The sequence below is a fragment of the Haemaphysalis longicornis genome, unplaced genomic scaffold, assembly GCF_048455015.1.
Source record: "Haemaphysalis longicornis isolate Haplotype H1 unplaced genomic scaffold, Haemaphysalis longicornis Haplotype H1 scaffold_11, whole genome shotgun sequence".
In the NCBI taxonomy this organism is placed as follows: domain Eukaryota; kingdom Metazoa; phylum Arthropoda; class Arachnida; order Ixodida; family Ixodidae; genus Haemaphysalis; species Haemaphysalis longicornis.
This window is the reverse complement of record NW_027526214.1, coordinates 43,960,096-44,248,453: the sequence shown is the minus strand read 5'-3', so window position 1 is coordinate 44,248,453 and position 288,358 is coordinate 43,960,096.

The window sequence follows — 288,358 nt, the reverse complement described above, 5'->3', positions numbered from 1 at the left end:
AGTGCCCTGAGCCAACGATTGCACCAATTAAGCGCATGGTTAATATCCTGTTGCAATGCAACTTGAACTGATGTGATAGTAACGGTACGGTATATTTCACAATCGTCTGCAAACATACGAATATTGTTAAATACAGGAATGGGTAGATCATCAATGTATATTACGAATAATAGGTCGTTAAGAGAATTGAAGTGAAAATTTTAGGGCCTAAGTTTACTTTCGAAAGTTTTAGCATAATGTGGTTGTGTGGTACTTCGTCGAGTGTTTTTGCAAAATCAAGAAAAATTGCGTCAGTCTGTATGATATTGTGTGCAGGTCTTGAACGAAAAGGGCAAGTTTGGTTTCACGTGAAAATTGTTTTCAAAATCTGTGCTTTACGGGACGAAAAAAGCTATTAGAGCAAAGATGTGCATGATTTTGGTGTAAATGATGTGTCCCATGAGCTTGCAAGGCTAAGTAAATGAGGCGTTAATTTAGCGGACATGATCTATCACCACATTTGAAGACTGGGATGACCCTTCCTATTTTCATTTGATTGGTAGGTTACCTGTAAATAATGATTGACAGATTAACAGTTACAAATATACGGCAGACATTTGTTTGGAATTTTTCATTATTTTGAGTTAATATCGTCTGATTCCGCTGAAGAAGAGAGTTTTAGTTTGTCGAATAACGATATTATTCTAGGAGCGAATAAATGAATTCTGGGCTATACATTGACAATGTAAATAAAAATTGTAAGGGAACTGTTAGTTTCGTTTGTGAAGTCGGAAGTGAATGCTCCGTGGAATATTTCTGCGGATTCACAATAGGTAATGACCCCGCCAGAATTATAATTCAAAATATTACCACACATTTTCTTACGGTTAATAACCTCCCGAACCTTGGTAAGGTTATTTACTAAAATTCTCTTGAGATCAGTATAAAACAGGCTGTTTTTGCGGTTCGAATGGCGTTATAATAAAGCTTTCGGCTTCTTTATACTTTATAACCGCGCTCGCGGTTGCTGCGTCTTTCGCTAAACAAAAAAGTCGTTTTTTGTTAATTTCAAGCCGCTTTCAATCTTCGAAAACTATATTTTTGGTGATTTGAACGGTAGGTAGTACTGGGAATAAATTTGTTTTTTAGCTCTCTAATTTATCGTAAAAATTAAGCAGGTATTGTTCACTGATCTTCACTCAACGTTGTTTCAAAATGAGTTAGGAAGGCTTCGAATACAGTGACTATTGGATTGTAATCCCTCTTGTCGTATAAACGTGTAGTTTTACTGCGTTATTGGCGTAGTTCCGGGACGAATTCAAAAACACCATAAATAACTTTGTGGTCGCGAATATCAGGAAGGTGTGTAATATGGGATAAGCTTTTATGTTTGGTTGTCAGTATCAGGTCCAGAATATTAGAAGTTTAACCAGAAATGCGTGTAAGTTCCGTTATTACCTGTGTGAAGCTAAAATTTAGGCAGGCGTAAGGAGTTCTTTTGTTCCTGAGTGTGGCATGTTAATAATTGTTTGGCATCATTCTAATCGGTGTCGGGAAAATTAATTTCTCCAAAAAGTATGATATGCGCTGTAGAATATTTATTAGTTAGCTCGTTGAGTATATCGTTTAGATCTTGTGCGAAATATGAGTAATTATTCTGTGGCCGATAGCACACACCTAGCAGAACTGTCTCGGGTACAGCGAGACAGACTAACCACAGAAATTCGAGCTGGCGGTAGATATATATTAGTGGAAGGATAACTGCTCATGGACAGCAATAAGTACGCCCCCGCGACGTGTTTTTTTTTTCTGTTTTTCCAGAAAACTACCAAATCTTGCAATTCGGCTAGAACCTCAGTATCTCTGACGTCATCCCTTAACCACGTTTCTGAAAGTACCAGGATGTTGCTGGCTGATGTCGATACAAGATTTGGTACTGCGTCGCCTTTTTGAAGGAAGCAACGTATATTAGTTAACATTACAGACAAGGAAAGATATTTCGAGAAGTTGTAACACGTATTGATTTTTTTTGGAGGACGGAGAATTTGCTATAAAATTTCGTTTACAGTTTGGGATGTTTCTTTGAAAACGTTGCTTTTTTCAGAGAAAAAAATGTCTTCGCAGAGAAAAGGGCTCAGATTTTATACGGGTGAAATTTGACAAGGTGTTTTCATGCTTTTCGAACGCGTTCGAAAAAAGCTTCCTCAAAACTTTAGTTTTTACCTCTAAGTTTACGATCATTCGAGAGAATATTCTCTTTGGTTTTAAAGAAAGTGAGTTGCTGTTATACCCCGCTGATGATTATGCCGGTGCCGATCAAGGCGATACGCATGTTCGCTTTGTTTAAGGTCAAGAGTTAGTTTAGATTGTTGAAACAGTGGTCAATTATTATTTCTTTAGAATCTGCAAATTTTTCGGACGGGTTCTGGTCAGGGAGTCCGTAAAACACGAGGTTATTTCTTATGGCACGATGTTCGGCGTCGTCAATCCCCGCCTCCATTTGGCAGCTGTGAGAAGCCATTTCTGCGGTATTGCCATTAATTGTTTCGACATCCTTCCTAACTGTTACAAGACCCTCGTAGTGAACTTCAAGCTCCGTAAAAAAGTTTAGTTAGATCAGCCATGGCTTTGTTTGTTGTTAGTAGCTCACGTTTGTATCATTACACTTCCGCGTACAGTGTTGGCTGACCTTCAGAAAACGTTGGCAATTCGGAAAAAATAATGTTTGAGGGTAGAGGGTCTTTAACTGTGAGGTCGTGAGTGAGCAAGCTGGGGCCGAGGTTGGAATCCACGTCCCCCGGCAGAAGGCCGCACGAGTGACCTTCACACATCGAACGGAAAGGCCACAACAGCAATGTGGGTTCGGTAGCTCTACCAAAAAATAATCTCTAATTTTTTAGTCAAGAGGTCTTGTGGTACAGTCACCTGCATTGCGAAGATGAACGGGTTAGAGGACAGTGCAATGGCACAGCCACACAGCCCAGATTGCTTGACGAGAAGTTGCTGACAATTTATAGCTGTTGTCGCTGCACTGGTCGATAACCTCGGTGATACGGTGGTGACTTCAGTGATCCCGTGACTTGCTGGAGGCGCAGCAGGACAGCCGGAAGCGTTTGCAGCGCGCAGGAGAAGGAAGGTGTCATTTCTGGTGCTGAGTCGCTCGGAGTACGCTGGAACATCCAATTAGGCAGCCAGCAGAGCAGGAACAAGCCACTGGACGATGATAGTGGCGAACCCCGGCATTCAGAAGAGGAACGGGCTAGCGGACCGTGCGATGGCACAGCCACAAAGCCCTCGCGGAGCGCCCACCAGTAACACTATTACGACCATCATGGGCGATAAAATTCAACAGCAGAAAAATTTACACCAAGATTTATGCTGCAGATCGTTCCAACACAAGTAGCTTAGCCTACAAAATTATCGCCTGATGTTCTGCCCGTAACTGTGAGAAAGTAGATAATGCGTTTATGAGTTTGAAACAACTAAACCCTACTCATTACGAGTGCACAAGCATGGATCATTCACATGAGGGAATTATTGTACGAATATTTTCTAACCGTTTTCTTTTTTTAGGCATGTCATTGTGTGTATAGTTTTCAATTTCGCCAACCTAAAATCCCTCGAGAAGAAGAATCATACTACAGATAATAAAAATTGAACCTCGTTTATAGTTTGTTTACAGGTGTCTATGGTATTCTAAAATATCACCCTAGTTTTCATCGACTAGTGTTCTAGAGAAATGGTATTCTTATTTAATTTTGTTTATATGCGGGCAACTTTCACTGAAATAAATGCCACCCTCAGCTGTAAACTTTTTCAGTAAACGAAAATCTCAATCCCGTGCTGCTGCCGCACAATGTTTTTATAGGCGTGTTTAGGTGTTTTAATAATAAAATACAGACCTAAAGAAAATCGAAAAAATAGTGTAGCCGCTTGAGGTTTACAGAGTGACTACTCAAGTCGTTGCACTGTGATTCAGGCAGTTTATGTGCGTATGACGGTCGTTTATAATGTACTTGCCCACTCCTGTATAAGCCAGTAAGTGCTAACAGTATCTGAAATAACACAAGTAATAAATAAATAGTCTGTTGTCGGGTGAGTCGGCAGAACATGTACGACCATGTTGCATTTCAAGGATAAGAAAACTTAGCGAATTGGATAAAAATAAAAATGTCTCCAAAGTATTCGTAAGTATATATATATATTTGATTGATGATTGTTGGGCTTTAACGCGCCGACGCAACGCAGGCGATGAGGCGCCCCGAAGTGGAGGGCTCCGGATTAATTTTGACCACCTGGGGATGTTTAACGTGCGCCGAAATCTTGTACACACGGGCGTTTTTGCTTTTCGCCTCCATCAGAAAAGCGGCCGCCGCGGCCGGGAATCGAACCCGCGACCTCGTGCTCAGCAGCGCAACGCCTTAGCCACTGAGCCACCGCGGCGGGTATATATATATAAATATATATATATATATATATGTATAAATATATATATACATATATATACATATATATATATATATAAATATATATATATATATATATATATGTATAAATATATATATACATATATATACATATATATATATATATAAATATATATATGTATATATTGATGTACCATATATACATAAAAGTAATAATATCAGCGATGCTAAACGGCCCCTCAGCCTTAGTGTTTGCATAGTTAGAACAAGTAGGAGTTTATAAACTCTTGTTCAAAAGTTCCTTGTCGCGATAAACCACAAAAGAGAAATTATGCGGAGAGCTTGTTTATGTTATTTCGCTGTTGTCATTCGCTGTTAAATATTAAAAGGCAGTGTACCCATTTCACTGCTAAGATTAGTGTAGAGCCAATGCGCTCCGCCGCCGATGTCATAGCAGTGAAGAAATTGCGCCTGACCAGTGCACTGTAAACAAACGCAAATTAGATCAACGGATATTGAAGGAACGATGATAGGATTAACACTCACAAGCACGAAACGATAATTTTGACCAGCGACAAACTCGAGTAGGCCATCTCGTGCGACGAAAGTAAAACGGGTTGACCACAGGGGTTACAGGTTGGACACCGGTAGAAGCCTTTACTTCAAGGCAGCGACAATAATATAAATACGAGAAAATGTAATAGACACGGCACGAGCAAGATGAGCGTGGTCAGAGTTCTATGGACGAAGCTTTCATCCAGCGCTGGGCATTGGTGGCTTGATGATTATTTGGTTTACACATATCTTCTGCGAAAAAATGTAAACAATATTTTTATGTAGTAGTACCAATTGTTTCTCTTGAATTTTAACTTCATGTTTTATTTCTAGGCAATACAATGTGTAAGTAGCCCTAAAGATTTCACTAGAACCTGTGCTAATAAAATAGCGCCAGTCTTTGCAGGAAATGTTTCGTTCAATATATTTAATGTTCTCTCGTGAGTGTGGTTATTGAATAATTGTTGGTTATTTGTGGTTATTGAATAAGAGGAAACAGGTATTTTTATGTTGCCAGCGCTGGCGAGAGCCAACAGTTACACATTTCAATAGCGGCGAAAAGTTTTCAGAAATGCTACGATTTCAGAAAAAAACAAAATTGATATCGTGCAGTGAAGTTGTCGGTGATTAGGAGAAGTGAGGGAGGGAGAGAAAGAATTTATATTGTCCTTCTGAATCAGGTGTTTGGGTGCAGGTGGCCCAGAGGGCGGCTGCTACCTCTGGGTCACCAAACATCTGCACGCAGTGCGAGGGTGAGGGAAGGGGCAGTGTAAGTTTAGAAGAGAATTTAGGTTTCCTGATTCATTTCTTCGCTACTTGAATATGCTTGGGTCGTTTGGAATGGAACCTGTAGTTCTAGCTGGCAACGTATAGAGTGTGTACAGACCAAATTTATATAAATATTTACGCACCATGTTCGTTCTGAGCCTCTCCCTACGGCTGTTTCTCTGTGTTTCCGGTGAACCATCTCAGGCCTTCTTTTCTTGTACAACTGCTACATGGTCATATTTTATGCCCAAAACAGAGTGACTCAATCAGTTTTCGTGTTCCACAAAATGCTACAATGCTCACCCACCCTTTTAAAACAGCCGGAGCTCTCCGCACACGTTCTCTTCAAATACTACAGCATCTTCACATGTTTCCCTCCGAGTTATTGGCCGGGCTGTTAGCTGTGACACACAAGGCTCATATTTCAGAACTCAATTTCTTCACCTTTGGTTATCCCGTGTGTATTGATTTAACGGAGCTTCTTCTGGGTTATTCCTATACTGTGTTGTGTTGATTGTGCCGCTGTAATTGTCATAGAATTTTTGTTTATTTATAACTGCAATTTTCCATATTCATTACATGCGTTTATTTCAAATTTAAAAGTTACGTTACCACGAGCTTTCCCTTTTCTTATCGTTACGACTTTTTAGGATACCCTTTTGCGATAGACGAGACATAAAGTGTCTATGAATTGTGTAAGGTTGGTTATATTAATCACATTCATTTGTGATCTCTGAGCAGGACCAGCGGATTAGGTTAACCACGTACAATGCAATGTGTCAGTCAGAAATACAATACTGCATTTTAATGTAAGAGTCACCAGCAAACCGTTGCATTAACAAAACGCGCTCTCTTATTTCTTGTTTTTGTAAACAAAAATGCAGATATCAATGAGCTCACCCTTACATGACCTCCAAATTTCTTGGGGCAAATAGTACGAAGTTACAGTTTTGCAGAATCTTAAGTTTTGGATCGTATACAAGAAAATGTAGCTGTTCGGTCTTTTCCTCTGAATGTAGCTCCATTGAGTGCTTAAATAAATTATTGTGTGAATTTTGATGCTTTGCCAGTGTTATACATGTACAATTGCTGTGTAATGATCGGGTGGGTTATGGTTACACCGCTAACCAAAGGGATGAGAGTGTGTCTATATTTACTGAGGGTTTGCTGAGTTACGAGTTGTAAAGCATTTGTCATATAGCATCCTGTAACTTTGTGGAGCTGGTCATGTCTGCACAGGGAATGGGGACACAGGCAAGTACTCGAACAATCAAGAAGAATTGGTTATTTCACTTCTCTTCAGTACAATGTATGCCATTTGATACCGCACCCACAGCATTTTTTGTGAAAATCTAGAAACTAAAAACAAAACGCAACGTGTTTTGGGCTTTTGGTGTGGCCGGCGAACGTGGACAGATAAACATCACCGAGTAATGACGTCCCTGCGCCCGCCGTCACCTGCGCTCGAGCAGGACTGTTGTCATCACTTTTCCGAGTGGCGGTACAACTCGTTGAAGATGGAATTGGAAACTCGTACCAGGGTAGTTCCTCACACTGCTGGATGCGATAATTGGCGCAGGTTTGATTTACAGAGATAAAATTGAAGCAAAGATACAAGACGCTAAAACGTAGGGAAGAGATAACCTTTTAACCAAAAAAATTAACTCTTATTACCTTTCTAATTGGCAACCCACACTGCGTACCACACAAGTTGAACAGTGCTCACAGAAATAGGTCAAAAATACTTAGCAAATTCTTGCCCCGCTGTGAAATCCGCTGCTCTTAGAATTTCAAACCGAAGCAGTTGAAACGGGCACGTGTGTCGCGGAAAGCGACGCAGAAAACGAGGCACACAGCAAGTGGCCCGATTCCTGGATCAGAACACGACCCAATGCCATAAGCGTGAGGAGCGAGCTATGCCGGTGCTGTCATGCCTGTGCGAGCTACCTCTTTATTATGATCGACAAACTTCCCCCGCCGCCAAGAAGATACGATGGAGCAGGAGGAAGCAGCTAGTAGGCGGTAGAGAAACTCAGCGCATGTCGTCATGTCCTTCAAACAAAACGGGTAGTCGGGGGCTGGTCTTTGATGATAATGTGTATTTCCGTCCAGTAGCTCCCGTTTGCTAGGCCTAGGGAAGCTTATTTACCGTGGTGGCATCCAAACCAAAGACACGAAAAGGCGCTCTACCTATATCCGGTGAACAGACAGCTGCTTCGATCTGCTCATCCCACTTTGAACGCCGCAATTTCAGAGTACGTTCTAGATGGCGATGTTCTGAGAGATGTTCACTCCACAGGGCATCTTCTGGCAGACTGGCTAACACTAATGGATACTGTTCTTGAGCTCAAATGGTAGAATTCCGATCATCAGAAACGTTATGTACATCAACAAGTAGACTAACGCGCGCTTGTTCATTAATCTCATGTTGAAGCAATGGGGTCGTTGACGCTGCCTGGTGGTGGTTTGTGATTTGGCCGCAACCAAGTTCACTTGGTGGTTCCCGTGAACGAATTCGAAGCACCGGTGTAGCCATTAGAGACGGAGAATCCTGGAATGGACAAGGGCACCAGAGGAGCCAGCGCTGGAGCACAACGGCAGCGGGCGTGCAAGTGGGAAAGGCTCCCACTCGGAATGCTCTCCCACCCGGTGTTTTACCTACAAACCCTTTTATTATCATTAGGGGCGGTACATGCGTAAAGGAGCGATAGTTGATTGCTATTTGGCTGCAAAAGACTACACCCCGCATAAAACGTGACCATGTCTGGAAGTATAACGCGTATATATATATACTAGGCCAAGGCAAAAATAGAGTAGGCCATCAGCTTCACTCTTTGCCCAGTCTTTGTGCCACCAGTGTAAATCTGCACCAATCATTTTGGCTTTAGCACAAATTTGCTTCAGAAGACGCTGGTACATGACCGGGTGCAGCACTTGCTAATCAGATTTCTAGCCTAGGAAGAACGCGCTCTAGAAGTTCAACCCGGTTTTATTTCTTTTTCAATTTTGCTAAAATGTTCCACCCTTCGGTCAAGTGCTGCAAAAAATGTATGAGCGCGGGAGCCCGCCAAATCCTAGATTTCCTTTTGCGAAAATATGCCCGTTGGCATGAATACTATGTCACAGGTACAGAATAACCCCCGTTTCACGAAGCAACGCAAAGAGTGAGCGATGATTGGGTCCCCAAATGCACCGATGAAGTTAAGGTGGTCTGCCAGGGTAAAGGCCTGTGCCTCGGAGGTGTCTTCCTCTCGCCGCTTCCAATGAAGGGAAAGTCCACAGCAAATGTTCAGTGCCAGCATCTTCGGCAGGAGCCGTGCAAAAGGGGCAGTTCTGTGCGAGCGGGGCATGGTAACGAGGTAGCCACTCCCAAGTAACTGCGGGAGAGAGGGTCACACCAACACGAAGTCTTCGAAGCAAGACCTCCTCCCAGCGAGTGAGTCTGTCAGGGAGGTTCGTTCCACACGGTGGAATTATAGGTCGTGTGGGACGACGAAGGTCTTCTTTCCTTTGGAGAAACTGTTCTTTGATGTCTAGTGTCAGTGAAAGCAATGGTCATGAAACAAATGCAGCGCGGCAGACACCTTTCGCTGCAATGTGAGCGGGGAGAGTATCTCACCGGACCTACGAGACGAGGGCGGCAGACGGCAGGAGGTACGTAACCAGTATCTCATAAATTACCTTCGAGATGTCCTAGTGAGCATTACCACATATATCTGCGACAACCTGCGTAAAGTCAGATAATAGGAGGACATGCGACTTAGAGTGAGGCTACTTTATTTCGCGAATTACTACACATATATTTACGATTCCCTCTCTAATGTGTAAACACGTCACGGGAATTCCTGTGGAGCTTTACAGTAGTCAAGAAGCCCTGCCCATAAAACGCGTCGGCGTGGTAACTTCATTTACATACACGCCACAGCTATGGTGTCTAAATAGCGTTCCTGATTATCTGGAATAAAAGAGAACACTATTCGGAACATATCTTCAGGAACATGACAGTGGTGCAGTAAAGTACATCTCAGTTCGCTCCGGGCACTATGCACCGCACTAGAAATGACACAAAAATATGGAAGGAAAGTTACCGAGAGAAATTTAAGCTTTAAATTTTAATTGTGTTTAAGTAAGGCACTTTTAGGCGTCACACAAAGTCGACAAAGCCATACCAAGTGAAATGTCATAGTAATTGGGAAACTGTGAGTTGTAGGAGGTGCTTTGAAATAGTTTTCCTAATGACCATGTAGAGGGACTAATGACGACGTTTATTGTAATAAAAGCCTATACGCAGAAATTAAACCTTCACCAATCACACCCCATAGATTACAGAGAAGAAAACAGAAAAAAATCAAGATTTTTTATGTTGTTAGCCCAGAGTCATTCCGATTATTTTTGTGAAACTTATTGAACAAAGTACTTCAGTATCGACTCCCAAATATTTAAAGCGAGAAAAAAATAAAAGGATTTGTCGCTATTCAGGTTGCAACAAATGTTAAAATGAAGACAAAAAGAACACCTTATCGAAAAAACAACGTATTCAGTTGTGCAAAACCATTTCCAGTTTATTTTGACCACCGACCTATCACCCTAAAATTACACACGGAATGGTGGATGGAAGGTTAGAACCATTGGACCACAGATGTTCATTGAACCGATTTATCCTTCTGAAATCCGGATTTCAACATTTTAACGTCTAACGGACACCGCAGGAAGCCGGCTGACGTCCTGCGGACATCACTACGTTGGTCTGGCGCAAACGAATTGCTTATCCTACGAATGTCCGACTGGCGTGCGAGCCGCACTTGCGGACAACAGGCAAATGTTATGCACCGGGGGTGTACAGGGGATAACAAAATATGGAATTTAGATGGCCAAAGGACTTCTGGCTCTATTTCTAAATTTCTATAACTAAGGACTTGTACTTGTTGTAACACTTAGTGGTTTTTGGATAACTTGCCTTCGAACACTGGTCCGGCTTGAAGAACACTTGATGCAAACGTTCCTTTGGTAGCTTGTTTGGAACAACCCTAATTATAATGTTTGCAACACACGGTGCGGACACACTCCTCCACACACCATTCATATTTTTCTTGGAAAGTCTGCGAGCAGTGATATTCGCGCTAGCATATTACAGTGGAAAGTTGCAAGCCTATCATCGGCCTCACATTTCATTAAAAACTATCCATACACCGCGGAGAGTTTTACCAACATAAATATTACCGCGAACCATGTATGCGTTTGTTTGTTTATTTATTGTTTGTTTTTACTGCCCGGCTACGCCTGGCTCTGTTATCTGTGTCAAGCGAAGCGCGTCTTTCATTCTTTATTTTTATGCCGCACGGGCTATCACATTCAGGTAAGCAGACTGTTTCGTGTTAACGTCACCAGCCCAGAATAATCTTCACTGATCTACAATGGTCTTCATGTGAATCGACGGTTCTAGGAAAACGCGCCGAAATATAAAAGTTTGCAGAGCAGACGTCACGGCATTCCGATCGTCGACGCTCGCCCGCACACCTAACTTTGTTGAATGCAGCTTCACGGCCTGTGTATTCTTTGAGCTGTTAGGGGAGCACAATTTTGCTCCAATAAATGTATTTTCCTTCGAGACAACTGCTTCGTCTCTGGCTTCTTCACATCTGGTGTGCTCGGTACACGCCCTTTATGCTCCCTACGACCTCTGGAAGCCGCCAGCCCAGTCCAACTAAAGCCAGCAGCCGACTGAAACGATTGCTGCCGGAGTTAGGCCTCCTCCCAGAAAGACCCAAGAAAACGACTGCTGCAACCACCACCATGGTGCAAGAACCAACGTCGCCAATCGTGCTGCAGCAGCCTCGGAAACCACCATCATTCCGAGGAGCCCCCGCTGAAGTCCTGGAGGAAAGGTTTGAGAAGCTAGAGTGTATCTGCAACTGTAACAGATGGGACGATGAAGAAACCTTCCGGCATATTTTCTTTTACGTGGAGGATGCAGCTCAAACTCTGTTCGAGAACCACGAGAACGCGTTGACTGACTGGGTGCAATTCAAAAGCGAGTTTCTTAAGATGTTCATGACCATGGTGAGAAAAGAACGAGCTGCATTTTTACTGAAAACTCGAACGCAACACCCAAACGAAGGAGTTCTAGTCTTGGTTGGGGAAATGAAGCGACTATTTCGTCGCACGGACCCGGATATGACAGAAGAAAGGAAACTAAGGTTTATGCTGCGAGAAGTACAGCAAAAACGTTTTGCTTGTCTTGTCCGCAATCTCTTCAAATCGGTGACCGAATTCGCGTCCTAGGCGGCCGCCATGAAGAAGGCGTTGGAAATTCGCACGAGGCAGTACGACCGTCCCATCGGACACGTTCGATAACGGGCCTTTTAGCTCGGACACACTACGTGACACAATACGCGCCGTCATCAGAAAAGAACTGCGGAAACGCTTCCCAACAACGCCGCAACCCCAAGCCACCTTTATGAGCGACGTGATCTGGAAAAAAATTCAACTCGTTATGGGGACTTCTACGCCTTTCGAAGCACCACGTGAGCTTAAGCTATGACCTTCGCCGCGGCTGCTTGACGAAACCGCCCGGCTACAACCTGCCATCTAGAAGGCCCGTAGTACCACCGTCAACTGTCGCCAGCCCGCCCACCTTCAGGTCAAATCCAGGCGCCGAGGAAGACGGACGTATGGCGAAGCACTGAAAATCATCCACTGTGCTATCACTGCGGAAAGGCCGATGACATCTACCGTCGGTGCCGGTACAGGCGACTCGGAATGCGTGGTTTCTCCGTCGACGCACCATGACCCCAACCAAGCCAGCGCCCTACTGAGATCGACAAATACCTGTCCAACACCAACCGCAGATCATCCCACTTCAACCGGTCGCCGTCGCCCTACCCATACCAGTCGCCCAACCGTCGTAGCAATGCTGATTTCGCACGTGGAACATCACACAGCCCACGCGGGGAAAACTTAATGCAGGAACTTCGGGAGGTAAACTTGCAAGATCGCGGGAAAATGAAAACCCTCCAACGACACAGCGACTCGCTGAAGACCCTGATTCGCGACATGCACTCGACCCGACGACCCCATCTAACCCGGACAGGACTCTTGAGCACGACGACAATCCCACGGTGTGACGTGTACCCGACTTGACCGAACCTTCCGCTGAGAAGACGACCACGACAAACAGCGCCCCACCGTCAACACGCACAAGCCGAGATAGGATGCCACGACGCACCCGGAACTCGAAGTAGCGTTCGCCGTTCAACTGTCCATCGATGGCTTTGAAGTTGTCGCCCTCCTAGACGCGGGAGCCGACTACTCAATCATGAGCGGTCCATTTGCGTCTATACAGAAGAAAGTTAGGACCACGTGGGATGGTCCACACATTCTCAACAAGAGGCCACCTTGTGACGCCAAGTGGAACGTGCACAACGCGAGTCACCATAGACGGCACACCGTACCCTGCGGCGTTCGTCATTTTGCCTAACTGCTCCCGTGACGTAATTATCAGAATGAACTTTTTGATGGACAACAGTGCAAGAATTGATCTACAAGCTAAGCATATATTTTCCTCCGATCAATGCAAGAGGATAGAACCCAACGCCGAAAACAGTGGTGCTGTCAGAATCGCCGATGATCATGTCACCCTGCCACCCCACGCAAGCTTGATGATCAGCGTCTACTGAGAAGATGTGGTCCCTGACGTCGACGATATCGTAGAGAGGGACCAAAGGTTGCTCCTCGACGACGGTGTCTCGGTCACAAGAAGCAGTGCGTGCTTTAAGCTACGCAAATCCCAAGATTTGGTCACTAATTTCAATAGAGAATAGCACAATTTAAACAGGGGCGCTGCAATTGAAGACCTAGAAGAAACGCAACAAGCAAGTGACGTGATCGCGGTTGCCGAATTTGAACGGGCAACCGAAAACACCCTAAACTTCCGAATCACTTCGACGTGAATACGATGCTACTGCAAGAAGAACAGAAGAAATGATTGAATTTGCTGGTTTGCTAAAAGCGAGTGTTTTTCGTCGAACTCCAAATTACGTCAAACACCTCTAGCGACGCACCGAATAATAACCGATGGTAAGGCCCGGCCTACCCGACAGTCACCATACCGCGTCTCTTCACACGAGCGAAAAGCCATCTGGAGACAAGTCGAGGACATGCTCAGCGACGACATTATACAGCCATCGAAAAGCCCCTGGGCGATTTTTCGTTGACTACCGGCGACTGAATAAAATTCCCAAAAAGGACGTGTACTGCCAGCCACGAATCGACGACGGCCTTGACCACCTCTGCCATACGAAATACTTCTCATCCATATACCTGAAGACCGCCTACTGGCAAATTAGTGTGGACGAAAGAGACCAAGAGAATACCGCATTTATAAACCAGGACGGCCTATACGAGTCTAAGGTGATGCCGTTTGGGCTAGGTACAGCACCAGCGACGTTTCAAAGAGACATGGACACTGTGCTAGCTCGCCTTAAGTGGCACTCCTTCCTCGTATACCTCGACGACGTTGTGGCATTCGCCCGGACTTCAGACGAACACCTTGCAAGGTTGGAGTCTGTTATCGAGGCCATTCGCACGTCGGGGTTAACGCTGAAGCCTGAAAAGTGCCGTTTCGCGTACGAGCAGCTAAAAATTTCTGGGCCACGTTGTCAACGCAGTGGGAGTCCTACCTAACCCGGCAAAGCAAAAACTTCAGCCATTGCCAATTTCCCAATGCCTAAAGACAAGAACGGCGTGCGAAGATTTCTCGGGCTGTGCGCATACTACTAGCGCTTCGTCGCAAACTTCGCACGCATTGCAGAGCCACTCACACGCTCGACGAAACATTCCACCCCTCTTAGCTGTGAAAACGACCAAGAAAAAGCCTTCTGCGAGCTACAAAAACACCTGCAAGGCCCTTCCGTACCCCTCATTTCGACGAAGACGCCGAAATGGAAATGTACACGGGTGCCAGTGATATAGGCTTCGGTGCCGTCCTCGTCCAATAACAAAGAGGTTGCGAAAAGTTAATCGCCTATGCCAGCCCTGGTCTGTCGAAGGTGGAGAAAATCTACTCCGCCTCTGAGAAAGTGTGCCTGGCAATTACATTGGCGATTTCAAAAATTTGCCCATACTGAAATTAGAAAGAGAACGAAAAGACGGGACAAGGCAACGAAGACACAAGGCGCTCACTAACAACAGTTTTATTTATTTTGCGAGTTGCAAAATATACCCAGAAAAGAAGGCGAGAAGGAACACAATAAAAAAGAAGGAAGCACAAAAAAGAGCACAAAAAAGAAGTGCTTCGAACATTGCACACAATACATGATTGGTACACGTGCATTGATTAAATGTTAGAAATGCTGCTATGAGACGTGGCCAGAGGCGCGAGGAAGGCAAAACATCCTGAACAGTATATTTTAATAAGTCCAGATAGTGGATTTCCCTTTTAGGTAATTGAATGGACGGCTTGCTCACACAATCGCTGCCTTCTTATGAATGAGGTAGGCTTCGTAAATCTCCCGCTCACGCAGGCCCTTATACTTTCTTGCAACATGGGTTGCCTGGAATCTGGGCGAGCAGCCGTGTTCTTTACAATGTGTGGCAAGATTGCTGCCAGTACCCGTTTTCTTTTCTGGGTACATTTCGCAACTCGCGCCATAAACCAACCAGTAGTTAGTCAGCTCCTTGTGTCATCGTTTCCTTGTCTCGTCTTTTCGCGCTGTTTCGAATTTCAGTATGCGCCACAATCTAGCACAAACCACCGTTCTGACGCAGTTCGCCCATACGTGTATGGAAGACCATTCAAGGCTGTGACAGATGACCACGCGCTGTGTTGGCTCGCCAATTTTAAGGACCTCTCTGCCGTCTTAGGCGGTGGAGCTTGCGCCTGCACGAGTTTGAGTTACAATCGTCTGTAAATCCTACAGGCAACACTCCGATGCCGACAGCCTGTCCCACGCCCCTGTCGACCCACCACCACAATACTCTGATGAAGACAGCGCGTTCTTCGGGTTCGTGACTGAGAGCGACCTGGCCGCCCTGAAGCGTGCTGACGCCGATCGACACGTCACGATCGACTATCTCCAAGGAAGCAACGTCGCCGTGCCCAGGGCCTTCAAACGCAACTTACCCACATTCAGCCTAAAAAACTCCCTCCTCGTGAAGAAGACTTCTAGCCCCGGAACGAAAGCGAATTATCCTCTTGTCATCCCGGCAGATCTCCGTGACAAAATTTTGGAAGCGTTCCACGGCGACCCATCTTCCGGACACCTCGGCACAGCTCGCACAATCGGGAAAATCGCGACAATGTGGTACTGGCCCCGCCTTGTAACAGACGTCACCCACTACGTCCGAAGCTGCCGTGACTGCCAGCGATGAAAAACACCACTGACGAGACCCGCCGGACTTGAGAACCTGATCTGCGTCCCATCTAGGCCCTTCCAATTGATTTGAATGGACCTTCTGGGCCCGTTCCCTACATCCCTATACGAGAACAAGTGGATTGTTGTAGCGACAGACTACATGACGCCCTACGCGGAGACCGCCACTCTACCGAGGGGGACTGCACAAGAAGTCGCAAAGTTCTTCATAAGCCAAGTCCCCTCGGAGCTCCGGAGGTCCTTATCCCGGACCACGTAACGGTCTTTACTGCAGAGCTGATGCAAGGAATATTACGCTACAGCAATACGGATAACAGAAAAACGACGGCGTACCACCCCGAAACGGACGGACTAACGGAACGTCTGAACAAGACAATCGCAGATATGCTGTCAATGTACGTCGACGTTGAACATTAAGACTTGGGGCGAAGTGCTCCCGTATGTCACGTTTGCGTACAACACGGCTATCCAGGAAACAACGGAGATGACGCCGTTCGAGCTTGTCTACGGAAGACAGCGAACTACGATACTTGACGCCATGCTTCCGGATGTAGAAAACGACGACCTCAACCTTCAGGATACCTTCAGCGTGTGGAAGAGGTCCGCCAGCTCTCTAGTTCGTACGACGGACCAGAAGCTCGTGGATGCAAGGCACTACACACTCCGATGCTGGGATGCCGATTACCACCCAGGGGTTCGTGTTTGGGTTTCCACTCCCATCCGACGACGCGGACTCAGTGAGAACTTCTGCGACGGTATTTTGGACCCTATTAAATGGAACGATGTGTCGGCCAAGTTACCTACTAGGTGATCCACAATGGTGATTCCGGAACATCTCGAAGAAACACGCGGCCCGAAGCCGTCGACGTGGTTCGCATGAAATCTTACTATGCAAGATGACGGACATTTTGTTGTTTGTTCTGACTGTCTTTTGTTTTAGCATCGCGCCGATGCAGTCTTACAGGGGGGTAATGCGAAAAACAATGTATGCGTTTTTTGTTTATTTATTGTTTGTTTTTACTGCGCGATGACTGACGGCTATGTTATCTGTGTGAAACGAAGCGCGTGCTCCATTCGTTATTTTTTTGCCACACGAGCTATCTTATTCAGATAAGCAGACAGTTAACGTGTTACCGTGTTAACGTGACTAGCCCAGAATATTCTTCTCTGATCTACAATGTTGTGGATGTGAATTGACGGTTACAGAAACACTCGTACCGAAAGATAAAAGCCTGCAGAGCAGACGCCACAGCATTCAGATTGTCGACGCTCGCCCGCTCACGTCACTTTGTTGACTGCTGCTTCGCCGCCTCTGTATTGTTTGAGTTGTTTGGGGGGGGGGGCACATGTTTGCTCTAATAAACGTGTTTTCCTTCAAGACAACTGCTTCGTCTCTGGTTTCGTGACAATATAAATAAGTTGTACTAGGCAGTTAACACCTCGTTGAGCTGTGTGCTTCAGCACGACTGCACGCAGTATACTCATGGTTCAGATCTGAAAAGCGGGGCGAAAATAAGGTTGCAAGTGTATACTGTATAATTTTACCACAAACGTCACTGCTGGCAATCTTGCCAAGAAACATTAAAATACCGTGTTTAGTTGTCGGTCCACACAGTGCACAGTACAAGCATATAAAATTAGGGTTTGGGCCAAAACAAGCTACAGAAGCGGCTTTTGTAACCAGTATTCGTAAAGCTTGAGGAGTGCTTCAATGCATATTCTCAAACAAGAACTGACGTTTAAAGCAAGTATCGGTTCGCAAGTTCACAAATAACTGAAACCAATACAATTAGGCGTTAAAATTCTTTACCGACTAATTGTGTGATGATTCCATATGCACTACTTAACCAGAACGTGAAGCAATGCACACTCAAGAACAAAGAGTTAGGATGAAAAGTGAAGTATTGAACAGTAAGCAGCGTGCTGAATACAAATACATTGAAGAAAAAGATGTAGGATTTTTAGAGAGCATGTTTCAAATAATGGCTAGCATGCAAGATGAAACGAAATGGAAAAGCGTGAAAGCAAATCATTTAACATTTTATAACCTCCAATGTGAGTACACCCTTTCATGTGCCCATCCCGCACTATAACAAGAACGCTTTGGTCAAGTATTTGCCCAATTCCTCGGTCAGCACCTGCAAAAGTAAACGCAACAACTACATGCCTAATATTGGAGCGACCCTACAGAGGAAATCAAATGCATGTAAATTCAAACTTTATGTCTCATTTGGTCCTTTATATGGCTACATTATTACACACAAAAGCTTTAACGGTGCTTTTGAACTATTTTGGTTGTCTGGAATCTACAGCCCAACGTAGGAGCTTGCAAATAAACACCAATAGGGTTTGGAAATATATTGATTGCCCCTCCAGAAAGAATTGTTCAGAGACATTGCAGACGCTTTGTTCTTGCGGTTTTACCTCTGATCATGCTTTTGGCATCACTTCCTGTGGAACTTTATTTTTTAACATTCTTAAAACCTGTTCAAAGCAAAATGATGGCTGATGCTGGTAGGATTTGCAGTGCTTCGGTAGATTCCTTCGATGTCAATACCTGAAAAGCGACGGTGTCTTCCCCACTTGCATAGGCAGATTGTGGACATGGTATCCAAGAGAAGAGCTGTCACACATTGGCAAAACAGAATATTGTAAAACTACTGGATCAGCTTATTAGTAACGAATTGCATAAGGAGGGCTTTAAGCTGGGCCCTGCTGATCATTTTAGTGCTCCTGATCCAAAGCTGATAAAAAAGTAATATTGACAGTTAACGGCACCAAAGAAACATTTGGTATATAAGATATCATGCTTTGTTACCTTTGTATTGACATTTGGATACCTAACTGGCGTCAAAATATCTGCACACTGGCATTTTGGTTTTCTGGCTCCACTAAAAAAGTCGTTGGGCTTGACTTCACAAATCCTTAGCAACTGCCGTTGGTACTCCCGCGCAGATTGAAGCCACCAATTGACTAGTCTCAAATCCTCAAAATTCGAAGCAGTTTACTGCAAAGTGACAAAGTAGCACTTTATTAGAAACAAAAAAGAAGGAAATAACCTGCATAAAAACTCTGGCTGTAGTTATATAATTGTCAAATAGTACATTGTCAATGCCTGCATATCAAATATTTAATCTAACTCTGCGCTTTAGGTGAAGAAACAGTCCGAAGTGAGGGCACTGCCTCCCCCGTCTTCTCCTTCTGCCATTCTTTGCCGCTTCACCCTAACGTTGCCGTAACTCAGGAGCCGAAGCTATAAAACACACATTTTTTCGATGCCTTCACATGTATTGTAAGCATCTCAAACATCAAACATGCACCCTGGTAAGTATGGTACTAGGTCTCCTTTCGTAGCAACAGTAATAAACCTAGGAAGTAGTGTTTCAATGAGAGTGTCTGCACAAGCATTCCAACAAACATACCAGCACCTGCTTTAAGTGATGAGCCTGCTTCGAGCAGTTTGCAATGATTTTCATAGTTTGCGATTGGTCTCTCAAAAAAGCTCATAAGACATATATACGCTTGCAAATGCAACTGATGCTATGAGAAAATACAACAGCATTTAAACTTACAATATATTTTGTTTCTTAACAGCATAGTTTTTTAGGCACGGTGGCGTGTTTCCGTAAAACCACACACGTAAAGAGGCAATAAAAAGACACACACGTGTTCTCTCTTAACTGTTATTTTTATTCAAGTAAACAGATTATGTTATCAAGGAACGTAATCTATGTTGCCCAGAAAACTAATAAAATTACTTTGACAGCAGCTGGCTGATACATCCATTTCTCTTACACGATTCGTAACCCATTACAAACGTCCTGGTTCTTTTTATTTGCTGTAATGGGGTTCACTGCTCACTCATGCATACGTAATACACAATCCTGTTTGAATAATGTGCGAGGCGCCACTATGACAAAGGTATTTGGTAAGCTCTGCCTGGGAGGCATGAAACAAAATGTTTACCACTTGTTACACAATAACACCTTTAACCATTCAAAGTAATCTCGGAAGATTTTATACAGCCGGACAAAGGTTGCAATTTTTAAAATAATGTCATATGGACATTGAAGTGCATTGCCACCGTCCCCAGCCCGTGCAGGCATCATAGACACGACACCGAAAGTGTCCCCCTTATTTTTGCCTGGCCAATGCTTACCATATGATATTGTTCATAAGTTCATGTCCAGTAACACAGAGCACAGAATGAGGGCAATCTGTCATTCTCAAGCGGAGGATTGAGCACTTTCGGCAATTCCCAGGTTATGGCGTTGCAAGCTCTACAACGAGATGTTTTAACTTTTTTGTCAAAATTCCTCAGTGTTTCTCCTGATAGCAGCAAAAAAAATCAAGAGCGTGAGGAATATGCATGGGAGACTTGCGATGGGCTTGAGTGGCAAAGGTTGTAGAATACTGTCATGTTTTGAACACATTTGCAAGAAATTAAAACGATACATGGCATTTTTTTCTTATTCTTGACGAACGGCGACGTTGCAGGTAGCCCGGCGCCGACCCCTAGATACACGTTATACATGAGTGCCTGAAATAACCCAAACTCGTGGTTCAAGAGGCTCCAAGTGAAACTCGCATGCATGTAGGTATAAAAACCGCATCCCTGAAAAAAAATTTCTTCTGAGCGACAAGAGAGAACCTTGTGAACATCGATTATGAAACACTTTGGGCAAAATTTGTAAAGATAGTTATGAAGACTCGTTTTTGTATAACCGGTCACTTCGTGTACACACCAAAGAATGAGGCTATAATGACACTCCTCAAGAATTTTACGTCTTCGCCTGCATATAAGGGCACTTTAAGGGCCAGTGTCGCAGGCAGATTCAGAATAGACCCGTCTGCGTTCCGTAGCCCTTCAGTTTTGTCTCGGCCCTTCCAGGAGATTTAAATCAATATTTTCTGCTCTTTCTCTAAACGCAAGCCCAGAACAGGAGTATTTTTGCAGCCACATACTACCTGATGCACAGAGCACAAGTAGGCGTTTTTTGCAAGAGGTTCTGACTGAACATTTCAAGGTTTCTTCCACAAAGTTTTGCGACGGTATTGAGTGCCTGAATTCCGTTAATATAACCTTGCATTGCTATGCACTGCTAAGCGGATTCACAGAGCATCAAGCTACAGCCAGAAAAAATAAATCGAGATCCGCGGTATACCACCCTAAGTACACAGTTGTAAAGACAATGACGGTGACGCTTCGTGAGTACGAAGAGGTATTAAAAGTGTAAGTGTAATAGGAAAATACTTCTTCATGTCACGTTTGTGTACAATACAGCTCGCTCGAAAACTACTCCAAAGATTGTATTACAATAAAAATTGTCCACGATCTGCCTCCAATGCGGATGCTTGAAGACATGCCACCAGAAGCAGACAAAAAAAAAACGAGTGTCCAGGGGTTAATACAGCTCGCAGTGAAATCCCACCAGCTTGCTTACTTGCGTACTGGCCATCAGAAGATGGTGAATTCCTGATACTGCCACCTTCGTCGCCGCGACTTCGGGTGTAACTCAGGAGTACCCTTCTGGTTTGGAATTAAAATTTACGTATACTCAAGCTGCATATTACGGGTACTCACCTACCCGGCCGAAATTTGAAGGCTCACTAAAGCGGTTCTACATAACTTCAGGACGACTGAGCGATCAATAAAACGGAAGATGATTGGGGTAACATTAAGGGACAAGAACACAAAGGAATGGATCAGGAAAAAAACTCATGTTACGGACATATTATTAGAACTTTAAAAGAAATAGGCGTTAACAGGGCATTTCTGCGAATGTTGGTGAACCGTTGGTCACGAATGGTAACAGATGAGATACCTAAACAAGGCAAGCGTGGACGGGGGCGGCAGAAGGTTGATGGGCAGATGAGATCAAGAAGTTTACGGGGAAAATTGGTCGCAGTTAGCACAGAACTGCGATAATTGGACATCTATTGGAGAGGTCATTGCCGTGCGCTGGGCGTAGGTAGGCTGGTCAGGATTATTATGAGATAGATAGATAGATAGATAGATAGATAGATAGATAGATAGATAGATACATAGATAGATAGATAGATAGATAGATAGATAGATAGATAGATAGATAGATAGATAGATAGATAGATAGATAGATAGATAGATAGATAGATAGATAGATAGATAGATAGATAGATAGATAGATAGATAGATAGATAGATAGATAGATAGATAGATAGATAGATAGATAGATAGATAGATAGATAGATAGATAGATAGAAAGATATATAGATAGATAGATAGATAGATAGATAGATAGATAGATAGATAGATAGATAGATAGATAGATAGATAGATAGATAGATAGATAGATAGATAGATAGATAGATAGATAGATAGATAGATAGATAGATAGATAGATAGATAGATAGATAGATAGATAGATAGATTGATGGATAGATAGATGGATAGATAGATAGATAGATAGATAGATAGATAGATAGATAGATAGATAGATAGATAGATAGATAGATAGATAGATAGATAGATAGATAGATAGATAGATAGATAGATAGATAGATAGATAGATAGATAGATAGATAGATAGATAGATAGATAGATAGATAGATAGATAGATAGATAGATAGATAGATAGATAGATAGATAGATAGATAGATAGATAGATAGATAGATAGATAGATAGATAGATAGATAGATAGATAGATAGATAGATAGATAGATAGATAGATAGATAGATAGATAGATAGATAGATAGATAGATAGATAGATAGATAGATAGATAGATGGATGGATGGATGGATGGATGGATGGATGGATGGATGGATGGATGGATGGATGGATGGATGGATGGATGGATGGATGGATGGATGGATGGATGGATGGATGGATGGATGGATGGATGGATGGATGGATGGATGGATGGATGGATGGATGGATGGATGGATGGATAGATAGATAGATAGATAGATAGATAGATAGATAGATAGATAGATAGATAGATAGATAGATAGATAGATAGATAGATAGATAGATAGATAGATAGATAGATAGATAGATAGATAGATAGATAGATAGATAGATAGATAGATAGATAGATAGATAGATAGATAGATAGATAGATAGATAGATAGATGGATGGATGGATGGATGGATGGATGGATGGATGGATGGATGGATGGATGGATGGATGGATGGATGGATGGATGGATGGATGGATGGATGGATGGATGGATGGATGGATGGATGGATGGATGGATGGATGGATGGATGGATGGATGGATGGATGGATGGATGGATGGATGGATGGATAAATGGATGGATGGATGGATGGATGGATGGATGGATGGATGGATGGATGGATGGATGGATGGATACGATGGATGGATGGATGGATGGATGGATGGATGGATGGATGGATGGATGGATGGATGGATAGATGGATGGATGGATTTACCGTTATGACTAGACCAGCTAACACTACAAGTGAAACGACGAGCCGGCAGCTTTGTTACACTGAAGGTGTGAGACAGCTATTACAGGCTATTATAACTCAATCCTTCAACCCTGCCGGATCATGCTTTTTTTATAAAGAATATTGTATTTTCTGCACAAAACCTTTGTTAAGCTAGGAAACTGATTTCACCAAGGTTCGGCGACTGTTGAATCTCCCGAAGGGTATGCGCCACTCAATCACCATCATCATGCAGATTTCCCGTGTCAGTAAAGTTGTCATCCCCGCTAAGGGCAGCCATGGCCCAGGTCTGCCTTGCGTCGTTCTTCCGTTAACATTTTGGTGCCGTTGAACCCGGGAAGACGACCGCACGTGACGAAGGAGACCACCGACGTCCCCTCCGGCTTGAGGTTCGCATCACCCCTCTCGCTCGACTGCTGTTTACGCTGCTCAGCCCCGCCCTCGGCCGGAGGTCAGCATGGCTGGCCCTGACCACCGGACGACCGACCGAATGCGTGCGATTGATAAGCTGCACCGGCAGCAGCGTATCCTTCGCGGCTCTGGTACCCGACTGCTCAAGGCAGCGACGGATCTTTTGGAAGCCGCCTCGACGCATCCGCATGAACTTCAAGCGGCCATTGATCTGCTCGAGAGAAATGAAGCGGCACTGAACGAGACTGAAAAGAAAATAATTGAGCTTCTGGACCATGATGAAGTTGAGCGAGAATATCTCGACGCACAGGCGTATCGAGGAAGCATATGTACTGTCCTAAACCACCTGCGCTCAGCCTTGAACTCTCGGAAGGCGCCTGGCAGGAAGGTCACTACTAACGGCACTGCAGGCAAGCCAAATTACCCTCGACCCTTGACCGTCGTGTGCAACGGTGTTCGCCCAGCCACCCATGCAGACCATCCTCCTCACTGCGGCTCACACCCGTCAACGTCGGACGTTGCCCTGCCGAAGTTGCAGTCTTTAACGTTCAAGGGTGAGCCACGTGGGAGCAAGGGGATTCTGTGCCGTGTCGAGACGACGGACCACAGCCACCTGAACGTTCCAGGTATTGTCAACGTGGGAGCCAGCTCGGAGGTAGCGTTGAGCGTCCCAATTGAGGAAGGGGGTGCGGAACACGAGGGTACGCCTGCCGCAGCCAACGACTACTCAGCGGTTTCTGCTCAACGAGACGACAAAAAAGGCAAGGTAAATGACGTGAAAGAAAGCATAGAGCAACCAACGTACACGTTTGAGTATATCTTCGTCCCAGACTTCATGAATGAGGAATCCTTAACGCAGCTTCCTGAAATACAGCTATCACCAATCGTCAAGTCAGATCGAGACGCTGCGCCCAGGTTCAAGTCTGGTTCGTTCTGTGTTCCTGATGTTAGGAAATCTGAACCGCTATTGGTGACCATATCGGGTCAATGTAACGAAACAACGAAGCCTTGCCAAGAAACATCAATAACGCATATTGAGCTAACACATCGCCCAAAAGCAAGTTCGACAGAATCGGAATCCGCCAAGAGGAAAACCCGAGGAAGGGACAAGACAAATCTGAATATACTGGCTGATTCGCTGCTTAAGAACTGCAGGTACCATGAGCCACTGAGACCTTCCGGACATCAGATTCACGGGAATAGGTACATAACCGGTGGACAGGAAACGCGAGCCTGGAGAACAGTGTGGTTGTCGCCCGCTTCACCTTGGCGGCGCTTAGCTGTCGTGAAAGCTGCGAAACGCCGGATGCACCGCTGGAAGCAAAAGAGGTGACAGCAATTCAGTTTAGCTTTTGAAGGAATGACCTTATGGAAAGAAAGACACTACACTATGATTGCGGATAAATTCTTCAACCCCACAAGGATTTTCTCGCGGTTGGGAGAGGGAATAGAAGGAGCTGTTTCGACCTGATGAATTTCAGCGTCCTGAGGAGCAACGGAGCCAAAGCCACCCGTTCGTACGCACCGACAAAACACGCATTCGTTGTTCCCAGCTGCTGAGCCGCCACAAAAAAAACCACCGTCGTACCCAGCGAGGGTCAGGACGAGCTGCGAGATACGCCGAAGGTTGAGAAGCCTGTGAATACTTCGCCACCGTTCAGCTTCGTTCGCCCTATTAGGTTGCACAGCCGTCGCGCCGCCGCGCAAACCTTGCCGTTTCGTGAAGCGCCATAGAACTAAAGTTGGTTTTACTTGAAGACGACGTGTACCGGATCCGCACGTGTAACTTGTGCCGCAGCGCCGAGGTGTCCCAGAAGCGTCAAAGCGGCGCCTCCATGGCTACTGCTACGAGAAGCCCATTTGCCGCTCAAGATTTTCGATGGACTGCGGGACAACCTGCGCGAGAATCGTCCCGAGGCGAAAGCACTCAAGCAGCGCTTCGAGAAACTGCATCGACAAACGTGTACGAGACACAGAGCCAGCTGGTGAAGCTATTGAACAGCTTGAAAGTTCGGTCTGTGGGACAGCGTTTGTGTGAGGACAGATACGCACGTTGCAGGCGCGGGAGGATGTTGAATCTCCCGAAGGGTATGCGCCACTCAATCACCATCATCATGCAGATTTCCCGTGTCAGTAAAGTTGTCATCCCCGCTAAGGGCAGCCATGGCCCAGGTCTGCCTTGCGTCGTTCTTCCGTTAACAGCGACCATATGTGCATCTGAAGGACTCAAAGAGGTTTCTTGAGAGCACCCAAATGCAGCATTTTAAAAAAGGCTGTAGTTTTATAGAGTTTGTCTCCGCTAATTGGCTAGCGTATGTCCATTATCTAAATATCAACGAAGCGAACATAAGACACTGCTGAGAAGATTTACCGATGTTGAACAGTTGGCTTTTTCTTCGATCCATTTAGCCCTGCCAAAGGACCCAGCAAACCACGTTACGTCGTGCAGATATCCCGAAGACGTCAGCTATCGACATTGCAGATGTCCTAAAGACGTAACGTTGGGATCAAAGTCACATATATTCAACGTTGCTACAACTGCAAATAACCCGTCCAAATCACACAAGGCCTAACGTACTATAGACGTCTCATGGTACTTTTATACGCTAATTACGGTACGTCATTATAGTGGTACCTCTTATGGATATTGTCGTGATATGCATGAAAGACGTATATAGATGTCTGCTCTACATTGGTTTTCTGTCTTTGGCACAAGCATTAGTTTTTATATTCATGACTTGTGTACGTTAGTATTAAATTGTTGAGATGAACCTGTATGCCTGAAATTTACATTCTTTATATTATATTTTTTTGTTTTTTTTTGCAATGAATTTGTCCCTGACTTTTCTTTTCAAGGCAAAAAAGGCAGAGTACCTTGCTGTTAAACCTACAAGGCAGGTTTGACGGCAACCTAAGCATCAAGTCAGGCCCGAAATTTGCTTTGCTCAAACTTTAAAATAATGAATCTGCAGTCGGTACGTAACATCAATTTTAAATCAAGTAGCAAGTAAAATTGTGCTAATTGCGTCTCCGTTTATCATCCTATCTTATTTTGTTCAAATTTGACGGCAATGACCCCCGCCCTTCTCCCCCCCCCCCACCAAAAAAAAAAACTCTACAAAGCCCGTTGGCAACGTCGCTTGCAAACGAATTCTGCACTAAGTCCCTGCCTCTCTCCGTGAGGTTCGGTATTCGGTTAATGTTTTGAAGGTCAAAGGTTCAAAGCAATAGTGGTGGATTACAATACTTGCACAAAACCTCTGGTACAAACCTTTACAAAACACATACAAAACCCCTCGGTAACTTCAGTACAGTACGCCTGCGGAGAGTTTGAAAATAAAGTATAGCTGAAATGGCTAAAATAAATGTAACTGCCATAGACATGTTCGAAGTAAAAAACGGACATACCAGCAACATCGGAACAACGTCAGCAAATTATGTCTAAATACCGTCCCCAACTGAAGCAGCAGCAACATCGAGAGTACGTCTTTAGCAAAGTTTAAAGAACGTCCGACGTTAAGGTACCAGCAGCGTTATCTCAACATCCAAAAATTTTCATTAAAATATTGCACGTTTTACGAATGTGTAATAGCAATACTGCTGGGACATAGAGGTTCGGATCTTTTTGGGACGTCGCAGAGATGTTAGCGATTTGCTGGGGAGGGACGTCAGAAGGAAGGGCCACTGTGCCAAATTTGGAAGAAAACCTCAAGTTTGATGAGACGGTTGAGGCCGCCACAGCAAATAGGATCTGGGCATGAGAACACTGGACTCTCAGTTTTCAAGCAGAACACGTTTGTCGTAGAAGCATTGCTCGTAGCACTGGGGAGTGAAGGCGACAATAACGCTGGTGGTACGAGCAGTCTTGCGAGCGGTGAGAATGGGGACAACAATGATTCCTTAATGGCAAAGTGGTGATAAGCAGCGCACTAGCTAGACTGAATGTGACTTGAATTCCACGACTCACATGAATAGAGCCGGAATAATAAAAAGCATGGATAGCGCGGACCAGCATTTTAACTGCAAAAGGGAGGGCCAAAGTGGGGAGTATTAGGCGCACACGGGAAAAAAACCAAAACCATTTCTTTCTCGGTTGGGTCATCTATGAAATATAGCGCTGGGCTGATGACTCAAACGCTTCCATGGCAACTTCCTAAACAGCTGAACAGTCACCCGTTACTGTGTGGCATCATTGAACCCACTTCCCTGGTAGCCGCTTTAGGACGAGAAACGGAACTTGATTTATTACGTGATTCATAAGATTTTCGTGTCATTCTGTGTTATTTTGTGTACATATCTACGCTATTTCCTATCCTTTCCAAAAAAGAGTGATAGCAAGGGGGTTTTTAGTGTTGTTTCCAAGAAAAAGTGTGTTGTTCAATGATATGTCCTTGTTGTATGAATTATCTCTTTTTGTTACGCTGAAAGTGTGTATGCATATTTATAATTATTAGGGCAGGTTTCGTTGATTCTGTTCCGGTCAGTTGCGCTTTCAGTTGCTTGAGCTGTAGTCATTCGAATTATGCCGTGTTCTTTTGCCTTAACAGCTTCACAATTTCTGATCATGAAATGTTCACTAAACAAAAAAAAAAAACATGTTCACAACAAAATGTAGTAAAAGTTTGAAGGCTCTGGCGAAAAGGTATTACAGAACTGCTCAGTCAGTAGATGAAGGCTGGTGTCCAGCTAATGATCCTAAGCCATGAAATATTTTGGCTTCATTGAAGTTGTCGACTTCCTTCAGTGCAACCAGCGGCCACAGTCGGGGCGGCTCTGTTTCGATAATGAACTTCATGTGTGCCTCTGAAAGGTGGTTGTTAGGGTGATCCACAGCCGCCGAGCATTGAAGTTCGCGAACGCCAGAAGTTTTCATCCCAAGCGCTCCAATGACGGGCTCGTCAATTGTCGAACTGAGACTTTACATGGTCGCGTCTTAATAAGGGCATGATGGCAATAGGCCTAATTTCAGATGAATATTAGATGAATAGCGTAAGTGCGGAGACTGTGGAAACAAATTGTAGGGGTTGCACTGTGGAATTCATGGTGTACACGTGGAACGCAAACAGGAATAAGTAGTGGGGCTCGAATTCTGGACGACAATAGAAGGAAACGCAGTATCTTGGAGTGAAGGCTCGACACCCACTGGCACAAATTTGTAGGTTTGAATACAAAAGCAGACGTCAGAAGTTGTAATGCACAAATATATATATATGTGTGATATCTGCCTATAATGGGGAATGCGCGTCGCTAGCATTATCTTTGCCCGGCCTGTTCCCCACAACAGCAAGCCCACGGGTCGCGTGGTCTTGCTCATCGTATAGGTCTACCTTCTCGCGCCCTCAGGCGTTTCCGTCTCATCGTCATCTATAAATGCACTTTGGGATACCTATATAAAATATTCTAAGAAATACTAACTGCAATAAAGTAGTTTTGCTCGTACTGCAGTAAGAGATGATTCTGTTACAGCCTATGGTAGAAGAATGTTTTATCAGGAACTATATGGCACATGGTATTATCAATGGCTGTACTGATGGGAATACATACCATTGAACATCGTTTACACTTGATGCTTGCTTATGCGAGGGGTGAGGAATGTTGATTGGCCATATGTCTGCGTTTACCATTATTCTCTCACAACTTTGCAATAAAATAGGTTTCAATATCTTCGCTTGCTCTGCGAGGGGAATTTTGTTCATTAGACCGAATTCTTTTCTTTCCTTTGGCGAGACAGTCTAAATAAGAAACGTAGTTCTTATTGCGCGCTATGTATCTATCGGAGGTTAATTATTGATGTCAGCTCATGACATATCATCGTGATGAGGCACTGGCCTTGGTTGTTCTTAATTATTCAGATTTGAATAAATGCAGCGCCTTGTTTTAACGGCCAATTACTTTATGGCTAATTTATTACTTTAAGGTCATTTTCATCGTATACACCTCTATGAACAAAATGACATAAACGGTTAGCTTTTGTTATCTAAGCGTTTGTTTGATGATGATCAGAACAACAATTTATGTATCTGCCGCTGGTCAGTTTAAATGATCGTGCCCCGATGCCTCCGTGAAACTATTAATTGGACCTTTGGGTCGCTGCGTAAGTCTTGTGTGCTGTACGCAACATGTCAGCATTCGTGCATGATGATGGGTTGGTATGAATCTTCAGTTTTCAAAGTACAGTAAAAACATTTTTGTAAGTGCAGGTACTATGAACGGGGCAGTTAACTCTCTTTACAGGATAATTGCGAATAGTCGCAAGTGTGCCACCTATCCGTCTTCCAATTGTGCATGTTGAACAACATCAAATATTAGTAAGTTGCTTGAGGAGGGAAAAGCCAAAGGTTCGTTGTCAATTAGAGATGCATTATCGATGGGTAGGTGAGTTTAGTTAGCTGTTATACAACTGGTGCAGGACGATAGTCTTGAGCCGTTAAAGTGGGCTTTGCAGTAATGACGACAACGAGTCGTCGAAAAGATAGGTCCCTCAATAATGTGTTAACCTCGGCAGGTTTCCGAGTTTGGACGGAATATTCAGTGTCACAATTTTTTAGGTAACGTACACATCGTGATTAGCTGATTATGGTCCTGTATAGAAGCGTGTTTCCTTTGTTTTGAACACAACTATAAATTTAACCAGGGTATATCTGTCGAAAAAGCTCAATACGTAATTAAAACGTATTTCTGTCTTAAGAATAAGCCCATTCATTTACTTCATTTTATGTTTTGAACCCTCCAATTTTCGCGGCTTGCTGTGCCAGCGGTTTGGTTTTCAAAACGTTTCCAGCTAATCAAGACCAAAATCTGAACTGTACTGATCATCGAAATAAGACGGAGTGTTTTTAAAAGAATAAACTGACCAATGCTTCAGAGTTAGGAAAACCACATTTGCTCACATGACATTACCTCAAGCGTACCATAGAAAGGGTCCAGTGCGTTACCAGGCCTATATGTCATTATGTTCGCAGTAGTGCAAGGAGAACAAGCACACGCAAATTCAAAGAAAAATAAAAAAGAATATGATCAGTATAACGAGATTCAAAGCACGTAAGGCGACGTAAATACTGTAGATATTTTCTGCAAACATACACAGGGCAATATAAACACCCTTGCACCAGTTCTCACAATTTCGTAGAAATCCCTTATTACCACTGCAGGAAACACGTTTGTGCACCTGATGAATCAAACTCGTCATTCTACTAACGAACGCCACTTTGTTTACACTTTATAACTCCCACGGTATATAATATTGCGTTATTGTGGCAGGACCCACTATGGTAACATTGGTAGAATACGATGTGAGGTGTTACCAAAACGTCGGCCGTGTCAAAGCGCCGTCGTATTCGGTGCCCGTGCCATTACGAAATGTTGTCCTGGCATCGTCGGCCTTACCTTGTGACAACATTCTAAAGGCAGGTTGGACAGTTGTGATGAGAAAGTATACCAGATCATTTTTTCCTTCCACTGCGAGAATTGTACAAAAAAAGTAAACTTTTGTTACCAAATGAAACATTACTGACTGATGGCTCTCACACCTGAACTATTCCACAGCGCAGTAAATGTTTAGAAATTCAATATGCATACAAGAGTGCAAGTAGTTTTATATTTAAGACAAAATGTACGTTTATAGAAAAAATCTTGATACTTGTGTTTCTTCTCGAAGTCCAATATCACTTTCGATGGTTTTCCGAATTCCCAACAAAACTCATAGTGCAATTTAGTGCACCATTGCAAATTTTAATAACAATGGTTTTTTCCTCTCTTTTTTTCAGGGCATTTATACGGTGCGTGTTTCGAGCGTTGTCTTCTTAGGATAACTTATATTTGTCCGCTGTGAATAATATATTTTTATTTCCCGAGATACAATCGGGTCAAGGAATAAATTATAATAATTGTGATAGTACACATTCGTCAGCCAAAGAGATAATAAAGGGGCGTTCCCTTTTTCTAATGATAAAGGTTTTCAAAGCCTATAGGCCTTCATCTGACTTTAACTATTCTGAGATTTCAAATTCTCTCGCTGCAGTGAAAGCCGGTAACGAAATAAATCCAAATATTTACCTGCTACCGTAACAACACTTGAGTTCGAAAACCTTGCATTATTTCTGTTACACATCTGAGGACTTTCGGGCATATGTTTTATGTGCTTCTTCAGTGGAGCAAATTCTCAACAGACCAAAACATACCTTCTCATAGAAAAGCCACCAGGTCACAAATATTTCTATGTATCTAGAAGAAAATCGCCTAGCTAGAACGAACAAACTCATTTTATATTTCTAGCACAAACATGGTTTCAGACTTCCAGTCACCTATGCGCTTCTGATTCTATTCTTAGAATTTCAGAGCTTTCGTGTATTTTGCTAGTCTGAATCGAAATAAAAAATTTAGGAAGATAAAGCATGTTCTTCATTTCATATTCTTTTGTAATGGACGAATTTTATATCCGATACTTTTAATTTCGAACGGCTACAGTGTGAATATTTAGAAAGTTCGTTTTTTGATATGCTGTTTTGAGAGGCCTACATAACAATTCCAAAATAAATCATATGAGCCAATCAAATGCACTGTTCATAAACTTAGAAAATCCCAGGGGACACGTGTTCTACGCAATTCAGAGTAAACTCCAAACTGCACGATAGCCTTGAATTTTATACAAATGCCTAGTGTTTCAACAATGAGAGAATGAAGACTGCATAAAGCCGTGGGAATTTTTTTGAGAGTTCAATTCGTGTGCAAGAGTTCAACGAGTCGACTGCGCGCTGACAGTTGCCACGTTGGTAATCACCTTCCCCGCGTGAGTATTGTGCATCTCTGCACATCAAGAATGAAAATCAGGTTTTATTAGTCTTGGCAATAAAACTGTGAAACGGCATATACATTGTACTTTATTGCTTGCCAGGAGTGAAGGGTGACCCGAAAAGAAAGCGGCAGCATCACAGACGCTAAGGAGTGATAACTAGATAGATCGTTTGCTGTTTCTTTTAGAGTGCTCGCAATCAGGAAATAGTACTTCAGTAGTAGGCAAAGTGTTTGGGCTTGGTTCTGGAATTTTGATTTTATTCTCGTTAACTTTTTGGGCAACGCATCAGCTGTTGATCGACGCTTTAAAATGGCTGTTGTTCGCTGCAAAACATAAAGGTCAGTTGAAGAACACGATCAAAACACGCCTAGTTTAATAAAAGTCTGCCTAACCGACCGAGCACACCCAAGTTCAAAACTCACTAATTTGAATGGCATGCTTACCACAAACTTTGTAATATAGGAAAAGCTAACTTTGAACTAAACTTTGCGGCACAAAGTCATTGCTGTACTTTATCCTCACTTCTGTACAATGTATGCTTACGGCAAAACCTTAAAACGCATGCCGCAAAACGCAAGACAAATAGGACAACCGGATGAGTTTTTTAGTGTTGTTCTTTTAAAGGTTTCTGGATGCGTATATATAAACTTGCCTAGTTTGCCATTCTTTGGCGAGATGTATGCTGCCATGGCGGTGACCGTGTCCTCGTACAGGCGTGTTTTGTTTTGCTACCCTTTTTGGACATGGCTTCATCTGGGTATACTTCGATTGATTGATTGATTGATTGATTGATTGATTGATTGTAAGGTTTAACACGCTGACGCAACGCAGGCGATGACGCGCGCCATAGTGGAAGGCTCCGGACTATTTTGACCACCTGGGGTCTTGAACGTGCTCCGAAATCTCGTCGACACGGGAAGTTTCCGCTTTTCACCTCCATCATAAAAGTGGGCGCCGCGGCCGGAGATCGAAGCAGCGACCGGATATACTTTGTCACTTGTCAACCAAGCAGGAGAATTGTACAGACAAAAAACTATTTTGCAAGTACAGATGGGACAGTTACCGGCATGCTGGGGTAAACGTTTGAGTCCACACTCACAAAACCAAGATACCATAAATTGTAGTACCTCCAATTTGGAGTCATAGATTTTATTAAGGTTGTCTTGGTAGTGCGAATGGGGAGAATAATAATTTATTGTAAATCTGTTGCAGGGAGAAGACCCGTCAACAGCAGAAGCCAGGGGTTCATATATATCTTCTGATGCCTTCTAGAACTACCATGTGGTAAAAGCCCAAGCTTCCTTTTCCAGAACGCCAGCTGGTTCTCAGTCCAAGTTATAGAGCTTCTGACGGAGCGTTGCCATGGGGTCTCACTGAAGTATCACAGGCGAGAAGCCGTGATGTTCTGCGGAGGGTCAGAAGTAGGGGTCTGCTCCAGGAGCAAAGCGTGGTCTTATTTTTCTTCTCTTTTCCTTTCCTCTACAGTTGGGCTGTGGCATTCCTATGCCTTGTGAAGGGCTCTCAGTGTTTCTGGTGTTTTTATCTTAATATTCAATTGCTTTACTGAAGCTCTTACATCTTTGGGGGTTGCTCAGGACATGTAAGTCCAAACGTTAAATTGAAATGCAAAATTTAAGCAGAAAATGAAACGCTAATGGGTAGTGCTGGATCAGGCTTCAGATGTGGATTGATCTAGTTTTTAATTCGAGTAGAGTATTACGCCAACTGCGAATTGAAAGGATTAGTGATGTGTCCCTGCGTTCAACTGCTGTGGCGTGACTGAGCTAACATCCCCTATTGGTAGGAAGCTTGATCTAATGCACACTGAGGGCACTTGGGTAGAGGGGAGGTATTTCCTTGCTGGCATCACAATGTACACTGTTGAGTGCAGAAGGGTACTGAAATGTGGCCAGTACAAAGTGACACTTATCGCAGGAGCTGGTGCATGTCATTTAGTGACTGCATTTCTTAGCTGAAGGCTGCACCCTGTTAGTTCGTCTGCTTCCGATAGGTTGTTAAGGGGTTTGGTTTTTTTTTCGAAATACTCTGGTATTTGTGCTGCTGTTAACTGCTGTGGATTCTTGCATATAAAATGCTCATAATGTTAGCAATATCAAACCGTCAGTTTGAGTAAATGTAGAGCTCAAAATAACCCACACTTCACGCTACATCTCGACAACCATCATACTTTCCGATTAAGAATTTCTGGCGTTTAAAGTCCACAGCAAATGTTAGTGTTGAGAGGATGTTCTAGCATTTCGCAGATTTATCGTTTAAAAGAGGGGGCTCCACTTTTGCTATATCAGCAGCTACACACAGGAGGCCTGGTCTCCATAAAATCAGCCTTTGGAAGGATGAAGCCTATATATAAATATCTGTTTTACACTATAGGCTGCAATTTCACATCTAATTTGATAGACTTTCAGGCTTGTTCTAAAACATAAGAAGCATGACTTGACTTGTGGTACACTTCAGGGAGAAAAAATAATCGTAGATGCTAGTATTCAGGCTTCTGTACTGAGAATGTGGCACAAATTGTCACTACGTTTATCGTACAAGTACACAATCGTAAACAAAAATTTTAACAACGGCCGCTGTGCAGTGTAGAAGTCTCCCTGATTGGTGTTCCCACCATTAACATCAGATAGATTGGGACTGACATAGTACCTATAACAAATAGGCTGAAACTGAAGGCTGAAGGAGCATGGCACAAGAACAAGTAGAAGACATTGTGATGCTGCTGTTGTCCATAAACATAGATCAGAGTGCACCCAGGTCCTTCAAACCTATAAATTGAAATGTCGGTGGTCAAGCTCTTGATTTTCCTGGAATTTCTTTTCCGCCCTGGGAAGACATTTGAATCTTAGGGCTTCCGAATGGCCAGTTTGTGTGAATGTATGATTTTGGGGGTCAGTGAGTCTGGTCCTAAGAGCCACGAGCTTTTTTCGTTCATCGCAACACCAGCAAAGCTATGTGAAACTTCATGCACAAGGAAGAGGTGCGCGTGCATCCTCCACGTGTTTTTTTTTTCTTTCGCTGGCTGCAACTTCGAGATAGGCCAACAGCTTCAGGTTGCTCGCCACAGTTAGGCCATGGCACCATCTCCTCCAAAGACATGTTAAAATACCAGACTATTATAACAAAAATGCAGATACACGTATTTAGCGTGCATCTCAACTGTTGAATTTAGTAGATTTTTGGTTCTGTTTTTTTTGCTTCAAGTTTAGTGGGATTTTTTAGCAACAATTTACAAATGAGATCAAGCCTCGCAGCCTGAGCTTTTGCCGCTTGCTGCATTGGGCTCTGTGAATGCTCGGTAACAAGGGGCACCGCCCTGCTACCGCCTGTTGTGAACGGCTTCTTCTTTCTTCATATCGTCTCCACTAGTCCAGGTGTGCGTGACCAGGTTTTGCACCATTCTTTCGCAGGAATGGTCCAACCTTTCAGTACACCTTACTAGATATCATCTTGTCGATTGTTGAGAACTCTGATGTGGAGATGGAAGTGGCTCAAGTTGCTTTGGGGGCTGTCTGCATTTTGTGGGGTTGAACAGGACTTGTCCAAAAAAGTCTTGCTTTCCAAACAGCTAAACCTCACCACCCCTTTATACCACCATATAGGTGGCTCTAAGCGTTGTTGCAAAACTTTTTCACTGTCGGCTATTTGCTATTTTAACATTCTTCATGCACATCACACATTTCCAGTACAAAAAAGAAATTTTGATACAGCCCTGTGTTGGTGCTCTGTCTATTTCCTTTTTGTGTCTTGTTCCTCTTTACTGTGCGTGAATAATTCCCCCAAAACGGCATGCATAGATACAAGTGCAGCGCCGACAAGACTGGTAAGATGTGAAAACCCACAAAATTACGTTTACATTACGCAATGTAGACTGAAAGATTGGTGAAACTCAGCTGTCTAGAGTGAGAAAGGTCAGAGCAAAAAAATATTTAAATCTAGGACGCTACTAACACTACACCCATTCGAAAGCCCCCACCTGTTACAAAGACGCAGCCACCAAACTATCAATCATTTTTAACTCGGCTGTACCTACCCTCGTGGCATTCATGCTTTGTTTGCTTTCTATTTTCGATGTGTCAGTTGGTGTGCCTATCGTGATAAGATGTTTTGTATATCCCAATGCTGCGTGTTGTGGTGTCTGCGGGTGGATGTGCCAGAAATGAAGAAACATAAGGCGGCGTCACAGAAGCGGTGCAGACCGATAATTGGAGAAAGATCGGGAAAGCTAAGGTTGACGAACTACACAGCATTATACCACAAGTAGACAGAACCTAAAAAGCTTCCCGTGAGCTTCACAAATTCATCTTGTCAAATGAAACACAAGCCGCAATATTCAGAACCTTTCTAGTTGAATAAAATGGCAATAAATGAAAGCACTTTTTCTTGATTTCTGCGATAAAACCTAATATGGGGAAACTGTGTTTGTACCTTTTACATTTTCTGAATGGTCCTTTCAATGTCGTTAATTAAAAAAACTTCAAATTCTGATGTACGTCTGCAGTACCGTGGAAAACACAACGGTACACTTGGTTTTTATGCCAGATTTAAGAAAAGGCATATTTTTCCTGCGCCTAATTTATACAGCACCTACAGGCCGTGAGTTGCTGTCGGTATTTTACTGGTGGGTAGATTCTTGTTTCTTGCAATATTCTTCTCTGCTCCAGTTGGTCCCCACATCTTGATTTTACTTTAACTGCATCTGGTGGGGTTGCTTCTGCCACTTCAAAAATTGAATGGATGGCCATGCTTACCTTATTACCACGGCTGTTTACAGGCGCGTATTACATGTCATTCTCCGTTAATTAGGTGTCGCCTTCGGGTATAACAGTAAACAGGTGATACATTGTTGCAGCAAAAATCAGTCTCTTCGGGAGGTTTAAAGCCTTTAAATGCTAAAGGATATATGCACTGATTCGTTCCAGCATTTCGGTTCAGACATTTTAACTTTTGACTTTTGCTGTGTCCCTTTTGAAGAAAGCAACAATATGCCATCAGCACACCCTATTGCCTTGGAATGGAATGTTTCCTATTATATAATATTTCATTTTCAACAATAACTTGTTTACATAAATAAATATGATTACAAGTGACATGATAGGACACAATGTGGTATTCAAAGGCAGGAGAGTACGGCTAGTCGACACTACATTATGTATTCACACATGAAATGTGACACATAAACATACAGTAAAGATGATCTTGAATACAGACCAAAAAAAGTTGTTGCGCTCAAAACGCCCTGACACATAGAAACAATTGTAACGGAAACGCGAATAAACAAGATTGGGCAATGGCGGATATTACCGCAGGCTTTAATTGGCATTTATCCCTTTAACGGCTACTAGGAGGCTTAGTCTGCGGATGGTCTCCTTTGACTTGAAGGAGATCGCCGCCTGACAACCCTCCTAGATTGCCTCATGCAGTTTTTGGTCAGATTACATTCTGAGAAGCGCACTTCTCTTGCAGTTGCATGTGTTAACATTGACCCCCGGCAGGTTTTGGGCTCCCAGGGCATCTAACCGCGTCGACCTGTGCCCTCCAGAACATGTGAACGCCCAGGACGAGGAAACATTATAAAGGACCGGCTATTTCCTTTCCGCACTCAGGTATATGATACTCTACCAGCTTATTTGCCATTCTTTGTGAAATAAAGTCTGTAATTCTTCCCAAAGTTGTGGGACGAATGGCATGGCAGAAGCATGCACAGGATGCATTCTGCACCATATGGCATAAAAAGCCCCGACACTCCTGCCACTCCATATTTTACAGCACTCCGACGTGAAAACAAAAAAATTAGAATAGTGGTCACAGTCAGGTCTTGTACAGGTCTCAATATTATTTCCCTGGCGTGCCATCGGAAACTATCCGATGCAAGTGAGGGGGAAGGTCGTTAAGCGAGAGGTCACAGTAAAGCCTTCGTGGCCCAGCGGTCAGGAGGTACTCCCCTGAAAACTGCTCCTACAAGGTTACGACTGCAGTGGTACCGTTATTATAAAAAAACGTGTGTGGCTCAGATTGTGGTTAAGGTCCACTGAAGTAGTGACCCACCGTCTTAGGTGTGTGGAGCGAAGGCGGTGTAAAGCCCGGCGAAATAAAGAGTGGCTCTTCGCAAAAGTACAAGAAGCGCTCTACAATCCACTTGGGTCTACATGCATTGGTTCGTGTATTGAATGCCAGAGGAAGACAGCCCATAACTGGTGAAGTTTGTTTATTGAGCTGCCGTCTGTCGCAGTGATGCGTGCTCCGTTCTATATGGCAGGGAACACGAGGGCCCTGGAGACATGAGCAATTGGGAAAATGACGATGTGCAACATCCTCCATGGGTTCAGTTTTCTCTCGACAGAAACAAATTTGCCCCGCCATCTTGGCATGCACTTCTTCCCCAGGTAGTGATTTGTGCTGGGGTAGCTTTCGAAACTCTCCTACCAATTGATGCCAAAGAGGTGTCGAGGATTGTAAATCCAATAGCCAAGCTAAGCTTCTTCTCACTTGGACATGTTTATTTCGGCCCTGGAGAAGCTTAAGAACCGACCAGCAAACTCTTGCACCTCACCCGTCTGTGCTGCAGATGTGCAAAAAAGGCCACATCGTCCGTCTAGCCTAGGCCACGCAATATCTTCTCCCAAAAAATAAAGCCTCACACAGCAATCATCTGGCAGACTAGCTCAAGGTAATTGCCCAAGATCGCTGCAGACATCGGACATCTCTGAGGCACTGATCTGCGCACTAAAACGGTGGACGCCAGGATAACCCTTCAAGCGAAGGCTGGCGGTAATGTCGTTGTAACAGGTAGCCATTCATTCCAGTATTACGGCCCCAATCGCTAAGTCACGCAGAAGCGTAAACATGTAGCGGCTGTTCGCTTGGTAAAAGACCATCGCGAGGATGGGGCTGTTCTTTTTGGAAAGCTGTGTAGAACTCTGAAATAATTTGGTGTGGTCTGGGGTTTTGTTTATTTGCACATTTGTAATCGTCGGCTCTATCTCAGAGAGTGTTATGGACAAATTTCTTGTTTCTCTATATCGTTCGACGTTTTCGGGATGTCTTGCGGTATTTCCTGAGGGACAGGTGGGGACTCTTTGTCAGTGCTGAAAAGTAAAAAAAAGTGGTCCGAAAAGGCGGATGCTACTTCCTAACTCCTGGGGAAGAGGAAGAGCCGTGCTGATCTGACGGGTTCCACCTCTTCTGCAGATTTTCGCCCACTAATGTGTTAGTTTCTCTTCATTCTGCTTTGGATCCACGACCTCCCGACTCATCAACTTCTTCTGATTATCTGCACACCTGCCTTGACCACCTGGGCCGAAGATTTCCTGATTTATTTGTTTACAATTCCCGACCCATGCCTAGCGCCAATTGGTAGGCGCAGCCAAGGAGTTCAAAATGCAAGACACCTCAAGCCCGTGCCTGTGCCTTTAGACAACCGTTCTTCGAAAGTAGATAAGGATTCTGATTATACCGCAGAAAGTCGCTGTGTCGGTAATCAAGCACATCCGCCTTCAATCCACTAAGCCACTGACACTGAAATGAATTCCGACATAATAGAAGATCATTCAGCTGAAAGTATTTATCAAGCGCATGACTTAATCGAGGTGTTATGTCGAGCTCAACGTCGCTGTTTATAAAGCGACCTCCTGTTCCATAAAAGACTATAATTACAGTGCTCTAGAAACTTCTAAAGCAGTATACTATATTGAAACACAAACGTCGAAGAAGCGGTCCGCAGTGTGACGTGCACGGCTGAACGTCGACAACGTGAGTTCCGGTGCGTTTGCTATGCATGTATTCTTCTCAGAACCTTATTAATTTCAGATCCCTGGATAGAGGATCGAGAACGACTAAGAAACAAAAAATCAAGTTATGGACAAGGTGACACTCCTGCCATATCAAACAATATTGCCCGACGGGACGTACGACAAAAAGAGCAAACTGGCGCTCCGGTTGGAACTCCAGATAAGAAAACAGGAAGCGGACACGCGTGGTTACAAAACAAACAAAATAAACCCCAAAGGATAATTCGCGGAAATGTGAAAAGTAAAAGCACAAGGACTTCCAATGTTTTTTTTTTTTCATGCGAGCCTGAGCGCAAGGTAATACAGGATTGAAAAAGGTAATAAAGCACCGCTACTACCTGACTGATCTGACAAAAACCCGGCTTTAATTTAGCCTTGTACAATTCTAGGTCCACGATGCTGTCAAAAGGGTACATTGCTTTCTCGTTCTCACACACAATGTATTCCCACACACTGTCACAAACTTATAATCAAAGCTGAAATCTCCCGTTTCTTGCCTTGGAATGGCGCGCCTCTATTTCTCACGCAGCTCCCCGTCGCTCGGTAAACAGAACAAGGAAACAGTTTGTGTTGCATCGTTTTGCAGGGAACGACCTCCCTGGACACAACACGCGTTCGGCATCGTCGTTTCACTACTTACGTTGCGTCACAATGGAGCGAGATGCACATTACATTTTTTTTCCGGCACAAAATAAACACTACTCGCCGTGTCTACTCCGTTCGAGCCAGCGCAACGTCACCCGAGGAGTGACCTCAGTGAGAGTGTGGCGCCCCCGCGTGGCGGCCAAACGCAGCCTATGAAGCTCTCCCATTGAGTTACGGAGCAGTTTCGTGACCAGTAAAGTATTGAAGGACTCTGGCTGTAGCTTCAGCAGCCTCCAATCTGCCTATGTTTATTGCTCCAGGTTTGATCTTTCCTAAACTCTTTCCTTGCGGCGGTGTACTGCACCTAATGGAGATTTATTTCTCAGGTACCTTTTTCGATAAAAAAAGTCATGTTTTAGCAAGTTGGCATTCAGTATGCAACGCTTACTTGTCTTTGAAGCAGCAGATGTGTGGCCGAAATGGACGTCGGAAGTAACAAGATAGTGGTCGGAAAAGGGAACTGTGGTGACCTCGTAATTGGGCACCTGTGAATACAAACCCCTGGAATATAAACCCGGCCCGCGATGGCGTGCAAACTTTCGAGCAAACGCATATAGACTGCTGTATTCCTTTCCGGCTTTAAGGCAGCATCCACCAAGATTCAGCTTTAGAGTACGGATTTCGAAATTCGCACCAACGCGGCCGCTTTTCCTCTCCTCCATGAGCAGCCCCATGCATTTAGAACGCAGCAGAAGTCACCCCCATGAAATACGTTTCCGGAATGCTCAGAGGAGAGGGTGGAGTACATTGAACAACTCAGCCTGCCAAAATAAATATTATACCAATAAATTCACTGCTACAGGAGGTGATTCAGTAATTATAAAACGCATGATATATCGCTTTACTAAGTGGTAGTCACTGGTGGGCAGTGTAGTAAGCTCGAATCAATATTACGCTTGATTTCTGTATACCACTAGTGTGAAAAACTGTATTAACCACGCAGATTTTGCTGTACTTATGCCGTGACTGAATGGCAGGCAAGGGAGGTGCACGGAAGCAGTCTGCACAAGGCGAATGCTAGAGCTAGTGTTGACGGACAACTTGGCGGAGGTGGTTTACTAGTTTGGGAGGAAATTGAAGCACGCTTTTTACCAGCTGCCAGCGGCATCTTGCATTGTGTGTAAGTAGATATCTTCATGCTGTTACATACATCATATTCTTTAGGCAGAAATTATATAGCGCCCCTTTTCTATTGTCAGTCACATCCTGTGTGAATATCATATTCGTTGACAACCTGCAGCTTCTTAATTTTTATTGTAAGAAGAGGTTTTAAATTTCTTGAATCCTTAGCAGGACAACCGTTTCACCTACTTTCTGACCCTTAAGGTGTGAAACCGTTTTCGCCGTTTCTAACACCGCGAAGAAGGCAAACTGTGCAGAAATCCCTGTCAACACTACCTGATACAGGAACGTACCATTCAATTATCATGGAATCATTTTTGTGCATCCAAGCATTTTTATTTTCCCAGGTTGTTCCCTAATCATGCCGCGTCGTGTGGATTATGAAGTCATATAAATGTGCCTTGTTGTAGCTATTATTCAATCATTTCTGTGTTTCCTTGGTTAGTTTTGTTGTTCCTATACCATATCACTTTCTTGGCAATATTGAAGTTATGTAACGTAGGTCTGATTTTCTAATCACCCTTCAATTTTTCCGCGATATAAAGTTTTGTCTTATTTGGTTGTTAGGCCACTTCTCTTGCTGTAAATTATTTATTCACGGAAATTTTATCTGCTATTCTAAACATTCATTTCTGTATATACACCTTGTTTCAAGTGTTCAAAACCATTTCCCGAAATGGGAGTTTATTTAAAGTAACTTAAACCTGTACGCCATCCGCCAGCAACACTCCTTTAGTTCTGCGTTTCACAGCTGCTTTTTGTTTTTTTATTGTTCCCCAATCTTTTCATTAGGTGTTATTTACATAGAAATGTGTAAATATGTCTTGTTCTTGTAACCACCATTGAATCATTTCTGTGTGTCTACACTGTTCTTGTGTTGTTTTCCACCACTTTTGTTTTCCATTTCACACATTGTGATATATTTAATGTTACAGAGCCATCTTGTTTTTCTAACCTGAGCTTATGTGTTTTCTTCCTTTTCTGTTGTTCCAAGCCTTTCTGCACCGTGCGACCTACTAAATTTTATAAAATGTGTACTATTCTTGTCCTTGTAAAATTTGTACCCTTTAAGACAAAGCAGATAGGCATTACAACTGAAGTGATTTTGTCGTGAGAAGGTATTAACTAATTTTCGAGTCACTATAAACTGTTTGAACTGAAGGCTTTTTTTGTTTTATGTCTCTCTGTTTCTGTTTTATTCTTTCTGTCTGCATAGTTGCGCCGTTTTACAGCTGCCTCGGCAAGACTCTCATTTTTATTCGATCATTCTTGAATTCTTTCTCTGATAGCTTATTCGAAGAAGGCTTGTACATCGTGCTGTGTGGTCCATACCAGGAATATGATGACACTGGTGTGGTTGCTTTACGGTCAAGGGCACTTGTGCTGATCACGACTGGTTTGCGGTTACTTACTGAAACTTTGTTTTTATGCGACATTTCGTGTGTGGAACTGTGCTTTGTGTGCTTCTTGCAGAGTCTGTGGTCAGCTTGGCTCTTCACATATGAGACCTCATAAAATACAAAGCACTTCAAAAACGGGAACATATAACTCTAGAACTGTCAAAATTGTCAAGAAGCCAGGGACGACACAGTAGTCTTGAATGAAATGAAGTTTATAGGAGCAAACTTGTGCTCCCTTAAAGACGCAAAAATACACAGGCGGCGAAGCAGGAGTCAACAAACTGGCGCGTGCAACGAGCCTCGGCGAGGCGTATGCCCCAACGTCAGCTCCGCGGGAATTTATCGTTTGGCGCGAGTGTTTCTCGAACCGTCAAATGACATCCAGATCAATGAAGATCAAAGAAAATATTCTAGGCGGTTGGTGCTAGTTCGGAACGGTCTCCCTATCAGAAGTGATAACACGTTCGGGATAGAGAGCAAGAACGGAACACGAGCTTTCCTTGGCACACAAATACCACACACCGACGCAGCCGGGAGGTAAAAAGCAAAACATAAATAAACCCAATGCATGGTTCGTGGCACTGCCAGCCTCTAAGAGTGCATCGACCAGATCTAACATAACCGCCAGTCTGAACAAATAAAAAAATAAAGTCTGTCATCTTGCGTAGAAAAAAATTTTAAACGAACCACGTGGACAACTTCGGGCCGCGTTCATCGTCGTGATGTTCCCGAATCACCATCGGGGATCCCCTCGTAGGTCCGTTGGCCAACACGTTTTAGAACCTGGTAAGTTGCGAAATACCGTTGTTAATGCTCCACACTGACTCCAGGTCGCGGGATGGAAGCCCAAACCAAAAAAAAAATAATTCCCTAAGTAGTACTCGGCGTAGCAGGTTGTAGAACCTGGCTTCCAAAAGCGGTGGTCCGCTGTGCGAACTCGAGTGAACTGGTGGGCGTCCTTCACAAGCTGAAACTATCCGTGGACGTCGGTGTTGAGGTTGTCGTCTTTTACGTGCGGAATCATGGCGTCAAGCATCGTAGTCATCTGTCTTCCATAGACAATCTCGAACGGTGTCATCTGCGTAGTTTTCTAGATAGTCGTGTTGTACGCAAAGTGACTTACCGAAGGACTCTGTCTCAAGTCTTTAGATCAACATCGACGTACACAGACAGTATATCCGCGATCATCTTGTTCAGGCGTTTGTTAGTCCATTCGTTTAGGGGTGGTACATGGTCATTCTTCGGTGATCCGTGTTGCTGTAGCGTAAGATTTCTGGTCTAAGCTCCGCAGCGAATGCTTTTCCGCGGTCGTGATTAGGACTTCAGGGGCTGCATGTCACAGCACTAGGTTTATGAAGAACTTAACGACTTCTTGTGCAGTTCCTCTCGGAATAGTGGCAGTCTCAGCGTAAGATATCATGTAGTTTGTAGCTACGACAATCCACTTTTTCTACGAACGTGACGTAGGAAACGGACCCAGAAGGTCAATTTCAATCTGTTCAAAGTGCTTCGATGGGATGCGGATCGGCTGCAGAAGTCAGGTGGGTCTCGCTGCCGGCGTTTTTTCTTTCTGGCAGTCACGGCAGCTCCGTACCTAGTGGTGATACATCGGTTGTAATTTGGGACCAGCAGTACTTCGCCGGGAGTTTTTCAATAGTGCGTGATGTGCCGAGATGTCCCGAAGACGGGTCGTCAAGGCACGCTTCCAAACTTTCGTCATGAAGATGTGCAGGGATTACAAGAAAATAAGTCGTTCTCGTTCCGGGGTTGATATTTTTCACACGAGGCCGGAGTATTTGAGGCTGAATGGTGATAAGTATCGTTTCAAAGCCCTGGCCCCGTCGACACTGTGACCTTCTAGGTAGTCGATTATGAGGCGTAACTCGCAGTCTGCACGTTTCTGGGTGGCTAGGTCGCTCCCCGTCACAGGTGCGAAGAACCCGCTGTCTGCATCGGAGTCCTGAGGCGGTGGGTCGACAGGGGCGTGGGACAGACTGTTTTCTGTCGGATTTTTAGTGTTTTCTTCCGGATGTAAGACGATTGTAACGTGGAATTTCAGTCAGTGCAAACTCCATCCTCCAGACCGCCAGAAGGGTACTTTAAATTGGCAAGCCATCACAGCGCATGGTGGTCTGTCACAACAATGTACGGTGTACCATACACGTATGGGCGAAATTTTGAAATGACAAGATTATTGCGATGCACGTCTCCTCGGAGGCCGCGTAGTGTTTTGTCTCCTTAGCCAGACCACGGCTCGCATAGGCGATTACCTTTCCGCAACCGCTTTGCTTTCCGACGAGGACGAACCCAAACCTATGTCGCTGTCGTCCATGTGCTTTTCCGTTACGCCGTTTTTGTTGGAATGAGCCTGCAAGGGCGGCTTTGCAGGCGTTGTTGCAGCTCGCAGAATGCTTCCTCTTGGGCACTTTCCCAGATTAATGGGGTGCTATTTTTCGTTAAGTGTGTTGGTGGCTCTGTAATGCGTGCGAAGTTTACGACGAAGCGCCGGCAGTATGCTCACAGTTCGAGAATCTTCACATGCCTTCTTGTCTTTGCGTCTTTGGAAGTTAGCTATGACTGAAGTTTTCTTCGGGTCGGCCAGGACTCCTGCAGCGTTGAAGGCATAGCCCAAAAACGTGAGTTAGTCGCAAGCGAAACACTTCTTTTCAGGCTTCAGCGTTAAACCAGACGAGCGGATGGTCTCGAGGACAGACGCAAACATGGGAAGGTGTTCATCGAAAGTCCGGTAGAAAAACACAACCTCGTCGACGTATGCAAAACAGGTGTGTCACTTCAAGCCAGCCTGCACAGTGTCCATGACTCTTTGAAAAGTTGCTGGTGCCAAGCATAACCCAAATTGTATCACCTTGAACTCGTACAGGCCGTCCGGGGTTATAAATGCAATCTTCTCTTGGTCTCTCTCGTCCACTTCAATTTCCCAGTAGCCGATCTTGAGATCAATCGATGAGAAGTACTTCATATAATAGACGTGGCCGAGGGCGTCTATTCCAGGCAGAGGGCAACAGGCATTTTTGGACATTTTGTTCAATCGCCGGTAGTCAACTCAGAACCTCAATCTGACGTGTTTTTTTTTCACTAGTACGACCGGAGCAGCCCATCGGCATTTCGATGGCTGTACAACGTTGTTGCTAAACATGTCTTCGACTTGCGCCCGGATGGCTTCCTGCTTAAGTGTAGACACGGCTTAGGGTAACTTACGGTTCAGTCGGACCCAATCTTCTGTTTTATTTCCAGGATTCGCTAGGGGCGTCTGACGTAATTTTGGGTTCTACAAAAACACTCGTTGTTGTGATGCAGAAAATCAAGTAATCCATCAAGATTTTCGTGCAGTAGCGTCAGGTTCACGTAGAAAGAATGCTGCAGCTGGGAAGCATTTTCGCGTGCGCATTAAAAGTTAGAAACCGCGATCACTTGACTTTCATTATCACGTTTTTTTGGGGAACGCAATTGCAGCGCCCTTGTTTGGATGCAGGTACTCCTCGGTGAAATTATGAACCAAAACGTTAGGTTTGCATTGCTGAAAGCGAGCAATGCCTCTGTCGACGGATACACCGTGGTAGAGAACGAAACTTTGGTCACTCTCTACGATAGGGTCGATGTCAGGAGTAGCATCTCCACATTAGACGGTGATCATTAATTTTCGGCGGGGTGGTAGGGTGACGTGATCGTCGGTCATCCATACAGTAGCATGGTGTTCGGGGTACGGCTGGGGTGTTGTGGGGTAATCAGTTGAAAAATGGTATCGACTTGGTGTGCAGATCAATTATTGCTCCGTTGTCTTTCAAAAAGTCCATTCCGAGAATTACGTCGCGGTAGCAGTTAGGCAAAATGACGCACGGAGCAGGATACGTGGTGCCGTCTATGGTGACTTGCGATGTGCACGTTCCATTTTGCGTCACGAGACAGCCTCCTGCTGTGCGTATGTGTGGACCGTCCCATCTTGTATCTTTCTTCTGCTTAGACGCGAATGACCGCTAATTACTGAGTTACCGGCTCCCGTCTAAATGGGGGTGACTACGTCAAAGCCAAGGATGGACATATGGACGTCGGACGTCGCTTTCCTTGTGTTTCGGGTGCGTCGGGGGGTCGTATTTCAGTTGTGCACGTTGGCGGTCGGGCACTATGCGTCGTCATTGTTTATTTAATTTCACGTACTGTCCTTATTGCCAGGTCATCCCAGGGCAAGTCGTTTTGAAGACGCGCTGCTATGTCTGATGTTCCTGGGGTGAGCGATACTCTAAGAAAGATCTTTGTTAGGCATGACCTTCGCCTTGCGCAAATGGCGTCCAAAAAGCGACAGAATCAGCTTGGCAATGTGAAATATCGCTTGCAGAGCTAGAGGTAACCCGGTGTTGTCTGCAAGCTACCATGTTCCGACTGTACCTGCAGTTACATTGCCAAATCTGGCAGGTTCACCAGGAGATTATAAAAACATCATACCGACGTCAGCAACAAAAAGAAAGCGCCGAACGCACTGGCCAAGCCTGCCGATAATAATGGTCCTACCATCGATTGGGATAACGCCGCTATAATTGCGAAGGAAAACATTTCAACCACGATAGTACCATTGGAATTGGTGTTTATTCGCGCGCCCATGGACACTATCAATAGGACAAATGAAAATCTGTCACAAGCTACACCCGTTAATTACGTCACATTTTGGAATAAGAAGCGACCTATGGCTTTGCCTGGTTATTGTGATCAGAGAACCCGTACTGGTTCCGAAACGTATCTGTGGTTTCCCTTTGACTTGGTCACAAGCCATTCCTTCGATCTCATCATGATACAATATCCCAGTTCCATGCTACCTGCGACCATTGTATTCCCGGAAATTCTAGATATCACCTGCCCGTCTAGCTTTCGGCTGCCGTCTGCACGTATGCCTTCTCTAGGGATCCATTCAGTTACTCCAAAACCAAGGTTTATGCCTTCGCATTACATGCCCTCCCCACAGCCATTTGTTCATACTATTTACACAAGAATGTCCTTATCACGATCTTGTTCCACGACGCACACCGCTCTCTTCTGGTCCATTGAAGTTACACCTCTCTTGTTCCCTTCCATTGCTCAGTGTACACTCCTCAGTTTAGGTATACCCTTTTTGTATGCCTCCAAGTTTGTGTCCCGTAGGCGGGCAATGGTATGATGCAGCTGTTATACACTTTCCCCTTCATGGACAATCGTAGGCTGCTATTCGTTATCTGACAATGCCTCCTAATACAAACCATTCCATTCTTCTTGAAATTACCTCTGTCTCAAGGTGCGGATCTGAGATCACTGCTTCGCCTATGCAGATACATTCGCTAGCCATTTCCACTGCCTCGCCACCTGCCTCAAACCGCAGTGCTCTCCAGAGGCTTTTATGCATTACTTTTTCTCTTTATATTAATTTGAGACCCACGATTGAACTATCCCGGTCGTTCTTTAAAATTCGTCCCCCGAGTTAATTAGGAAGGCGACGTCATCATCAAATCGGAGGTTACTGTGGTATTCGCTGTAATGCTTACTCCCACCTTTTCTCAATCCAATGTTGTGTGTACATTTTGTAAACATGCTGTGTATAATATTGCAGAGATTGTGTCTTTTCTGATGCCTTTAATTTTAGGTAATTTGTGGCTGTCTTTATCGTGGACTCTGATATCTAAGGACCCATTGCAGATATACCCAAGCTTGGTTACATAATCCTCGTCATCTTATGGGTACCCTAGCTCCTTATCCACCGTTCTTATCGAATCTAAAAAAAATTCGCGCCACTCCATCCTGCAAATGTGGTTGGAAAGCACAGCTGTAAACGAAACCCACAAACAGTGCCAATGTTACTTCTCTTATATTTACTCACTTGGCTCTACAAATAGTGAAACCAGAAATAACTGAAATGCACTTAACCACATTTATTACTTTAAAGAGATATTCTTGCTAACCTTAAAATAATGCATGATGCATGAACGTTGGTTGGTTGAATTGTGTTGAAGTAGTACACGAGTGAAAACTCTTTTTTATAAAATTAAAGCGCGCTTGAACGTGGTTTTAGACGATCGTGCTTCTGTGTCTCTGCTGCTGTGGACGCAAGTGACGAGAATGGAGGCAGATACGGAGGAGGAGCAGGACGAAGAGGAGAAGAAGGGGGGGTACTTCTATTCATATTTCTGAAGGGCCGAGAGTACGGCAGGAGTATGGTGCCTTTTTCACTGGAGCCCATATTCAGTCCACGCCGCCCTTGCTATGTGCCCCAGCTGGAGCTGGATAGCCAGAGAGGGGCTGTAGAGCAGCATATCTTATTGCTCTCTTTGGGTAGTTGACGGAAGAGAGGATAGTGCCCAGTGCTACTGTTCCACACCCCGATAAGGTGGCATAGTGTTCATTTCTTCTGCGCAAAATTTACATTCAGCGTAGTAGTGATTCGGTTGCAGGAAGTAAACATGCGTCGGGTGTGGAAAGGAGCCGGATTGTATGAGCCGTAGGGTACTTTGTGGTTCTATGGACAGGCCAGCGTATGGCGAGGGTAGGGTCTTTCTCTGCAGGTGAGAATGCTGGGTTATGCCCCTGAACAAAACAACCGGGTGACTGTACTCGTGTTACACTGTACGGGGGGGTTCTAAAAGCGCAGGCTTGTTGGTAGGCGTGTTCTTTTCCTCCCATCGAAGTCTGAGCGGGTGTTGAGATGAGCTGAATGAACTTTTTTAGAACACGCAGTGCTGGTCGGGACAACCAACCGGGCTGGTAATTCTAGTAGGATTGTTTGGAATCAGTGACGAACTCCCGAATCCCTGGTTGAGTGAGAGCCAAGGTGATGGTTGCCTCTTCTACTGCCATCAAGTATTCGGTGTTGAGTGAAGCACAAGCAAGGAGTTTGGTTCTGGAGGTAGCCATGATCATGGTGTAATGCCGCACCGGGAGGCGCTTGTCTAGATAACTGAAATATCCCCACCGAGGGTGGTGTTTAGCGCTTGATGCCATGCTTGTCGGCGACCGTCGCAATGTTACGGGTTCATATTTCTTGTCACCAAGAGTCCGGGAGTACATGAAGCAGAGTGATATTCTGTGCTGCCCAGGCAATCAGGTGAAGGCTCACTCTGCTCATTTGAAGCTTCTGGTGAGAGAGATGGCCCTACTTTTTCACCGTGTTGTAAAGGGACGTGCTAAGCATACTCTCTGTGGACGCACTCATGGGAAGACCAATGGCCTGCTCAATCCCTTTTCTAATCATTATATAAAGCATGTTTATGTCCTCCTTGCCGAGAAGAGAGGGGATTGATGTAAGTGACTCTCTAGAGGACAAAAGCTTGAATTAATCGAAAGGTATCGGATTGCTTGAGGCCTCTCTTCTGGTTGGCAATGCGCCTAATCATATGTTTATTTTAATTCATGCTGTGCTTGACGTGCTGCAAGGATACGTAACGCTTATGTTGGCCTGGAGGTGTAGGCACAGGATCTTGATGCTGGGGCTTGGAGCGATGGCCTGGCCATCAAGGAGTATTTGAATGTGTTCTCTGGTGTGTCGTTTGGAGCGGGAGCGGATGACCAGGAGCTGGGATTTTTAGCCTGAGCACTGCAGGCCATAGGCTTTAGCTCGGTGGCGTACTAGAAGTGAGATGCCATGCGTTAGTGGGAGCTTTCTTTTAATTTGTAAGTCCTAGCTCATGCACAATGGGCGCACAGCGCCGCTACATGTGCCGTGGAAGGAGCGCACAGCGGAGGGAGAAGTCGCGTGACGCTGTCACGTGGCATTCAGCGAGAATGCCGGGGCAAACTCATGTATGTGTTTGGTGAGTGCACCACCTGTTTTCCCTATCTCCGCGCGGGCTCGTAACTGAATCTGTAAAACAACGGGCCCTTAGCTTTGTTAGTGCACTAGTTGGAGGTACGATTCTTGGCGGTGCAAGTGAATTCTTTCATTTGTTCGCAGGAGTTTTCTGATGACACCAACGGTCGGGAAAGAACCCTTGGGAAGTAGAGGTAAAAGCTTTGGTTTTATATCACGGCGTTTATATTGCATATGATACCACTGTCATGCTCAAACACAGTTCAAATCTCTATAAGGTGAGTATAACGTAAGCACAAAAGGTTGAAAAGATGTCGCCGAACAACGCAAGAAAGCGGCTGAATGTATGAAACATCCATTCTCGTGCTGCAATTACCTCAGTAAGAAACGGTGCGAGATCGCAATAGCACCCACCTGGTTCGGTATAACAAAGTACCAAAATATCCACAGCTGAACGTGTTTTTCCCGTCGTCCGCTCGTTTCTTTGCTATCTTTGCAGGGACGCAGAAGCATCTCTGAATTGTGCCCCGTCTTTTTCTCACCAAACCAGCTCAGCCATACACAAGTACTAACGCGATTAGGATTTCACGCACGTCTACGCTTGCAAGTGCAGCAATGAGCCAGTCTGGGTATGCGTCGTTTCCAGGATTGTTTGAATTGTATTGGATTGGATTAGTTTGGTATGGATTAGTTTAGATTGCTTTTGATTGGTTCGCATTGGACCACGGCGATTACGGTAATAATGCCCAGCAGAAATGGAGTACCGCAAGTAGCTGTATGTTTCCAAATTGTTGGCTGATTTATTTTAGTTGTTTTCGCCACCATTGCTCTGGCAGCGAGTGACAAGTGCTGAAGAAATAGGAAGATCATTTGAGTGCGAAGCTGGGCTAGAGCAGCACTTCCGTGAGGAGAAGGGAGTTATGCGAAAATCAAGTAGATAGTGCTGTCTCCTTGGCCTCAGCGGTCAGGCACTATTGGTCTTAGAACAGAGTGCCGCAAAGGCACACAAAAACTAGAATGCACGTCAACAATAACTTGGCGATTTGTTCTTTTTTTGGGGGTGTTCGTTTTGCAATTGATACAGCGCGTACATTTTTCACAAGCATTGTACCACTCAAAGACGTATTCTTCACTAACCTTGCTTTACGATTTCATCTCACGCCGCATCCCATGGTGGAAATCAACGCGAGGGAATTAACAACGGATAGGCAGTTTTGATTCCGTGAAAGGGGTAGACGGGTGACCCACCACCGGTACAACTGCGCGTGTATCTTTCTAAGCACCAGAGCCAACACAAAGGCGAGTATATATTTACCGCTGAGCCCGGTTGTGGTCAAATGCTGTATGAGGGACTCAATAAATTTATTGACTTCTATAGTGTCCTCATTAACAAAATATACTAAGACTTCCAAACCTATCAAAGGAACATATAGCTTTGGTGCCCCCATGAGTTCGGCAGAGTACCTCAGATATAGTCATTTTTACGGGTGGGTCCCAAGTGGAGTGTCGTCATACCATGTGGGGTGGCATCGCAAGGACCAGCTCTATCTGCGTCGGCGTAGGTGTCCGCAGATCGTGATTGAATGAGCCCCGCTTACTCGGCGTAATGGCACCCGAAATTTTCTGCCTCGAGGAACAAATCTTCAAAGCGAAAGTTCAGAAATTTTGTTGAGTGTTTTTTGCGGTGCCAGAGATACGTACCTTCATTTTATTGTAGCTGTGCCGAATTCTTGGAAACGCATCGGGTTAGTCAAAAGTAAAGCGTCACCGATGGCTGATTCATCTAGCCATCACCGGCACACGGTCTACAGCTGGCTGGCAGCCTAGCCACGTGACTCGCTGCACGCATTCCAGCTTGAGTAAGAATGAGAGTAAGGAATTACCGTTTTCTCTCTGCGTTGCGCAAGAGCAGGATGCTTCGAGCCGTCGTCGGCTAGTGGAGTCTGCAAACACTGCAGGTGACACCCCTTCAGCTAAGTGCGCCAACCACGCAAAGATTGTGTCGGAGACGACATAGCAGCAGCAAGACGCGGGAAGCGATACCACAATTGTAGACAAACGAATAATTTGGTAACGTAGTCTAATAATTACAAGCTTTCACAAATGGTAACCACGTACATCCAAGAAGTTACCCGGCTGAGCGAATCTTGTGTTTTGAATATTCAAGAATACCAAAAATATTCTGGAGTCAAATCTTGGCGTCTTTCTTTTTACCTTTCACCGGTTACGACCGTACAGGAGCAAAAAGAGCGTGTTATGGTGATGGAGGAGGGCGAGGGTGATCGGCCTCTACTGTTCGTCTTCGGCTTGGTGAAAAAATGGCCAGGTGGTTTTTCAGTCACTACAGTATAGTCGAATGGTCCGCTACAGTGAAGTGCCCCTGGTGATGTGATATGAGACAGCGGATGGACTCAATATTGCAATATAAACTTTCGATGGCTCCAAATGAACTGATCTGTTTTAAGTGCAATGCACTTCTTAAGCGACCCTGAACCTGCGTCCACCGGCGATGTCCGCGCACGTGGAGATGGGCGCCCGCAGCCTGGCCGCTGACATAGCACATACCCACGTGGGGGATTGGCCAGGAATCTCCTCGTCTTCCTTGGCAACGGGGGGAGATGGGCGCGCGCTGCCTGGCCGCTGACATGGCACATACCCACGAGGGGGATTGGCCAAGAATCGGGCGTGAAAACGGCTAATGCACCTGCTTAAAGGAGTACTGACACGAAATTTCAAAGCTGAGATCCGCTCTAGCAATCAAGTACAATGAGAACACAAATAGGTGTCTGTGAATAAATGCATCTTTCTTTCTTTGTAGTTGTGTGTGTGTGTGTGTGTGTGTGTGATCTCTCTTTCGCGAACATTACCGAACCACGCAAATTCAACTCGTGCATTCGCACTTTCACAATCTTCCCCTCGGGGAAATGCGGGGAATTTTTTTGTGCGGGCAGCCCTCGGGAATAAGCGAATAATGCTTTTATGTTTTATACCATCGTGTGGTGCGAACAGTTTGGGTACTGTTTCGTTGATCCCGAAACCGGATGGCGAATGCGAAAAGCTTTTTAAAGTACCCCCCAAGGGTTCTTTCACGACCGTTGGTGTCAACAGAAAACTCGTTGAACAAATAAACGAATTTAGTGGCACCGCCAGGAATTGAACCTGGAACTAATAGAGTAAAAAAGCCAGAACCCATGGTCTTACCGATTTAGCTACGAGCAGACGCAGAAACTGTGAAGACAAGTGGTGCACTCACCAAGCACATCTACGGGTTTATCCCCTGCATTCTCGCTGAATGCCACGCGATAGCGATTAAGGGAAGCTCCCCCCAACCCATTGCATTTCACGTCTAGTACGCCAATCTGCTAAAGGCGTTGGCGTACAGTTTCACGTAAAAATATCAGCTCCTTGTCGTCCGCCCTCACGCCAAACGACACCTCAAGGAACACATTCAAATACTGCTTGATGGCAAGGCTATCACTCCAAGGCCAAGCATCAACATCCTGGGCGTACATCTTCAGGCTAAAACCAAGAGTGACCTACCGTGCATTGCCTTAAACAGAGCATCAATAAAAACACACAAGATCAGAAGAGGTTTCATCAAGAAGCAACGCATCATCAATCACTTACGTCAACCCAATGTCTTCTTCTCGTCAAGGATTACATAAGCATGCTTTATATAATGATTCAAAATGCGTTTGAGCAAGCCATTGGTCTTCCCAAGTGAGCGTCCACAGAAAGTCTGCTTAGCACGGGGCTCTACAACACGGTGGAAGAGCTCGTAGACGGCCATCCAGAAGTTCCGAATGAGCCGAACTGCGGCGGGTCGCCGCATTCTTTACCAGATTTGCTGTGAAGCACAGAATGTCACTCCACGTGACGTACTCCAGGACGTTTTGCGACAAGAACTATAGGTGATTCCTTTTCTAAAAATAATGAACCACTCGCACTTTGAGGGTCACCGACAAGCACGAGCTCAAGCGCTGAACACCACCCTCAGTGGGAATCATGCAGTTATCCACACATACGCTTCCCAACAACGCTGCAACCAGCACGCCATCATCCTGGCTACCTCCAGAACCAACCTCCTTGCTTGTGCCTCAAGCAAGGCCGAAGGCATGACGGCAGCAGAAGAGGCACCCATCGCCTTGGGCTCTCACTCAACCACGAGTTCGAAAGGCAGTCAGCCAACAAGACTCCAACAATTACCAGTCGGGTTTTGTGTCCCGACCTGCAGTGCGTGTGTTAAAAAACCACTCCCCAAACGGTTTCATTCAGCTCATGTGGACACCTGCTTAAGCGACAATGGAGGACCACGAATACGCTCACCAAGCCCCGACTTTTAGCTCCCGTGCTATGGAGCTGCACTTGGACAGTCACCTGCTTGTCTCGTTAAGGGAGATAACCCAGCATTATTGCCTTCTGAGACGGACCCTACCTTCGCCTTACTTTGACCTTTCCATAGAACAAAAACTACCATACGGGTCATACAATCTGGCTCCTTCCCACACGCGACGCGTCTACGCCTAATGCAGGCGAATCGCTACGACGCTGAATGTAAATTTTGCTAAGTAGGAGCACACTGTCACATAATCGAGTGTTCGACTTTACCCCTGAGCACCCTCCTCTCTTTCCGTCAACAACCGAACAACAGCAATGTGAGTTGGTTCTGTCCATCTTTTCTCTTCCTACCCAGCTTCAGCTGGTGGACAAATCACAGGCGGCGCAGACTGTATACGGGCTACAGTGAAGAAGGAACCACTCCCCTGGGCCGCACTCTCAGCCGTTCAGAAAGCCGAATAGAAGTATTTCCTCTTTCTGCCCCGTCTCTATCGCCTATCTCGCAGCCTCCGTCCGCGACGGCAGAGACGGAGAAGAGAGGACGTCTAACACCGGGTTGGAGATTTAATTTTTGAAAAAAGAGTTTCATTTCATGTGCTACACCAATGCAACTCATCCAACCACCGTTCATGTACCCAGCAATTATTTAACCTTACATTGAATATCTCATGCAGTAATAGATGGTGCGATTAGGTCATTTCATTTCTCTCTGTTTTCACTATTTGTAGAGCGAAGTGAGTGGATAAAATTGACGTAATATGGGTAATTGTTGTGGGTAGCGTTCACAGCTTTGCTTTCCAACAACATTCACACGGTGGATTTTCGCTACTTTTTTTGAGAACTCGCGGGTTTCTGCACCCATGAAATCAAAATGATGTCGTGTATCGCTAGTACACGCGCACGAAAACCTCGTTACATGTTCGACGGAGCATAATTATTCCCTTGATTGGCCTAATTCCCTGATTGTCTAGAACGATGGCTGCGGCGACGTAGCTGTCACACCTCTCTCTCTATTCACAACAGATAGTGTCAAATGCAATCGATGTACCTGTATGCTCACTTTCCTTGCTTGCATGTGTGGGGTGGTAATGATGCTCGCTTGAGCTACTGCGCCATTGTTGCCAGGAAAGGCGCAGAAAACTGGCCGCAGAGAAAGAAAGTAGTCGCGACAATGCGCCGGCAAAACTTTCAACCGACGACACCCTCCTGAATACATGATAATACACGTACCCCTAACAATAAAAGCTTACCACTTCTCCCCAATATTGACCAATTGTTTGCGGAAAAATATCTGAAGCTTCTTCTTATCATTTATTGTTTCCCTAAATTATACTTTGAATGTCCTAGGCCATGTTATTTTTAAGCCAATATTTCGGATACAAACCAAGAAATCATATTATATTGGTGCAGCCCAAAAGAGATAAACCAAATCAAACGTAAAAAAATACATCGAGCAAAAATAAACAGGAAGTCCTGCGAATGTAACACCTTTATATTTTGGTGATATTTTTAGTTGTGTGCCTAACATTTTATGACAACCTTGAAATTAGGCCAATTTTAAAACTTGTGAAAATCTGCAACAAATTGCATACACAATTTAAAACGGTGAGGCTTTTGGTTTACCGTTAGATTGTGGGAATCAAGTGATCTTTTAGGTCATCATTTTACTATGAGCAAAAAAGCATGAATGACACACCTGAGAAGTGAGGTACTTGAACACCAGGCAACCATTTGTTACAAACAGAGCACTTAACTCGAACTATTTGTTTGTATTACAAGTACAACTGTATTGGACTTACAGCCATCTGAACCTATCCAGTGTATAGTATTATCGACGACGTAGTTGTCAAAGCTACCAGTTTGAATCAATAGCTTGGAACTTTTCAGCTCATGTAGTTTGCCTAAAAATCTCTATAACATTTTCTCCATGCACGAGCACATTCCTTTTAAAAGAATAAAAAATGTCGAGTTTCAAAGATGCCGAAATTTTGTTGATAACAAGCAGAAGTAATCTTAATTGCTATTGCGGGAGTAGAATCTAACATAGATGCAGGATCCGATTTATATAAAATAAATGTAGCAAAAGTTCAAATCCCAGCCTTCACGGATAGGTTGTAAGCCTGCTAAGAATTAAATTGCTTTGGTTGCACTTGGCCCTTAGGCTTCAACTGATTTTACTTTGATGTATGACGCGTCGGTTTAAACACACTTTACATGTTCATGTATTCATTTAAAAAAAAACGATACGTGTATTCTGACGTAAGCTTCATATCTACAACGCATAACCGTTTTTAGATTTTTGCGGTAAGTAAATTTTTTGTCATGTCACGTATATATAGGTTTTATTCTCTAGCGTTTAACGCATGCGGCCTACCTTTTTTTACTAGTTGCGTGGGGCCCTCAGTCATGGTGTCCGTGCTGGTGTCCGAAAAAGCAGAGAACATAACAACGGCTGTACGGTGTTTGACCACAGAACACATAGCAATGCCTGGACGCCAAATACTGTTTCGTGGAGCCCACTAAATTCCACCTGACGCCACTCACGGAGGAAATCGTTGCACGGCTATGCAAGCACAAAAAAATGTGGGATCCGACATACGCGTGTTAGTGAGTGTGGATGATGTGATTCACGCCCGTAAGCTCACAAAAGCTGCAGACAAATTCAAGGGCTATCACGTATTGGACTATAACAGAATTATTGCTGCCAAATGTGTTTACATGCGGAAGCAGAACTCAGGTAATTTGTTGAAATGGCGCTGGCGATTCCCCTGTGCGTGCGGCATCTGCTCAGTGCACAGTCGGTTTGGGACAAGAATTCGCATGTACAAGCCAGTATGCTACTGTTTTATCTAAACGGACTTCGCGGGAACCATATATCCCAAACCAATATTCGATTTCTGCAATCAACCGCACTTTAAAGTGCACTTGTGTCCACATCCATAGTGGCATGCGACGGGAGCGTCAGCTGCTTATGCGTCGTGTCGCTATCGTTGGCAGCCTGGGTTTCACTCTCCGGTGACGCGAAGGTCTCGATGACAAGGTGAGTGCAAACAATTATTAGGATTGCAATTGTAATTTATCCTTTGACGGCACTGGCGAGAATCTAGTTAAAATTCTGTGGATGATGCATGTTGGTTTTCGTTTTTCTGCGAGGCGCGGAAACAGTGGCACAAGCCTTGCCATATCTTGCCAAAGCTGCACACTCATGGGCTTTGTCAATGTTGCCAAGCGTAGAAAGTATCCTCTATGCCTTTCACTGACTAATATTCCTACATCATACTAATGGGAGATGACAATATAATGAATACATATCTTTACGGGCACATCATGTCCACCAAAAAGCATTATAATTTGAAGGATCCCCCTTCGAGCGCAAAAGCTTCGCGAGCCCGAACCCGCCCGGCGAACTGAGGAATATCCACATGCGAACCAAAGGCCGGTTTATTATGTGAAAACCAAGACAGGAAAAAACGAACAAAGCAGGTTCGGAGGCAATATAGAGTACAGCATCAAGCTCGGAAAGCGTGTAAACACAACATTGCGGCAGTTGAAGCCGCCCTTGTCCAGAAAGTTACAGCAAGGTGCTGTACACTCACCAATACGTCTTTAGTCACTTGTATCGACGTTGCGTGAAGAGCGTCTGGCGCTGACGCTGGTTGCTTCTCGCTGTCCGGGCGCCATGTCCATGACGCCCGGACCCATCATGGCCACGGCGCCCGGAGCAGTTCTCCGGTGTCCTTCAATGCGCACTCCCCCGCTGCTCCTGTGAGGTGCCGCTTTTAGGCCACTCGCTTGGTGTGCGCATGCTCCGGGTTTTGTCGCACTACAAGTGTTCGTTGCGGATCACTGCTTATCGAACACCCGCGCAGGGGCGCATGAAGCACTGACGCCACTATCGGTGTTCGACGGGCGCACACTGCATTGTAATCACTGTCCCCGGGTGCACGTAGGGGCTGCGTCACTACATACCCCGTCCCGCAAGACCGAACAACTCCCTAGTTGTCTGTCAAGCGCTTCCGGGCTGCCGCTGAAATAGCCCTATCATGTGGGTTTGAGATGAGTGGCGGTTAAGGGGTTGTTCCCGTCGAGCCCTGATGCTGTACCGTTGAGCGGGTAGCCTATCCTGAAAGAACAATAGCAAGATTAGATTTTTTCTTCAGAGCGTCGCTCATAATATCGCTTAAGGTCGTCAATGCCTACGGGACCGTATCCCGCCCTCCGTGCAAGTTGCGAAAGCGATACGTCAGTCGAGATGTCGGCTTTGTTACCTCATCCGGACCTTCCAATCGGTCAGCCAGAGAAGCAGCAAACCCTTTTGCTACATCGCTCAATGGATGTGTATGGCGCAGTACCAGGTCACCGACGGAAAACTTAACCTGGCGCCGTCTCTTGTCGCACGGCTGGCGCTGTTCGAGGCGTGCCAATTCCAGGTGTTTCCTGGCTTCCAGGAGGGTCTCGTTCAGGCTGCTGCGGACATCCTGCGCATACTTATCAAAAGTGCGAGGCCGCACCTCAACCTGGTCAGCGAACGAGTGTTTAATGAGAAAGCGCAGGCCGTGACCAAACAGCATGGCTGCTGGTGCAAAGCCGGTAGAGCAATTGGCCGTAGTCGGAGTTGGTAACACCATTTTCGAAAGGCGAGCATCCCAGCCTTTCTGGCGTTCAGTGAAGGCAACCAGCATCATTTTCAAGTTTCTGTTGACCCGTTCCGTAATGTGTTCTTGTGGATGGTACAGAATAGTGTTGTTTTGTACTACGCCTAGAACCGAATACTGTCCACAAAGTTCTTGCTGAGGAAATACGTCGCAGTGTCTGTATGAGCGGTTCTCAAAAACCAAAGCGGGTGAAAGTATCCAACAGCTTCTCCGAGATCAACTTAGAATCAAGTTTACGTAACGGGTATAGCTCGATCCACTTGTACAAATGATCTGTGACGACCAGGAGGTGGCGATTGCCCTTCGCTGATCTTGTGTATGGACCGATCCCGTCACATTTCGCGATTACCGACCGTCACTATAACCACCAAGGGTAGTTTAGTGATAATATCCCATAAAAAACCTTCTCGGCGCTTTGGCATGAATACCCGGAAAGAATACTCACCACAGTTGGTGTCTGCACTTGGAATGTACCGCAGTAGCAAGCCCTCCTAGCTTTCCACGTAGCAGTGGTATTCCGACGTACGCGCCGCCGTAGTATTGTTCTCTGCGGCCGTAATCGACTCCCGATTGCGCTTGCACTGCTCGTCGGCCAGCTGAGTTTCAAGCATCTCATGGCGACTTACCAGGGTTGTCCAGAATCTGCCGCCATTGTAAGAGCAAAGACCTGTGGTTCTGGTTGCTGTTGTGCTGAAAGGGGTGCACGAGACAAGTATTCCGCCGCTTTGTTGCTGGTGCCCTTGTTATACTCAACTTTGTAGTAATTCTTCTGCAGGTTTAGCGCTGAGCGTGCGAGGCGACCTGCAGTGTTCTGAAGCCGTCCCAACCTACAGTGCTTGGTGGTGAGTCTGTCTCGTGAAATCTACGCCATACAAGTACATTTGGAACTTTTTGAGGGCGAACGCTATGGCGAGACACTCTTTCTAAGTCACTGAATAGTTTCCTTGGGCGCTGAGAGAGAGTGGCTGGCGAACGTACAGTTCACCGCTATGCTCCTGTAGCAAAACGGCCCTATACCGTACTCACTTGCATTTGTTTGAACAACAAATGGTCGGATGTGGTGTGGCAACCGCAGGCTTGCGGTGCTGGCGCTGGCTGTTGATAGAGCCTGAAACACCTGCTCCTTTGAAGTCGTCTATGATCACGTGGCGTCCTTCCTTAGCAGGTGATGAAGGGGCCGTGCCAAGTCTGCACCGTTGAGAATGAAGTGCTTGTAGAAGCCGACCATACCCAGTAAGCTCTGCAGACTTTTGACGTACTTTGGTTTCGGGAACTGCAAGATTGGCTTGAGCTTCTCTTTGTGTGGCCGGACTTAACATTGGTCTACAACGAAGCCCAGGAGTTCGATCCTGCTCACAGCCAGTAGTACTTTACGAATTTTCACGGTGAGGCCTGCGTTTTGCATGCGCTACAAAGCAGTCTGTATGTGAACAAGGTTATTCGCTAGGTTGTTTGAAAATACAACCACGTCACCCATGTAATACGTCGCGTAGTTGAACATTGCGTTCCCCAGCACGATGTTCATTAATGCGCTGGAAAGTTGTTGGTAATTCGACAAACCGAAAGGCAGCCTGACGGATTGGTAGAGCCCCCTGGTACAAGTGAACACTGTTTTCTCGATGTTCTTCTCCGCTACAGGAATCGGTTGGAAACTTCTACTACAGCAGAGTATTGTGAAAACCTTTGCTGAGCCTAGCGCGTACATAACCGCAACTATGGATGAAAACGAATACGAGTCTTTCCTGGTTATTGCGTTTAGGCATCTGTGGTCTACGCACATGGGGACACTACCATCTGTCTTATACGCCTATGCAATCGGAATGCCCAAGGTCTTTTCGGTGGCATTACTGCTCCTGTATTTACCATCCCCTACAGGGCTCCTTACAGCTGCGGTTATTCGTAGATGGTCAAGCGCCTTGGGTTGAACTGTAGTTGATTCGCATTTCCCGTTTCGATGTGATGATCCAATATGTTCAGCGTACCATTGGCTTCTGTGAACATGGCCGCAAAGGGTTGGAGTACTGCTGCGAGCCGTGATTGTTCCTCCGCTGGTCCTGCGAACGACAGCAACATTGTTTGCAAACCAACTTCAACCTTTCTCGCAATGATCTCCACTGTCAGCAACCCCGACAGCATTTCTGATGGTCCTGCCACAAAACTGGTTAGCGGCGTTCCAGGCCCATAGTGGTATTTTCCGGCCTTTCCGTCAAACACTAGCCCTTTCGTGGCCATACAATCCCGGGCCAGAATGGCTGGACAGGAAACACCATGAAGGTACAGAAACCGCTGCCTGTGTTTGCGGCTATGAACGAATACCATCAGCCTCGCTGCCGCGGTGATCGACACAACCTGGTCTGAAGCTCTTCTGAGACTGGTGGTTACGTGCCAAAATTTGATCTTCCTCGGAGAGCGCCATTCTCTGAGAAGGTCTCCCACCACAGAAACCGTTGGTCCATTGTCGAGCAGGGCAGGTATACTCAGGCGGCTACCCTGATGGTAATAAAACCTGCATTGTCCACGCTTGCCACCTGTTCTCGAAAATCCAATGGGTAACAGCTCACCATGCGCTTATTGCTGCTCACAGGAGGCCTTTTTTGTGCCTTCTGCCCTAAGCAACCACCCTCCATCTTGTCCATGGTGGGTGCTGCGTGTTCAAAGGCAGTTGGTGTGAAATCTTGGGTCTGCTCCTGCATCCCTCGTCTTCGCCGAGCTTTCCGCGGGGGTTTTGAGCGCTTTGGCGGGAATGGGTATGTACACGGCGGCCTCTGGTGGTCTGCGCACCGCTGCCACCAGAGATGCGACAAGGCTCGCCGCACGTTTTTCTGGCGTATCTCGATTGGGCCAGGGTCATATCAGAGGGTGCCCCTGGGTGGTAGGATGACCAGAATACCTGTGCATTGTCGTTTCCCTCTGTTGGTTGCCCTGCGACAGGTCGTGGTGGCTAAACTGGGCCCGCCAGGCTTGAATACTCTGTCTGGTGGAAAGCCACTTGCAGCTTTGTCTTGTTCCTCGACTTAGGTGATGTGGAAACGACTTCCCTGCTATGTCTGCACAGATGAATTTGCGATGGTGAAGAAAGTTCTCTCCTCTTTGCGGTACCCGCCTGTGGTCATTCCAACCCAACTGCCGCTCCCACGTTGTCGCTGTTGCGGTGAGTCAGCGCTTGAAAACCATCTCCCACGGCGGCGCCGAAGTGCTGGGGTGAGTAAGTTCTGCAACCATCTCTCATGGCCGCGCCGCACCGCTAGGGTGAGTCAGTGCTGGTACAGCTTCGCATTGTTTCACCACGCCTCTACAGATATTCAGCGCTGCAACAGCTTCCAACGGCGGCGCCGCTGAGCTGGGGTGAGTCAGCGCTGCCACAGCTTCCCATGGTGGCGCCGCCCCACTGGGGTGAGCCAGTGCTAGGACAGCTTACCACGGCGGTGCCGCACCGCTGGAGTGAGCCATTGCTGCAGCTATCACCGTCGTGGCTGCTCTCTGCTGTTTGCCTCTGGCCATTCCCCAGTGGTGGCCGGTTGTCGAACCCCACGCCTGCGAACAGCGCTGCCTTCCTTCCTCGCTGCGATGCTCTGTTCTAGAGAGATCTTGGCTGGTATCGCACAGAGGCGGTCTGGGGGATGCACGCACAGGAAGGCTTTAAGTAGGCCTGTTTTGGTGGCAGCGGTTAGTATGATTCCGTGGCCATCAGCAAAGGTTGTATGGCTGGGGCTTCCTTTGCCAGGTCATTTAAGTCGGAAAACCGCAGGGATAGCAAGTACATCTGGAACCTCGGGAGGCACTGTCGGACCACCCGGAACACCTTTTTGGCCTCGGGTGCCGCCGGTTCCACTGGCTGGTACAGGTCTTGCATAAAAGGCACATATTTAGCAAGGTTTTCACCCGCTCCCTGTGTTGGTGCGCGAAGTTTGTCTTTGATGCTGTACTCATCCCCCACAGGCAGAAACTCCAGCGTAAAGCAGTCCTTGAAGTCCATCATATTCTCAAATTTCTTCTGGTGACGTCTCCGAACACCGGCTGCCGACACCAAAGCAACTGTAAAGACCCTGATGATCAGCACGCTATGTGAAATTGCCATGACGTGTTGGTAGTCCATGAATTCATAAAGCAATTCGAAAACAGACATCTTGTCAGTGTCACCTGTGCATGTTGGCACGGCTAAGTTTAACTGGAACAACGCACTGCCGCGACAGTTGAATTGAATATCTTGTGGCACCCGATCACTGCACTGCACTGCAAGCTTGCTAGCCTGAAGCGACAACAATTTCTTTTCAAACTTGACCTTCCATACTAGCAGTTGGGCCATCAAGTCAAAAATTGGCTTTCTGTTGTCTGATAACGGGTCAGTCTGTGCAGTACTATCCTAGAGAAGTGCGGAGGCATTTTTGCTTAACTTCTCGTCCGTCGACATAGTTGTAGTCGCAAAAAACTGTCAACCTGGCCTGTTATACAGCCTTTTTGACCAGCGCGGAAATAAAAAGAATGTTTGGAAGTGGCCTCGCACGCTCAATAAGCGGGTATACTTTCTCGATAAGCGCAAATACTGTGGCGATTCATTCACAGGATTTGTTGTGTGGCTTTCGGCCGCTGCTTTCCATGCTAGCTTCGTCGTAGATCGTTGGCTTGTGGTAGAAGATTGGAAGCATTCTCCGCTGGCGGAGTGATGCTCGCAAAGTAGGCACGACCGGCTTTTGGGGCGCTTAATCGCCGGTCACTGCTGCGTGAAAACGTTTCGCCCCGAACAAAGCATACACACTCGGGAAGCGGTCTGCGAGCATTGCCACATGCAGGTGATGGTGTAGCTCGCGGGAAGAGTCAAGGCTCGAAGACAATAACAAAAAATAATAATAAAGAAACCACGTTGGGCGCTAGAGAAGGATCTCCCTTCGAGTGTAAAGTTTTCGCGAGCTCGTACCGGCCCGATGAAGTCACGCCGATCCGCATGAGAACAAATCGCTGGTTTATTCCGAGAAAACCAAGACAAAAAAATTACACCATCTTCCCGAGGGGAACCATGGGGTGATGCGCAGCGAGTACTGCTGCTCGCTCAGGTACTGCTGCTCGACGTTTTCGTTTCAAAACGGCTTCTCGTTGTCGTAGTTAATGTTACGATGTTCGCCGTTCACGAACCGCCACTGCTTCACGTTGTCGTAGTTCAGGATCTGCCGCTCGACGTTGACGAACCAACACTGCTTCACGTGCTCAAAGTTCAGGTACTGCTGCTCGACGTTGTCGATTCGAAGCGGCTTCTCGTTGTCGTAGTTCAGGGTCTGCCGCTGGCTTTATACATTTACGTTCAGCGTCGCGCGCCTTTCGCTTCGCAACTTTGTCTTGATTGGAAGTAACGTTGCTGTGTGTGTTTGTGCCGATGCTAAGATAAGTTGCGTGAGCGCACTCACAAACGGGGCTGTTGCTTTCATCACACTGCATCTGAAGTTAACGGAGTCAAGCAGAGTCAAGAAGACGTCGGTCGCTGGGGAAGGTCGCGGCCAAGGCTGGCTCACCTGGGGGCTGGGCTGTCCTTGCGTTCGGCGCTCGTGCAGGGACCCCGATCCCACCGATGAACTCGTTCAGCAGGGCTGGAAGCCGTGACAGCCCTTGGCCGCTGCCGAGGGCCGTCCCTGCGCCTGGATCGCCGCTATTGAGAGCAGGTCTGGAGGCTGGGTCCCCTTGCGCTTGAAGGTGTGTCGGCTAAGCCACTTGTAAATAACCAACGCCCAGTGCCTACGACGCCATGATTATTGTGCCACTGAACGAGTTACGCGGTGCTTCTTCCTTCTCTTCTAGGCGGCTGCTGTCCTCTTTGCTCTGCTAGTGGATGGGAAGCTGACGACGCCTGCAGCTTTTCGTTGGCGAAGCAACATGGCTTTACAATATATATGTATATATATATATATATATATATAGTTTTATATAATATATGTAAATATATATATATATATATATAAATATATATAAATATATATATATATATATATATATATATATATATATATATATATTTATATATATATATATATATATATATATATATACATATATATATATATATATATATATATATATATATATATATATAACGTTTCGACCGGACCCCGGTCGAAACGTTAGTTCGATCATCGTTTTCATACGTGTGTCTACCCTCTCGTGTATATATATATATATATATATATATATATATATATATATAGGCGTGCGCCTCTTCGAGACTCGTCTGAAAATTTCCTTCTCATGTCCCCACGTGTGCCGTCATTGGGGATTTAGAAACAAAACATCAAAACATTTACACAAGAACTTCAACCCGTCTGGTCTTCATTCAGCGGCGTTTATCATGCTACCGGTAGCCGGCACCCGCGACGTTGTGAACCTGTTGGACTTCGCGCCATCGAGGTGTGACAGGACTCATCCTACACGTTGGGACAAACGACGCAGCCAAGACAAACGGCCAAGTCACCAAGGAAAGATACTCGAATCTTCTCGGCCACATTGCAATGGAAATACCTTATATCCAGGCAACATTTGCAACTGTGGTGGTTCCGTCGACTGTTTGACGCCCATGGAAGCATAGTCGTAAACCCTATGGTCGTTTGACGCCCCCATGGTCAGCACCCCATGGTCGTTTGACTACCATTGGGTGCTCCCATGGTCGTCAAACCATCGACGGAACCACCATGATTGGCGCGCTGCAGCTAGATTCTACAGAGAAGCCGACGCCTTCAACTGCCACTTGGTTAAGTGTTGCGAAAACCGCAAAATTGTCTTTTTCATGGACCACTGCTTGCATACCTTTCCCCTAAAAATGGTGCTGGCAGCGGACGGTCTACACTCGAGTTTTGGTGATCTGTCGTTTATGGCGTGGAACTTGTATTTCTTCCTTCTGGAACACCGATGGCCTATCTTTGTAGAATTGCAGGTATGTGCGTCGCCATCACCAGCTCGTGAAACGCAACAGGAGCCTACGTCCACGCAGTCCACACTACAAACTAAACCAAGTCGGCATTTGGATTTGGACTGGCCCCCACTGACCCGTGTAACTGCCCCGAATCCCGCTACCGGTCCTCACCGTCACCGTTCCCTTGACGCAACCGCCGCCAGAGGTGCAGCTTCTACTCCTGAGGTTCCAGCCCCACAATCTGAAGTACGTCCACCACGCCGACCACGAAGACACAGTGCCAGCCCTGAAGCCGCTTCGAGTGGACCCGACAGCACGACCGGAGTCACCCTTCCTACGCCTCAGATGACGAAAGTGTTCCAGCCCTGGCCCCACCGTAGAGTTCTGACGGGGTAATAAACGCACGCTACACGAATTACCCACAAGGACTACCCACCAGACAACCCCGCAGAAACCCCTGTCGAGGATAACACCTCAAGATCGCGCAGCGCTGCACACACTTTCTACGGGGGACAGTGGGAACGCTGTCAAAACTCCAGCTCCAAGGTACAACCTCAGGGAATGCACTGGATCGCCCCCCGAGTGCAGAGTGATTGATGTGTTGGTCCCGAGCCCTACCCGACTTCCATTTCCTTAGGTGAGGTAACACTAAAATATAAAAAATTCGTAAAAGTCAGGAAAACTGTAGACAAGCACGTACGCCATCACCCTACTATTCGTTTTCATCAATCGTATAAGCTAGAAGGTATTGCACCCAATGGGCTTCGTATTTTACTGCCTCCTTCAAAGGAGAACCTATTTGACGAGAATGTAGGAAACTGGAATCGAATACTTAATACCGCTTTGCTAGAATTACTCCAGGTCACAATAAAGCACGCTGAAAAAATGTTAATGCCACTTGTCGGAGAAGAACATCAAGTCCGGGAAAGTGATTTACTTTCAGCGCCGAAACTGTAGGAGCTGAATTTGTTTGAGGCAAAAAAACCCTTGAGGTGTCAAAAACGAAGTTAAAAAACTATCAAGAGATAACGTTCTGGGGCATGTCGAGTCGTATGCGAGGGTCGTCAGACAACAACCGAGTCTGCCTCTTGTGGATGCGGTTTACCGCGGGCAGGGTTTTGACAGAATGGCGTGGAAACCGCGGCTAGGGGTTGACTGCAGAGACGGGGGCGCTAACAACGTTACTTTATCGAAAATAAACTAGGCGGCGCTGAGGTATATGCTCTGTCCCGGGGTGTCACATTTTGCCTGAGCAACAGGAAGTACTCAGAATTACCCTCGTGAAAGATGTACATAATTTTGCCCGTACTCTGCGTTTGTGAGAGTACTTCTTCGATAGAAGTGATGGGGAGAACGAGACACCTTGTTTCGTCACCAAGAACCACTGGAACCACCGTGCACACTTGTACATTCGTGCTGTTCAGAGAGACGTTTTCCACAACATCACAACATCACAAAAAAGAACAGGATGCTCTCAATGCATTGAGTAACCAACAGGACATTGTAGTCAAACCTGCTGACAAAGCAGGGGGGATTGTTATAATCGACTGGAATGATTACGTCAAACAAGGGGTTCGGCAATTAGGTGACCTGAAATTCTATAGGCCCCTTCTATCAAAGCATTCTAAAGAACACCAAAAATTTGTAAATAACTTGCTTGAACAACTTGTGGGCGCCCACAAAATTGATAGAAAACTTGCCCTGGCACTAACATCAGCCCACCCAGCGTTGGAAGCTTTTATATGCTTCTAAAATAAAAAAATTTGAAATCCCGGCCGAGCAATTATATTGGGAACAGGCAACACCACAGAGCCAATTGCAATATATATAGATTACCTCATTCGCGATATACACCTCACTTTACATCATAATTGCGGTACTCAAACCACTTTCTCCAAGAAATGTAGCGCATGGTTCTTCCGGACAGTGCATTTCTTGTAACATTGGACTTGACCTCCCTTTATACCAACATTCCACACAGCGATGGCCTGAGTGCCCTCATTCAGTCGTAAAACAAACACCGGGAAGCCGATTATCCCCGACCGAGAGTTATTCAGGTAATAACGCGTATCGTATTACAACTTAACAGTTTTCATTTTGAAAATAAATAGTTTCTCCAAACAACTGGTACTGCGATGGGAAGAAAAATAGCACCCAGTTATGCCACCATATTCATGCACAATATTGAAACGAATTTTGTCTCTTCCTAAGACAGTTCACCTAAACTGTACAAGCGATTCCTTGACATTTTCATGATATCGACATGCACTGAGCAATGACCTGTTGCCTTATAGAAGAATTCAACAGAGTTCATCCTAATGTTTCATTCACCTACGGGTACTCTCCCACCAAAATTACTTTCTTGGTCGTTCAGGTTCATGTGCTGGAGGGGTCCCTGGAGACGAGTGTGAACAGGAAACCTACAGACCACCAACAGTACCTGCACTTCTACAGCTGCCACCAACGTCATTGCAGGACGCCATCCCTTATTCCAAGGCACATCGAATTAGAAGAATTTGCTCCAGCGATGAAGAATTTCCTGCGAACGCTAGCCGAATGCGGGGCGTGGTCGTCAAACAGCTTTACCCGCCGGCCCTTGCTGACGATGCCATATCCAGGGCGGCAAGTTTAAATTGTAACACACTGGTAAGCGGGTCACACGTGAATGATGGGAATATTTCCAGCGCTAATTTATTTTTAAGTTTTTCTAGTAGCCAGCAAAACCTGAATCAAATTTTAGTAAAAGCTCTTCAATATTCTCTAGCAGAGCGAGTGACTTTCCAAAATTTTCAGTGATCCTCCGCGTGTACTATTCAGGCGCGCAAAAACAAAGGGGACTATCTCGTCCACAAATACCGGGACTCCCAGAAATTAGGCTGCTGGTCGTGTGGCAAAAACAGATGTTTGATGTGTAAACACGTGCAGACCCCAAGGTTACCATTCAGCACACATTCGGACTTGAGATATTCTGCACGTGGGTCATTTGATTGCGACTCGTTCCAATATGGTTTACCTCCTGGAGTGTGGCGGATGTAAGATGGAGTACATAGGAGAGACTGATGGACCGTTTCGAATGCCGTTTAACAATCACCGGTAAGACACCAAAGCACTCCCAAACTTCACTTCTGCAGACAACTAGGGATGCAAAATCACTCTTTCGATGACATGAAAGTCACACTTCAACACAGCTGTTTTTCTAGCTCTAGAGAGCGAGAACAATGTGAGTCTTCACTATTTTATTAATATTATACCCGGAAGGGGGGTCTTAATGAGAGTCCTCGAAGGATAACTGTAATTCGTAGGCTCCATGACCGTTGAAGCATTGTGACCCTGGGACATACGAGACCTTGTAGTATTGTTGTCTTTTTCCTATGCTTAAATCAAGCCATTTGTGTGCATCGGCCTTTCCCGCGCAGGGCATTGTACGGTCGGAGGTGCACAGGCAGCCTTTTTCTGCAGGTGTGACGCAAACAACCTATCGCTATGTTCCGTGGTCCCTATAAATGTTTCGCCCGCTTCCGACCCCTTCCAACACTTTCCTTGCTGCCCCCGATATTTTTTTTTCTCTCCCCTTTCCTTGTTTCAGCGCTTATCAAGCATAACACGCCTCATGAATAGCTATATTGTACCCATTGTCTGTTTATTTTACCAGATGTCATACCCATTTTAAGCTCTGAAAATGTGAAATCGAACTTTGGAGCTTCCAATTTCCACCGAGCGTGAAAGAAGTATTTTATTTTGGTGTCTGTTGTGACTTATGCCTCGGGAGTTTTGTATTCCCATTGTGATCCCAATGCTAGTGCTCACAAGGTGCGAGCGTCCTTCCTGTCTTTTCGCTCATGTTTTGCTTTGCTCCTCTTCTCCATTGTTTCCATATTTTTCTCTTTTTTATAATTTTTGGTTTCCCCTGAGGCACAGCAAACACCGGCGGTCGCCTCACTCGTCTTGTTTTCGTGATTTTACAAATTGGCGCAGTCCGCCATATTTTCGTAGGTCAAGCCCAGGGGCCACGCGAGCCGGTGACAGGCCGAGTGCTATCAGTTTACACGCAGTGCATTGAACTGGCGCGACACGACGCGACGCCGTGTGCAGACGGAAAGGGAACGCCTCAAATGGGGTTCCCCATTGGCATTATTAGGACCCCCCCAAAAGTCGCGGAAGCTCTCTGGGCTCAAAATACAGTAAAGCGCCCCGCTTGCATTCTTGACCTTGCCGCTGAAGACGGTCGGTAGTTAATTCTTGTTACCAGTGACGCGCATGTTAACTCACTGCTCGGGGCGCCATGTGCTTTGTAGTTTTCCTATCTTGGAGACACCGGATTTTTTTCGGCCTTTGGTCACCCACGAACTTGTCGCATTTCCAGTCATCCCCGCGACTCCGTTTATGCAGTATGTTACTACCCCCTCTTTCTTTCATTTTTTGGTTTGTTTGTTTATTTGTTTGTTTTGGGGGGTTCTTTTTTGCTTGGTTTTGGCAGAATAAGCTCTATATGCTTTGTGTGGTCGTTTGTGTGTGTTTCCCATGTGGGTTGTGTTTTGGGGCGCCGCCCCCACTCTGAGTCCGTACAATTTTACCCAAAGCTTTCATTCCGGAGGAAGACCTGCCTCATGTCGAAACGTTGGAAGTAGGGTCTCTAAAAACGTACTTTTACTTTGTATATATATATATATATATATAAGAGAAGAAAAACTTCGAACAAGGTAAAAGCGCGATTGTGGCCTACGTTTCAGCACAGAGAACTTGCTTTCCTCAGGGCAAGCATATATATATATATATATATATATATATATATATATAAATGTAGATATATTAAAGGGAATCGCTGAAGATGTCTACAACTTTTTGATAAGGCGTGAAAAGTTGGAATCCGCGTCAGACGTTGTCCAGCCCTGTCGCACCTTCGAGGCGTTGAAGAAGCGTCGTATTACGCCAAAGTTCGGTCGCTTGGCTAATGTAACTACTGTGGCAAGCGTTGATGTGACCCCACCACCGGACTTCGCTGAAACTATCCAGCGCATCGTCCGCGAGGAGTTGCTGCGACACCAAGAGCCTCGGCGCTATACTGACGGCTTGCACGTTCACGAAAGTTACGTGCTGCAAGATGTACAGGCCAATAGCCTCTCGCCTTCGAGTGCTCAGTTCCGTGATCCGAGCTATACGCCTCGCAATGAAAGCCCGCAGCGCCTCGACAATTCGGATTCACCACGCTACAGTCACGATGTCCAGCAGTTCTCTCGGCGCCCTCAACGTCCAACTTGCGACCAGCGTCCTCAGCGCCCGGCTTATGATCGCCGTTTTGATGGCGTCTACGAGAGATCCTTCCGTCCCCGTGAGCGTGACCTTCCCGTCTGCTAGAACTGTGGTTTTGAGGGCCATATTTCTCGCTACTGCCGCCGTCGCCGCCAAGCGCCACGGTACCAGCAAACTCCCATGTGGAACCGCCCGAACCCCCGAAATGCCCGCTACGACACTCGCCTGCCAGCAGCTTTATTCTCCGAGGCACCACCGCGCCGCGATTCACCGGCTTCTGACCGCAGCTTGACCACACCCGCTTCACGACATCGGTGTTCACCATCACCCCGGCGTCGGTCACCGCCGCCGGAAAACTAGCCAGCGCGGCCAATGGAGGTGAGGCCGCGGCACAACTGTCACGTGAAATGCCTCTTACCGGACAGCCTAACTGGGAACTACCTTCGCCTGTATCAATGCTAAAAAACACAGTGGAAGTATTGGTCGATGGCACCCGAACGATGGCTTTGATCGATACGGGCGCAACAGTGTCGGTAATGAGTTCTGTGTTTAAATCCCGTCTTGGCCGCAAAGTAATGTTTCACTGGGACAAAATGGTAACATTTCAAGGTGTCGGTGGTGAGTCCCTATGCCCACTAGGAATCTGCTCAGTGACGGTTTCGTTTGGCGGCCGCACACTCAGGGCGGAGTTTGCAGTATTGCCACGGTCAACTCACGATGTGATTTTAGGTCTAGACTTCTGGAAGCAGTGTGGTGCCACAGTTGACTGTAGTAATGGGGAGATATATGTGGACGGGTCCGCCCTATCTGCCCTTGTAGAAGATCCTTCTCCCGATACCACACACACACTCTGCGTATTGAGCGACACCATCATGCCGGCGCGGTCAGCCGCATTCTTGTCAGTCCTTTGCACGGGAACTGATCTGGATAAATTTGAAGCTTTGCTGGAGCCGATTCCCCTAAACTGTGCAAAGAAAAATGTATTGGTGCCTCGATCGGTTGTTACGGTAAACAGGGGACAAACCTCTGTGTGGACAATCAACTCTTCGCCCGAACCCACTCTACTTCCACGCGGGCTGAAACTTGCCGAAGCGATCGAATATGTTTCAACTTGAGTAGGAGTTTTGTCCGAAGCCATAAATCCGTCCACTGATCCTTCCCCTGGTGGACCCTGCCAAATTGCAAAGTATGATCGACGAATCCCTTGAACCAGAAAAACGCCATGCGTTGGTTGCCGTGCTTGCACAATACTCGCGCGTATTTGACTTCGGGCGAACACATCGATGCTCGTCAATACCGCCCACACGGACCCACCATTCAATACATACTGGGGAAGCCCGGCCCATCCGACAAAAGCCGTACCGCGTTTCACCATCCCAGCGCAAGATTATCAATGAACAAGTACGAGACATGTTGCAGAATGGCGTGATTCAAGAATCTTCAAGTCCCTGGGCAGCTCCGTTGATATTGGTCAGAAATAAAGACTGGTCATGGCGCTTCTGTGTTGACTATCGGCGCCTCAATGAAATTACTAAAAAAGACGTCTACCCTCTCCCCCGCATAGATGATGCAATAGATTGTCTTCATTCGGCTTCGTACTTCTCTTGAGTTGACTTGCGATCAGGCTCCTGGCAAATTCCCGTGAACCCCGACCATAAAGAAAAAACAGCGTTTATCACACCCGATGGACTCTTTGAATTTCATGTTGTGCCCTTTGGACTCTGTAAAGCCCCTGCTACGTTTGAGCGTTTCATGAATACGGTATTTCGGGGCCTCAAGTGGGAAGTGTGCATGTGCTACCTCGACGATATCGTCATTTTTGGTCGCACATTTCGGGCACACCACACGAGAATGTAGTTTTCCCGAACTGACACCATCCTCCCCACCCACCCCCACATAGGCCGAGTCGCCATCGTTGTGCCAATAAAGTTTGATTCATTCATTCATTCATATATATATATATATATATATATATATATATATATATATACTCTAGTGCAGAAGAGATACCAGTATCTCTTACCCTTTACAGGAGATTGGCCATGGTAGTATAGTGACAAGGAACATGATGAATCAGTGAACTGGACAGGGATCATCATCAGCGTGGACCGCGAGACGAGCGCGTGAGAGCCAACCGTCTGCCCCGCTTGCTTCGGACTGTCTTCGCTGAGCGGCCTGCAGCATTGCCTTCGGAAACAAACCCATCTTACAGTTTGGTGGAGTGTGCGGTTCTCCGCCTTACCTCACCCCGTCTACCCTCGAGACTGGAGATCATCAGTCGTACCCTGCCATCTCCCCTGAGTCAACCATGCCTGGTGATGCCCAACATATCGCACCACCTTCCCCCACGGCTGTCATCTGCTCCCGAGCGCTCCGCCAGCGTGACACACGCAGTTCAGGGGCGCAGATGACCACTATGTCGAGGACTGGTTTTCTTCTTTCAGGGAGTAAGCGCTTACAATCGGTGGGACGAGATCACGAAGCTCAGTAACGCGGGTTTCTCCTTGAAGGGCGAGGCTGATCAATTGTTTCTAAACCATCCAGCTCATAAGTCAATGTGGACCGCAATTACGATGAACCTTGACTCGTCGCCGACTTCCGCAACGTGACGACCCACTCAGTGCCCTGGAAGTCGACGGAAACCCGTCCCTGCAGCGGCGCATCAAAGAACTGATTCGTGATGATGTTGCCCAGCAGATGTCTCTCTTGCCTTGTTTATCGCAGCACTCGTCTACCGACACAACGTCCTGCGCAGACGTCGCCACTTCATCAAATTATTCAGGAGCAAGTGGCTGACACCAATCCAGCTGCTTCCAAGCCCTTGCCTGTTGCGGCGTCACTTTGCCACGCAGAAGTTGCGGCACGGACCCCGGCTCACGCATATGTCCCTTGACGCCGCCCACCGCCGCTGCCACATCTCACTCAGGTTAGCTCGGCGCCGCCCCCTACCAACACCTGGCGAACGCCTGATGACCGGCCAATATGTTTCTCTTGTCGAATTCCTGGCCAGGTCGCACGTTATTGCCGCCGTCAGATTCCGCCACCACGAGACGCTTACCGAAGGCTAGCCTACGCTGATAACGCGCATGTTCCTTACCGCCCTTACAACGACGCAATGTTTAGCAACCATATTTTCCGTCTTCTCGTGACGAACTATCGTTTTGTGCCAGTCGGTCCGTCTCTCCTCGACGCCGTTCAATCTCGCCGATGCGGCGTTGTCCGAATGCCCTAGAAGAAAATTAATCAGCGCAGTTCCGGAGGCAAGAACTACGGCGCAGTCGAAATACCGAAGTCCTTCTCGGTACCCTGCGAACAGGATTGAAGTACACGTGGAAGGAATCCCCACTGGTGCCTTGGTTGAAACAGGAGCTGCAGTTTCAGGTAAGGACGAAGACATTTGCCGGAAATTAGGAAAAGTGAGAACGCAAATTTCCGATTTTCATCTCCGCCGTGCCACAGCGCACCAGGTCGAGACCCTCGCAGTTTTCACCGCCCGGAGTTTAGTACAAAATTAGCTCTACGTCGCCGTGTTCTCCGTCCTGCCCTCTTGTTCCCATAACATCATCGAAGGGTGGGACTTCTTTTCAAGTCATACCGCTATTATTGTCTGTGCCCTTGCCGAATTAGCTCTTTAAGCTAATCAATAAGCGTAAGACAGGTGACATACGGAAGTTTAATATGGAGAGGATCGAATACGCTGTAAAGAACGGAGGTAGCCTGAAAGCAGTGAAGAGACGTCTTGGCGTGGGGAAAAATCGGATGTATGCACTTAAGGATAAGCAAGGCAATGTCATCACAAATAGGGATAAAATAGTCACAGTGGCCGAGGAGTTCTATAGGGATCTGTACAGTAGCCAGGACATACAGGATAATGCCTAACGAGACAGTAGTTCACAGGAGGTAGACATCCCACCAGTAACGACCGAAGAAGTAAGGAAGGCTTTGAAAGAAATGAAAGGGGGCAAAGCACCTGGTGAGGATCAGATAACAGCAGACCTCTTGAAGGATGGCGGAGAAATTGTCCTTGAAAAACTGGCAAACCTGTATACGCAATGCCTAATGACCGCAATGGTACCGGAATCTTGGAAGAACGCGAACATCATCCTAATTCATAAGAAAGGCGACATGAAGGACTTGAAAAATTACAGGCCGATCAGCTTACTGTCAGTCGTCTACAAGGTATTTACCAAGGTAATCGCTAACCGAATTTCTGCAACATTAGATTTCAGTCAACCTAAAGAACAAGCAGGGTTCCGTAAAGGTTATTCAACAATGGACCATATTCACACGATCAATCAGGTGATAGAGAAGTGCGCTGAGTATACTGAACCCCTATATATAGCCTTCATAGATTATGAGAAAGCATTTGACTCGGTCGAAACCCTAGCAGTCATTCAGGCATTACGGAACCAGGGGGTAGATGAGCATTATGTAAGAATACTAGAGGATATCTACAATCGGTCTACAGCTACGATCATCCTCCATAGGGAGAGCAGTAAAATACCTATAAGAAAGGGTGTCAGACAAGGAGACACAATCTCTCCAATGTTATTCACAGCATGCTTACAAGAAGTATTCAGAACGTTGGATTGGGAACAGGTGGGAGTAAGGGTTAATGGAGAATACCTCAGTAACCTCAGATTTGCTGATGACGTTGCCTTGCTAAGTAACCCGGGGGACGAATTGCAAAGCATGCTTTCCGCATTGGGCAGACAGAGTAGAACCGTGGGACTGAAAATTAATATGCAGAAAACTAAAGTAATGATCAATAACCTCGGGACAGCACAGCGGTTTGACATAGGTGGCGAGGCAGTGGAAGTGGTAAGCGAATATATCTACTTAGGCCAAGTTGTGACCCCAGATCCAAACCATGAGGCAGAGATAATTAGAAGGATCAGAATGGGGTGGGGTGCATATGGCAGACATTCTCAGATAATGAATAGCAGCCTACCATTGTCGCTGAAGAAGAAAGTGTATGACAGCTGCATCTTACCGGTACTCACCTACGGGGCAGAAACTTGGAGGCTCACTAAGAGGGTTCAACTTAAATTGACAACGACTCAGCGGGCAATGGAGCGGAAAATGATAGGTGTAACATTAAGGGACAGGAAGAGAGCGGAGTGGGTCAGGGAGCAAGCTGGTGTTAAAGACATATTAGGAGAAATTAAGAAGAAGAAATGGACGTGGGCAGGACATGTAATGCGAAGGCAAGATAACCGCTGGTCATTAAGGGTAACAGAGTGGATCGCTAGAGAAGGCAAGCGTTGCAGGGGGCGGCAGAAAGTTAGATGGGCAGATGAGATAAAGAAGTTTGCGGGGATAAATTGGTCACAGTTGGCACAGGACCGAGGCAATTGGAGAATAATGGGAGAGGCCTTTGCCCTGCAGTGGGCGTAGATAGGCTGGTGGTGATGATGATGATGATGATGATGATATACATATACACACACACAAATATATATATATATATATATATATATATATATATATATATATATATATATTTTTTTATATATAAGGTAAGTAGATAGAAAGGCACACCAGAAATACATTCAGAATAAAAATAAAAGTTTACTGACGTTTCTGGAACAGGACTTCCTTTCTTCAGAGTCCTCTTTCTGAAATCCTCTTCCGAAATTCAGTAAACATTATTTTTATTTTTAATGTCTTTCGCGTATGTCTCTGTCTCTACTAACCTTGTTTTTTCGCGTTTTATGTGAGTTATTATGTTTTGAGACTATAAATAAATATATATATTACGACGATAGGGACGTTTTGCCGGACATTATGCCCAAACGCAACATAACCATCACCGCTTGCATTGTGGACACCAAGTGGTGTGTTTCCCGTTTAGTCATGTCTGTGCACTTATCGCCATTATCATCTGTAAATGATCATCATCCTCTCGCTTCCACTGCGGAGGAACGTCTGGGATTGGTAAACCGAATAAAGGCATTCTTGCGAACTTCCGTCTCTCAATATGTGTAAATATATATATATATATATATATATATATATATATAGAGAGAGAGAGAGAGAGAGAGAATTAGAAATGGAAATATGAGGGGCTCAGTGAATTCCGACAGAGTAATGGTTAGTAGTCAAGAAAACGTCGGAAATCAAAGGGGGCAATGCGGTAGCTTATAGAAACCGAACCAGATGATGGTTGGTCTTTAATGGCGCAAGGCCAACGAGGGCAAAGAGCGCCAGAGAAGTTATTTAATGAAAAAAAGTGATTACCACAAAAGGTAGGTATAAAATGTCCAAACTGGACATAGTAAGATCAATAAAGATAATGGTGATGGCTGGTGTATAGGGCCAGATGTGATTAGGCATGATAGGAAATGAGGTTTAAAAACTTAACATCTGACAAATATTTAAAAACGCGTTTCACAGAAACCATGGCATCGTCACCTAGAAACAGAGATGGGTGTAGGGGAATATGTTGTCTGTAGAGTTCTCTGAAGTGTTTGTGTCGTGTTGTGTGAAGTGCCTTGCATGTGATTAGTATGTGGACTACGGATAGGCCCTCCCCACACCTGCTACACAGGGGTCTTGGAGATCCCGTGAGCAGGTGGGAGTGCGTTACATGCGTATGGCCTATCCGTAACCTAGCTAGGGTAACTTTAATGTGCCTGTTGTGTGAGTCAGTAGTGTATTGTCCCAGGTGTGGTTTTATTACATGTAGTTTGTTGTCTGCCTGTTCGCCCAGTCTGCTTGCCAAGTTTTACGGAGTTGTTGTCGAATGTGTGGCTTGAGGTCTGTGCAAGGTAGTGTTGACATGTCGACTGTGTTTCGGAGTGCAGCATTGGCGGCCATTTCATCCGCCACTTCATTACCGCCAATGCCAGAGTGGCCTGGCACCCAACACACAGTCACCCCAAGGTTTGAAGAATAAGCTACCATAATCGTTCTGAAGACAAGATTAATGTCTTGGTTTTTTGATGACTTTCCGGATGATAATGCACGGACGACGCTCAACGAATCTGTATAAATGACGGATGTAGGAATATGATGTTCAACTATGTGACTTACAACTAGAAATATGCCATATGCCTCTGCCGTAAAAATACTTGTATTAACATTCATTGTTCTACATGCTTCAAAATTGGGCCCATGCGCAGCACAAGACACCGCAGTGGACGTTTTAGATGCATCGCTGAAAAACTCTGCAGCCCTGTATTTATTCTGCAGATGCATGAAATGCTGCAAAATCCCACTTCTTGGTGTCCTGTTCTTATTGTATTGTACGAAAGACAAGTCACATGCTACAGGACGAAGATGCCATGGTGCTACAAGATCAGTGTGAGATGATTTGAATGTATCTAAGAGGGAAACCTCATGAATAGTCACCTCGTCCCTCACTCTCTGCGAGAAGGGAACGGAAATTGATGGGCGGTTTAAAAAGAGTTTAGTTGTGGATGTATCATTAAAAACCGGTTTAAAGGGATGGTTATTCATTGATGAGATTTTGGAGGCATATAGGAGGTCAACATATGTTCGCTGGTACGCTAAGCACCATTTGTCACACTCTGCATAAAGACTGTGGACAGGACTGGTACGGAATGCCCCACAAGAGAGGCGAAGCCCCAAGTGAAGCACTGGGTCGAGCATTTTAAGTGCTGTTTTTGTGGCTGACCCATACACAACGCTTCCATAGTCCAACCGCGACCCCACCAACGCGGCATAAAGTCGAAGCAGGAGTTGTTTGTCTGCACCGTACGATTGGTGAGACAGGACTTTTAGAATATTCATTGTTTTTAGGCATTTTTGTTTGAGTCGTTTTATGTGGGGTATGAAGGAGAGTTTCTCGTCAAACACCACACCCAAAAACTTGTGCTCTCTTTTTACTGGAATCGAGTCACCAAAGAGTTTTAAGTCGGGATCGCGCAGGATGCCCCGCCTTTTTGAGAATACAACGCAGGTACTTTTAGAAGGATTAAGTTTAAACCCATTTTCATCTGCCCAGCGAGAAAGTTTATTTATCCCAAGCTGGACCTGACGTTCACAAATGGATATGTTACATGATTTGAAAGATATTTGAACGTCATCTACATACATCAAGCAGGATATGGTTGGCGGCAGTGCCTTTCGGAGAGAGTTCATATTAACTATAAACAAGGTGCAGCTCAATACGCCACCTTGAGGCACGCCATTCTCCTGCACGTGAACGTTTGAAAGTGCCGAACCGACCCTGACACGAAATGTTCATTCGGACAGGTAACTTGAAAGAGTATTAAGCATGTTACCTGTCACACCATAGGATTTTAGGTCTGCAAGAATGCCATAACGCCATGCCGTATCATAAGCTTTCTCGATATCAAAAAATACGGTCATGCAATACTGTCTGTGTATAAAGGCATCCTTTATGTAAGATTCCAGTGCAACTAATTGATCATTTGTGGATCGCCCTGCCCGGAAGCCTGCCTGGCAGCTCTCGATAAGACCGTTGTACTCAAGGAAGTACACGAGCCTACGGTTTATCATCTTCTCGAGGAGCTTGCACAGGCAGCTTGTCAAAGCAATGGGCCGGTAACTAGAAGGAGAGGAAGAGTCCTTCCCTTCTTTTAGGAAAGCCACTACTATGGCCTCCCTCCAAGAGCGAGGAATGTGCCCCGAAAGCCAAATCTTGTTATATAGGTGGAGGAGTGTTAGAAGAGTGTCTGAGTGTAGGTGCTGTATCATTGTATATGTGATGTTGTCTGGGCCTGGAGCTGAGGGTTTACAAGTGCTCAGAGCGGTCCTCAGCTCATGAAGTGAAAACTCCGAGTTATAAGAGGAGGTTGACTTATCATTATCACGTAAAGACTTCTTTTCGGCCAATTGTTTGTGTTTCATGAAAGTGCTAGTGTAGTGTGCTGAACTGGACACGTGTTGGAAGTGTTGTGCGAGTGTGTTAGCCTGGTCTTCCAGTTTGTCCCCTGTTGTACTGACCAGGGGCAGGCTGTGTGTCTGTTGTCCTTTTAGTTTGCGTATTCGTGTCCAGACTTTGCGAGAGTCAGTGTAAGAGTTTATGGATGTTGCGAATGAGCGCCAACTCTCTCGTTTTGCCTCACGGCGCACACGTTTTCCCATCGCCTTAGCCATTTTGAACAATAAAAGGTTTCCCGACGTGGGGTACCTGCGCAGGATACCCCACGCCTTGTTCTGGGCCTCTCGCGCCCGCCTACAGTCCTCATTCCACCACGGCCTCCGCTGGTTGCGCGGGGCACCAGAGGCGTGGGGAATGGACTTTTCGGCGGCGTCGAGGATGTGCGCCGTGAGGAGTTGGGTAGCTTCTTCGACGTGTAGGTGTCCTATGGATGTGTGGTGTAGTTTGGATGTCTCTGTAAATGTATTCCAGTTAGCTCGTGCTTCATTGAACCTATTATGGGAAGATAGACTGCATGGGCCTTTACCTATGTATGTGAGTGAGGTGGGGAAGTGGTCACTGCCATATGGGTCAGTGCCCACACCCCACTCGAGAAGAGGAAAGAGAACTGCGGAGCCAATCGCCAAGTCAAGACATGAGTATGTGTTGTGTCCTATGTTATGGTATGTAGGCTGTTTATTGTTGAAAAGGCATGCTCCTGAAGATGTAAGGAATTTCTCTATAAGGCGACCTCGGGCATCCGTGCGAGAAGAGCCCCAAAGAGTGTTGTGAGCATTAAGGTCGCCTGTAAGGATGTATGGTTCGGGCAGCTGGTCAACCAGCGCCTCGAAGTCGGAGCTCGTAAGTGCAACATCAGGAGGAATGTATATGGAGCATACCGTTATCAACCTATTAAATATTATTAAGCGTATTGCTACAGCCTCAAGGACAGTGTTCAAGGTGACAGGGTGGCATGCTAAGGATTTGCGGGTGATTATGGCAACACCGCCAGAAGAGTGTGTGCAGCCATCCCTGTCTTTCCTGTATACCATGTAACTATTCAAGAAATTTGTGTGTTTGGAATTCAGATGTGTTTCCTGGACACACATTATACTTGGCTGATTGGCATGCAGAATCTCATAAACGTCGTCAAGATTATTCAGAAGGCCTCTGCAGTTCCATTGAACAATATTTTCTCTTCCCATTATTATGTGTTCAGAGCTACTGGAGTGTGGCTATTTATGTAGGGTCTTTCGGGGCTTGGACTCTTGGAAGGGGTTTTCTGGCCTTCTCCACTGACCTGGACGTCGCAGCCCGTTCCTTCCGCTGCGATGAAAGCCGGAAGGGCTCGACGTCCATGTCGTCATCTGAAGGCAAGGGGGTGCCCAGCGGACTGGGCCCCCTTGACGTGGTACCCTTTCGGGTGTTCTTTGCCTTAGCTGCCAGTTCCGAAGGCGTGGGGAGCACCACAGATGGCACAGGCAGTGAGGTGGGGGAGGGGGTCGCTGCGACTGCCTCCGTCTCCATCTCGTCCGGGCCCTCGCGTGTGCTTCGGGCCGGTAGAGAGGGGGAAACGGTGGGTGCAGCCGCATCCCCACCGGACGTGGATGCCACCACAGAAGCTGCTGGCTCAGCGAGCGGTGCGGAGGCGGGTTGGGCTGCCAGAGGCAACCCAGGGGGGGGTGGGGGCGGGACCAAGTCCGACTCGCGGTACTGGGTCCCCGCCGAAACAAGACGCCGCTCCGCCCCCCGGCGAGCTGCGTCGGCGTACCTCCCCAGAGGGAAAGAGGCGAACCTCTTCCGCGCCTCTGGGAAAGTGATGTTTTCAGTGACCTTGATGTTAATGATTTTCTTTTCTAATTGAAACTTTTCGCATTTTCTGGAGTAGGCCGCATGTGGACCCTGGCAGTTTACACAAAGAAGTTGTTGCACGTTGCAGTTTTCGGCCGGGTGATCGTGCTGGGCGCATTTTGCGCAGGTAAGTCGGCCGCGACAGGTGTTTGTGCCGTGCCCGAACCGTTGGCACTTGAAGCAGCGCCGTGGGTTCGGGATGTAAGGCCGGACTGAACAACGAATGTAACCTGCGTTGATGAATTCAGGAAGGGTCGCCTTGTCGAAGGTTAGGATGAGGTGCTTTGTCGGTATTTGTTTGTCGTCTCTGCGGATGGTTATGCGCCTGACCGCTGTTACGCCCTGACTACGAAGGCCCTCCAGCAGGTCAGCTTCAGATTCATTGATTAGGTCATATTCGGAAATCACGCCCTGGGAGCTGTTTAGGCTGCGGTGAGGCGTGACTCGGATGGCCAGATCGGCGATGCGGGTTTGTGCAAGTAGTTTATCAGCCTGATCCCGGCTACTGACTTCAACAAGGATTTCACCGGTTCTTTGTTTTTTGGCTTTATATGATTCGCCGATGACACCTTCAAGAAATTTGGAGACGAGAAATACTGACTTTGAAGAAAGAGGGTTCAACTGGTCAACTGATTCTATTACTAAGAAGCGAGGGTAGTTGTTCGGTTTCGAAATACTCAAGTTGGGAAGTGGTGGGAACGAAGCTTCGGTGCGGCCCCTTTTCGGGGGCCGATCACGTTTGGGAGGGGGTTTGGAAAATGCCATATGATACATTGGAAAGCAGGGAGACGGTGGTACTTTCTTCTTTGACCTTACCCTGGTAGCCAAAGAGGTCCCGGAGCTCCCTGCCTGGTGAACAGACAGGGAGCCCATCCGCCGGAGCTTGACCTGGACTCCGACGGCCACCGTTCGTGGTTTCTAACCCTCCACCTATAAACACATCGCCACGGTTGGATCCAGCTTATGTTTGGGGGCTCGGGGTCCGCGGTATCGCCAGTACCGTCACCAAGATTGCTCAAGGTGCCCCGTGCGGGGAGATTGCGACATGACATCACCGACATGACCGAACCAACGACCTCCAGAATACTTGTCTGGTGCGATAACAACTACGCTACTGGTGGGGCTCAATTGCCTGCCGGTTGGGATCCGAACCAACGACCTCCAGAATACCGGTCCGGTGCGATGATAACTACGCTACTGGCGGGAGTATTTTCCCACCACCCTCTTAGGTATTTATGTTAAGATAATCTTGTTTCCTGCACTTAGGGGTGGTATCCAGCGCACCCTGGCTACTCGGGGAGAAGGGGATCTTCTTTTTAACCCAGGCGCCGTGACTCGAGTGTCTACGATATGTCAAGAGTTGTCGACCATCGTTGAACCCTCGTAAGCTACCTTTGGCACCAAGACTGCCAGAACAGAGGCATTCGCTATGCATGTAGCGAATCAGAAATGGGAAATTGAGGATTCTGAGATGGCGTATATGCAAACCCGATCTAGTCATCACACCAGAAGCGTAGTCTGGAGGTCGTGGGTATGGATCCCGCCCGGCCGGCATTTTTTGACCACTTTCTCTTTCAAAAAATTTGTCAACTGTGTCTATGATCTACCGCATTCTCCCGTTTGCTTTCCGAGGATTTCTTGACTACCAACCCTTTCTTTTGTCTTACTTCAACGAGCCCCTCATTTCCCACTCTGATTCGCTATATATATATATATATATATATATATATATATATATATATACATAAATGATATCAACATACGTATATATATATATATATATATATATATATATATATATATATATATATATATATATATCACTCCACGGAGTGCACAAAACAAAACACGTTTATCGCAATTTGCGATGGAGCATATTTCAAGCCAATTAGCTGAATGAACCTCTGATGGATCCAATCTTCGTTCTTGCAGATAAACATCGAACGGCCGGTGTCCCTCCCGTGTCGTAATCATCTTTCACCTGGTGTAAGGCCGGGTTCAGACTGTTGCCCTAACTGTCGTAATTACTTTTGTGAATGGTGTCATTTCACGTCTCAGCCAGCCGAAATGCGTGACATGGCACTTTTGTACCCTCATAGATCACGGTACGTGTTTGGCGTTGGTGATATCAACATAGCCTAACACACAAACCCAATCCGCTTTACTCCAAAGGACTCCGGCCAAGTCCCAGTGGGCCATTTAACGTCCCCTTTTAAATCTCGCGCCAGCACAACGGACATAATATCCATCAGTACGGGTATAAAACCTATAGCTGCGCATGCACGCCTGCCCTACATCATCCCACTGTTCTCCAGTACAAACCTGCACACACAAAATCCAGCAACCGGTCGTGTGCATGTGCTTAGAAGGGATAGACGCCATCGAAAATATCCCCTGAAAGCCGTCTTAAGTTATATTGAATCACACCGACGTTCCAAGCGGGCAATTTGCGGCTACTTCACGAGCTTAACATAAGGCGGTAATGGCGGTGGCAACAAGTTTCCGTTGTTTTTGCACCAATTCCCACGTGTCTTCCGGCCAACGCTTTCATCCTTGCTCTTGTTCATCCAAACTAACGGCACGGATCCGTCCCATGACCATTTAAAGCCTGGAAGCCCCGAGCTATATTCTTGCGTACAAACATGTGGCTGTCCATTTTCCTTCCTCATCGTATGCATCTTATCATGCGTGTAATAGGTCTCTGTAACACATTAGTGTACACCCTTACCATTCGATTGAGGAGGATATATCCGACTAACCGCCTTGAGTCATGTATTTCGACGTTTAAATACCAGCACAACGGGCATTTCATCGGCAGTGGCGTGATGCCTAGCTTTGCGTGCACGCCCCCATTTTTGAGCTACCAAGACCGCCTAAACCAGCACCCTTCGACGGCGCATAATAAGGCGTCAAAGACACCGCCAAAAATGTCGCTTGGAAGGACTTCCAAACTGTAAAAGAAATTTGGCTCAATCCGGTGTTCGAACTGGGGAATATTTCATTCTACCGGTAGGGATTCGAAGCTGCTTGGGGAAGCGAATTTGAGTGAAAATGGCGACTGCGGGTTCCTGTCGTTGTAGGGGGCAACCATTACCTTTGTAGTCATTGTAACCATTGTAACCTTTATAACCATTACCATTGCCGCCATTACCTGGGCTTCGCGGGAGTGGCGTCTGTTTATGACCGCGCAACTGGGTGAGGGAACGCTGAAGCAACGAAATAAAAAAATACGATAGGAGAGTCTACCGACTGGTAAATTGGAGTATAACATGTGCGGCTACGGTGTCATCTCTTCCACTCACTGCTTATTCATTACGCAAGTTTCATGTGTCGCCACCAAGGAGCGCCGTCCGCCTGAAACGTTCCACAGACTCTGTTCCTTTCTCCGCCAATCCTAACCAGGTAAAGTTAGCGCGGGAGGTTCAAACAGAATATGCAACAATAGGCGTGCTCCTCTCTTGTGCGGGGCTGATCCGAACAAGTGACTTTGATAATCGCGAGAAAGATAATGGAACACCATTAATCGCTATACACCAGAACCAGTTGCTCCTTTCGTCCTTTGTAAGACCCGTAAAAACTAAACCGAATGGGTATTCAGGAATTCAGAAAACGCAGCCCCGTTTGTGAGAAGGAGCGCGCAAATGGTGGCGTTTTTCTAGCAGCCAGATGTTTGTAAGTGGTCTCAACGTTTTGTTTTCCCTCCCTGCAAACCAATCCTTGACGTAACTTCGCCGTACTACCACTTAATTCCGTCATGTCCGGGTTACCCAGGAGGTGCTAACAAACAAGTTAAGCCGTGTGAATTAAGCGCGCAATAAACGCGAAGCTGCGCCAAAACAGGCCCGAACACCACCGCTAAAGAAGAACAGTAAGCTGACGAAATGGTCCAGCCGAAGCGTACGCCAGGGTGATCACGGCAAACGCTTGGTAATGGGGCCCTTTCGCCGCGGCATTTACACTGTGCCGCGTGAGTGAAAAGCGTCCTCTACCTCCTCAACCTCTTGGAAGTTTCTTGTCCCGCATGCCACGAAAGAACCGCTCCTTGTAGAGGTAGCAAGCTTTCCTTAAAATCAGCAATCTCCGACCTATACCACTGAATCCAACCATATGCAAACTGGTCGATAGAATGATACACACTAGGATAATCGACTACATAGAATATTGCAAACCAGGCTTACATCCGTCTCCGGCCGGATGCAGACCCAACATAGGAACGCATAATATTCTCTGGTTCCTTCACAGGGTCCTTAACCGAACTTCAAGAAACCACCAGACTACATCCTGGTAGTTGACCTAAAGAAAGCATTCGACAATGACAAGCACAAACAAATTCTGTAACTGTGGACAGGATTTACTCTGGTCAGCGAGCTCTCAATTAGATTGCCAGATTCCTAGAAGACCGACCAATTCCACTTCAGAGCACCAGCATTCACCAGCCTGTCACATACTGTCTCGATCGCGCTTACTCTCACGGCCCGATTTTGCGCTTCCTGCAGTTCTATGTCACCATGCGTAGTGTGCCCCAAGAACATGACTCCAATACTCGCGCCCGCAACAACATTCATGCAGACGACATCACCTTTTGGACAGTGGCACAGTACTAGAGTGGGAATATAAAGATATGGCCCCCAAGCTTCTGGCAGCGCTAATTCCACTTTACGAAACCCTTACAAATCTCGGACTCACCTAAGCCCCGGAGAAAATGGAACTTCTCGGTGTCAGTGGAAGGTGGAGTGCCCTCTTGGAAGGGGAGGCGATCATATTTCCCAATCTTGTTACATGCAATCAAGACTGAGCATAAACAATTCGGAATTCTCGACAATCCTCTACATAGCTGTAACATGACCACCCATTGTAAAAGAGAACTCAAAAAGCAATGGCCCCAGGTCCTGTATACAGTGACTGAAAACATCTCGTTATCGCGTGCAACGAACATGAAAGGCGACCCTCAAGATAGGTGATGTAAACTAGACACGTAGGCCTGTAAAAAACAACAAAAGATCTTTAAAACCCGTTTTTTGTCTTATTCCAACTGGTGCACGTTTAAAAAACAAACAGAGCTTCATTGTGAGGCCACGATAATTTCATTGTGAGGCCACAAATCCTTACTGAGGGAAACGTTTTCTAAAATCAACGACTCTATATGAAATCGGGCCCATAATTTGAGAGCGGAAGCTTAGCTGTGACTGTTCTAGTAAATTGTAAAACATTCATATTATTCGCAGTGAAAATTTTAAATTTGTCAGGTACTTACTCGTTTAAGAGATTTAAAGAAAAAAGCAAGCGCTAAAGGAGCAAATGTTCACTGGTGCATTGTGTCTGTGGTGCAGTCCCGTTCTCCTTTCATGCGGCACGCATCCGGATAATTCATGGTCCATCCTGGCACCGTACAGAATTAGAGCTGTAGTTACCTCACTTGGCTGGGACTCTCGGATACCCACGTTGAAATCCCGTTCAAACCGTTATACGTTTCCAAATATTTTTTTTGCTCATTTTCTTTTTATAGCGCACATAATTTTGTTTCTTCCCAGTAGACGCCAGTATTTAAGTTCACTTTTCGCATTTGATGAGACATCTATGGCTACCGGAATAATAAGTATATAGAATATTTTATAGATCTGCTCGGAATGGCCGTTTGTGTTTGGTTTTTTTTAAATGTAAAAAAAATGTTTATTACGGCAATCAAATTGTAATGCAAGCTTCTGTTTCTACGGAAGACACAGCGGTCATCATCGGGCGCAGTGTATTTTCCCAACAAAAAACCGAAAATTTTCTTTAACTTTTCAGTTAAAGGAAATCAGTTAAAGGAAATAGTAACTTTAACTTTTCAGTTAAAGTTACTATCGTTGACCAAAAACACAGATATTACTCCAAACGGGGTTGCCGTACGCAGATAAAATTACTACTATCACGCAAGCAAAAAATGCAGCATCTAGGTTTTGAGCTGGAGATCTGGAATGATGTTATGGCTTTGCGCAAAAAAAAACAGCCCCCACAGTTTCCTAACGTGAAGGTTTTAGGGTTTAACGCGTCTACGCAGGCGATGAGACGCGCCGTAGTGGAGGGCTCCGGATTAACTTTGACCACCTGGGGATATGTACGTGCGCTCAAATCTCGTGCAAACGGGGATTTTTACATTTCGCCTCCATCAGATAAGCGGCCGCCGAGGCCGCGCATCGCACCCACGACCTCAAGCTAAGCAGCAGAACGCCTTAGCCACTGATCCATCGCGCCTTTTTTTCTTTAATGCTGGTTTCAAACGTTTTCCAGAAACTGCGGTATATATAATAAAAGCGCTGACTTCACTTAAGCCAGCGTATCATGACTAAAAACAGGGCATAGATAACACCTTTCAAATTAATGCAACGATTCAGGAGTACATTGTTGACTCTTCAACATTTCTGCAAAGTTGGACACTGTCGCATAAATACTGCCTTTCCAGCCTTCCATCTCCATGAAAGGGCCGAGCCGCAATTCGTGACCTCCACATTTCATGGAGGACCAATCACAAGGGCATAAGACACTCCATAATTGTTTTTGACTGGTAAAAACCGTATGCCATCAGGGCTCAACAGAAACTCCTTTTTTAATGTTCGCTGAAGAACGTCCCACAGAAAGACGCCATCCCAACAATCCAAAAAATCATGGTGTACTGTTTGAGGCTTTTTACACAAAAAAAATTCCACGCCTCCTGGCAGAAACAGACCCTTCCCCAACATTCATGTTTTAACTGCTAACACTCGAGCAGGCAGTTTAAATAAAAACATTTTTACACCACGGGGAATGGCCATACCTTTTACACTTTTGAATACCTTGTTTCCGGGCCCCTGTTGAAACATGAAGCGGTATAAACGAACCACAAAACACATTTCCGCAGGCCTCTACAAATCTTTTTTTTCCGACAAGGCACTCACGTTTACTATCGAGAACCGTACACAAACGAATTGTGTCCCTTGTAAAACTTCCTTTAAATACCTGTACACTCCTCCGTTGTAGCTTTGACATTACATTACAATGAATTGGTGCAATAGTCGGCCTAACCTGAATTGAATAACAGTGCTCGGGAAGTGGTCCTTTGCTCGCGCAAGAGATAAAAAAGATTCAAACCTTGTCTCAAAAAAAGGTTCGAGGGCGATAAACCACATTCGCGTAGTCTTCAGAAAAGATTTGTTCTACTTGTCCTTTCCCAGGACGAACCCCAAGCAAAAACAGCAAAAACGCGATGCAGCCGGGAACGTGGGTCCGAGAACAGTGGATCACTTGCAAAACATACGAAAGTTTCGCGAACAAAAATATGTTGCATAGCGTTGCGCGCGCAAACACCGCAGAGAACGCGCCTTCCCTTCCCGCTTTTCCGCTTTACCACGCTACGCATTCGTGTGGCTTCGTCAGTACGGGTCGCTATCTCTATAGTTTTCAAGCGGAACGCCTAAGTCTTTGACCGGCACCACCTGCCATGTCATACCTTAAAGACACAAGTGGTTACATCCCATTTGCCCTGCCAGAATACCAAGCACTTGCTAAAGTGTACAGAGGTCTCAGTACACTCACAAAACTTCTTAAGCGACGCAACTGCAGTACTAATAATTTTTCTGTCACGACAAAACAAAGCGATGTCATCCGCGTATGTCAACGCACGTACCTGGCATGCCTGCACGTGGAAACCATGAATAGTGCTGTTTGTATGCTAGCACAAAACGACTCGATGTACAAACAAAAAAGTAAAGGGGACAGCGGGCAGCCTTGCGTATGAACGCGTGATATTTATTGGACGGCTCACTGAGTTATTTATTACCAGCCTTGTTGAATACTCCTTATACGCCCGTCTCATGCCCTCTGTTATTACTCTCCCTGGGCTTACTTTTTCCAAAATAGTATAGAGTAGCTCTTGAGAGACGTTATCAAAGACCTTTTAAACGTCTATTTGTAGCACGGCTACAACCTCATTGATGCCGTCACACCACTTTAGAATGCTCCGTGCTATGTGTATATTACTAGTTGTAGACATTGCTTTTTCCGCACGTTTGGTGTTCGCCAACTATGTCTACTATAACACTCTTTAACCGCCTTGCTAAGACGTTCATTATTATTATATAATCAATATTAATTAGAATAACGGCCTTTACGCAGTACCTTTTCTGAGCTGTTCTTTTACCTCTGTTATGGGTATGAGAAGTGGCCGATTAAGAGCACTAGGGGTAAGTGTTTCGAGTGTGTAGGCTTCTCGGTAAAGCTCACAAAACAGTGGAATTATTTCATTGCGGAAACCTTTGTAGAACGCCGTGCACAACCCGTAAGGGCCTGGAGACTTTCCCGGACTTGATTAGTCAATAACCTTCTTAACCTCTTATACTGTATTTGTTACTGCAAAATTTTTTTTACGTCCAAATCTATCGTCCACAAGAATCTTAAAAAATTGCCCTTAAACCTTTCCAAGTGCACAGGTTCGCACAAAAACAAACCATCATAAACATTACAAAATTATTGCTAATTGCTTGTTGTTCATCAAGAACTTTCCCTTGACATTCTGTTTCCGCAATAGTGTTGCGGGTTGCGTATCTCTTTCCGGAGCTAGGTGCTCTCTTGGAAGGGGCTTTGCCTCACATAAACTTTTCCCCGCGGGCTCGCACTATCGCACCATGGTATTTCTCTTGTTCTATAGCTTCTAACTGACGTTTCAACTTTTCAATGTATTCCTTGAACCATGACGGTGTCTTCACTCTAGTGCAGGAACATTTTCCAGGTTTCCTCCAAGCTGGACTTTCTTTTTTTCTTTTATCATAATTTAGGGCAGTTGACCTTACCCAGGCTTGCATCTTATATTCTCCTTTGAAATTTTCCCAATTGGAGGCCCAGTCAGATGTGTACTGTTCAAGGTTATAATCTTTTTCATCATTATTTTTATGAATTCTTCGTCCTTCAGCAATGAGCTGTTCATTTCCCATAAACCCCACTTGAACGTATATATATCGTCGCGTTAGCCGATGAGGAACGACACTAGGCAATGTTCGCTGAACGACACAGGTGTAAAACTGTATTCCGAGCACTCCACTAGAAGTTCTAACAAAATATATGCTCCGTTTAATGTTCCGTGGCTCGTGCCTTGAAGGTGGGTGAACTGGATTTCCGTCACCCGATCAAATGCATCCACTACATCTTCCAAAACAAAATCTGCTGCGATACCATTCCCTGCAATCGTTTTTCTTTCGCGATACGCGGTGCAACTAGATTTATCGGGAGCCGTGCACTTACCATTCAAATTTCTCATTAACAGGAGAACCCCTTCTGTGTCATGTCACCCCAGTAATTCTTGTTAAAACACTTTACATTCATCGGCTTTTATCGACGCGTACACACAAGCAATACGCCATTCTTTTTGAGCTAAAATAAAATCACAAATACCAAAGCCCCCAGATGAACTGGACATCACGTTTTGCACTACTGTGCCGCTGGTCCGACGTATTATGATGAGACAACCAGCCTATAAGCTGACGGCATGGCTCACACAATCTTCATACCTCGAGCCGAACACTCCCACCTTCTTTTTCAGGCTTTGCTTCGTCTCTACTTTCGTCTCCTGGAAGGCTACAAAGTATAACTCCTTTGGCTGACGAGTCTGTACAATTTACTTTGTCGTTTTCGACCGAAAAACCGCATACATTATTGTGGCCGAAGGCAAATGAAGAAATGAACACCGTGTGATTGGAAGATGCAGGCAAGTCGCACACTATAACACACACGTTAGAGGAACACCGGCACCTCCCCCTTTTGTACCCCTCAAACAAAAAGCAATTCAATGGAAGAAAAACCAGCGGTATAAAGATGTATTAGATGTATATACATGTTCCAACAGGCCCACTTCAAGAGCTTGGTAGAAAAAGTGGTGTCAGTGCGGTAACGCTTATTAGAAGACGTCCCCAAAAAAATCAGCAACCGTTTTGCTTACGGAGGCTTCCTCGCCACATGTCCACTGTCGTTAGGTCTGGTGTTGGTCTTTGGCTAGAAGCTTGGGTGTCTCAGCAGAACCCGCCCACAGATGCCTTGACGTTGCCGAAGTCACGAGGGTCCTTCCGCTTGTCCCTCGTACGCCGCCGCTTGGTAGTTGCTTCTCCGTCGGTCCTGTCGACGGCATCCGCACTTTACGGAGTTCCGGGGTATTCATCGAACCCGTCCCAACACACGCCTCAGTTTTTGTGTCCAGCACAGGTGCCACCGGCGCTTGGTTGTTTTGGTAGGTCGACTGCTGTACCACGGGAGCCACATTTACGTCCTCCGTTTGCGCGCCTGGTTTCGGCTAAGGAATCCCGGGAGCAGACGCACCACACTCCCTGGCCGCAGCCTCTGTGTCCTCCTCGTTCATTCTGTTTTCAGCTTAGTCCGTGTCTCCGACCAGTCCGGTGACATGTCTGTAGGTCCGCACGGATTGTCTCGCTAGTGACCGGAGCGGCGGCAGACAGTGCAGCGCGGCACCTTGCAGTCGCGCCTCATATGCCGAGTCGCCGATAAGCGGAGGCACGGCGGGGCCCCTCCTGGCACGACCACGGCGCCTGGCCACCATAACCTGGAGCTCGTGCGGCTGGTCGTCGATCCTCACGACGGCGTTGAGCCTAACGGTCAATGATGTCGTCTTCGATCTCCTCTCGTTTATGCACTTGACACGCCACATCTCGCTTTCGATGTTGGGTGACCGTCGACCTTCGCAGCTCCTTCACGAACTGCAAACCCTGCTCGGCGACGCACCTTCTGCCACGGACTCCCGTTTGTTGAAGGAACTTTTCCTGCCACGGCTCCCCTCTTCTGTGCAGATAATCCTCGCGACTGCTTCTGACCTTCCCTTATCCGCGTTGGCCGCGCATGCTGACAAGATAATGGAAGTCGCCACGTTGCATCCGCCTTTGTCCACGGTGACATCCGCTCAATCTTCCGACCATACCACCGTGGCGGCGCCTGCTACTCCTTTGCCCTCACCGCTATCCGACGACCTCGCCGCTCTCCGAGAGTGCATGCAAAACTTGGAGGAGCTTGTCGCCTCGGCTGGTTACAGCTCGCCGCCGCCTCGCAACCCTCGAGCTCGCCGGTTTGGCCCTTCTCGCCGTACCCCGTCTCCGCAAGTATTTCGCCAGGAAGGCACAGCGCGCCAGCCACCTCAACACCCTGATTCATTGTGCTGGTACCATCGCCGCTTCGGTGCAGCGGCGCAACGTTGCAGCCGTCCTTGCGGCTGGCCGGGAAACGGACGAGGGATCCTTAGCGGCGGCGACCGATTCCCAAGCCAGCGACAGTCGCCTCTTCTACATCACAGATGCAACCAGTGGTCAACGTTTCTTAGTTGACACTGGTGCTGAAGTGAGTGTGCTCCCCGCTAATTCCTGTGACCGCACTCAAGCACCACAGTGCCATCTCCAAGCTATAAACAAGTCCAGCATTCCCGTGTACCGAAAAAAATTCCTGATGGTCAACATCGGCCTACGCCGTGCGTTCCGCTGGATTTTCCTCGTGGCCAACGTGAATCACGCCTTTCTAGGAGCCGATTTCCTTTCGCACTTCGGCCTCCTGGTTGACATGGCCCGAAAAAAAATCCTGGACCTCAAAACCGGCCTTTCTGTCATCGGCAAATCGTCTCCACTCCATCCGTTCACATTTACGCTTCTTTGCGACCTACCTTCTCCGTACCGGGAATTGCTGAACGAGTTTCCTTCACTGACTGCCCCTCCAGACTGGACAAAGCCAGTGAAGCATGACGTCGTTCATCAGATCATCACCACCGGTCCACCTACGCACGCCGTGGCGCGTCGACTGGCTCCAGAGAAACATAAAATCGCGGAACAGGAATTTCACCACATGGTTGAAATCGGCATTGCTCGCCCGTCATCGAGCAACTGGTCCTCGTCGTTACACATGGTCCCGAAAAAATCAGGAGACTGGCGACCCTGTGGTGATTACCGCTCCTTGAACGTGGCCACGGTACCCGACAGGTACCCCCTACCTAATATACAGGAGTTCACCAATAACTTCAGTGGATGTACCATCTTTTCAAAGCTTGACCTCCAAAAAGCCTACGACCAAATCCCCGTAGCCCCGGATGACGTCAAGAAAACTGCCATCATTACACCGTTTGGCCTCTTCGACTTAACTCGGATGCCTTTCGGGTTACGCAACGCAGCTCAGACTTTTCAGCGCATCATAGACGTCGTGCTCCGTGATCTACCTTTTGTTTTCGCCTACATAGATGACGTTCTTGTCGCCAGTTCATCGCTATCTGAGCACCTGCACCATCTGCGGATAGTTTTCGAACGCCTAGCAGAGCATGGCCTCATCCTTATTAGCGAAAAGTGTGCGTTTGGGTTGCCGTCGTTAGAGTTTCTCATTCATTTCGTTGACTGCAATGGAATTCGCCCTCTGCCAGACAAAGTGAAGGCCATAATCGACTTTCCCCGACCTGAGTCCTTGCGCCAACTGCACCGTTTCCTAGGGCTGGTGAATTATTACCGAAGGTTCATCCCGGAATGTGCGGCCATTGTTCAACCTCTCGAAACTTTTCTTCAAACTTCCAAGTCTCCCGAGTGCAGTCTTGAATGGTCTGAAGCTGCTGATCGTGCATTCACTACCACCAAAGAGCGCCTGGCCTCTTCTACCCTCCTCGTGCACCCGCTTCACAACGCTCCCACAAGCCTGATGGTACATGCTTCCCACTGTGCGATTGGAGGTGTACTTCAGCAGCACATCCGCGGCAGCTGGCACCCGCTCGGTTTCTGTTCGAAGAAGCTTTCCCCACTGAGAAACGGTACAGCACTTTCGGACGGAAACTCCTGGCGGCATACCTCGCTGTGAAGCATCTCCGCTTTTTCCTCGAAGGCCGCAGCTTCGTGATCTTCACCGATCACAAGCCTCTTACGAACGCCTTCAAGTCATCGAAGACTACATATTCTCCCCGAGAGACGCGACCTTTGGCTTATCTTGCAGAGTTTACGACGGACATTTGGCATGTCAAGGGAGTTAACAACATTCCAGCCGACGCCCTTAGCCGTATTTCCACCGTACAGCGCTCCGGTTTCAGTTCTCAGGAGTTGGCCCAATCCCAAAGCGATGACGAGGATCTCCGAACTCTACGTTCTTCAAACAGCTCCTCTCTGCAACTCGAGGACATTCTATGCCCTGATTCGGGAATCAACATCGTTTGCGACATTGACCCGGTCTAAGGCCGCAGACGGCCATACCTTCCTGCGTCTCTCAGACGCATTGCCTTCAACTCTATTCACCGTCTCTCTCATCCTGGAGTTCGTGCCTCACGGCGTTTGATTGCCGAGAGATACGTCTGGCCGGGCATGAATACTGACGTACGCGCTTGGGCGCTTTCCTGCCGCGCCTGCCAACAATGCAAGGCCTCTCGGCATACCACTTCACCTCTGGCTACTTTCCCACTACCGGACTCAAGGTTCTCCACAATTCACGTGGACCTTGTTGGCCCACTACCACCATCTAAGGGCTGCCGCTACATCTTGACAGTGATCGACCGTTTTACCCGCTCGCCGGAGGCTTCTCTAATCGACAATATTACGGCTGAGACTGTTGCTTCCACGCTTATGTCGACGTGGATCGCCCGTTTTGGCGTGCCGTCGGAGATTATCACAGACCGTGGCCGCCAATTTGAGTCCACACTCTTTCGCCGCTTGACATGCCTACTCGGTGTTACTCACCTAAAAACAACGGCCTATCATCCTCAAGCCAACGGCATGGTCGAGAGGTTTCATCGTCAGCTCAAGGCCTCGCTGATGGCTCACGAATAACCTGAGCAGTGGGCAGTTCACCTTCCTCTTGTGCTGCTAGGACTACGCACCGTCATCAAAGATGATCTTGGTTTTGCCGTATCCCAAATGGTCTACGGCACGTATTTGCGACTACCGGCAGACTTCCTGGTCCCTCCACAGCCTCAAGATAACCCTTCTTCTCCTGGCCCATCCTACGTAAAGAATTTAACCCGGTTTTTCAGCTATATCCGTCCTCAACCGCCACGGCCGGGTTCCACAAAACCCACTTTTATTCACGCAAGTCTTTCTGTCAGCCAATACGTTTTCATCCGTGTCGATAGTGCCCGGCGGCCACTTCAACCGCCCTACACCGGCCCTCATCTCGTCATTTCACGCGGCAAAAAGACGTTTACAGTTCGCGTTAATGGCCGCGACACTGTCGTTTCCATTGATCGCCTCAAGCCCGCTTTCACCGAGGCCGAACCGCCTGCCTTCGACACCACCATCCACCACTCCACCCTGAACACCACCACTCTCCCCTCCGTTCTTAGCCCCACCCGTGAACATCCCAGCGCAAAGACTGTCCGTTTTGCCGACACTCCGTCTGAAGAGGGGGGGGGGTGGCTATGTGGCGGCGCCCCAGCAGCTTGCGTCGTCTGCTGCCACAAACGGGCACGCTCCAGGAACGATGACGCTGGGCTGAGCCACGAGTGGCGAGTGCTGGCCACGCGCTTGCGGTGCGCGCTGGGCACGAGGTGGAATGAAGCGGGGACCCCAGTTTGGGTCCACGGTGCTGTAGCGTGCAGAAGTGTGTCTTCGCATCTCTCTGTCGCCGTCGCGACAGGAGCATTGACAAAATTTACTTTATAGTCGAGGATTTTTGAATTTGCTAGATATAGACAGTGCGTGTAAGAGTGGCACTTTTATTATCTCCAGCGATGATTGTCACGTCGCTAACCAAACCCAACCTAGTTTTGCTCGCTAGAGAGTTAGGCATGACAGTGCAGAAGAAGACGGCCAGACGTACTTTGGGAGTGGACGACAGACGGGTGCTTAGGAACAGACGACCCACGAAAAGCCTGGAAGACAATCCCGTTTATTCTCTCAGCGACACGGTTATTGTTGACTGTGTAACCAATCAGAGGGTGGCAAAATTAAAAAAGAGGACCTGATTTTGCGGCAAGCAGGAGAGCTTATTGGAAAGCCAAAGGAAAGAGCGTCCCCCGCAGCAGAAATTGTCAAGGCGAAGCACAGCAAATCAAGAGTGGCCAATGTGTCCGAGCTTGGTAATACCTCGGCCGCCATTATTGCCTGGCGCTTGGGGAAGGTGACAAGCCAACAATTGGCCTGCTCCGGAAGATCAATATTGGACAACGCTTGGCAAAGTATGTTGCCATGATAATGGCTATAAAATGACCCCACGGCATTTTGATGCACACGTTTTGCTTTGTGGTCTGTCCTAGAGACCAATTCCTTTTTTATTAGTTGCCTCGCGGCCCGATTGCCGCTTTATACATGCTACTATAAAACAATTGGTTAACGAGTGCGCAATTATTATTTGTTTATGCGCACATCTAATTAATTTATTGTACAATGACATGTATAAAACAGACATCGGGAAACTAGGCACATTAAACAAATTGAATCACCTTTGCGAAGCAATTATGCGACTTCCCAAAACAATTGAGCAACACAGCACACCGGGTCTCTCTGTGTAGTTTATCTTTACTAAGCACATCAAAGTTTCAAAGAGAAACCTGGCTTACGACTGGCAAGAATACGAACATCAGCACGAAGAAATAGTCGAAGTCGAAGAAAAAGTCGAAGAAATATTAAAAAAAAAACGCTGCTAATGAAGCGCGAACCGATTATGCTTCGTTTAACTGCTAGAGATGCTCTACCACACAGAAATATTTAGGTAAATAAAAAACGACCTCCACCCCGGTAATTCGCCGACCTGGCAAGAGCACAATATGCTGTTGAGCAGCACTGTTGTGGAAAAGCCCAGCTTGGAAGGCTTGTATCTGATGCATTCGCCACATGTCTACGAGAAACACCTTTACGTTATAGCGCCGGTAATAAGTAAAACATAGCTCACTGTAATCCTAATAAAGACTGCTTACTAAATACCGCACCTCGCACCAGCCTGTACACATGTACGTGTGAAAATATTCAGCCTAAACTCCTGGCTTGTTAACACTAGCAAGGAAATATGAAACGTACTGCCCTATTCATTCTTGAATACTGCGTTTTACGGTTCCAGGTAGATGGCTCGTTCTTGGCAATACAGTCCAGAATTTCACTGAAAATGAGCATCACTTTTTTTAGGTCGCACAAGGTTTAATGAAAAAACCCAATAGACAAAACAACACGATTGCGGTTCCGGGAAATTTTGTTGTAGGTACTGTAGCCCCATAAAGAAATATTAGCGACTGCAGTGTCGAGCCATCAATGTTTTATTAGCGTAATTTTGTTTTCTAACAACGCGGGATCAGAGACTTCAAGGCAATGCACTACACAATGGATTCGAATGCATGAACGTTCACGTTTGTTAGATGCAAGGCATGTCTTGCTTGGGGCTATGTCCGTCGGCCACCAACTGCGTGATAACACCGTTATTCGACTCTCCCTCTTCCGCACCAGCTGTGCGATTGCGCGCGTGCTGCCCCTACTTTCCTTCTCTCCCCAGCAGCTCTGCGAGAGCGCGCGTACTGCTCCTTCTCTCCACCTCACCGCGCGCCACTTTCTCATTTTCTGATATTCTGATCAACTGAACGGACGCCAACAATCCCGTCAGCGAACGTGCTGGCACACCTTCAACCAGCGCCAGCCAGCTCACTCCCAGAACCGCGAGCACCTCTGAAGATACGGCTGCGCAGAGGAGTGCTAGAGATGTGGAACGCAAACGTCGACGCCGAGCAGCGGATCCAGCTGGCGAACGGCAACGCGACGCCTCTTCAAAACGTCGATGTCGAGCAGCGGATGCTAAACTTCGAGAAAGTGAAGCCGCTTCGAAACGTCATTTTCGAGCAGCGGTTCCCACACAACGAGAAAGCGAAGCCGCTTCGGCAATCCAATGTCGCTAAGCGGATCCGGATGCCGCTCGTCAACACATGCTTTGCATCAGCACATAGTTACCTTCGGGGAGATTGTGTTATTTTTTGCATGACACCTATGCCAATTTAAATGTAGAAGAGAAACCTTGTGACCTTTGAATGCGTTATATTTTATGGGTAGCCAAATAAAGCGACATATAAAGCGAAGATACTAACCTAACAGATGAGGTACAAAACTTGTGATCGTGTTTCTGTCGCTGTCGCTCACTTCTGCCTCGTCCGATGCGCCAGATGCGAAAAGAACCGACGGAGATACCCAGCAGCTTTGTAATTACTTTGTCGCTCGAAAATATCTTTACGTTGCTCAAGAAAATATTCAAACAAAAGCATCATTTATAGCTAGAGTTTAATGAAGCGAGCCTAATACATTCACAACGCTTATACTGCACGCACGTTTTGCTTCAACGGATGCTGAACATCGTGAACCGCCACTGGGAGTACGGGCGCTTCTTCAGAAAACATAAAGCCAGAAAAAGGATAGCTAGATCTGGCGTCACACAAGTGGAAGCACGTGCCTGTGACCACTTAATTCTTCGAAAGAACGAACAACGCTAAGGAGCACTCACGAGCGACAGTTGTTAAAAAGGACCGCTGAAGTTTTGGCAAGGAACGAGCGCGAGCTATTCCGTACCGCACAAGGAAACATGAACTAGACAGTTACGGTTTCAGTGGCGGCCGCAGCCGGTAAAAGAGGTTATTCCACAACTCAGGTATACTTCAAGCACACCCACCACAACAAAACGCACCTCACAAGCATGTACAGGAGTACTAAGGTGGGTTCAATTCCAAGAACCTTCTGACAAAAGAAAAGCAGACGTCGGAACCATGCGGCCGCCCGTCAGCACCGCCGCGGAGAAAAAAAACGCGGAAAAGCACAACGCTGAAGTAGTCCGATGGCCACCGTTGCGTTAGAACACACAAATTACCCATTCCAACTGAACGAGTAACACTCTCTCCTACGCTCCTTTGCATAGGCTGCACTTTAGTTTAAGTATCTTCGTTTCGTGGCACGGTTCAGTGGCTCTTTAGGTAGCCACTTTTTGCTGCGTTGTCGCCTGTTCACCGCGCTCTAACCTTCGTCATCCGTCGTGTTGGCACACGCAACGAGTACAGCAAGCGCGTGGTCAAAATTTGGTTTTATCCGTCAGATGAAGCTCGACCTTTGATGGGCTTTCCGTATGACATTACGTCCGACCGCCGTTTGCTTGGCGCTCAATGAATCTTTCAGACGAGTTACCAGTGATTGGCCGATAAGTTGGAAGCCAATGGGGACTCATGGGGTTTCCAATAATTGGCAATCGGCCGCTTCTTTGTAGTGGCAAGCTCAGCGAATGTTACAACTTGGCCAAAGCTACCCCACTCGGAAGGCGTTCAAGTGGATGACTCTTGTTCAACGACTGAAGGTAGTAAAAGGTAGCGAACATTCCAAGCAAGTTGGTCCAAGCACAGTGCTGATCGCACGTTTCGCACTGTCACATTGTCCTTGTGGTTGGCATAGATGAAGACGCCGGGGCCATAGAGGCACATGCGGACACGTTGTCGTAGGCCGCCGACAATGAACAAAAGATGGAAATTTGCGTCCTCAGGCACCAACAACAAGCCGGCCGAGTGCCTGGGGCTTCTAGAAGAACACGACGATGCAAACGGGCTTCGGTCGCCGATTGCCGCTTTGATGCCCAGCATGTAGGGAGAAGGAGCTGAGAGCAGACACCTGGCGGAAGGTTCATCTTCTTAGGCGACCCGAGACGATAGTAAATGGTGCAGTAAACTAGCGCCAGAAGCTCAGTACCTACTGTCAGGAGCAGCCTGGCGCCCAAGGTTAGAAAGCCTAAATGTGGAATATGCTAGCAGCAGATAAAAGGAAACCAAAACTAAGACTGAAAAGCTTGCGGCGAAATGCCTGCACACACAGACACATGCAATGGGAGGAAGGAAAAAACTGTAGGAAGTAGGCGTAATGTAGTCAGAATTTTCGTGGTGTTTGCCTTTCTTGTGCCGCACTGTGAAATCAAATTATTGGATTGCGAGACTCCACCTCATCAAGCGGGCATTTTTGTTTTAAATTTAGTTCAACCACACCAAAGGGGAGTGTTTGGTTTCGAAAACAAAAGGAAGAAGCTTTCAGATAGCACGCGAGCTTTTCGAGGGCACACACCAAGCAGGCGCATTCTTTTTTTGTAGTGCTGTATGCGTGCTCACGAGACGTGAGCCTTTACAACAGGGTGTTCCTCGCCTTTTTTGTTCACTTGGTTTGCAACGACACCCGTTTAACAATCACTGGTGTCATACTGCGAAAAGGAGGGAGTAATCTGCTGCCCCAAGAACCGCTTCACCGATAACATTTTGAATGTCGGCAAAAGCTGCCTTTCGAGCCGTATCCCAACAAACTATAGTTGGCTGACTCTTGGAGAAAGCGTCTGTGAAGGGACTAGCGGTGTTTGCGAAGTTAGGAATCTAGCTTCTGTAGTAGTAAGGTAAACCCAAAAATAAACGCAAGTCAGTTTTTGTTTTCGGCATAATAAAGCTGCTGATGGCCGCAACTTTTACTTTTCAAGAACATCGCTTGCATTGCCCACCCACGTGCCTCATGTAGTGAACATGGGTGTTTGCCAAACGACATTTATTCATTTTGAGGACAAGCCTGCTTTTGGTCATGTTTATTCCTAAATGACTAGCCCAGCCATAGCTGTGAACCAGCCCCAGCAGCGCAAAACGATAATTTTGGGGGACTACAAGCTGCTGAAACCATCGGCCTTATTTGTTCGTATATTTTTTATACAAGAGGTCGTCATTGACAGAGATTGATACTGTTCCTTTTAAAGACGGTAGTCTTTCTTGGGCTACTTAAACCTAGAAATTTTGGTCTGTCTGTATGTCTGTCTGTCCGTCTGTCTGTCTGTGACTCGATTCAGCCACCCGGCCAAAGTAAAACCATGCCTGCGCAATAGTCTTATATAGTCACAACTAACTGTGCCCGTCTAAGTCCAGTGTAATGTTCATAATTGTCAATATTGTTGAAGAATAACAAAACATTACGCATATACAAGACAACAAATGAATACAGAAGTAATATTTGCAGCGTTCCTTTATAAAAAATCGCACATGTTTGGTTTTGGCGAGATTAAATACTTATTCAACTGAAGAAAAAAATATCACACCGCCGTCGCCTGCTGTCACTAGCGCCATATAGCTTCTGGCGGGATTTGAAGAAATCAAGTGGCAAGAGTTACGAAAGGTTCCACTAGGTAGGTTCCACGTTCTGCTTGCAACGCACGTGGAGTAGGGAAACGCGGATCTATAAACGCTGAAGTAGGGCGCCTCGATTAACGCGCGTCTTCGCCGTACGGCGCCGTTCGCATCGAGACACCCGGTTTGGAGCAGTGGAACGCGGGAAATTTAAAATGATTTAAGCAAACCTTTGGCTTCTGTACCTTGGGAGGAGCGCGACGCAAGAGGAACAACATGAGAGGTGAGCGGGAAAGCGAAGGGAGGCATTTACTTCGCAAAAGCCGATAAAGACTATCGTCTTTTGACGGCATTTGCAACGAAAGGAGCAGATACGCGGCCAATTTTTTGTTTCCGCCTTGAACTTTCCCAGCACGTCCCCAGTGACTCGTCGTTTGCCTGCTCTATCTTTCGCAGGCAAACTATGTGCGTCCCGCCCTGGCGTCCTGCGGCCCTGGCGTCCCGCTTGGTGAGAGCACGGGTTGTTTGACTGCATTGGAAGCATTAAGACATTTACTTGGTAGTTGAGAATTTTTTACATTGCTTGATTTAAGTAGTACGTTTACGACTGTCACACATTTTATCTGCAGGCATGATTCTCACGACGCTAAAAAAGCCAACCTTGTGTTGCTCGTTGAAGAGTTAGGCATTGCAGTGCAGAAGACCATGAGTAGGCCTGAAATTATAGAGGCAATATCCAAAAGCGTAGCGAAAGACAACGAATTAAAGTATTGTAGGAAGGCAGTCCACCTGCAATGGAAAGAGCGAGAGGTAGAACTGAAGTTAAGAGTGATGCAACTCAACAACTTTTAATGCAATCATAGCTTAGACAAGCGCGGATACATGCAACCTTTTAAAGCTGGCAGTGACGTCATTTTCTATCTCGTCCACTTCGAGAGATAATGTAGTAGGGCAGGGCTTGGCAAAGAGACCTGGTCGCAACGCCTCTGGACATTGCTTCCCAAACAGGCTGCCGAGATAATCGCGAGAATGACCGATGAAGATGGACGTGACTACGACGAAGTGAATATTCAGTAAAAAAAGGGTACATCTTTTGTACAGAAGCCCTGAGGATGAAGTATCGTAATACAAGGCGTAGTCAAGGGGACTAGCACTCCGAGTACGGCTACAATTTCATGAGCTTTTTAGAAGAATGCCTTAAAAGTGCCAACGCATACGAGGAAAAGCAACGTGTGATCGAACTCACTGCGCTAGAGAAATGTTAAACATCAGTTCCGGAGCAAATGCACCTGTAGATTTAAGACAAGCCAAAGGTCGAAAAGTTGCAAATGGCAGCTAGTTTGGCTGACGAGTACTGTTTCCTTAGGATAAAAATTTCGTTTACGAAAGAAGTCTGTGGCTCCTTTCGTAAATAAAATTTACGAAAGGAGCCACAGAAAGAAGACAGGGAAAACCCGACAATGTTCCTGCGTAAGGCCACATGGGCCACCCGAGTGAACCGAAGGGTTCCAAGTTCGAAGAAGAATGACCGCTGTCCTGTTGTAAATGTCACCAACCACGCCACATCGCAGCAGAATTCAGACAGCCGAACATGTCTGCTAATTTGCTAACAGACGGCATTGATTTGCTGTTGCAGTACACGTATGACCTGACGTTGAAGGGAATAAATTGCTTGGTTCTGCCAAAAACAGGAGCAACATTTGATATTGTGCACCGGTCTGTTGTTAAGCCCAAGGACTTCACAGGATCACGTGTGTGGGTGCGTAAGGCGGTAGTGCCCCACACGAAATGCTTCCTTGTAGCGAGAATTGAAATGTAAGGTTTTTCGGCAAATTGCAAACTGAAGCTGCTGTTACGGACAAGCTCCCTTGTAACATCCGGTACATTTTTTTCAAACAGATCTATGAGGTACTTGCAAAATGCAGGAATGGAACTAAAAAGCGAACCCCGTAATGGTGCACAATAAGTGCCACACGAGAGTGCACTGCCACCGCTTCTCATGCTGCCAAAATTTCAGGTGAAAGTGCTCTGTTGCAAGCAGCCACAACGGGCGAAACCAACCCAGCCATCCCAGCCGCTGAAAGCACTGATAACACTAATTCCGTCGCTTCGACGTCCGGAGGCGAAACGATAAGCCCACTAAGTGAAAATTTTAGCTTCTGACCGAGGTTTACAAAACCGTGCTCAAGATAGAGCATACGAACGACGAGTCAGTGCACACGTGCTTTGAACGATCAAGGACGAAAAAAAGTACCAGTGCCCTTCACTGTCAGTGACGGCGCTTTGCCAGAAAATTCAAGAACAAAATAGGACTATGTTTTGAGCAGCTTGTAGCCACCCAAAAGTATCCTGTTGTGCTGCTGGGTTTGGTTTACAGCGATAGCTGGGCTGGTAATTTTGGAGTAAACAAGCCGAATATCACGCAACTAAACGACTACCACTGGCCGAAGTGGTTCAATGACTCCGAAAACTGGGTGCGTGCAGGCAGCGTTTACCTTTGGGCGGGACGGCCAAACAAGCGACTCTAGGCACCTTTGGTGGAAGTAACTTTGATTTGCGAACATTTTCGGCGATTAGTAATCGCCATTTTAGGCCCTTGCTTGCTCTCATTTACTTGCTTACTCTCATTTTTCCCACGACAAAGTTTCCCAAAGCAATGGTGTTGCCAGAATTAGGCTACAGAGCAGTTATCGCCTTACTCGGTGTATTTGCCAAAATTGGATTCCCCAGTGAAATCCAATGCTACCAAGGATCTGTTTTTACAAGCGCCCTAACAACGACATACCAGCAGACGTGCGGCATATCCATTGAGCCCAGATCTTTCTACCATCCACAGAGTAATTCCGTCAAAAAACTTCATTGAATATTTAAGCGAATTCTTCGTGCGCTCTGCTTCGAGGAGGGCACGGGATAGGATGCGGTTGTTCCCGCGATGCTCTTTGCGCTGCGCTCCGTCACTCACGAAGCGACTTGATTGACGCCGGCGGAACTGGTTAACGGCTGAGCGCTTCGTTCCCCTGTAACACTGTTGAAGAAAAATCGGGAAGACCAATTCGTGGACGAATCGTGGTTGAGTACTTGCTGACTTTATTGATGCGCTTATGCGAACCCCTGGAATAGGTGCACATCAATATGACTGAAGCTCAATAAAGCGCAAACGTGTCCTACGACAGATCCGCACGTGCACGATCCTTCTAATAAGACGACAAAGTGTTCATTCTCAAGTGATCAAAGGCAGCGTCTAAGGCAAATAAATAAGCCAAAAGGAAGAGTGTGGCCAACTCAGTGATTGTTACACTGTTATGAATTCGGTGGCTGGATGACCGACGGCTACTGAGAAATAAATGACGTGCGCAGTGCCACGAAGACAATCTCATTTACTCACTTCGCGACACGCTTTTTGCGAGCTGTGCAACCAATCAGAGGTTGGCCAAAAATAAAAGGAGCTGAGCTGATATCGCGGCAAGGAGGCAAGCTTACCAGTAAGGCAAATGAAAGAGTGTGGAAAGCTTAGCGAATGTTACAACTCGGCCAAAGCTACCCATTTCGGAAGGCGTTCAAGAGGATGACTCTTGGTGAAGGACTCAATGTAGGAAAATGTAGCGAACATTCGAAGCAAGTTGGTCCAAGCACAGTGCTAACCGCACGTTTCACACTGTCACATTGTCCTTGTGCTTGGCATCGCTGAAGACGCCGGGTGCGTGGCGGCACATGCGGACACGTTATGTTTGGCACCCACCCAATGGACGAAGATGGTGGCACTCTGCGTCCACAGGCCCCAACAACAATACCGCGGAGTCCCTGGGGCTCCCAGAATTAGACGAGGATAAAAGCGGTCTTTAGTCTCCGATTGCCGTGTAGATACCGATCATGTAGAGAGAGGGAGCTGGCAACAGACAACTGGCACAGGGTTGATCTCGTCAGGCGGCACGACCGGATCTGAAATGGCCTAGTAAACCAGCGACAGTAGCGCAATACCTACGTCAGGAGCAACGTGGCACCCAAGCTTAGGAAAGCTTTACTGCTGAATTCAGCGGCAGGAGATAACAGGAAAATAAAATTAAAATGGAAAACCTTCCACTGAAATGCATGCACACACGCACTGGGAGGGGAAAAAACACTAGGGAGTACGGCTGAAGCAGTCAGTATTTACATATGTGTTTGCCTTTCTTGAGCCGCACAGTGAGATCAAATTGTTCGAGTGCGAGTCTACACCTCATCAAGCTACAATTTTTTTGACATTTGGTTCAACCACACCAAAGAAGAGAGATTCATTTCGAAAACAAAGACCCTTTGAGATAATACGAGAGCTTTTGGTAGGCCCATACCAAACAGGCACATTCGTTTTCATTTGTGTTATATTGGGCGTAACGCTGTGCCAAAATAGAAATCTTCCGGTTGAATTCTTTCAATCTGCTTATGCTAAAATGTGAATGACTGAAAGTGAGTACCACCGCACTTTTTTTTTCATTGTAGGGTTTGTTCGCCCAAATCACTAAAATATGTTATAGTTACCAGGTATAAAACTGGAAAAGTCTGGTACCTGTGTTCCTCACATTACCGCCGCGCATTGGTTTTGCCGTACTGGTGAAGAATCGGTCGTACTAATGCGTTCTTTTTTTCTGAGTGTACAAAAGACACCTTCTAACTGCGAATGCAGTATTCCCCCAAGAGATTTGTAAGGCATAGAATCTTTACGCATGAGTGGGAAACGATGATATGTCATAATATGGACAAAATGCCCACACACCTAGACCACTGTAGCAAATCAACATCTAGTCACCAGTAGGAGCAATGGGGTAGCTGCTGTGAGCAAAACGAACAATATTTACGTCTGGGGGTGCTTCCATTCTTACTACATTTCTCCCGGTTTATGTCTTTAGTGTCGGAATAAATTTCAGTTGTACCACTGCGTTTTGACCTATCTTCGCTCCCTATCATATCCTCGTCGACATGCACGTTAATCCCTTAAAAATCGCGTGTACATCAACCGTTTTTGTTGAGACACGCTTCACAAGAGTTTGAACTTCGAGTTGGTTGTAGCCAACTTCAGAAATATTCCAACGGGTGAAACAAAAGGTAGAGTAAGGAGATAAATCGCGAAAATTTTTTACTTAGCACTTCGTCCCGTCTGTGGCCCTGCCGCTTTATACAAGTCCATTTATATTTCTACATTTCGATCCCCTTTTGCTTCGCCCACCCCTACACTATTGCCCGTCAGGGCAATGTAGGCATTCGTATAGGTTAATAAATAAATAAAATATGGTACACTTCACACTACGTAAACAAAAAGTACAATGTTTTTGCTTTTCACAGATATACTGGCCAAACTAGTGTAGTCTGAAAACTCACTCCTATTGTGGTTCAGATGCACAATACTCACAAGAAAAAGGCGATGATCTATGGTACAACTCTCGGCGCACTGTCTACTCGCGGAACCATTGCAAATAAATCGAGCTCTTACAATACTTCACACGGCTGTACATTGTCTTCATTGATTCACAGTTATAACAGAATGCATTTGATTAAAATTCAAGGCCCTCCTCAAGTTAGGTGTTTCGACTGAACTGCGTAGTACACGCTTGACAGTTGGTGTTCGAAGTTCATAAACCGTTAAATAAATTAGCTCATGTGCTCTGGATTTACAGAATTGTCGGCAGTTTCCAATCAAATCCAGAGTTACTTGTTATAGGAGTAGCGAAACTCTACATACACCCCATGCACCGAAAAAGGACCTTAGGAATGGTTCACTGTTTTCGATTTTTCATGCAGTGATCTTCTTGGAGGCTCCATCTTCTTAAAAATGAACTATACAATGTGCATCCTCGACCGAGAACCTAGGCGAAAAATGGTATTAGGCAGCTTACGTAAACTTGTTGTGGCGAAGGCGCCGAATGTGTTCAACCATACAGTTTGTTTTCATGCCTTCGAAGCCCGAGTAATAAAAAATGCAACTTCGTGGTCAGCCGTATCCGTCGCCGCGCGCGCATTGCCCTCTGCTGCTCATGTTCTGCCGTCTTCTGGTGGTCAATACAAGAGTTAAGATGTGGCTTCGCCGGCTTTACGGAAGTTCGAAAGGTACATTTAACGTACTTGATCAGCTACTGGAATACTTTTGGCATACATTGTCCGTAGCGAGAGTGACAACTGCAAATGTTCTCCATGTCAGACCTAAGTTGTATTCAGTGCATGCACTATTGGGAACTCGGGCTCTGCTCGAAGAGCTCTCGTTTGAACAGTGAAAAATCTATTTTTCATATGGTGTTCCGAACACAGCAATTCGAAGTGGTCATTTGTTAAACTCTGCCTCAAAAAAACGTCTGCCACCTGCACGCTTACAACCTCGGACCCTGCGTATGGTGACGCCACTCTTGCACCCGCTCGCACTATCCGGAAAACTTGCTATATATATATTCAAATGTTTCTAAGATGCATAATTCTTCATGTTTGCACTTCCATTTGTTATAAATTGCTTTTTAACTCTCGGTAATATGGTGCGACTATTTCTGCGTAAGCGGAACTGCCGCGACCGATTAGTGCTTCTGCGATCACTCCGGCTACACAATGGACCCTACTTGAAGTAACAAATTAGTAGTTGTCACTCAGTCTACCTTACACTACGAAAACTAATACAGTATCTGATCAAGTTGCCCAAAATTATCGTTTCAAGCTTTCATAATGCTTTCAAAGCCAATTTTTGAGTCGTTTTTTGCCGCAGCAGGAGCGCAGATGATGCGAAGCAGACGACACAGTGCAGGACACAACGCATCTAGTTGATCACACGGTCGCATTTTTTGGTAGTCTTGGTTCGAATGCTTATAAAACACTTGCATGGTTAAACACCTTAGGCTTCTTCGGCACAACAAATTTACGTAAGCATTGAAATAACATATTCCCCAGGTCGTCGAAAGGCGAACCATGTTGTTACTTTATTTTGTAAAAAAAGATGGGCGCCACTGTACAGAAAATCCAAAGCAGCCGACAAATCCCACGGCACCTTTTGGATGCATGTGGTAATGGGAAGGATTGCAACTCCTATACAAAGTAAGTGTGGTTCAAACTGTAGTGTTAGTACACAATTTGTGAACTTTATATGGTTTGCATCTTAACAGTGGTTGTCATCAATACCCAACTTGGGCTAGTATAGAAATAATTATGCAGACGCCACTCATAGAAGGTGCAACAAAGCATTATCCGCCACGAAGCTTGAGCAGCAATTGAAACACGTTCATTATAAACCATTTTATTCACTCGCGTAAATACAAAAGATGTTTCATTTACCTGCAGCTTTTATTGATGATTCATATAGACAAAACATTTACAAACTGTGCGAAATTCAAACAAAAGAATCAAAAGCCTCTGCTGGTAGGTATGTTACCTCAAACAATAAAAATGCATCAGTTTAAATTGAAACAAAATCGCATAAAAGTAAGGCCTTACTTTAAAAACCAATACTAGGCTTCGTCATTTCTCATTTCAGCAGCTTATTAGGCCTCGCGAACGATCCTGACTGCACCACACAGTTTTTAGGAAAGCGGGCTTGCCTCATTTTCGGCTTGTTTGCTTCATATTCTGTGACATTCACGTGTATGACGTTTAGGAATGTAGATTTTCTACTCAGAACCGCGCACAGATAATTCCAGACGATGCCAGGTTTCTTCTCGACAGCATTCCCTGGTGCTTGGGTTGCTGTACTTGCTCACTGGTGAAACGTGTATGCATTTGCGACTGTGGTGTTCCATCTACTCAGTGATAACGATGTCAATCGGTATAGGCTTGTATTAGATTGTATTTTGCAGATGTGTTTGTAACTCTGAAAAATGTGATGACAGAGTAAACTGCTTCGGCCTTACAAGATAAACCACACAAAAACATCCACACAATGTTATTGCACTCTTTTTTCAGATACGACGACGCCGGTAGTGGTCCAGGCACAATTTGCTTAACATAGTTTGTTAACTTATATCGCTCGGTTCGGCCACTGTATAGTGTTCGGCACAATATTCCTAAACTGGGAGCAGCACATTAACGCACATGTGTGCGTTTTGGGGTTATTTTGGGGTGTGTCGTACAAAAAGATAAAATGTTCAAAACCCGGAAGTACCCTGGAAACTTTGGGCTGCCTGTTTTGGCCAAACATTTTCTCGCTCTACTTAGAGCACAGAAAATATGGTTGGGTACAGCAAGGTGCCGGAAACAAAAAGTAAGTGCAAAGAAAACAGAAGACATGATTGCTACAGCATAATGCTTGAGGCTATTTTATTGATATGCGCTAGAAACGAAAACAGTATACTTCCAGCCTGCGCCTTAAGTAGAGAGCTAATACGGCATACTATTCTTCCTAGTCGACAACTGGTACCTCATTGAAGCAAAGGTCAAGAAAACCAGGAAAAAAATAGTCATAAAAATTTAACACGCTTCTTAGCGAAATTAGCAATAATTAGCTGTACAAATTATAAAAATTCCCTCCCTCCCCCGAGTCGGCATACTGGAATTTAAAAAATCAAACTGAAATATAATCGCCCGTTCTAATGAAAAACGTTAACGTTTTTGGAGTCTTGCAGAGCTGGCTTTTTAGCACTTCGCCACTTTTAGGAGCTCGAAACTTAGGTTTCGAGGACAAAAGGCCTCGCAGTCTAGGTCGATTCACTTTAAAGGCGAAATTTTGAACAAGTGATTTTTGTTTTTCTTCGCAATTAGAAAAGGTCAGTTCCTTGTGCCCATTTTTCATATTCACACTTGCCTTAAAAAGTCATATTTCTCGCTCAAAAACAGTTTTCCCGTAAGCAAGAAGTAAGTGCCCACATCCCTATTAGGAATATTCTCAGTGTTTATTGTCATTTTTTTTATAAAACAACTTCCAGTTCCTGATCAAAACGCTTTTCTGGAACCACCTGTATTAAGTAATTGCTTAGAAACCATTGCATAGCTGATTTTTCAGCGAGGGCAATCCAAAGACCCTGTTGCATGTTTTTTACACATTTGCCCTTCGAATCCGCGCACGTAAAACCATCTTTTCTGAGCTTTACGCTCTTATGATTGTAACATTGGATGCTGTTATTTTATTAAGTGATGATAGCAATGCATGAGCCAGCTTTTGAAATTATTCAGACCAAAATCAGGGCGCAACACCAACATCAAGTGGTTTAAAGAGGTTGACCACAAGCGAAATACTTTGTGAACAGATCTGTACGATGTTGCACAATAATAGTCAAGGGAAGACAGACGACCACCTGAAAAGCAAAAAAAAATGACTTCGACGGTGATTACAAAGCTGGTGCTTTCTCGATAAATGGCTCCAGTGGTGTTTTGGCAAAAAAGTATTGTTTTTCACGTCTTTTTTTCCTTTAAACTTGATTATCTCAAAACAATGCTTTTTATTACATAGGTACCATTATTTCCTGCATCTTCCACGGCAACTAGCTAATTTTTTTCCCAGTCATCGACATAACTTGGCAGACGATCTGTACTAGAATTGAAAATATGCACGCAACAGTTTTTTTTACACAACTTTTAATACTAAAATAATGCAAAAATTTAGGTACTAACGGACAAAAATTATACAAAACTGAATGTTTTCGGGATATTCCTAATTCTAGTACAGTTAAAAGAGCACAAACTTTGAAAGAAAATGATATATACGTTATGTAGATACCTTTATTAGATGCCGAGCAAAATGTACCTCAAAATGGCCAAAAATGAATACGAAGTATAGGGCCTACCTTGTGCCCTTAAAACGTTTTGCAGTAGTTTTATAACCCAAAACATATACTTTTATCAGGCACCTACAAATAAAACCAGCCAGAAAGAGAGAGTGAATCGCAATGTGAGACAATTGGCATTGGCTCTGACATGATAAATATCAAATTAAATTTTGTCCAATGAAATTTCAAAACCACTGGTCGTACCAGCTTCACGAAGCAAAGCGAGAGCGCGATGAAATGGTGAGCACATAGTAAGCAGCACAATAGAGAACTGAGAAAGCTTTACTGCTGCAGTATTGCAGCAGTAATGGCACATGTTGCCTCATTAAGGCTGCAAAACGAACTATGCAGCAGACATATGCTCGGTTATTCTTTATGCGGAAACAAATACGTACTCTCAAACCTCCAGCTGATTCCGCGTACTGTTTTCCAACTCGCAATTGTAAATTAAGTTATTTAAACTAAGATATTTCTTCTGAAATTAGTGACCGTTTTTTCTAGGAAACACGACACGTAAGACTCACTTATCTTTATTACGAAAAAAAGTGCTTGAACACGTGGCCATAGTTTTACATAGGATATATTTATCTTCTCGTGCCCTTTCATTGCCCAAGGTCGTTGAATAAGCCAGGAATAAATTTATTTTGTTAAACAGTACAAATTTGTCCTTGACGGAATGCTGATACCACCTCGAGCATACGTGCAGCTTCAATCATCTGTATTACCCATTCGCAAGCACATTTAAGGTGCTATATGCACTGTTTACAGAAAACAAAGCACCCAAAATATAAAACTGCGTTTCATCTTTGTGGTGCTGCAATAGTTGCCACCTCAATTATTTTGGCTCATATTAAGAAAAAACGTCGCAGCTACATCAAATTATTACAAAGTTGCCGTAAATTATTGCACCTTAAAAGTGCTTTCTTATAGACCAAATTATAAAATCCCAGTGACGATGAGTCCTGCTTTTTGTAATCTGATCTGCGGTTGTGTAGAACATTAACCGGATACTTTATTGAAAATGCTTGTAAATCCAAAACATATTTTACTAGTACCTAAGGTTTAATCCGATTTGGTTCAGCGCGAAATGCTAGATCAAGCAAACAGCGCATGAACTTGGGGTTCAGTAAAAAAAAACCATAAACCTTAATAAACACGAGAAGAAAATGCTTTTCTTCAGGTCGACATAGAGCCGCGGACATGCATGACCACTGAACACTGCGAGAAGACAGATCAACGAAGAAGTGAAACCCATGATTTACGTAAGAAGAATTTACATCCCAGTACCTTCCATGCAGGGTGGATACATACGGGTAGGGCTTCGCTAACTTTCACACTTTCTCCCTGAAATATGCCATATCGGTTCTTATACTTTCAGACTATTCTACTATAATGTTCTAGAGCACATTTGTACCAAAGTTAAACCTTGTAGCTGCAATAGTGTTAAGGTTTTAATCATTTTTATTTTCAACACGGTAACGGAAGAGCGTGCAATTGAGGTACAGGCAAGCATAACAAAACTATCTTCTGCGACCTAATAACTGTTTAGAGGCCATACTCCCGTTACCGCGTTGCTATTCAGATAATTTGACATATGAAAACAGCTCGCCAGGCGCTTTTCTGGTAATGGTATTCCCAAACACGGAATGTAACCAAACACGAACCATACGTTTGATAATCATCCGATGATGGCGGACACGCTTACATGAGGATACGCGAGCTGAGCTTAAAACTAGCCAGGTGAACGCTAGCTGAGAAGCCCACCTTCTCTTCGCCAGCTACTCGTTCGCAAGTGGAGCTTCGACCTAGGCATTCGTATGTAGCTATACTCTTGGCATGGCAGTAGCTTATCTTTACAACGGCCAGGGGTGAGTAAATGGCATCAGTTAACTGGCGTGTCAGCTTAATCCTTCAGAACCACACGTGAAAAAAAAGCAAAAAAGACAAACGCTGGCACAGTATCACTACAGGGGTGCGCTCAACGTCGTGGGCGAGAAAGTCCTGGCGCTCTTTCGCTCTTTTTCATCTGGCTGTCCGTGCTGAACACATGCAGGTATGGAGTGCTTGCCACTCCGGAAGTAACCATATTCCCGGATACCTAAGGGGCTACAGTAGAAAGGTTCAATAATAGTAGGAAGGCTCATAGGAATGCAAACAGCACTCGCACACCAGTGACGAATCTGGCCGCCCTGGTGTAGAAGTTCACCGCCACCTCCCATGACTGACCCACACAACTGTCCCCCGCAGCTGCACAGCACCTGCCCTCACCCGTGATACGTATGTGGTACGGGTTGGGGACGGTCACAACAGCGGCCACGAGGGCGGTCACAACAGCGAGTCTGCAGAGGGTGCTAAAACTCTTTCGGCCCGGACAGTCCGCCATTGGAACCTGAACCTAGCAACGTTCAGCAGACGCACTCTTTCTAGCGAGGGAACCGGTTATACGTAAGTGGTACCGGAGAGCTCTTGAAAGCTCCATTTACTCGATTTCTAGCCAGGGGAGCTTAACTGTAATACTAGAGGAGCTCTCGGACATTAGGTGGGATTTATTTGGGTTAAGAAAAGTTAGGACAGGGGAAGGCTTTATGGAGCTCACTAGTGGGCATATTCTGTGCTACATTAGTCCCCAAGAGAAGAAAGAACACGCTGTAGGATTTTTAATCAGCAGAGAACTAGCGGGAAATGTTGAGGAGATAGCGAGAGAGTCGCGGCTATTGTGATTAAGCTAAACAAGCAATAAAGGTTAAAGATCGTGCAGGACTATGCTCCAACAACGATCTATGATGATTAAGTCCTTGATAGCTCCTACGAGGATGTCGAATCAGATGTATATTCGGCAACCATGCAGTTACGATTGTGATAGAAGGCTATAGCGGAAATGTTAGTGAGAAATAATTGGAAGAAAGGTCATTGGGAAACTTCGGAATAGGCAATCGCAACAGTCGAGGAGATACGCTGGTGGGGTTTTCAGAAAGAAATAAACTAAGGTCCATAAACACATTCTTCAATAAACGTCAAAATGGGAAATAGACTTGGAAGAGTTCCGATGGCACAATAAAAAACGAAATCGTCTTTATTCCAAGTGGCAAACCTGGTATCACCTAACACGTCGATTTGCTAATTAACATTCAGAGTAGCAATAGAAGGATAGTTAGATGCAAGCTAAAAGCTGAATTTTAGAACAGACAGAACAAAACTCTTGAAAACTGAGAAACCTCGCAAGGAATCAGTCAGAGCCAGATCCCAGACGTTTAAAACAAGTGTTTAAAACAATATCTCGCTTTTGAACGGACAGTGAGATGTCTGTTTAGACAAGCCTATTGACAACTTAACATCGATACTCAGGAAATCAGCAAGAGATTTTGAAGAAGCACCTTGTAGAAAAAGAAAAGTGAAGGAACCGACCGCCATGCCAAATAACGTTAAAAGTTTAAGTACGGCAGGTCCGACTAAATTGGTCGAGTTTCTAAGGCTGATTAACCGAAATAAAATGAGAGACATTCGTAATAACGACGTGTCAGTTGTCGGAAAACGATGAAAATACGGGGAGCTTGCAAGCAAGTAAGGCAAAAGTAGCCATCGGCCAAGACAGAATGTAGCCACTCAGAGACGAGCCCGTTAATGCTGAGTATTTGCGAGATACTGAAGTCAACAGAACTATTCCAACCCAGGCTGTATGCCAGTGGCGCTGCTAAGGTTTGGGGATGCTGCTTACAATACAAGCTTAACTTGCGATGCGCCACTAGGAACTAAAGAGGAGGTAAGACAGGCTCTCTAGGACTTTATACGAGCAAAGCTGCAGGTGGCGACAGCATAACCATGCATCTTTTGGAGCAGGGAGATATTGATCTGGAAATATTCGCCGTACTATTTTTGGTATTCTTGATGACTCAAAAAGTTCCAAAAGCCTAGAGAAACGCCTACATTATTCTGATTCCTAAGATAACAGATGCGAAGGTCCTCAAGAATAACAGACCTATCAGCCTACTCTCCGTTGTTTAGAAACTATTTACCAAAGTTATTGTCAGCCGTATAAGCGACAGCTTGGATTCCAATAAACCCCGAGAGCAGGCTAGGTTTATAAAAGTGTTCTCAACCATAGATAAATTTTATTTCGTCAAAAAAGCGAGAAAAAAATTTGCTGAATACACTAATCCCCTTTACGTGGCAGTTACAGACTACCATAAAGCGTTTCATTTTGTACTTACGGCAGCCCTTTTAGAATGATTAAACGACCAGGGAATGGAGGAAGCCTACATAACACTTCTGGAAGATATACATAAAGAATCAATGGCAGGAAAACCCTCCACAAGCGAGGTGATAAATTTCCGATCCGTAAAGGAGTAAGACAGGGAGACTCCAAAAGTATTCACAGCATGTGTGGAGTGGGTACTTAGAAAGCCTAACTAGGAACACATAAGATTCAGGATCAAAGGGGAATACTTGAGACATATTATAGTCAAAGAGAAATATTTGGACAACAAATTCTTGCTCAGTAAGGCTACAAAACACATGCAAAAAATGTTGGAGAAAATACAACCGGAAAGCGCGGCCGTGGAGTTCGAAATAAATAAGAAACAATTAAATAAATTAAGAAATATTTTGCCAAACACGTGTTTTCAGCTTTAGAAAAGAAATGATAGAGGAGGTAAGAGAACATAACTACCTAAGCCAGACGGTTAGGGACCCCAACCATGAGAAATAAATCCGGCGCAGAATCGGTATGAATTGGGAGCACTAGGCAAGTACTCCCGAATAACGAAAAGCAAGCAGTCCTTCCCACTCAAAAGAAAAATATACAACCAGTGCATACTGCCGGTAATGACATCTGGAGCTGAATCTTGGCGGCTTAATGAGCAACTAGAATAGAGACTGCGTTCCGCTCGAGGGGCTATAGAATGAATATAGTTAGGAATAACAATCAGGGTAAAGAGACGAGCTGCTTTGATGGCAGAACAAAGTAGAGTTCATAATATCATAGTTCAAATAAAAAAAAAGAAATTGTCTTGGGCTGGCGATGTAGTGAGATGAATCGACAGCCGGTAAACAGTTAGGGCAACAGCGTATATATCAACCAATGGAGATTAGAAGAAGGAATAGCCCGGCAACACGATGCAGGGCGAAAATGTGGACTTTGGGGGGTAAATGCGGTTGCACATAAATGGCCTAGGCATTCGTTCTGCAGCAAACCTGATTACGCTGATGAAGATGATTATCATTTCTTTTGTTACATGCAAAGATAGGATATCACCCGCTTGAGCTGTTCCCACCCCTAATGCCACCGCCCGAATTCCTGTACACTTCACCATGGCCATGGTATAGATATTGTTTCAAGCGGTGTGTTTCATAGCGATTTCGATTGCATTTGTTCTTAGCACAGTATGTATGGCAGGTTGCTTTCAGTATTTTTTCGCATGAAGGATTCAGGCTCCTAAGACATTCGTTGAGGTACCTACTCACCTGGCATGTGTACACGCGTCTGTATCCAAGAGTCTACATACCAAACGAGTGGTAGAGTAAAACCCTGGAGCAGTCCCTATGGAATCATTTCCTTTGAGGCAAGGATTCTGGAATAACTGTAACTACTGCAGCAGAGTATCAGTCAAAGGCAAACTGTGAGATCACGGAGAACTTCACAGTGCCCACAGCAGTAAAACCTAAAAAGGTCAAGAACGATGTCACTTAGTTTCGGGAAACAGGCTTGTTGAATATGTGTTGTTTCTGAATTGTGAATATCAAAAATGTAGATATGAATTGTTCCCTCAGTGTGAAGCATACAAGGACTCGCGCGCATTTAGAGGGATTGCCACGGAAAGAGACACCTGGCAAAACTGCTTTGTGACACCCTCAATCTCTTTCCGGCAAAGCTTCTCATAGAAGACACCATATTGGCGAGAAATCACAAATCGGTGTCGCATTCTTAAAGGCAAAGCCCTATTTCAATGTGAAAGCCTTTGCGTGGACCTTGAAGACATGTACTACTTTCATCGTATTTCTGTGTTTCTGGAAGCTGTAAGAACATTGATGTGTATGGAAGCACAAAATATAAAAAAATGCGGTATCGTAACGGACGCCTCCCCTCAAAGGCCTGACAGTCTACTTGCGTTCAACTTTCGGAATGCACCGCAAAACACTCTACCTGAAACGTCAAGGGGTGCGCGTACCTTCGTCCTGCACTCTGCGCGCAGTGACCTACTCGCTGTTTTTTTCAGGATGCCTGCTATTTTTTCTCACTGACTTGCCAGTTGGGATGTCTTGTTGTTATGGTATTGATGTTCTGGGGCGCTTAAAGTGATGTACATGTTCTACAAGCCAGCAAGAGCGGTCTTTGGAGGCATTTTGGTGGCTTTCTTGACGTTCACAGGAACCAATGATAAACCGGGTTACGATACAATAATTGAGCACTCTAATATTGACTTTCGAAAGCAATGTGTGTTGGGAATACGCACCACGGTAAAAAAAACATCTCATGTATAATTTGTCCGAATCAGAAATGGGGAGACGATATATAGCTACGGCGGCCTTCTAAAACGTGGTGTCAAGGTCATGTCGTCGCAGAATAACTTGGACTGTAATTTGCCAAGTAAGCTGGCTCAAATCATTCAGGTATTCGGTTTCATTGATGCGCAGCTCCGCGAAAGCATGCTACGAAGACGTTAAGAACATTCGTTTCGCAGAATGTACAAAAGTCGGAGAAGGACACCAGGGCCCCTTCAACTTCCTGTCGTCACCTCTTGCGTGCGTTGAGTTTCGCACACCCACAACAAAAACGGAGACAACGCAAGCGCGAGGAGGGTCTTTTTTTTGTTCTAAAAAATATTACCACTCAGTCTGCCTTGGTTAACTATAAAAAAAAACCCCAAACTACTCGTAGGCAGGAGGCCGCAAAACAAAACGTGAAACGTAAATTTCCTAGTGCGTTAAATCCCCCTTGCGTGCAAACGGATCGACATAGGCAAGACTAGCAGGTACCTCAGCGTACGTATTAGACAGCGTGCTTACTCCATGCGGAAACAACTGGAACTAAACCTACCACGCTATGTATTAGGTGGAAGTGCTATCCAAGCCGTAACAAAATATGCATCTTAAAAAATGCCGGTACGCCCACTCTTTAGAACTATACAAGTCGTCGACGGTTGGTATTAAGAGGAATAATTGCGTTAGTTTCTCTTAGGTGCCATTTCTGCAGTGGGTAGTGGGTGCGCCGAAATAGATAGAATATCTTTTTCTACATGACCACTTCATTCTATGTAATTCATGGTTTTAGTTCCTCGTTCACCAGTTCTTTTCCCAGCTTTACGCGAATATGCAGGTGCGTCAATATGTGCTGTCGCTTTAATACCAAAAGCCATTGTTTTTCCTCAGCGCTTTTTGTAGTATTTCTTCTGCGTTCAAATATTCTGCGTTATGTTTTCCAAAATTTATCCAGTATTCGTAAAAAAATTAAAGCCAACGTTGATTTTGAACAAGTACTGCAGCAGAAGCGTATGCCCGGTCTTGCGGTGAGTTAAATAGGACACCAAACTACAACTATTTGGAATATCAGCATTTCTACTTGACTCCACTTATAACAAACAGAAAAGTTTGTAATATTGTTACGAGATTTGTGATATGCTAGCTGCAATGCGTACACTAGATGCGCTGTGAGGGCGATGAATATTGTCAACTGGCCTATATGTATTCTGATATGCAAATAATAATTTAGGGTAGATGTTATCTGTTGGTAAACTTCAGCTTCAACTAAAGGTATATAACTGTGCGTTTTCTAACAGGACACTCGGTAATATGCGCAAACTACATATCATCGGAACAGTTCTCATAGACAGTCTTGTATGTTGTTTCACTTAGCAATCAACCTTTCCCTGAGAACCGTAATCCCTGATGCGTAATGGCTATATCAGTGGGACGTATGTTCTGTAGAGGAATGGTTTGATTTCTTCAGTAATGTTTTTCTTGTTTCTCTCAGACACATCAATGTAGGCATTGATACGTTTTGTCTGAACGTAACATCATAGTTTCCAAGCAAATCCGAAGAAAGTATAACTGATAAATATTTGCGAATATTTAGGATGATAAAGCGTGCTCATCAATGCAATGATCGATTTGAAAGGTTACCGCTTTGTGTTATGCTCATCAATACTAGTGTATTCCCGTTACCGATCATCTGCCAGGTACCGAACAATAAGTGGAGCTTTGCCGGCCGGCGCCACATTCAAGAGGGCTTGGTCACTGCCTTTCTGCCCGTTATGGTACACAATATGGCTATTTTAGTGCAATTTTCTTTTACCGGTATATCATTAGTAATACAACCAAGTTCAAACAGGAAAAAGCGCCTTAAGAATTCGCCCTTGTGGTATACCAAACTGAGGTAGACGTGCAGTAGAACATTCGTCATTAAGAATGACGGTTTCGATCAGCGTAAAAATCATATTTTTAACGTGCTAACGGGGTTTTGTTGGTTAGAAATGATTAAAACATAACAGTGATATCGGGCGCTACATGTGAATGAAAGTTTTTTAAAGTACAAAAAGTGTTTCATTTTGGCGACAATTATCTCATACAAGTGCCAATTCAAGGATAGTTCTAAGGGGCTGTACTTCGAACAAGTCTGGTCTCAAAACCAAGTTGCTAAAAATTGTTGATACTATGCATTTTTTAAGCAATTTCTTGAATACTTCAAGAATATGTGTTCGAACGTTTTATCTCGAGATCATAATGATGAAGTTGGTTTTAAAGATGGAATAAGGATGGTGATTTTACTATTGGCATGGGTGAATTTCTGATAATTTTATTCTTTGGGGAAATCAAACTGGTATGGTGGTCCACTATTTTTTAACCATAAATTTTGTGGTTGAACATAGAGCACACTCAACAAATCGTACAAGACAGAAACATATTGCGTTGTAAATTCGAGCAATTTTTACATTCATATCTAGTGGTATTGCCTGTACACCTTCGTCACCTTTAGGAAAGCTTCAAAATGCTGGGAAGTCATCAAACGAAATGATTTGTGGTGCGGAATCTTTTTCACTGAAGAAAACTTAGGCAAAACGGACAGTAATACATTCTTTGACGAGTGATTGCCTACTCTAGTTTTCTCAGCCCTACACAAGGAAACGTTTGTTTTTTTGGTGGAAATATTGTCCAATTCAGGGCATTTTGAATTTGCCCTCGGTATTATTGCTGCTTTGCTTTTTAGATGCTATCAGTACGATTCCCGGGTACTGCGGATAGGTTAGCGCGCACAACCCTAAAGGGGACAACAACACCGTTTTCGGATCTTCAGCGAAGTTTGCTTCAGGCATAGTGTATCTGGTGTTATTCACAATTTCGGATAACGCCCAACTTTCACTTTTCTCCTGCACATTACTTACCATATTGTAATACTGGAGTGTTCAAAAACTCGGTTCGTCGTAAACAGGGCCTAATCTTGGCACAAGAACTACAAAATTCAAAACAACACGTGGGGAACATTTATTTCTATCATCATCAGCTCTTAGGAAAACCGGAAAAACGCATTTTTCTTACCGGTTTTAACGGTGAAACTCCGAGATACTGTCAATGTCAGGGCTAGCAAAGCATGAATCGATAGGCGGTCAATTAAGGGTACCAGATAATTTCTAAAGAAACCGTAATTGGTAACTTATTACAAGTCCTATATTGAATGGGCATCAACAAGGTTACGTGAAGGTTAAGTGAATAGGTGTGACAAGTAGTTATTCCTACATTGTCTGTAACGCTGCTGCAAGATGTCCAGGAAGCTCGCTTTACCAATTACTAATTGGAAAATTAAAATCGCCCGCGCGTCGCACTTTTTTACGCTTCAAAGTATACAAAACATGTTACCTTGTGAAACAAATTATGGTCAAGACCTGTTGGAACGTACAGTCAAGCTACGAGTCAATTATATTCATAAACAAATTGTTTCTTCTACGCACTTAATTCCTTGATTACGAAGCACCCAATAAAATGGTGTTTCTCTAACACACATTTGCGACACAGACCGAGATTCTCTGTCTTTGGAATAACGTTAGAGCTTAGGGGAATCACTTCCTTGTATATGTGTTTAGCCACGTTTCTCTTACTACCAATATATGCGCGTTATAAGAGAGTACATTATTTTTTGTTGAAAAGGTGTATATACTACGTTGCAACGCATTTACGTGTAAACATAGCAAAGGTTTATTCTCGTTCAATATTTTTTCTGTCTGTTTGACCTTGTTTATTTCTTGGGCACACTGTGTCTATCAGCATTGGGCCACCTAAAGAGTTCTCTGTCACTTCTTAAGCTCTCAAGGAGCCGTTTAAATTTTTTTACCGTTCTTCTTACATAAACAGCGCTCTCGCTAAACTTTTAGTATTTTGACATGCAGCCAAGAAAAAGTGTTTCTGAGATGGAAAGGCTTGTGGCCTTAGGTGTGACACTGTCGAAGACCAGAGCCGTTCTTTTCGCAGTAGTTTGTTTTAATATTACGAGTAGGCTCTTATCGGGCTGTTTCCACCCTGCTCAGCAAATTCCTGTTAGAGTACTAAATGTCATAAGCAGCACATTCTAAATATACCTTGAATGACGCTTTCACCAGGCTCTCAGCTGTGTCGTTATTGAGTTGAGAAACGCCAAATACAAGAAGGTTATTCCGTCTACTCCAGTCGTCCAGAGTAAAAACTCTGTTTGGTAAGCTAGGAAGCACTTTTTCAAGTTAACTAAACTAATTCGGACGTTTGTGATGGTCGCGTGTGAGGTATCAATCTTCCCCAACCTCGCCTGAAGAAACAATAGACGTAAATGAATATTGGTTTGCCCTTTCAATATTCGCTCCAGAACTTCGTCGACGGTGGGTTTTAAGTTATCTCGAGAGAGCATGGCCGAAGACATACTAAAATCTTGGAACTGCACAAATGCAGCAAAAAACTGTGTGAGCAGCTCGCTCTTAAAAGCAAGGTTCAATGATACTATATTTGAAGTATAGAATTGGTCAGCTGGTTTAAATAAAACGTTTGTCACTTGAAAACCAAATCAAGACGCGACTGGGGCCTACCACCCCTTGACAATTTGGTAAAAAAAATTAGGTGATAACAAGAAGCCTAACCTAATATTATAGGCTATTTCAGGTGCTCTAATTTACTATCCAGACTACAAAACCTATAAGAATATAAAAGCAGAAATTATGTTCTCACAGAAACCTGGCCTTTTAGAAAGAGCTATCCGGACAAGTGCAGTTAAATTTTAGTACGCCATCTGGAAGACTGCACCGAAGCAATCGCGGGTCGAAGCACCAGCACAGAAACAGAACACATAAGTGCACGAACTGATAGGAGAAAAACAGGAAATTATATAAGACTCACGCAGGTGAAGCAATTATTATGTAACCACAATCATGATATTGATTTTTAAGAATAGTAAAAACTCTCAGCCCGGTGGTAAATCGTTTATTAATAAAGGACATTTCGTTCTACCAATCATGCTGCTCCAGGCATCATAGATATTATTCAGCCATAAATATCGACGTGGAATATCCGCACACGAAGTGCCTTTTTATTAAAAGTTACATGTATTTGTGATTGCCAGAATTGCGAAATATTAACAAAATGACAATAAGAAAAATGAGTGTCACGCTCTTTTATAAAACTCCTCGATTTCACTTCACTAGCACATCCCGGGGACGCTGTAGCGGTACGTATAGCACCATAGAAAAGGTGAGAACTCATCAAGAAAAAAAAGATCCATTATGTTGTCTTTCGGAAGCTGGCTTTTACGAACCCCGTTCAGAGCGTCTCATCTTTCCGTTGCGACATAGGTACATTTATTTCATGTTAATTTTAGACGTGTAGCGCACACATAATTCTTTCAAATCCACGTTTATTCTGCAAAACAGAAACCTTTGAATGCGAGGAAAGTTTATTTGTATGTCACGTTTTCATTGCTTTTATTTGATCTCTGTCACATTTCTCGCAGTTCAAGTTCTAGCCTTTATTTTAAAACACATCATGTCTGTCGAGTGGTGTACAGTACCAATTTTCATTTTTTTTATTTTCAGCGAATGTTGCAGATGTAACGAGAGACGTGTTTTTATTGTTCATTGGTGAATTTCAATGAAAGGTTGCGGCGTGCAGGGATGGCAACAACAGAAATTTGTGTCATATTAGAACGTAATCGGTACACCTAAAGAGTCTGTAAACATTATGGACCTTTGTGGTCTAGTTTGTAGGATGAGATGTAATGTAATAAAACGGCCATATGATTCTGCCATGATTATCTTACTGTTCATATTTAATGTCTTTGTGCTGAAATAATGGGGACCATGTGCAGCCCATGACACAGCAGAAGATTTCTATGCATCAGTGTAAAAGCCGATTGACGGGTAGTTGTCCTTCACTTGTAAAACATGTTCCATTATTAGATTCCAAGCATGTCATGCTGGGTGCTGGGCCCCTCCCTCTCTTGTCGTCCGCCATCCGCGCTCCACTGCGCATGCTCGGCTCGTCTCGTACCGGCCCTGGAAGACGACAACACTGTCACTCTAGGTTCCTACAAAGGGGAAGCGTGCTTGTCTTGTGCCGGCAGAGGAAGACTCCGGCAACAGTGTTGCTCTAGGAGCCATCTCACGGTAGGGGCTATGTCCCTCCCTTGTTCTTGCGCCGTCCACACCCACCCTGCGCATGAGCGTCTCTCCTCCATTTTCCTCTCCTGCAGCTGTATAAAAGCGCAAGTGCGGGCGCTGCGCCGGGTTCAGAAGTTCTTTGATAGCGAAGTAAAAGTATTGGCCTACGCGGATGATATAGCCACAGTCTGCAGCGACAAAGAAAGTGTTCGAGAGGCAGTAAAAGAAGCTGGGAAGTTTTGTAAACATACGGGGAGTGCTATAAGCCAAAAAAGTCGTAAAAAGCCGACAAAGCCGGGAAAAGGTTTCTGGATCGGGGAGTGGGAAGAAACGCCTTAGGTTTTTCAAAATATGCAATGGACGGTAACTCCGGCCAAATACTTGGCCGTACCATTCAATACCTACAGGGAGCCTACTGGATTCTGGACGCTAAAAACGGAGCGCGCAAGAGTGCAGACAAATAGATAAGGTGTGACGGATTTGTCGATGTTAGCACGAGCTACTCTGTGTCTTGTAGCCAAAGTGCTCTAGGTTCTTCAGATGCTGTCGATGACAAGAGGTTCTTTCCTGAAGCTACAGAGAGTGTTTGCGTTTTTTTTATTATACGCGATAGTTTTCTTGGGCTACTAAACCCAGAAATTTTGGTCTTTCTGTATGTCTGTCTGTCTGTCTGGGACTCAATTCAGCCTCCCGTCTAAATCAAAGTACATATTGCTCAATAGTATTATATACTCACAGACAAAGATGAACGTGTAAGCCCAGTTTATAGGTTCATACTTGTCAACTTTCTTGAACCAGAACAAAAAATACGCAAATATAAGGCAGGAAATTTGTACACAAGCGATATTTACAGTGCTCCTTTATTAAAAATGTTGAATGCTTGGTTTTTTGATAGCAAATATTTTACTACTTCTGCACAATGTGAAAAATCAAGCGACAACCGCAACAAAAAATGATGATGATGTACTCGAAAATCTTGTCAAGCACCCACAAGGGGTGATTTGCCAGGGCTACATCGGTTGTTTTACGTGCTAGGTTCCATGTTCTGTTTGGAACGCACGTGGAACACGGCCATGCGGATCTATAAACCTTGAAGTCGGCAGCCTCGATTCACGCATGGGAACGCCTCACTGCAGCTTCGAGGAAACCGGCTTGTTGCAGTGGAAGGCTACTCGCCTTGAACAACCCCTTGGTGTGCCTACCTTGGGACGAGCGCGACGGTATAGAACCGCATGAGAGGTGAGCGGGAAAGCAAAAGGAGGCATTTCCTTGGCAAATATCTACAACGACTATCTTTTTTGACGACATTTGCAACATAAGGAGCAGATACGCGGCAAATTTGGGGGGATCGACTTGGGAGCAAACCAGCCGCTCGAACCTGTTTCGCGCTGTTTGAAAAGGAGGCTTGGGGCTCTGCCACCCGTTTATGAAACTGATTGTGTCCAGGTTTTGTTTCCTAAGAGATGAGCATAATCCGTATCTATGTACTGTCATTCGAGTGCGCCTTTGTGATCACATACCTGAATTTGTTGTGTCCTCTTTTGGTGGTAGACGAGCGAGTCCGTGTGGTTTCATGCGTGAAGCTGTATGGGTGTTTACATTATCGAGAGTGCGATTTTCGCTAGAGTACTTGAGCAATGTAACACGCAAGAAGTTCTATAAGGCCCTCATTTAAGTTATGTCACCCATTACCATATACAGGTCAACGCATGCAGTGGGAAGGGAAGGTGATTTGTTCAAGAGGGTAAAGAGAATGCCCGTGCGCGCCTCTGTTAAAAGTTTGTTTTATCAGCTCCACAGTGGCCTTCTTCCTGTAAAGCCATGGCTTCAGGAGAAAGAATTAAACATACATTGGAACATTACTTTTGCATATGCTTAACTCCGGAAGCTATTGACCAAATTTTTCTGGGCTGTTCAGATACAAGATTTCACTGGGCCATCCGGCAGCGTACTGTTAAAAAGGAGCTGCCCATGAAGCCTTTGGGGATCCGTTTTCCGTCTGTGTGTGATACAGAAGGCGTGTCATTCGACATGTTTATCTTGAGCAGCATGCACAGCTGGTGGTGCACAAGGATGGCTGACAGGTATGCGGATCCCATTACGAGGAACCGCCAGAGACTACTTCAGTGAGAGGATGGACAACATACGGGAGGTCTACAGAGTGCTAAGTGAACAACCTGAATGGCTACCAATGGTTACCTTGTTCACCTGAAGATATTTTAAACTTGTATCATTGCAAATGGGGCGAATGTTATTAAATCGCAGTTACCTGGATTATCGTTTGAGATGAACGGTAATAAAAAAAACTAAATTCTCCGAGACACCACCGGCGCCGGTTGTGCTCCGGTGTGGAACTTGCACGAAACCCCCTGATGCTTCGCATCCTCCTCATGGTTCCCTACTGGAAGGCGGTGTATTTTTTCTCTGTGGGTGCATTTTGCTAGTCAACAGACTTAAACAACACGTCACAAAAATGGCTCACTTGCTCAAAAACGAAACGAAGTGAGCACAATATGATATCGTTGTTAATATTTTGATACCTTGCGTTTGTACATGTAAATTTAACCGGAAATTTTTATTTACGCGTTCCCATTATGTACACTTTCTCTGTATATGTCAAATGTGAACTACGTGAGATTATTCTGTCATAAGTGCGCTAATCGATATTTTTAAGTTGAATTTGTTTTTTGTGTTTTTATGAATATATGAATATGAACCCCGTTGCCCCCGTGTATGTTACTATCTTTTTATTCATCGCTTGTTTTCTTCAGTGCCAAAAAGTCAGCGGGAACCCTGTGAAGCTACATTTCTGAAGCTTTTTTTTCTGTCCAAACATTTTTGCTATTCTGTTGTGCAACGGAAAAACATGAAATATAAAGTTGCAACAAAGTTGAAAATCCCTCATTCCTCCGCAAGTGCTCCCACTCTAGTAAAAAATGGAGGAGGTATCTATGGCCATTTGGCGAAGAAGAGAAAAGATGATATGTTGTTTATGATAAAACTAACTGGGTGATTTTTTTGTGGCATCACCCTAACAGCAGACAGAAATGACGTGTATCAATGCTGGTGATCAAGGCTCCACCTATCTCACTTTGCGTACACACTTTCAATGGGGCTCGTCTGGAAAGCTCCAGATGCAAGACGTAGCCCCAAGGGCTGCACTAGATCCAACTTTTTTAACGCGGTTTAACACGCTGACTCATACAACACGCTCCCATTGTCCAAGCGTGAGCCAATAAGACGGGTAAAATCACGGAGTATCCGTTTGTCTGCTCAGAAGGAGCAATGTGAGGGGACCTTCAGGATATTTTGTGTTTTAAAGCATTGATGTTTCAGATGTTTTATGTGTGGATTGAATGTCAGTGTTGCATAAAATACATCTAAACATTTGTGTTTTTTTTTTGAGGAATGGAAACATTTTTATGCTGATATTAGGCACAGGATGGATCCCACGCCCCTTGAAAATACAACTCGAGTACAATTTCCTGGATTAACCGTAAAATTATTCTTGTCAGTTCAGTCACCAAGCTTTTTAACACCAAGCTGGATGGCGCTCACATATGAACATATTAGCGGATTTGTAGGACATGTGAAAATCGTCCTAGAAAATAGATTGAGACTGTGGGCGGCAGTGCTTTCCCATGTGCGTTCAGTTTTACTAGAAACAGTGTGCAAACTAAAATTCCCCCTTGAGTCACCCTATTTTTGTGGACAAGAACCCGTTATAGTGCATTGCCCGCTGTTACGTGGAAAGTTCTTTATGGCAAGTATTTTGTTAATATAATCAACATGTTGCTGGACAAACCAAGACACTTAAGGTCACTAAGAATACCATTGCGTCATGCAGTTGCGTTAGACTTCTGAATGTCAAAAATATTATAACGGTTTATGGATGAATGCATCTTTGACATAAGATTCCAAGGCAACCGGTTGATCATTTCTAGATCGCCCAGCCCGGATGCCTGCGTGGCAGCTTACGAAAAGACCGTTGTAGGCCAAAACGTACACGAGACTCCTATTGACCACCTTCTCGAGGAACTTTCACAGGCAGCTTGTGAGGGCTATGCGACGGCAGCTCGCGGTAGAGAAAGGGCCCTTCCCCTCTTTCAACAAAGCCAATTCCACGGACTCTCTCTAAAGCATTAAAATGCTCCCCGAAAGTGATATCTTGTTTTAAAGTTGGTGTAGTGTAACAAGGGTTTCTGCATGTAGATGTGTCATTGCATATGTGATGTTGTCTGGGCTTGAAGATGGTGGTTTACACTTGCGGAAAGCACCCCTCAGTGTATGAAGTGAGAACTCAGAGCTATACGAAGAGGTTAATCGGTCATTAATGTGTTCTTTTCGGCAGACAGATTGTGTTTAATGAAAGTGTTTTTGTACTGTGCAGAACTGGACAAGTGTTGGTGTGATTCACAAGGGGCACGCTGTCTGTTTGTGGATATTTAAGTTTTTGTATTTGTGTGCAGACTGTTTGTGTTTGTGTATGATTTGATGTAAGTGAGGGAGGCACGTTAACGCTGACTTTTCGCTTCATGACGCACACGTTTTTCAAAAGACTTTGCCCACTAAAACAGATGAGATTGTCCCACGTCGGATATCGTAGAAAGACACACATGCCTTGTTCAGGGACTCTCGCGCCAGCTTGCACTCGTCGTTCCAGCACAGCCCATTAGTAATATATCAGGCAGCAGAGGCCTGGGGAGCAGGGGTTTCGGCGACGTCGAGGATGTGCGCAGTGAGGCGTTTGGCGGCTTCGTCCACATGCAGGTGTGCTATAAATTAGCTGTGTAGTTCCGATGTTTCTGTTAATACACTCCAGTTCGCTTAGGCCTCGCTGAACCTTTATGGGAAGTAGAACTACTGGGACCTACATATTGTAACGATGGTTACGAATCAGGACTGGAAAAGGTTTATTTACAAGGCGAACTTGTGCCCAGAAATGATGCGCTGCTCGTTGACTCAGAGCTGGAACGTTCTCAACCTCCTCTTTTTACCTCTAGTGCCACTCGTATTCTTCTTCCTTGCCTGGCACTTGTTCGTTGATGCGTGACGTCAGTGTCCAATCAACTCGTAATATTCAAACATGTTTCATTACTCCCCCCTCCTGGTAGGCATCGAGCCGATGCCGTTAGCACGCCAGGCACGAGGGAAAAAAAGACGTTCACGGAACAAACGGAAGGGGGAGGAAGCGCAGGTTCACAAGACGGGGACGGGAAGAAGGAAAAAAAAATCGTGCATGCACAGCCGGTCAACTAGTAGTGTGAAATGTCCGGGCATGGTACGGTTTAAGACGCACCACGTGAACGACTTCAGCATGTGGCCGCCGTGGAGGAGGTATAGGTGCCTCGGTCTCTGGTAGAACCTCGTAGTTGACGTCTGACACACGGCGGATAACTTTATAGGGCAAGAAGTAGTGCCGAAGTAGCTTCTCTTATAGCCCGCCGCGGCGAAAAGGTGTCGTTACCCAAGCGAGATCGCCGGGTCGGTATTCCACGAGTCGTCGTCGCAAGTTGTATTGTCGAGCGTCCGTTTTCTGTTGCTTGCGAATGCGTTATCTAGCGAGCTGACGGGCTTCTTCCGCTCTCTGCTTGATGTCGTCAATATCGGTGCCGGTTATCATGCTATTGTCGACAGGGAGCACCGCGTCGAGAGTTGTCGTTACTAGCGGCCAAACACAAGCTCAAATGTCTTAAATCACATCGTTTCCTGCGCAGCTGTGTTATAAGCGAATGTCGCCCACGGGAGAATTTCACCCCATGTCTAGTGATTCAGGTCCCCATACATAAACAACATGTCAGCTAAGGTTCAGTTAAGATGCTCTGTACGGCAATTTGGGGGGGGGATAGGTGGTCGTCTTGGTGTGAGTAGTGTGCGTTAGGCGTAAGACTTCTTGCAGGAAGTCAGCTGTGAAAGAGGTGCCTCTGTCGGTCATGACGATGGGAGGCGCACCATGTCGGATGACAATGTTGCTCAGGAAAAAATTAGCGACCTCTGCAGCGGTTCCACAGGGATGGGCCTTTGTCTCTGCATAGCGCTTTAGGTACTCCGTGGCTACGATTATGCACTTATTCCCCGAGGCTGACGTCGGGAAGGGGCCAAGTATAAGCATTCCGATTTGCCAAAACGGCGCATCGGGGGGGGGGGGGGAGGCGGAGGGGGGGTCTAGCGGATGGAGTACGCTTGCTGGTTTTACCGGAGGTGACTTCCAGCGCTGGCAATCACGGCATGTTCTTCCGTACTGTTTGGCTGATTCCAGCAGTTTTGGCCAGTAGTACTTCTTGCGAATTCGGGCAAACGTGCGGGTGACGCCTAATTGCCCAGCCGTAGGTTCGTCATGGTACGCTTGCCAATGTTTCCTACGTAGAGCTGATGGTACGATGAGCAGGAATTTCTTGTTACTGCCATCGTAACTCCGCTTATAGATCATGTTCTCACGTAGACAGTACGAAGCTATTCCCCTACAGAAGGCGCGGGGTGGCACAACGGTGTCATCTCGCAGATATTCGATAAGCGGTCGCAGCTCCGCGTCGGCCAGCTGGCAGTCAGGCATATCCGTGTTGTGGATGATCCCGATGAACGGAAAGTTCTCGTTCCCTTCGAACGAACCCGCGGAAGCTGGCGCCCGTGACAAACAGTCAGCATCGCTGTGCTTGCTTTCGGACTTGTATAGGACCGTGACGTCGTACTCTTGTAGCCTTAAACTCCAACGAGCTAGTCACCCCCATGGGTCCTTCAAGCTCGCGAGCCAGCAAAGGGCATGGTGGTCGCGCACTGCTTTGAATGGTCTGGCGTACAAATATGGACGAAATTGGCTAATTGCCCAGATGACGGCGAGGCATTCCTTCTCGGTCGCCGAATAATTTGTTTCCGCTTTGGAACGGGCGCGACACGCATAATCTATAACCCTTTCGAGGCCAGCTTACCACTGGACAAGGATAGCACAGTACTGCCGGGACGTTAGCTTGCCCATTATATTGCTGTGGCCTCCTCAATAAACTCGGTGGTCGTGCGCGGAGGATTCCTCGTGAGCCCGTCAAAAATCTCCTGCTTCACACCACGCATTAGGTGCCACAACTTCTTGTCCTCAATGAATGAGTCTGCGCGTCGAAACAAGCGCGCCATGTTTTCAGCGTACATGGCGACGTACTCGTTCGGACGTTGGATCCTCGCGTGTAATGCAGCTTTAGCTTTCTCTTTGCCGTTGACGCTAACGTAGGTCTTAAGTAGCCGCTGACGGAACTCCTGCTGTGTAGACATGTCGGCTTCGTTGTTCTCGAACCACGTTCGGGCCTCTTCCTCCAGGGAGTAATAAACGTTGTGCAGTTTGCGATGCTCATTCCAGCCATTGAAGTTAGCGGTACGCTCGTACTGTTCCAGCCAGTCCTCCGCGTCTTGAAACGCTTCCCCGTAGAAAGGCTTAGTTGTGCGAGGTTGCTTCAAGATGTACTGAAGAATGGCCTCATTGGGAGGTGTGAGTGTTGCGCTGGCATCCCGTCTAGTCATCTTGCGTGTCCGACCGAGCAACGGCTCGCAATCCGCAGGTAGCCCTTGCGGGTGGCGACTGGCGCGCTCGTGAACAGGAGTGATCGGGATGTCCTGACGGGTGCTAGGCGCGTCCATAAGACCAGGTAGCCTATACACTGCACCTCGACACTTCTGTAACGATGGTTACGAAAGAGAACTGGAAAAAGTTTACTTACAAGGCGAACTTTTGCTCAGAAATGATGCGCTGCTCGTAGACTCAGATCTGGAACGTCGTCTACCTCCTCTTTTTACCTCTAGTGCCACTTTTCTTTTTTCTTGTCTTTCACTTGTTCGCTGATGCGTGACGCAAGTGTCCAGTCAACGCGTAATATACAAACACGTTTCAATATGTTAATGAGGTAAGGAAATGGTCACTGCCTTATGGGTGAATGCCAACATTTTACTCAAGAGTAGGGAAGAGAACTGCACAGGCCAACCGCTTAATCGAGGCGTGAATACGTATCGCGTGCTATATTGTAGTATGCGCAATGTTTCTAATAAAATAGATGTTGTTCAGAAAGTTACGAATGTTTCAATCGGGCAACATCGGCATCCATACTGAAGGAGTCCCAAAGAGGGTTATGTTCATTTACGTCGACTACAGCTACGTATGGTTCAGTTTACTGAGATATCATCGGCTCAACATCAGAACTCGATAGATGGACATCAGGGGGTATTCAGAGCAAGCAAACTGCTTTTAACCTGTTATTTATTGGTCTGGCTGCAACCGCCTCGATGAAAGTGCCTAAATTGAGACTATTATTGTTATGGATGTCTGGGCAACTGTCACCGCACCTTTGGAGGAGTGCATGCATCCATCTGTCTTTTCTAAATACTATACAATTTTCAGAAAGTTCCTGCGAGTGATCTTTGGTTGTGTTTCCTGCAGACCCATTACACTCGTTTGATTGGCATGCAGCATCTCATTTAGACCGACAAGATTTTTTATGTGGCTTATAGAGTTCCAGTGTACGGTTTTCTTTGTCATTATTTACAGTGCGTCTTTATGCAGGGTCTTTCGGTGCAGCCACTCTTGGGTTTCTTGGCTTATCTAGAGTTTTGGATGTGGAAACCCCTTTTTTCCCCTGAGACGCACACAGGAAAGGTCCAACGGCCACTTCCTCGTTCGACGTCCTGAGTGTACCCGACGGATCAGGCTCATCGAAACGGGTGTTCTTTCATGTATGTACAGGTGCTGATGGCGTCAAGGGTGCCATATGTGACATGGGCGATGCAGCGAGGTTGGGAGCTGCTTCGGGCTCCCCCCGTGTCTATCTGCCCCCCCCCCGCCCTCAAGCGTACTACAGGTTGGTACAGAGGAAGCGGCTGGAGCAACCTTCCTATCAGCGGAGTGGGGTGCCACCACAACTGCTGGTGACTCACTTGGTGTGGTGACTGGTCGGGCTGCCAGAGGAAACCCAGTGGGGAGCGGTGGCGGGACCAAATCCGACTCGTACTGAGGCCCACCAAAACCAGTGCCGCTCCTCCTCCAGGCGAGCTGCGTTGGCGTACCTCCCCGGAGGGAAAAAGGCGAACCTTTCCGCGCCTCTGGGAAGGGGATGTTTTTTGTGACCTTGATGTTGATTTCTTTTTTCAAGTGCACTTTTTTCATATGTCCTAGAGGTGGTCGCATGAATTTCTTCGGACATTTACACAAAGAAACTGTTGCATGTTACTGTTTTCGGACGGATGGTCGGGCTGGTCGCCTTTTGCATGCTCAAGTCGGCCGCGCCTGGAGTTTGGCCGTACCCGAACATTGGCACTTGAAACAGCGCTGCTGGTTCGGGATGTAAAGCCGCACCGGACATCGGAGGAAATGTGCGGTGATACATTCCGGAAGGATTGACCTGTCAAACGTCAAGAAAACGTGCTTCGTTGGTATTTTTTGCAGTGCTAATGGTTATGCACCTAATTGTTGTAGCGCCCTGGCCACGAAGGACCTCCAACAAGTCTGCTTCTGTAGGGTTAGGAAGATAAAAATTGGAGATCACGTCCTCGGAGCTGTTTACGGTTTGTTTGGGCGTGACTCGGATGGCCACATCGGCGATGCGGGTTTGTGCAAGAAGTATATCAGCCTGATCCTGGCTACTGCTACCATCAGGCATTTCCCCCGTTTGATTTTTTGTGATTTATATGGCTCTCCAACGATACTTTCTAGAACTTTTGAAACGAGAAATACCGATTGTGAAGCAAGACGTTTTGATTGCTCGAAGGATTTGATCACCCTAAAGCGAGAGTAGATGTGTGGTTTAGGAGGAATGAAGTTAGGAAGTGGTGGAAAGAAAACCTAACTGAACATGTTTGGGGTTGGGTTTAGAAAATGCCAAATGCTATAGTATAAAGCAGAGACGTGGGTACTTTCTTTTTTACCCTTACCCTGATAGCCGAAGACGTTCCGAAGAACTCCGTGCCTCGTAAAACAAGAGGGAGCCCATCGGCTGGAACTTGACCACGACTCCGACCAGCACCGTTTGTGCTTTCTTACCCTTTACGTATAAACACATCCTCATGGTAGGTTACAACATATATCTGGTGGCACTGTGTCCGCGGTGTCGCCAATGCCGGCATCAAGATTACGGAAGGTGCCCTGTGCAGGGAAGGACCAAAGAGTATCAAACTTCCCCTTTTGTGTTACTTTTAAGCAAGTTTAGCGAGCTAACCATTGCGATTGTAACGGTAAAGGCGCAGTCTGCATTCCAATTGGCCCTGCACACAATTATTGATGTGAAAAAGTTTACCTTATCCTGATTGTGAGTCCTGTGTTATACCTTTTTTACCAGTGTAATTTATATAACAACTGTCAAGTGTGCTTCCTGCACGATGTATTTTTTTCTGTCATTTCTTTTTCTTCTTTTTCACAAAATATATTCTTTACCGGTATTGATGTATTCCTTGTACAAATATCATCCCCCTTTACGTAATGCCTCTTCTGCCTTTGGGGTACTGGAAACAATACATAAATAAAAATTTCGCGCTTACCGCCCCATGAAAGTCTGGGGTTTACCTCCCTACACTGCAATACAAAAGCAAATAATAAAAACATTGCCCCTTTCATTTCGCTATTTTTTTGCAAACTCCCACAATTTCTGAAAGCAGTGCCGTAAAGTGATGAAGTTATTGTTTTCTTTTAAGCTAAACAACACCGTTTCAGTTTACAGCAAGTCATCCTGCTGCCGATCAGCAACCAGGCTTGAAGAGCATACTGGCGGGCGTTCTGGCCTCTGCTGTACTGCAGCAGGCTTGTGTAAACACAGCGCGAAATCAGTGTATTATGGACAAAATTGGTGGTTCCATTTCACCAAAGGACATATTTATGACCATTAGAGATAATGCTAAATAGCTAAGCACCTTTCATTAACTCAGGTGGTTTTCCTTGGTAATAGGCGAAACGAATTTGTGAGAGAAACGATATTCTGACCGCAACGATTTAGTGCTTGACGGGCTTCTCTCAGACGCGCATGGGTAGAAAAACTCGTCGGATCAAACTGGCGAATTAGGGGTGCCTACTGAGAAAATTGCCCGACACATCAAAAATAAGCCTTTCCGCACTCCATATAGCCCAGGCATGGCTACGGCGACGAGCCTTTCTCTCTCTTCCAGCTCGTGCGTGGGGATAAATTTTTTGTCCTGCCTACATTCGTCAGTGCTTATCGCCTAAGCCGAGAAACGGGGTAAAAATAGGTATAAGGGAGGACAAACAATATTCCTTCTCTTTTAACTCTGTTGTTGAAGTAGGTTGTATAAGAACTTCGGAATCTGCGTGGTATTGCTCTGCTTCACTACGCTCTCCCCGGCGCTGATGTAACGATGCCCATGGTTTTGCTGTCTGCGATGATTACAGCAAAATTGAGCATTCGATGTGACCAAATAATTTTTGGGTGTATATTTGCCCGAGAGCTTCAACCTGAAACTGCAAAGGTCCGGATGGTCGGTTCTTTAGCCTGAATAATTGCGAGGCAATCTCTATCCTGCGCGACACTTATTCTTATGGCATGTGGACGAACAATAAACACTCAAGCAAGCTACGTGTCTGGGCGTGATTTTCGAGTACGAATACTTGCGATACGTTCCGTGTTACGCACACAAGAAAGCGTGGTTCCGCCAGGTGGGGTTAACGATTGATTGGTGGTTTCGACTTTTTTTGACGCAAGGCCAACAAAGCCAAAGTCAGCCGAGGAAATTTGCTGTGCACTAAAAAAACTTCAATAAAAACACTGCCACAAACAATTGCTTACTCTGTAAGTGTAGATATTATCATATCGGTTACAACTATTCTAACCTCTCTATTTGTGAGCGGCTGTTCTAACAGGATGTGAACAATCCTGCCAAGTAGGCTGATAAGAAGGGCTTCAAGGTGAGTGATGAAAAGAGCACTTGTGTTCGGTTCTCTAGGTAGCATGGAATAATGTCAGGTCCTTATATTATTTTGAATGGTCCTTGCATTCGGGTCACAAAGGGGCATAACTTTGTTGTAGTTTCTCTTGCGATCAGGTAACGTTTGTTCTATGAAATAAACGTACAAAAATGTTAGCTTGATGAAAAGGAACACACCTAAAGTCTAGATTTACCCGTCCCATCGAGCAGATAAAACGTGCCTTGTGCGTCTTTGCAACCTGTTCTTGCGGGCGCGCATTGTTTATAACAGTGTCATATATTTATTCGACACTAAAAATAGCGTTCAAAGTTTGTTGTTTAATTCTGCACTTCCTGCTACGCCTTGCGTGTGGAACCTTTTTGACAAGCCCCATCTAAATCCTATACATTGAATGTGATATTGGTGTTTGGAGCACCAGCTCTCAAAGGGCTCAAAATGCTCTCCAGGTGGCGTCATTTACAAATCATCAACATACTTCTATAACTACAGACACGGTGAATCTCTTTATCAACGTCGATTTATCGGCATGTTGCCTTTGCGAATGAGTGCGTAGGCAAGTTAAACTGGTATCACGAAGAACACATTATACAAAACTGTTCCCACCGACGTCCTGGCTATTCAGGATGTGTCCAGCATCAATTTACAGATCTTTTAGGCTAATAAACAAAACAAACACCCCGAGATAAATTGCACATTTTCTACACTTTCGACACACACGACCGTACACCAACGTTTTTATAGACGCCTGAAAGTCTGTTTCTTTTGACTCATGTCCTGCACATGGCACCAACTTCACTAGTACAAATACACTGAACACAAAGTTCAGTATTTAAAAGGAGAAGCGCAAGATATTTTATTTACGGTAGCCACAATATAAAAACGAGCATACGACAGTCAACTATCTTTAAAGAATCTACTAATGCCGTATTGGGATTCAACTCGCGAGGACCAAAACAAAAATTCCTGCCTCAAACCGACTCCTTAGAAAGGCAATATCGGCTTATGTATTCATTTTGATGGTAATAGTGGGCTCCTTGCCGGGGAACAGCGGCAATCGGGAAAATAAATCACCGTCAAGTACGCTGTGGCGACTCTTAATTTTTTTGAACTTTTGGCGCCTTGTTCTCACTTAAAACCTGCAATACGACAGAGACTCGGCTAATGATGTCAGCATGACTGCAACAATGAATGACTCCAGAAACTGCACACAATAAAACTATACATAACTACCTTACTGAGAAACCAGATGGATTCACTCAAGTATCTATGGCACATTGCCAATAGTCCACACTCACGCCACACACGCATATCTGTTGATAGGCACAATCTCATAAGTTTTCACATTTGCAAGGAACGGTGCTCCATGCTTTCCACCTTCACTGAGGGCACACCCTGGTATGCCAGCAGGAACGACACTTCCCTAGAATCTACACATACCAAGTTCCACCAACACTTCAATAAACATAGAAAACAAACCAATGTTCACACTCAAGTGTGTTTGAACTCATCTTGCAGGTATTACTTTACTAAACCTAAATGTTACAAGTCGTGACCTCACACCATGCTAATTTTGTGGGAGGGTTTGGTTATTAGTTTGTATACACTGTGCGTCCCTCAACGCAGCAGCCGCAGAGGCTCCAGACGCTGTCAGGTCTCTACCAAAGCCCCATTCTTCCGTCATGAGTAGTATCTTCATGCTTTATTTTGCGGAACCTGTGCAACTATATATACAGCTTTTTTCAGTAGTGCAGTATTCATGTCATGCATATTGTAAGCAGGAATAAACGCAAACATACCGCTAGAAGAGTGAACATATGAGCGGTTTTCTTGTAGGTGGCGGAGGGAAAATGACATTTTGAGTTGAACGGCGGGGGCTGTAAGAGCACAAAGCATGTAGACAAAATCTCTGGCAGGTTTAGCACAACAAGCAGAGATTCTAAGACAGTAAGAAATGCTGTTGAATGGCCGCAATTCTTTTTGTGCGCAGTACCCAAACAGGCCACGGACGGAGTGATGCATTTAAAAGATAAAATATGAAATGCAGCTCGTGTGAGATTTCTCCACAGACTATGGCAAAGTTCTGATCTTCTGTTATACACCCGAGCAGAAAGGGGTTTCTAAACGCTTCCATAGAAACCCCTTTGTTTAAATCCAGTCTAAACCTACTTCTCCATCTCCATATTTTCCAGCGATATCGACACGTAGCTGGTCAGCGGCAGACAGCGAAGAAGCAAACAAGAGCAACGATAAGTCGTGGGGTTCGCTTTCGTCGAGCAGTTCAGGTTAAATGCTGGTAGGGTTAATATACAGCTTCACTGCTCACTCTGCTGAAAATGTTGTGTAATGAAGAGAACCTTCAGCCTACCCTCGAATATCTCTCACTCATTTCTCCAAGCCCCCGCTCTCACATGCGTTTACTCGTCTCGCACCATGTGCAATAAACACGGTGGAAGTTTCTTGCCGATTTTTCTTTACCGCATTCACTATTCCTACGCCATTCGCAACACTTTTTGAAGTCACCAAGATGACCCGTTTTTGTTTTTCGGTCCAAACTTTACTACCAATGCAATATTTTTATATTGTGGTCGCAAAGATCGTCTCATTGTATTTTTATAAAGGAATATTGCAACTGCTTCTTCTGTATATATATTTGGCTTGAAATATGTTTACGTGTTTTTTTGTTGAAGAATGTTCACAACTACTAACATCGTGAATGGAATTACTAGTTGGAAAATTTTACCTGTATGAATGCCTCAAAAAGGTTTCCGTTATGTTTTGATCCGGTGGCTGAGTGTTGAACAGATAGAAAAGAAACCTTTCTGGGTCAAGCAACCGAAATTTATATTTATATTTTTATTCTTAGGAACCTTACAGGCCCCATTGGAGGTCATAGAGTAAGGGAGGCATTTGAAAAGGTGAAACAATATAAAGCATTATTGTAAGACATGAATATCGCAACAACAAAAATATAAAAACGTTAAAAAATTTCAAAGTAATAAGTCATCTCTTTTCGACCAGACATGAACACTTGAGGCCGTTTAACGGAAGATAAAAACATACAATTTGTGAGGAAGAAAAACACATCATAGACGCAAATCCTGTATCAGGCGTTACAAAAAAATTTTTATAACAGCATTAATAGTGTAAAGCGCGAGTAGCTGACGGCGAAATATTTCTGGGTTAGGTATGGCAAAAATGTTATTAGGCCGCTCATTCCAAAGGCAAAGGTCTAGAGGGAGTGCGGATAAATTAAATAAATTGGTTTTACCGTATATGCGAATGAAACTGGACTGAATATGCAATCTCCGTAAAAAAGAATGAGGTATTTGAAGTTGTAGCCACGTTCGTTTATGGGTGAAAATATATTGTTCCGTGGATGATGTGGCGAAACCTCATGGTTGCCGCCTGAGAGACCATGGGGCTAGTTGCCCGCGCCATGCCGGCTATGCGCCTAGCTCTGACAGGGAACGAAGAGGAAGACGAAGATTTGTCTCTGGCCCGTATTGCGGCCACCTTGGTGGACAGTTTACTCTTTCCACTTGGACTGATTTTCTGTAAACACCTGCTAATATACCAGTATTTCTTGCGCCTTCCTCGTAACATCTTATGGTGGAGGTTGAGGTGTGAGCCCTATCAATCAAAGTCACCTGAAACGGAGCTGCGTAGCGGTCGCCACATCGGTCTACAAACCATGTCATCGATCAAGCACCGCTTGGCACGGCACCGGTCGTCATCGTGTCCCATCCAAGAGAACCCGGTATTTTCAATGGTACAGATGGCCTCGACGTTGAAGACTGGCTCCGCCGGTATGAGCGAGTTAGTTCTCACAACCACTGAAACGACACTTTGATGCTGCCGAACGTCTCCTATTCTTTCAGGGGCGCAGCAGATACTTGGTTCGACACCAATGAGGCCACGGTAACAAGCTGGGACGACTTGAAGAAGAAGCTCCGCGCCATTTTCGGCCAGCCCTAAACTAACCGCCTTGCTGCCAAAAACAAGTTGGCCTCCCATGCACCAACGTCTACTGAATCGCATGTTGCGTACGTTCAGGTCGTTCTCGCATTGTGTCAAAAGGTCGACAACCAGATGTCTGAAGACGACAAAGTAGCGAATGTGTTGAAGGGCATCGCCGACGACGCTTTCTACCTGCTTGTCTGCAAGGACTACACAAGTGTCGACGCAATAATTAGAGTGCCGTCGATTTGAGCAGGCAAAAAGTCCCCGCATCGCGCCGCAGTACGCCCGCTGCCCCAGCACTGCCACCACTTCGTCGTGTGAGGACCTTTCCCCACGCCCTGCTTCAGCGGCTGAGGTTAGTCCTACCCGAACTGCAAGCATCACTCAGGTCTTACGTCGGAAGCTAGAGGCAACGTCCCCGGCACTTCCCAACCAAGCGCCTGATAACGCATGCATATGCTGCCCCTTATTCAGGCCTTCGTGAGCCAAAAAATTGCGACCGTGGGCATTCCTACCACCTGCGCCGCGAATTGCCGCAATGTCCGCCCCAACTCCGCCTTCACCAAACTGTGGGCTGATTTCAGCTTTCCTCCCTCTCGGACAAGAAACTTCGCTGAATGGCGCACAGCGGACGATAGGCCCATTTGCTTTAACTGCCATCGTGTCGGTCATGTGGCCCGTTACTGCCGGTCACGCTGGTTTTCGTTGATTCTACAGCCACTTGCTGATTTTTTTCCCGTCGACGGTAGACCTCGCCGCTTCATGAATCTCGATTCGTCGCCATATGCCGAAACTTCCGTCCACGCTTCCCGATTCAGCCGTTCTCCCTCTCCGCAGCGCCACCAGTCCCGCTCGCCGCAGCCTCGCCGTTTCCAGTCACCGATTCCGGGCGGACGCACCTCCTCGGAAAAGTGAGAAATGCAGCTCCCGGAGGTGACGCTGCATTTTCGACCCCTGACCGAAATCCTCTTCTTACGATACCGGCTCAACATAGCTTCCTGAAAGTACAGGTAGACGGTATGCCCGTAAAGGCCCCCATTGACTCTGGTGCGCAAATTTCTAATATGAGTGCGGCCCTTCGTCGTTTTTTTCGTAAAGTACTGACCCCTGCCCCTTCTTGTGCTGTACGTGTAGCTGACGGAGGTACGCCTTCGGTTGCCTGAGTATGTGCTGCCCGTGTCAACATCGCTGACCAACAAACTGTTGTTCTTTGCACAGTGTTGCACCAGTGCCCATATGACCTTATACATGGTCTTGATTTCCTTTCCGCCCATTCTGCCCTATTTGACTGTTCCGAAGCCCTACTCGATCTTGACCTACCCTGTTCCGACGCTGCAATTAACAAAATTCAGCAGAAGTCACGGTTCGTATCCACAGACCCTACCCTGTTATTACCGCATACTTCAACTTATGTCCGCTTGACGCCGAGCCCTCCTTTGTAGACGGAGTATACGAGGTTTCGCTCATTGTGATGTGGTCCTCACACGGAATGTGCCGCTGCTTCACACCCTGGTCGCTATAATTGACCACCACGTTGAGCCACCGTTCTTCAACTTCGGCTCCTCTGCGCAGCTCAAAGTGGAGGGCATGTCTCTCGCAACAATTTCCCTTCTCGAAGACTACCACGTTGCCACCCTGACCGTTTATGATAACCTTGATCATTCCAACAACGAATCAGAATCTCCAAAACCCGACAACCATTACGCTGGGATGATTCCCACCGACCTACCACCCGCACACGCCGGTGAGCTCCTAAATCTCCTATACTCTTACCTAGACTTTTTTGACCTTGACAACCGTCCACTCAGTAAGGCAACCATTGTGAAACATCGCATCAATACCGGCGATGCCATCCCTATTCATCGAAGGCCTTACCGCATGTCCCACACTGAACGTAAAATCATCCAGAAGTAAGTAGACACCATGCTCCGCAAAGATATAGTAGATCCTTCTTCGAGTCCTTGGGATTCCCCCGTCGTTTAGCAAAGAAGAAAGATAGCAGCTGGCGTTTTTGTGTCGAGTACCGCCACTTAAACAAGGTTACCAAGAAAGACGTGTACCCTCAGCGTTGTATAGATGATGCCCTTGATTGCCTTTATGGTGCAAAATACTTCTCCATCGACCTCCGATCCGGAGACTGGCAGATTGCGATTGACGACCTTCACCGAGAGAAGACAGCTTTTGTAACACCAGATGGCCTCTATCAATTTAAAGTCATGCCGTTGGGCCTCTGCAATGCGTCGGCCACATTCGAACGCATGATGGACTCTCTCTTACATGGCTTAAAGTGGTCCACATGCCTCTGTTACCTAGATGATGACGTATTTTCCACCGACTTCGACACTCACCTTCACCGACTTGCCGACGTATTTGACGTGTTCTGATGGGTGGGTCTTCAGTTAAACTCAAAGAAACGTCGCTTCGCGCACCGCGAAATAACCATTCTTGGCCACCTTGTTGATGCCAATGGCGTCAGACCTGATCCTCAGAAAATTCGCGCCGTCAAGCACATTCCCAAGTCGCAGTCTACCAAAGATGTGCGCAGATTTGTCGGCCTGTACTCCTACTTTCGCCGCTTTATAGCGGACTTCGCCACTATCTCCCCTCCCCTCATCGAGCTTCTCGGAAAAAACGCGACTTTTTCTGGGGCCCCGACCGAGCAGAAGCATTCTTAACTTTGGTTTCTCTGCTTACAGCAACCCCTATATTAGGAAATTTCGACCCATCCGCACAAATGGAGGTCCGTACAGACGCCAATGGTACGACATAGGTGCCGTTATAGCACAAAAACAACATGGTCGCGAGGGCGTTATTGCATGTGCGAGTCGTCTCCTGTCCACATCCGAGCAAAATTACTCGATCAAAGAGCGCGAGTGTCTCGCCATGGTGTAGGCAGTTTCCAAATTTCGCAGCTACCTCTACGGATGACCTTTATCTGTTGTAAAGGACCACCATGCACTATGCTGGCATTCCTCGTTGAAGGATCCGACAGGACGTCTCGGCCACTGGGCTTTAGGCCTTCAAGAATACACCTTCCCCGTCGCCTACAAGTCTGGCCGTGTACACCAAGATGCCGACTGTCTGTCCCGCCTCCCCGTCGACCCACCTGATACGTGCACATTTCATCCCGACGCGTTTGTCATGGCCTTATCTGATTTCCTGCCCATAGGGCAGGAGCAACGCCGCGACCCTTCATTCCGACCCATATTTGAAGAGATTGAGTCTACAAATGCCGACCCGTCGCTTCACGCCTTCTTACTCCAGGATGGCGTGCTGTGACGCCGGAACTTTTGCTCTGATGGTCCGGCCTTGCTACTTGCTGTTCACGAGCACATGCAGTTGCCGGTACTACATCAGCTCCATGACGTTCCCACAGCTGGTCTACTTGGTTTCACTCGCAATTATGACCGCACATGCCAGCGCTTCTACTGGCCTAGTCTGTACAAGTCAGTGCGCCGCTACATCCAAGCATGTGACTCCTGTCAAAGGCGAAAGACCCAACCTGTGCCGCCAGCCGGGCCGCTACAACCGATAGACGTCCCAAAAGGAACATTCCATCGGGTTGGCGCCGACTTACGGGGTCCCTTTCCTGAAACCTGGGGCAACAAATGGGTTGCGGTTGCAACTGACTACACCAAGCGTTTCGCCATTACCCGTGCCCTTCCGACAAGCTGTACGACTGGCTTTGCAGATTTTCTACTCTGTGACGTGATTGTCCATAATGGCGCCCCTCGACAGTTTCTTACCGACCAAGGTCGGTACTTTGGGTCCCGGGTTGTCAGCGACATTCTTCGTTACTGCTCTACCGCCAACAAGATTTCGACCACCTACCTTCCTCAAACAAATGGTCTTACAGAAGATCTTAACAGAACACTCACGGACATGCTTTCGATGTACGTGTCAGCTGACCATCGAGACTAGGGACAATGCGTTACCTTATGTAACATTTGCCTACAACTCTTTCCGGAATGACACGACTGAATTCTCACCCTTTTATCATTTTTACAGCCGTGAACCGACATTACCGATGGACACATTGCTCCCTCCCGGCCCGGTTGCTGCGGAATACGTTAACGAAGCAATCACACGGGCACATCTCACACGCGAAGTGGCTCGTGCAAAAATCTCAGCGTCCCAAACGTCGCAAAAGATTCGGTATGATCGCAGCAACAGGAGTGTTAGCTATTCCCCTTGAACACTGGTTTTGTTGTGGTCACCCAGTTGTCGTTTGGTCCTGTCCCAGAAACTTCTGTGTTGCTACAACAGTACGTACCGTGTTTTGCGCCAGGTAACAGATGTGACCTACGAGATTTCGCCAGTACTGCTAACTGGTTCACCAAGTTGCCCTCAATCAGATATCGTCCATGTGACATGACTCAAGCCCTACCACGCGCCCACGCCTTTTCCTGCTACCTAGCACCGGGACGCTGCCTTTCGTCCCGGGGGTTCTGTTCCGAGGATGATGTGGTGAAACCTTATGGTTGCCGCCTGAGAGACCATGGGGCTATGTGCCCGCGCCATGCCGGCTATGCGCCCAGCGCTGCAAACGAACGAAGAGGATAACGAGGATTTGTCTCTCGCTCGTATCGCGACCAGCTTGCCGGACTGGTGACTCTATCCACTCGGAATTATTTTCTGTAAATACCTGCTAATACACCAGAATTCCTTGCGCCTTCCTTGTAACAATATTTGTGGTAAATGCACCAAACAGCAGTATTACGGTGGCTATCTAATGGCGGTAGTTGTACGTCTTGTTCCATTTGTGTTATGCAGGATTTGATATTGTTGTTACAGGCTATGAACCGGGCTGCTCTATTTTGTATCATTTCTATCATATTTATTATGTGTTGCTGGTGAGAAGACCAAATTTACGAGTCGACGTCTAATTGTGGCAGAAAGAATGTTTGAAAGGCGATGTTTATGAATGTTAGTAGGTGAATGTTTCAAGTTGCGACCTAAATAACCGTGCGTACGTGAATCTTTGGCGCATAAAGGCGTGATATGTGGGACCCATGACAGATCGGCTGTAAGGAGAACGCCAAGGTACTTGTATGAAGTATGGGAAAGAATAGTGTTTTTTAAATGATAAGAAAATTCCGAATTCAAAGGTTTACGGCTGAAGCATATAGCCTCGTTCTTGGTAAAGTTTAATGTCATGAACATTTTGTTGCACCAAATAGAAAGAAAGTTAAGATATGCTTGAAGTGCTAAGTGATCATCAGTAGTGTTAATGAGACGGTAAATATTTCAGTCATCTGCAAAAAGACACATGCAGGAGGTTATCTTGGTCGGTAAGTCGTTAATGTAGTTTTAGGAAGAGTTAAGGCCCAAGGCCGCTGCTTTGTGGCGCACCGGAACTAACAGAATAAAGTGGGGAAGAGTAATTGTAACAACTGTGAACTGTTGCCGAAAAGAAAAGAAGTTTCGAATCCAGCATAATGTTAAGAGGTCCAGTCGTAGCGCAGATAATTTAGAGATTGGCTGCAGAAGGGCACCCGGCCAAACCTTTGGAAAAGTAAAGACAGATATAGTCAGTTTGAAAGTTGAGGCCCCTGTTAACGTGCAAGCACATACGTCGTTAGTTCAAACAATTGTGTGTCACAGGAAAATCTCTTCCGTCATCCGCGTTGATTAATAAAAAAATGGTGTGTCCAGATGTGATTGTACACGTTACAACTGATAATGTCTTCTAGCATTTTGCAGCATATGCAGGTAAAAGATATTGGTCGATAGTTGTCAGGCGAGTGAATATCTCAAGTTTTGTGAATTGGTAATACTTTTTCTACTAACCAGTCGGCAGGTCACTCCCCAGATGTTAGGTATTGCTGAAATATGTGGCATAAGATCTGGCTTGATATAGCGAGGATGTTCTTCAATATCTCCGAATTATTGCTGTCGATACCAGCTGATGTATATATTCTGAGATTCCTAACGAGTGACACAATGCCTTTACCAGTGATAGTAATGGGTTTCATGTGTATGCGGCGTCAAATTCTGAAAAGGCGGGAACATGAAAATAGCCCTCCTCAGTTAAAACCATGGCTCGCCAAATTTTTTTGGGGTTCGAATTCAGCAGGGACAGTATCTGTTGCGGGTAGTATTTATGTTTTGTAAAGATATTGCCGAGCAATAGCTTTTCAAACAATACTTGTATGCCTACCATGCCTAAGAAGTGCGCACACGTTTAGCCGTTTTGTACGAACGCTTCCTTTCGTTTCTTAGTTTGCGAAGGGAGTGTGTGAAACATGGGCAGGAATCCTCGTTAGTTATTTACACTAGGGGACCTACCGGTCTACTAGTTATAATAATTTGTTCCGGTAGAGTACCCATTTCTCGTTTACGAATCGAAAATTAAATGACGGTAGTAACATTTGGTGAAAAACGTACTCTAGTTCAATACTATTCTCATCGTAATCTGCTCTGTTGTAATCGCGAATTTATTATTTTTTTTTGTGCCAGGTACAGGCTTCGGGATGTTAAGAGTTAATTGAATCAGATTATGATTACTAAAGCCGTCCACATTTCAAAGTGATACTACTGTGTCAGGAACGTTTGTGAAAACCAAGTCTAAGATATTGAAAGCACAGGTTTTTATGATTTGGGAGAGGTTGATAAGTAAAGTTAAATAGTTTAGCTCCAGGGACGCGTGACATGACGATGACATATGTACCTAATCGATAAGCGGAAAATTGAATTGCCAAGAAGGTACACATGATTTGATGGACAGAGATTGAGGTTGTTTAGAAACGCTGTCCCCCAAGGAATTCAAAAAGGAATTGTCAGACACCGGCGCCAGGTAACGTGCTCCAATAAGTACCGTACTTGAAGACATAGGAAAAGCAGCCCAAACATTTTTAAGTGAAGACGTGTTATGGATACAATAGGACTGAATTATTTTTATGGCAATAAGTACCCCGCCACAACGCCTATCGGTGCGGTGATTTCTATAGATTGTGTAAAGAATATTGTAAGCTAGTACTTTGTTATCGCGGATATCTGGATTAAACTATGTCTCCGTTAGTACTAAAATAACCGGAACCCCATCATCTAGAAATGAACAAAGTGTGTGTCATTCAGGTAACAAACTTCGGATGTTAGTATAGACCACCGAGAGCGATAGAGCGGCTTGCGGCACTAATCGTAACTTATGCGAGCTTGAATTCGCCGTTAGCTAGTTGTTACATTGCACTACTAAGTCGTTATCCCAATCGTAAACATAAACTTTCTTGTCTACGTAAAGCGTGTCCAGTACCAACTTAAAAGGCTTGTCTAATGGTTTTGCAAAGCAACCAGGTTTCTTCTATCGGTACGTCTGGATGGCGCGAAGTCTTCGCCAATAAAAAACGTTGTCCCCGAAGCTTACATACTGCCGACAGGATAGTTGTTTTTCCTTAAATGATGATAGTTAAGCGATTATCGGCTGGTTTTGTTCACTAAAAATTTTCGTAGTCGCTGTACGCGTTCATACTGTGTACTGGTTAGGGAAGTTTAGGTTTTTCCTTGCACAATTTATTGATCTTTCTCTCAGACGCTGGCTAGTCTCATTTTTCATCATCTTCTTACCCGAAAAATAACAAGTTTGAACGTCTTAACCTAATTTCTGCGTCGTCAGATCTGTGCGCGATTTGCAGTATATGACTCGAAATATCTTGCAGAGTGTTCCGAGGACAAGCCGTTTCAGTAGGAGTACCATCGCTTGTACCAGCTTCGAGTACCGTTACTCTGGCTATAAACTTCTTAAGTTCTTCAACTGTAGTGGCTTGTTGTCCCTTTATACCGTTGAAGTCAGCCAAAGCAGACTTCAGTCCACTTTGCAATTCTTCAACTGCCTTGAGAGCTGATTCAAAAGTTTCAGCCTCTGCTTTGCTCATGGGGCCAGGGTTCGCCTCCATATTTCCAGATAACATAAAAAGCAAGTTGTCAAGGAAAGAAAATACACTTCATGAACATGACAATATCTGTTTCTTAAGGCTGCACAACTCTAATAGGTGCGAGACCGCAAAAGACAGTAATTGCAAGTTTTCGCACATGCGGCACGGTTTAAGTACCGGACCTGAAACAACAGCAAGTGTGAGCGCATGGTCGCAGCGGTGTTGTGCCACACGATGGTGGCCGCTGGCTTGAATTTATCTGTGTGCTCCTCATGCGTCGTCCATACACGTGCCGAAGCCGGGTTGTCAAGCGTTGGGAGCAGGTTCGTCCAAACACGCCGGGTATGGCAGCAGGACCGGACTAAGCGCCGGTGGATCTTCGTAGTTCGCACGAAAATAGCCGGGAAGTCAAGAATGGGTGGCCCATAACAGTGTTGCCTTAAGCACTAGTGTTGTGCGAAATGTTTGGCTCAATTTGTACTGGCTATTTAAAAAAACAGATTTTAGGTACGATAGTTTTAAAAAGTGAACAGGAGCAGCTTTGATATCAGGAAGCGCTCAGGCCTCCACTTTTACAGTGACACAGTTAGGATTTTATTCTGGGGTTTGCCAATACGCAGGGTGTCTCAAGCGAACCTCAGGATAAGGCATTTGCATCAGAGAAACGTCAATCCCAGCTCCGCCTTCAGCGAGATACGCCGGAGAGCAGGTGAAGACCCACATAAAAAAAATATTTGCTAAAGGCCTTTCAGTTGTTGGCCACGGCCATAGAAATACCACGGATTGTCAAAATAAACATGTTGATCGCTTGATATTATCTGCGTGCTGTATTGATCATTATGTGTGACGTGACCGGTACAGCCCGATTTTTCAGGTTGGTATGGTAACATGTACGAGAAGAGGATGCTGCAGTGCTTGGAAGCGTACTGAATTGCAGCGCAATCGCTAAAATTAAAGCGTGTATTGGTATTGGTAGCGACATAAAAATTACGTGAAGAGAGGCCTCACTTTGAGGAGAACTCGTTGGTTAAGTGGGGCTGTGGGCTTTGGCTCTGTGGCGGTACTGCAAACGTGAAACTTGGGAGCGTTGAAAACAAACATTCGAAATTGTCGGCCCTATGCCTCAAGCAGCCCCACTATAAGAGCACGTCCTGTCACTGGCCCCAACGCTTCTCAGTTCTGGCGCGTTCTTTCGTTTATCGGACGTCTGTTGCCACTAGCACAGCTGGTCTCTTCTAGGGGCAAGGCACGGGTACCTTTTTTTTCTTTTTCCCTTTTCACTTCCCGACTTCTTGCGGAGTCTGCTATTGTTTCTGTGCATTCTGGACGGGAGCAAACACAGCGGCTTTCCTAAGACTGAACAGAGAACACGGGTATTAAACAATTATGCTCCTCTCTGACTGACGGCGACGATGTATGAATGTAAAAATTTCTAGTGAGGGCTTTTGTGGTTAGCCAATTCCACACTGCGAGTATGTGTTACTCTGTAGATACGAACCGCTTTTGTGGAATCGGCGTCATCATTATCATGATCATAACGATCATCAAAAACCTATCAAAGTTTACTGCATGACAAAGTCATCTGCCGTTGATTTAAATCTGCTCCTGTACTGCGCTGCTGGATGATGCAGTTTAACCACCTTCCTTATTTTTTTTTTGTCCAATGTAATAGTGTCCCTCCTCTTCTTTTAAACCACTGTCTTGGTATCCACTCTATTACCATAATTGTCTACCGATAGTCGGTTCGTCTCTTTACATGGCCAGCCAAAGTCTACTTCTTTTTCTTTATTTGAGCTAAGATACCTCCTACTCTAGTTTGTTCTCTGACACAGACAGCTTCTTTCCTGTCTTTCAGTATATATTCAACTATGTTCTTTAAACGAATTATTGATCCATTCCGCGTTTGCGTGCTAGAAGTTTATTAAGGCGCTGTTTCAGCGTCATATGTCATAACTCACACTTTGCACTGATTGTATATTTTTCTTTTGAGAGACAGGGATAGCTTACTTTTCATTATTTTTGAGTTCTTCGGAAATGCTTTTCCCCGATGCCTATTCTTTGCCACGTTTCTTTCGTGTGGCGTAGGTCACCACAAACCATCTGTGAGAGTAGTTTTAGTAGTTTACTTCTTATATTATTTTGTTCTAAAGTAAAAAGAAATTTTCGCCTGATTTTCCTCAATATTTCTTCTTTAGTCCTATTTATTTCTAACCTACGGCCATGCTTAGTAATGTAGTTCCTCAACCATGGCTTCCAGGTGCTCTGCAGTCTGATTTAGCAATTATAAGTCATCCGGAAACTCCGAATAACTCAAGTATTCCCTGTTTATCTCTGTTGCCTATATTTCCCCTGTAGAGCTTTCCAGAAACTTCCTCCAAAACCGCTGTGAAGAGTACTATCAAAATTTTATCTCCCGGTCTCATTTCATTTCGGATCCACAATTTCACGCCTTGCTTGTTGGGAGTGATCCTGGCATTGCATTCTTAATTTATGTCTTTTAGAAATCTTTCGTGGGTTTACTCTGTTGCCTCGAGTTTTGGTGTTTTAATAGCCGCCGTAGTGCCTCCGGAATCAAACGCTTTATCGTAATCTATAAATGTCATGTAAAAAGGTTTGCTTTACTCTAAGCAATTTTCTATGTCGTGATTGGTTACATGGATGCAATTCATGGTTGAGTACCCTTGAATAAACCCTGCTGTACTTCGGGTTTTTTGACATCTCTACTGTCACCTAAGCGGTAACTATAACTTTGGAGAAAACTTGTATACAACTGAGCAGTCTGATGGGAGTGTAATTAGTAGGTTCCCTGGAAACTCAATTTTTATATTTCACAAACTTCAGGGGATTTTTCCAGGCCATGACCACTTTTATTAAAGCATTTATAAGGCCAGGTAATCCAGACCGATGTATCCTCTCTTTTTTAAAAGATGCCATTATCCATCGTAACGTGCAACGTTTCCTCTTTACATCACTCTGATAGCCTTTCCTACACATGATTGGTAAATAGTGGGACAATAAAGTTAAGTTTTGCTCTTAGTTTTTTCCCCTGCTTGAACATCACTGGCATACAGCCTAATGTGGAATCGTTCTCCAACATTTATTATCTCGTACGAATTGTGTGGTATGTTACCTGGATCGTGTCCCAGTGCGTACGTCCTGTCTTTGACAATGGCTAGCTTTCAGTTAGTTGCTTTGAAGCATTCATCAGTTTGCAGCGTTTTCTTGATCACTGCCCAGTGATTAGCGCGGCTGTTGTTTGGTTTACTTATGCCTATCATTTTCAACAGCTCGAGTAATTCCTTCTGATCTGCCTTACTCGACTCTTCACGTTCTTGCGTTTGCCCATTATTTTCTGCGTTTTTTATTTAGTTGTTCAGTTTGTTCCCTTATGTCTGCCCTCCAACAGCTGCAGCTAATTCCCGGAATGCCAACGTTAGGTTGTCATTTAAATGGTCTACACTAACCTCCTTCGGCTGAATAAAAGGGCGAATATTTTTGAAGAGTAACCTTAAACTCCTGCAATCTAGCCGTGACGGACCATACAGGCTTTCCTCGTTTTCTGTTTTCGCGTTCAGCGTTCGCATGCATCAAACCATTTTATGAGCTCTGCTCTGGAATAGTACTTCGCACATGTACGTCTTGTGCAATAACTCGGTTGTCCCTAATAATAAAGTCAATTTAGTTATTTTTTGCAGCATTGGGACTTTTTTTGAATATTTGGGAGTTTTTGGCTTGTAAACAAATGTGTTCGTCTACATCCGGCTCAGTGTCTCGCAAATCCCACCAATGCATCTTGATTGCGGCGATTGCCTGTTCAGAAGCTTCCCACTGACCTTTCTTTCATTTGCTTTTTGCCGAACTTTGCAATAAAGCCTTCTTCACAATCGCGAACTGTAATTTCTTCCTCTTCCTATATATTCGTAGAATCTCTGTACAGCTTCAATATCATAGCTGTCTGTTGCCGCATAGACCTGTACTAGATTTACCCTGTATCGCTTGTTTACCAAAAGCAACTGCTGCGAAAAGCTAAAAACTACTCCTCGTTTAGTGAAATTTCTGTGTAGAATAATATGCCCCTCCCCCAGTGTTCTTTCTTACTTTGAGGTCCAGTATAACACCGAATATATCCGCTAGTTAGCTTCATGAAGCCATTTTATGTGCTTCTAACTTTGCTTAACCCTTTATTGTCCTGCCTATCGTATAACAGCTCCTCGAGTAGTGCAGCTAATGTTAACCCATTAGACAGAGTGCATGCTTTGAATATTTCTAAGGGCATGTTACGAAAAGCCGCAGATAGTGTACCAGAGCAATGATTGTTTTCTATTTGAACACTATTCAAGGCCGTAAAATCTGATTAGTTGCACAAAGATGGCCTCCTGGCAGTGCGTGCCGAAGGTAAGCAAGACTGTTTTCCGTAAAGTCTAGAAGCCCTCGGTCCACGTCAGGGGTTTCAATAACGTATTCTCGTAACTTTTGCATAAAACCCGATGACATTTGTAGGTATCGGGTGGTGACACCAATCTGGGATCGGACGGTGACAGCAATTGGTTGTACTTATATGTTAGCCAGGCGTGTAAAGGTATTCAAATTTTGGCGATGTTAGCTGAATCACAACGGATGACCTACGTAATCCCAACTCGGTATGGACACGTCGGGTGCGGTATAAAGCCTAAATTATTTAAAGTATTTCGCTTCGTACCTCAGTGTCCAATGTTGTGGACGGTTTTTGTTGGCATATCGAACGATACATGAAAACTTGCGTCCGTTTTTTTTTGGAATTATTCCATCAGCTCGGGAAATGAGGCTTCCCGCTACGACGTTTTGTTTAGATATTGTTTCGACGAGCGCTGTTATTTTTCAGCCTTTTGGTGTTTCAAAGTACATGTGCGATGCAGCAGAAGTGTTTCGTTCAAGTTTAAACTTGTTAGGCCTACGCCACGCGAGGTATTGGGCTATTTTTTTGCTTTCCACCGACCGTTTTTCCTATAGTGCTACTGTGGCGAAAAGTTTTGAAACCGCCTTCTCACCTACAGACGTTCCGTTTTTGGTATTTCATTGCTTCTACTTGCCTGCTCTAGGAAGCGGATTCGTTGTGAAACGTTTCAACACTTTATATTCGCCACGGCATAAATTACTTGCCTATTTTGCGATTTCAAACAGGTAGCGCGCGGATTTTGGGGAACTAAGTCTCAGGCGTGCGTACATTTGTGCTTTCGGGTTACCTTTTTTTTCCCAATCTATAAAAACAGCCCGCGATGAACAGGGTATCGCGTTTCACGGGCACCCTGTCACGAAGGTCAGTTATATTTTAGTTGCCTTGACACCTAACTCGACCTGGCCTCACCATCGCTTACATATAAACGTTTGTATATGCAAAGATATTGGGGCTAGGAGGTTCACATTTTGCAATGGGGAGCTATACAACTCTGTGAATGTGCACCGTCAAAGAATAAAAACTTACAAGGCAAGTTTTCTGACTAATCTAGACTACCTTAAACAAGTCTAGTTTGTGCACTCTGTAGTATTAACCTTTGGGTTGAGGTGTTCGGTGAAAATCTCCACCTGCAACTTGACATTCGTCAATATCGACATGGAGGAATCGGATACACGCCGGCATCATTAGCGGGTGACCCATGGGAGATTGCTGCCACGGGAAGCGTTTTTTTTTTCTTTCTGGTCGCCCAAGAACCTTCTTTATCATCAGAGAAAATTGCCTTTCCCGCAGTGTGTATTATAGTACAATGACATCAGTAAGAACAATGAAGGCGCGCTTAGCAGTTTAAAAATGTGGTGTTCAATCTTTCCTGACGATTTTGCAGTGCCTCTGGCTTCTGCAACTACTTATACGTAGCCTTTTTTCCGGCAGGAAATTTACGTAAGTTACTGTATCTCGTTTTATCGAACGTGGTCGATAATTTTATTCCTATTTCCGGTAATGAACTTGTATTATTTAGTAGTAACTACTCTGGTTGATTTTGCCTTTTGTGCCCGTATTCTGTTAGGAGAAATGCTGGTCGAGAACTTCACATCAGTATGCTAAAAAGGTTTTTGAAGACTTAGTATCCCTGAAGCTGAATATAGGCGTCAGCATAGTTTACAGGTCAATGTTGTGCTAGCAAGTTTTCAATGACACGGCTTTTGGTGTGACCACAATCTAGTTTTCAAAATAAAATCAAAGCAATGGCCTTTGTAGCAATGTTGTTTCAATTAAAAACTTCAAAGGGGGGACATGGCTATCTAAGACGTGCATCGCTATAGTAATATGGAGCTCCAGTACCCGCAAAATCGTAACTTGCGTCCCGTGTCCAGACATCGACGAAACATTACACCTACTATATTCACGTCATCCTGGCTCTCTGTCGTAAGGCCGACAAGAAGATGACTGAGCAGGAAAATGTTGATCACGTACATAGAAGAAAAGCTGATGACCTTTTTCACTTTCTTATCTGTAAGGACTGCACTAGAATCGACGCCATTTTGAATGAATGCCGACTGTTCAATCAAGCGAAGAGCCGCCCTATCCCTCAGCAGTTCACTGTCGTCACATATCACCATGCCTTATGTTGGCTCTCACCACTGAAAGACCCCACCGGAAGTTTGGGTCGGTGTGCACTACGCCTTCAAGACAATACTTTCTCCGTCGTCTTTTTTTTTAAATTCGCGGTAAAGGTGACAGCAAGCAAGATCTAGAACTCCGTATACAAAAACCCTGGAAGGTTTGTGTCTAGACTGAGACCACCAAGTCCTTTAACAGTGCGAGACTCCAGGGCTAACGTTTCAGCCGTTCAGTAATGCTTTATGTCTGGCTAGTTGGTGCATCATTCTCACTTGGTACGCTTCCAAAGAGGGAAAAGGAAAAAAGCCCCACTTTCATTGAAAGCCGCCCTTTTAGTCGGATCTACGTATGCGGCATGGGTATTTGAAGGACACCAACCGGTAGTATAAACTTCATTCGAAACTCACGCACTACAATACCTCGCTTACAAATTTCTGCATGCTTTCTATGATGCTGCTTTTGATCATCGTGAGGAGGCTGCTAGTGCGACAGTAGTTGATGTTTTGATTTTTTCACCCTTGACAGGTCGTATTTTTTTTTACTACAAATATACTTTGTTTTATTTGGCTAAGATACTGGAAACGGGAGAATATGTGTTAGTAATAAAAATCCTTTTTATAGAGGGATCTGTATGCTTTTTGAGATCATCGGGTTCTCATTGAGCTTTAAGAAAATGGTGGTGGTGTTGGTGCCAAAAGAGATAGCTCATACCCACTCAGGGAGATTGGCCAGGAAAGGGTTAAGCAAATGTACCCGTAAGGAAAATGTACTCGTAAGGAAAAGTGACACAACCTTTGAGTCGATGTTAGGATGCGTGAGATTGACGTACAAAGGATAATTATTGTGCACATTGCGGATTGGGCAGTGCAGAAAAAAATGTCAAATGCAGCGTACTGTAAACAGTACGTTAAAGGTTGTAGAATGCCAAAGCCAAAATAGACAGGTCGTTTACAGGGCAAAGAGGTGCCTACTCCTGTCCCCACCTTCACCTTCCTTCTGAGAAGCTAAAAGTTGAGAACTTCTGGATTCCACAATTATTTGGCAAATGCTGCTGATATGCTACATACCATGTCGGTGAGAAGCCTGCAGTGGGAAGCGTTCTGGCGTGCATTACTCTGCATTTGATTTGCGTGTTCATTCTAGTTCTGTTGTAAGTCTGCGGCAGAAGTTTGTGATTTCTTTGAAAGAACGCTTGAAAACTAGAACAACAATATAATAATAATGACATTAATAATAGTAAATAATATAATAATATAATAATATTATTGTACATTCCTACTTCGAAAGATACAGCGAGGGACAGAAGAGCTGGAGAAATAGTGTCATGACAGCTATAGCAGGCTGCACATACAAAAATGCGCATGTGAACATGCCTTCACATGGTAATATATAGAATTTTTTTTACCCATATCCCAATATCAACCTAAAGTCTTAAATTCGACGAAAGCCTATTCCTTTTGTTTTAAAATGGCGTAGGCATGTGCCTTTTTACTGAACCCTTTTTTAAAAACCTCGAAACATGTCACATATATTGTATTTGTGCTATAAAAGCTTGTTGGTGCGAACACGTTTAAAAGTAAAAAGGGGACAATTCTAATGAGACCCATAAAATTTTTTGAGGTAATAAAGTTGCTATATTTTATGCAAGACAATATTTGTTTTTGCATGTAATCGGTAAATTGTGTCGTACGAGGTGAACCTAGATTACTAAACATTCGGCCGATTTTTCTAGTTCGCCAGATAACTGTGTTGTCGAGGTGCATTTTGGAGTGTGTAGGTGTCAATTTTCTGTCTACAGGAAAAAAATTAGTCCACCGTAAAGCTGTCACAGGATGTATAGCCTAAGCAAAGGTGATAGAAGTGTTTTATAAGATAACCCAGAAGTCTCCTGAGAACACTTAGTTCGGGTTGATTTGAAATGGAGTAAGAGATTCCACCAATGTTCGCGCTTTATAAAACACGTTGTCATTCATGAGCGGTCCTCTTGCTGGTCAATCTGGTTAAAGTCTGTTTCATGCGCGGTTTCGTTAGGTTTCTGAAGCTCCAGTAATTCATTGTGCAGAAACATTACGCCCCAATGTACGGTGGAGAAACATAGGCAGCAAAAATGAAACTTTATTATCTCGGCTCATACAAGGCTGACGAAAACAGAAACAATGGTAGGTGCAATAGCTAGACAGGATATTAGGCTGAAAAAAACTAAGAATATTTTTTCTTTCTGTACATTGCCTAAAATATAAGCACACGTTTCCGGCTTGTTGCCGCATTCTGGCTTCGCATGCGGATTTGTAATCTGCTTTAGCCATGTACAGTATCAACTTGAAGTATTGACTATATAAAAAACATGTATCCTCGGCAGTCACAATGAGCTGCAAGATGCTTTCTGACGAGGAGCTCTTTTTGAACAGTGTTTTTCTTGAGCTTGACCAACTAGAAAAATAACTCTTTTTTTTTTGTCTTTTTTTGAGGGAACGTATTTTGCAAAATACAATACCATTTTAGCTGACCAGGCTGCATACAAGAAAGTTTAGCGGTAGGGTGTCCTTGCAAAATAGGAATAAAAGGCACCATGCGCCTTCAGCAGGGCTACGTTTTTTCCAGCAGTATCGAACTAGCTGCACATTTCTTGAAAACCACCGGGCCTTCAGCGGCAGAGTAAACGGAAATTAGGCAGCGTAGATCCCCCTTCCGAAGCCATGGACGCGCAGAACACAGTTTGCGTCTGGCGGGATTTGTAAGATTCGTTCTGTATTGAGGGAGATACCCACGCTCGGCTTCGGGCTAGGAAACGTACTCTTTTTGTTCCTGTACCTCTGCGCAAGGCGAGAGTTCTGGTTAAGTTACGAGTAACATAGACGCATCGACTATTAACGTGAAAGGGGATCATTGTTAACTTAAAACATAGCGCGTAAGTGGTCAATGAAGTAATATTCTTACCAGCGTGTTTCTTCTTTCAGATTTGTATGAGGTAGTACGTACCTGCGAAGAAAAAAAGGAGGATGCTGGCTCTCGCCAGCATGATGAACAGGAACGTTACGACACTGCAGACCCGAACCACGAAGCATAAGTAATGGCCTACTTGGCGAGGATAATTTGTTCTTGTTCTTTTTTTGTGACGGATACGCACTTGTGGGATTGGTGAGGATCGAGAGCTCTTTAGGGCTGTTGTGCCCGATGTAGGAAACTAAGATTTTGAAGAAACATTTCAGGAGAATATACGCACAACAAATATTAGCATGGGCCTACCATGCGAGACGTTAGAAGAAAAGGCAATTTGGTGAGTTTAGAGCTCAAATTAACTCAAGAAGAGCATCTAACAGTGTAGGCGCTTTGTCTCTTAGACGTCTGCGTGGACATCTGCAACCTAATTTCTGTGAGTAACCCAAGCCAAATAGCACCAAACGAAAGTAAGAACGGAATTCAAAGAGTGAGTCCGAGTAACTGAATTGACTGATCGATGTACATTCTTTTTATTATTGAGAAACCGCGCTATTGTAACAGAAACTGTGGTTGATACTTCTGTCATAGCAATGTGTAAAACACGAAGGTGAGCCGTGCAGCAAAATCTGCAGCCCAAAGACCATGATGTGATGGATGGCGATGGTCTCGTGGGTGCTGGCTTGCCGATCAACGTCCTGCTAGCCCGTCGCTTCAGGAAAATTATGACCCCATCGCCCCAGCGTCACGGCGTGAACAGCAGACGGTTGCGTGGCGATAAGCACAGGTTGTGGAACGCGAGAGGCAGAATTGTAGCGTGAGCCGTGAAAGCGCAAACAAGTTCCCCTGCCCGCTGGCATTTCTCTTCACATCAAATTAGCCGTTGTTTTCGCCATTCCCCCATCGGTGTCGCTAGGACGCAAGCTTGGGCTAACTGTCAGAGCTGGTTAGCGTATTAATGCGCTACTTCGCTTCTCTTCTCCTAGACGGCAGCACCAACCGCATCAATAAAATATTTTCTGGAGTTTCTCCTGTGTTCTTTGTCCTGGCGTGATTTCTGTGACGGATATAATGTGTTCAAAATCCTAATGTGTCAGAGAATAAAACACTTTCGTGTTAAAAATGTTCTATAGTTTAAAGTTCACCACAAAGAGCACAATGATCAGAAGAGGTAAGAACAGACTGGTGAATATAGATGTTCAGTTCTGGAACTTTACAACTTAAGCTAGTAAACAACATTACATGGGAGAGGTACGCAAACGCGGAATTTTACGTACATGCCAAATGGGCGTAGTCGTCAAAAGAGGCGATACGAAGCCTCTGCAACCTCGTCCAATATTTGTATTGACGTCTCTGAGCAACAGCCAGTGAACATGGACATTTGCAGACGTCGTTTGGAGAGCCGTGTAACAATGAAAATGTAAAAAATCTGCTGCTCTTCAGCTTAGTAAGGACGTACATGGTGGAAAGAACTGCCAAGAAAAAGAAATAAAAGAAGCCACTGCCTGATAATCAGCCGTTTTTAAACCAATAGTCTGATTTACCGAGGACCAAAATGGCGTTGTGAAGTCTCGCTTTTTGGACGAAATATTCGGAGCTGAGCAAATTAGTCACTTCACTGTAGCTTCGCAGGAATTCCGGTGGTACATTATTGGAACACGGTTGTCCTAACGTGCTGATCCTTTCAGGTATCTCCCTGGCTGTAGCTTTCTAGAAGTATGCCGTGGAACGATGGCCATGCGGCACGTAGTGGGAACAACGTATTCCTCTCGGCCGGATGACCTCTTGCTCCCTCAAGAAATTTCAAGGTCCTATCTTTCAACCTAACCGTAATCTTCACTCCCAGGCCTTTTGCACCTTTTCAGTGGGAAACACCCATCAAATTGTGATCGATCATCTTCTCCTAGAAAATTATTTGACGGGACAACACTGCTCGTAGTTTATAAAAGTAACATAGGCTCCTTCAGGTATGCGGAAAAAGTTCCAAATTTATGGAAACTATTATTCTTTACGTGAACCACCAAGACACAGCACAAGTGAGTCGAGTTACTCATAGATTTCTTTGTAGCTGTTCGAGTGCCTTGTTTCAATTCGCACCTTTATTTGCAAATTCTCTATTAAGAATTTCAATCACATTTTGCCGCAGTACTTTTGCAATTTTGTTTCCGCATGCTGTACCGCCCTGTCCTGAAAGATAAGTGTACTTTATGTTGGCAGCGTTTCATCGTAAGTAATTTTGTGCCTTTATTGCAGTCATGGGCACGTTATTTAAAACAAGTAACAGTGTTACAGTTACAGTTACCTAACCCAAAAAAGTGACTCTGTTACAGTTACAGTTACGAATTTTCCAAAAGTAAGCAGTTACAGTTACAGTTACTGCAAAAAAGTAACGTCGTTACTTTTCCGTTACTGTATAAAAGTTAATAGTTAAAAAAATTTGGCTTATTATATAGAAACGTACGAAGGCATGCAGGTAGTAAAAATTACACCTAATAAAGCCTACATGAGGGAGCCGAAAATGATGCACTCTCATGCCCAAACCAACAATCGTTGTGTACGCCTCATTTTTTTATTACGGAAGTTTTGCTATCCGTCATAAGGAACTTTATTTTTTGTTGCGGCAATCTCGCTGCAAGAAATGTATTTGCAAACATCATTGTAGCATATAATTGGTTGTTTGTCAAAGTTAGAATCACAGACTCCGAACCTATACTATACCGAGCTGGTGGACAACCCAGCCGAAACAATCTTCCAATGTCAACCTAATTTATTTTCTCTTAGAATGCCGTTGCTTGACCGTCCCGCTTAGTGAGAGAGAATGGCAAAAAGGGGGCGGAGGTTGCGCATCGACGGAAGGCCCTTGGTGGAAAGCGTAAACGGACGTTGGAGTACAAGCGATTTGTAAACTTTTTATTTTCTACTTGTGGTCGGATACGGAGACCAGTTTCAGCAATTGCCGAAGCGACGTTTCTTCGTGGGCCCTCAGAGTCGTTCTCTCCGCCTCAACCCCAACCACCCCCTTCCCCGGAATGATTCAAGATATTTCCTGAGGAAATAAAAACTGAAATGAACCGTTTAATGTTCTGCATCCGTTTTGGCGTAGGACAAACGAAGCTCGCCCAAGTATTCCTTGCACCCAACATTTTAAAATTAGATGTAGCTACTGTTTTCATTTCGGCCACAGCCCTCAAACCGAAGTCGCGAGGATTTCCAAGAACATTTCTTCGTCCAGTGGCACTGTGTTCAGACGTCTGCCGGCCAAGATGCTGGCTGCGGTGAGGCCACTCGGGGGCCACCATCGTTGGGGTCGTCATATGTGTGGAGGGGCATGAAACCTATTACTTCTTCGACCTCGTTCGAGCACTTGGTACAGCTCGATGAAGCGTCTAGACCAGTGGTCCCAAACGCGTGGTCCCAAATACGGCCAGGGGTCTTTAAAGCGCACAATGGTCGCAAGCAACTGCGACTGGTGAATCGAACACTCTAGAGTGCGCACAGGGCTGGACGAGCGCGAGGCCGCCGAGAGACCCCCGCAGCATTTTATGACCCCGCAAACGGGGCTGCACGTCGCTAATGAGAAAGCGATGCCCTGACCGGAGTTTTCCAGGCTTCCGCGAAGGTGAAATGTTTCAGTGCGTTGTGCGGCGTTTGTGGGTGTTTGTTTTCCTATTTGCCTTTGTGTCAAACACTTTTACTGCACTCCAGACGTTCGGAAAGTGTTGCAGCCGCGTGTCGGACTATAGGTTGTGGCGCGACAACATGCATCCACGTGCGCTTAGGCGCGTGTCGCAGCGTTATTTATGGCCACGGTGAAAGTGATGTCGCGTTGCCGAGGAAAATACTGCAGCTTAGACTTAGAAATTTCGGGCCCTTAGTAGACCGCGTGAGACACCACGCACACGTGCACGCCTAAACCTTTTTAATCCTCATGTTTCTCACCCATGAGAAGGGAGTGGGCTGGCATAGATGAAGTAGACGAAGGTTTTGCGGAAGAAAGGCCGAAAAAGAAATAAAGTAACTGTAGCGATATTTCTCATTACAGTTACTCCACAAAAAAGTAACAGTGTCAAAGTTACAAGTTCTTCTAACTTAAATGCAACTAGTTACATTTACAAGTTACTGAGAAAAGTAACTAGTTAACGGTAACGCGTTACTGGTAACTAGTTACTGCCCAATACTGCTTTATTGTCGGTCACATTCTTGATTAGTAGTAAATTGCGCCGCTTTAAATGTACAATGGCAAGCAACTGTAAATTGAAAGATTACAGATGGTGAAGCAAGGTCAGCATTCTGACTCAACCAGTGTGACGAACTACATGTAATTCTCCCTTTCCAAGACAACGCGGCGTTACAGAAGGGCCAATCACCATTGTTTGGGTAAGCCGCACGTAGAAGAGTCAGAAGAGGCGTTGGCAATTATGATTCCCCCCGGGTAGAAGACGGAGTGCTCCGACTCTACCCTGTTGTGGTCGTGAGAACAACATTGCAGCCTGCCGACCCGACCCTGCCGTTAAAAAAAGGGTGCGGGACGGTGCCTCACCCCCGAGGGCGGCCTAGGAGGCAAGGACCAGAGAAACGACAGCACGGACCAGTGACCTACCACCCGACCGCGTTCGAATTTACAAATTTCCGAATATGACTTTCGTTTGAGCGACCTCGTATATTTTTGAGAAGATTTGTATTTCTGTGTTAGTTAGCACTCTTCTGTATTTTTTTCTTGTCCTTTCAGCTCAGCCTGTTTTTTTCCTCAAACAGCCTCGAAAAGTGTGCTGTTTCTTAGTTTATTTCATGTGCCAGTGTCGTTTCTCATTAGTTTCCTGTACAGAATAGTAGAGAACGTTAAGAGCCTGTATAATATCGCATTGTGTTAGCCATGTCCGGCCTATATGGTCCCACGATCATAGAAACTATAGTTTACCGGATGCCACTTTGAGTAGATTGCATAAAAGAAAATAACAAAATTTCACGGAAGTTATACAAGGACGTCATTATCCTTTGGTTAGGAACAGGTGTAAAACTGCAAAAATAGCTACTTTACAGTTAGCATGCTCAATCAATGAACAGGCAAAGTAGGCACACGCGAACACTTTACGTCAAATTACGAAATATAAAAATTGATTGTATTCGCAAAAACAAAGCAAAACTTGATCCAATATGTGTACCCTTTGGCAGTCTAGTGATATAGAAGTTTGAATTTGACAAAATTGTTAAAATGGCTATGAAAACATTTAACAAACACTGGCTACCTGCAGAATGTGATATCAAAAATGTTTCCTTATTTGATATATTGCCCAAACTAGGCATGCTTATCCTGTGTCACAACCCCTCTTTCACGCTCGCAAAGGCAAGCAGGCACGACAAGAGTTAAATTTTTTTTCAGGGTGGTCGGCTCGTGGATGTGCGGGTCGCCGAAACCGCCTAAGGTAATCAAAGTTCATAAGTGTACCATACTTGCGTTAAACTAATGTATTACTACAAGAACAAGACCAGATTACCATGGGCGGATAACGCCAAAGAACAAAAAACCTTCCGCAGACATCGTCATTTCAGGCCTACAGTCACTGTTCGTAAGATTGGGTACAATGTGAGCACGTGTGCGCTGGGCAGCTTATACATGGCATTAACTACGCTAGCAACATCAAGACACAAAAACACATGCACGGGAAACAAAAACACAAACAGTACACAAAGAGGCTGAAAAATACTGCAGAAACGTACTCTAATAAGGAGCCTACATCTGAAACATAGGCGCGGCCAGCGTCAAGGCTTAGGTCAACAAAAAGCGATGTCGGCCAAATCGAGTCGGCATCTCCGGGCAGCCGCTTACGTTTTAATCGGTAGTGGGGATGGTGTCTGGTAGGCCTTGGGTCTGCGACGACAAGGTTAAGTCTAACGCGTAAATTAGGCGCTGCTCGTCACACCACAAGCCTACCGGAAGACTTCCACCAAGCAGATGAACACCCGGAAGGCCTCTAGTGGCTTCTATGTTGTTGAGCCTCCAAGCGCCGGCCAACATTCCCTTTGCTTCTTCTCGCGTACCTTTAAAAACATCTGCCTGATAATCACACCGCACGACGTTTCTCTGCCTCCACTGCCCCATGTTCTATTTTGCTATTTGGGAATCCCTCTTCCCTCTCCAACACGCCTCATGCGATTGCCGGAGTATAGCGGCCAGAAGGCGGCTGCTCCGTCTCGCGTTCACGTGGCCTTCCCGGAATCAAGCAGGCAGTCCTCCGCAGACATCCCCAGTTCCTCCCGTTTGTTGGGGTCACCTTCGGAAGAATCGACGTAGCCATATGCAAACGGAATTGCACGGCTTTCCCATTTTCCGCATTCGGATAAGCGACGACAAAAAAAAACCAATGCAGAACAGCTGGGCGAATCAAGTGCGGAATGCGACGTTCCGCGGCCTAAAATGTCCATCTCCTGCCAAAAAACTCTTATGCAGGCCTACCAAACAAAACATTAAGTGCTGAAGGGATGTTTGTGACAATTCCCCCTTAGAGAAGATTGTACCGAAATAATATAACCCACACAAATGACAGGCCTTTACAAGTACACAACGCTCTCAAGAGGCCACAATCTAAACCGGTCATATACAAAAATAACCATGATGATTAAGCGTTTTTTTGGGGGGTAAAGTTTTGACGCCTCGTTCAAAAAACGTGCAAATGGAACCAGGGCAGGGTCCCGCCAGAGCACTTTCCATTAGTAATACTGCGGGCGTCCCCCGCCACCATATGGCACACATCTCTTTGAGAGGTACTCCCACCCCGTTTGTGCTGACCAGCAAGAACTAATGTATTTGCGCGAAAACAACGCTTCATGTGAAAATACAATACACACCTCGTTCTTATTAAAAAGCAGAGAAAAGCAACACATGACCCGACAAAACCCTTTGAACATGCTTAGAAGATGCATGCATCATTACAGACACAGGCAAATACCAGACTCATCCTACTCCAAAATTTCATTCACGTGCACCACAAAAAGACTCATCCTAGACCGAAGTTCAGTAACGTGCTTAGACGACACACGCAGCATTACACAGTCAAAGACTTCTGCATATTAAAACATGCAAAATGTGTCCAATGATCGCAGAGAGTCAAGCCACTCGAAGCTGTCTCTGCATGTTCGATGAAATTACCCTTCTCTGCAGAGCCTTCGACTGACCAGTACTTAGGAGGGTACAAAGCGACGGTCGTTCGGGAGGCTGCAGAAACACAGATTCGGTGGCCTGGTCAGCATAAAACACTGCCACAGGCGCTTCTCTATCTCGTGACAGGCATGAAGGATTTTTTGGTCCAAAGCTTTCAGTGCAAAGTGCAAGTAAGGTTCGTATGTGGTAGGGATAATGTCTCTATTTAGAACGTCGTCAGTGAGACAAAATGTTGCTACGCACGTCGATAACGCGCCGGAGTTTGGGGAACGCTTCTTTTCAGGTAATAGATAAGAAGACAAAGCCCTGGCGCGTTTTGCTGCTCCTGGGCAAGAGCAGAGAAGATCATGTTACCCAAGAAGCCTGTGTCACTGTTTTCGCCATTAAAAGTAATAATAAAGGAGCGTGTGACAGGCGCTAAGGTTCGCTATGTTTACGACTCCTTCTGATTGTGATGGCAACCTCCCATTCCTGCAGGCATAGGCCCAAAAGAGCGATGCGCCAACACAGGTACTTGAGTGTGGCCATCCAAATAAAAAGAATATGATCGGTCACCACTAAATATTGTCGTCGTACACATTTGTTCGAAAATTTGTGACCGCTTAGACGAGTGACCGGTATTGAGTCTATCCCCTTAATTAATTCATTTTTGCGGCTAATTTGGGACAGCTTGAATAGACGGTCTCACGCTCCAGACTAACCGGCTCTTGCACACGCCCAACCACACGATTCCTCGTGCAGGTTTGCAGCTGGTTGTCCAGGATCACGTCAAAATGGTAAAGAATTAGTCGGGCCCTGCAAGCTGTTCTTGAGCTTTTGGAATGGTGGGGACTGTTCAGTGCACCAACTGAAGTCCACAGCGCCCAGGGTGAATCGAGGTATTGGCTCAGTTATAATGTCAAAAAATACTCACAATCGGTCTGTACTAAGCACAAAGAAAAAATAATGAAATAAGTGCTTTTGGTCGGTTGGCACCGGAAACTAAGGAATGGATACCGTTTGATCATCGTCGCGATAAACGCCTTCGTAGCAAAGCGCGTTGGCGTATATTTGATTTCTTGGTTGGGGATGTGGCACTTCTACGGCTAAAGAAAAAGTTGGAATCAGCGAATGGCTTCGGAAACTTTTCCATGCGTACTAAGTGTTGTTAGAAAGTTTGTGAAAATTACAATTCGTCTTCCGGGTACACCAAACTCTACTGCCGTTTCGTTCAACACAAAACTGTGTCCGCCATTTTTTTAAAGATGGCGGAAGAGAACACATTCCCAAGGATAGTACATTAAACTCGTAACGTGTGTACGGAGTACTAACGGAAGTGTTTTGACAATATCGGTCGTCAATCTGAATTTGCCAATATCCGCTTGGCATATCAAGTCATAAAAAATTTCGAGCAATGTGTTGACGACACAAACATTTTCATTCTGAGAAAGGACAGATGTCCTTTTTTTGAAGCCAGACCGAGGCTAAGTGTCCCGTCTCTCTTTTTGGTGAGAACCACTGGCGACAATTATGGGCTTTTCGGCATCTGTATAAAGTCACCCTGAAGTATTTCCTTAAATTGGTGACAAATAGGCTTGCTTTGTGTAGGAGAAACTCTCTAAGAAAATTGGTGTATTAGTCGGCCTTTGTCTTTAGTAAATACTCGGTGTTTACCAGAAGTTGCCTGCGTCACATGACTCGACTGTGGAGAGTGTCTGTAAGAATCTATAACGCGTAAAAACTGCTCCCGTTGTGAAACAGTCAGATTGGGTAGGGTGTCTTTTTGGCAATGTTCCTGTAATCAGTTTGTGCCGCTACCTTGGCTGAGGTGCTTCTCTTTAGGACATCGTTCACCTCATCTATTGAGGCGACAGGCGTCTTGCGAAGTTTAATGCTGGTGTCTCGGCTGCGATTCGTATGAAGTAACTGTGTTATTCCGTTGCGAATATAAATGAGAGCACGAGCAGCGGACCATGTCGTATGAATAAAACGAACGCGTTTTGCTGGCAATTAAACTCTTCGAAATCATTGATCGCATACGACTGGTACGAACACGCTGGCTCGGGGCGGCACTTGTACATTATCCTCGCCGATACGTAATGCTGTCCCCGACTGTCAACTATTCCGGTCCACCACCTCGAGAGCTTAAAACGAGATCAGATGTTCTCGCAAGGTAATTAGTGCACCATATTCTAAAAAAAAATTCAGTCCGGGAAATAATGGCGTCGAACACTCCCGCAGCACAGCAATATCCCAGAAAAGTCAAGCTGCGTATTTTAATCCAGGAGGTGCACATGAATAGCAGGGCAAAGATGTGGCCAGGCAGTGGATGCATTTGCGGTCAATTTAATAAAATTAGAATGACCCGAAGCAGTGCAGCCACGCGTAATATTCATCACGTAATATATCGTGCGGTGTCCACCAGGGCCGCAACTGGATAATATTGTTGAAAACAAGTATTTCTGAAGAAAGAACCTAAATTTGCAAGTGCGTCGTTAAGTTTGGTTTGTGTGCAGATGTGGTCGCGTCGATAAAGGTTCTTCAGTGCTGTATACAACAGCGTCACCTGTGGAGTTCACTGGTTTAGGTTTGCCCGTCGGGGGCTGGGTAATCTGTGGTCGGTAGGTTCAGACGACAGGGATATGCTCGGAGACGAGTATCGTTGCGGCCAAAACGGCCTAGATTTATGTACTGGGCAAGGAGTGCGCGGTTGCACAGCGGAAAGGTACTCTTCGATATCTAGAGGTCATTTGTCGTAGCACGACTGAGAGGCATAACGCGAATACCCATGTAGCCCTTTTCAACGATATGGGCAGTGGCCATTCATGTGGCCTCCTTCTCCATGCTAGTAACAAAGAGCCCATTTCCTCATGTATGTCGCACAACAAATTTCCGTTCGATTCGTCTGGTTTCTTATTGCGAGGCCAGGTACAGTGGGCGCTAGATTAGTAGTGGCGCAGCTGGCAAGAACTCGGAAAGTGTAGATGAAGGAATGCGGAGCGCAGCCATGTAGGGCGGATGCTCAAATGCGCTACCCTGCGTGCTCGCACTATTTGCGTATACTGTACCAGTCATCCGAACTTCATAAGGTTCCATTAGTGTCCCGGCTTGCCGCAATTTCTTGCGACATACGTCATGAACCATACCAACTGTTAGACGGGGGTGGCCTACCTGAACCGGGTGCAGCTCTTTCGGAAGAACACAGCATAAGATCTGATGGAGTGCCCTATCGTATTTGAAAGGCGAAGTGAAAACAGCCATGCACACTGCATCGTATTGCATAGCGCGCTGTTGAATTGAGTGTACTGATCATATGCTTCTCTGGCGATAATCGGCTACTGTCGTGGGGGGTTCTAGCCGAGTCCCGCAAAAAAGCTATTCTCTAATAAACCTTTAAACATGGCGCATCTTCTTTGCCTCGCTCATACCCGGTTCTGCCCACCAAACAAATGTGACGAGACTGAAATGAACATAGCGACACTTTCATTAGGTTTCTGGGCGCTGGACTGGTGGGGTAGTATGGCATTTGTGAGCTCACTGCTGTTGCAAAAATCCAGCAGTTCAGCGAAAACTCCTGCGAGCTCCTAAGCGAACACTCCTGATTCTCGTAGAAAGGTCTTGCGTGGTCCTCCAGAGAGAAATATACGCCCATGATTCAGGCACAACCTCCTTGAATAATGGAGACGCGGTAGAAATTATATAACCGTCCCCCAAAATGGTCATAAGTGTCACCGTCAAACGACTGTACAGTGCACTCAACCGTAACATGCCGGATGGCGGACCGCCTGGAAAAACAGCGTTTTCCAGGCAGGCGTAGTTCTCATCGCCCAAAGTGGTTCCCATCGCAGAGCTGTCGCTTCCTCATGACTACTCCACCCTTTCATGGGTTGGCCTAAGTAAACGCGCATGCAATTTTTATAGCCATATCCGCCAGAAAATGTCACGTACACAATAAGTAAAAATATTGCTTTAAGCGTCTAATCCGCCCAGTGCGTTGCGGAACCACTGGAATCCAAAAGGCTGCTCGTAACCTTCGGTCGTCCACTTCACCTTAAGCTCAGTTTGTTTTCGTGGTTATGTGGAAGACAGTCATCATGAGATTGACCACCAAACTGTCAAATGATAGCAATTTTGACATAACGTGCGTAGTGCAATGCAAATACTTTAGTACTCCCGCAAAGACACATAAATATAGCCTTTATGCCACTGTTGTCCATCGGGGAGATGCGCACTTTTGGCACCCCAGAAATACTTTCTTCAACTACCTTTTAAATACGCTGTGAGTGTTTGATACAATATCGCGATTTTTATTGATTGTAAGGTGTAACGCAACGACGCCGCGCAGGCAATTAGGCACGCCCAAGTGGATGGCTCGTTAATTTATTTTGACCAGTTGGAGATGTTTACATGCACCGAAATACCATAATCACGAGCATTTTTGCTCTTTGCCCCTATCAGAAAAGCAGTCGCTACGTCTGGGAATCAAACCTACGCCTTTGTGCTCAGGAGCACAACGCCTTAGCCACTGAGCACTGAGCGCCGCAACGAATTATTTAATACAGTACGTCGACAAAACTTTGTCTCTGCGACATTAAAACTGCGAAATTAATACTTTTGAGAGTATAAGTAGTAACTTTTCACTAACCCCGTGTTGCAATTTTAAAGTGGACGAAACTAATTTTGTGTACGTCGCGAAACTATGGTGCACATGATGTTCTTTTGAAAGTGCACTCATCACGCTTTCTATAAGGCTATGATCTGAATGAAATCAAGTCATCCCACGTCAGTCTGTTTAGGCAGCTACTTCTTTTACCTCCCCCTGGAAAGATGAAGGAAACCATGCTAAACACGTTGACCGTCCAACCTCAACCAAAGACAAGTCTGTTGGTGGTGCAGGCTGCATGAAGTATCTCTCATGAGTGTTATTCATAATATACCGCATTATTCTTCAAAAAATTCGAAGCTCTGGGGCGCATGGCCTGGGTAAGATCATTCTGGCAGACAATTATGTACATTCCCTGTACACTCTTCTTACATGTTTCCTCTCTATTGTAGTTCGCAATGTAACATTTAGGCAGGATGTGCGGAAGGCACTCTCTCATGTTTTACCTCGAAATTATCGGTTTTTTCATATCAGGGGATTTATATGACTTTACCAGTTTGTTTAGCCTAATTTGCAGCTTTATGAGCTTTAGCAGCGTGACGTAGGTGCAATGCCTGTGTATATTTTCCCGTGGATACGAAAACTCACTCATACGTGATTTATTTGTTTAGGTCGTACAACTTCAAACACACTGCTAATAGGTTGGTTTCACTGAAAGTGGTTTATTTCCTCTCTCTAAAATATACTCTCTGGGGTGCGAAACTTGGTCCATGGGAAATAAATGACCGCAGACGGTGTAACCACATTTACTCAAGATAACTATAGTACCCCACTTATTTTGGGCGTCGGCCCTGTCACCTGAAGTACGCTGACGACAATATATACCAAAAAGTTATGGATATAAATGGCGTTGCAACCGTAGATTACCTGTGTATTATGCCGCGCTATGAATGTACACATTGCCGATGAGGAATGAACCACAATACATCTTTCGAAAACTTGTGATATTTTACTTGGCACCAAAGTTTAGTGAATGCCCTCACGTGTAAAACTAAGGAACCTGAATTGCATGTTCATGTAATGGGACAGTTGGGATATAAAAAAGATACAAGATATTTTGTGGAAACACTGGGACCGGGGTAGTTGCACGAAAAGAATAAGGTGAGCTGAGCACTAGCCAAAATAAATGCCATTTATTTATTGGCTTGTCGTTTTATCTTCAACAATGCTTGCCATTCGTCTTTTTTATTTAACAATCTTAATCAACAGCCCCTGTGAAGAATCTGCTTTCTGATAGGATTTCCCAAACACTTCGGGTGCTTGACGTCCCAAGTTGGCCGTGCTTACTGCCAATCGCGCACAAGCCAAATCACTAAGTTACCTTTGGTTGCTTTTTCAGGCACGGCGTTACCGTGGCTGGTTGTATTGTTTAGGTGCATAAAATTTCGTTGCCAGCAATTCGCAATTAACATTTTGGGAACCCCACTCCTGCTGACTCCATTTTTCAACATGTGTAAGGAGTGCCGCGATAAGCTAGGAAATATAAACAAGCAGGAAAAGGCTTTGAATTACTAATTCGGTTGAACAAATTCATATTTAAATATACAACCACCAGTGAGAAAGAGTAGGCAGGTGAGTGGAATATCAAATTCTCGTTTATCTGCCAATGTTCGCAAAGTTGAAAACGATGCTCTCCGCAAAGGTGAAGTCAGATATTTTCTTGCCCTCTCCCTAGGTTGAAGCTATGTCCTTTGCAACCAGTTGGCCACACGGCGACCTAAAATCAAGGACCGTTACAAAAATTTGTAAAGATTAGCCTCCTCTGTCGATGATGCGATATAAAATTTTGATTTCAACCCGCGATAATAAATGAGGTCTGCTAATAAAAATAGTTACCAGAAAAAGGACGTTGCAAATAAACTACTTTTTTCAAATATGCATAACTCTACCAGATAGAAGCCTTGATGTAGTAATTATCATAATAACAAAACTGAAAAAATCTCCAAAATAAATTTCATACTTCTTTTGCAAATAGACCTATTTTCCTTACTAACTACACTGACGATAATATACTCTGCTATTTTGAACTCAACCAGGTTTCTATGTTAGTGGCATGTGGGATGCCTATTTTGTGCCAAGAAGGTGTTAGAGAATGAATTACTTTTAATAAGTACCACTTAAGGGATCGACAACTTAAGTTTTGTTTTGACATAAACTTAATTGTTATTTTGAAAAGGAGGCTACATTTTTTCTAATTATTTTGCGTGGGTTTATCAAAGAACATTGTATGGTTTTGCTCCGTAGAAACCAGCCATTCCTGATCAGACTCTCATAGGTTCTTGTTGAGTTCTTGCATATATATTTATTTAGCAATATTACACGTTTAAGCTTTTAGTCTAATAACTAATAGTTGTGTGAACACATCATAAGTGCGGGCAGTTTCGTTGTTACGGTATATTCTCCTCTATATTACACATTTTGTATCATAAATTAGGTTATTTCCTTTGAGACTATCCACCATCATGGTGACAGAAAATGCAACAAACCACAAAATCCAAAAATGTCTTGATTGTAAATATATAAAGTATTTAATAAATCGGTCAGCAAAAATAAAGAGAAAAAAAGAGATCCTAAGACCGTGGCTTGTGAATAGAATGGTCATTGGTGACTGGTTCTGGTCCGATGCAAGAAAATGTAATCGTCGGTTTCGGATATGCCATCTTTAACTTAGCTGAAAACATGCATAAGCTGCTGCACAATCGTACGTTTCTTATTCGGCAATGTATATGATGGCATTAGTTTGTTTACCACCGATTCACACATTTAGCTTTTACTTTTTTGGCGTGGACCAAACAGTGGCACAAATATAACAATCTTGCTAGTGAGAACCAGTCTTGCAAAAAATTAACCGTGACCTTGAACAAGCGCTGCCAAAAAATATTGAGCAAAATATTGTATCTACTGGTACTAAGCTCTACCAAAATGCGTAAAATTTGGCGGAGAGGAAATGGTAAAGATTTCTCGCTCGGTCTTTTTGGGACACAGAACTCGTAAGAACTTCTTCTACCAACTCTGAGCAGCCAATTTTAATATAAAAAACAGCTGAAGTCACATTTTTGTTCAGACATCGAAACTTTCTCTGATTCATTGTATCTATATTTGAGGAGTTACGTGGCTGCCATTTCATTGAGAAAAACTGTAGCCGTGGTGAAAACACCGATTATGCATAACATATTGTACGTTTTCCCGCATGCATACAGGTTAGTCAATTTCTGAAGGAGAACTCCTTTTAAATGAAGTGTGCCGGATGCCTTTTTTTCCACGGTATTGCTGATTGGTAGCTGTATGCTGAACAAGCGATGGCAAAATAAGCCTGGTTGATTTCTTGCCTTCTAAAATATTCTTTTGCTGTTTCCCTTGAAGGTTACGTTTCCGCCTGTTTATGTAATATTTGGATAAAGTAACTGCATTAGGAGATTACTGCCATTACCCAAAGGTGATATTGTACATAGACCACCGTTTAAATTTGCTTTGTTTTCCGACAATATAAGCAATCGTAACAATTACCTTAGTCATATTCCCTGCCAAGAAGATTTTTCACTAGTGCGTAAATCGCGTAAGGCCTACTTTTGAGCTCTCGTTCTGCAAGAACAGGGTACATTCGAAAATATTTTTATTCATTTCTTAGAATATTTAGCAAAAATCGAGCCTTTATTCATATTTACATGGTCATTGCCCCCGATGCAATGGCACGTTCAAAACTATATTCCCTCTCTTATTCGCAAAAAACAAACCTTTGACGCGATTATGTGCCCCTCTAGGTTTTCCATAGCGTTAGGAGTTTCGCAGGGAAGCAGGTTGCAATAAAAATATAGATATTTTTCCTGTTTCGGGATGTTCATACCCCTCTTGTTTTGGGCTTTGTCATTACGTGTACCAAGTAATCTGGCCCACTCAAAAAGTGTAGATTGTTCATAACCTATTGCTGCCATTGATTTCGCAGTAGCCAGCTTGCGAACATCTTTAAATTAAAAACGCTCAGTTATCAAACATGTCTTTCATGTGTGCTTCGACATTAAATTATCAAACTGTGTTTTCTGCAATATACGCATTTCAGGCACAGTACGTATGATCTAACACAGCCCTGCACGCATTGAATATTCTTGCTTCAGATGCTTTCACCACGACGAGACTGCTTTGCCACATTACACGTTCAAGTACTGCCACTTTTTATAGTTAGATAACCTCACTCGTAGCATGCGGTTTATTCGACCACCCAGCACACTGTAGCCTACAGCGTTCGTGATGTTTTTACGTAAAAACACAAGGGATAATGAATGCAACAACTCGGTTAACATAAATTTTAAAAATTTCTCAAGCACCTAAAACTGAATTTCGACTGAGTGTACCGTAGAGTGGTTATATGTTTTGACTTGTAGGGTTTGATGATGTGGCTCCGAAATACTATTATTATTCTTTTTCAGAATGATAATCGATCAGTAAGTGTTTCTTGTTTTTTGTTTTGGATGACTTTTTGTTTAATCAAACACATGTAGGTGCTCAGGCTACACGCAAATAAAAATCTTTTGTACGGACGTACAGCAAGATATACGAATTAGCCAATATTGCAGTCGAATTGATGGTTGCAATTTCTAGCCTATGCGGATTAGTCGTGTATGACAAATTGTATTTAAGACGTGAGAGCTACGAGGAATCGCGGAAGATATTACTGACTACAGGAATCAAGACACTCTCATTGCATACACATACAACAGCAGAAATAAATACGAGCGTCTGCCTTTGATATGAAATTCCATATTCAGGGCTGCTCACGTTGAAGCACCAAAGCAAAAGCAACCTCCAAGCACCACAGTTTTTATGTTCATAAACGACGATACTAGGCGGGAAGCCAAGACAGCTTGTTGGAGTTTTCCAGAGATATATACTAAGCGCGATATGTGGAATTACTCTATATCACAACTTTTTACTAAATGGCCACAAGCACTTCAGTTGCATTAGTTTTATTTGTGCTACCCTATGTGTGTCTGTCGTTTTCGGAAGTGGCAACATTGTTCGCCGGTCCAGTGTTACTCCTTGTGGTTACCAACAACAGAATTCATCTTTCAGAAAGGTTGTTCTGAATGTCATTAAAGAAATTTGCACAAAAAAATTTTGGAGATCAATAGAACCAAACCACAAATCTCGGAACTTTATCCCCTGGTTAATTATGTTGAGAACTATTGGACACTTGTTTTTCTTTTATTCCAGCAAAGGTTGGCTTAAAACAACTATATTGGCTCACACATTCTTGCAATTTTTACACAGTATTTGGTGAGGTGCTTCGCACCAAAAGTCTAGAACCGCCGTGCCCGCCGGATGCTGCCAACATAGTCCAAGTAAACTGGGAAGCACACTTCTGCATTTTTAGGTTGAGTTCATTTACATAAAAACAAAAATTGCTGCCAACGAGGCATAATAAAATGCTAGTTTAGCGATCTCTTGTGACCACCTACCAAACTGCCATTGTTCTCACATCTGTTGGTAAAGACTCCAAAAATGTTGTTCGCGTCCAAATTAGCAACAGGTTGGCAACAAAGAACCGCTCTGACTTGTATTATTTCATTTAAAATATAGAAATCAATGTTTGCTTAATCACTCCGAGTGATGTTTCTTATTTTGAACTCAATTCAAGATGCACACCGCGTATTTCCATACCAGACTAGAAAAAAATCTAGCACCACTTTTGCTCTAGACGAATAAGATACACCGGAGAGCGGGGATTCCCGTTTTTACTTTTATGTGAATATATTTCAAGATTATTTTTTTCGCTTGGATATGAATTGACATACAAGCATGCGTTTTAGTGGCCTTGTTTGTGGCCAAGTAAAACTGCGCTAATTTTTGGGTTGGCGGTCAAACTGTAAAACACAGCCAATGTGGCGTACCGTCAGAATGATTGTAGTGTTAGTGACAATGTGTTCTTCTATAACGGTAATGTTGAAAGTACGCTAAATATTTCGTGAAATTTACCATGAAGTCGTGAGTAAAGTTCTAAAAAAGCTCCTGTAATCAAGCCGGCATGTCAAGGTGCTTGTTTTACACTCACAATTCGGGAAGAAATAAACCGTGCACCGGAAATCAAGCTACCCCAGGAAGTGCCCTATAACTTAAGCCAATGATTAACAACGCTGCCGTTCATTGTCTTGAGTCTTCACTGCACCACCCTGCATTTTAGGTGTAGCACTTTTAGGGCTCCCCTTGTCGTCGTAGCCGGCTCGCTGCACCAAAGACGAGCGAAACGGCGTTCGTCCTCACTGCGTCCCTTCGAGAGGCTGGGAAAGCCAAGCACTTTGAATAGTCATAAGCATTCGAAACTCCTGCACTGCTGGCGCTTGCCATACATGTACTCATTGGTTAGCGCAAAGAAAACTGCAGGTACATTTGAAGCAAAATATATGTAGTTAACTGGCAGCGCCCGTGTTGATTGAATTAGGAACGCTCCTTAGGTCATTGTTTACAATAGTAAGTGCATTTACTCCCGAAATGATGACATGTGTGGGAGGAAATGCAAGTACAAAAAGAAAAGAATTTGTGCTGGTACAGTTTCAGGCAGAGGGGTTGCGAGCACTGCCAAGGTGGGAAAGTTGAAATGCGTCGGGAAGAGCGACATTGGTGGTTAGAGTGAGCAGAAACAATGCGCAGCCAATTATCGAGAATCACTGCTCTGCTCTTCAAAAGCTTTCATATAGAATCAACGGGTTTACTTTTTACCCATTCATTTGACTAGGCCAACGTCCAATCAAAATGCAAAGCCGACGTACTGCAGTCCAGATTGTTGTACACCAAGTTATATAAGGCGGACGCCAGCCACATTTATCGCCCCCCCCCCCCCGGAACAAGCTACGTCATATTGGTTATAATACATTTCACTCTTTCTGCCTTTTTGGCTTTTTGGCGAGGCAATACCAAAGACATTTTCTGAGAAACGTGTACACAATTCCATCTTGAGTGTCGGTCAGAACCGTATTCATGTGAATATCTTGTCTGGTGGAAACAACAAGCTATGAAGATGAAACAAGAGTTTTTGAGTAGACATTTTTCTAGGTGACAAGGAAAAAACGCTCTACTCGTCACCGACACACTTAAGAATAAGTAACGCGAAGCAATGACAGACAAACCTTCAAGTGAATTTTTACTTGTATGCCGAAACACCACCAACCAACACATCTCAGAGGATACGGAATGTGCCACAGGGAGCAGTTTTAATTACAATGATACGCATTATGTGATTATCAAGACAAACTCGAACGGATAATGGGCAGCGATGCACAATAATCTTACCAATTACAATTCAGGCTCGGAGATTTCCACCAACGTTATTGGTGTACTCGACCAGACAGAACGCTACAATTGTTGAATACGCGCATTGTTTTTCCGAACTTTAACAAACGAAAGGTTAGGATGTTGGGAGCATACCTTAAAACGAAAACCATCTCGTCCGCCAGATAGAACAATACGCACAACGTCAGCACATCGGGCACCACATACCTTACGTCTTCTTATGCTCCCGAACTACTATCGCAAATTGTATATGAAAACAAATGTTTTATCCCTGTGAGCACCATCAGAAAAGCGTGGCCAAAAAACCGTAGGGCAAATTACAGTAAATACATGGTCTTATCGCAGGAACAGTGACCGCCAAGACATCAATTTTTCGTCTGAGCTATTCAGCCCCTGAATGAAGCAAGAGCTTGGTCGCACTCCCAAACTCAAGTCGGTGGTTTTCAGGAAGGACCACCAAAGAAATGAGTGCCCAAAACCAATTCACGTGGTTTGGTAAGATGGAGAGAGGGTAGAATCTTTGTGGACGTTATCGTGCCGTCATTGCGACCACTATATGATGTGGTTGCTTTGGAGATGACCCAGTCTGTTCCACAATTTGTCTCAACGACACTGCTGTGGTAACATGTCCCCAAATAAAACACACCATCATACGGGTGATCCAATAGGCAGGCTACAGTGGTTTTCTCACAAACGCCGCAGTGCCCCCGTGAGCGAGCGTCAAATCAAGCAGTTGGTGCCACTCATTCTACCTCGTCTCCTATTGTAATACGAAGCGCAGGTTGCGGACGGGTGTGCGGCAACCGAAAAAAAAACAGCAACAAAATTTATTTTATGATCGCTGGCTTGTCAGCTTCCTTGCACACGCTAATCCCTAATTGCGCACAAGGAAGTTTGGAGTGTAAAGAGGTGCTTGATACATGATGAACATAAGAACTCTTAAGAAAATATACATTGCAGCAAACACGGGCTTCGTATGCAAATGGGAACTGTGAGTAAATATATTGTCGCGAAACATGAATTTGGTCTGGTTACTTATGTGCTTTGTTTCAACTCTAGGCGACACCCGGCGGTGTTATCTATGCGCCAAGCGAAGCACGTCTGAATTGTTTAATTCCACACGGGTCACATCATTTGATAAGCATAGTGTTTTGCGCTGCGGTCACTAGTCTACAATAAAAGCCAAACCATTTCCCGTAACATGCACGCCACGTACCACACCGAGCGAAGGCAGCAACGCTCCCACTCCCTGCACAAGAAGTATAAGAATGATCCGCAAGTTGTGAACGTCCATGCACCAGAGTACCAGAGTACAGACACAACGAGGCTTTTACCGCAATAGACATTCAAAACTTCCCCAAACCAGCATGCTCGATTCCATCACTGCCCGGACTCCAATCCCAGAACCGGCGGACGAGGCAGCAATAGCGCTCGCCCTTTCACTCACCCCCACACCCACAGCAGCCATTACAAATTCTAAAACTGCCCTCCACAATTTTGCCGCCATACTCATATCCCCAGCGGAACTCAAAATTTTGCTTAGGAACCCACAACAATCCCCAGTACAACTCATTTGGTCCCCTGCGCATTCTCGGAAACGAGACGGCCCATGACCTATCCCGAGCATTTCCTATCCGGGCTGGGACGAAACCGTATCCTTACCATGGAGCCCGGTTCGCGCGAGACCGTCTCATCTGTTTACATGACATCATCACCAAATGCCCTCTCTTTCTTCTCATCTATTTTTGGGAGGACCAATGACTCCCATTAGTGAAAACTGCTTTTGGTGCCAACTCCAGACGGGAGTCTTTTCCCAATACGGCCCCCATGACCCATGTCCATTCCAGTCTTTATCCAATTTCGGCGTGCCCCTTATGTGGCGCCCATGTCAACCTGGCCCACATCATGTGAACATGCCACCTGACCCTTTCCCCGAAACATCCTATCATTAGAGGTGGAAGGCCTCGCTTCGCCGCCCCGACCCGGACACACAGGTGCGCCTGGTAAAGAGGGTGGAAGCGTTCGCCTGAAGGCACCAGCCAACGGCCACCACGAGACCACCAACATAAGTGAAGGAGAACACGTTCAGGAGGGGGCGGGCCTTCAGGAGTGGGCGCGCAGTGGCGCGACCGGCCACTGGCATTCGGACTCGATTCTTCTCAAGACACCTCCTCGAAATAAAGTTTACATATCTCTCAATCTCTGATATTCACGGATCCCGATGTAATTCGAGGTGTCGATAAGCAATCAAGCCGAAAGATAATTGCTGGACAATCAGACGCCGCTGCTTTTGAATCAAAAACACTCCCCCCCCCCCCCCCCCGCACGTACGCGTGCGGACAGCTGCTTCGCCAACCTGTAATCGTTATATTTGTTAGGGGAGCAAAATTTCACTCAAAATATTTCGCTACTTAAAAACAGCCGCGTGGACGTTGGCAACGTCCGATCTGGTAAGGTGCAAGTTGCGTGCTCCTTATACCCCCTCCCAGCTGCCAATCAACTCCAAATAGTTCCCGACGCCAACAGCAAGGCCTTCGATTTATTTAAAACTGCTTCGCGAAGAATGAAAAAAAAAGACGTCGTGGCCAAGACCATCAAGAACGCGGGCATCATAACGGATGCAAACAATTCTGTCGTTCTTCACCAACCGAGTCAGCAGCTAACAATTCATGGGTCACCCTCGGAGATCCCCGAAATTGCCCGCAGCAAGTCGAAATAGCAGGCTGTTTTGCCGATGTGACGGCGCAGAGACAATCAGGCAAGCGTTCTTCTGGTTTGACCATTTAGCACAAACTTGATTCAAAAGCCATGGAAAATGCTCGGACACCTGAAACAAACATAAAGGGCAATTTATAAGACATTTGCCATGGTTGTGGAGAAATAGCGGGTCAAAATCCTGCTGAAGACGAGCACGATGCGCCCTAGCCAAAGTGTTATAGTGTCGTTGAAAAGATTAAGAGCTTTTCCCAAGGAATGGAACTCTGAAACTGGTGTGAAAAATGTGGCGTAGACAGAAGGGAAACAAGAACAGGCAATGCTCCTGGAAGAAAACCTAGCTTCCTGTAACACTCTGCGGAGCCAGCCTGGCGACCGCTCAGGCTGACGTTTTGAAGTAACACCCATGGTAACGCTACGTCGGATGCCTCGACCCTGGTAGAACGATTGGCTTGAATACGGGGGTAGAACGTTTGGGCTTTGCAACTACGACACCTCTGGGTACACCCGCAACTATATGAATCTCTGGCCTCTGACGGCTAGCGCTGGGCTCGTTATATGACTTATCTCTGCTTTGGCACTACCAAGGCAACCATAAAACCAACCAAAGCTGCAAAGGTGAGCAAAAACAATTTATAAAAACTATGTTGACGAACTGTAGCTATAAGAACCTTATAACACAATACGTTGTTATTTGTCTTATGTAAACTTGGAACACATTATCTGCGCAAAATATGTTTCTTTGTGCAACTTCATTATGGCGAAGCAGACCTTAAACCTTGTGAATTTGAGTAAATAATTGAAGCGAAGCCTTAGGATGCCAAAGCTTGCGATAGTCTACCAGGGCGTTTTTACCTACCTCGTCTTTTCCTTATGCAGCGCCGAACACTATGGTCATTCTCTTCAACTTGAATCGCCGCCAGCTTGGTACAAGTCCCAGCTACTTCAGCGCATACACTGGCTGCATGACCCATGGCAAATATATTTTGAAGGATAAAGATTTGTCCACAGTGAATAATGAAAACACGATCGTGCCACGACAGGGTAATCACCGTGAAATTAAACATTCTGCAGCGAAAAAGTGAGGTGGGCTCATTGCCATATATGCACGACAAAACCTTCAAAACAGAAATAAAATCATCCTTCGCTCTGATCAGCATGATTCTTGTGCTGACGACCCTATGTTTTGCAGTGTTGAGCATTTCTAAGGTTTCGTAATGAAGTATACATCGCACAACAGCGGGCATAAAGTAGCTCTGGGACAGCTGGCCACAACATTTTCAAGAATTAGGCTTTGTCCACATTGGGCAACAATAGCGTTGTCGCCATCAAATTAAAAAAAACTGCTGGAAATGGTGAGCTGGGCTAATTGGCATGTATGCGTGACGAAACTTCAAAAACTCAGAGAACTGAAAAGTAAAACTTTATGTCTGATCCCAAGATTCTTGATCTGGCCACCCTATGTGTTTCAGTGTTGAGCATTTTAAAGGTTTCGTCATGAAGTATACATCGTACACCAGTGGGATTCAAACTAGGTCTTGGACTCTGTAAAAGTGCTAGTTTTATATATCCGGTTCCGTAATTTAAAGTTGGTTTATTTGGGACCAAATGCCGGTGCCCATTGTGTTGAATTACGAAGATTTTAAATCGACTGTAGTCAGTTGTTTAAAAGCGACTCAATAAATTCTGTGCATTGGCCATGTTCTTTAGCTGGGCTTTGGGTTTTAAAGCAAACAATAGTCCCTAGACGGTGGTGCCTGAGGCATTCCTTACGAACATGACGGGCTAGCACTCAAAAAGTGCGCACATCCCGCTCGCTTTGGCGAATGCTGGAACTACTATTTTCCAATTGAAGGAAGACGGAATATTTTTGCAATTCATTTTTGCACCACGTCCACAGTGAAGGGGCTACATACAGACTCTTAACACATTATTTGTACAATGAAGTGCAAGACTGAGTTTGAGCTTTCATTGACATGCCGCAAGAACTAGATAAGGCAAACAGGTTAACCAGTCTATTAATTAGTGAAGCTGCGCGTTTAAAATATAATGCAAGAAGATGTTAAACACGTATTGTTCTGCACCACTTGGGTGGCACTCAAGAAACCAACATTACTGTGGACGCAGGCAATAAAAATCATCGACAGTCTAGTAAAGTTGACTGCAAAGCGGAGACCTCTCCCATTCACTCCCAAACGCACCTGACCTCTGCTGCCAGAGTTCACTTTTTCCATCTCATTTTCTTATTTCATCTCCTATTAGGGTATTGGTCTTCAATCTTCTAGACTCATCTCTTGGTATCCACTCTGTTGCCCTAATTGGCCACCGGTGGCGGGGTTCTCTCACAACATGGTGAGCCCAAGTTAATTTGTTTTCCTTTCTTTAACTACGATAGCATTCCTCGAGTTTGTTGCCTGTTCCGGGAAGCTCGTGTCTTGTTTAAGTGGAACTCCTACCATTATTGCTTCCATGGAACCTGACCCACCCTAACATTGATTTCCTGTGGCTTATTATGCGCCCATTTTTAACTCGCTTTGTCATCACTGCCATTCTAAAATGGGAGTAAATATTTCTCTTTAGTAAAGTGGTATATTTTATTTCATAGTTTTGAGGGGGATAGGTAAGCGGACATCTACCCAGTCTATTCTGAAACGGATTTGTCACTCGTCATTGAATTCAGCGCTAAACATATGACCGATGTAGTTGAATTCTTTGACTTCTTGTGGTGTTTTGTAGCGTAAGCTGAAGAGGATGCTGAAGAGAATGACCCCTCCAGACTTGTTGCGAACAGTATTGGCAATATCGTGTCTCCCTGTCTTTGTACATTTTGAATGGGGAAATTATCGCTTTGCATCACTGTATACTTCGTCTTGAAGAATTACGTAGGTCTCATCTTTTATTGCTTTTAGTTCAAATCATGTGTGCAATGAGTCAAACGTTTCCTGGTAGTATACAAATGCCTTGTAAAGGGGTGTACGGTACTCTGCGGATTTTTACCACTTTAACAACTTTGACCTGGTACATACTGAATTGCTCTGTATATTACCCAGACTGCTCCATGTGTTCAAAATACGTGCATGCACCAATGCAGCAAACTATAATTTCTGTAAAATATAAACTATAAACTTTGGTAAACTATCATTTTTGTAAGCAAATGTGAGTAGGCTTACAAATCTCTAATTTATACAGTCTTTGTCCCTTTTAGCGAATCAAAGATTTTTTGGTTCTTTTTCCTGCTGCGGTAGTTTTTGTTTCCCTAAGCAGTCCGAAAACAGTGCAGCTAACTTTCTGGCACAATATCTCCTTCCTCTTTGAAAAGATCAATGTTTATGCTTTTGTCACCTGAAGCTTTTCTCGTTTTCTGGCATAGGGAGCCTTTCCTACCTACTCTGGAGTAACCAGTGGCTCATCGCCGATTAAGCTTGTAACATTGGCAGTTTCCCATAGCTGACGCTACAGACATAGTGATTGTGTACAAACTTTCCACTACCCCTATCATCTTGTCTAGGGTGTGCACAATGTAACCCGTCTTGTATATGGTTGCCTACATTCTGTCTTGCTAAGGCAAGCTTCCTCATAGTTGCTTTCAAGCCTCCTCCGAATTGTAGAGATTCGTCTATCAGTGTCATGGTATGTGCACAAATTTCGTTTATTTGATTTGATTGACTTGATTGTTTGATTTGGTTCACTGTACTTGACTAAATTAATTTTTTTACGTTTCTCCTTTACTTCCTTTGTGTTCTTAGCTTTAAGTTTGTTTTGTTCATGCTGCTTCTCCAACACCTTCTGCAGATTGTGTGATTGCCGTTATAAAGTTATTATTTATCGATTCTACACTATCCTCGTTCTCCACGTTAGGCAGCACATATTTTTTTTGAAGTTTTTTAAGCTCCTTCGTCCTAGCCCAGAATAACTCTATGCTGGGTTTCTTACTTTTGGGGGTTTTCTTGTTTCTGTTTTAATATTTAGAATCACCGTGCACCTACACTTGCTGCAATCTCTGCTATAGGTCCTACTGAAAACACCTATGTACTGCACCATAGCTAAGTGTCACTTAAAATGAAATTATTTCATTTCTTGTTGTAGCGCAAGGATTTATCTAAGTCTCTATTCTATAGTGCGTTCGCAGAACAATGTGTTCATCAACCGGAGTCTATTTATCTCCGCAAGTCCCGCCAGTGTAAATCTTTCGCTGTTGCGATTGCCGTTTGCAAAGTTTTCAACGGTCCTTGTTCACATTCTTATCAAACTTAGCGTTAAAGTCTCCCGTCACAATCTTTCTTTTTATCACGGCTGCTTGCTTTCCACACAGCAAATGTATACGGCTTCATCGTCGTAGCAAGTAGTTGGCGCTGAGTTGTATAGTGTCTTTACAGTCTACTGCTTGTTCTTTGTAATCACAATTTCTCAGACTATTCCGGTAATGCTAAAGAATGCTTCTACATTGTCTGCGGTTTCTCTTTCCATTATGAATTCCACCACATATTCTTTAACCTCTTTGTGTCTTCTGGGAGTGTAAGACAAGAATGCCCACTAGTCAGGACCATGAAAACGTCGGTCGTTTTAATATTGCTTAACCGGACACCATCCCACCTAATGTCCGAGGCAACCCCTAGTAAAACCGCTAACTTTTAGTAAACAGGGTTCGTGCACATGCTTGTTTGGGGCTGTTCTAACGTATAGATTTTTGCATTATCGGCTGTATCGCTGACATGATGGCAACCTTGGTCGGGGGCTTACAGCTGCTGTTGAGCAAGTACCAAAATTTTCTTTGCAGAATACAGAAGGGTTTGGCCAATTAGTGCGCCAGGGGGCCGGCTCTGTTCTGGTGACAGAATGATGTCTGTGTAGGAAAGAGCCCTTCCAGCATAGATGAGCCTAACTGGTTTAGCCTCTGGGGTATGCGGGATTATGTTTACACCCGGAGCAGGCGCAACTGCGTACATGAGTGTGTTTGGCCCAGAGAGCCGAATGAAGGTAGAAAAGTAAAAAGGTTTGAAAGATGGTGAGAGCGAGAATTGAGAGGCAGAAAGAGAAGCATCTCGTGTAAATATATTTCCCTCACATTAGGAGTAACACCGCGCCTAAGATAATTCGATTATCTTGTTTGTATCGGCGCGGTTCCCAGGACAATAAGCGGGGTCTCTTGCTAACCATGGGCAGTTCCACAGAAGGCTGGTGGTTTGAACACTAAGTCCCTGCTATGCGAATTATTTTCTAAGAAAACAATTCCGAGTCCTTACACTTAAGACGTTGGCCCGCACATGAAAAGTGCGACTGCACCACCGTTTGATCGACTATCTTTTTTATTCCCGCGGTTCTTACGTAAAAGAGAGTAGATTCTGGCTTGCACAGACGAAATCCGCAGACTTGTACCGGTTCAAAAACTGAGCCACTGCTATTGGAATAGCATGCAGAGCAGGGAGGAAGATCTAAGAGTCCCACAGACTGCGCTAGATACGCTACAAAGAGAGATATATAACCGAATATCAAGGAGCAGTCACTTTGGCAGTACTACAAGGCACCCTGCTGTCTTAGTTTCGAAGGTGATTCCACTATGGCTTTCATCCGCTGCGTCTAATATTTGGTGCGAACGGGTCCTCTCTTTAAGGCTAGGGTTAATGTAACAACACTGAAGCAATATGCATTCACTCAACCGCTGAAACAAAAATAATTGTAAGAGGCAACGTTAAACCCAATTTCATTTCAATCTCCTCACTTCCGCAGCCATTTCTTAGGAACGAATACATGACACTCGGCTTTCTAAATATTTCAGTGCTGATTGCACTGTTCCTTCCGCGCCCTAAATCTGATATTATGAGACAACGCTGTCAATTTTTGGCCTGGGGTTACGTTACGACACTGCAAGCAATGTGGCTTCGCTAAACCGCAGAAACCAAAATTGCAATAGCTTTACCTGCAAGTATTTCAATCCTCAAACTTCCGTAGCACTTGCTTCGGAAAAGATTCGTGGCGTGGTCAGCACTCATTCCCAAAACCGAGCTCTGAAATGTGCAGGAATATCATCTTTCCCATTCGGTGAGCAACGCTAGAAGGTAGCAACTCATTTACGAGCACTAGCAAAAAAGGCTCTAGGCATCACTTTTAATACCCCCCAAACCGACGCTGCTGATGAAATAGAACCGATCATCTACAACTACTATCCTCATAAAAATGTTTAATGGTCGCTCCCTCACCACTTCGAACATAGCGCACATAATTTTCTACCGACTTTTCTACGGGCCACACATGCCATGATGGATTCCGTAAACAGCGGGTACTTAGAGATGCCAACCTGTACGCCGTAACTCCGAAGCCTCTGACCGATGCTGGTGGACAGGCCACAACCAGGATGTGTACCCCAACAAACAAACATCACCTTACTGCTCCGGATGTGACATCCCCAACGACCCCAAACCCACCCCTGCTCTCCGCATACTTGTATGCGGACAAACCCACCTTCAGGGATTAGCGGATCCACAAAGCCCTTTAAAACTTGACTCCACCCCACCGCTAGCAGGTAAGCACCAGAAGGAGTCACCATCCGAAACGACCAGCAACAAGTGACACACCACGAAACCTCAACGCCTGATGCATAAGCCATCACCTGGAATGCAACGGCCACGGGTGAGATGCTCACGTGTGCGTGCCAGCTCACGGCTTCTGCCCTCTCCTGGCATCCGTAAAATTACCGATACCCTAGCTGATGTAATAAGCGAATTACAAACCATCTGAGCCGAACTCACTACCTTGAAGGAACAGCATCCAGCTCGCAAATGAGAGAACTACGTGCTCAAACATTACCCTCCGCTATGAGAAAACTCCACGTCGGCTCCAACGAAGCGCAAATCTCTCCCGAATTCACCCTCAGAGGAACCAAAAAATGAATCCCCTGAACAGTTTTCGTCGCAAAAAGAAACAAGATTTAAAACGGAAGAATCTACCTTTAAAGAACAGAATGCCGAATACCCAGTTTTACCAATCACTTATGAGTTGCCAAGCGGCCACGCAAGCATCGATAAATGCAATCTCGACGGAACTGCATGGGCTTGTCCGTCAATTCGTTATCCCGTATAATGCGCCTGTACCCGCGCACATCCGAGGCATGGATGACGCAAAACGTTGATGATGAAATCTGTATCTGGCAGTGGAATTTCCCAAAGTTTCTCAGATAACGTGCTCTTCTTCAAATGTTAGTGACCACGGTTGCGAAACCCCCTCTATTTTACCAATACAAGAACCGGGCCGGCGACTCAAAATAAGGAGATACGAACCATTCGAAGACCCCAACAATTCATACAACACAACTCTTGGACATCACAACATTCGAGCAACTATATACGCTTAGATACGGTGCAATCTTAATAAAGTCCATCTTCTCCTCGTCTATATGTGCAGAATGTATACAGCAGCCCAAAAGATCACAAACTAACTTTCAGAACCCTGTTATCTCTAGCCAAACAAAAAAATATTCATCTCCTCCTAATAGTCGGAGGTCTCATTGCTACACGCTTGGATGGGGCTATTCGACAAACGTCAAAAAAGGAGCCTTACTCTGTGTGCACACACACTCGCACAGTCTCACACTAAGAACACCACCTGACATACCAAGAAGAATAGGTAACAGCACTCACGCTGATACAACACTGGACTTTTTGATTACTCACAGCATAAAAATGCCCATTGAAACAACAATGTAGAACAAATTGGCGTGCCTTCAGGATAACCCGCAAACAGCGCTATTAACTGTCTCCCGAGCAACCAAGGCTCATTAGTGATAATAATGCGGATTAATATCTGCTTTGTCCGTAAATTCCGGTAAAAATGGTAGACTCACGACTCCATAAATATGGACAGCCCTACGTACTGACTGACACCGCAAAGCATTCGTAATAGCAGTCATTATTGCCGCACACAACCACCCACAAACTTTTTTCGTACTGCGCGTGGAAGGAATGGTCAAGTCAAGTCAAGCAAAGTTTATTCGACATCAAAATACAGATAATACTACGGACCATAAATTCAGATGTCAGGAGCGCGGACAAAAAGCCAACAGAAGCGGCTTGATGGGGTCAGTGCACCCTAATGTATTTATAAAATAATTGTGTTTACTTATGCAAACAAAAATACATATATAACTCACTGTAGTAAAAACATAATTCACATTCCTTGGAAGCAATATAATCAATTCAAACTTAATAAACACTGACACAAGATGCTTGCACAGAATCAATAAAGCTAATTATGAACTACGAAAACCGCAAATACAAACACATCATTGTTCATTGATTATTGATTACGTGAATTTAACAGACATGGTAACGTGTAGCATAATAATTGTTTTCCACAATTCCGCAGTCACAGTAGAACACGACGCAATTGCGAAAGTCCTTGCAAACGGCAACCCCCCTTATTAATATTTTCTGGCTCGAAAGCGCCTTTAGAAATTATGCTGCGGATACCACCTCAACCCAGGCCCACCGATGTATCAAAACCCACTTACTGCCTAAGTTGAGCTAATTTGGACGCCTGCCCATACTGGGCTTGTGGGTGATGAGGTCGCACACATGATAGCCTAAACACTCATCTCCCGTGCGTACCCCCCCACCCTTTGTGGCCTATGAAAGAGTCAGAAAGGACGGGATAGCATATTAGGCTAAAATGAAGTAATACAAATTGCCGCCACTTCCACGCCAAGTACCCGCTCTCCAACGCTTCACTGACGTATGCGAAAGAACGACTATAAAGGCTTAGCCAGATGGAATCCCTTCCAAATAAGACTCTCCCCCATCACATACACCCCTCATTGGTCCCTCGATCTTTTGCCCATTATTCGGAAACAAGGCCACGGTGCAACATCAAATGTGGTGCTGTCCATATGATCCGCTCCCTCAAATCTATTCAACGGATCTGTCAGAGGGAGCATTGAGCTGGTCTGACCCGGAGACGCAGAATACTATCATAGCCCTGGCTACGAAGGTCGCTCAAACAGCTCCAGCTGCCGACGCCCCCCATGGCTTAGACGCCCTCTTCTAAAGTGTTTCGTTCTGTGTCTCTGATTTAGGGAGCCAACAGCTGCATTCACTAAGGCTTGCGTTTTGTTACAAAAGAGATAGCAATGTGCGCACGCAAAAGCGGAAAACATCGAGTGACACAACCGGCAACCCTATACCTGCAAAAAACAACAGTCCCATATTTGAGCAGTGTCTGCTTTGGAAGGAATGCGTCACGCCCTGCTGGCTGCGTTTCGAATTGCTGATTCCAAAGTGTTCTCTGACCGCGGTGTGCAAAACGGCCGCAATACAGACACCATTGAGTTGCATCTTGTATCTGCAAACAATCCCGGCGAAAATAGGACGTTCGAGAAGTAAACCTTAACTAACGCGGGGTCTATTCTAAACTTGTTCAATATCCCCGCATTGGGCAGGCGTTATTTGTGCCATACGTGGGGTTACATCACTTTGTAATACATGCTATTCTAGATCGGTCTTCCCCAAATAAATGTTGGCCGTCAGTGTTTTTACCAGTTGAGTCATACGTTTGAGCACCAGTGCTAAACATAAAAGAGAAACAAACTTGGGCAAAATAAAATTGCTATTATGGTTAAAACGGTTGTTAAAATTACAAATGATCCGACGGCATTATCTTAAATTTCTGATGGTAAAAGGATAAAGGAATGAAAATTATTATCAACGCAAAATATAACTTTTCATTTAAATGTTTTCTTCGCACAAATAATGCAGCAATGGACTGTCGAAACAGATGATGGGAAAATAACAAAAGCGTGGCACCAGTGTTCACCACTTGAGCTGCACGCACCACAGCTTTTCCATTTCGGTGAATACTCGATCACAGTAAGATTTTCTTTTTTGCTGTATGTATAAAATTAAGTTTTTATGTGCAAACGTAACCTTCCGGCGAGAGACTCAAGGCGTATTGTCTTTATGCACTAAGGGGAAATGAGGCTGCAATAAAAAGTACGAACAAAGGATCACGCATCGTAACTGAAAGGACGAATTAGTGTGAAGGCCATGAGTGTGTCCCGGCTACTCCCAGCCAGAAGAAAAAACTGGCTTCGGGAAGTTTTCCCGCGGGGACGCGAGGCCGCATCCCAAAGAAAACATGCGTCTTTTTTTCCTCGGGGCACGCCAAGATTCCCCCTCCGCTTTACGGGTCATTGGCGGGTGCGCAGACAGCCGCGTCGTCCCCCGCCGCTCGAAGCCGAGCCTTCTACCTCTTACGCCCTTCGCTGCTAGGACGTAGGTGGTGGAGAAGATAAAGAAGAGCGAAGGGAGAGGATCGTGGTGGAACTGGGGTGACCGTCTTGCTATAAGGACGCAGCCGTAGGAGCAATCCGAAAGCGTGTCCCTCCCAGGAGCCCGCACGCTGCCAGCGTTTCCTGCACCTCGAGCCCCCAGAGCTACCGGTCTTGCCCTGCCTCCCTTTCCTCACCATGGCCTACAATGAGAGTTCGCTAAACTACAGGTCCGGTACTGCCTCCCTTTTCTGCCCTCGAATTCACCACGCAGACCTTTTCAGCCACAGGCCCGAAATTCCTCTATCTCCTAGCCCCGAGACCTACTTGGCCGGTCGGCCTCCCGTCGACGTTTGACCACCCCTCCAACCCGAACGAATCCGTCCCACCTGTTGAGAAAGTCGGCACTACTGAGGCACCCAATAAACGAATTCTTAACTTTTTTCGTCCTTCTCAGTGCGTCTCATTTCGTCCAAGCTCTGCGTGGACCCATGTCATAGAAGATTGTGACTAACCAATTAACGGGCGTCACATTAGCATTGTGTCGCAATCCAGAATTTTAGACGCGCAGCACCTCAAGCTCGGAGCAGTGTCCCTCCCTCCCTCGTCCTCCGCGTTTCCCAATCAACTGCGCATGCGCGTCTCTTCAGCCCCGCCAGCGCTTGGGCTGATGTCAGCGCCGTCCACTATAAAAAGAAATAGTTAAGCTGCACCCGGTTTTGATCCCACGACTCACTGGCCGCAACTGCAGGTACGTAGAGCTCTTCCCACTGCGCTACAAACTGAGACAACAGCATGTACAACGAAAACGCCTTACGTCCTTCACTCATTCAAACTACGTCAAGAAGGTACTGATACAATGATGGCACGCGATGCTGAACGTCAACGAAAACTACGAACTGAAAACTAAGGGGAACTTTAGTCGACCCCATGGGTTCTTCGCATACAACTGAGGGTTCTCCTACGGGAATATGGTGTAATTTTGTTTGTTCGCGCGTGCTACACAAGCACTTGAACTTGGCCTACTTGAAACTTAACATAGCATGATCATGGCAGGCAGACAATGGTTGGGGAGAAGAGTACAGAATCAAAACGCGAAATTTTGTCTATTTGTCAGTTCTTCTTGTGTGTTGTATTGCCGCTTCTCTCGAAGGAACCTTCTTGAAAACGCAAGCATCAAAGTACAGCGTACACGGTTTTTCTCAGATGTAAACAGACAAAACTAGTGAAGCCAGCTATTTTATTTGTAAATATGTAAAGCAAAATATTCACACGCGAAGGCGATGACCATCGGTGAAAACTGTAGACTCACTGAACTCTTGAAGACTAATACACCGTCTTCATTTATTCATGGTTGTAGCGGCAGTCATTTTAACAAAATTGTAGGCTGTCGTTCAGTTATGCTTTCAAATTGCAACGTACAAAACTAGTCACAATTGATGTCCAACTTCCATGAACACGTATCCCCGTACTGGTTTCAATTGACCGGCAAGGTATGAAAATACGGTTTGTAATGCGGGTTTATTGCCTTGACAGTGGATAGTAGGAGAAGCAGAAAAGTTACAAAAAGAACAGTGGTCCAGCCGACTGAATGTCATTGGGGCATTGTTGGGGCACCACGTTGGGCATTGTTGTACGGTTTAGGAGAAGTATACACGTTAGGAGGAAAGACTGAGCTTCCGTAAGCGTCTCCGGGAAAAGAAACGCGACGGCGGCAATAGCGGGCTACGTGCCAAGGAACTCCGGAAGAATAACATATATTTCGGTTATCGGGCGTGCACCACGCGTTGGTGCGCAAGCCTGACGCTTTGAGGGTTTTTTTGCCAGCAGCATGATGCACGTGTTCTCATCTATTCCCCCCCGCATCTGTTTGATGGAGTCTTTCTCAGGCATGGAAGACTCCACGCGCCTACAAAGGTCGACAATATCCACGATGTAGCTAGTAAAGTTCTCACCGACCTCTTGAACTCGATATCTCAAACGCTATTCCGCGCGACGCTTGCGAACCACTGCCCGGACATATACCGCGGAAACGTTCGTTTTGAATGCCATCCAGGATGCGCGATCAGATGGGTGTCATATCATTTTTCGGCAAGTCCCATCAAGGAGAAACTTGTGTTATTTAGCTTTATGCCATCGTACCACATATTGTGCGCGCTTACCCCCCTCTACTAAGCCCAAAGCCAATATTCGACGTACTGGTCATCTGCGCCAGTGACCATCACCGGGTCACGGTCACGGATCGCCCCGGAGCAGAAGACAGGCGATGATGAAGGTGATATCGTGCTTGGGGCGGAACTAGTGATGGCTGACGACCCGTTGAAGGCAGGGTGTGACGCCTGACTTCCAGGCTTGCGGGTACACGGGGTGAAGCTGGCTAGGTGGACAAGGATATAATCCGCACAGTAAACTGGAAGTTAATGCGGGTTTATCGCGTTTACAGCAGATAGTAAAAGAAACAGAAAAGCTGCCAAATGATCAGTGGTCCAGCCGCCCGAATCTCTCGCGCACTTCCCGAGCTTCACGCCGATGAGGATGCCGCTGCGTAGGCTCACCCTGTTGCGTCATCGTCATGTGCACAATCCGAGTGGACAATCTCCTTGAGTGGGCGTACGCCAATTACAAGACTAATGCTGACCATTGTTTTGGCTGCGTAGCTTACTTACTGTTCGGTTGTGCTCTCACGGTGGCTTCGCGCCACTTCCTCGTCGTTTGCACTACCGTTGTTATTTTTCTTTTTGAAAACAAATTATCAGACAATAAACTTTACAACCCATCACGCAGATTGAATGTATATATTTTGTATTTTGTATTGTTCTCACCTCACCAATAAACGGAAATCTTGACCACACTTTGATATCTAAAGAATACCGAAGCTTGTGACTCTCACCGCAGATAAATATAAAAGATATCTTTTTCGAAAGGAAACTGAAGCCGCAAATAAAACAGCCTCGTCATAAACCGTTTGACTTACTGAATAAGAATAAACGATTATTTGTTTGCCTAAAGTTTTCAACGTTTTCCTAAAGTGTGCGGAGCACAAAATTATATTATTTGAGTCAAAAGCACGCAGGTGGTTTGTTTTTTTATGTCTAAAATTATGTTCATGTATATTTAAATGGGGAGGATTACGCGTCAATTTGGCGTCTTTATATAACAATATTTGACATGTACATTTCTTACCCCAGCACCTGACTGAGTCACGCGATAGATGGCTACCAAAATAGGCGTTTTTTTTAGGAAGTGTGCTTGCCTCATGTTCGGTTCGTTTGCTTCAGTCCTTGCGAAACACACGTATATCACATATAAGAATGTACGGTTTCTTGTACTGACAACTGTGACACATAAGAAGCTTGGCAAGTTTCCTGAAGATACAGGAACACTGCCATTTTTTGTTAGTGTAGTCCTGCAGAAAACCCTGTCATATACCTCACCCAGATGGGTGGAGCACATTCTTTCTTGACATCACTTACCATAAAAATTGGTTCTTCAACTTTTCAACGAGGGGCCGCTTGGCGTAGCATTGCAAAATATTTCATTATTATAAACAGCTGAAGACTGATTTACAGAAAAAAAACTCTTGAATGGCCATGCTACAATTCTTGGCACAATTTTCTTCGCACGATTCATCTTGAAATTCTGATGCTCCAGAACAGTAGCATAAAACATGAACAACTGACATTGACCTCAACAAAATATCAATGCCTTAAAGTCATGAAGATTTGAAGAAGGTGCGAACCAGGAATGGCATTCAATGTTAAAATTCGTTCACACCTATTTGAAACAGTGTATTGAAGCTTCTTCTTATTCGGTTGGTTCAAGACCAAATTCACACTCTTGTAAAGCGGGCCTTAACAAAAACGGTTAATGGCGAGGCGATCGTAAAGTGATTAACAGTGCACGTAAGCCAGGACATAACAAGAAGAGAATAAAGCACAAAGCGGTGAACTACAACTGTGCTTTTTTCAGGCGGGTCTCGTCGGTGGCGTTTTTCGTCGCTGGCAGTCACTGCAACTCCCCACGTAGTGGATGACGTCGGATGTAAGGCGGGGCCAGTAGTACTTCGCCTTGATTTTTCTTATAGTGCGGGCTGTGCCAAGATGCCCGAAAGAAGGGTTGTCATGGCAGGCGCCACAAATTTCGTCTCGAAGGTTTGCGGGGATGACAAGAAGATAATTCGTTATTGTTCCGGGCCTTAAATTCTCCTTCACGAGTACCGCGTTTTTCAAGCTGAATGCTAGTAGGTGGCGTTTAAGGTCTTAGGCACGGCGAAGTTTCATCCTTCGAGGTATTTGATTATGACAAGTAAGTCGTGGTCGGCACGCTGCTGGGCGGCTAGGTTGCTCTCCTTCACGACTCAGAAGAATGCGCCGTCTTTATCAGAGTTTTGTGCTATTGGGTAGAAGAGAGCGCGGGACAGGCAGTCGGCGTCAGAATGTTTCTTTCGGGATTTGCAGACGATTGTAACGTCGAACTCTTGCAGGCGCAAGCTCCACCACCCAAGACGGCCGAAAGGGTCTTTCAAAATGCCTAGCCAACACAGCGCGTGGTGGTCTATCACAACCTTCAATGGTCTAGCATACACGTATGGGCGAAATTTGAAATCACCCATATAATGGTGAGGCACTCTTTTTAAGACGCTGAGTAGTTTTTCTCCTCCTTCGACAGACCTGGCAAAGGGGGATAACTTTTCGCAACTGCGTTGCTTTTCTACGAGGACGGCATCGCAAGCCTGTATCACTGGCGTCCGTGTGCATTTCCGTTTCAGCGTTTTCGTCTAAATGAGCGAGCACGGGCGGGCTCTGCCGGCGGTTTGCAGCTCGCAGAATGCTTTTTCTTCGTAGTTTTCCCAGCTAAAAGGCGTTCGTCTTAATGACAAGTTAATGACGCCATGCGAAGGAAGCCCGCAATGAATGCGAAGCTGTGCCACAACAAGCCCAAAACAACCATAGGAAAAGCAGACGACAAAGCCATACCGCCGACCGGTCCACCTGTTTGACGAGGCACGTTTGCGCGTTCAATGCTGCGTAACCATTCGCCAAGCCTTCTTAACTGTGCTCCGTTAGTGAACTCCGCCCTTCCTCTCAAAATATGCGTTGTAAGTTTTCCGTCCCACACGCCAAGAAAAAATCGTTGGGTGGTAGAGGTGGAAAGGTTTTCATTAAAATAGAACTTCCCCGCTCTGCCATCCTGCAACTCCGACAACCACACTGGCTTCGTCTGTGTTGATGGCAGGTTTGTTTTGAACAGTCGGACACGCAAATGTAGACGCCAATGTCTACCTTTCGGTGTTTTTCAATATCGACTTTACTTACTATTCGCACTGTTTTGGTGTTAATAACATCTTTTTGAACATTGGCGCGTTCGATGCCCCGTACTACACCTTGGCTCCGAGGAGCAGCTAATGTTGCGAACTAAATAAACTGAACAACTAATGTCTGATGTGGGTTGAAATCTTGACACAGTGACGTTCTCTTCCATCAGCTACGGAAAAATGGTCGCGGGGAAGGGCGATCACGCCCAAATGTGGTCAGCAGCAAATGGCTTAGCCACTAACCCAGTCCTGGGGTGATTCTCTTGAAGTATTTCAATGTTCCAGGAGTGGGATCATTTAAATTAAATCGTGGAATGTAAAACCTCTGCACGCATCGTTTGTGGCCATTCGCCGGTGCGCAGAGGACTACTCCTGCGGCCTGATTGCTCCTATAATGTCGCAGTTAGATAAGGGCAAAGTCGTTTAAATAAACTGCAAGCTGCTGACTATACCATTTTGTTAGGCGAGCCTTGAACTCTTCTCGCGCTAACAGCAGTAACACACCATATCTATATTGGTGCTCATACCTTTCCCCTGTTCCCACAAAGAGAGCGTTGATAGTGTTTAGACGGTCTGGGGGGTGGAAAGTGGGCGACCGGGTACGAAGTTGATTTTACTTAAAAGAAAAAAATGCCTGAATGACATTGACTGAGCAATATCGACAACAGATGGTCGAAAAGTTGCGGCGTGAGCGTTTTAAAGTAATTTTATTGTTTTGGCTCAAGAACCGCTTCGGGTTCAGCGTGTTTAAAGAATAACGATGTGGCCCAGTCACAGTTGCGGCAAAATTAGCGGTTCTTTTCCACTTCTCCGTTCGGTTGACTTTGAGTTCGCCAGCCTTCTTTTTCTATTGATGTACAAGACAAGTACTACTTCGTTGAGTGTGTTGACAGGTAAATATGTGAGATTGGTTTCGATGATAACAAAAAGTGGTCTGCAAATGCACCAATTCTTTGGCCGGTTGTCGTTGTATCCGCAGTCCACCTCTGCTTGCGATGGGTCCCGCAAAATATTGCGATGAGTCCCGCAAAAGTAATCAAAGCGTACATTTTCTTGATGATTTCAGGTTGTTGTTGCTAGAGGTGCATTTAATTTTAGATACGGCGTAGGGTCAACGCTAAAGCTGTTAAAGATATCTTGGTTCACGTTCCAATAACGCAAGAAATTCTGGAAAGTAAAGCATTCAAGTTTTTGGCAGCACCATCGCGTTTACAGATAGCCTGTATTTCTCGCAGTGGCGCCCCATGCAGCGAGAAACCGCTATTGCGGTTTAACGTAGTTCGCACAAAGCTCGTGAAATGCTCAGTAGCGGCGAACCGGTTCCCTACCGACCGCAAGAGGTCCTGCGTTCACTAAGAGCACAGAGCTTGGAGGCGCAGTTTTCTCGACTAACAGAATCACGGTATGCAAAGCACATAATTGCGGAATAATCGGAGGTTGTCTAATGGCGGGAAAGTCTAGCCGTGACAGTGCCTGAAATTAGTGCTCCTTAGGGAAAAAGGGAAATAAGATGGTCGTTGTACCGTATCTTGATTTAGGGCATTAGCGTTTGCTGAAGCTGGCATTAGGGTTGCCATGCTCACACCACTGAAGCTTGTGGGCCTATGTAGAGAAACGTGTACAGTGAAAAAAACATGGGCTGTAGCGTTGCGCATAAAACGTATGTTGAGAGTGTTAGCGCTGTTGTGTATCGTCTCCCGTTCACCTGTGAAATGTATATTTAAGACAGATAGCACATTGTGTGAACTTCAAGCAACAACCGCATAAAAAACAACCAAAAATATAAAATAGGAAAACCTCTCAACCCGCTTCTGTGGATGGTTAAGGTTTCAACGATACTTTGAAAATTCCATCCCATTGTTTCATGATTTTGATAAGCCACCGCACAAGCTGGAAGATGCAAATGCAAATTTATATGGTCCGCACATCAATAGCCTTGCTGTAAAAGGAGGCAGCGTTGATAAAAACAAATGGTCTCACTGGTGAATTGCACGAGTAGCACATAACCCAGTGTGTGTGCTCTTCTAATATTTTCTATTATTTTATCTTTTGCACAAATGTTGTCCACTTAATTTTCATCGTATGTATTCACTCGTTCAAACAATTCATTTGCAAATAGCACCTCTAACGTGAGGAAGCAAAACTTGGCGCGAGGCAGTAAACCAAAAGCGGAGGCAGCGGTACCCACCCACGGTGCATGAAAGCCGCAGACGGGAGCAGCCTTCAACCCGAAGCCAACGAAGTTCCATCCCTCTCTACCTCCCTTCAGTTGAGTGCGGGGAACCTTGCGCAGTCGACATCCTCAAGTTACTTCCACGCCCTGTCCAGCACTTCACAATACCTTCTGGGGTGCAGCTGTGTAGTAGCTTGAATACGCTTTCTTTTCTTACTCCAGAGCAAACCCAGCTACCCCTTTTGACCGAGGGCCAGTGTTCTCTATTACAACCGACCACAAAACACTGTGTCGGAGTAGTGAACCAGCTGTACCGCAAGCGAAGAAACTGATAAGGTTCGGCACCACCAAAAGCTGACTCGGACGTCAACGCAGTGGAACAATTACAGTTCTTCAAGCGCGCCTTCAAGCATCAAGAACGCATTCAAGCACAACTTCAATCGTCTTTCAAGCGTCACGCGTCTTTAGGCACGCCTTCATGATGCACCTCAAAAAAACTGATACAGCTAGCGCCCCTCCAGGACAGCAAGTAGCACTTTTCTTCGCTGTTGAAACACTAGTGTTGCGTCATGTATACAGAAGTTTGGAGTCGGGTGTACCTTCCCCTGCAACACCGCAACCATATTTTTACATTTCTCGTGTTATTACCCTCTCGGCACACCCTTCCTACCGAAGCACGACGAAATCTATAAGTTTTACGTTTTCTGTTTCTGCACGCCACAGCCAGAGGAACAATAAGACGGTTTCATTCCGCACTCTAAACTAAACGCGCAATTGCTGATTTGTGACTCAGAGTCAGTTTGATCCGCGACCAAATCGCATGTGGAGTACATGAGTAAACAGCGCGTGCGCTCATTTAAAGCTCGAAGACACAACTTTAAAGAAATTTGCAAATGTGCCCCTCGCTCTCGAATCAACAAATTTTAACAGCGAGCTTTTAAAGAAGGAGCTACGAGGGATACTGAAGTGCGTGCAGAGAAAAACTAGCACCTTTAAACAGCTGGCAACGGTAGCCAGAACAACCCTAAATCAAGAAACCCACAGAACCCTACCGTGGAGATAGCAAGTATTGCAGCGGCAGCTATGAACGCAAAGAAGAAGCCTGCTTTGCATGGATGCCAGTGTGTGGCAAATGCAGACAGCAGAACCAGTTTGCAGCTGTATGCAACAGTCGCAAAGTAGCAGCTGGGTGAGAGATCGAAAGTGGTGAAGAAGATGATATTCTTGTCATCGCCGGCGAGAAAACGAGCGCAGGCTTCACTTCACTGGAAGTCACGGAAAGCAAGATTTTTCTGAATAGACAGTGGAGAAGCTCTTCATGTCATTAGTAGCAATCATGTCAATCGTGAGCAACTGGAACCATGCGCCAGAACTTTGCGAACATGGAATGGCGGCGCGGGTAGGGTAATATCAACAGCAGAACTCGAAACGACAAGAAAAGATAGGACCAAGCAGAAGGTGAAATTTGTGGTTGTTTAAACACCCGTGTGATTAGAAGAAAGACAGCAGAGACAATAGGCGCCTAACAATAAATACAACCTTGTGGCTGCAATCGATGAGGTTCCATTTGAAAAATTCGCCCGTCGCATTATAAAGAAACATTCAGATGTTTTTTTACTCTCTAAATAGACATCCATCAAACGTTTTCTTGGTGACCAGTGCCTAGGCATATCCCAAATCTGTATAGGAAGCTGTACACTTCCATTGAGCATACACCCGCTACTAAACACAGCCCTTACGAAACTGAAGCAGAGGAATGTAATCAAGAATGTTTCGGAACCAGCACAATGGGTGAACCAAATGGCCTAGGAACAGAGAATGCCGAAATGAGAATTGCATTGATCCTCAGGCATCGAAAGAAGTTCTTGATAGAGAAGGTCAAACGCTGCTAATAATGACGACCTGTACACTGAACTGGCAAGGGCAAAAGGTTTGACAAAACTCTATTTGTGAGAGAGCTTCTAGAAATGTCCTCTCGATGAAGAATCAAGATTTTTGAAAATATTTCAAACACCTCAAGGACGTTTTTGGCGGCTTCGCCTACCCTTTGGACATCCTGTGAGTTGTGAAATTTTCCAGAAGGGACTTCTATTGGTTATTGAAGGGCTCGGTGGAGGTATCTGCGTCAAAGAGGACATTCGACTCTTCAAAATCGGCGAAACAGAGAGAGAATGCTAAAGATCACGACCTAAAATACGAAAGACTACTCCAAAGATGCCAGCAGATGAGAATATGCTTAGGCAATGGAAAGACACAGCTGAAAACGTCCACAACAGCACTGCTGGGGCACCGAATAACGAACGAAGGACTAATAGTCAACCCAGAAAAAGTCCAAGCAATTCAGCAAATGCCTGGACCAACAGAAGTAAAAACAGTATAGCGCGTCTGCCTAATGCTCAACTACCTTGGCAGATTGCTGCTGAAATCTCGCATGTGATAGAACCACTGCAAAAGCTCATCATCAAACTTAAACCCTGGTACTGCGAAAAATCCCAAGAACGAGCATTTGAAAGTACTGAGGAAGAAGTGTCAAAAGCAACGATACTTGCATACTACGACATGCTCAAACCACTGGAAATTGAGTTCGATGCAAGCAAAACAGGACTTGGAGTAGCTAGTCTCCAGAACGGACATCCAGTCCATTTGCAAGCCGTGTGCAGTCCCCAGCAGAAATTGGTTATACACAATTTCCAAACAGGATGCTGGAAAACGTCCTTTCACAAAAGAAATTTCATCCGTAGACATCTGGAAGAGCCCCCACGATCATCCCAAATCACAAGCAACGTCAGTCAATTCCCAAAACACAACTATATCTAATACAAAGGCGACTGCCAGGAACGCTTCTTCTAATCAAAACCTATGGCAAAAGAAATAGGTACAGACCAGGCAAAAAACTTCAGTAAGACAGCAGAATATCTTGTGCATTTCTGGCAAAAGACAGGAGTGAGGAACATCAACGTCGTTGAGTCAGCTGCCCGCGCGTAAAAGAGTGCAAGAGAAAATCCGAAATGCCAGAGGAGATAACGACTCGATTCGACTCCCGTCTGTATGGCCGCAACAAAAGATCAAGAACGTGAATACATACGAATGTGCTTCACCTTGAGGGATGAACTCACCGTTAAAGGCGACAGGATCTTCAAAGAAATGAGTTGAGGTATTCCAATGTCGCTGCGATCCAAAATAAACAAAAGCTCCATGCGTCCTACATGAGATGATAAAGCTGCTGGCGACGAGCTCGCAAATTCATCTTATGCTCAGGACAGACTGCATAGTTGAAGGGCTTCAGCTCAACTGTGGGATTCGCCAAAAGCATGCCGGCTTCCAACAGCGAGGAACTCTCATTATGCACCTGCAATCAAGCTACAAACTGAAAGAGTAGAATGCGATAGCTTTGAGTACAAGTACAAGAACTTTGTCGTCACCGTGGAATATTAAAGCCACTTCTGAGAATTAAAATAAATGAATTCTTTTACCACAAGCAACGTGATTTCGTAAAGTAAAGCTCACTTCTCCAGACAAGGAATTCCGCAAGGATTCATAACAGTGAATGGAGCATAATTTTCATGCGAAGGATTCCAGAACTTTTCCAGCAGCTGGAATTTTGAACTGATTGTGTTGCGTTCCACCTATGTACGTTCCAATGGCAAGGCCGAATAAGCAGAATTCGAAAACGCTGCCAAGAAAGCCAAGTACAGGAAATACGTCTCCGAATGGCAACTTCGGACTTCATAAACACCCCTTTTCCAAGCCTGGTTCCAAGCCTAGCACAACATCTGACGGGTCGTCATACAATAAATACGCCACCGACAAAAGCAAAACTGCTGCAACCGAAGATTCTTTGATTAATTCATTGTAGGGTTTAACTTGCCGACTTAGGGCAGGCGATAAGGCGCGCCTTGTTGGAGGGATCCGTAATAATTTTGACCATCTCGGAATTTTTAACGTGTACCGATATGTCGTGCACACGATCATTTTAGCTTTTCGCCTTCATCAAATAGCGAACGCCATGGCCCGGAATCGAACCCGAAACCACGTGCTCAGCAGCGCAGCGCCATAGCCATTAAGCCACCGCGGCGGGTTGCAAGTGAAGACACTCAATGTGAAGAACAAGATGAGAGAGAGGAAACATTAGTTTTTATCATGACAAACAATCTAAGGATGTGTCAATCCTGCAAGAAGAAACCGTGACACTTCGACTACAGAAGAGCAAATTGTGGGAAAAGCAACTGTGACTAAACGGGTGAATGACATATCAAAAAATGTGAAAGTTGGTGACAGCATCCTGTGGAGAAATCGCGCTTTCATTTGAAGTACACCTTACCAATATGATAAGAGCCATCTGGGATACACCACACCTGACCTGCCGTCCAGTACGTCGAGCAACGACGCTACGACAAGCCGAGCATCACGCAACTCCTTGCCCACACAAGTCACCGGATCGAAGAGCTCAAATGGACAAACACCTGACCAGGGTGGCAGTTCGACCAAGAAGAATTATGATGCTTCCAAAGAGGCGGCATGACGTCTTCATCAGATCAAGTGAGCAGCTCTTTCAAAGAAGAGATATGATACGTGATGAACTAAAAATTGGCACCAGTGGCACCCTACCCACAGTGTTAAAAGCCACCGGCAGGAGGAACCGCCAACATAGGGCCCCACGAGCTCCATTCCAGTCTACCTCACTGCGGTGTAAAGCAGTGAACCTTGAGGAGACGACGGCACCTAGTTACGTTCACGCCCTGTCAACCACTACGCTTTCTCTTCGGTGCTGCAGCGATGTGATTGTTTGTATACGCATACTCTCCCTACTGTACAATAAAGCCAGTTATCCCAATATAGGTGATGTACAGTGTTCTATATCAGAACCCAGAATGAAAGAGCACCCTTCCTTTTATTCTTTGTGCGTGTCGTTCATTGCGTACTTAGATAGTAAGCCTAAGCATTGCAATTGCTGAAGGAGGCTATTTTTAAAAGGAAAAGATTCCAATATATTAGATGAGTCGCGAATGCAAGATTTCTCTGCGGATCTACAATATCTGAAAAAAGTCATAAGAGTCATCTTATTGCGACTGAGGATACGAATAGTAACAATTCGAACACTCATTTACTTTTATTCTCATTGAGTAAATACTCAGGCGAAAGAGCAATGAAAAGGTACCGGGTAGGCACGTGCGGCGTCGCCCGGCTGCCGCGGCCATCACTACAGCCTAAGTACTCCTTGAGGCCCATAACGTAATAAGGTAAACAGGCAAAAAATACAAAAGTGAAGAAGAAAGGGAGCAAAAAAATCTGCCAAAATGGTAAACAAGGAGAATCATAAACAAACGAATAATATAACCAATCAACAAATAATAAAACAACCTACTCAGCATTTCACAAGAAAACTCACGCTTTAGTAATCAATTCTTACTCCTGTAAAAAATGCTACCTTTTCTCATAAAAAAAAAGGTACTTAGTTATCAAAGCACTATCAAAATGATGGCAGCGCACACATGCTAACTTCAGAGACGTTTAAATGCCAGAATGCAGCACGAAAATGTTTACGTTTAGTCAAGAAAATTTTCTTATGGGAGTAGAATAAATTAGCGACTATTTAATACGGCCTTGCAGCTCTTCCGTAACGAGTACGTATCCTTGCCGTCATAAAACTAAATATACGCCACAGAGTTACAAAATACCAATTAGGACTTCGATAATAAGTACACCAGAAATACTTTTGAATGGCAGTTTGCTCAACGAAACCATTCAATGACAGCCTTACATTGACTGTTTAAGTCCACCACATGGGACCTGTTACGAACACTCTTGGTAATGTATTTTTACAATACTTTAATTCTATTCTTCCAGGTAGGTGAGCAAGTGAAATGACTGTGCATGCCGTATGAACGAACGCGAACCGCAATGTTTTATTAGGGTTTCCTTTGAAATCCAGAAAGGGAAAATATTTCTAGATTTACCAACATACAGGCAGTAGCCGCACATCTTTTACATATGTGTGCTGTTTGCGCGTCCAACGAAAGAAGCCCATCAAAAGGTTTACTTAAGTTAGTACACCCGACAAAGGAAACACAAATACAGTAACAGTGCGTGCTGGTCAAATATGCTGTCCTTTATAGCGCGGAAACAAACAGATAACTTCATCTGATGGCTACCAAGTTTGGGAAAGCGTTTTCCCTGGTGTGGACAAATACTGTTCGCAGAATCCGAGTGGCAACGAAAATTGTATGAGGTTTTCTAATCTATACCTTTTAGGATCACCCGTGAAAACCACGCGCTACGTGGCCAGGCTCCGCGGATCTGCTTGCTCGTTTAGCGAATGTAAAATATCAGCAGAAATACCAGGAGCATATGTGGCACTGATTACGAATATAAATGCAATATAAACCAAGTAATGTAACTACATTCAAAAGAAATCAGGAATATTGAATACTGTATATACAAATATATTCTACTTTGCTTGGGCAAAGCAGTAGAAAAAAATAGGTATTCTAAAGGTGAAGAAAATCTTCAGGAGCCTAGCTCGCCATGGCGGCAGTAAAAGACCTAGGTTATTCAAAGAACAAAAGTACAGAGTATCTTTTGCTCGCCACTGAAAAAACTATAAATATATATATATATATATATAAAGTCGAGAGAGAAGCCGCTGTGGGGATAGCGTAATGGCGAACGCACCGCACCGGTTATGCGGAGATGTGGGTTCAAGTCCCGCTCCCGGAAAAACGGCGGATTTTTTCTCGGCCTATATTTTCGCTTATTTATCAATGAATCAAAGAAACGTGACAAGCACACGTCATTCGGCCCTATTAAATATTTCGAAAAAAGCCGAATAGCACTGGCAATGACGACTGCAACCTTGATATGTATCTTTACCGAGTCCCTCGTCCCGTATCTCTCTGTCCTGCTACATGCATTAGGAGGCACTGGCTCCAGCAGTTGGGATATGCCAATTGCTAACCCTGACCTCCGACCACGTTCTACGTGGCGGCCGCTGGGAAAGAAGACGTTCTACGTCTCCCTCGGTAGTCGAGGGGCGGCGCTAGTTGACCGGCCTCAGAGCACTTGTAAATATAAACCCCGGCTTTAAAGTCGAGAGAGAAGCCGCTGTGGGGATAGCGTAATGGCGAACGCACCGCACCGGCTATGCGGAGATGTGGGTTCGAGTCCCGCTCCCGGAAAAACGGCGGATTTTTTCTCGGCTTATATTTTCGCTTATTCATCAATGAATCAAAGAAACGTGACAAGCACACGTCATTCGGCCCTATTAAATATTTCGAAAAAAGCCGAATAGCACTGGCAATGACGACTGCAACATTTATATGTATCTTTAACGAGTCCCTCGTCCCGTATCTCTCTGTCCTGCTACATGCATTACGAGGCACTGGCTCCAGCAGTTCGGATATGCCAATTGCTAACCCCGACCTCCAACCACGTTCTGCGTGGCGACCGCTGGGAAAGAAGACGTTCTACGTCTCCCGCGGTAGTCGAGGGGCGGCGATAGTTGACCGGCCTCAGAGCTCTTGTAAATATAAACCCCGCTTTAAAGTCGAGAGAGAAGCCGCTGTGGGGATAGCGTAATGGCGAACCCACCGCACCGGTTATGCGGAGATGTGGGTTCGAGTCCCGCTCCCGGAAAAACGGCGGATTTTTTCTCGGCCTATATTTTCGCTTATTTATCAATGAACCAAAGAAACGTGACAAGCACACGTCATTCGGCCCCATTAAATATTTCGAAAAAAGCCGAATAGCACTGGCAATGACGACTGCAACCTTGATATGTATCTTTACCGAGTCCCTCGTCCCGTATCTCTCTGTCCTGCTACATGCATTACGAGGCACTGGCTCCAGCAGTTCGGATATGCCAATTGCTAACCCCGACCTCCAACCACGTTCTACGTGGCGACCGCTGGGAAAGAAGACGTTCTACGTCTCCCGCGGTAGTCGAGGGGCGGCGATAGTTGACCGGCCTCAGAGCTCTTGTAAATATAAACCCCCGCTTTAAAGTCGAGAGAGAAGCCGCTGTGGGGATAGCGTAATGGCGAACCCACCGCACCGGTTATGCGGAGATGTGGGTTCGAGTCCCGCTCCCGGAAAAACGGCGGATTTTTTCTCGGCCTATATTTTCGCTTATTTATCAATGAACCAAAGAAACGTGACAAGCACACGTCATTCGGCCCTATTAAATATTTCGAAAAAAGCCGAATAGCACTGGCAATGACGACTGCAACCTTGATATGTATCTTTACCGAGTCCCTCGTCCCGTACCTCTCTGTCCTGCTACATGCATTACGAGGCACTGGCTCCAGCAGTTCGGATATGCCAATTGCTAACCCCGACCTCCGACCACGTTCTACGTGGCGGCCGCTGGGAAAGAAGACGTTCTACGTCTCCCGCGGTAGTCGAGGGGCGGCGCTAGTTGACCGGCCTCAGAGCTCTTGTAAATATAAACCCCCGCTTTAAAGTCGAGAGAGAAGCCGCTGTGGGGATAGCGTAATGGCGAACGCACCGCACCGGTTATGCGGAGATGTGGGTTCGAGTCCCGCTCCCGGAAAAACGGCGGATTTTTTCTCGGCCTATATTTTCGCTTATTCATCAATGAATCAAAGAAACGTGACAAGCACACGTCATTCGGCGCTATTAAATATTTCGAAAAAAGCCGAATAGCACTGGCAATGACGACTGCAACCTTGATATGTATCTTTACCGAGTCCCTCGTCCCGTATCTCTCTGTCCTGCTACATGCATTACGAGGCACTGGCTCCAGCAGTTCGGATATGCCAATTGCTAACCCCGACCTCCGACCACGTTCTACGTGGCGGCAGCTGGGAAAGAAGACGTTCTACGTCTCCCGCGGTAGTTGAGGGGCGGCGCTAGTTGACCGGCCTCAGAGCTCTTCTAAATATAAACCCCTGATTTAAAGTCGAGAGAGCAGCCGCTGTGGGGATAGCGTAATGGCGAACGCACCGCACCGGTTATTTGGAGATGTGGGTTCGAGTCCCGCTTCCAGTAAAAACGGCGGATTTTTTCTCGGCTTATATTTTCGCTTATTTATCAATGAATCAAAGAAACGTGACAAGCACACGTCATTCGGCCCTATTAAATATTTCGAAAAAAGCCGAATAGCACTGGCAATGACGACTGCAACCTTGATATGTATCTTTACCGAGTCCCTCGTCCCGTATCTCTCTGTCCTGCTACATGCATTACGAGGCACTGGCTCCAGCAGTTCGGATATGCCAATTGCTAACCCCGACCTCCAACCACGTTCTACGTGGCGACCGCTGGGAAAGAAGACGTTTTACGTCTCCCGCGGTAGTCGAGGGGCGGCGATAGTTGACCGGCCTCAGAGCTCTTGTAAATATAAACCCCCGCTTTAAAGTCGAGAGAGAAGCCGCTGTGGGGATAGCGTAATGGCGAACCCACCGCACCGGTTATGCGGAGATGTGGGTTCGAGTCCCGCTCCCGGAAAAACGGCGGATTTTTTCTCGGCCTATATTTTCGCTTATTTATCAATGAACCAAAGAAACGTGACAAGCACACGTCATTCGGCACTATTAAATATTTCGAAAAAAGCCGAATAGCACTGGCAATGACGACTGCAACCTTGATATGTATCTTTACCGAGTCCCTCGTCCCGTACCTCTCTGTCCTGCTACATGCATTACGAGGCACTGGCTCCAGCAGTTCGGATATGCCAATTGCTAACCCCGACCTCCGACCACGTTCTACGTGGCGGCCGCTGGGAAAGAAGACGTTCTACGTCTCCCGCGGTAGTCGAGGGGCGGCGCTAGTTGACCGGCCTCAGAGCTCTTGTAAATATAAACCCCCGCTTTAAAGTCGAGAGAGAAGCCGCTGTGGGGATAGCGTAATGGCGAACGCACCGCACCGGTTATGCGGAGATGTGGGTTCGAGTCCCGCTCCCGGAAAAACGGCGGATTTTTCCTCGGCCTATATTTTCGCTTATTCATCAATGAATCAAAGAAACGTGACAAGCACACGTCATTCGGCGCTATTAAATATTTCGAAAAAAGCCGAATAGCACTGGCAATGACGACTGCAACCTTGATATGTATCTTTACCGAGTCCCTCGTCCCGTATCTCTCTGTCCTGCTACATGCATTACGAGGCACTGGCTCCAGCAGTTCGGATATGCCAATTGCTAACCCCGACCTCCGACCACGTTCTACGTGGCGGCAGCTGGGAAAGAAGACGTTCTACGTCTCCCGCGGTAGTTGAGGGGCGGCGCTAGTTGACCGGCCTCAGAGCTCTTCTAAATATAAACCCCTGCTTTAAAGTCGAGAGAGCAGCCGCTGTGGGGATAGCGTAATGGCGAACGCACCGCACCGGTTATTTGGAGATGTGGGTTCGAGTCCCGCTTCCCGTAAAAACGGCGGATTTTTTCTCGGCTTATATTTTCGCTTATTTATCAATGAATCAAAGAAACGTGACAAGCACACGTCATTCGGCCCTATTAAATATTGCGAAAAAAGCCGAATAGCACTGGCAATGACGACTGCAACCTTGATATGTATCTTTACCGAGTCCCGAGTCCCATATATATATATATATATATATATATATATATATATATATATATATATATATATATATATATAGCAGAACAGAGAGATACGGGACGAGGGACTCGGTAAAGATACATATCAAGGTTGCAGTCGTCATTGCCAGTGCTATTCGGCTTTTTTTCGAAATATATAATAGGGCCGAATGACGTGTGCTTGTCACGTTTCTTTGATTCATTGATAAATAAGCGAAAATATAAGTCGAGAAAAAATCCGCCGTTTTCCGGGAGCGGGACTCGAACCCACATCTCCGCATAACCGGTGCGGTGCGTTAACCAATTACGCTATCCCCACAGCGGCTTCTCTCTCGACTTTAAAGCGGGGGTTTATATTTACAAGAGCTCTGAGGCCGGTCAACTAGCGCCGCCCCTCGACTACCGCGGGAGACGTAGAACGTCTTCTTTCCCAGCGGCCGCCACGTAGAACGTGGTCGGAGGTCGGGGTTAGCAATTGGCATATCCGAACTGCTGGAGCCAGTGCCTCGTAATGCATGTAGCAGAACAGAGAGATACGGGACGAGGGACTCGGTAAAGATACATATCAAGGTTGCAGTCGTCATTGCCAGTGCTATTCGGCTTTTTTTCGAAATATATAATAGGGCCGAATGACGTGTGCTTGTCACGTTTCTTTGATTCATTGATAAATAAGCGAAAATATAAGTCGAGAAAAAATCCGCCGTTTTCCGGGAGCGGGACTCGAACCCACATCTCCGCATAACCGGTGCGGTGCGTTAACCAATTACGCTATCCCCACAGCGGCTTCTCTCTCGACTTTAAAGCGGGGGTTTATATTTACAAGAGCTCTGAGGCCGGTCAACTAGCGCCGCCCCTCGACTACCGCGGGAGACGTAGAACGTCTTCTTTCCCAGCGGCCGCCACGTAGAACGTGGTCGGAGGTCGGGGTTAGCAATTGGCATATCCGAACTGCTGGAGCCAGTGCCTCGTAATGCATGTAGCAGAACAGAGAGATACGGGACGAGGGACTCGGTAAAGATACATATCAAGGTTGCAGTCGTCATTGCCAGTGCTATTCGGCTTTTTTTCGAAATATATAATAGGGCCGAATGACGTGTGCTTGTCACGTTTCTTTGATTCATTGATAAATAAGCGAAAATATAAGTCGAGAAAAAATCCGCCGTTTTCCGGGAGCGGGACTCGAACCCACATCTCCGCATAACCGGTGCGGTGCGTTAACCAATTACGCTATCCCCACAGCGGCTTCTCTCTCGACTTTAAAGCGGGGGTTTATATTTACAAGAGCTCTGAGGCCGGTCAACTAGCGCCGCCCCTCGACTACCGCGGGAGACGTAGAACGTCTTCTTTCCCAGCGGCCGCCACGTAGAACGTGGTCGGAGGTCGGGGTTAGCAATTGGCATATCCGAACTGCTGGAGCCAGTGCCTCGTAATGCATGTAGCAGAACAGAGAGATACGGGACGAGGGACTCGGTAAAGATACATATCAAGGTTGCAGTCGTCATTGCCAGTGCTATTCGGCTTTTTTTCGAAATATATAATAGGGCCGAATGACGTGTGCTTGTCACGTTTCTTTGATTCATTGATAAATAAGCGAAAATATAAGTCGAGAAAAAATCCGCCGTTTTCCGGGAGCGGGACTCGAACCCACATCTCCGCATAACCGGTGCGGTGCGTTAACCAATTACGCTATCCCCACAGCGGCTTCTCTCTCGACTTTAAAGCGGGGGTTTATATTTACAAGAGCTCTGAGGCCGGTCAACAAGCGCCGCCCCTCGACTACCGCGGGAGACGTAGAACGTCTTCTTTCCCAGCGGCCGCCACGTAGAACGTGGTCGGAGGTCGGGGTTAGCAATTGGCATATCCGAACTGCTGGAGCGAGTGCCTCGTAATGCATGTAGCAGAACAGAGAGATACGGGACGAGGGACTCGGTAAAGATACATATCAAGGTTGCAGTCGTCATTGCCAGTGCTATTCGGCTTTTTTTCGAAATATATAATAGGGCCGAATGACGTGTGCTTGTCACGTTTCTTTGATTCATTGATAAATAAGCGAAAATATAAGTCGAAAATATAAGTCACACACACATATATATATATATATATATGTGTGTGTGAGAAGAAAAACTTCGAACAAGGTAAAAGCACGATTGTGGCCTACGTTTCAGCAAAGAGAACTTGCTTTCCTCACTCAGTTCTTCTCTTGTGTTCTCTACCATCTTCAAAGTTCTACTACTCCCTATATATATATATATATACACCTAAACGTGCACACTGCATTACCTCGTTAACTCGCACTCGCATATTGAAACATTGGCTAAGTCTGGGTAAGTCGAAACATTTAGGAAAATTTCCCTCTGCGTCTGCGCACATGTCGTCTAAAAAAAATCACTATGGCAAGCTGTGCGAACCGAGGACAAGTGATATGAATTTTTGTCATATCATGAAGAGAGAAGAAAAACAGCCAGTAATTATTAACGTAAATATTTTCTATTTTTGCTAAACAAAAAGAGCAGCTTTTTCCTTTTTTGAAGGAAAAAAACAAATCTAAAAATGACTTTTGAGATGTTCTTTCTTATACAAAAGCTCGCAGCAGAACTATATTTAGAAATTCTTTTACCGAAGAACGTCTTAACCTAGCGGGTAATGAATGTTTTTTCTTATGCATGAAGGGCACAGAAAAATGTAGATCAGTGAAATATACAGGCGGCCTTTCAAATTTAGAGCAGGATTAAACGATGTGACTGCTCAGTTTTCAAGTCGAATAAAATGTATGATGGTTAAATATTTTTGGCAGTCACTCAATTTAGAGAAACAGAGAGATTAATAAGCCCTGACAAATAACTATTAATTGTACGTGGGTAGGACACTAGAGCAATGTATTTAGAATACTTTACTGAAGGCCGGCGTCGCAACGCTCTAGTGCGTCGATTATAAGGCTAAATATACTGTTATTCCATCCATCTATCCATCCATCTATCCATCCATCCATTTATAACAAAAATCGGCGAAGCATTTGTGATAACAACTTGGCGCCTTTTTCAAATGATAGTGTTACAATTATTTATTACCACATAAATTATCCGCCCGCCTCAATTTCAATAATACTCTTGCCAGAATTATAGTCTTTGTGACGCGAAGTTAGACTTATGTCTTCAGCGTTTTATTTTTTCACTTTTTCACATTGCCTATTTTGACAGTTACGCGAAACGCTTCTTTTAACCAACGAGGAGGCTTCAGTCCTTCACGTTTTGCAGGGACATTTTGTTTAAGAAACAGCAGAAAGATCATGTTGGCCGCGTAGAATTTTTTTACGTAATTCTCTGCCATCATTACACATTTACCTCTACCATATTTGTGCGGTTTAGCTTTTATCTTGCGAGAAATGGGGTAAACAATGGCAGCTTTTTGTGGGCAGTTTTATGGTTGTAGCTTCTGCAAACAGTCTCAGTTCCTCCGGCAACCCTTTTCAAATTTCTTTAAAGCTGGCCGCAGGTGCACTGGTGTAATTATTTATTTCCTATTTTCATCGGTACGACAATAGTTCTAGGCCACTCTCACGAAGGACGCGGCCAGTACCACAAAACATGTTGAAAGCAGTAATAATGGTCTCGTGGGATTTGAATGCCCCAAAGAAATGTTCAGGCCTGGCGGAGTATACAGATTTGTACGTATCTTGAAAGGAAAAAAAGGAATGTCTAATGGACCATAAATTTCTACTCCCTAAATACTTGTAAAAACCGCAGAAGCCATCAAGTTTATACGAACAGCGGAACACGTAATATGACAGTTATTGAACTGAGATTTAATTAGGCTCCAACCAATACAAAGCAAAAGCAAAAAAACCCGACTTTTCAAAGCCGGCTCGGCTTCTTGTTCAGGGGTGACAGTGGCCCCGCTGCAGCTCCATCTTATAGTCTCACATTTGCTGGCCTCAGACAAAGCCCCTCGCTGTGGCACGAATCCGTGTGTGTACACCGAGGGGAGAGTGCCAAGCGAGCGATTAACATTCCCAGGTGTGCGTTAGATATGCCACGAATCGAGAAAAGCCGGTTCCTCCAGTTCGTTTCCCTTTCGAGGATGGCTGTTCCGGAGAAGTCAATTTATGGTCGGCCACTTCACAGTGTTTGGTGACTGCTGTGCGAACTCTATTCTGTTTCTGGACGTTGTTCTTGTGTTGCCTAATCCCCTCTGCCGTACAGGATTAGGCAGCACAAGAACGACGTCGGCTGCTGTCTCGGCGGCTTTTGATCGGCTGCTGTCTCGGGCACTGGTGAAGACCGCTTTTTCGGGACTATTGTATGTACATTGTAATGGTACCCCCTCCAAACTATACATGATTATGGTTTCAAGCATGATGTTTGTGGGCGGATATAGATATATATCTTGGCTTATACAGCCGGTGTCGGAATTTTTGCGGCCGCTCTTGTAGGTGACCGTAAAGATGAATTCCTGAAGACGCAAAGCCCACCGTGCAAGACGGCCTGAAGGGTCGCGGAGGTTCACAAGCCAACACACTGAGTTATGGTCCGTGTCTACGGTAAAGCTGTGGCCGTACAGGTAAGAACGAAAGCGTTGAGTCGCGAATATCACTGCCAGGCACTCTTGCTCCGTGACCGTGTAATTACGCTCGGCTTTGCTCAGCGAACGACTGGCATAAGCAATAACGTGTTCACGGCCGTCACGATGTTGAACTAGCACGGCACCAATTCCCACTGCGCCAGCGTCCGTGTGAGCTTCTTTAGGGTCCAGGCGGTCGAAATGGCGCAGGATTGTACCCAATGTAAGCACAAATTTCAACTGGCGGAAAGCTTCTTCACATTCTGGAGTCCAGATGAAAGGGACGTCTTTTTGAAGCAGGCGCGTTAGGGGAGACGCAATGTCAGCAAATCTGGGCACGAAACATCGAAAATACGAGCAGAGGCCAAGAAAACTTCTTAAATCTTTTACAGACTGTGGCATTTTGAAGAACGCAACAGCCTCAGTCGCACACCATCCTTGTCAACCAAAAGGCCTAAAACAAGGGCTTGGCGCTCGCCGAAGCGACATTTTTTTTTAGTTGAATACGAGTTTTGCGTTCTATATGCAGTCAAGCACAACAGCTAGGCGTGAATTATGCACGTCGAAAGTGCGACCGAAAATGACGACGTCATCCAGATAGTACATGCATCTGTTCCACTTCAGACCACGCAAAACTGTGTCCATGAAGCGTTCGAAGGTGGCAGGCGCATTACACAAGCCAAAGGGCATAACATTAAATTCGTATAGTCCATCTGGGGTGACGAAAGCCGTCTTTTCTTTGTCGCTTGGATGCATAGGAATCTGCCAGTATCCGGATCTTAAATCGACGGAAGCAAAGTAAGAAGCTGAGTGGAGGTAGTCAACCGTGTCGTCAACCCTTGGTAGAGGATGTACATCCTTTTTTGGGACCGCATTCAGGCGGCTGTAGTCAACGCAAAACCGCCAGGAGCCGTCTTTCTTCTCCACCAAAATAACGGGCGCTCCCCATGGACTCGAGGACTCCTGAATCCTGACTTGGTTCAACATTTCGCCGACTTGGTCGTTAATAACTTTGCGCTCGGATGGTGATACTCGATAAGGTTTCTGCATAATTGGTGGTGCTGATCCGGTATTTATCACGGGGTGCGCCCGGTATTTTGGAAACGACAGCGTGGAGCGGGTCTGGGAAAAATCAAATACGGCAGAGTACCGGGAAAGAATCCCCAACAGACACCGGCGTTCGTCAGAGCGGAGAGATTGATCAATCTTTCTAATTAACTTTGCTTCCTGGGGAGAAGGATCGAGATACTGAACTGGGGCATCGGTGAGTGCGGAAATTGCGGTTGGGGCATATTCGTCGTGCGAAGCAATTTTCGTCAACTGTGAAAGCACGGTGGTTTCGTTCGAGCAGTACACTACCCACAATCTGGCACAGCCATCAGCAACTGAGACGACACAGCGCGGAACAAGCAGGGTTCTTTTTGGCGCAGCGTTCATGTACTGGCTCAACCAATGCTTCGTACGTGGCTGAGCGGATTTTGGGCGAAGTAACAACAATAAATCTTGCCGAAAGTGCTGGTACGGCACAGTCTTTCAATACAGAAAGAGTGGCGATATCAGTGCAATCGTCCATGAGGGGTGAAGGAACATCATCTGGCATGTGAATTTCTCCATTCGCGCAATCACAAGTAGAGCCACACTCTTAGAGCAAGTCATTACCCAATATGACATCGTGTGTGGAATGGGGGAGTACAGTGAATTTTGTCTTGAACACCTTTCCACCGAGATGCACTACTGCTAAACAAGTCCCAAGCGGACACAACACTTCGCCTCCTACTCCACCAAATGTAACGGGTTGATCCCAATGAAACATCACCTTTCGTCGTAAACTCTGTTTAAATCTCACACTCATAACCGAAACCGTAGATCCAGTGTCCACCATACGCTTACGGGAATTCCGTAAATTATACCATCCACATTGTTGTTCTTTAACATTAACACAGGCAGAGGTATTTCCGAAAAAGACTGTCCGGCGCCCTCACCCCCGTCGGCCGCGCCGGCTAGTTTCGCGGCGGGGGCGAGCGACGTCGTGGAGAGGGGGACCGCCGTAGGCGCTGAGCCGGGGGTGTGACACTCCTGTCAGAGGCCGGAGAGTTGGTGCGACGAGATTGCTGGAATGCTTCTTGTCTACGACAAAGTGCTGACTGCGGATGTCCGTAGCTCCCAAAATCGCTAGGGTAGGTAGTGCGCGACAACACGGGCCGTTGCTCGAATCTCGGTGTTTGGCGACGGCGGCGGCAATAACGCACAATGTGGCCAACGCATCCGCAAAAATAGCAGACAGGAGGTTCTCTCTGAAACTCGGTCTGACCGTCTCTGTACGGGAGGTTAGGGCGTCCGACATACCTTGGCTGCTGGGATAGATATGGAGGGTTGAGGTGCTCATTACGCCTCCTTCTATCCCCGTCGACGTGAGGTGCCAGCTCCCGGGGATCCGCGAGCGTCATTGAGTTGAAACGGAAGTTCCTGTTTGGGAAAGCGTTCAAGGGCTCTTCTTGCATTGCAAACCCATCGCGAACATCATCAGGCCGCTGAGTCAACTCTGCGTGCCGTACGAGTTCTTCTCGCACGATACGCCGCACAATCTCAGCGAGGTCACCTGACGCGGCCACATCAACTGCAGCGACCGTGGTGACATTGGCAAGACGTCCAAACTTGGTCGTCACGCGCCGCATCTTCAAAACTTCAAACGTCTTGCAGTGCTGGAACACATCGGCCGTGGTCTTCAGCTGATGATTGCTTATCAGAAAGTTTTAAACATCTTCGGCGATGCCTTTAAGAAGGTGATCCACATTGTCTTCCTCAGACATCGCCGAATTTACGATCCTGCAGAGCTGCAGCACGCCTTCAATGTATGCCGTGCATGGTTCCCTCGGGAGTTGAGCTTTTTGTAGGACGGTCTGTTCGGTTTTTTTTCTTTTTGGCTTCGGAGTCACCAAACGCTTCCTGATTTCCGTTACAAAGCTCTCCCAACTGGTGACGGTTGATTCATTATTTTCGAACGAAATCAACGCTGTGTGAGTCATGGAAAACGGAACATTGTCGAGCTGCATGGTCGCGTCCCATCGGTTGTATCAGCTTACTTGTTCGTAGTGCCGTAGCCATTCATCGACATCCTCACCGGATTTGCCAGAGAAGTCGCACAGCTCTCGTGGATGTTGCAAGGTGCTCAGTGGAGCCACGCGCTTAGCTGGTTCGTTGGGCATCTCCGGCAGCGGTGTTGGTAGACCAGCGACACGTCGGCTCCGGCAAAGAACCTGGGTGTGCTGATGATCCGTCATGGCGTACCCCGCACCTACACCACAATTGTTACGTGCGGGGAACGACGGTTTATTGCAAAGTCAACAAGGGGGTAGCTCAGTATGTCCGACTGCAGTCGCGAACGCTAGCAACCTCGTCTTTCTCTACCTTGCCAGCACATTCCCTCAAATTCGTTGGTCAATTCCTTGGGACACTTGACCTTGTGGACCGTGAGTAGACAGCGTAAGAATATGTACATTGTAATTGTACCCCCTCCAAGCTATTCATGATGATGGTTTCAAGCATGATGTTTCTGGGCTGATATAGAAAAAGACTTGTAGTTGATTTCGTTCTTTTCTGTAATGAGATGATTTAATACCTTGTATTTTCAGAATTGGGTTAATGTAAGTCTCAAGGCTATACCTAGAGTATGTTGTCAGGTAAATTTGGTTCTAAGACAGCTGTACATTTTTGCTTCAAAAACTCATAATCGTATAAGAAATTTTCTCAGTGCCAAGAAAAGCGAAACTGCCGTCTGCGGTTTTTTTTACTTACCGTAGCGGGAAATGCATGATTGAAAATAGCGGGAATAATTTATGTGGCGATGAATATTAGAACTGATGGTGGTTCAGATACCAAACATGATAGGCACGAAGAGAGTGCTGGTTTGCGATCTTGTTAAAAAAACCCTAAAACATTTTCTGCCCTATTGTACACAGATGCATCACGAGACATATTGTGAATCGCAGGGCACGCAATTTTCAATTCAAGCAGCCCCAAATGTTCGAGTTTTTTATTTGTATATGTATGCATGTATTTTATAAATATCACAGCACGGGGGTTAAATTATACTCCCCATCACTCCGAGTACTCCGACTGCCGGTGGCTACCACCCCCAAAGGAGGAAACGAAAATTCTCTATTATAAATACCCAGAAAGTGAAGGGAAAAAATCCCACGCGGCGGGCATTTTTTCTCCACTCTAATAATTATGTATATATATATGTATATATAAATATATATATATATATATATATATATATATATATATATATATATATATATATATACGGAAAAAAATGCCGGCAGTGTACAACGCCAAAGAAAGCATAGGGGAATGGTTAGACAAATTTGTACCGTTAGTGACGTTACATTATTATTATTTTTTAATTAATTATGAGAGAAAGAAAGAAAGAAAAACACGCGCCCAGAGTGGGGACCGAACCCACGCCTTTCGATTAGATCTCGAATGCCTTACCAATTCGGCTATCTGGGCAACTGTGTTCTGGTTCACTTTCTGGGGTATTTATATTTACTACAACAGTATCTGACGCTTGAGGGTGGTAGCCAGCGCCACTCAGACTACACAGGGAGAAGGGGACCTTGTTTTCAACCCCCGTGCCGTGACGCGAACGTCTACAGCCTGTCATAGGCGGGTAACAGGCGGGAAAACCCTCCTATGCTACCTTGGCATCAAGGCTGCCAGAACCGAGGCCCTCGCTAAGCTTATGCACGGTAATAGGGTTTGGAAATGAGGGGCTCGTTAGGAAATACAGAAAAAAATGCCGGCAGTCTACAATGCCAAAGAAAGCATAGGGGAATGGTTAGACAAATTGTTACCGTTAGTGACATTACATTATTATTATTTTTTAAATTAATTATGTGAGAAAGAATGTCGCCCAGATAGCCAAATTGGTAAGGCATTCGAGATCTAATCGAAAGGCGTGGGTTCGGTCCCCACTCTGGGCACGTGTTTTTCTTTCTTTCTTTCTCACATAATTAATTAAAAAAATAATAATAATGCAATGTCACTAACGGTAAAAATTTGTCTAACCATTCCCCTATGCTTTATTTGGCGTTGTAGACTGCCGGCATTTCTTTCTGTATTTCCTAAAGAGCCCCTCATTTCCAAACCCTATTACCGTGTGTGTGTGTGTATAAATATATATATATATATATATATATATATAGAAATAAGGGTTGGCAGTCGAGAACACCTCGGAAAGCAAAGGGGAGGATGTGGTAGATCATTGAAACAGATTAAGAATTTGGAAAGAAAGAAAGAAAGTGAAGAAAAATGCCCGCCAGGTGGGATCCGAACGTGGGTTCGGATCCCACCTGGCGGGCATTTTTTCTTCACTTTCTTTCTTTCTTTCCAAATTCTTAATCTGTTTCAATGATCTACCACATCCTACCCTTTGCTTTCCGAGGTTTTCTCGACTGCCAACCCTTATTTCTGTGTTATTTTTCAACGAGCCCCTCATTTCCTATTCTGATTCGCTACATGCATAGCGAGGGCCTCTGTTCTGGCAGTCTTGTTGCCAAAGGGAGCTTAAGAGGGTTCAAAGCTGGTCGACCACTCTGGACATGTCGTGGACACTCGAGTCACGACCCGGGGGTTAAAAAGAAGGTCCCCTTCCTTCACCCCGATTAGTCCCAATGGCGCTGGCCACCACCCCCAAGCACAGGAAAAAAACATACCTAACATAAATACCCCAGAAAGTGAATGGGAAAATCGCCCCGCCGGTAGCGTAGTGGTTATCGCACCAGACCGGTATTCTGGAGTCCTTGGGTTCGGAACCCACCTGGCGGGCATTTTTTCTTCACTTTCTTTCTTTCTTTCCAAATTCTTAATCTGTTTCAATGATCTACCACATCCTCCCCTTTGCTTTCCGAGGTTTTCTCGACTGCCAACGCTTATTTCTGTGCTATTTTTCAACGAGCCCCTCATTTCCTATTCTGATTCGCTATATATATATATATATAAATATATATATATATATATATATATATATATATATATATATATATATATATATATACTGTAGAACAGAGGCGTACGGGACGAGGGATTCCGTAAGGACACATATCAAAGTTGCAGTCCTTATTGCCAGTGCTGTTTGGCGTTTTAACAGTGTTTTATAGTGCCGAATGAGGTATGATTGCATTTTCTTTTTCAGGAATAAATAATTGAAAATTCAAGTCGAGAAAAAATGCGCCGTTTTTTCCGGAAGCGGGAATCGAACCCACAACCTCCGCATAACGCGTGCGGGGCTCTACCATTGAGCTAGTTCCGCGGCGACTCCCTTCTCGACTATACGACGGGGTTTTGTATTTACGACTGCTCAGAGCCCGGTCAACTAGCGCCACCCCTGGACCAACGCGGGAAGACGTAGAACGTCTTTTCCCAGCGGCCGCACGTAAGCCGTTGTGGGAAGTCAGGGATAGCCAAAGGCATTTGAGACTGCTGAAGCCAGAACCCTCGGAATGCATTTTGTAGAACAGAGACGTACGGGACGAGGGATTCCGTAAGGACACATATCAAAGTTGCAGTCCTTATTGCCAGTGCTGTTTGGCGTTTTAACAGTGTTTTATAGTGCCGAATGAGGTATGATTACATTTTTTTTTTCAGGAATAAATAATTGAAAATTCAAGTCGAGAAAAAATGCGCCGTTTTTTCCGGAAGCGGGAATCGAACCCACAACCTCCGCATAACGCGTGCGGTGCTCTACCATTGAGCTAGTTCCGCGGCGACTCCCTTCTCGACTATGCGACGGGGTTTTGTATTTACGACTGCTCAGAGCCCGGTCAACTAGCGCCGCCCCTCGAGCAACGCGGGAAGACGTAGAACGTCTTTTCCCAGCGGCCGCACGTAAGACGTTGTCGGAAGTCGGGGATAGCCAAAGGCATTTCAGACTGCTGAAGCCAGAACCCTCGTAATGCATTTTGTAGAACAGAGACGTACGGGACGAGGGATTCCGTAAGGACACATATCAAAGTTGCAGTATTATTGCCAGTGCTGTTTGGCGTTTTAACAGTGTTTTATAGTGCCGAATGAGGTATGATTGCATGTTTTTCAGGAATAAATAATTGAAAATTCAAGTCGAGAAAAAATGCGCCGGTTTTTCCGGAAGCGGGAATCGAACCCACAACCTCCGCATAACGCGTGCGATGCTCTACCATTGAGCTAGTTCCGCGGCTCAATATCTATATATATATATATATATATATATATATAAGGTTAGTAGAGACAGAGACAAACGAGAAAGACTTAGAAAATAAAAATAAGTTTACTGACGTTTCAGGGAGAGGACTCCCTTTCTGAAGAAGACTCCCTCTGAAAAAAGGGAGTCCTCTCCCTGGAACGTCAGTAAACTCATTTTTATTTTCTAAGTCTTTCTCGTTTGTCTCTGTCTCTACTAACCTTATTTTTTTCGCGCTCTGTGTGAGTTTTTATCTTTTCAGACTATATATATATATATATATATATATATATATATATATATATATATATATATATATATGACAGAAAATAAGGGTTGGCAGTCAAGAAAACCTCGGAAAGCAAAGGGGAGGTTGTGGTGGGTCATAGAAAGAGATGAAGCATTTTTTCAGTCGAAAAAAAAGGTGTCAAAATATGGCCGCCGGGTGGGATCCGAACTCGCGACCTCCACAATACCGGTCTGGTGCGATAACAACTATGCTACCGGCGGGGCTGTTTCCCAGCACTTTCTCGGGTATTTATGTTGAGGTATTTTGATTTCCTGCACTTGGGGGTGGTAGCAAGCGCCACTCGGACTACTCGGGGTGAAGGGGACCTTCATTGTAACCCCCAGGCCGTGACTCGAGTGTCTACCACATGTCGATAGTGGTCGACCAGTGTTGAACCCTCTTAAGCTCCCTTTGGCACCAAGATTGCCAGAACAGAGGCCCTCGCTAAGCACGTAGCGAATTAGAAAATGGGAAATGAGGGGCTGCGAAAAATAAGGCAGAAATTAGGTTTGGCAGTCAAAAAAACCTCGGAACGCAAAGGGGAGGTTGTGGTGGGTCATAGAAAAGGATGAAGAATTTTTTGAGTCGAAAAGAAAGGGGTAAAAAAATGCCTGCCGGGTGGGATCCGAACCCACGGCCGCCAGAATACCGTGTGGCTACCACCCACCCGGCAGGCATTATATATATATATATATATATATATATATATATATATATATATATATATGTATATGTATATATATATATATATATATATATATATATATATATATATATATATATATATATATATATATATATATATATATATATATATATATATATATATATATGTATATATATATATATACATATATATATATATATATATATATATATATATATATATATATATATATATATATATATATATATATATATATATATATATATATTTGTTGCGTTTTTGCAGCTGCCCCTTTTCATAGTGGCGATTTCCCGTGAAAGCCGGGTGAACTTCCCAATCATTATAGATCCCACACAAGGGCCGAGCGCCAGGCCCGGCAGTCGCTTCTACCTATTTTACCGGTAGGTGCCCGGCGCCACCAAGGAACACGAATTCACATGGTGCCTTCAACAGCCACTATGGACGCTCAACTCGCAACCGCCTGTGGCACACATACCGCCAGATTCTTTCACCCCCGGCTATGGCGCAACTCGACATGATGGCCGGGGCCCCCGCCAGATGGACAAGGGTCAGGGGCCCCCCGAAGGGTAAAGGCAGCTTTCCAGACGTGGATTCCCCTTTCAAGGGTCCGCACTCGAACAGGGACGCCTGTACTCATTAAAGAAACCGGTTGGTGCCGGGCGGCACCAGGATTCGAACCCAGTACTTTCCGCATACGAGGCCAGTGCTGTATCTTTGAGCTACCGCTGTACCTCTGCGCCACCGCTTTAGGTCTCCTATGGGCAGGAAATACCGACAATTCTCTTTCATTCACAAATTCAACTGCAAAGAACCTGCTGCAAATAATGCGTCTAGGGGCAACTTGCAATCCTGGTAATATGCGCAGGGAATACAGAATTAAGCATTGTCTTGCTTGTACTTGTCCAAAGAATATGACCCCTCCCTCTGCTCCTTATGTGGTGTCGAATTCCCTTTTGTTTTCATAACTTGGCTTCGGTTTTGTACGCGCACTCACCCCTCCAAACATTTCTGTGGAATTAATTTATTTTTGTTTTTCTCTGTTTATTTTGCCGTGCTTTGTCTTGTGCCCCAGACGTCCCTCTTAATTTATGTTTCGTCTCTGAGTTTCAGGAAAGGCCTGTTCCAGGAATGTTTCTGTTGGTAACACCTGCCATTTCAGTGGTGCGGTTATTGTTTTTCTTTTGTGTGTGCATTCTTCTGGTTTTCCTCCGTTTTTCTTTTTTCCTGGACCTAGTTCTTTCCCCGCTTCTTAACCTTTTCTTTGACGTGAGGCTTGCAGATAGTTTATGATAGGGACTCCTGTCACCGCCGGTTCTGCTTCGGGCGTTTTCTGAGAACCTTTCGGTATGCCGCGCAGCCGGGCAGCAAACACTCTCTCATCCTTTGTCTGCAAGAATTTCCCGGAATATCAACCCCCGGCTGAATTCCCTCTTACCTACTTTGCGACTCCAACTATACAACCTTCTTTCCCCTTCAATATCTCCCCCAACATACTCCCAAATCAATCCACTTTCTCAATTCCACGTGGTTTTCTGCTCTCACCTGGGAACCTACCCCGATATAAAGCAGGCCAGCCAGGCAACTGGTTGCCATAACGAGGGCGTCTTTTTGCTGAAACATTGGCAACAATCGGGGTTGCGACCTTGTTCTACGTTTGTTATATATATATATATATATATATATATATATATATATATATATATAAATACATATATAAATATATATATATATATATATATATAGGCCTGCAAGGTATTGTGTATATATATATATATATATATATATATATATATATACAATACCTTGCAGGCCTTTCTTCAGGTCATTGAACAAGTAATCCAGGTAAAAAGTTACAGCCATTCAGCATACATTCGCGAGTTACCAATCACAGCAGAACAAGTAATGTCTAAAATGTTCGCAATGAAAGTGTAAGTTGGAAAACGCTCAGAAAAAAAAATATTCACATAGCGCACACACGTAACTTACTGACAATTTTTGCAGAGTAAACCGAACACAAGCATCGTAGTGGCTAATGTAAGCAACAACCAATGACGCCCAAATAGGCTGACACGACATACAACAATGAATTTCTACAGTCTGTGCACACAAGGAAAAAACCACAAGAAAACACGCAGTACCTACTCGCGCTGTAAAAGACATTTTCACTATAAAACATTCGTACTCGGGCACAAAGTGTGACACTTAAGAAAAACATAGAAAGCACTGCTGCGGTGGCGGAACCACACGTTGCTTTGGTTTTCAAGGGAAAAAAAATTCCCTCGCACTTCCCCGATGGGGAGAGTGTGTAAGTGCGAATGCACAGTTGTTGATTGCGCGATTTCGGTGGATATCGTGATCTTGGAGTGGAGAGGAGGCGCCCAACACCCGCAGTCACTGAGGGGAGAGAGCAGGAGGAGAGTAGCGCCCGCCGTTACGGCGAGGGCTACACTAGCGCCCTCACGCGTCGGAATGCGGAACGCCCGCTACGCGAGCGCGAGCTCTCCCGCCCGAAGAGGAGAGGAGTCACTGAGCGGAGAGAGGAGGAGGAGAGTAGCACGCGCCCATCTCCCCCCGTTGCTAGGGAAGACGAGGAGCGCGCGCACCCGCAGCTGTTGCTATGCCGACAATTGCGACGGACGATTCAGGCTCGCTTATGAAGTGCATTCGCACTTAAAAATAAAAGTTCAAAAGACGGATACATGACATGGAAGAAGAAAAAAAGTGTAAACAGTGGTAGACCATTGTCAGAAATAGAGTGGGCAGCCATTGCCGTCAATATTGTTGTCGCAATCTGTTTGTACTGTTGATAATGGCATTTTCGTGTAATATATATATATATAGAATATACAATATATATATATATATTATATATATATATATATATATATATATATAGACCAATCCCCAACCGGGGTATGCGTCAAGGAGTGGAACAGAAGAGGATGTGGACGACTAACCGCACTGGTCCTGACCGCAGGATCGGTGGCCGCCTCCTTCAGCGTTCTTTTCCATATTTACCGCCGTAAATACACCCTTTGCATCGGAACAGTTTGAGGTGAGGTGCGGGGTAGCCTTCGAGGGAAGACAGAGCCACTGCACATTTGCCGAAGCCGCCGAGTCGCCGGTCTCTCCTCGCAGCATGTACCTCTGACGGGAGGTACAGAAAGAGTCCAAGCCATGCCGATGGCCAACTGGCAGCCGCACAGGGAGCCACATACGTTTGCTGAGAACGAAGGGGACGACCTCGACGAACGGCTCGTTCACTACTACCGGGTAAGCCAGTTTAACCACGGGGATGCGGCCACCAAGCGGGCGAACATCGAGGTATTCTTGATGGGCACCGCGCTGACGTGGTTTCAAAACCACGAGACGAAGCTAACCACTTGGGACTGGCTAGTAGAGAATATGAAGAAGTGTTTGGGGATTCGATTGCAAAAAAAGCGAGCAGAGCAGACGCTGCATCAGCGAGCACAAGTGGCTGGGGAGTCTTGCATGACCTACATCGAAGAAGTATTGAAATTGTGTGGGATTGTGAATCCCGCAATGTCCGAGGAAGACCAGGTTGGGAACAATTTCAAGGGTGTCGCTGAAGACGTGTATGCTTTCCTCATGACTAAGGAGAGCCTGGACACCGTAGACGACGTCATACGACATTGTGAGGCCTTCGCAGTCCTGAAGACCCATCGTATAGCACCAAAGTTTGGTCGCTTGCCAAACGTCACCGCTATAGCCAGCGTAGACGACACCCGGGCCATGGACTTTTCATCGACGATACAGCAAAAAGTTCTTGAAGAACTGCGTCGACATGACGAATCGGTGCATCGCATCGACACCACTTGGGACTGCCATCAGCCATACTATGCCCTGACGCTATCTGCACCGATCGGCTACTACGCTCCGTAAGATGATGCTCCCCGACGTTCATGGGCCCCTACAGAGTTTTATCCGTTCGTGAACACTGCTAGCTTTAATGATCCCCGTTTCCACCCTACCCGGAGCTCTTATAAATTTTCGACAACCGGCGTTACTAATTTGAACCAGCTGAAACGAATACCTGGTCCTAAACACGCGGTGTGTACTCACCCCGAGACGACGAATATTACGGTGAAGGTGGATGGCCCTACAGACCTCACACACAGCCCACTGCGTTCATGCAACCCGACAGAATTCGCCACCCGCAGCCTGCGTGCCACTGGTGCAAAAATCCAGGCCACATTGCAAGGTTTTGTCGCCGTCGTCGCGAAGAGCAAACACAGAATTGCTGGTGTACTGCTTCAGGACCTTCTGACCACACTGTCGAAAGTCACTGGTCTCAGTTCCCGCTTCCTGCAAACAATATCCGGTCCAGTTCGCAGCGCAACGCTTCTCCGGCCACCTCCGATCGCAGCATAACACCACCCGCAGGACGACAGCGCCGATCCCCATCGCCTTGTCGCCGCGCAGCATCCCCTTTGCCTGGAAACTAGCCGGTGCGAACGATGGAGGTGAGGTCGTCGGACAGCCTTCGATAGATAAACAACCTCTGCCAGTATTTATGATGAAAAACAAAGTGCAAGTGCTCGTGGACGGTGCTTCTACAGTGGCTTTAGATGACACTGGTGCAACGGTTTCTATTATTTGTAATGCTTTTAAAGATCCCCTGGGGCATAAAGTGATGTTCAACCGGTGTAAGAAAACGCCGTTTCGTGGAGTCGGTGGGGAGCCGCTGAACCCTCTTGGTTTGTGTACAGTCAATGTTGCTATCGGAGGACGGACGTTCACAGCGGAATTCGCAATTCTTTCCAAGTCAACCCATGACGTAATTTTGGGCATCGACTTCTTGCGCGATTGCGGTGCCAGTGTCGATTGCGCGACGGGCGAACTTTCTGTTAGCAGCTTACGGTTCCTGCACTCGATGATGAGCCACATATCCATAAAAATATCGATACTTTGCGTGTTTCTGAGGACACCGTTACACCTGTGTGTTCTCTGGCGGTCGTAGCAGTGAGTGCTATAGGTGAGACCGGTATACTTGATGCTGTAGTGGAACCACTCTCCCCGAACTGTGCGAAGAATGGCCTTTTAATGCCCGGTTGTGTTGTATCTGTTGACTGAGGACGTAGCTATTTGTGCGCTCTGAACTGTTCTTCGCAGAGCGTGGTGTTACCCCCGGATAAGCTGGCCGAGGACGAGACAAACGACCACATTTCAGTCGCCGCTTTGTGTGCTGATGCGGGTGCTCCTGCTGACATTTTTCCGAACTCGAAGATTCTGGGCATGGTCAACAGTCGCTCTCGACACTTCCAGCCTCCAGAGCTCGACTCACTATAGATACCGGATCGGCGCACCCCATTCTACAGAAACCTTACAGGGTGACCCCATCTGAGCGAAAGATATTCTTTGAGCAAGTCAAGGAGATGTTACAAAAAAGGTGTCATACATACGGTGGCCAGCCCATGGGCAGCGCCTGCAATCCTCGTTCAAAAAAAAGATGGTACCTACAGGTTCTGTGTGGACTACCGTCGTTTGAACGAAATCGCCAAAAAAGACGTCAATCCGCTGCCCAGAATTGGTTATGTCATTGATTACCTCCACTCGGCATCTTATTCCTCGTGAATAGATTTATTATCCGGCTATTGGCAGATCCCCATGAACCGAAAACACAGAGAAGAAACAGCCTTTGTCACTACGGACGGTCTTTTTGAGTTTAACGTGATGCCATTTGGCCTCTGCAACGCGCCAGCGACATTCGAACGGTTCATGGACACAATTCTGCGCGGTTTAAAATAGGACATACGTCTGTGCTACCTCGACGACACAGTCGTCTTCGGACGAAGTTTTCACGAGCACAACGCACGATTCGAGACAGTACTCAGCTGCCTAAAAGGGGCCGGATTAGTGTTGAACTCCAAGAAATGTCGTTCTGGTGAGCGTCAAACGCTGGTTTTGGGACACCTTGTTTATAAGGATGGCGTGAGAGCGGACCCTCAAAAGATCGCCGCTGTTGAGAGATTTAGGCCACCATAATCAGTGCAAGAGCTCCGTAGCTTCTTGGGGCTTTGTTCATACTTCCATCGTTTTGTGCCCGGGTTTGCATATTTGGCGCCTCCTCTGAATACCCTCTTGCACAAAGATACTGCCTTTACCTGGACCACCGAGTGTGAAGCTGTGTTCTCCCACCTTAATTATCTCCTCACGTCGGGCCCTATCCTTCGCCAGTTTGACCCTGGCGGTCCCACTGAAATACATCCGGACGCTAGTGGTGTTGGACTTGGTGAAGTGCTCATACAACGGCATAGCAGTGCTGAGCGTGTGATAGCTTACGCCAGTCGTTGCCTAAGCAAAGGTGAGCGCAATTACACAGTCACCGAGAAAGAATGCCAGACTGTCATCTTCGCGATCAGCAAATTTTGTTCGTACGTCTTCGGCCGTCGCTTTAAAGTCATCACCGACCACCACGCGCTGTGCTGGTTGACTGGCCTCCGTGACCCTAACAGCCAACTAGAACGGTGGGCCTTAAAGCTCCAAGAGTACGACCAAGAGTGGGCATCGGCACGCAGATGCTGATTGTCTTTCCCGGCTGCCAAACGCGTACACTGATCGGGAGGAAGATCATTTTGATGACTGCTGGCAGCTAATGACACAGAATTCCCCGATGTTGCTACCTGCCGTTCAGAACAGCAGAAAGACCAAACATCCAGCCCCTCTTCGCTGCTGCTGCTGATCGTACGGCTCCCCGGCGCACCTTATTGCATGACGCGCTACTCTACAAGACTAACTACATGCCTTGGGGTGCACATTTTCTTGTTGTCGTGCCAAAACCTTTGCGCGCTTAAGTTCTACGCCCCATGCATGACGATGTTACTACCGGTCGCATGGGTTACATGAGAACTTTACAACGTACCCAAGAAAGATTCTTCTGGCAGAAAATGTGCCGTGAAGTTCAACCATATGCGTCGAGTTGCCTCCGATTTCAGCGCTACAAGCGCCCTACGAGCATTCCATCTGGTTTACTCCAGCCTATAACACCTTCTTGTTTTTCCTTTGAGCAAGTCGCCACTGATTTAATCCGTTCGTTTCCAAGCTCCTTGACCGGTAATACATCATGGTCTGCGTCGACCACCTGACACGTTACGCCAAAACTGCAGCTGTAGCAGCTGCGAAGGCAGACATCGTTTCGACATTCCTGCTCTGGTTCGTCAGCCTTAGGCATGGCGCTCCCAGAGTGATTATCAGCGACCGTGGACGTCAGTTCATCGCTGATGTTGTGGAAGACTTGTTGCGCCTCTGTTCGACTAACTTTCGTCACTCGACAACCTACCATCCCCAGACAAACGGCTTGACTGAGCGTACCAACAGGACTCTCAACAATATGATTGTGGTGCATGTTGACTCACGCCACAAAAACTGGTATGAGATTTTGCTGTCATAACATACGCGTATAACACGGCCCAACTTGAGACCACTGGCTATAGCCCGTTCTATTTGCTCTAGGCCGGTACACCTCCTGATACTCCAGATACAATATTGCCCTCTTATTTAGGTGGCGACCCAAGAAGCTCGTCGCTTCGCTCGTTTACGAACTCTGGCCTGCCAGCGCCGCTCAAAACGACTTTACGACAGTCGGCACCGTGTGGTTTCGTATGCTAAAGGCGACATGGTATTGTTGTGGATGCCTGTACGCAAACGGGGAGTGTACAGCAAGTTCGTGTCTGATTATACGGGACCATACGTTGTCGTCGATCGGTTGAGTGATGTCACCTACGTTATCTCTCGCGTAACGACCCCTGACGGGGAAGCTGCAAAACTGAACTCGCCCACGTCACCCGGTTGAAGACATTCAACCCTCGCCTGTGACTTCATCGTGGCTCGCCTGGCGGGCTTCGTCTGCGCCGGGGGAAGTGTCACGCTCGAAACTGTACAGCGTTGAACTAGTCGCGATCAATCCCCAAGCGGGGTATGCGTCAAGGGGTGGAGCAGAAGAGGAAGTGGCCGACAAACCGCACTATACTGACCGCACGATCGGTGGCCACCTTCTTCAGCGCACTTAATCCTATTTACGGCTTTAAATAAACCCTTTGCACTGTAACAGTATTAGTATACATATATATATAAATATATATCTATAAGTAGCAGTTGTCATTCCCAGTGCTATTCTCCTTTTTCTGAGATATTTAAGACAGAAATACAGGTGGCTGTCAAGAAAGACTCGGAAAGCAAAGGGGAGAATGTGGTAGGTCATTGAAACTGATAAAGAATTGGGAAAGTCAGAAAGAACGTGGAGGAAAAAATGCCCTTCAGTGTCTGGTCCGAACACACGACCTCTAGAATACCGGTCTGGGGCGATGACCACTACGCTACCAGCGGTGCCATTTTCCCCGCCAATTTCTGGGGTATTTACGTTAAGGTATTTTAGTTGCCTGGCTTAGGTGTAGTAGCAGCGCCACTCTGACTACTCGGGGTGATGTTGACGTTCTTTTTAACCCCCGGGTCGTGACTCAAGTGTCTACGACATGTCAAAAGTGGACAACCATCATTGAACCCTCTTAGACACCCTAAGTCACCAACACTGCAAGAGCTGAGGTCCTCGCGAGGCACGGAGCGAATCAGAATAAGAAATGAGCGGCTCGTAAATAAGACAGAAATTACGGTTGGCAGTCAAGGAAACTTCGGAAAGCAAAAAGGAGAATGTGGTTGGTACTTTAAACAGATAAAGAATTTGGTAACACAGAAGAAATATGAGGACCAACCGCCCGCGTGGTGGGACTCGAACCCACGACCTCCAGAATGCCGGATGGGGCGATGACCAATACACTACCGGCGGGGCTATTTTCCCCCGCAAATTTCTGAGGCATTTTTGTTAAGGTATTATTGCTTCCTGAGCTTGGGGTGGTAGCCAGCACCATTTGGACTACTCGGGCTGAAGGGGACGTTCTTTTTGAGCCCTGGCAGTGACTCTACTGTCTACGATATGTCGAGAGTAGTCGACCAGCATTGAACCGTCTTAAGCTCCCTAGGGCACCAAGACTGCTAGAACAGAAGCCCCCGATATGCATATGGCGAATCAGAATACTAATTGAGTGCTCGTTGAAATAAGAGAGAAATAACTTTTGGCAGTCAAGAAAACCTTGGAAAGCAAAGGGTAGAATAGGCCAAAAATTGAGCCACAAAAGAAAAGAAACAAAAAAATAACAAGGGAATTTTCCTTTTCCCACCTGGTAACAGGTGTAAAAGAGGGGACAAAAAAAGATGTGCCAATGCCCGTATTGGACATCGGCATAAAAATGTGTTCATCACATGTTATATGCATGTAAAAAAATTGTTTGTAAAAGCAGAATCATAAAGTGAGAATAAGATATCACCCTGAGAATTGTTAAAATTGGTTATGATTTCATTCAGGGTTAACTCATCATGACACCAAACCCAGAGATATCGTTACTGTAAAGCTGGTAAAACTGGGTGTAAGGGAAGTTCGACGGGAACAGCGCTTCTGAATATGTAGGAATTCTTGAGTCCTTGTTGCGTTTCCAATGATATTGCCAGTAGGTTAGATTTAATGCTTGTCATAGCATTTAAAATTGTTTAATTCAATATTATAAGTTATAAATAAACGAAGTATTGCTGTCAGCATATTAAGGTTTGTCACAATTTGAATTTTCTGGGGCGCACTTAACCCATATTTTACAGCGACATAAGGTATGTTTTTATACAACAAAGCTAAATTGAATCGCACAACTAGGGAACTGTTCGTTACAGTCAGACGTTTTATTTCTCTTAGAACATGAGTAGTACCATATATATACGAAGGACATGCGGGGAATTTCTCTCACGTTTCTAATGCCAGCTCACGGTTCCTATGCCAGAGACTATAGGCCTGGCCGGATGGTTAAAATTGGGAATCGTGGGAAGATGGTGAAGACAGCCTGGCGGGCAGTGCCATAAAGTGAGTGTTGTAAACGTTTTTTGTCTATCAGTAATCGGTACACCGGGCTGGTTCTTTGTAATCTAAGATAGGATCCACCGCAAGGTGCTGGTAGAAAGACTAGTCACGTAATTGCTTTTGCGCTTCAGTGGTTTAATTCCGCTGGTTCATAAGAACAACGACTCCTTCTTTATCAGCGAGCTTTGAGAGTATATGAGACCGAGTGCTAACAATATAAAGGTACGTCTGTTCCCGTTCTGTTAGATTCAGTTGGCGGGGGTTCCGCTTTCTATATTTCACTGTTTTTAACCGCTTTGATATACATATTTGTATGATTTTCACATTGTGGTGGTGACGTCCAATAATGAACAGCTGGAAGCACCACTCCTACTTCAACATCTTTGGAGTGGTCATGATCTTAAAATTTTATTCCAAGTCATCGTCAGAAATATTCAAGGTTCTTCTAGAGTTGCAACTGATTTGATTTTCAACTGGAGAGACGAAAGGATGGAGGTTGGAGCAATGCGCTCACTTTACGGTTTAATAATTTGTCACGGGAACAGGCCTTCTACATTACCAGGAGCTTCGTGTTCGAGAAAATAATTTCTTAAAGAATAGGACCGACATGAATCAACATCGTTGCGAAACATTTTTCTTGCCTCAAGTTTCGGAAAATTGACATGCGTTTCTTCTTTAGGTAGAAGTACTACACTTTTTTCTTCTAGAATTATTGAATGTTTTTCTGCATACAGGTTTCTTGGTTTTAAGAGCAGCAGGGCAACATTGATAAGTTCTTAAACAATTTACAAAAGATCCACGGACGCCCTATGTAGCTTACTGTGAGAGTCTGCCTCGTGAGTTGGAGAAAGGTCTAAAGTGGCTGCTTAGAGGTTAATATTCAAGCTTTTCGGGGCAATACCAGAATATGTTAATTACTTAGGAGCTTATAAAACATTTTTTTAAGTGCAAAAACACCACATGATATTAGAGAATTCCTTTCGCGTCACTTTGGATGTAGCCGCTCTGTATAGAAACATACCTAATGCTGGTGTAAATTTATTTTTGTGATAACAGTTTTCGACAATTCACACTGTTACAAGAGTAAATCTGTTGAGAGTTGTACTTTGGCAAAATTATCATTACTGTTACTTGAATATACAGTTTTGCATTCAATGCCACCACTATGTCCTAGTAAGTTTCACATCCATGGGGACGAAAATAGTTTCCAATTTAGCAAATATATTCATGGGCACCCTTAAAGCACAGTTCGTGGAGAACGTTTGTTTGAAACCACTGTTTTACAGCCGGTACATCGGCGACATTTTCTTGGTTTGATCTCTTGGTGAGGAAATCCTGAATATATTTGTATCCCATTTCCTAAAATGGTGATGGTGATATATATTCATCTTTATCTCACAGCCCTTATGTCACAATATAATATTCGCTATATTTTTTTATATAAATATATATATATAAAATAAATATATATATATATATATATTTATATATATATATATTTATATATACTGTGTAGAAAGGAGACGTACGGGACGAGGGATTCCGTAAGGACACATATCAAAGTTGCAGTCCTTATTGCCAGTGCTGTTTGGCGTTAAAACAGTGTTTTATAGTGCCGAATGAGGTATGATTGCCTTTTTTTATACAGGAATACATAATTGAGAATTCAAGTCGAGAAAAATTGTGCCGTTTTTTTCCGGAAGCGGGAATCAAACCCACATTCTCCGCATAACGCGTGCGGTGCTCTACCATTGAGCTAGTTTCGCGGCGACTCCTCTCTCGACTATACTGCGGGGTTTTGCATTTACGACTGCTCAGAGCCCAGTCAACTAGCGCCGCCCCTCGACCACCGCGGGAAGACGTAGAACGTCTTTTCCCAGCGGCCGCACGTAAAACGTGGTCGGAAGTCGGGGATAGCCAAAGACATTTCAGACTGTTGAAGCCAGAACCCTCGTAATGCATTGTGTATAAAGGAGACGTACGGGACGAGGGATTCCGAATGGACATATATCAAAGTTGCAGTCCTTATTACCAGTGCTGTTTGGCGTTTTAACAGTGTTTTATAGTGCCAAATGAGGTATGATTGCCTTTTTTTATGCAGAAATAAATAATTGAAAATTCAAGTCGAGAAAAAATGCGCCGTTTTTTCCGGAGGCGGGAATCGTACTCACAACCTCCGCATAACGCGTGCGGTGCTCTACCATTGAGCTAGTTCCACGGAGACTCCTCTCTCGACTATACCGCGGGGTTTTGTATTTACGACTGCTCAGCGCCCGGTCAACTAGCGCCGCTCCTCGATCACCCCGGGAAGACGTAGAGCGTCTTTACCCAGCGGCCGCACGTAATCGTGGTCGGAAGTCGGGGATAGCCAAAGGCACTTCAGACTGTTGAAGTCAGAGCCCTCGTAATGAATTGTGTAGAAAGGAGACGTACGGGACGAGGGATACCGTATGGACACATGCCAAAGTTGCAGTCCTTATTGCCAGTGCTGTTTGGCGTTTTAACAATGTTTTATAGTGCCGAATGCGGAAAGAGGAGGAGGAATGAATTTTATTTCAGTGTTAGTTTTTGTAGTAGTGGCAATGGGGGGTCTTCTCAGTTCAGAAGTCCCCGGGCGGTCGCTGCCAGGCGGGCCCTTTCAACCAGCCGAAGCTGATCGCCAGGGTCTGGGCTGGCTAGCATGCCGTCCCACTGCTCATGGTTGGGGGAGGGAGTAGGGAGGTGGGTTGGTGTGTGGGAGCACGCCCAAATCATATGATACAGTATGCAGGGTTGGGGACAGTACTTGCAGGTGGCGGAGTAGGAGGTGACATGAATGGCGTAGAGGAGGGTGCCGTGCGGGTAGGTGTTGGTATGAAGGCGGTGGTATGTGGTGGCTTCTTCCTTAGTCAACTTGTCGTGGGGTGGGGGAAAGATGCGGCGTTCGAGGCGGTAATGTTCGAGGATGTCGTTGAATTTTTGATGCACAGAATGGTGGACTTCCGACGGTGATGCTGGAGTGTTGGAGAGGATCGCCCGGTAGATATGCGCGCGGGCGGCAGCATGAGCCGCCTCATTCCCCTCCAGAGACTCATGTCCCGGGGTCCAGAGAATGTAGAGGTAAGGACGGTTAGGGATGGATTGTAGAATTCGGAGGGCTAAGGGAGCTATGTGACCGGCGGCGTAATGGCGACAGGCAGCTTGCGAATCTGTGACGATGGTAATAATGTCTTGCGATGTAGTGGCTGCGAGGGCTATTGCGATTTCTTCTGTAGTTGTGGAGTCGTTGCCAATTACTGTTGCGGAAGCCAATTCAATTCCTCGGTGGTCTACTGTTGAAATTGCGAAGGCTGGTTTATCGGCATATTTGGCGGCGTCAACGTAGCGGGTTTCTCGTGGCTTGACTTGAAGCATCTTGCGAAGCATTCGAATCCGGGCTTTTCGGCGACCCTGGTTATGAAGGGGGTGCATATTCTTCGGTATTGGGGCGACGGAGATGCAATTGCGTAGTTCGAGAGGGATGCGTTGGCGGGGGTGATGGATGGTAGGTAGTGGGTAGCCGAGGCGACGGAGGAGGTGACAGCCAGTGTGTGTAAGCTTGAGCCGTTCGATCTGGTTGACATGATGTGCCTCTCGAAGTTCGTCCCAGGTGTTATGAAGTCCCATCTGTAGTTATTTGGCAGTAGAAGTTGGCGGTGGTAGCCCTAGTGCTAAGTTATAGGCTTGCCGGATGATTATATCGAGTTTTTGTATTTCACTATTTTTGAGAACTAAATATGGAGTTCCGTATGTGATGCGGCTAATTAGGAGGGCTTGAATTAGGCGCACGAGGTCATTTTCTTTCAGTCCTTGTCGACGATTAGCAATGCGTTTGATGAGGTGCGTGATTTGCAATAGTGTTCCTTGTATGATTGCCTTTTTTATGCAGGAAAAAATAATTGAATATTCAAGTCGACAAAAAATGCCCCGCTTTTCCGGTAGCAGAAACCACAGCCTCCGCATAACGCGTGCGGTGCTCTACCATTGAGCTAGTTCCGCGGCGACTCCTCTCTCGACTATATAGCGGGGTTTTGTATTTATGGCGGCTCAACCCGGTCAACTAGCGCCGCCCCTCGACCAGCGCGGGTAGACGTAGAACGTCTTTTCCCAGCGGCCGCACGTAAGACGTGGTCGGAAGTCGGGGATAGCGAAAGGCATTTCAGACTGCTGAAGCCAGACCCCTCGTAATGCATTGTGTAGAAGGAGACGTACGGGACGAGGGATTCTGTAAGGACACATATCAAAGTTGCAGTCCTTATTGCCAGTGTTGTTTTGCGTTTTAACAGTGTTTTATAGCGCCAAATGAGGTATGATTGGCTTTTTTTAATGCAGGAATAAATAATTGAAAAGTCAAGTCGAGAAAAAATGCGCCGTTTTTTCCGGTAGCGGGAATCGAACCCACAACCTCCGCATAACGCGTGCTGTGGTCTACCATTGAGCTAGTTATACAATTGAGCTAGAATTGAGCTAGAATATTATTTATATACATCTATATTTAAATATATATATATATATATATATATATATATATATATATATATATATATATATATATATATATATATATATATATATATATATATATATATATATATATATATATATCTCCGTATCTCTCTGTATCTCTCTGTTCTGCTATATATATATATATATATATATATATATATATATATATATATATATATATATATATATATAACTACAGAGTCTGATACACAGCAAGAACAATAACAAACAATGTTTACTTACGTAGCGGCAACGGGACTTGCCTTCATCAGAGTAAAGTACATGATTTTACTGTCGCAAACATTTTGAACACATTTCTTATATAGGTTTTGCATAAAACTGTGAGAAAGAGCGGAAAATGTTTCGGAAATGGGTAGTGTGCATACAGTCAGGCTACGCCTATGTTACAACATCAACAAACAAACAAGAAAAATTAAAAGGGGGGAGCGAGAGAGAGAAAAAGGGGTCGTGTTAACAATGCAGCGTTCAAGGTTGCACCATGACGGGTCAACGTATGCCACGCGGGCTGCAAGTTCAGACAATGGGGGAAACTGAACAACCGCGGTTTGAAAAGAAAGGGAAGAGTATATAGTAAGGTATTCAGTGACTGCGGAGACTGGTTCGGGGGAAGCGAAGATGCGTGTGCCCCCTGCGGGTCAAGAGAATAGATAGGGGGCACAAAAGAGCATTTCACAAAAGCTAGCAATTGAACGGGAAATAGGTAGGGTCCCAAAAGGTTAAACATGAATAGATCCCAAAGAGTTAAACATTCTTAAGTGGTGGTGGGAACGAGGCCTCCCTCCCCAGGACAAATGGCATTGTTGAGCCGCATTAGGCTAATAAAGCTGCTGTATTAGGAGAGTTCCTGCGAATTCTGATGGCAAACTCGAGGGTAGGAATAATGAACATAGTTATAAAAATTATGAAGCATCTAATTTTAATCGAGGGATAAGCACGTTAGTTTTCCGTAACTTTCATTAATTCCAAGCGTGGCTGACCCAAACTTATAAATGAGATAAGATTTCCCAAGCTCGCGGTCGTGGTGCGTTTTGAAGGCGGATTCTAAAATCGTTGCTTTAAGATGTTCAAATGCATGCCCGAGACTGTTCACATGTCTTGACAGGGGCAAATAAGGGCAGCTTTTTGCATGAGAGTGGTGATTATTGAACCGTATTCGGAATGGCGTTTCAGTTTGGCCGATATATTGTTGCCTACAAACAGTGCACTCTAGAAGATATACGACATTAGCGGAGTCACAGTTAAAGTTACCTTTTATATTTACGTAGTAGTCTGAAGCAGTGCTGGTGGCGCGCTGTGTAGTGGTCATGTGTGGGCATACTTTACATCGGGGTTTATTGCAGGGCATGCAGCGAGTAGTTGCTGGTCGGTTGATACGAGAGTTAGTAAGAAAGACACCTAAATTCTTATTAAGCAGGTAGACAACGCGTGGTGGTTCGGGGAATATGCTTTTTAAACGGTCACTTTGCATTAGGATATTGTGATGTTTTATTAGCACGGTGGACACTCTTGGAGCGGAGGATGAGTGGGTTAAAACTAAGTTAGTTTGCGGGTTCCCGTTCGGGGCTTTTTTCTTACAGATTTCGTTACGGTCTAATTGGTTGGCTCGCACAATAGCATCGTCGATAAATTTTTCCTGGTATTTTTATTCAGGAGGGCGGTCTTGAGTTCTCGACAGTTTGAGTCAAAGTCGGCTTGGTTTGAGCAAATTCTCCTAAATCTGTGGGCTTGGCTGTAAGGTATTGCTGTCTTGCAGTGTCTAACATGGCTGCTTCGGAAGTGCAAATACTGCCGCGTGTCTGTCGGTTTTCTATACAGTTTAGTTTAAAGCCGACCTTAGAAGATAGTAACGGTGACTTCCAGAAAGTTTACACTGTGTTCCAAATAGGAATGAGCAAGGGACCGTATTTCCAGATAAGGATCAGCTCCGCCTCACCGTATCCAGATCAGCTCCGCCTCACCGTATTTCCAGATCAGGAATATGTCATCCATATACCTTTTATAGTACATTGGCTTTAAATTTTGGGTGTCAAGAAAGTTTGATTTGAGGTGAGCCATAAAGATATTAGCGTAGTTAGGTCCGATTCGAGTTCCCATTGACGTTCCGCTGACTTGCACGTAATGAACTCCGTCCAACTCAAAATTGTCAAGTTCAAGAATAAGCCTAAGGAATGCTTGGAGAGCAGAAGAATCGGTAGGTTTGTCGCACGATGACTGCTCATACGCAAGGGATACAGCGGCGATGCCATCTTCATGGGGGATGTTAGTATACAGTGACGCAACATCAAGGGTGACTAGAAGGCAGTTATCAGGAATTTCAATTTTTGAGATATCTGAGAGAAAGTCATTGGTATCCCTGATGAAGGAGGAAAAGCTGGGCGGAATGGCGCAAATGAGATTATCCACATAGCGCGAGAGGTTTTCGGTAACAGTGCCAATGCCAGAAACAATGGGGCGCCCTGGGTTGTTCACCTTGTGAATCTTTGGGAGAAGATAGAATTTACCGGATACTGGGCTTAAGGGGATCAGGGAACGAGCCGTGGTTTCATTTATTGTTTTATTTTTAGCAAGCTCAGCAAGTTTATCTTTGACAATTTGCTTATTATCTTGAGTGGGATCTTTGGGTAGTGCTTTATAGAACGTCAATACTCATAGTTGCTTTTTGGCCTCGTTAACATAGTCAGTTTTCTCAAGGATTACGATTGCGCCTCCCTTGTCGGCAGGTATAATAATTATGTCGGGACAGCTTGCGAGTTTCTCTAGGGCTTTCTTTTCGTTGGTAGTAATGTTGTGGTGGAACGAAATTTGTGTTTGGTAAGCTTTTCGCACATCGCGTTGGACAGCTTTGATGTACATGTCGAGATAACTATCACGCTGTGTGGGAGGGGTCCAGTGCTTATAGCTAGGTAGGGTTCTGCGGGATTCTTCCGTCGCGGGGTGATCGTAGAAGTATTCTCGTAGTCTCATGTTTCTGGCGAAGTTATCTAAGTCCTTAAAAAGTTGAAATTCATCAAAACCACCAGTAGCCAGGCAAAAGTTTAGGCCCTTTGACAAGACGTTCATCTGAGCTGGGGAGAGGGTTATACTTGAAAGGTTCATTACATTCCCGGTAAGGTTTTCTTTTGTGACGGCAGGCAGGAGGCCGGAAGACGGCCTCCGCCATATCCCGAACAAAAGAACGAAAGTTTAACCGAGATAAGATTTCTAACACTGGCCACATGCGTAAGAACCTAACAAGCTCCGCCACTAGTAACTGCCACAACTCTGACAATATGGCCGATAATGTCACTACGACTGTAATAAATGCTTCGACTACTGCACACCAAACAGTTCAGTTAAATCCCTGTACTAGGAGCATAATACAGCTCCAGCTACTGACAACCCGTTAGCGACGCCGTTTAACGTCGGTAATAGCTAGTCCTGACCCCTTCCACTATGTAAAAAGTGCGAAAGATAGCGTAAACTCTGAAGACGAAAATACAGCTAGATATGAGATTGCCTGCTTCTAACAACAGTGAAAAGCAAAGACGGAACATAAATATAAATATACAAATTTCAAATTTATTGAGGTGTGTAGTGGTGTGTCCTATAAACTCCGAAAACAGAAAAAAAGTCCCGAGCTTCACCGTTTTTAAGACAGGCACACCCAGTGCAACCCTCGATAATTTTTTTTCTTCTTCGCTTGCCCCGATTTTTTATAAATATACCTCTTCTCCTCACATAAGCGCTCAGCTTTTATTCAAAACTATGCGGTCGTTTCTTGACCTGCTTGGTAGCGCACCTTTTATTTACACGATGAATGCGCAGACCAGAAAAATTACACAACTTATATTTGCTTCCAACTTCAAAGATAACGAAGAAGTTTAAGTGCTCTGGTTTACAGCGGGCTGTGGTTTTTCTCTATTCATTACCCAAAAGGTTGCGCAGAACCATATGCACAGCGGTGTCACAAACGTAGCGTACGCAATTTTTATTATTCGTGAACACGAACAGTGTTTCAATCGGGATAGGGGGACTGTACACCTAGTTCTAGAGGCCGGCTATCTAGACAGTTCTTACCTCGACGGTTCTCCAGGTAAAATTGCCTAGATTGGAGTATAGGTAACGTAGAAGCTAACTCACCTATGCAGCTTGTAGATCGCTGTAAATCATTACTGCCTAACAGTGGTTTGGTTTTAAAGTTCGTTTGTGACCTCTGGAATGATCAGGGTTATCGTCGATGGTCAAGGCAGCAACTTGGTTGTCGCTGAAACGGCAAATCAATGCAAAGGGCATGCACTTTCAATGGAGCTGCGCCGATCAACCAAAGTTCGTGAATGACTGCTAAAATTGGTTGGCACCTACTGTGGCAATAGTCTGATGGAAAACCACAATGCCTGTGAGGAGCACCTCAAAAATTTGCAAAACCTCGAGTACTCTTTCTGCACCAGGAGGGGGTGGTTTTCGCATCAAGTGTACGTAGGGAGCCGTACGTGGTAACCCAGTGAGGTCCGCGGTATGAATTTTGAATTTCGATGAATTTCGTCGATTGCGTCATGACAGCAGGGAGATTGAAGGTATAAATGTCCTCCTGAACCTTCAATCAGGGCAGAATGTGTTTTAAGGAAAAATGAAGACCGAGAATAAGGTCATATGGGCATTGGTCCTACACAGAACAGTTTTTCGGCCACTGATTTTGACGAGGGCAGTACATACCCCAGCAATCGGAACTCTATGTGTGACACACACAGCACAAGCTGGGACGGGAGTCAGGTCTTTGTGAAGAATACGATGATGGGCAGCGGTGATAATAAAACTTTGCGTGCCAGCATCAACGATTGCCCTTGCGGGCACACCTTCTACATGTACGTTCAGTAAACTTGGTTGACACAGCATTGAAAACGAGGATTTCGGGCATGGGTTGAAAATGCTGAATCACCACAGGGAACTGCATTTCTTAGTTTCCCAATAGGGACGTATACTCTCGCCCGGCAACTGGACACGTCGACGTTGCAGCGAGTGCGACTCGCGCGCTGAAGCGAGAGTACGTTTGAATACGGATGTATGGGCAGAAATTGTATTATACAGAGACTTCACCACCATCACCATCATCACCGTGCTATCTACGCACACTGCAGGGCCAAGGCCTCTCCCATTATTATCCACCTTCCCCAGTCCCGTGCTATCTCCGACCAATGTCTGCCGCCCCGGCAATGTGTGCGTTCTCTAGGGATCCACTCCGTTACCCCAAACGACAAATAGTTATCTTGCCTTCGCACAACATGCCCTGGCCACGTCCATTTATTCTTCTTAATTTCTACTAATATGTCCTTAACACGAGTTTGTTCCCTGACCGACTCGGCTCTATTCTTGTCCCTTAGTGTTACACTTACCATGTTCTGCTAAATTGCCCGGTGAGTCATTCTCAAATTCAGTTGAACCATCTTAGTGAGCCTCCAAGTTACTGCCCAGTATGTGAGTACCGGTAAGATGCAGCTGTCATCCACTTCCTTCTTCAGGGACAATGGCAGACTGTCATTCATTATCTGAGAATGTCTGCCGTATGCACTCCCCCTGATTCTTATCCTTCTAGTTATCTCTGCATCATGGTTGGGGTCTGGTGTCACAACTAGGCCTAGAGAGATATATTCTCTTACCATTTCCAGCGCCTCGCTGCCTAACTCAAACCGCTGTGATGTAGCGAGGTTATTCATCATTAATTTGGTTTTCTGCATAATAATTTTTAGGCGCACGGTTGTACTCTGTTTGTCCATTGCGCAAAGCATGCTTTGCAATTCCTCCCCCGGGTTACATAGCAAGGCAACAACCTCATTAAATCTGAGGTTGCTGAGGTATTCTGCATTAACCCTTACGACCACCTGTTCAAAATCGAACGTTCTGAATACTTCTTGTAAACACGCTGTGGATAACATCAAATTGACTCTGTCTCCTTCTCTGACGCCCTTCCTATTTGGTATTTTGCTGCTGTTCTTAAGGAGGCTGATAGTAGCTTTGGACCCATTGTAGATATTTCCTACTATTCTTACGCAGTGCTCATCTACTCACGGCTTCCGTAATGCCTGAATGACTGCTGAGGTTTCGACCGAGTAAAATGCGTTCTCCTAATCTATGAAGGCTACGCATAGAAGTTCAGTGCACACACTGCACTTCTCTATTACCTGATTGATCGTGTGAATGTGGTTCGTTGTTGAATATTCTTTACAGAACCCTGCTTGTTGTTTAGGTTGACTGAAATCTAAAGTTTCAAAAATTCTGTTAGGGATTACCTTGGTAACTACCTTTAGACGACTGACAGTAAGCTGATGGGCCTACAATATTTCAAGTCCTTCATGTCACCTTTCTAATGAATTAGGATGATGCTCACGTTCTTTCAAGATTTTGATACACTAGCGGCAATTTGGCATTTCGCATTCAGGTTTGCTCGTTTTTCAAGTACAACTTCTTTGTCATCCTTCAAGATGTCTGCTGTTTTCCGAACGTCACTAGTTGCTTTGCCCCTTTTCATTTCTTCCTGTTAACTACTTTTTCTTTTGGCATTATCCTGTATGTCCTGGCTGATGTAGAGATCCCTATAGAAATCATCGGCTACCGTGCTATTTTATCCCTATTTATAATGGCATTGCCTAGCTTGTCTTTAAGTGCATACATCTAAATTTTCCCCATGCCAAGACGTCTCTTCACTGCATAGAGACGTAACGGGATTCATCAAAATGCGAGAGTTGACGTTCATGGATCAGGAATTACCAGAGGGTTGTTTTCGCCACGAAAGCCAGGTGCCCGTCTGTAACAGTGACATGACCAAGCCTACCGCACCTAAAGCAAGTGGGTCTAACGTCTGTGTGAGCAACTCGGCGAGGTATTTTGTCCTAGGCCGGCAAAGGATAAAGTCAGCCTGCCACACTGTGAAGGTTGAGTTAAAACGAAATTGTGCTGATTCGTGGCGCAGGCGGTAGGAAAAATATTGACAGCAATTTTAAAACGCAGAAAGGCCTAGCTTACAGGTAGCATGCTGGACGTACTGGAACCACGTTCAGACGCTGGGTTGGGAAGTCCTGAAGCCGTGCTCTACACCTCTAGATGTATTACCTTCCGCATGATTTAAGTTAGAGAAGGACAGACATTTTTCTATTTTTAGCATGGTGTTGACTTTTTATAGAGTAGTTAGCTCCAGGGTACACAAGAGCAGTATCCTTGTGACCGTCCATAGTGGAGGCAACATCGGCACACGTGAGTGAAATTAGTGAATCGACGTGCGTGTTTATTGCGCCTATTTGGCTAATATCTGGCATAGCATGAGGTCTTGATCAATTTTTCAAATAAAGCTTTATCATCCTAGTAGAGTGGTTTAGCAGTCGCGGAAAATTGTATTTCTCTAATGCCCTTAGGACGTCATCTTGTCTCAAAATTATCATTACACATTGTATTGCCTTCATAATCCCGTAAGTTTATTATTAGTTGGAACTTCATATTACGTCATTATAGTGTCGTTGATTTTGCACCGGCTCAGGTGGAACCATGTCGCAGGGGTGAAAGAACTCCTAATATGCCATCTCTGCCGTGAGTAACCGCAGAGGACCAAAAATTCCGCCGAATTTTTTCGTGCTCGCGCTTGTTTCCTTTTGTTGTCACTCCAGGCACCCTTACCTTCTTCACGCCCTTCTGTTTGCGTTATTCTTGAAATTTACGTCTGTTCCTTCTGGTTCTCTCGACGCGCAATGAGGCTACAGTCTGATGCATATTTCCAAAGTATCGGCTTGGCCTTTTGAGCTGTTTTGGTACGGATACGAAGAAACTCTCATGACCAAAAGAAGCAGTCAATTCCCTTTTTTACCGCGCTAGAGAAATTGTGCGTATTTTTGTAAAGGTGCTCAACCCAAAACAGGCAAAACTGAACCAGACGTTTTTAGATCCGCAAAAAGATATCGACCCAGTAAAATTAGACGAGCATGTTACAATTACCAACCATTTCTGTGAATCTTTCAACTCTCACCCTACTACTTAGGGCATCGACTGCCTCTACCTAGGTTAACTGTAGATTTTATGCCACCCGATGACAGAGACCAAGGCACGTGTCAACCACAGTGATCCCCACAATTGTTTTAAAGTTCTACAATGAGAAATTTGCAATATGCTCAGCCGAAAGGCCACTGTACTATTGACGAAATCAGTACCCTAACACCGCACAGCATTCAGACACCGGTTACATGACAAGAAGATATTATTCTTGCCTTATTCATAAAAATAAAAAGAAATAATAAATTAAAATAGATGTATAAATAGAAATAAAAATAGACAAATACACATATTATTGTTTATAAATTTTGTCTTACCAAAACAAAAATATTTATATGTAACTAGCCAATTAAAGCAATCAATGCTGACATGCTTTATGTTTAAATCCTCTCAGAGCCTCTGGGTGACTCGGGTTATTCTTGTTACTGACAAGTACGAGTCCATCCCTTTCAGCTTTGATTGTAGTCGTATGTATAAATCAGGCGTTAATATGATCACCCGCTTCATCGAATTGATGACACTTTAGACTGCTTACCGGAGGCCAACTTTTTTGTTTCACTTCTTCTAACTTCAATATCGGCAGTGCGCATGGTCGAGGCTGATCGCCTCAGAGGCGTTTGTTGCACATAATTAATGAGTTTTAATGAGTTTCTATTTTGGGTTGGTAAATCTGTTCCTAATTATGGACGTATTATTGAAAAGGGATCTAAGGATGTTTAGGACAAAACATGACTATTTCTTTTTAAACTACGAAGTTGTGCTTTCGCCAAGATGTACTATGTATTAAACAAGTGTATCAAGTGTATATTTGCCCCGCCGCTCCTTTCCTATAACAGGACCACAAAAAATGCATGGTTAATGCTAGCAAGCTACGCTTTCAGGGGTATGTCCTATATACAGCGTTATCCTTCCCTAGCTGTACAACCTTCATGCAGTCACACTTTCTATACCCGCATGAGATTGAACACCGAGAGAGTTTTGTCGAGTTGTGACGGTATTTTCGGCGATACATTCAAACGTTTGCTGTAAATAGTTACGCTTTGAGACGTTACAATGAGTTCCAGAAAATTGATATTTTCGGGTGAACGCAGCAACATCCGTGCCAGCCGTGCACTGGTCTGGGTCGGTCGAGCAGCGCTTTACGCCTTCAGTGCAAGCGAATGTGCATTTGTAAAAGTGTATGGCATACAGTTACTGTCGTGCATACCCACACATTGCTACAACGAATGGAGAAAGAAATATATAAGTGTGAAACGATATAAATAAAACAGGAAACTTTCTTTGTTCGCCATTTGGGACACAACCATAAAGGTTCCTTTTATGGTGTACATTTCTCTCAGAGTTATTGTTTTTGCAAGTAATAAGCAATGTATACTGCACTGATACAGCAGATTACAAACCTATTATGAGATCGGATTACATACTTCGATGATTTACAAAGATGTGGTTTTAAGGTTGGTCATCAGGCTGTACACCGGTTGATTAGAAGACTGTGAACAGGCGTAAGTGGCAGTAATTTTGTCTGCAACGAGGACGAGAAAACCCTGCCATCTTCGGGTAGTTTACCAGCCATTTGGTTGAATCGATGTTTCACATGATAATTCGTGTGATCAGCGCCGTATTTTATAAAGACAACATCCATTACAGACTATTCAGGTGTTCACGTTACGGAATGGTTTTTCAGCTAACTGATAAGTCAGAGCATATGACTTGCTTTATCCTCCCCCCAAAAAATATGACGGAACGTTTCTAAGTGACTGGATTCTTACCAAAGTAAAGACAATAGTCTCTTCACTTATGTTTGAAATATAGAATGCTTTTACTGCAAGTGTAATGCAGTGTAATAAACGCGATACAACTTCTTTCTCACCGAGTTCTCACGCCAGAGGCCACAGTGTAGAGCGAAAAATCTCATCGAATACAAATATAATAAATAATTTCATAAGGCCTCATACGTGAACTGCTGACTACACCCCCTGATTTCATTATTTCACTGACGGATTTTGGATATCTACCTTCTAAACGTTTGTTTGGTTGCATTAGATTAAAGGGTGTGCTACCGGGGTTCTTGCACCCGGCCGCGGTTCCCCAGAAGGACACTGAGCCCCCTCGATCACACCTTTACTTGGAGTCCCGCTACGCCAAGGTACACCGCTCAGCCGATCCGGCTGCACACACGTCGCCCAGCCGAGTCCGCCATGTCCTATCCTCGCTCCTCTCGCGCCACCTCCTGATCGTCAGCCGGCACATGTCCACCCCGTGGGATTGTCCCCCGCCACTATTGCCGGATTACCACACTCTCCCCCCCTCCGAAGAAAAGGCTGACGCTGGCTGCCCTCGGCTGCAGTCGTCGGCACTCTCGAGGGACTCCCACGGCTCTGCCCGGATGGCAGTAGACCGGTGCCACAGGTGGCCTCCTAAGACCCGGGGGTCCTTGCAGAAGGTCCAAACGTGGCAAGGTCCTGTCCGCGGGCCTTGCTCCGCGGGGGTGGTGTCCGGCGCAGTCGTCAGTAGCTGTCCGCCTCGAGCTCCTGCTTCATCTTGGCGAACTCCTCCTTGGTCATGGAGCCCTCGCCCTCGCCGAGCTTCTGGAGCTTCTCCCGCGAGGCGTCGAAGTCCGGCCGCGGAGGGGCCGGGGGAATGATCATCCCGGCGTAGTCCTCGCTCTCCTCCAGGGCGTCATGGAGCCAGATGAACTCCTCGTGCTGCCGAAGCACAGAGAACTCCGGCTTCTGGAAGTCCGACAGCGTCGTCTTGGTGTGGACAGTGAACTTGACCTTGTGCCTCTCGCTGAGGGCATCCGAGATGTCCACCACCAGAGACTGGTCCGCCAGGTCGATCGTGTCTGACGGCATCTTCAGCGAGCTGTCGGTCACATTTGCCGCGGAACACCAAAACGAGGAAGAAGACCACAATGCCCTTCCTAGGAACCACGGCCGGCCCCACGTTCAGGGCGCCAAATGTGGTACCGGGGTTCTTGCACCCGGCCGCGGTTCCCCAGAAGGACACTGAGCCCCCTCGATCACACCTTTACTTGGAGTCCCGCTACGCCAAGGTACACCGCTCAGCCGATCCGGCTGCACACACGTCGCCCAGCCGAGTCCGCCATGTCCTATCCTCGCTCCTCTCGCGCCACCTCCGGATCGTCAGCCGGCACATGTCCATCCCGTGGGATTGTCCCCCGCCACTATTGCCGGATTACCACAAGGGCTAGTGTGCTGCACTGCATCTCCTAATACTTGAGCGCCCTACACAATGGTTGACGTTCGGCTTGTTGGTATGGGTTGAACATTGAACAACCACGCAAAAAAATTGGTCGCGTATCTGCTCGTTTCGTTCCAAACGGTGTTTAAAGACGATAGTCTTTGTAGTCATTAGCCAAGGAAATGTTCCCTTTTTGCTTTTGGCTCACCTCTTATGCGGTTCCTATACAGTCGCGCTCATCCCAAGGTAAACACAACAAGGGTTTGCTCAACGCGATTTGCATTTACCGCGTTCCACTGCTACAGGCCGGGTTCCTTGATGCCAGCGCTGCAGTACGGTGGTGACGCGCGTGAATGGAGTTGGCCGACTTCAACGTTTATAGAGCCGCGTGTCCGTGCCCCGCGTGCATTTCAAGCAGAACGTCCAAACTAGCTAGTGGAACACCCGATTTACCCTGTATAATCTTTCATTGTGGGTGCCTGCCGAGATCTTTGAGTGGATAATCATCATCATCTTCGGTGGCTGTGGTCGCGTGATATTTCATATTCTGCAGTAGATGTAGAATATCATTTGCTTTGGAAAATTCAAGCATTCGTGAATTTTTAAATAGGAACACTGTAAATATCTCTTGTGTACAAATTTGCTGTCTTATATTTCCGCAATGTCCTGTTCTTATTCAACAAAGTTTACAAGTATGAACTTTTATACCGGGCTCACACGTTTGACATAGGGTGTGAGTATATAAGACTGTAGGCGGCCGATGAGGCGGAGCGGCCGAGCCCACGTTTATTACGGTTGCGTTGGCTGCGCCATGGACAGGACGAGGCGCGTAGAACGCGGGTGCCGTTCCCGAGGTGTGCCGGGTGCCGAGTGTGTTCCCTGCCAGCTGGCCAATCTCCTGATGATGAAGGTGGCGCTTCAGAAAATGATGATGGTGGCGCTACAGGGCTCCCCCCCCCCCAGCGTGAAGCGCGGTAAAGTGACAAATGTAAGTAGCAATGCAGGAAAATACACTATGCACTATGTACAGGTATGTACAATTGGTCCGTAGTCAGGAAGAGTCCTTCGGCAGTCAGTGGTCAAGCGGCAGTAGGTTGACTAACGGCACGGTCCTGGTCGTCGGCGAGGTAGCGTCCGGGATGTGGGGAAACCTCTGGTGGGCGAGGCTGGGAGTGCGGCCGCGGACGCATTGCGGGATGTGAAGCGGCTGCTGGAATTGATGGTGGTGCGAACGGCAGGCGTAACTGGAAGGACAGCGACAAGATGAAGCGGGGAGCGGCAGAATGACGACCGGAGTGGCTTGACTGTGCTGTGGTGTGAGCTCTGGGGATGTGTCGCTGTCTTGGAAACTTGCGCACGTGCCGTGAGAGACGGAGCAGCGGAGGGCGCCAACGACAAGCGTCTCTCGAACCACCGGTGTGTCGGGTTTCTGACGTGCAGTGCACTCGCACTGGTTTCATCCGGGCTCGGAGAGCAGAGCGCCTGTGACACCGTAAACTGAATACGCTCCTGTAGGAGGGAATCGGTCGAGGTGGGGTGACCATTTCGTGGCGCGTCAGACTGCATAGGAACAACACATTCTTTCGGCGACGTTTGTTGGCACGTTTGTTCCGCAATTTTTTCTCCGGTGTCTTCATCATAGCCAGGGTGTCAGGAATGTCGGGGGCAGTCTGATCAGCTTTCGAGTGTAAGTTGCACATCCGAGGAACTCGAGCTGTTTACTGCTGGAAGCTGTTCCACCGGTGACGGAGAAGAGGTCTCGCGTGTGCGGGGAGGAAAAGGGTCTGAAAGATCCTTCTCACCCGTGCCGTGCGGCGAAGGCAGTGAAGTTTCCCAGTTGTCAGCCGCAAAACAGTCGACACCTGGGTGGGTTTTGGCAGCAGACGCCACAACGTGTGGGACTGTACCATCGTGTGGCGTCGAATTGGCTAAGTGAAACACCAACTCGGAAGCGCCTCAAGTCGTAGTCGGGGTTCGCGCTTGTTGGTAAGGTGAGGGTGGAGCTGCCGGCGACGTGTAATCCAGGGATGCTGTTGGAAGGCGTAGTGGTGTGGACAAAGGCGTTCCTATACCGTAGTGGTTTAGGACAGCGGCCTTTAAGTCGTCATACGCACCGGGTCCGGGGGTCGGCAGCTGGATTTGCTCAATGAGGTCAGCAGGTAGCTGCTGTAGTGTGACGTGGTACCTGATTTCCGGGCAGCAGAAGTCATTTACGTAAAAATGGCTCTCCAAGATGACGAACCATGCAGCGTGGTTTGAGATGGCGTCAAAGGGAAGCAGAAAAGAAAGGTCGGGTAGGGCGGGGAGCGTTCTTCGCGTGCCGTCGTCCACGTTGTGTCTGGGGAAGTAGTCTCGAAGCCATGGCGAAGCCGCTTGTCGGGTCACCAAACTGTAGGTGGCCGATGAGGCGGAGCGGCCGAGCCCATGTTTATTACGGTTGCGTTGACTGCGCCATGGACAGGACGAGGCGCGTGGAACGCGGGTGCCGTTCCCGACGTGTGCCGGGTGCCGAGTGTGTTCCCTGCCAGCTCGCCAATCTCCTGCCGTTGATGATGGTGGTGGCGCTTCAGAAAATGATGATTGTGGCGCTACAAGACTATTGCACAATATATAATTTGCGTTGGCCGGGAGGCTGATTCGACTCATGGACGGACAGACAGACATACAGACCGACCATAATTTGTGGGTTTAAGTAGCCCAAAAAACTCGTCTTTAAAGCAGACCACAGGAGAAGAAAAAACTTGAATATTGCAGTAATGATATAGTATTGGGGGCCTCACGCTTTTAGCAAGCTGCTGCCGCCGCCAAGTAGCTGCACGGCTTTACGAGCGAGGGGTCGGGCTGGTTGCTCTGTGTTCTTCTTCTCTTCAGCACCATTCGATTTTGCGTAGAGTACTGGAGGTTGAACGAAAGTACAAAGTAATACGCTTACTCTCTGCCTGGTATTGGCGACTGCTTAGACCGACTACGCCATGCCAGGTACTTGTCCATCGCCTTACGCAGCGGGTAATGGGAGATCGAAGTGGATGAGCGCGACCGCGAAAAGACGCCTTAAACACCCCAGACGGGTTATACGAGCTCAAGTTGCTCCCGTTCTGTCTCTGATCTGCCTCTGCGACCTTCCAGAGAATGATGGACAGTGTACTGTCCGGCCTAAAATGACAGTCCTGTCTAGTTTAGCTGGATGACGTTGGCATGTTTTCCCGTACCTTCGACGAACATCTCCATTGTCTTCGGGCCGTGTTAAACGTGATTCGTTCAGCGGGACTGTCGCTCAAACCGGAAAAATGTCACTTTGCATTTTAACAGCTCAAATTCCGACGGCCACGTTGTTTGTCCTGAGGGTGTCAGCCCCGACCCTGACAAGACAGTGGCGGTGAGCGCATTCCCGACGCCCGCTGACAAGGGCACAGCGCGCGATTTGTGGGCCTCTACGCTTACTACCGGCGCTTCCGGGCTAATTTCTCTATTACAGCCGATTTCCTCACTAGTCTGACAACACACGACGTGGCATTTCTTTGGGGCCCTGAGCAGACCAATGCTTTCGATGAGCCGAAGGCGCCCCTGCAAATTATTCCTATTTTAGGACACTGACGAAGACACCGACACCGAACTTCACACTGACGCGAGTGGCGTCGGTCTCGGTGCATTTCTAGTACAGTGGCAAGAGGGTTCTTAACACGTCATTGCTTACGCGAGTCACACGTTACCAGGAGCTTAGGCAAACAATTCCACGAACGAAAAGGATTGCTTGGCCGTGATATGGGCAGTCCCAAAATTCCGCTCATACCTATACGGCAGCGCGTTTCCAGTGGTCAGCGACCACCACTGTCTGTATTGGCTTGCCAACCTAAAAGATCAGTGAGGATATCTCGCGCGGTGGAGGCTGCGGCTTCAAGAGTTTGACGTGACGGTCGCATTTGAGTACTGAAGACGCCAGACCGACGCTGATTGCCTATGACGAGCCCCCCTGGAGCGAGTTACGGCTGACCAGGAAGACGATACACCCTTTCTCGAGGCGTCGGGACCATCAGTCCTCGCCGAAGAACAGAAGAAGGACGCAGAAGTCACAGCTCGCGTCCTGTATGGCTCTTCCAGCGCTCGTTCTCGTCGTTTTTGCTGCACAACAGAGTAATTTTCATAACGGATTTCACCTTACAAGAGCCACCCACCTTCTTGTTGAGCCACCAGCGCTACGGGATGACATCCTACACGCTTCCCTCTGACGACCCTTCATCGGGGCATGTGGGTTTCACCCGCACACTGGTAAGGATTCGTCAGTAGTACAACTGGCCAAAGTTGGCTGCGACAGTCAAGCGCTACGTCAAAACATGCCATGACTGTCAGCGGCGAAAGCCACTGCCCACTTAACTAGCGGCTTTCCTTAGCGTGTTGATCCGCCAAGCAGGCCATTTAAGCAGGTCGGCATGTATTTTTTACGGCCATTCTCTACGTCGCCAGCTGAGAATCGGTGGATTGTAGTCGCTACTGAATATCTTACCGTTATTCCAAAACAAAAGCATTGCCCAAGCGAACTTCGGCTGACATTGCTCGATTTTTCGTCTAAACATTGTGCTCGTTCACAGCGCCCCTTCAGTCATCATAACCGATAGAAACACAAAGTTCCCTGCAGTACTTACTGAAGAGGTAATGAAACTGTGTCATACCGACCATCGCAAAAGCCCTGCATATCCCCCAAGACAAACAGGATGACCGAAAAGCCTAACAAGAGCATCGGCCACATGATTTTGACGTTGATGTTGACCACAAGATTTGGGATGACATACTACTGTACGTGACCGTTACTAACAGTACAGCAGTTCAAGAAACGACAAACTTTACTCTTTTCCGGTAGTCCACGGCGGCTAAGTGACGACTATGTTGGATGCGATGCTGCCTCTGGATAAAATTCAAGAGGTTAACCCAGACGCCATGGAATACGCTAGCCACGCCGAAGCTGCCCGACAACTTGTGCAACGACGTCTCCGTCACCAACAAACGATTGATGCCCGCAGCTACAACCTCCGCAACCAATAAATAACTGTCAAACCCGGTGACCAAGTGTGGGAGTGGAGCCCTGTGCAAGACTGAGAACGTTCGGAAAAGCTTTTACGCCGCTACTTTGGGCCCTACAAAGGGATACGCCAAGTAAGCGCAGTGAACTATAAAGTTCTTCTCGAAGGACCCCTGCGGTGAACGCATAGTAGGACCTTCTCTGAAGTGATTCATATTGCCAGGATGAAGCCGTATCACTCACATTGACAGTGGCCGCCAAGTTTTTGCAGTGTTCCGTCGTGCTGTTTTGCTGTGTGTTTTTTTACATCCTATGTACATCTGTTAGGAATCGAGACGATGCTTTGAAAAGGAGAGGGGGTATTGCAACGTTGACATGCTAGTAGGGGTTCACGATTTTAGCAATCTGCTGGCGCTGCCAAGCGCCTGCACGGCTTTATGAGCGAGGGGATTGGGGTGGTTGCTCTGTGTTCTTCTTCTTCTTCTCAGTATTGGCCATCGGCTGTTAGCTGTTTTGTTCGCCGCTCTTCAATAAATAAAGCCCCCCTTCAATCTGGACTCGGCTTTATGACGTCAAAATTTTATTTCCTATGCTTGCCACTGTATTTAATATAGAGAGAAACCATCACTAGAGGCGGTTCAGGCGTCCACGTTACGAAAGTCTCCTTCGGCTATTAGATAAATTAGAACATATCAATAGGTTTTTGCAAAACAAAAGATGGTACAACGTCTTACATTCACTACATGACATGATGACGCTATAGTGTATTTGAATACTACTTTAAAAGGATCGATATTTGGGCGACTTTGTATTGGTTGGACATATTTGAACACCAGCGTAAATACACAGACACTAGGGGAACAAAATGACAGGAATACGGTGTGACGTATATGGAAAAATACTGCAGAAGGATCAACATTTGCCCGAGTTTATATTGGTTGAACATCTTATACAACAGCGTAAAAACACAGACACTAGGGCAACAAAATGACAGGATGGCGCCGTGACGTAATAGAAATCTGATGGAGAAGCAACGACGTTCGACCGGCGAGTTTTTATTGATTGCACATTTGTGAACAACAGCGTAATAACACTAACAAAGTGGGAAGAAAATCACGGTACGATGCTGTGGGGGACTTGACAACGACAAAGTACAGTATATCTCGAACCAAACTTTGCAGATCGCGAGAACGCTGTGCGGGCAAGCGAGCAGACGGGCAAGCTATCGTGCGCATGCGTTTCCCTTCTATGCGTTTTGCTGAGGTTTATCTGTCAGTCTTCACGCGAGTTCAGTAAAGTATATCTATCTTTATCTGCCTCCAGAGTGTGGAAGAATCACTCCAAAATAGCGTAATATATTTCCCACCTAAAGGTGTTAGTGACAATTTACACCGGGCGGTACAAAAATGGTATTCGCCACAGTTACGAACCTGCTGGTGCACAGTTGCCCACCCATTGTTGCACGTAGATGCCGAATGTGGCGCTGGCTGTCGCCGGGTCCGTGGTGCCCCCAGAGTGGTGTCTGGTGCCAGAAAAACCCAGTCCCATTCGGTTAGGCCACTGCTGCTGAGGTCTCCTTCTAAGGGCGTACTGGGCCTCCTAACGTCGCTTCCATATTTTGCGGTATTTACCAGCCCTGAGCAGTGCACAGTGATTCCAGTGGTGTTGGTCTTCATGCAGTACTGGCTACAGCAAGGGTAGAATCTATGAATGCGGTGTTGCCTACGCGAGCCCTACTGTCCCTACTGACGTGCAAAAGTATACTGTGACGGAATAGGCTGTTTGCTAGCAGTTTGAGCGATTACGAACCTTCACCTTTATTTCTACAGTAGACTGTTCAATGAAGTCACACACCTTGGAGCCCTGTATTTGCTGTCATCCCTGAAATATTCATCTCATCGACTCGGTCGTTCAACTCTTCGCCTCCAGGAATATGACGTGTGCGCTTTATATAGATATGAGTGCAAATAGTCTGACATTGATGCCCTTTCATGCTGCACGTGGTGTCAGAAAATGAGTGCTTCGCGGTGGTGGACTCATCTCTATGTCATCATGCTCATGTGACAGAGCCGTGTCAACAGCATAGATCTATGGGTCTCCTGTAGTCACCAATTTTGTTCGAGCCCTGTAACAGTTAAAGCCTCTAAAGCACTGTCGACTGCAAATGGTTGTGACCCACTCGTCACTATCGGTGTTCCGACAAAGCAATCAATCAATCAATATATATTTGATATGATCTACAACAACAACACAGACACCAGGAGCACAGACAAAACTCCAGAGAAACAAAGCTTGACGGGGTCGGTGCCCTTTTCGTAGCAATGTCCAAAAAGCGTATACCTACATGTGAAACGGCAATGAACTAAAGGCAAAGTTCAAACCTTATACAGCAAGCATTCTAAATCAGTGCACTTGTGAAGACGCATTTCAAACACAAAAATGAGAACTCGTTTATATTAACAGTTTCACACGAAGGATATCTATGCACCCAGTGAGTTAAGTAATGACAGCAATGTAAAAGAGAGGAACTGGCGACCATGATTTGTGCGTGTATGGCCAATCACCCATTAGACACCACGGCGAGTGTGAGGAATAGGGCAGTTTTGCTTGATAAGTGATAAATAATTGTTGATAATGTTTTTCATTCAGTTCTGCATATTAACGCTAGAGGACCGTTTTATAAACTTGTGGAACTTTGCGGATACGAAGTTTCTTAAAGATGGTGCAGTGTGAGAATTACGCGGCAAGTATAAGTCAGTTCTCACAGCCTTCTTTTGTAAGATAATACAGTGAATCATGTGTGAGCTTGTTTTTTCTTGTTTGTTTTTGCTTCCTGACCATGCCCGGCTTTTTTATCTGCGTTTCAAACAAACCGCAGCTTCCATTCTTTATTTTATGCCACACGGGCTATCGCATTCAGATACGCACACTCATTCGCCCTAACGTAACAAGCCCCGAATAATCTTCTGTGATTTACAATGTTTTGGATGTGAATCGACGGTTGCAGAAACACTTCCGCCGGAAGATAAAAGCCTGCAGAGCCAACGCCGCGGCATTCGATTCACCGGAGCTCGCCTGCACACGTCACTTTTTTGGCGGCCGCTTCGCTGCCTGTGTATTCTTTTAGTTGTTAGGGGAGCACAAAATCGCTCCAATACACTTGTTTTTTTTTTTTTTTGAAGACAACTGCGTCGCTTTGAGTTCGTGACATCTGGTGAGGTGCGGGGTGCATGAACCCTACGCCATTCTCAAGCCGACAAGCAAGCCCAAACCATGTCAGCCGCCGAAATCACGGTCTTCAACAAGAGTTTGGAGTGCTTCAAGACAACGTGAAGAAACAAGATGACGTGAAAACCACCACGATCAATGCAGGCACCCTGGCTAGCGCTGCGCTTTTAATCTTGCTCTCGTCCAGCAACAGCCTCGGAGACCACCATCGTTCTGCGAATATCTCGGAGAGAACCCTGAGGAGTGGTTTGAGAAAGTGGAGCGCGTCCGCATCTTAAACAGGTGGGATGAAAAAAGATTTTTCCGCCATGATTTCTTCTATTTGGACGATACAGCCCGAACGTGGTACTTGAACAATAAAAGCTCGCTAACCAACTAGACTCTCTTTAAAAGCGAGTTCCATAAAACATAAGATACCGTCGTGTGAAAAGAACGGGCCGCACTTTTGTTGAAACGAACACGGAGCACTCCAACGAAGGGGTTGTGATCTTTGTTCGGGCGATGAAGCAACTATTTCGCTCCACGGACGCCGAAATACATAAAGAAAAGAAGCTCAGGTTTCTAATGCAAAGAGTAAAGAAAGAACTCTTTGCCTACGTTCTCCGCAACACCGCCAAAACAGTGGCTGAATTCACGTCTGAGGCTGCCGTAATGGAGAAGGCTCTCCAAATTAAAACGAGGCAGTACGCCCGCCCTGTCAACGCACGGTTCTCAGAGACGATCGATGCCGCAACTGAAGCAACGATATATTGCGCGAGACCATCCAAGCCGTGGTCAGGGATGAGCTTCGGAAGCTTTTTCCAATGACGCAGCAACCTCAAGTCTCTTCCCTGACCGTCGCCATCCGAAAAGAGGTTCAACAAGCACTGGGAGACTCTATGCCATCCGAAGTAGCTCGTGAGCCACAAGCGATGACCTACACCGCTGCCCTTCGTCGACCCTGCCCTGCTCCAATCCATCATCAAGAGGCCCCACCATACCACCGTCCCCTGTCGCCCGCCCGATCCCCGGTAGTCCAATACCAGACGCCGAGGAAGACCGACGTGTGGCGAACGCCCGATAATCGCCCGCTGTACTACCACTGCGGAGAGCCCGACCACATCCACCGTCGCGGACCTTACAAGAGGCTCGGTCTGCGAAGTTTCTCCTTCGACGCACCATGCCCCCGACCTGGCCAGCGCCCTTGTGAGATAGACGAATACCTGTCCAACATGAAGGGTGGACTTTCCCGCGTCAACCGTTCGCCGTCACCCTACCCTTACCAGTCGCCAAGCCACCGTAGCACCGCTGACTCCTCACGTGGAAGGTCCCCCAGCCGACGCGGGGGAAACTAAAAGCAGCAACTTGTGGAGGTGAAGTCGCCGAACTGCGAAAAAACGAAAACCCTCCAACGACTCTAGGCCGCACCGAACACAGTACCCGCAGCCTGACGAGTCGATCTAACCCAGACGTGACTCCAGTACCCGACGAGCAAACGACGCAACCAGTACAAGAAGTGACAGAGCCTGCCGCTGAGCAGACGACGACAATGACGACGCATATGACGACGCAATGACGACGACAATGACGACATTGGCAGCAGCGGCAGCGGCGCAAGGTTCATGCTCTAAACCCCGCACTTCTGTGTGTTGCAGGACGCACACACGTGTGACGTCGACAGTTTTCTGCCGGAAATTTTTCTTCAAGTTGCTGACAAGCAAGATCCTCGGAGTGCCTATCTTCAATTCATCTTCGCCGCATGATGTCGCCAGCAGCACTGCGTCCTCCCTGCAAGCTATAAGGCTGGTCCTCGAAAGTGCGGCCACCACATTGGCAGCAGCGGCAGCAGCGCAAGGTTCATGCTCTAAAGCCCGCACTTCTGTGTGTTGCAGGTTAGTAACCATATCATTGTTGTGCTGCTCTCACTTTTTCTGTTGCTGCTGTTGCTGCTGCCACGGTGTAACATGCCTTCTGAGGAAACGTGTAAAGTGTGTGATGGAAAATGCACTGATTCCGCGAAAACTATAACATGCAGTGAATGTAGTTCCCGTTATCATACCGGAAAGTGTGCTGGTGTGTCCGACACGACAATAAAATCTAAGGGTGAAGTGTACAAGCAAGCAAGGCGATGCACGGCATGCCGGCGCTCTAAGCCACGTCCACCGTCGGGAACGGTGGTTACGGAACCTGGTGCGCAGTAAGATATACGCGTGTGGTTAAAAGCAATTATTGATAAACTAGACCTATTTCTGCCCCTGAAAGAAACAGTTGAGAGCCTAGAAGATTGAGCGAGCAGTATGATGAGCGAGCAGTATGATCAGCTTCTAGCACGCACAGATAAGAATGAGCGGGAGATCGCAGATATGAAAAACAGACTCGACAAAATAGAGCCACGAGATGACGTCACCCGACTGAAGGCCGAGGTTGACCATTTGGAATGGAAAAGCCGTAAGCTGAACCTGAAATTTCACAGAATTACACACTCCGAGAAGGAAAATTTACTGGAAAAGATAAACCAGCTAGCTGCAAAAGCCCAGCTTCCAGAAATTCTGCCAGATGACATTGTGGCGATCCACCGACTGCCAGCAAAGAAAGAAAAAAATACCTGGGATAATTTGTCGCTTTGCTAAACAAGTAAAGCGCGATGAATGGTGGCAAAACAGGAAACAACTGAGCAATGCTGACGACAGTGGGTTCTTGCAGGAAAATTTAACAAAGCGAACTCGAGCCGTTCTTTTCGACGCGAAAAATTGGGCGAAGGTAAATTGTTTTAAGTTTGTGTGGCACAGTAATGGGAAAATCCTGAGGCGCAAAGCAGAAGGTGAGAAGGCAGTGGCGATTTCAAGTTCCTGCGACTTGGATAGGCTACGGTAAGAAACACTTCAATTTACTAGAATAGATACTGATAACCATGGCAGGTGAATGTTACGTACTGCAACACAACCTTGAAAATTACCTTGGACAAGCATATCTCAAATCCCTAAAATGTTTTCACTTAAACATACGGTCGGTAATTCATAAAGAATCTGAGCTTAGTGTCCTTTTTGAGCAGCTTAGAAACATATTTGACGTGATAATGCTCCCAGAAACATGGAGTACAGATGCAACAAATGTTTATTGTTTACCTTCCCACCAGACATTTTATGTCAATCGGGCTACTGGTCGCGGTGCTGGAGTATGCCTCTTGGTAAAAAATAATTTCTCGTGCGAGCTACTAGAAAACTTTTGTATATCCACAAGTGACTTCAAGCTTATATCGGTTAAGCTACAAAACATTATTCTTGCGGTTGGCTATCGACCTCCAAATGGGTCGGTGACACAGTTTTTAGAATACTTAGAAGATTTTTTCGCATTCATAAACAACTCTCACTTTGATCTCATTTTTGGTGGAGACGTGGATATAAACATGCAAAGTAATGATTCCTCAAAAGTTCAACTAGATGTTCTCTTAACCGCAAATGGTCTTTCAAATGTCATTACTATTCCAACCACAGTGACACAAAGTACGTCGACACTAATCGACATTTTTGTTACGAATATGACACCAGAGAGGCTAAGAGCAGGCGTTATTATGGCACAGTTGAGCAATCATTTGCCCATTTTTTTGTGCTGTGCCAAAAAAGTCAACACAAACAAAATATTACCTGTAGCTGTATTACAGCGTGTTACACCACAAAACCTGTCGACATTTGCAGAAAAAATTTCCACGGTATCATGGGACAGTGTGTACGAAAAAGTGGATGCTTGCGAAGCTTACGGAGAGCTATATAATATCCTCAAACCCATATATGCAGATTGTTTTCCTTTATACAGGTAAAACAAAATAGAAAAATCCGTAAACCCTGGATAAGCCCTTAACTAGCAGCGAAAATACAGGAGAAAAATACAATGTACAGTAAGTTTGTCAAGAGCAAAGATCCAGGCGCACTGAGAAAGTTTAAAACATTCCGTAATCGCTTAGATAAGGAGATAAAAAAAGCGCGGAAACAGTATTTCAATAATTTATTTTCTTCTTCTTCCAAATGGACGAATGCTCTATGGAAAAATCTGAACACATTGTTAAACTATAACGTTAGCACAGGTCCAGTGTGTGAAATAAAGAATAATGGCATCAAGCTGTCAGGCAGAGCCTTAGCCAATGCTTTTAATAGCCATATTGTGAACGCCGCTAACCAATTGGCCGTAAATAATGACCTAGATAATGTGTATTACAACAGCAGCTCAGTTTTTCTCGATCCTGTCAGCGAAGCCGAAGTTGTAGAGGTAGTAAAAAACCTAAACAATAGCAGTGCTATCGATATTGACAGAATGCAAGTTAAACCTATGAAACACGTCATTTCTTACCTTGCACCAATTTTAAGCTATGTATTCAATTTATGCCTTGAACAAGCTGTATTTCCATACGAAATTCAAGTTGCTCGTGTAAAACTACTGTATGAAAAAGGTGACAAGAACGACATGGGACTACCGACCTATTTTCATACTACCTGTGTTATCAAAAGCATTTGAAAAAATTATTCTAAGGCGTTTTTCGAAATTTGAACAGAAACATAACATCATGACTGATAGCCAGTATGGTTTCCGTAGAGGTTTTAGCACCCAGTGCGCACTTCTTACACAGAAAGAGTAGATTTTAGACAAAATTGAAAAAGGAAATAACACATTAAGCATATTTGTTGATTTTTCAAGGGCCTTTGACCTTATTAATCATGACCTCCTTATCAGAAAGCTTGAGAAATATGGTTTTCGGGGTGTGGCTGCCTCAATAAATCGATCATACTTACAGTATAGGAAACAAATTGTAGATATAAAGGGCTTTTACTCTGATCCTTTAGCAGTTTCCTGTGGCGTGCCGCAGGGTAGCATTCTAGGGCCTTTTCTTTTTAATTTATACATAAATGATACCACCAGTATAGCTCCAGAAATAAAATTCGTGCTCTACGCAGACGACACGAGCATGTTTTTGTAAGCAAAAGAAACTGATCAAGTTATTCTTCACGCCAACAAAACCCTCGTCAAACTTGAAAAGTGGACACAAGAAAACCTGTTAAATAAATGCACAGAAAACCAAGGCAGTACTATTTCACGCTCGAAATAAAAACATAACAATAAAACAAATTCTCTTTCTGAAATCAGACCCAGTTGAAATACTTCCCTGCATAAAAACATTAGGTGTTATGTTTCACGAGACCATGTCCTGGGACGAGCATATAAACGGCTTGGCAAAGTCACTTTCACAAATAGTCGGACTCGTATACAGAAACGCAAGTTTACTGCCACGTAATGTAATGATGTTACTATACAACACCTTATTCTGTTCTAGGCTCAACTATTGCCATTTAATCTGGGCCTCAACGACACAGACAAATCTACAATAGTTGCACATTCTCCAAAAACGGTTTTTGCGCGCTGTCGCCAATGTCCCGCAGCATTTTCCATCTGCACTTTTATTTGACACCTATAATGTATTGCCTGTTACTAGGACTTATGATTACCGCCTATGCAAACAGTACAAACAAGACCTGAAAAATAATACCAGGTTTTTAAGCCAGCTAGCAAACCTAAAAGAACACTCTACCCCATACAGCACGCGATATTTCGAGAGATAGAAAGTTGACACAGGTAGGACAACATACGGACTACAAATGTTAACAAACCGGCTGCCAAGAGTGCTTAATACACTGTTTCAGGGAAACATCGAACTCGAAGAAATTATTTTCAGGAAACTTCGCGAGTACTTTGGAAACTGAAAAACGAAAACAGAAAAAACGTCTCACCAACCCTATCTTTTTGCTACTATATGTATGCACCTCTTGCTGCACAACTGTTAACTGCATGACTGTCGTCAGAATGAAAGTGTTTTTTTTTAACATTTGTGCACCTAGCTTTGTTACCGGCGTAATATGTTGTGAACTGTTTGATATGATGTTATTTATACGTGTGTATGTTCCGGCACATGTGGCTTTTATTCCCGAGTTTTGTAATGCCATACCGGTACATTTGAATGTGTTGTTTCGCTTTGTCCCCCCAATATTTATTGGAGTGCGTTTTATATCGTTTATACTTTTTATGTTCAATTTTATGATCTTATTGACCACTGCCTAAAGCTGCTAATGCGGGGGCCTGCGGCCTTGTCAAGCTGCCTTTATGACAGCTTTTTCCGCGGGCCTCCAGCGTCATGTATGCGTTGTGTACGTGATGCGAATAAAGGCTTATTATTATTATCATTATTATAGTGCCCCACTATCAACACTCAAAAGCCGAGATATGCACCGACGCACTTGAAACTCGTGCAAAGCGGCATCCGACGTCCAGTTGTCCATCGACCGCTTTGACGTAGTCGCCCTCATGGACACGGGAGCCGACTACTTGGTAATTAGCGGCTCATTTGCGTCGAAGTTGAAAAAAGTTGCGACAACGTGGGACGGTCCTCTTATGCGCACAGCAGGAGGCCATCTCATAATGCCAAGTGGAATGTGCCCATCACGTGTCAGCATAGGCGGCAACAAGTACCCTGCTCAGTTCGTTATTTTGCCTAACTAGTGCCGCGACGTAATTCTCGGAATGGACTTTTTGACGGCCAACGTTGCAAAAATTGATCTGCAGACCAAGTTGATAACTCTTTCCTCCAATCACTCCACGACGCTGCAGCCGAACCCCTATCACCCTGCTTCTGTAACGATAGCCGACGATCACGTCACCCTGCCACCCCACGCAAGCTTGATGATCGCCGTCTACTGTGAGGCTGCTGCTCCTAACATCGACACTATCGTACAGAGTGATTAAAGATTGCTTCTCGACCGCTGCGTCTCCGTCGCAAGAGGCATGGCGCCCTTTGGGCAACACCAATCTTACGTTTTGCCCATTCATTTTACCGAAGAATACCAGCATATCAACAAGGGAGCTGCAATAGCAAGTGACGTGATCGCGGTTGCCCACTTTGAACGCACACCCGAAGCACCTTCAAGCTTCTGCAGCCCTTCGATGTGAATCCGGCGCTACCGCAAGAACAACAGAACAAATTATTGGCTTTGCTGCGTCGCTACACCGAGTGTTTTTCGTCTAGTTCAAAAGTACGCCAGACACCCCTAGCGAAGCACCGATTATACCCGAAGATGGAGCGCGACCTACCCGGCAGTGACCGCACCGCGTCTCTTCACACGAGCGGGAAGCCATCCGGACTCGAGTCGACGACATGCTCAGCGACGATAATATAGAGCCATCGAAATGCCCCTGGACTGCGCCGGTTGTACTCGTAAAAAAAAGACGGCACAATAAGGTTCTGCGTTGACTACTGGCGACTGAACAAAATCTCGAAAAAAGACGTGTACCCCTCGCCACGAATCGCCGACGCCCTCGACCACCTCTGCATTGCCAAGTACTTCTCATCTATGGATCTGAAGGCCAACTACTGGTAAATTGAAGTGGACGAGAGAGACCAAGAGAAGACTGAATTTTTAACCCCTGACGGCCTATACGATTTCAAAGTGATTCCATTTGGGCTCTGCAGGCGCAAGCATCGTTTCAAAGAGTCATGGAAACTCTGCTAGCTGGCCTGAAGTTGCACACTTGCCTCCTATACTTTGACGACGTTGTGGTAGTCGCCCGGACTTTCGCCGGACACCTTGCAAGGTTGGAGCCTGTACTCGAGGCCATTCGTAGGTCGGGGTTGATGCTGAAGCATGAAAATCGTCCTTCCGTGTATGGGGAGCTCAAGTTCATGGGGCACGTCGTCAACGCCGTGTTAGTCTTACCTGGCCCGGCAAAAATTTCAGCCATTGCGTACTTCCCAAAGCCGAAAGACACGAAGGGCATGCGAAGATTTTTCGGTCTGTGCGCATACTACCAGCGCTTCGTCGCAAACTTCGCCCGCATTGCAGAGCAACTCACATGGTTGACGAAAGATGGCACGCCTTTTAGCTAGGAAAACGACGAAGAAAAGGCATTCTGCGATCTGCAAAAACTCATGAAAAGTCCGCCCGTGCTCGCTCATTTTAACGAAAATTCCGAAACAGAAATGCACACGGACGCCAATGATATAGGTTTGGGTGCCGTCCTCGTGCAAAAGCAAATCCGTTGCAAAAAGGTAATCTCCTATGCAAGCCGTGGTCCGTCGAAGGAGGAGAAAAACTACTCTGCCTCGGAGAAAGATTGCCTGGCTATTATATGGGGTATTTTAAATTCCGCTCATACGTTAGACCGCCAATGTTGTGACAGACCACCATGCTCTGTGTTGGCTTGCCATTTTGAAGCACCCCCCTGACCGCCTTGGGTGGTGGAGCTTGCGCGTGCAGGAATTCGACGTTGCAATTGTCCATAAATATGGCAGGAAACACTCCGACGCGGACTGTCTGTCCCGTGACCGCGTCGATCCATCACCTCAAGACTCCGATGTCGACAGCGCGTTCTTCGGAGTCGTGACGGACAGCGATCCAGCCGCCCAATGTCGTGCCGACCCCGAGTTACGCGTCATGATCGACTACCGGTAAGGTCGTAGTGTCGCCGTTCCTAGGGCCTTCAAACGAGACTTTCTAGCATTCGGTCTCAAAACATCCGTCCTCGTGAAGAAGTTCAGCCCCGAAACAAGAACGAATTACCTCCTTATCATCCCTGCAACTCTTCGTGGCGAAGTTTTGGAAGCGTGCCACAACGACCCGTCTTCCGGACATCTCGGCACAGCTCCCACAATTGGAAAAATCAAGGCCAGGTACTACTGCCCCGCCTTAAATCCGACATCACCCACTACGTCCGCAGCTGCCGTGACTTCCAGCGACGAAAAATGCCCCCGACGATACTCACCGGACATATGCACCCGATCGCCGTCCCGTCGAGGCCTTTCCAAAAATTTAAATGACGTTCCGGGCCCGTTCCATACATCCCGATCCGAGAACAAGTGGATTGTCGTAGTGACAGACTACATGACGCGCTACGCGGAGACCGCCGCTCTACCGAGGAATACTGCGCAACAGGTTGTGAAGTTCTTCATTAAGTAAGTTGTGCTGCAACATGGAGCCCCGGAAGTCCTATTCACGTCCGCGAAACGGCCTTCACGGCGGAGCTTGTGCAAAAAATCTAATGCTACAGCAGCACAGATCACCGTAGAACGACGGCGTATCACACCCAAATGAACGGACTACTGGAACATCTGAACAAGACGATCGCGGATATGCTGTCAATGTACGTCGGCGTTAAACATAAGACTTAAGACGAAGTGTTCCCGTATGTCACGCTTGCGTACAACACGGCTATCCAGGAAACTACTGAAATGACGCCGTTCGAGCTTGTCTACGGAAGACTGCTGACTACGATGCTGAACGCCATGCTGCCGCATGTAGAAGATCACTACCTCAACCCCAACGTCCAAGGATACCTTCTGTGCGGGGAGGAGTAGTCCCTCCAGCTCGCTCGAGTATGTACAACGGACCAGCAACTGGTGGATGCCCTGCGCTACAACCTCCGACGGCGAGATGTAGGGTACCACCCAGGAAACCGTGTTTGGGTTTGGAGTCCCATCCGACGACGCGGACTCAGTGAAAAGCTTTTGCGACGGTATTTCGGACCTTACCAGATTCTACGACGTGTCGGAAAACTTACCTACGAGGTGATCCCGGATGGTGATTCCGGAACATGATGATGACGCACGTGGCCCGAAGTCGTCCACGTGGCTCGCTTGAAACCTTATTATGCAAGATGATAGACTTTTAAATTCACAGCATTTCAGTAACTCACGTTGTCACCCGCGTTGACGTCGGTAGTCGTAGTCCGCACCCCTCCCCCTACAATATATAAAAAAATACTACCCGGCGCCTGGTTTCGATCCCTCGACCCTGCGGGCAAAACGCAATGTACATGGTTCTCTACCTACTGCGCCACAAAGACGACACAGAATGGGAGGCTACGAACGCGCCTTATATCCTTGACTCATTCAAACTACGTCAAGAAGCTCCTGATACAATGCATTCACTACCACCAACTCCCCAAGCACTAAATGCTAACGCAATACATCCACCCCCTATGCGACGCTTTTACTCGAGTCCCCCTCGCGGAGAGATGGGTCCAATTTTTTTCTTGTTTGTTTGGACCGTCTGTTATTTTAACATCGGTTCGACGCACTCTTAGGGGGGTAATGCCGCGAACCATGCATGGGTTTTTTTTATTTATTGCTTGATTTACTGCCTGGCCACGCCCGGCTGTGTTATCTGCGTTCCAAACAAACCGCCGCTTCCATTCTTTATTTTTATGCCGCACGGGTCATAACAATTACATAAGCGGACTGTTTCGCCCTAAGTTCGCTAGCCCAGAATAATCGTGTGTGATCTACATTGTTCTGGATGTAAATCGACGGTTCCAGCCACACCTCGGCCGAAAGATTAATTCCTGCAGAGCAGACGCCCTGGAATTAGAATCGCCGGAGCTCGCCTGCAAACGTCACTTTTTTGACTGCTGCTTCGCCGCCTGTGTATTCTTTGAGTTGTTAGGGGAGCACAAGTTCGCTCACATATTATGGCTTCTTTGAATACAGCTATGTCGCTTTGACTTAGTGACAATATGAAGTTATGTTATGTTTGACATTGTTGTGTTTTTCCAGAGCGACTGGCAGTAATTTATTTTAGATACAAAAATGAAATAATAAAGTATTAGCTTAACGCTTGTTGGGGTATAGAAATGCAGCCCGGTAAGGACACCTCTAACACGCGAGAAGTTTGTTGAAATCGCTGCGTGGTGCCTATTTCACAGCATGAGGTTCTCGAATATCACTGCCAGGCTTTTTGCCAGACCTATTATTTCTATTCTAGACGTACCAAGCATAAGACCTCCAGTATCATTTTCTTTTCAGTTTTTCGCTCTGAAAAGCACAACCTTTGTTTTATAATCATCATGTTTAAAGTACTGCATACGCTCCAAAGATGCAGTGTACCTAATCCACGATCTCCTTCGACCAATGCATTTTGTACTCTTTTTACAGGTTAAAGTGATGTGTAATCAGTATTGATGATGCATTTGATTAATGGGGCAATTTTCACTAAACTTTGAAAAGGAATGACCTAAGAATGCTACCTTGAGGAGCCCCGGCTGGTATAGGTTGTATGGGGACAAATGCGTGTTTATTAAAATGGTTTCGCAGCGGAAATGAAGATACGAATTAATTAAAAAAAACGTTCCTGAAGCTGTAATGATCAAATTTTTTGGTAGTGTCACGTAATTTATCACATCGAACTCCTTTGAAAAGACAAGAAACTGTTAATAATTTAGCTTTAACAACGTGTAAAATCATTTTTTTTTTCGATAGAAGAGCAGACTCAGTCGATAGATTTTTCGGTAACTAGGTTGAGGGTTTGTTATTATAAATTTTTTGAAATAAAAAGAAGTCGTTGGCCTATTCATTACAATTTGCAATCCTTTGAAAAACCTTCTGACAACCGCTTTAAATACATCATATACTTTTGCAAGCAGCATAGGTGCTAAAGAGATTCCAAGTTGAAAGACAATATTGTAAATGCGTTCAAGCGGAGGGTACACTTCATCGACTGTGTATTTGACAGGCCCAATATGTATGTCGTCTACATCAAGTACTTTGCCATTTCGGAATGAAAGAAACACCGAGAGAATTTCGTGCTCGCTTGTTTGCGCTAAGAACCGACTTTTACAGTTCCTTGGGGCCATGTATTCTAAACAACGTGGGTCGTAATCGCTCTCACTAACAAATACAAAACGGTAGTATAAATGTTGACCAGCTGCTGACCGGACATGCGTATCCAGTTTCGTATTACTTCAGTGCCGACTGTATTATCTTGCTCATGACCAAGTAAAGTGTTAAGGTTCTTCCAGCGTAATTTGCTACGTCTTAATATTTTGTGATATAATAGATTGTGTAGGCAATTTTGTTTGGCTTGCCTCACGTAGCTTGTGACTTGATTACGAGAAGTTTTAAACGTCCGCAGGTCAGCAGGGTCTCTAGTCGTAAAAAGTGCCGCTAAAGAGCATCCTTTTTTTTATTGAACTAAATGCTTTTAAATCCAAGCTTTCCAGGCTTTTCTATTCCGATAAGGGCGAATGTACGAAAAACGTTTTGTGACAAGCTGTGAATGTGGACAGTAAAATTTCGTACGCAGTGTCAGGGTTTGTTTGCCGATGCATACCTTCTGAAGTTTACTTCTGAGAGGCCCTGAAGAAATAACTGCAATACGAGTAGGTTTAAGCCTTGAAACGTTTATGGGGAGTTCACTCTAAAGGCTTGGGCGCTGTATTGCTTTCGTCTATTAGAAATATCACCAGGTGATCACTGACTTTGACACCACTAACGCCTGACACTGTTTTCAGGGTTAATATTTGTGATGAAGACATCCATTAGCGTGGAAGACTCATTCTGAATGCGAGTCGGCGTATTAATGGTGTTTGTGCAAGCTTTTAAATCTAGATGCGTCATAAGACCGCATTTTTCTGACGACAGAAGCAATATATCTTTGCCATATTTGCCCTAGACCACGTCCCAAACGTTATCACTAAACAAGCCCAAATATGTATCTAGAAAGGCTTGAAGTAAAGGTACATTCCCGCTCACAGGTCGATACACCGAAGAATAAACATAGCGATTACAAGCAACTGTTAACATTTCGTAATAGCGTGTGGATGGACAGAACTCGTCAATGACGGCGCAGTACAATGTATTTCTTTTTATCCGCCACAAGCCTCCTACCATTTTGTTCATACGATTCAAGCAGTTTTTGGTATAGCCAGGTACCTACGTACTTTATGCTGGTCTTCATAGGAAATTTCCAACAACATAATAACTTCAAAAGAAAAAATAAACATGAGAAAGGTGCACGGAGACCGCGATTCTTATTCCTTGCAGAGTGCGCATTTAGATGGAAGAAAAATGCAGGGCGTTTATTAGTCTGATACACACGGGATACATCAGAAGTAGAATATACCGCATTCGCCATGTTTGTCGTGTGCAATCAGGGCAACGCCGAGTAAGCATGAGGGCACTTCTTGAATCTTTTCTAGGTCTTGTGATCGGGTCACGCGAAGCACACGCGGCGAGCCATTTTTGCGGAGAAATATTTTGCTATCCGGCGTCTATGCGTACTTCCAACGTTTTTTTATTTTTTCGTGCAGCAACCTGGCCAAGCAATATTTTGAGCTACGGGCACAGATGGTCATTTATGAACAGCGGGGAATGATTAATGTACCGAAATTCAGGGGTGCTAAGATGCTTTTTCCGCACTTTTTAGATAAGCAGGTCACGTTCCGCCAGGGAACAAAACTGGTTGCCCTACACCCTCATAGCAGGCGCTGACAGGCATCGATGTCCTGTTTATTTATTTCCTCTGTTTTAATATCAGCCAGCTCCTTGAGAAGCTGTGGGAGGCTTCCTTTTTCCAAGAAGAATATACGCTTTATTTCTATGTTCTCATTCAGGAATGGTGTTCAAGATCAGTTATGCCTTGCTCAGAGCTGTTTTTAGCTCTCGCAGCGATTGTCACTTAGTCTAAAGGGAATTGTTTTCCTTTTTTAGAGCAACATTTGTCTTTGAGTGTTTGGTATGACGCTTCGCCATTGCATCAATGATTGATTGATTGATTTATTGTGGCGTTTAACGCGCCAACGCAACGCAGGCGATGAGGCGCGCCATAGTGGAGGACTCCGCATTAATTTTGACCACCTGGAGATCTTTATCGTGCGTCAAATTCTCGTACACACGGGCGTTTTTGCTTTTCGCCTACATCAGAAAAGCGGCCGCCGCGGCGGGGAATGGCACCCGCGACCTCGTGCTCAGCAGCGCAACGCCTTAGCTACTGAGCCTCCGCGGAGGGTAGCCATTGCATCAAACTGTTCACTGAAGAATCTAATTGAGGACTTCAGTTTCTTGTATTCTTTACGCTGTTCCTTCTCGAGAGCATTGCGCTTTACGCGCATCTTCTAAAATAATACAAGATTTTTTCCTACTGGTCGTAATGCGCAAACTCACCGTAGATATACACTGAACTCCTAAACTATGTCAATGCTTGATCTTTGGGCGCTACGTTTGCGGTGTGTACACTTACGTATCCTACTACAGTCTTTGATGACCGACTGCAATCGATGCAATTCCCTGCGGAAAACCCTACTGTCTACTGCACCTACTACCAGGATTGGAACATTCATTCGACGGTGTGAGGATCTGCCTTTTCGGGCCAATCCCGTTCGAAGAAACAGGCAATATTCCGTCTTTTGTTGCAGCGATTGCATTACGTGGTATACAGAAACAGGTGAGCTTCAAACCGTCATAGCTCCCGAGGTTGCTTCTTACACGGTTTCATTGTACAACGACCGCCACGGTAATTCGAGCGAGCTTCTGAGTGACTGGGCATACTATTTTAGCCAGATATTTTGCAAGAACTGCATACCAAGTTTCCATTCACTTTGAGAAAAAACTACAGCGGGTCACCAGAAAGCCTACGAACTCATCGAGCAGTTTTCTGCACTCTTGTTATTTATATGCTTTCAAAATGCGCTTCATCGGGCCACTACCAATAAACTTCGGCAGGGGCAACAGCCAGTGGACGCAGTGTCTAATAAAATGTTGTTCGCATTGCAGCCGGAGAAGATCGTCATCAGCCCAGCTGACCAGACCACGAACGTGGCCAAGCTCAAGTGTACAATTCTCCTCCAGCTAGTTCTGCGACCGACGCAAGCGCCAATAAGAGGAGGGCCCACACAAGACGACGCTTTTGGGAGCGGCAAGCGGCAGTGGGCACCTGCCTAATCACGTTTTGGTCACATTGCCGCTTGATTGTGGACATTTTCGTTTTCACCACAACACTAGATCCTTGCTGTTGCTGCTGCCAAATTTTGAAGTTTTCTGTCGCTGCCGTATTTTTTTTATATTGGTTGTTCAGTATTGTATACTACTGAATTGTTCGCGTGAAAGTGACAAAAAACGCTTCGGCAACTCATAGGGAAATATGAAATGACCTGCGTGATATGCTCAATGAGCTAAAGGCAATGAAAGAAGCAATGGAGAAAGTGAAGACGCAACTTATTTATTTTTTATTTATTTTCGTTACCTCAAAGGCCCCATGGAAAAGGGGCATTACATGAGGGGTGGGTAAGGTACACACAAAAAAGAAACAGTAGTACAGTGAATAAAAGACAAAAATACAAGGCATGAGTTTCAAATCAATACACAAGTTGTAAAATTTATAGATAACATAGCACCAGAGTCAATATAGCAGTTTCATATAATCTAGAACGAAGTCATGGCAAGCAGTGCTAATTTAAATAGTTCAGGGTCGCTTGTTTGTACAACATGGTCGGGCAGATTATTCCAAAGTTTTGCACAGGTTATAAAAAATGAGTTTGCGAATGTGGTGGTTCTAGGGCGAGGATATGATAGCTGAATTGAATTATTACTGCGGCAAGGAGTTTGTGGGCGGGGGGTGATGTACTTACTGGGTGAGGGGGAATGATAGTATCTATGAAATAGGGCCATTTTGGCGAGTTTACGGCGGTGACTAACGGGAGGGAGGTTGGCGCGTTGTTTTAATTCTGTGACACTTGTGAATGAAGAGAAGTGAGAATATGTAAACCTAACGGCGCGATTTTGAATGGCTTCCAGTTGATCGATGAGATAAGTTTGGTAAGGGTCCCCGATTGCTGAAGCGTACTCTAATTTGGGGCGGACGAGCGTGGTATAAGCCTGTAATTTGAGGTGCGGGGGGGCGTGTTTTACGGTGCGTTGTAGGTAGCCGAGAGATTTTCGCGCTAATAATGAAATGTGGGTGATATGAGTAGACCATGAAAGGTCACTGGTCAGGTGAATGCCCAGATACTTATATGTGTTGGCTGCTTGTAGGATTGTGTTATTAAGCGTATAGTTGTAAGTGAGTGCTTGGTTACGCCTGTGGAAGGAAACGACTTTGCATTTAGTTACATTGAGGCACATTTTCCAATTTTTGCACCATTTTCTACTGCTAGAAGGTCAGCTTGTAATTTTGTTTCGTCTTCAGCGCTATTGATTGCAGTGTACAACACACAATTATCTGCGAATAGGCGGATTTGGCTAACAATATTGCATGGGAGGTCATTGACATATATCAAAAAGAGGAGAGGGCCCAGTACTGTGCCTTGTTGTACACCTGAAAGAACGGGGTTAGTGTGTTAGGATTTGTTGTTAACTAACACAAACTGTTTTCTGTTGGTAAGGAAGTCGCTAAGCCATGCTAATACGTCAGGGTCCAGATTAAGCTGTACAAGTTTGGCCATTAAGTGGTTATGCGATACCTTATCAAACGCCTTTTCAAAATCTAGGAATATGACATCAGTTTGTGTATTGTTGTCGAGGTTGACGTGAATATCATGTATGAACGCGGCAAGTTGAGTTTCACATGATAGCCCTTTCACATGATGTTGAAAGTGCAGTGTGCAGTTTCACATGATGGTTGAACGCACTCAACGAGAGGCTTTGAAACAGGGAAAACGATGAGTTGCGTGCGCCGTGCGCCAATAAAGACTACGTGATTGGAAAACTTCCTAGGCAATTTGTACACTTTGATGAGTATACACGCAGGTCTAATTTGGAAATCAAAGGACTTGTGGAAACCGAAGACGAAAATAATATTGAACTCGTCGAAAGATCGGTGGAGCGATCGAAGAATCGATGCGGCTAGCCGACATCGAAGTGTGCCCCCAAGTGCTGACACGGGAATCATGAAATACAAACGTAGTTGTTCAGTTTAAGAGAAGGCAAAACCGAGACATTGTCCTCGAAAAGGCACCCAATCATCGCGTTATGAACAGCGACCTTGGTCTGTGTAGTAAAGCACCATTTGTTTTAAATGAGCATCTCTGTCCAGCTTTGAAGGGACTTTTGTCACTGGCTATAGGAAGGAAGACGGGGTGTCAGTTGCGCTTTGTCCGGATACGGGACGGGAAATTCTCGAACGCCCTTCAGAAGCAAGCGGATAAGTTCGCATCGAGGCAGACCATGACCTCAGCAAAATCTGCTGATTTAGCGAGTAGGTTTCTCTCTTCTTGCTTTTATTCTTTGTTAGAAGTTTTATCGTGAATATTTATTGTCATGTAGAATGGCAGTGGCACCGAAAGCAGATAGAACTCCTTCTACTCTTTACATCATTCGAGGTTCCGCTTCGCCTAAATAAGATGAGCTGACCATGTTTTAGAGAGAATTTTAATTTTTCTTTCGCATCATAATGCTTTCTGAAACTTGGTATGACACAAAGTGAGATTTAAATTTTAGATATCTATTATCATTATTTATCAACGAAATGGGATGCTTAGTGGAGGGGTTGCAGTACAAGTAAGCAAGTGTTTGCCATGAGAATTGGTAGAACAGTACACAAGTGTGACTCCGGACTACGAGGTATTGTGCCAGACAAATGGTAGCAACATTGCCGCTGTATTACGCAAACTATTGTCTGTTAATGTCACTTTATTTCTGATATTTGTAGCAGAACTGCTTGAAATTTTTTCTCTTTCATCCCTACCCTGTTCCTTGGTGGTGATTTTAATCTCAATTTGCTGGAAGGTACGGCTAGTTCCCGTGCATTTAGTAATAATATTTCTCGTCCGGATTGGAGGACGTCATTTCAACGCTGGCACGTTTACAGAATCTGGTCAATCAATCCTTTCTTGATGTTTTTATTGTTAGTGCAGACACCAAGATTAATTTCACTGGTACGGTATGCTGTGGTCTAAGCGATCACTGTCGAATTTGTATACGTTATTCCAGTAGCGTACTTGCAAAGGAACCTCGCCAGCTTAAAGCTGAAGTGAATTCAGATCGTTGCAAACCAACAACAATAATTTATTTAGCACGTGCATGTATATGAAGACTGGTCATTCGTTTAAGCTGAAATTGATGTAGACCCTTGGTACGTTAAATTTTTGTCCATCTTTTGTAAACATTACACTACCTGTTTTCCATAAATCAACGCAAAATTTTAAAGGGAACGAAGTCTTGGGTACCACCACAGCACATCAAAATGATCAAACAGAAGAACAACCTTCTCGAAATGCTTCTAAGCACAAAAAATCTTTTTGAATTTTCGACGTTCACGAAATATGGGAACAAGTTAACCTGTGTGCTAAAGAAGGCGAACGCAATATACCGCAAAAATCTTTTTGCTAACTGTTCAGAGCAATGACCTTATCAAGTATTAAATTTTGTTAGTAAGCTCAAGACGTAAACGAGCAAAAAACATCCTTTCTAACACAGTTGTGGAGGGCCGCAATTTAGAAGGTGTTCCCTTGTGTCATTTGTTTATTAAGCATTTTGTAAATATGGGTAGACCAGTAAAAATCCTTACCTTCTCACCAAAGCACTTCAGAACGATGACAGAAAAATTAAAGCACAACCAATCAACTTGAGGTTTATCGTTGATTGAAGGGCTTAAAAAACAGCACGGTAAATATGTTAACGATATTGATATAGAACCCATTAAGCATGTAACGGATATTTTTGCGCCGTACCTTGCAAAACTTTTTATTCTTTTTCTGTGCTCCAGTTGTTTCCCACGTGCCATGGAGAAGGCGAAAGTTTTTATGGCTTTCAAATCTGGCAATGCTAATGATCCTAATAACTACAGACCAGTCTCCATACTTCCGGTTATCTCAAAACGACTAGAAAAATAATTTTCTCAAGTGTAACAGCTTTTTGTGTAGATATAACGTTCCTTCGCAGTGCCAACATGGCTTTCACTTAGGCAAATATAGAGAGACGCTACTCTTAACTCAGAAGTATCTTTACTCGCCAACATAGGAACACCTAAATGACGTTAGGCATATTTATCGGTTATACCCAAGCCTTCCACTATCTAAATCATGAAATATAACTGAATACGTTGTATGACTAAGGAATACGCGTCCGGTCAAGTTCTCTTTTTACGTCCTATCTTTCTGATCGTCAGCAACATGTGGCCATTGGCGATTTTACTTCTTCTTTCGAAACAGGCTCTTGTGTTGTACCCCTAGAAAGTAGTCTGGGGCCCATACTTTTCAATGCACATGTCAATGACATCGTTAACCTACAATGTGATGCTACCTTTCTGTTGTATGCAGACAAGACCAGTTTTTTTTATTTCGGGTAGTAATACCGAATAAATTATGTTGAAAGCTCAAAAACAAGCTACTGATGTTTTTGAATGGTCCAGCAGGAATGGACGTAAAATTAAGGAGGGTAAAAAGAGGCAGTCTTAATAAAAGCCAAGAACAAAGCAATACAGATGGAAAGTAATTTACATAAGGGGGAATTCCTGTTGAAATGGTGGACAAACATAAAATACTAGGTATTCCCTTCCTGCAGACCTCAGATGGACGTCTCACGTTAAAGTGGTAGCTAGGCATCTGTCATCCGACGCTGCTGCGATGTCGCGATGTTGACATTTTCACACAGAAAATATTAGGCTTAAAATTTACCATCACATATTTGCTGTCCATTTTAACTACAGCCACCTATTGTGAGGAACAACTACGATGGGTAACCTACATTTTTTATTATGCCTGCAAAAGAGAGCATTTGGATTTATTTCAAATGTCCCTTTCAGAGACCCTAGTGCAATGCTGTTTTTCCGACATAAAATGATTAACGCGAAGAATTTTTATAATTTTCGTCTACTTGTTTAATATTTTTTTTGAACAACAAGTGCAGGAAGTTCAATACAACAACTGCAAGCATTACTCTTCGAACAGGCGACTCTGGCACACGCAGCGCAGGCAGGGGGCTTTTTTTCCTTCGGCGCACCGGGTATATTCTACAGAACCTACCAGATTTATTGTCCCATATCCTTAACACATTTTAAAAAGAATCCTTAACACATTTTAAAAAGATGGTAACAACTAAAGATAATGTAAGAGGTCAAATCTGCGTAAATGTATAGTGGCCAGATAGCTATTTGTGGGCACCGTGTTTCATTCAATTCTTGCGCATACAAACGTCTGAAGTCTTTCATACATAAACAAGCATACTGGTTTAAGGCATGAGGATAACTGTATCAGTGAACTTCGTTATTTTTGTAGCTCTACAAACTGTGAAATATAGCCTTTTTTATTCTGGGTGAAGTCATGATGCAGCAGTAACTACATGAGTATTACTTTTCGGCACTTTTGTTTTTTTATTCTTTGTTTTCCTTTGTTTTTGTTTTCTGTTATATTTTGAATTTGCCTTTATTGTGTCTATGCGTTTTTTCTATTGTTTCCAAGTGTATTTCATAACTAATATTTTAAATGAACATATGGAAGAGTGTTTACACTTACACCTGTTATTCGTATATAGGTGGTTTGTACATGTGCATACATCTGTTATTTTCATGTGTAAACTAGCCTGTGTATGCTTTTTGCAGTTTCCAAACAGCTGATGTGTATTTACGCTGCCACGCATCCTTCAAATGGTTGCGGATCCCTTTTTAGCTTCGTGGACCCTCAACACACCAATTTTGGAAAATAAACGTGCAATTTGAACCTGAAACTTCAATTCAATCTGGTCCTTTTTCACGTATGCCATTAACACGGCGACAGAGAATACGACAGGCTTCTCACCACACTATTTGGTTAACTGGAATTTTGGGTTCCTCCTGGAACTTTGGGCCCCACTCTTGTTTAGCATCCTGAGGCTCTGATAGCAACTTCAGGAACATTAACACATGACAAAAAGTGCCGCAAACTCTCAAGAGGTTTTGCACCAACAGAACGAAGACAACAATCTCACCTTTACTAAGGACACAGCCCCTACCTACGTTCCTGGAGGAATCTTGCAGGTGGAAATTTTGTCCAGGGCTCCTGACTTTTTGCCAAATCCGCAAGATGGATTCCACAGCTCCTTACACAGTTATCGAGGTGATGTCTCCGGCAGATTGCTTTATCGAACCTACCTCTGCTATTACCGAGCTTCCTTGCCATGCATGCGGACCAATTAATGTACAGCATATTAAGGCTTACTTCCCCCTTGACATAGAATCGCATTGAGTCGCCCGTGTGGCTGTTTTTTGTTATGGGGTGATTGTAGTGCACATAATGCGTCAACGAAGCAATTGATTCACGGGTATGTGCCTCGCATTGCTGATATCTTTGAGACAAAGGCCAACCTACATCAACTGGTTATGAGCTGTGTGGATCAATGCTAAACAGATATATGAACAGTGCTGTGCGAGGCACTTGCCCCTGTACCTTAAAGCTCGCAACTTTGATTCAAGCTCCTATGAATGTCGAAACCGTAGTACCGTAAAGGCTATAGGGCGTCGACCCCTGTTTTCTCGTTTTTGTGTTTTCTGCCCTATTAATGAAGTGCTAGCCACAATAACGGTCTATTTTAGATTTGGCACCCTCACCTATCGATACAGGACCACCTGCATGCTCTTTAGTGTCTTTATGATAGTTATCGTAAAACGACGGCCAGAACCGACGCCCTCAAAATGGATGTTGCCATTTAGATGTTGCCATTTAGGATGTTGCCATTTAGATGTTGCCATTGGATGTTGCCATGATAAATAGAGTTGTTTAACGAAAATGAAAATGTTGGCAGCAAGTGAAGAACCACAATGAAAGCAAAGGGGACAAGGACGTCGGTCAGATGTTTTTTAAACCAAGATATTGTCTGGACGAGGAGAAAAGTGTACTCGTGGTGTTGAGCCTGAACCAAGATTCCGAGTGTGAAAACGAGGGTTCCTTCCCCCTGAGAAATCAGAGTGGTGGTGGTTACTTTATTCAATCTTATAGACCAATCACCTTAACATATTTACCAACAACAAAGTGGAAAGCAGTCTTGCATCTAGAGTGCTTCATTAGGTAATTAGTTCGGACCCCACAGTTTTCTGGTTGCCGAATTCTTTTCTGTGGCGTAATTTACTTCAACGCGAGATTGTGCATGGCTAACATCAGTTATCACCCGTTCTACTCTAGTTTGTCACTGTTCAATCATTGATACCTGACGTATATAAAGCTTGCGGATGTGTGCAGTTGTGTGTCAGTGTTCTCATCAGAATAGCCTAATATAGCAGATTATCGTGGCTAATTTTGGAACCAGTAGAGCGCAACGTTTTGCTCATGGCCCCAAGAACGGTGGACACAGTCTTTACTCAATCGAGTTAAGGACTCCGCTGTTTTTAAAACTTCAACAAAAAGATCTCTATTACACCAAGAGACCCAGGAAGCGGTGACATGGTACTTTTGTAAATTGGAACTGCCAACTCAGCTGCGGCGGCAGCATCCTGGGGACATCGCAGAATGCATTCCGCACTTACTACGTGGCCTAACAATTTCGGCTCTTTGTAGGAAACCGTTTTGACGGTAAATCAGAACACACTTAGAGCTTCGAGGCCTCTCAGAAGGCAATGCAATTTGTCCTAGAATGTTCCCCACAATATTGAAAATATCCACTTGTAGATTGCGAAAATTCCATTTTGTCAAGGAGAAATGATTGCCCATTTTTTGTAGCTTTAGCAAGTTCCCTGGAAGGCTTGTTTTTGGTATTGAACACGTTCATTTCACATTTTGAAGCAAATCTAACGCTTCTGTGCAAGAAAAAAAGAGGGAAATGTTTTGTCGTTTGATCACTGGTTTTGGTCATGACAGGCTGTTGTTCTGGCAGTGTGTCAGAGCTGGGAACCGGTGTCAGGAGCTTCTGCATCATCCAACAACTGGTTTAGCGACCACCAAGGTTCGTTGGCGACCGCTGCAGTTGTTCACGAGGGTGGTGCACCCCAGATTTGAACGCAGTTCGGCATTATCTCACTCGGGAGTGAGGCCAGGGCCCGAGTTCTGGGAGCCGAGTAGAGCGGGCAGAACCACAGGAGGTGTTCTAGGTCAGCCCGGGTTTCGTATGGGCTCCACATATCAATGCTGGGCTGGTTGAGGGACCGGCTGCTTTCCTTGCTTCGGAAGCGCTTCAAAAGGTAGGGGGTAAGGAGCGTGCCAGTCTGCACCCGTCGTAGCGTAACTTGTTGCCAGTGGGTAGCGGCCTTGCGAGGAAGTGGAGGAATATTGAGTGGATTGCACGCGCTGAATAGAAAGCTGCGTCAGTGCTGCTTTGCGAAAACTACCGTTATTGTGGGATCTAGCCACTGATTGTGCGTATCCACATAGCTGGATAGCTGGCTGGTTTCGACTGCGCGGATAGAAGTAAAGCACGGTCTAGTCGGTGGGCCCGTTTCTTTTCTCATATTCCGGAGTATCCTGAGATTCATTGTACATGAAAGTCGTGTCCCAGAGCACGGAGGTAGCTAAAGTGGGAATGACCGGCTCAACAGTAGCTTGTGCGTATCGCTGATTTCAAAGTTTGGAGATGCTGTATTGGGCAATTGATGCTGATCTTCTTAGCTCAAAGATATTCCTGTTGTATCCTTGCTGACGTCATCAAGGCTACGAAAACCGCCGACATCCGAACTGTGAGTACCAAAACTTCCTGCGCCTGCTAGATCTGAAACAGCTAGATCTGAATCGCTCAACGTCAATTCCTTCTGCGGCAGCCTACTGGGTTGCTCTAGTTGGCAGCTCAACGTTTTCACTGCAGAGGTGTACAGGCGGTCAAAGTTGGCCGATTTCATCTGGCAACACCCGGGCTTCAAAAAGTCACCTCCAGCTGCCGCATGCTAACCACGGCCCAACGCTTAAGGAAGAAAGCCACTCGCAGTGTAAGTTGCTGTCAACCCATACGCAGCTGATAAAAGAATTGCGAATGTTTATGACACGCGTTTGATGACTAGCATTTGATGCCTATCTGAACCGCGATGTGATCCCAAGGTGCACAGAGAGCTGAACGACATCAAGAGGCTGCCATTTTTCTTTGCTGTGCTTCGAGTGACCCATTTCTTACTGAGTTATCAGTCCAATTGACACAACGACCGGTCATAAGGCGAACATTGAGGAACATAGGAATATCGCTGAAAGGTATGTCACGTCCGGAGGTATATGATCAGGATCTGTGCGTTTTATGACGTACTCACATCGATGCAAGCAATTGCCCTGGATATGCAGCGGGAACTTCCAGTAGTCGCTGGCTTCATTTCCAGCGGCGTCGCACACGGTTTTTTTTTCAGTCTTGGTGGGAACGAACGTACGGCTAGGCAATAAGTGGCGACGGTCAAATGGATGCCCGAACTGTTGCTGCGGCCTAGATAGAAGTTCTTTAGTAGAAATATTAACCGTAATAATATATTACCCCTTTATAATGTATCCGTACCCTGAGGGTAAAATAAATGAAATGAAATGAAACCGCAAATTTCTGAGATCGATCTTCATAGCACCGTCGTGGTGCTTGTGGCACGACACTATGGCACCTGGTTTGGCGATAAAGGCAGTGTAGAAGTACATAACCTCTTCTAATCAGTGCAGCAAATTGCGCCTTATGGCATAGCCCTCGCCCAGGGCTTTTCTTTCTAACCGCCGAAGTTTGTTGGTGCATGGGTGTGTCCTAAGCCAGACACCGCAGAACATCAGCTTTATTTAACTAAACATTGCATAAGGGCTGGCGTTTAAAGGTACAACAAGATGAAAGATCCAATGATACGAAATTCCAACAGTACATATTTTGTCTCGGTAGATATTTCGTCTCGATGGACATGCAGGCTCGATTGGATCTTCGTCCCCGAAGAATCTTTCGTCTCAATGAATTTCAGACTGGATCGGATAATGCGTCTAAAAGGATCTTTCATCTGGGTGGATATTCAGACTTCTCCGTATAATATGAACGTCCGGAGAATATTAAAATAAGCTTAACTACCTAAATCAGCAAATTATTCGCGATAAGCTTTGTGGTTTCGTTGCGAATATATAGGTTCGCCTAAATACAACATATTTTAAATTCAGATGTGCTCGCGGCATTAGCCCTTCCATGTGGTCAGGAATGCTATATCCGAATAATAGCTTGACGAAGATAAAAGGACCAGTTTACGAGATTCATGCTATCGCTGTCGTGTAACGACGGAAGAACGCCAACAAGAAACGTCCGCGTGTCTGTGTGGGAGCGCGAGATTTGTTAAATTCCCGTCAAAAAGAACCCGCCTACACCTATCTTTAAACAACGCCTTCACAAGAACGAACTGATGTTCCTTCCCGCCACATGGACACGTGCAGCCATTAGGCAAGCGTAAATGTTAAATGTAAACATTCATGCTCTCAACGGTGTACTTTGCTGTTTCATTTATAATTTAGGCGAATTTGCGGGGCTGTGCAAGTACGAATTTTATCATTCCGATATTTTCACAATTTCTACCTGGGAGCCTAACTATATATAAATATAGGAAATAGCCCAATTTACTGTGGAGCGGTTCGATCCTGCGCAACACTGTGGGCTGTACTGGTCTCACCAGATTGATTGAATAAAGTCTGGAAGTCTGGGTTTCATTTTTCGGTGACTGTTCAAATATTTAAGGAAATGAGTTAAATAAGGCTGGCATAATTCCTCCGAAGGGCGACACTGCAGTGTATTTTGGCCACACTTATCTAACCGTGTTCGCTCGGGCCTCAATTTCAAATCCACTGACCCTGACGATGTTGTGATGGCGGCTCGGTGAAAGCCTATCGAGTGCTTTATCACGGCTCCAAGACGAATCTTTATGATTGATTTATGTCCGCTTCTTTTAAACAGTGAATCCACATATTTGTGGTAGGATTGCGGCGGTACATTTTAAGCATTCTGTGGGACGTCCAGCTCCAATGCGACGGTTTAGCGAATGGCGATACCTGCGTGACGTGTGGTGGCCTTAATGTTGGGCGAGCTTTTCAAATACCCATCAACTTATTCAAGCATTGAAATCTGACAGAGAACCTAGTTTTTTGAGACAGCCCCAATATGCACCATCAACAACATGAATGAGCAAAAAATATGCGGACCACCTCAGACGTAGGGGGGTACACATCACCTTTTGTATGGAAGTCGAAATATCTTAAGGGGACAGGGAAGTGGTTTGTAATGGCGTGAATAATTGCGGACATTGTATTCTGGAGACCCGAGGCAATGATCCAACCGCAATAAGTGCGTTTATGGAATTTATTTTTCCAAAATAATCTTAAAGCATTGTCCTAATTTCTGAATTGTCCCTGGGGATTTTCTATGACACGTTCGTAGAAGGCTTAGTCTTGTAGGGTTATCTTGAATGCACCTATTGTGGCTCGCCAACCCGGAGGGTCATCACAATTAATTCACTCGGTTAAAACAAAGCCACGACAAAAAATTTGTGCTTGAGATTGTGGCGCTATTTTGTTTGTAAAATAGAAGTCATTGTATCTCTACACTAGCACGCAAGAAATACGTATATTGGCTTACGACGATTCTCTGAAATTCCTTCACAGGAGCTGTAGGCTGCATTTGGCCGTGCACCTGGTATACTCGTAGAAAATCTAAGGCCAATAAAACGTTGCAGAACATTCACCCCTTTATGTAAGTTATAAGGAAAAAATATTAACCAATATCAACCAGCATTGGAAACACTTTTGGTGCGGGGTGTGCTAGCACAGAATTCAGCAGCATGACGTTCACACGGGACAGCAGAGCCGAAATAGTCTTGTCCACCGCCCGTAGCCAATACAGTCTGGTGTTCAGGGTAACCACAATGATCCGTTAGTGATTTTTATGGTGGATAGACAGGCTGCCCGTTCTAAATAACGTGTGGACCGTCTCCGGGTACTATGGAAAAGAACAAAACATGATTTCTCCCCGGAGCTTGTCTGCCGACGGAGGACCGATATTTCTGCGTGGTGTGAACACTCCTTTGCGCTCGCTGTCTTGAATAAAAGCATATTTAATCGATCAACGTACAATGCCTATATGGTTTTAAAGTAGCAGAATCACACATATCTCAGTATTCCTTCCAACATAAGAACTAAAGGTTAACCCAAAGTAGGAACGCTGGGTAATATTATAAATAAGTAAAACTGGTTTTTCGTTTGTTGTGACTTGTTTTAGATGTTACAAGAGGTAAGTGGGTGACTACCAATTCAATAAAATACGTTCCTTTAAAAGTGGCAGTAGCACCGAACATACGCGTAAGCAGCTATATAATGAAGTTAGCAGGTATAATTGGTTGATTTGGAACCTCCATCCTGTTTACTTCGCGTTGAAGTGCAAACATTAAAAACTCCAACTTCATTTAAACACTGCGCTTCCGAACGATGGGTTGTCGTTATCAAAAATTGAAGAAAATGGTGTTTCGTTGTATTGATTAAAAAATAAACTGCGCTTGGATATTTCTTTCAAACAGCTGCTTTCCCAGAAGAAATGTTATCTATATGTTAACAATAAATATACCGAAACAACTTTATAAAACATAAAAGGGGCTCCTACGAAAATTGTGCGGCTATTGTGCGTCAATAGAGTAACACCACTCAGTTCAGAGCGAAAAGCATCACTGTCATGATATATTTACCCTTAACGGTACTATCTTGGGCAATACATAGGAAACGGGGACAGACCGTCGGTTAGCAAATGATCATGAGAATATAGAGAAGAAAACGCGACTGCTAAAGAAACAAGAAGAATACATAAATGGGGAAACGCTCACACGCTCTAATAACATTTTATAATAATAACATGTATAATAATAAAGAGCTCTAATAAAACATTTGGCATGCAGAAATGCTTTCGTACACCAGAAGAACGATTTTTGTCATTTGTAAGCATGAAGTTCTGACAAAGTGGCCGTGTTCTGAAAGACAGGTTCCATGACAAGCTGCTTCTGCCAAAGCAGAACAAAAATCTTTTTAACAGTGTAGCTGTTGTACCAGTCATAAGTTCAGCGTTAAAGAAAAAATGCCGTGAATTCGAACCGCTCGTGACCGTGGTCTTTGCGGCAACCGCGTATGTTTCCGTCATGCGCAGTGGGATTAGACAAAAATATTTTACCGCTGTCGTGAATCGCTAGTGCATATAGTAGCCTGGCACGACGAACACGATAAAATCGACACATACGACAATCTCTACTACTAGAACGCTGCAAAGAAGCGACAGAATATTTAAATAAAAAATTTGTAACAAGTACGTACGCACTGTGATGTGTCCTTCAGTCCTCTTGCATAAAAAAAATCCGGACGCTTCGCTGTGGTACTGGCATCGCACGATCTCCGCAAGCGTCACCAATTGATTTATTGGAAGTGTAAAATGCTCAGAATGACTTTGCATCCCTCACGGCGATCTCTTGGATTCTTATGTTTATCATTACTATCATCGCAACTGCGCAACTAAACCATGGTGATAAAACGTAACTATGTGATCGCGAATTTTCGCATACGACTGCTTTGTAAAGGGGTCTTGCCCGTGAGTGAGATATGCCCTGAATGTTTTTTTACCTGGAATATAAACTTCCTGTGGTTTTCAAATCCTGCTCGCTCTTGTAAAACTTTCTTTGTGGGAACTTTTGAAACTAGCGCTACGAAAGTGAGCTATAAAATTTGGTAGCTTAAAATAGTATAAGAACGCTTTAAGAGTTTGTAACAAATTTATAACTACCAGCAACAGTTGTTCGCAACTTCAGAATTATTTGTGTGCCATTCTAATAGGCGAATGCCTTGGAAAATAGCTTTCACTCAAATAACGTCGCTGTAAGAGCAAATGACTGTTCGGAGTTCACGCTCAAGAACAAAACATTAGAACTCACATTCTAATTTCACGGGGTACCTTAATTTTAAAATTTAAAATATAATAACTAGCGGAATACAGGTGGGATGTTTTCCCCTACTATGAAGTCTCCAGAGCCAACAATTTCCCATAACCTAATAGTCCTCCTGCCCCCTTCGCCAGGGTAATTTTAAACATTCTTCTCGCCCCTTCAGCGGGAGTGCGGGCGGAAGTTTTTAACCGGGTGTTTTAATTTCTAGACATGGAAAGATTGATAAAAACGATTTTATTGTATGACTCAGTAAAACCAGTACTGTGGAATATTTAAAAGCACAATTTTCTCCGAATTGCAGACTTGTACCTTTAATAAGTGTTATTGCAATAATTTAAAACCACAATCCAGATATTTTACAGGCTACATGTATGATAGAAAGCACATAAAGATTGCGACGGATGAAGGAAAAAACAACACCAATTTATGAAGCACTTTTTTCTCAGTTTTATTTTAGGAGCATCTTCAATAAAAATAAACGCAAATTTACGTAGCCGAGTGGTAGAACAGTCGTTTCTTAAACGGTAGATGCATGGATAGAACCCACGGCCGCTACATGCTGACCAGATTGTATAAACGGTTCTAGAGCCTGTGGAGCTCAGCAGGACAGTAGGCGGGAATAAATGCTGCAAGCATTATTATAAACAGCCCTGTAGGCCTTATGGGATTTCCTAGCAGACTTTTGGGCAGGATCTGGAACCACTGGCCACACACCATTCAAAAGGCTTCAACCCTTCTTGGTGCGAGATCAACAGCTTAACGTGCTTCACCACTGTGCAGACGTGGAGTACCCGTACCCAATGCTTTTTTTGTGGGGCGTCAAAAGCAACTGATCATCCACCAAATAAAAATAGCTACAGGCTCCCTCTGGACGGGGTATCCACTCTAGAGAAAACACTTGTTACTCGTCGCTATACAAAATGGGCCACAAAATGTTATCACTACAGGGCACCAACTGTTAAAAATGGGTACAAGATCTTCCAGCAGAGGGGATTCCTTGCGTCGTGAATTAACGGTTTTTAACGGCAGTGACCCAGCTAAAGGGGATAAAAGTTTTTACAATTACACGCTGATGTCTGTAGGTCGACTTCCACCCATGTACTGACTCCGAAATGCTGTTCTCTCTTAAGTACTGATTTACACAAAAGTAGCGGCAGAATAACCATTCGGTGCATTGCTTTCTCAGGTATTTTTATGTACTGGATACTACGCTTCCTCTGTTACAAAAACTGTGGCCCATAGGCAATGCGTTGTTTTTGCAAAGTCAAAAAGGCGAATGTTTGGGACCTCAATATTCACCTGAAAAGAAAACCGAGATTGACCTTACGACCTATAAAAATAAAAATACTACGTGTTCGTGCTAGTATAGAAGACAATAACTCCATCGAAAAAACGACAGGGTATTGTAAAATATATTCCAGATCTAGTTAAGAGAAGGAAATGAACAAGTGTGGGTCACTAATCACAAACAGGAGACAAGGGATGGACTGTCTGTTTGATGGGATGGTTGAAATGAGACAGTTACGCTTCCGCAATGACCAAAAAATCGTCCGATGGATGGGTGCTGAAAGATTGATGGGAAAGGCTGGAATTAGCAAGCAGTGTATAGACGTTAGTTGAGAGATCATTTTTTTTATTCATTTATTTTAAAGGCCCTTACAGGCGTTACATGGGGGTCACAGTAAAAAAGCAGAAACAGTGCAACATTAAAAAGCAACACCCATATAAGTGCGAAAACAAACACATTCATGTCGAAATGAATAGTTGCAAAAAAAAGGGTACACAAAAAGGCGCAAAACCGTTATCAATTATTCAAATTCGTGGGTTAAAAAATTACTGGAGTTCAAAATAACACAAACATCGAACATTGAGCCAACCTTAGATGTTCAGAAACGACCAGTCACTAAAATGTTTTAATACAATAAGGAAGAACTGTAACTCTTTGATAAATGAGTCGTCATAATAAGTGTGACGATGTTACCTGCGAGCGGATTCAAGTGACGAATATCAAGAAAGAATATCGAGAAGAAAATTAGGTAGGAACGCGCGAATATTGGTTCATCTTTAAATGCATAATATAAAGGCAAAAAACGCAAACAATGGGTCATAAGTGCGAGGCAGCGAACGAAGACAGGCTTTAGTATAGCCTATAAAAACCGATAAAAGACTATGAAGCCGGCGTTGTTGTTAATGTGGTAAGTTCAGGGATTGTTTAATTTCTGTTTTATTTCTGTTCGTGAGTAGTTCCTGGGAATGAATGAGGCTGTTTTATTTTGGAGATCCTCAAGTTTATTTACGAGATACAACTGATGGGAGTTCCAGATTAGCGCTGCATATTTAATCTGTGATCTAACAAGTGTTTGGTAGGCCAGAAGCTTTGTGGATGTGTTAGCTGAGAACAGATTGCGCCTAGTGAATCCTAGTGATTTAGAAGCTTTGCTGGTTATTGTATAGATATGGTGATTACAGGTTCGATCTGACGGTATGTGCACCCCCAAGTATTTTACCATGGTAACAGTTTGTACAGGCACACTATTTACAAAATAGTGACGGGGCTCAGGCGCGCTGGTCTTGGTAAACGTGTGGCTTTAATTTCGGAACATTTTCTTCCATCTGTCAATTCCTACACCATTTCCTCAGATTATTAAGGTCTGCCTGCAAGAATAAGAAATCTCGGGGGTTTTGAATATGCTTATAATTGACGCAGTCATCCACAGATATTTGGATAGGACAGATATTGCAGACAATGTCGTTGATATATGTTAAAAATAAGATAGGACCCAAGACTGAGCCCTGTGGAACAGTGGAAGTTACCTGAGCGAAAGAGGAGGAATGGTCATATAATGATGACTGACTGAAACGAATGGGTTAGGAAGTTTCTACTCAACCTGTTAACCTCAGTTTTTAGTAAGTTTTTCTATAAGAGCAGTAAGAGCAGGAAGTTTTTCTATTAGGCGGATGTGCGGGACCTTGTTGCGGGCTTTCGTGAAACTTGTGAATATAGCATCTACGAATATAGCATCTATGGGGATTCGCGGCCTGCAGCAGCCATGGATAAGTCGTCGTTTTGATTGTTCTAGGTACCGTACTCGTGCTCCTTTTGGCTGCTTGGTCGCACACCGTCAACGACGATTGGCAATGTGCTTCATCCTTTCGGCGCAGTCACAGTTCAAGAATGACGTCATCCTCCCGCTGACGTCACAACGAATGTAGCACCACTGGACACTACATAAAGATGCTGCCCAAAGCTCTTCCTAGGGATTCGCGGCCTGCAGCAGCGAAGGCTAAGTCGTCGTTTTTATTGTTCTATGTTCCTGCCTCGTGCTTCTTTTTGCTGCTTGGTCGCACACCGTCACCGAAGATTGGCACTGTGCTTCATTCTTTCTGCGCTGTCACCGTTTAAGAATGACGCCATCCTCCCGCTAACGTCACAACGATTGTAGTGCCACCGGACACTACATAAAGACCCTGCCCACAGCTGTTCCTTAGCCATGGCCTGCAGCAGCCATGGCTAAGTTGTCGTTTTGATTGTTGTAGGTAGGCATTTAGCCTTGCCCTTTATTTAGAACTGTATTTTTTGCATACTGTTCGCCGCTGATCCCCACTATCCCTAGTTGTGTTTTGTATCCTGAGCACTGATATGGGTGTAGACGGGTCTATATATCGGGCACGGATCTGGTCGTTTGTGTGTTGTCGTGAGCACACACGTTACCCTAGAGCTCGCTTCAATGACGCGTCTTACTTGCTCCGATTTGCTAGCCCGAGATCATGCGTTTTGTTGCTAAGCACATGCCTTTCTCTGCTCCTACTCTGCGCTGGCGACGTGGAAGCAAACCCTGGTCCTAAAATCGATGTAGTTGTAGCTTTGATGAAAGATTTTTATGGAGAAGCTACAGCTACACTGACACAAATAAAACAAGACATCGCAAGCAATAGTACTAAGATTCATGACATTGAGAAACGTCTGCAAAAAATCTTGCAAATTGAGTCAACGTGCGAAGATGTAGGCGATTCAGTTCGTGAAGTAAAATCAAGCATATCAAGAGTAAATGAAGATCTTGTTGATGTAGTCGATGACA